The 288,358-nt window shown below is 44.2% G+C and overlaps 5 protein-coding genes across 10 annotated transcripts; 1 reads left to right on the plus strand and 4 right to left on the minus strand.

The window, feature by feature from the left end:
• The first annotated feature begins 902 nt into the window (after window positions 1-902).
• On the plus strand, window positions 903-25,835 carry HNRNPAB (heterogeneous nuclear ribonucleoprotein A/B). Of its 4 annotated transcripts, none has more exons than XM_058815163.1 (9): window positions 903-1,127; window positions 1,241-1,528; window positions 4,365-4,533; window positions 4,618-4,776; window positions 5,191-5,322; window positions 6,940-7,048; window positions 7,142-7,294; window positions 7,373-7,457; window positions 25,148-25,835. In XM_058815163.1, the coding sequence occupies exons 2-8, from the start codon at window positions 1,278-1,280 to the stop codon at window positions 7,441-7,443; spliced, it is 1,044 nt and encodes a 347-aa protein (XP_058671146.1). In that variant the 5' UTR covers window positions 903-1,127; window positions 1,241-1,277; the 3' UTR covers window positions 7,444-7,457; window positions 25,148-25,835. The 4 variants fall into 4 exon arrangements, with proteins under 4 accessions (XP_058671146.1, XP_058671147.1, XP_058671149.1 ...); XM_058815164.1 differs by lacking the exon at window positions 25,148-25,835 and adding an exon at window positions 7,713-10,560; XM_058815166.1 differs by lacking the exon at window positions 7,142-7,294.
• Window positions 10,080-18,392, minus strand: LOC131564642 (5-phosphohydroxy-L-lysine phospho-lyase-like). Of its 2 annotated transcripts, none has more exons than XM_058815162.1 (13): window positions 18,293-18,392; window positions 16,655-16,773; window positions 15,732-15,891; window positions 15,053-15,127; window positions 14,191-14,278; window positions 13,980-14,096; window positions 13,695-13,777; window positions 13,175-13,400; window positions 12,757-12,911; window positions 12,139-12,228; window positions 11,864-11,994; window positions 11,400-11,456; window positions 10,080-11,295 (listed from the first exon to the last, which is right to left on the minus strand). In XM_058815162.1, exons 1-12 carry the CDS (start codon window positions 18,352-18,354, stop codon window positions 11,404-11,406), a joined length of 1,359 nt encoding a protein of 452 aa, XP_058671145.1. In that variant the 5' UTR covers window positions 18,355-18,392; the 3' UTR covers window positions 10,080-11,295; window positions 11,400-11,403. The 2 variants fall into 2 exon arrangements, with proteins under 2 accessions (XP_058671145.1, XP_058671144.1); XM_058815161.1 differs by having other exon boundaries at window positions 10,080-10,259; window positions 18,293-18,391.
• A 5,050-nt stretch (window positions 25,836-30,885) lies between the features above and the next one.
• LOC131564640 (collagen alpha-1(XXIII) chain-like) lies at window positions 30,886-211,561 on the minus strand. The gene is given in 29 exon segments (XM_058815160.1): window positions 30,886-30,956; window positions 30,997-31,142; window positions 31,144-31,322; window positions 32,701-32,787; window positions 33,414-33,467; window positions 33,972-33,998; window positions 34,260-34,313; window positions 34,404-34,475; window positions 34,883-34,909; window positions 35,770-35,811; window positions 36,116-36,187; window positions 36,505-36,594; window positions 37,074-37,118; window positions 37,851-37,904; window positions 39,157-39,234; window positions 39,699-39,743; window positions 40,990-41,052; window positions 41,648-41,692; window positions 42,911-42,937; window positions 43,332-43,358; window positions 43,916-43,951; window positions 50,323-50,349; window positions 50,995-51,021; window positions 52,783-52,809; window positions 66,408-66,434; window positions 69,577-69,584; window positions 77,347-77,391; window positions 207,499-207,568; window positions 211,340-211,561. Coding segments are annotated over 29 exon segments (1,794 nt in total).
• A 3,309-nt stretch (window positions 211,562-214,870) lies between these two features.
• Window positions 214,871-225,340, minus strand: CLK4 (CDC like kinase 4). 2 transcript variants are annotated; one of them, XM_058815031.1, is made up of 14 exons: window positions 225,227-225,340; window positions 223,320-223,379; window positions 222,547-222,704; window positions 221,297-221,522; window positions 220,036-220,126; window positions 219,579-219,645; window positions 218,216-218,332; window positions 217,954-218,120; window positions 217,755-217,849; window positions 217,271-217,400; window positions 216,887-216,969; window positions 216,328-216,407; window positions 215,307-215,394; window positions 214,871-215,225 (listed from the first exon to the last, which is right to left on the minus strand). In XM_058815031.1, the coding sequence occupies exons 2-14, from the start codon at window positions 223,371-223,373 to the stop codon at window positions 215,088-215,090; spliced, it is 1,494 nt and encodes a 497-aa protein (XP_058671014.1). In that variant the 5' UTR covers window positions 223,374-223,379; window positions 225,227-225,340; the 3' UTR covers window positions 214,871-215,087. The 2 variants fall into 2 exon arrangements, with proteins under 2 accessions (XP_058671014.1, XP_058671012.1); XM_058815029.1 differs by having other exon boundaries at window positions 225,234-225,334.
• A 5,420-nt stretch (window positions 225,341-230,760) lies between these two features.
• On the minus strand, window positions 230,761-262,848 carry RASGEF1C (RasGEF domain family member 1C). Its single transcript, XM_058815322.1, has 13 exons — window positions 262,672-262,848; window positions 260,932-261,054; window positions 258,324-258,461; window positions 253,605-253,817; window positions 251,404-251,478; window positions 248,035-248,130; window positions 246,902-247,004; window positions 246,722-246,801; window positions 245,986-246,081; window positions 241,048-241,143; window positions 240,775-240,898; window positions 238,701-238,773; window positions 230,761-238,301 (listed from the first exon to the last, which is right to left on the minus strand). Exons 1-13 carry the CDS (start codon window positions 262,846-262,848, stop codon window positions 238,277-238,279), a joined length of 1,419 nt encoding a protein of 472 aa, XP_058671305.1. The 3' UTR covers window positions 230,761-238,276.
• Window positions 262,849-288,358: the final 25,510 nt, after the last annotated feature.

Consider the following 288,358-nt stretch of genomic DNA (forward strand, 5'->3'; position numbering starts at 1 on the left):
GATGAATTCTGGTCTACAGTTTTAGGATAAAAACTGTTCTAAAAGCAGCTCAGCTGAAGGACAGTTCATGAGCCAGACCAGATCACTTAAAATGTTTCTCCACTGTTTCAATTCACAAGTGGCTGTGGGCACTCCTGAGTTTTAACAGCAGATTAAATTGAGCCACAAGCCATACTTGACAGAGGGTGGAGCATTAACGTGTGCACTCATTACTGCACGAAGTTGGGTAATAATTGTTACTTTTTGCCCACAAGCAAAGGGCTTAACTTTCAGTTTTATTTAAAGATGTGTAAACTTTACCTGTACATCTAGAAGGCAAAATCTGCCCCTTTGGCGTGGGCAAACAGGACATTATGAGCTGTATACCATACAATAATGTCTGGTTACAGGGAGCAGTTGTCTCCAGGACTCCTCACCCATAACTCAGCCAACCAGGCTGACATATCCTTGGGCAAAAGGAATTAAGGCCCGGGCACGTGCTCAGCGCTCCAGCCCCGAGTTATGTAATATCCAAAGCTAAGTTTAAAAACAACAAACTCTGGCTCCGCTCGGTTGCAAAACCAGCAGAGCTGGAATCATCAAGCAAACCTCCGCTCCTGGAGTAACTGACTCAGGGCCCGTAACACACCTCGGGCCGGCACTCGGAGCACATCCCAGCGCTCCGGCCGCAGCCGGACCCTCCGTGCGGAACCGCGGGCCCGCTCCGCCGCGGCCCAACCCGCACCTTGCTGGGAGCGCGGCCCCAATCCCGATTCCCGAGCGCGGCCCCGATTCCCGATCCCGCCCGGCCCCGCCGGCAACTCCCGGTCGCGCCTCGCCCGCCTCTCCCCGCATGGCCCCGCCCACCGCGGCAGGGCAGCCAGCAGCGAGAGCAGACTCTCCTGAGTGACAGGCGGCGACACCTAATCAGGACGCGCCTTGTTGCGGTGTGGCGCAGGCTCCGGCGGTATAAAGGCGGCCACGCGTCGCGGGCGCGGGCCCGAGTACGTGTCTGAGGGGGAGGCGGCGGTGGCCGTGGGGCCGGTGCGGAGCAGCCGCGGGGAGCGGGATCGGCTCCAGCGCCAGTGCCGGGGAGGTTTTAATTAGACTTCGGTCAGCCCGGGTTTTATCGGGAGCGGATTTTAAAAGTGAGTACGAGCGGGATGGCGGCGGCGGGAAGGGGGAGGGGTGTGAGCGGACCGGATCAGACCGGCCCGGCCGGGGAGGAGCCGCCGCGCTGACCCGCGCTCGTCTCTCGCAGGCGTCTCTCGACCCTCTGCCTCTGCGGACGGGGCACCATGTCGGAAGCGGAGCAGCAGCTGGCGGCGGGCGCCACCCAGAACGGGCACGAAGCGGCCGAGAGCGCCGGGGAGCAGCAGGCCGAGACCGGCGCGGCCGCTGCGGCGGCGGGAGCGGCAGGAGCAGCGGGAGCGGCGACGGCGGCGGCGGCGGGAGCCGGCCCGGCGGCGGGAACAGCGGGCACGGCCGCCAGCCAGAATGGGGCCGAGGGCGATCAGATCAACGCCAGCAAGAACGAGGAGGACGCGGGGTAAGCGCGGGCGCCATGTGCGGAGCGCCGGGCCCGGCGCGGCCCTGCGGCGGCAGCGCCCCCGGCCCCGCTCGGGAGGGCGGCGGGAGCGGCCCCGCCGAGCCGGGGCCCTGCAGCACCAGCGCTTCCTTTGTTCTGGCGCTGCCTTTTGTTGGCGCCATGTGGCGGCTGGGGGAGGGGCGCCGAGCGGGGCTGTTGCCGTCTCACGCTGTAAAATGGAAGGGGATTTACCTCTCCCGCGTTTTCTTCATCCTTTCCCTCTTTAGCGAAAGGGGCGGATGGAAGGAGTTGCTTTCTGTTGGGGGAGGGGGGCTGGCTCAAACTTTGCGGGGATCGCGTGGCCCATCGCCGCTGGCGTCGGTGGAAATGTGAATGTTTTGTGTAAAGCACGTAAAAAATAATCCTGGCCTTGGAAGGCGGCGTTGATAACCTAAGTATTTTTTAAGGGAAGTAAAAGGAAAACCAGCACGATTGAGATAATGCGCGGTGTGTTTAAATCGGTAAGAGCTATTTTGGTGTGCTACTTTGCAGCATTGTCAGAAACTGCCTTAAGTCTTGCAAGGGATTTCTGGAGGACTCAGTGTAGTTTGTTTCGCTGTGCTTTGGTGGTGGAATTCTTGTGTATACAAGAGGAATTTCTTTCCTATCGTAGTTGGTCTGTTCATAACACGCGTAAATGACACGAATATTACCTGGCTATTTCTCAAGCAGTTCTTTATTATTCGGGCTACCCCAAGTATTTAATTGGGACTCCCTTTGTTACCGCTGAGCTCTGAACCAGAGGGTCAGATCCCTTCGGTTAAACAGAGCGCTGAAGCCAGTGCAATAGATTTTTAACTATAAAGGAACGAATAACACTTGCACAAGCTTCCCACGAGCTGAGGCCGGATGTACTCTTTGCACACACTACAAGGATTGTGAATCAGGCTTTTAGCTCTGTACGAATTTTTTTTTTAACGTTTCTAGTATTTTGTGCTGAAAAAAGGGTGATGTATTTTCCTTTCATAAACAGGAGGTGACAAGCTTCAGCCCCAAATCGGTATGAAACTTCTTAGAAAAGCACTTATTCAGAGGGATTGACGTATGTGAAAAATGTAGTGCTGTCCAAGGCACTGATTTTACAGTGTTTTGTTATGAGCTAAAATAAGCTTCAGTTTAGCTGCACAAATGCACTCAGGAGGGAAATATGACTTCGTGTTAAGGGTGCAGTTGTCCAGTTTGTGACCTATGAAGGGAAATCCAAATACCGTTTTTTTTTTGTCTCAGTTTCAAAGGTTCAAAAGTTTTAACTACTGTGTTATTTAAATTAGGTATCGGTTTTTCCAGTTGCAAAACAAAGCACTGCAAATTGCAAAGTGTAACACATAGTGCTGTGGTGAGAGGTGAGTCTAGCATGTGGCAGTGCCATAGAGCAGCCAAAGCTGCCTCCAGACAAATTCCTGTCATCCCCCATATCTTGATTGTTCTGTGAGTGTGGTCAGCGATGACAGGGTGTGCTGTCAGTCCGTACAGGTTAGAGCAGCCACAGGCAGCTGTTGGGATGGGAAGGAATCCCCAAGCCCCTTTCTCTGCCCTGGTGTCGAAAGGGTGAGTAAGTTCCCTAGGCCGTTCCTCCAGGGCTCTGCTGTAATGGCTGCAGGAAGCACACGCTGTATGGGGGCCCGGTGCTTCCTGCTGCACTCACCGACAGTGCACGGCTTGCTCTGCTGAGAAAACTTCAGCAGATAAAGGGGATGGTTTCACCCAGTTCAATAAAAAAGGGAAACCCCCCCCAATTGCCTCTTGTACATAAACAGATGCCCGTTGTTGCAAAGTTACACATAAACACCAAAAGCCAATTTTAACTAAGCATAGTTTCATTTCTGAAGTGCTGCTACCTTCCAGTGTCAATCTAGGTTACCTCCAAGCAAGAGTAATGACAACTTGAACTGCTTAAGTCTATAGTTAGATAAAAAGGCTTGAATGCTTTTAAAAGCTTAGTTTGTTACCTTGGAAACTATGAAAATAGAAAATGCAGCCATGTTATTAATGTTTTCATTTGAAGTAAAGAATTTGAAAAATGCCTTATTGCCTGCTATCACTGTTTTGTTTGTTAGCTTCACTTCTGTATTGTGCCTTGAATTTAGTTCTTTGAGCTAGATATCCTCCTTCAGAGGGTATTTTGTATGGGAAAGTGGGCAGGGAAGAACTGTATCCGCCCACTTGGAATTAAAACTGAGGATGGAGAGACTCCTGTAGTACAGATGAAGACAGAACTAGCCTAGAGTCAGTAACTAAGCAGGAAGCAGTGCACAACACAGTAGTTAAGGCAGGTCCAAAGTCCCATCTGTTGTATGTGAATGTTATTGGAGGTCACAGATACCCGGTCTAAAATTTTCACAGCTCTTTAACCAAAACCTAAGAGAGCTCAACTACTTTGCTTTTGATACCTTATTCTTTGCTGAATGTTTTCAGAGCAGTAGGAATGATCCTAAGTTCTTTGCAAAATCCGAGTTGGCAGGACTTGATAATCAATACTGCTTTCTTGCAAATTATAGAATACTTTCATTAGGAACAAAAGTTACTGGCAAGGAATATTTCAGGCTATTATTAATTTTTGTATTACCCTAAACAATGGCAGGGTGCATTGTGGCATTCCCTCAAAAAGAGGGGGAGAAGCCCACCCTTGTGCACTCTGTAATATCAGCAGCTTTTGACAAGGTGCAGGTGTTGCACTGGGAACAGACAGTCCTGTTCTGACAATGCTGCTGAGGTGTGTACCACTGAGCCTCTTACTGCATGGCCTGCTCTCAGTGCTTCCTGAATCTGAATAGCTCTTCTCTCCTTGAAATTTCAGGAAGATGTTTGTTGGTGGCCTCAGTTGGGATACAAGCAAAAAAGACTTGAAAGATTATTTCACCAAATTTGGTGAGGTAACCGACTGTACGATAAAGATGGACCCTAACACAGGAAGATCCAGAGGCTTTGGATTTATTCTCTTCAAAGAACCTGGGAGTGTTGAAAAGGTGAATTTGAGCAAAATATTTTAGATCTTTAACTTCTAGGGGAAAGTTTTCAACTTGAGTTAATCATACCAAATTGTCTTTTAGGTTCTGGAACAGAAAGAACACAGACTAGATGGACGACTAATTGATCCCAAGAAGGCCATGGCAATGAAAAAGGATCCAGTGAAGAAAATATTTGTTGGTGGGCTAAATCCAGAAGCTACAGAAGAGAAAATCAGGGAATACTTTGGAGAGTTTGGAGAGGTGTGTAATGGTATCTTTGTGAACTCAGAAAGTATAGTCTCCAGTTGCTGTGTAGTTTATTAATAATTTGCAAGTTTCAGAGTAAGTTAACTTCAGATGTATCAACCCTTCTGTAACATCCAGAAGTTTCCCACCTTGAGAGCAAAGGTGGCACTTCCTGCACTAGGTGCTTCCATTGCTAGTTAGAGACTCTTGTCTTTAACTCAAAGCATTTTAGCTGATGTTAACACCAGTTTGAAGAGTGGTAAAATGGAAATCTTGGATCTGAAAGCCACTGTTAGCATAGAGAAGCTTGCAATTTTGGTGTCGCATAATATGCGTAAAGAGAAAATTTACAGTTTTGCTGTCCCAGTTTCTGTGCATTTGACTGTTCATCTAAAGCATGAGTCTGAAAATAGTATTTCACATCTTCAGATTGAAGCAATTGAACTGCCAATGGATCCAAAGACCAACAAAAGGAGGGGCTTTGTGTTCATCACTTTCAAGGAAGAGGATCCAGTGAAGAAGGTTTTGGAGAAGAAATTCCATAACGTCAGTGGAAGCAAGGTACAAACTCTGACTTGTAACTCTTTGTCCAAGGATTATACCTCTACATCTGTAACCTGAAAAGGCTTTTGTAGACCCCTTGTGTCAAAGTACTGAATTTGCAATAAGGACAGCTTGAATTTTACCATAGCAGTGTTTTGCCCTAAGTTTTATCACAGAGGCTACCAAAGCTCTTTGACAATACTTGTGGCTTTCATTGCTGGATTTTAGGGCCTTTTGTATCTTAAGTATCTAATTGCATTCATTAAATAGATGTGGAGAAATTGGTTTGTGTAGCAGGGTAAGCCATTCCAGCAGGTAGATGCCTATTTTCAGCACAGAGCACTTGCATAAACTAAAGCCTTGCAGATGCCTAATTTTGCAAGCACCTGGCTGAAAGTGGCTTTGTCTGCTGGGGGACAGCTTCTGCTTTCTTCTCTCTGGAGCCCCTCTGCAGCCCCCCTGCTACTAAAACCTTATCATGTAAACCCACTACAAGGATCCAGGGAGTGAATGTATACTTGAGGAAATTTATGCTGGGTCAGCTGGTTATGGGAGCTGCTGTAAGGGTGGTGTGAGGTGCTCTGACCAGCTGACTGCTCATGGAGAGAGACTCATGGATCAACAACTGTAGAGAGACTGGAGGCAAATGAGGTGTACTGGCTCGAGGTGTCCCTGTTCCCTTGCTGAGGCCTGTGCTGACCACATAACTTCAGAGTTCATTACACTGGGTTATACTGTCTGACACTGACTTGGATTTGGTTTAAAACTGGTCTTGACGCAATACAGAACAAATTTTGGCAAACCTAATGCAGTGGGGAAGTCACTGGTTAGAAGTGAAGTTTGTTTGCAGGAGAGATGAATGCCTAAATGCCAAGAGAGCTGAGAAATCCCTGTATCGTATGTATGACTTGTTTTTGTGTTTTAGCCATAGATAATAAAAAGCAGATTACCTTAAAGGTCCTGTGGTAAAGAACTCCAAGCCAGGCTTGCTCAGGTGCTGTTCCTTTTGCAGCACAGTAGCTTTAGTCTTGGACTGTGCACAGATCCAGGAACCTGGCACTTGGCTGACAGCTTGAACTGCAGCCTGGGAACCTTGTTTTGGAAATGTCAGTTCTGGTTGCTTTTACCTGTTAGTATTTGATGAATGGTGATTTCAGGTGTTGGTAGGGGTGTGGTCCAGTCCATCCACACACACAGTATGTAGTGTGTACAATGGCTGCCAGGAGAACTTCTTTTTGTGCATTTCTCAGAATCCTGTTCATTCAGTGCAGGTCAGGTGAAGCAGTCTGACAGCAACAGCCTTGTCCTGGAGCTTGTGCCAGGTGACAGGGCAGCCTTGTGGCTCCTGCAGGAGAGGTGGCCTCAGCACCTCTTCATGGTGCAACTGATGGTAGGGAATAGGCAGGATAAAATGCCCTGCCAGCAGTGGCCTCTAGGAAAGGCTGGCAGGGACTCACCTTTGCCCAGGTGGCACAGTAAATCAGATGTCCCTGCATTAGTGCTGCTCACCTGACCAGCAGCACAGCACGTACACATCCTTTGCCTCCAGAGGAACCTCTGGCTTCTCCAGGTGCTCAGGTGGGGCAATGCTGCTCTGAGACACTTGACAGACTCTTCCTTGTTTTTTATTTGCAGTGTGAGATTAAGGTAGCACAGCCAAAAGAAGTGTACCAGCAGCAACAGTTCAGTAGTGGAGGAGGAAGAGGTAGCTATGGAGGAAGAGGCAGAGGTGGAAGAGGCGGCGGTAAGTACCACACACACTACTTTAGTATGGACACATTCTAAATAAGTTGTGTGTACTAAAATGGGATTTTGTGGATGGTTTTCCCTTCTATAGCTCAAAGTCAAAATTGGAATCAAGGTTATGGCAATTACTGGAACCAGGGTTATGGGAATCAAGGATACGGCTATCAGCAAGGTTATGGTGGCTATGGAGGCTATGATTATTCAGGATATGGGTATTATGGATATGGACCAGGCTATGATTACAGTAAGTAAAGAGAACTGTATTGGGTATAAGCAAGCATAACTAATTAGCAGTTTAATGCATTTGTTCTCTTGTTCATAGGTCAAGGCAGTGCAAATTATGGGAAGACACCAAGACGTGGTGGTCATCAGAATAACTACAAGCCATATTGATCAAACTTATTCAGGTATGCAGTGGCATGGTCTCTTTTGGAAAATGACTGCATAGGTTTTGTATACAATGCTGTAGATGGATACTTCAGTTCTGTACCAAATTTAACTTTACAATAAATTTCTATGGCCTGTTAAATGTGCATCTTACTTGGAAGAGCTCCCTGGAAATGTTTTACATGTTTATTACTTACCAATAACTAGTTGTCTAGACAGTGTGGTGTGTAATTTTCAGCATTGCTGAAGATATTAATTAATGATTTTATTAATAGGTTAAACTGAAACTGATTTTGAGGGTCTGCTTAAAGCTGCAGCTCTGCATCTAGGGACTGCCTCTTGGAGTTAACTATGGACTCTGCATTACTCCAGTTGTACAGAATGAGATGCATCTTAGGGAACCAGTGTCACTTTCCACCTTTTTATTTTGTATTGTTTTTGTGTCATACATTTCCTGTAATGGAAGTGTTAATTTTACTGTACTTTTTGGTACCTTTTTGGAATCTAATGTATTGTAAGGTATTTTACATGTGTTCTGATTCACCATGACATGGATATTGGAGCTATCCTAGCTTTTGAAATAAAAAAGGCGTAATCTAGTGTCTTGTGCCATTCTTCAGCTCATGTGTTAGTAAAACACCAGTATCCTGTTCCCAGAACTTAGTTCATGGCAGTACCTTGATAGATTAAGAGTTGTGCTTAAATGTTTTTAATCTTAAAACTAGAAGGCTGTGTTGGTAGTCATGCTCACTTGCAGTTTAAGTGGCAGCTCAAACCTGCTGTCACTTGTGCCTGGAGGTTGTGGAGGAGAGCTCAGGTGAGGAGCCCCAGCTGTGGTGGGGCTGTGCTGGTGAGGTGGTGGCTCTGCTCTAGGCAGGCACAGAGGCTCAGAGTGACTGCACTGGTGTCTGCTTTGGGCTCTGCTAGGAGGAGCCAGAGCTGCAGGTGTCAGGGCTTGGGAGTCTGGACAGCATTGCAGGAGGGAGCTGAGAGGTGTGCAAGAAGCTGGCTGCACTTCCTCCATATTTCACTGTCTTGAGTCTGAGACTTGTCTGCAAGTTGTTAATAGGCTGTATATACCTGCCTTGACAGGCAGGTTGGACAGACATTCAATTACCAATGCAAAGTCTGAATTTTTGCAGCCTTTTTGTATAATAGAAAAGGCTAAAGGAACTTCCACTGCAATTGTGGGTGGAAAAAACATCTCTTTCTCTAGAGATGTGACCAGCTAGAAATACTCTCCTTTTTTGACTTTACTGTTAGTTTACTGCTATTTTAAGGCAATAACTGTCATGTGATTTGCCTGTCTTGTTGCAGACTATAAGTAGTAAGCTCTACTGCACAAAGTAAACTTCTAATCTTTGTTGCAGTGATCAATTTGATTGTAATCTCCTTTTAAAGCTAAAATCTGGCAATATTTTTTTTCTTGTAACAAATTCTCTTTGAACAAGTAACACCTGCAAGTGGAATCAAACCAAGTAACTAAGACAAGAAACAAACACATGTTACTAGTGACCTTTGCAGTTTTTTTATCAAGGGATGCTGCTATTTCTGCATGGACTATAATCTGCTGCTCCCTGCTGGTTGTCCTTGAAAAGAAAAACTAGCTTGTAAATTTAGAAGTCTGTAAGACTCTTCTGGTGTTAGGTGTAAGTCTTCAGTATTGAAAAAAAAAATCAGATTTTAAATCTTATAGTTGGCAATTTTACAGCTGGACCATGTAACCTCCAGCCCAACTTAATGCAAATAAAAAACCAGCAGATCACTGAAACAAATGAGTACAGTATTTAGAAGTATTCCTGTCTCAAGATTTAAAATTTAAATACTTTATTACATACTTTGAATATTTTTTTTCTGTGAAATAAGGGGTAGCAGAATATTTTTCTAGCAAGCACTTGGCCCTCCAGTGGGAAACCTGCATGGTAGCAGGGCCATAGTGCTGCAGGCCTTGTGGCTGGTAGTGTCCTAGCAGGAGTTTGTCAGCTGGTGTTGTTGTGCTGGTCTTTGTAAGTAGGTGCTCAGGTAATGCTTCCTTACCAGGTGATGTGGCCTTAGGCAGGAACTGAGGATACTGGTACTTTAATGCAGAGCTGGCTTTTCCCTTTCTTCTTTGCATGAAAAGTTTGTGATACAAAGAACTGCCTGGTGAAAGTGAAGGCTTGTACACAAGGTTGTTGCTTATGGCTGTAAACTCCTCTTAATTTACTAATCCTACTTGGGTATTTCTCGAGGACAGACTGTGTTTGTAAGAAGTGGTTTGGGAGCTGTAGCCCTCAGCTGTCTGTCCCTCATGTGTTTGATGTCAGGAATTTGGAACTGAAGTTTTTGACTTTAACTGGTGGCTTGAGAGTGTTTGTTGAATACAGTGCTACTTAGGGACCTTGTTCTGACACTGGCTGCTGAAACTCAACAGAGTCCTGGGAAGGACTGGGTGTACTGGCACCTGGAATGGTGTTTGCAAAGATAGCTGAAGACTTGAAAATATCAGAACACCCATTGGCTCATCCTGATTTGAAAAAGTCATAACCTGAAAGTACACAAATTTAGCAAATGTATTTTGTAGTGGCCATTAGAAAAATCCTCCTTTAGAATCAGTTTTAGATATGCAGTTTTAAATAAAAGCTAATTCCACACTGCCAGAGTTGAGACAAGCTCTTGTAAAATTTATTTCTCCTAGAGCTTTTACTAAAAACAAGATAAATGAAAACAGAAAAATCAGAGGTGACTTATCTGGTCTAAGACATGCTAGGATGAAGATTAAATGTGCATTATTATAGTAGAATAATGTTTCTTAGTAGTAGATCTTGAACATTGTTTGAAACCTATGGAAAGAAAATAATGTTATGGGTTTTTTTGTAAAATTATCATTAAAAAAATTACTTCATTGCCTCACTTTCGCTTACATTATATGTAAGTGTCTTACTAGTACTATACTTAGTAAGAGGCTTTTTGCATTCTTGGTTTTCTGTAGAAAATAAAGGCATTTTTCTTGCTTAGTTTAGATCACAGATAAGTACATTAAGTCATTAGGCCTCTAATTTGCACTGGCACTGTTCAGTAATCTTTCTCTTCCTAAGAATAAGTAGTATAAACAGCTGTATGTCTTTCCATTAACTTGCTAAATAAAATATTAACACATTTCTCTTGTGCCTGCTATACTAATATACATTGAACTAAAACCATATTTCTCCTTAGCTCAGGGCCATAGCACTGTGGATCTCCTGGTGGTTGAGGTCACCAGTGATTACAGTGCTCACAATGACCACGTTAGGTGCACTGCTGCCCAGCTATCCAGAGTTCTACCAAACATGTGGGTGTCTTTTAGTCAGAGAAGATTGGAGAAGTACCAAGTGTACAAAGGGTGTTGTTACCAAGGTGTTAACTGTGAGTTACACTGTGCTCATGGGTGTGCAGCAAACCGAGTTGCAGCTAGATGTTCTCTTGGCAACCTACTGAGGGACCTCAACAGATGAAGACATAACAAGGCTTTGAAGACTAACAAGACCAATCTTACTCTGATACCCACAAACTTTTGAGTCTAGGGGTGAATGGATCCCGAAGGATGAGATGCCAGCTGTGAACCTGAAATGACACTTAAGGGGAGATCTGCTGAGAAAGAAGTGTTTATGCAGGTAGAGCCTGAAGGCACTGAGCAGCAAGCAGAAAAGCTCTGTTTGTGTGGATGTGCAGTCATTTGCATGCTCTAGAGACAGTCATGTCTGGGACATGTTGGCCCTTGCTTACAACAAGTGATGCACACAGTGCTGCTGGGAGGGTCAGACTGATGGAGGGCAGTTGTGAATGCTGGATGTACACAAGTGTGGTCCATGCCTGGAGATTCCCAGAAATTCCTGCAAACTTTGAGTAAAAGCATCTCTGAGGAAGCTTTATTCTGAAAGTACTTCTGAAGTTATGTTTAGAAGTTGGCTTTTAAATAGTACTGGGTGGCTGTAGGTAAATACCTGCTCAGGTGGAACAAACAGTTGTTTTCTTTTCACTCAGACATTCTTTTTCCATATCTAAAGAGAGAATAAGAAACAACTTAGAAAAGCCATGACTTTGTGACATAATTTACACATTTCTTAATGCTAAGTTTGTAGAAGTTGTATAAAAAGCTAAGTGGCAAAAGCACATAGATTACAGCTTTCAGGAACAGGACATATTTTACAAATTGTGCTTGTTTGGATAAGGTAAACACTCAAACCTCAGCCAGAGCAAAGCTATTTTAAAAAGCACATGCATCTGCAGAGGAAGTAGTTTTGTTGGAGAACTTCACAGAATAACTGGGAAGGGAAGGCTGTGCGCCCAGCATTTACCATCTTTGCTCCATTTTAGCATTTGTGAAAATCTGGCTCAGTAGCTCAGCATTGTCTTCAAGAAAGTTTAGAACCACCCACTATTTTTGAGGGTTTTGATCATTTTTTACCTGTTAGTATTTGGTCAATTGTCTCCACAACAAATTTTGCATCCTCCATATTAAAACACATCGGGGGCTTGAATTTCAGCACATTTCTTCCTGGTCCATCTGTACTCAGTAGAATATATTTTTCCTTAAGTCTGGAAAGAACAGTAATGAAGAATTACATTTTCCTCTGCATGTAGCTCAGGAAAACTTGCAAAACCAGCCTGCAGGATGTCACACTTTCTACACTGACTGGTTTCACTTTTGGCCAGCTGGTTGTGTTTTAGCAAGTCCTGTACCTTGTTATTAGTTCCTCTGCTTCTGCTGTGGCTGGAGTCCTTTCTGCTTGGTCCTTGATTAAGTCCACTCCAATGAATAAGCCACAACCTCTGTAAAAGAAATAAAAGCACTCAGTCTGTCAGAGTCAGTGTCAGAGGCAGGAAGTACAAGTGAACTAAAAAAAAAAGGTTTTTTAACACCAGACCTTTACTGCATGAGAGTTACCTGATGTTTGGCTACTGTTAGAAAAAAGTTTTGCTGTTCTGAAGAAATGTGGTAATAGAGACTTCTGTCTGCTCACCCTGGCAGAGCAGGACAGGATGTTAAGTAGGTTTTCTATCTAGCTCATCACTTCTGTACCCTGTGCACTTGAACTTTGACTTCAAACAGCAGTTTGAACAGTAGCAGTTGAAGCAGTTCAACAGTTTTAGCAGCTAATAAATTGATAAAACAGTAGTGGCCCAGAGTGGCAAAGTATATGAGACTTCAGATAAGCTCAAGTTAGTTTTACTTAGTTGTACAGGAGGCTATTTTCACTGAAAACGCAAAATTTAATTAATTTCTCAAAACAACATCTGTTGGATTGGACTGAGTGAACCAAGAGAAAGCTGCCAAAAATGTAAATAAGGCACTGATACCTGACATCACCAATGATGGGATGCTTGATTTGCTGCTCCTTGAGTGTCTTCATCAAGAAGCTGCCTACCTCTGTGGCATGAGCCTGAAGGTGTTCCTTCTCAATTACATCCAACACAGCTAATCCAATGGCACATGAAACAGGGTTCCCACCAAACTGAGCCCAGGAAAGGAACACACAGCCATGGAAAGGGAAGAAAGATGAAATCATGTCACTGAAAGTGTAGCCTCAGTGATACAAGGAGCACATTATTACTTTGATCAGATGGAGCCAATACATAGTCACAGGCTAGAAACAGAAATAGTACAGTGACACAGTTCCTCTTTAGTTACTGTGTGGTAAATACCAATAAAAACACACCATGAGTATCTGATTTAATCCTTAGGCTCCTTTACAGAAGTGGGCAGCTGTTTACTTACTGTATTAAAATACTCCACTCCTGTGGCCGCAAAAGCTTCTGCAATTTCTTTTGCTGTTGCTACACAAGCAAGTGGGTGCCCATTTCCTACTGGCTTCCCCATAGTGACAATATCAGGTATAAAATCCTCTCCCTGAAGCTGGAATGCCCAGAAGTGCTTGCCAACCCTGCCAAAGCCAACTTGAATTTCATCAGCAATAAATACACCTCCTGCCTTGTGCACATGCCTGTAAGAAAACAGATTTTATTGTCTCTTTAAAGGAAAGAGAACACATTTATTGCATTTATTGTTTAGGAGCATGCAGAAAGTGTTACTTTGCAAACTTTGAGGAAACAAACACATACAAGGCTATACTGCATACTGTGTGTTTATAAGCAATCTTTGCCATATACAAAGTTCACATTCTAACATGAAGGTTTGGGTAATTTCCTACCTGTCAAGCTTTGTAATATACAGCAGGCAGAGAATTATCTATTTACCAAATATGTTAAGTTAAAAAAGATAATGAATGACCACTTACTCTGCAACCTTCTGAAAATATCCTGCTGGGGGAATGATTTGACCACCAACACTTGGTAGAGATTCAACAAAAAATGCAGCAATCTAAAACACAGCATATAATATTTGAACACAATACAGAAAGTTGTGGAGCAAGCTCTTTGTCCTTAGATGGTTTTTGATTATTAATGTGACCTTTACTTTTTGACAAGTCCATCCCACTTAGTTTAGTAAGTGTGAATTGTACTTACAATCAGGCACATTCATTTCTAAGGCAAGACAAACAGTTAAGGAAATGATATCTTACCTTTCTGCCTCTCTTCCGTGCATGCTCAATAATATTTTTTACTTCATCAGCATAGGCTGTTACTGGATCTTCATGGTCTTCTCTATAAAGTCCTCTGTATGTGTCTGGAACAGGAGCCTATGCAAAGAAATAATATCCTACATTCAATATAACATAAAAACAACTTCACTCAATTGACAAGTAATTGATAGGTATAGGTTGAGGTACATACCACGTGGACCCATTCCTTTTGTCCTTCTAGATTTCTGAATTTATATGGGCTTATGTCAATCAAAGATGTCAGATGTCCATGGTAAGCACTTAAAAAACAATTGGCAGAACTAAACAGTAATTTCCTCAGTATCAAGAGTTCTTTAGTATTAGCATTCCAAATAGTACAAAGTAGCCAGCTGCTATCACCAGCTGGTAGGAAATTCACTAACTTTAGCTGAGAACAGCTCTGCAATTTCTTTTCTATCAATAAGCTTAGTACTACTTGGATTTTTTTTTTCATATAAAGGATGCAGAGGGACAGGACTTGCCACTGGTGACTGGAATCACAGCAGGGAAGACCTGAGCAGTATCACAAGATTGCAGAATGGGAAGGGCCTATTTCTGAATATCTTCCAGCAATGGAGTTTCCAGTGATTGTAGGCATCCTGTTCTAATACTTGACTCCATTAATGGTGAAAGACATTTTTTCCTATGTCTTATCAAAATTCCTCAGGTTTGAACTTACATCTGAGGTAGTTTTTCCTGTCACCATACATCTTCACAGCTGGCTCCCATGCTTTTGCTCCTTCCATGAGACAGTTGTAGCTGCAGTGAGATCTATCAGGCTGTCCCTTGTAGCAGAACAAACCCAGCCCCTCTCACTGCAGGTCACTGATGGCCCCTCCTTGCAGTGTGCAACAGCTGTCCAGTACTGACTGGAGAGCCCAACCACAGCTCTCAGGGCTGGGCTGGCAAACACTCAACAGAGGGGAAAATTATTTCCCTCAGCTTCCTGGTTACAGTCTTTCTACTACAGGAAGATTTCAGAAATGCTCTGACCAAAACTGAGCCTTGTACCCCCAAAATGCCCATGTACTCACTGGTCTAAAACAATCACATCCTGGTGTTTTGTGTACTGCCGTGCCAGTCTCAGGGCAAGGTCGTTGGCTTCAGACCTACAATGGAAAAATTCAGCAATTGTTTCATTGTGGATATCTTGAGTTTTGAAAGCTAACTTCCCTTGCACTGCTCTTTGTGTGTGCAGAGAACAGACAGAACTTGCTGCATATTATGCATAAATTCCTCAGTAATCAGCACTCACTAGGTAGGACTGTTCATCAGAACAGAATCCATCTTAAAAAGCCAGAGCACAGGAATAACTGAGTACAGGAACTACTTTCTGAGAAACAATTTGGCTTTTCTTTTTTTTTCTTCCAGAAGAAGTTTGCTTAAGAATATGTCCATCCCCGCCCCCAACAGAAGCAATGCATTGGTACATTTAATTTTGAGAATAACTGTCAAGTGAGAAGACAAATCAGACAAGAAACTAATACAGCAAATATTTACATTACTGTTTTGAGGTCCAAGGTCTTACAAATAGAATAAAACTCTTCTTAAATAAAGCACAAGTTTAGTTCCCAGGTTGAGAGCCTGCAGAACCAGACCCATGTTTTTATCAGTATCTAGACATCCACACCAGAAACTGGTTGTTGATAAGAGTGTCCTTGTCTGTATATACCTAGTAAAGCCCCTCTATCAATTTTAATGTATCCAACTTACCCAGAATTCAAAAAATAGAAGATGCATAATTTCTCAGGTAGTGTTTTTGAAAGTCTCTCTGCATAATCAACCATGTTGTCATGAAGGTAACGAGAATTTGTATTTAACAACTGATTCTGTTCATGGGCTGCCTTTACTACATCAGGGTGACAGTGTCCAACTGCAAGAGAATGTGGAGAGTGCTTTGAGAGTTCTTCACATTACCCATGGTGTTCATGCACATGGTAGATTAACACTTACATTTCTCTAATGGTACAGAGGTATTATCAGTAGGGCCTTAAAAATCTTGTAAAAACATTTCTGTGCTCCTCAGAAGGTTTGAAATTGCCTCCTACTGTATATAAGGTTTGTAGTTAGTACTGGAAATTGATCTGCTAAAACAAATAGTGTCTGATTTGATGCTTGGATTTAGACATTGCCACAGTTCAGGAGTTTGAGAAGGTGCAGGTAAGATTTAATATCTAAGAATTACTAGCCCTGGGGTAGGGGTTAGGTTAGAGAGATTTCAAATCCTGTAAGAAAGCAGCAGTCGCTTAATTATACACAATTAAGGCACCACACTGAGCACACAGTGGTTTTGTGACTGTACACTTACCAGTAACTTTTATAAAACCATCAAAATGTCACTTACTCATTTTACAGTGAGGTGCTTTACTTGAGTTTCCATGGAAAAAAATCTCTATGTTTTAGACACATTTCTAGGAAGACAGGACAGGAAGCAAGTCTGGAAAGCACATTCACACACCCAAATTCAAGAACACTGCAATTCCCCAAACTACACGCTCAAGAAAGTTTCCTTCCACTTTTCCAATTAAACACCCCCTCCCCCAGCACAGTGCAAACACAGTAAAAGTACTGCTTGTTCTTTGTTCTGCTTAAAAAAACAGCATCAAATAACATCCAGTGCCATGACTTTAGCTTACCATGAGCCACATTGTTTATGCAGTCAAGGTACTGTCTCCCATTCTCATCATACATATACTGGCCCTTGGCCTTCGTGATCTTCACTGGATCATGAGGAAAAAACAGCTTGCAGGAAGAGCTATGAGAAGCATCAGAAAGCAAAATATCTTAGTGAGTTTAGTTTATCCTACTGGTAAAAAACATTTCTCCTGTTTGCTGGCACAGTTACCCTGCTTTTGGCCCCTAAACTAAAGGCCTTGTACTCAGTTTTTCTTAGATTAAAAGGAAAAGAGCTCACTCCAAACCTGAAAATCCTACTCAAGGGTCTAGCCAAAGCAGTAGGACTCACCTCTATAGTTTCATCCTGTCTTAACTGCAATTCCTTACTGTCTGTGCTGTCTGCCCTTTTTGTTCTGTAGTGTCTCTTACCTTGTGCTATGTTCTTTTTATGATTCTTACTATGTTCTTGCTAATCCTGCCAAGGTTCTGATTTTCCAGATAGTTTGCTGCAGGTGATTGCTACAGCTTCACTAACCATAGCTAGAACACTGAGTTATTTTATTAGGCTGGCTTTACTTAAGTGCATTTGTTTTGTTTCACTTTTTAAATGAATTGCCAAACAAGTAAAATGGAAACACATCTGCCTAAGTAGGAGTTGCAGAGATTTGAGACTGAAGGGGAATGCCAAACTTCCACACTTCATTTAGTAAAAGATGGCTTATTCAGAAATAATTTGACGCTAAATACAAAGCCATTGTCAAATGGATGACAAAGGACAATGGTGAAGTAAGAAAGTGCTTCATTATCTTATCCCTCCCAGCAGGTATTTTGATACTTTCTCTGTGAGCTGGCAAAACAGTTGGGAGTTTTTCTAAGCTTCTCCTAACTGTTCAAAAGATGCTGAGAAAGTGCTTGCAGAGGCTGGGTCTCTGTTGCCCGTGGAAGGGCAAATCAATTGGAAAAAGATTTGATACCCAGTGTAATATTTTTCAGGTGCATGTAACTGGCATAATTCTAATTTCAGCTTTTACTTTCAGCCCAACTTTTGTAATTATACAGCACATAAAAGTAGCCTTGGATTTGAATATATATGGTACGAAAATATTCCCTCAGTTAAATAAAAGAGTTGTGTTGCCATAATTGGTGATCGTCTATAGAATTAAGACTTTCTTTAGGCTGCTTGAAACACCACCGGTAAGGAGAAGTTTAGAACTGAGTCTTGTCCCTCATTCTGTCAAAGAGAACAGACGTTTGTTGTTAATTCCATCACGCTTTTGGTATAATTAGTTTCCTGAAAGACGGGCTATAATAGTGGCTGAGCCAGAATCTTGCCTGGCCCAGCACGGCCTCAGCCCCAGCCGTGCCTCCTCCTTAGAAACCGCTTTCTAAGCACTTTAGTCTCTAAGCAGGCGCCCTCGGTATCATACGGGTTTTACAGCGCAGTTTCGTAATCCCCCTCCTTAAGAAAGGCTAATTCCTGTTAATTACAGCAGCGCACCGGGCTGTGCGGGCGCGGCGCTCCGGCGCTGCCGCTGCCTCCAGCCCGGGCGCGATGGCGCTGCCGCCGGGCGGGGCCCGCGCCTCGGCCCCGCTCCCGGCCACGTCTGGCGGCAGCGCCCGCCCGGTCCCGGCTCCGGCCCCGCTCCCGCAGCACTCACCCGACGAGCTGCCGCCGCAGGGCCAGGGTCTGCTGCCGGGAGCGCGGCTCTACCGCCCGCATGGCCGCCGAGCCGCCCGCGGGCCGGCAGCGGAGCGAGGGAAAGGAAGGGAGGGAAGGAGGGAGCGGCCGCCTCCTGCGGGGGCCGGGCCGGAGGGGAGGGGAGGAGCGGCAGCGGCGGAGAAGGAACGCGGGCACTGCCCGGCCGGAGAGCCAGGCACCGGGAGCAGGGCCACGGGCAGTGCCCGGCCGGAGCGCCCAGAGCAGCCCCGGCAGGGACACGGGCACTGCCCCGCTGTGCGCCCAGCGCAGCCCCGGCCGCTCCCGGAGCAGGGACACGGGCACTGCCCCGCTGTGCGCCCAGCGCAGCCCCGGAGCCCAGAGCAGGGACACGGGCACTGCCCCGCTGTGCGCCCAGCGCAGCCCCGGAGCCCAGAGCAGGGACACGGGCACTGCCCCGCTGTGCGCCCAGCGCAGCCCCGGCCGCTCCCGGAGCACGGGGCGGGTCCTGCGTGCGCCCGGAGCGGGGCTGGAGCTCACCCAGGGACCCGGCGGGCAGCGCAGCGCTTCTCTCCCAGGCAGCAGTGGGGACAGATGGGGACAGGCTGTGGCCCTGGGGCCCTGCAGGGCTGCTGGCAGCTCGCCCTTAAACCGCACACCCCAGGGCTTTACCCTGCTCGGGTTCATCCAGCCCCACACCCCACTCACCTCGGGCTCTTCAGGATCATCAGTACTGCTATAGTGCTCTTTGTTTGAAATACACATTGAGGAAGTTTCTAGTTGGAAATTTTTAAGCGGGTAGCCAAAGTGGTAGAAGTTAAATAATTCTTCCACATCACTGTTAAAGAAGAAGTAGACCCAGCCTTTTACGTGTTGTAGCCCTGTGTTTGGTTGGTGGCGGATAAGGAGACACCTGACTGACTCCTTCAGAGCCAATCCTAAAGCAGGTAATAGTTAGGATTAAAAGAGGAAATGCTGTCAATCAGATTAGAATGATCTTTCTTCCATTCCTGTTTGACTGGAATTACCTAAATAAAAATAGGATAAAGAACCAGAAAGGAGGTTCTTTGATGGATTAATTTCTGCTAGGTGTATCCCATAACCAAGTTCATCAACTTTTCCAGCTTGATTCTAGAAAATGACACTTTTTTTTCCCTTTCAAATACATGTTCACATTCTTTTTGGTTTAAACTGACAAATAGCTTTTAAAAACTCTAGAAAAATAGAACTGATAATTTAAAAACTACACTTGGCAGACTTTGCTCACTAGATATAGCCACCAATAATTATCTCTAGCTGCAATTACTTGATGAACACAGGAGCAGTTTAAATTTTGTGCAATATGGAGAATGCAAAACCAAATTGCTGTATGCTTAAAGTTAGATTGAACTTAGTCTAACTATATTGTTTCATAAAGGTCAGGTTTTAAGGAACAAAAGACAGTGGAGAAAAAGTTAATAATGGCTGTTAATCTTTATTTGAACTCTTGTCTGGTTAAGATATTTACTAGCTATTTATAATAACAACCTGAACATTTACAATTTGGAAAGTTTGCTCTTGGTTACAAATGCAGAGTTCATTATACATATTCACACAATTGTAAAAGTAATCTGTACAGAGAGACCATTTTATAAAATTGAGTCTTTGCTTTTATTAAAAAAAGCACAAGAAAAAAAGTTTTTTTAGGTCTCAAGGTAATGCATTGTCCATTACAGCTTTAAACTAGAAATACATGATGCAGTACTAATTAATACCATTTTAACATGTTAAAACAATGGATAAGAAATACTGTTATTAATGCCTTCATTTTTAAAGTAGTTGTTCCCCAAAGAAGAGTAAATAGAATACTTTTCGTGGCACATACATGATCAAAAGTCACAAAAAGTTTGCAAATGGAGATGTTAAGTACATTTTCTGTAATTTTAATAGCTATATATTTCTTTTCAAAGGTCATATACAGAGATTTAGCCAGTTTTGTATAAAATATCATGTAAATACATTCAAAACTCATTTTTGGCAAGCTGCAAACACACAAACAGCCCTTTCTCCTCTGAGCAGCCTCCCTGGCGTGATGCAACCACTCAAGTAAATAAGGGACACTTGCATAACATGGTGGAGGATTAAGTTCTATTGACATAATTTAAAAACAAGCATGGACAGATAAGGCACATGTTGGATTATTTTTCTAAACTGTACACAGATTTGAGGTATCAGCAGGTACAGTTTCTCAAAGGCTGTTGTACACATCAGTTTTGTATCATTTCTATGTCCAAAGTCATGTAATGCAGTAATTTCAGTTTTGGCTGTGGTATTTGTGCTGAACATTCTTCATATTCAATATTTTTGATTGTTTTTAAGATAGCAGAAAAAGAAACCCAAACTGAAACTCAAAATGCTGTTATGAAACTGTTTATAAAACAAATCAGCAAACACAACAGACTCCAGCTCTCATTTGCACTGATGGTAGCTTAGGACCTTTCCTGCTAAATTTACAAGTTCAGTGGATACAATGGGTGCTTTTGCTTTGCAAAACCAGACTTTAATTTTTTAATGTAATTGCAGAAATACAAGTTTGATAAGCACTCACCTACACTTCATAAATTCCTGTAAAATGAACTTTTTAAATACAGTGTTTAACATTATAATAAAAAGCAGCAGATGGGATCAATGTCATTTACAGATACATAGGTCAACTCCTTTTAAAGTTTCTGTTCATTAATATCTAAGTTATGTAAGAAACCATACAAGTGAGCTGACACAGAAGTGAGCTGACTCTTCCATGAAACCACTCTTGAAGGCAACTTCTAGCAGAACTTAACAAAAAAGGAATTAATTTTTTGTCCTAAGTCACAGGAAAACCACAAATATTACTAATGTATTTCTTACTCCACTCTCTTGTCAATAATTCAACTTCTTATGCATGGAAAACTCGTGTTTCCCAGCCTTGCTGTGGTTTCTCCCAGGCTCCCTACAGTAGTATACAATAATATCATCTATTGAGTCCTTCCTCCATTCATATCTAAGTGACAGATTTTCAGCACTCAGTTCAGCTGCAGGTTACACAACAGCCACACATCCCTTGTGCTGTGCCATCTGATGGACACAAGCATATGGCAAAGTTGCAGTAGTTCACCTGGGCATGTGAAAGTACTAAAAGCAATTTTTAGCTTACAAATATAAATTATCAGCAGGGAAAATAAAGTTTAGGAATTATTTTTTTACTCACTGGTTTGCTTCAGTCTGTCATAGATCCCCCAGGTGGAGCTCTGGAGTATTTCAAACAGTAATTATGGTCAGGTCCAGTGCAGTGCCAGGGACATGGTTAAAAGGCAGGTGACTGCAGTGACACTGAGACTGGACTCACTAGAGTGACCAGTTTCTCTCTGCCCCTTCCTTTTTGTTAAAAAAAAAACACAAAAACCAACCCACTATTGCAAAGGGTCAAGAAATGTGCTTACATAAACTCTGTCCTGTAAAGGTGCCAGGTTCAGTGTGTGCCACAGTGATTGCCTTGGCAAGTCAGAGTGTCACAGGCCTTTTGAAATTACCCATATGTGTAACTTCTCACTTGAAAATCTCCTGGTTAAACCTCTGCAAGGCTGGCTGTGCTGCTCAGCATGTCAGCCTGCCCTGAACAGGTAAAAAGCAGGAATTTCAAATTAAACAAAGCAATACTGAGGTTCTTTCCACCTCTGGACACTCCTTTCTCTGCTGGATTACAGTGGAACCAAACTCACTGAGCTGAATTCAGCCACATACCTGCACTGTTTGTCCAGGATGAATGGTTTGGGGACATGTAAATTTTTATATCTCAATAATTTACAGTTATTAATATTTTGCATATCTTAGAGAGAAATCTGTTGCCTACAAAGAAAATAATTCAGAGCTTCCATGCTCAAAATTTTAAAATTAGAAATGTGTCAGGAAACCTACTATAGGTAGATTATATGTGCAAAATGCTGTAAATTAGCTGGGGAACAGATAATTTACAGATATCTGTCCCAACAGATATCTGGGACTGAAAAAACGTGAGATTACTGTTGTATTTCCCAAGAAAGAAATACCAGATTAGGAAAAAAAAATTCTATCCACGCACTCCTGGTTTTACAAGTATCTGTTCAAACTGTAGTTACACAAAAGTCAGGTGTGCTGTTAATTAAGAGACATAGCACAAAATTTGCATAAAATTTGCTTCTATTTTAAAAAGTCTCCTCTAGAGGGCAGCATTGAACCAGCATTCACCTTTATAATGCACAAATTATATTGACAGGCCAGGGGAGTTATTTACCATTATGAGAAAGCTGGAAACTTCAAGGCATCTTAATAGTTCAAATAATTTTTATTACTTATTTTAATCAGTTGTGCATTACAATGTGTGAGTTCTTGCATTCTTGCCCAAGACCTGCCATATTTGGCTGAGTGCAAAACCAAAACTTTACCCAGGATAGTGGTTACTGTAAAATTCTTAGAACTACAGGTGTCATTTTACTTTGCATTGTTGCATGGGATGTCTTAAATTGCTGAAACCTCCCACGTTTTGCTGGTTTGCTTAAGGATTTCAAATTCTGAATTTATGAAATTACAGAAGACAAAAGCTCATCTAAATATTTTATCTATTGGTTTCCTGAAAAGAAAACACATCAGAAAGTTGCTTGCCATTAAAAGAAACCATCTGATTTTTAAATACACAGGCGAAAAATCCATACAGAAATAAATTCATCACCATTATATATACAGGAAGTGTCAGGAGCAGTGCATACAGAAGAGGTGACTCCCCATGGGAATAAAACAAAGCATGTGCCAATGTCTTGATTATGATGTTTTAAAACTAAAATATTGATGAATTGACACTTGGGAACAGTTCCAATTTGGGGTCAGATGAGGATTTCTCTGCCACCTGTTCTGTAATCCAAAAAAATTCCTGAATTCACTGGCCAAGCCGTGACTGAGCTGCAAAACTCTTAATTAATCACATTTGTCCCCATGAGAACAGGCCAAATTATTGGGTTCATGCTCTGGCAAGGTCTCTCTCAAGCTGTGCAGTTACACACATGGGGTTTTTTGCCTTATTCCCTTCTTCCCCAAATCCATCCTCCCCAGAAGCTTTAGGGAGCGCTCCCATACTCACCTGGGTGCAGCAGCAGCACTGACACAAACACAGCCAGCAGCAGCTCCTCAGTCACAGCATGCACATCCTGTGTGTCACAGCAAGGCAGCCCTGCCTGCAGAGCCTTGGGGCTGGAAAACCTTTTAGGGGTCTCAAGAAAGTTCTTGTGCCCTTATGGGCACAAGTTCAGTTTGGGAACTTTGCTTCCAAAACTCACTCAGCTACAGTGTGTTAAGAGAGGATGTTGGTGGTGACTGGAAAGATGTCACTGGCTACAGTTTGAAATGGGACAAGTCTGACAGAAGACTGTGTGTCCTCTGCTCCCTGGTTGCCTTAACCTCATGGAAAGCACCATGCAGTTAAATTAAAGGCAGGAATTTTGTTTTGTCGACTAAAAACCAAAAATATTCTTGTCTGAGTTTCAGGTTCCCCCAGTATCAGTAACTTCAGTGTGTTACCCAGAATGTCTACCGATGAATCTATGAAGTTGCACCAAATATTTTAGTGATCAAGAAAAATCAGTGGCTCAGTCTCAGCCTGACCCACATTTCATAAGCATTAGCAGCCTCTCTGTCACTCATATTCATTGCTGCTGACATATAGTGGTAACATTCAGCTGCTTTTTGGAATTGCTGTAAAGCAGTCTCAGATTCTTTCAAACCAGAGGGGAAAACAAAAGAAGAGAGATTTCCTGGGGGAAAAACTCCCTAAGTTTTGTGAAAGGCTGAGATCATGACTGAGTTTTGAGCAAGGCTGCCAGTACTACCTAGAAGTAAAATTTGTCTTTGTGAGCTATTCCCAAAGTATTCAGAAACACCCACATAAACATTTTCATATGGAAGGAGAAAATAATCAACTGATCTGGCATGAATTTGCAGAGCAAAGCACATCTTTTCAACTCACTGCAATAAGATCATGACTGCTCTGTATTCAACAACTGCTCTTCTAAATGTTTGTGTGTAAGGCACATGGAAGTCTAAACAGATTTCCTCTTAGACTCTGTGTAATCAGTACAAAACCCAACAGTTTCTCTGATAAAGTCTGTTGATCGGGATGATATGATTGATGAGCACAGAATGGCTGGGCTTGGAACAGTCTTTAGAGGTGATTGAGGTCCAGCTCTGTGCCATGGGCAGGGCAGCAGGGACACTGTTCAGAATCTAAAGGCCAAATGCAGCAATCTGAGCTGAGCACCAGGCAGGGCTTCAGGTGCCCTGCTGGGGGATCCACTCCCTGCTCTCACACGGCTCTGCTCCTTTGGTGATGAGGGGATGGCAGGGTGCTTGTACCACCCCAAGGAGTGGGGAGAGATCCAGAGACCTGCTGGCTCCTCAGATGAGTTCCTCACAGCCCCAGTGGCAGCAGAGTGCAGCAGGATCTGTACCTGCCACCATTCCTGATGGAGTGGCAGCAGCAGGAGCCCAGAGGAGCCACTGCACCTGAGCAATGACTCCAATGTCCTGAACATTCCTGAGTGGCTGCATGTGCACAGACCTCTGTACATGCAGAACCAAAGGCCTTTGCCTGGGAACTTCCAAAGGGGGTCACAAAAAGGTTTGGTAGCTGAGCTGCAGCACTGGTGGGGTGGATACAGCTGTGCTAGAGTGGTAATTCCAGCCTTCCTCCACTACAAACAGATGGCTTGGGTGCTGTGGCAGCAGAGGCTCTGTGCTGGGAGGGGGATGGTGGCCTTGCAGAGCTGTGAGAGGGTAAAGCACTATTCTGGTATTCTGTGTCAATGTTTTGCAGGCCTGGCAGTGGTCACAGTTGATGCCTACAAGCACTGGATATTCCACAAGTTGAAGACGGAATACTGACTTGTTTACCTGAAGAAAATAGGACTTCGGGGTATTTCCTCAGAGAAAATATAAATTTTAATATAATTTCATAAGCTTTGGAGGTTAGCTTGTCTTGTAGCTTCAGTGATATCAAACTTCTTCAAGTAGGAGCTAGATAGAAAGCTGTTTAGTTTTTGCCAGCGTATGTAAAACAAGACTTTTCTATCTGCATTGTAGATTGTTTGTGGACACTTCCAGATTCTTGTGCTTTCTGCAGTCATTCTGGGGACTGAACTCTCATTGATATTGAAAGAAGTTCCATGAACACGACATGTGCAGGAATTTGAGTGTAGAAGCCCACAGTGTGGTTTGGAATAGTGAACTACTTTTAGTTTGGAGATGACTGGGGGAGATGGGAAGAGCAACTGTACATTAAGGGAACAATTACAGATCTTCCTGGTGACATCAATGAGAGATTTGCCTTCAACCTTTCACAGAAATTTTTTTAGCTTTAATTTGGGATATTAAAGGGGTTTTTCAAAAGCACTAAAGGCCAGTGGACGCTTGTTAGCTGCTCCTTATGCCTTTAAAAACCCCTGCACCAAAAGTGATAGCCGAGAACATGAAATGGAAGTAAATAAAATGCATTTTCATTGCTGTTTTGAGTTACATAATTGTTGTTTCTTGATTTGTTAGTTGATCTGAATTTAACATGGATTTAATCTGTATGGTGACCAAGGAAATGGTGAGTAACTGCTAGAGATGCCAAGTACAGCCACAAAGCCAGTGATGTGTAGGAGTAGCCCCTGAGCAGCCGCAATGCACTGCCCACAGCCCTGAGGCTGTGTCACCTCCGCTGAGCTTGGTGGCCATCCCAGCATTGACCACACAGAGCACAGCCTGACAGCTGGGATAAGCTCAAGGACACCCAGAGCCAGCTGAGAGCTCAGACACCATCACCCTCCCTGTGTGGAGCACAAAGCACATCCCCATGTTGTTCACAATATCAGAGCAGCACCTCCAGCACTAGGGCAGCCTGGGCAGGGCAGGGAGCACCTGGACAGTCCCATCCCTCTCTGGCAGTAGCTGCAGTGAGAGTGGCAATGAAGCAACAATCTTAACAGAGGTTTTGGGTCTATTCAGTGCACCAAAACCGCCTCCCTTCTGTATTCTCTAATATGTCAATGCCACAAAGAGCCATAATGCCATGTTTGATATTACAGTCAGCTCCCAATTTCACCTAAAACTCCCACTCAGAACCCAGCTACTTGTATTGAGAAAACTGTTTCCTCCAGCCATGATCTGTTAAATCAAAAGGGCATAAGGGTGATAGCAATTATATCACTGATCTGGTTAGAATTAACCAATTTTACCAACAAAAATCCACAGCTTACTGTTTTCAGTTTATGTTGCTTCAACTTCTACCCATTGGATGAGTATTTGTATATCTTTTTCTGTGCAGTTTAAAAACTTGTTAATACAAAGTATCTCCTCCCTGTAAAGGAATCTGCTTGCTTCTTGATCTTCATTGTAAGCTGAACAGACTCGGCTGTAAGCCATGTTATTCCTCTTTGAAATATTTTTTTATGGCTCTCTGCTGCACAATTGCTGTTTTTTCAACAATCTTAAAAATGTTGAACTGTGGAATAGTTTGTGGTTTTAATTGATCCCACAGTGGCATATGCAGATATCAAAATAATAATGATTTTTATCCACTGCCCTGCTCTGCATGGGATGTGCCTGAGAAGAGATAATGTAACAAAAGAGACTAAAAAGGTGAAGAAAAATAAGACGACAAGAGGAGAGTGCAGAGTTAGTTTACAGTTAAAACCATGTAAACCAAGAAGAAATAAAAAGCAAATGAACCCAACAAACCAAGTCAATTAAATACTCCAAACTCCCAATTTCTGGGAGCCCCAAGAGCAACATTGTGTGCTCTGTTGTTTAAGAAGGGACTGGAGCAGAGCCTTGCCTGTCCTGCAGCTCCCTGCACTGCACTGAAAGCATTGCCAGGTTTTTCTGGTTTGAAATTCTGCAGCAGAGGCTTCCTGGGGAATTTGTGTTCCACAGTAACAAAGTGCTGGCATATCTTCAGGCTCAGACCCCAGAACAGGACCCAGAGGTGCTTCCTCTTGAGGGAAGAGGTTTCTCTTGGTTGTAGAGGAATTAACCACAGGCAGTCAAGGTTGTTCAGTTTAGCCCCAGAATTGCTGTTTCCGTCACACCCACAGCAGGTAGTGATGGATGCAGCTTGGCTTTGTTTCCTCTGCAGGTTGCAAATCCTTCTCCTGCTTGACCAGACAGTAGACAGCAGCTTCTTCCATTTTTAAGGCTGCATCCTTCTTTTCTTTGTTTTCAGCCAGGTTTTTTCACCCTTTTAATGTGCATGTACAATGCAAATATGAAGTTGAGAGCCAAATGAGGATTTTTGCCCTCCTTCATGCAGTAAGGCACACGAGGCTGGCTCAGTACTGTTAGTTCACACTGCAGCATGAGCAGGGAACACTGTTCATCCTCAGCTACTGCCATCAGTACCTTTAGCAAATCCTGGTGTTACCATGCAGTGCTATGGGTTTGGAAGCTTTACATTGTTTTCCAAGTCCAAAAATGTCAGAATCCAGTATAAAAAAAGGTCAATATATTACTGTCAAAAGTTTTTTTTTTCCTTTTTTTATACAAAAATTAAAAAGATCAAAATATATCACATTATTTACATATTGTGCTTCATGCTTAGAGATCACTGAAAAAGAACACACAAACAAACATTTTAATCAGAGAAATGCTCCATTCATTACACTTACTAACTTTACTGTTACTATAAGGATTGACATTCAGATTTCTTTGTTAGTAATGGTACATCCAAACAAATCACAAATAGTTAAAACCTTTGATATACCAAGGGTGTTCTGACATTCTAACTGAGGGTTTGCAATCAGTTAGTGGCATGCTGTTAACTCCAGCTGTGTCCACATACCACATGTTTACAGCTGGGTTTGTAATTCCACTCAGCTTCAGTGTCACACACTTGTTGGAGAATGAGGATTCTCTTACAAGTCTGGATCAAATCCTCATTTTACAGGAGGACACATCTCTCCTCACGCTCCCAGGCTGCCAGTAGCACTTCCAGCCCCTGGCTGCTCTGGGTGCACAAGATGCTACAAATTCCCTGAGCACTGCACCCAGGGTGCTGATGAGAGCACTGAGGCAGTGCTTGTGAGTTATAATTACAGTGGCAGAAGAATCTTTGTTAGAAAATAAATATTTGGAACTCTGCCACAAAGAGACAGCCCACTGTTACCTCCTCAGCTGGGAGAGTATGGACTGAGAAAGGCACAGGGGCGCCTGGTGCAGCCTTTCCTGGGTGGTTCCTGAGCTGCCTTGGCCTTGATAAAAGCCCAAACAGGCCTGTAAAAAGGCATTCTCCTGACAGTGTTAATGATTTGTCATGCTTAGCAAGTTTTTGGTGTTCCCAGCCCCAGTCTAGAGCTGGGGGGAACAAGACCTGAAGCTGCTGGAATTCTGCTCTCCCAAGGAATAATGCCCTGTCTGCCAGGCCTGTGAGCTGCTGCTTAAAGCATGTGCAGCAGAGCAAACATTCACCATGCAGGGAGCAAAATCACTCAGGACCTGTTCAAGAATAAACAATTATTAATGTTACCGTACCTTATGCCAACATCCTGCTACTGGCAGTCCGTCTGGTCCCTGCAAAATTCAATTTACAGATTCAGTTTTCCTGACAGTGACTCAAGTGTCAGACCCAAAAACCTGAAGCTCATTGGTCACAATGAAAGGCTTAGCATCACTGTTAATTACCATGCAAAACCCATTTACTGTATTTGCACAAACCTGAATATGCAGGCAATGTAATCCATATGTCACGCACAACACAAAATTAAATACACCTCAGGGGAAAAAAATAAATTGGAAATCTACACTTTTTTTCCTTTAAACAAAGAAAATGTGTACAAAGAGATTTGAAATCACAGTTCATCAACTTCATAATCTGCTTTATAAGGTAGTGTATTTTGCAATCAGACATATATATGGAAAGCATGATGTGGGAATGTATTTTTTGTTAAAATGTGCTTTTCTGTTTGGGGGGAGGTGATGTAGGTATTTTTTTCCTAGATGGTATCCTAATTGTGTTAAATTTGATCCTGCAGTACTTAGTTTCTTTAAGGAATCTTGAGTTGCTGAACTGAGAATAGGATGAGTTGTGGACTATGCAAAGGGAGTGAAAATATTTGTCATGTTCCACTGGAGATACAAGAAACATACAAAAATCAGAAAGCCAGAAGAGCTCTGACTCCAGGAGGAGAACACTGGAAAGGAAGGAGCCCTTAGAAGAGGAATGAGCTATGTACGACCAGCTCTCTCCAGACACCTCAGAAGAAATAGCTGACTGCTGCTGCCTTTCCTGATGCTGGATTTGTTTAAGGCTCTTGGATCTCCAATTCCATGAATTTCTGCATGTAGAGCCACAGAGAGCACACAGGCACTGACCCTTCCCTCAGAGCCACCTCCAGACTCACTGGGGCTGGGAGGATGTGGATGCAGCAGAGAACTGCTAGTGCAAATACAGGTCAAAATGCAATTTTACATTTTTTACTGTAAATGTTAGTCATCACATTTTTTTGTATTCTGTATTGATTTTATATGTAAAATAGCCTATGCCCAATAAAACAGATGCAGTGAAGTAAGGTAACCCTCTCCAGCTACTCAGAGTGTAAGCAGTCATGCTTTCCTGTAACTTTTGCTTAGTTAGAAAACACATTTTTTTCTGCAGACACAGTCAATATTTTGGTCCAAAGCTATTAAAAAAAGGGTAAAACATGTACATTTGCCAGAGTTGTCTGGTGTGATGGGTACAAGGGGACAAGGTGCAGGGTGGCTGTTTGACCTAAAACATGCTGACCTGCTGTGAAGGTGCACCCTAACACTGATGGTCAGGGGGTTTATCTGTGTCCTGAGCTATTTCTCTTTCTTATTTTGGGTATCATAAAACTCCACATCTTTCTACCATGTTTCACTTGAGTGACTCCAAAATGACTCTTTGTGGCTGTATGTGGGGCTCATGTTGGTGCTCCTGGACTGAAAGCCCAGCAAGTCTCCTCTGCACCCTGGGCTGCAGAAAAAAATCAACATTTCAACCAACCTGCAGCTAACCAGGGGGATGCACAAGTGCTTTACTGACTGGTCATGTTGTAGTTAATTGGAGGAATGTAGTAAATTGGAGGAATCACCTATTGCAGTTTTCAATGCCTTCAGCAGAGATGGGTCCTGTGATTTCTGTGTAGTTAAGATGGAAGATGCTTGGGAAATAGAACATCTCTGGGGAGTAAGTAAGAAGTTAGAGCAGGCCTGCTGTTAGGAATTGGTTTCTTGGACACATCTGAAAGTAATTTAACTTTTTGAAAGAGAAACAGCTTACTGCCCTTTTGTTTCTCTGAGGACAACTGCAAATCATCTAACACGCAGCATTTTCTATGGTTAAAAAAAATGAAAATAAAACAATGACCTCTCTTAGCTAGTGGTGCAGAGCCCTTTTGGGGAGCACAGCACAAACCTTCCTGCATAAGCACTGGACCCAACCTGAGCTCTGGCTAGAGCTCTGTGCTGGCACAGCAAAACCCAGAGCAGGGGCGCTGCTCTGCAGGACTGGCTGCTGCTGTTTGAGGAAAGCTTTTCAACCCCAGCTGGGGATAGGACTCAGGGCTGCAGCAGCACAGGCACAAGGGGAACCAAACTGGGCTATGGGTACTGAGAGAAACTTTGAGCATCTGTTACCAGAGTTTGAGCATCTAAAAAATGTTTGAAAGCATCTAACTTTGAGCATCTGTTACCATAAAGGGACTGGCATCCCCTGCGTGATCTCACATGATTTATACTCATCTAAAATCATTTTAACTGGGGAGAAGAAGGCCCCACACATTGGCATCCTTCTCCAAATGCCAGAGTGAAACACTCCAGCTTTGCTGCCCTGTGTCCTTCCTCTCCCTGGAGGGGTTTGCTCCTGGGGCCACAGCAGGAACACACACAAACCATGCAAGACACAGCAGATACTGTACCAAAGGGCAGGGCAGGCTCAGCCCATCCAGGCCTGCCAAACCTGGGTCCCTTTTGCTGCCTGCAATGCTATGATCTCCCTGTTTGGAAAAATAACTGCTTGTTGAGAATGATAAGGGACACAGGAGTTACACAGACAGACAGCCATGTTTCAGCACAGGGGGAGGAGGATGGGTCTAGAGCTTCACAGGTCCATTTCTGATGACACAGCAGTCAGCAGAGTGGTTTTATGGTAGGGAATTCACATGACATGTGGAGTCTGTCACCTGGGGAAGATCCTCTGTACACAAACCAGAGATTCACATTTGTAAAAGTGCAGTTAAAGAGATAAAGGGTAAATCACCCAACATGTAAAGAGAGGAAAAAATGAATTGCAGTTCACATTCAATCTCCAGGCAAAATAAAGCATGTTGACTAAAGGGACTTATTGCTGGTGTAGCGAAGCTACACAACAGCCTTGGCTGCCATGGCTGTGCTCAGACAGTGAGGAAAAGTCACACATTCAGAGAAGAAATGAGGTTTGGATTGTCATGGAGCAAGGAGCTGGCACTCTTAATTAGGTGCTTCTGGACTAAGTTCTAAACAGCTACATATAAGCAGTTTCAGTTCCATTTTTGCTACTTTTCATTCTGCAGTTTCAAAGCATTTCAGGGAGAGGATCTCTCTACCTTTAGTCATTATATGAGAAACAGTAGTGAAAAGGAGGTAAATTTTACCAGGTCAAATAACTTCTTATAAACCACTCTAGATTTTTTTTTTTTTTTTTTGTGGGCTCTATCTAATGAATGAGAGGCTCTGGAACTGGACTTGGGGACTTGGGAGATGCAGCTACCCCAGGCTCAAACAGCCAGGAGGTTTCCTGGAAAGCCCAGTGGTTCAGTGGAATGGACAGCTCTGAGCCACAGGCACACAAACCAGGGGAGGTCTCTTCTCCCAGGGACACTTCCTGGCAGCCTGGGGAGCTCCAGCTCATGCATCATTTATGCTTGGCAGAGCTGTGATGCCATCAACCCTAACATGCTTCCCCTGGCTCATCCCTCACTCAGTTTGCAGGGATGAAGGGATGGAGCTGGTCTTGTTTTCAGATCAGCTCCCATCCCCTGCACCCAGTTACTCCCTGATTTCAAACATGTCCAGAAGCCAAGCCAGCAGCATCACACTATCTCCTGAAGAGCTCTACTGAGGTCCATTGTTCCTGACTACAATAAGAAGGTCTTCACACAAAGATGCTTTATTTTTACTGCTGTGGCTTGCTCCCATCTGGCCACTGAGGAGCCTTACAGCCAGCAGTGAACTTCCAGCAGTGCAGATAAACCATTAAGAAAAGTGAGAAAACAATAATCATCTGCTCTGATTTACTGCAAAAGAGAGAACTCCCAAATCCTCCCTGGCTGCAAAGCTGTGTCTCCTTTTCAGCCCCTCAGCCTGTGCTTAGGATAAGTGCAATGGAAAACTTACCACAGGACAAGGCTGGTCCAGTCCAGGGGGGCCTGGTTCCCCCTTCTGTCCTTTGGCCCCTTTCCTCCCTGGTATTCCTCGTTCACCCTGTCAGCACAACAGGAAGATATCAGGAGGAAGAAACACCTTTGGTTCATGTCTCACAGCACTCACAGTGCCAGTCCTCACCCAGAGTAAGGACACTTGCACTGGTGTGACCTCAGCTGAGCAGTGGAATCACTGTGAAAATCTTCAGTTAAAGCTGGGTGGAAATATTACAATGGATAATTTTATAACAGATTGACTGAATGAGCAGTTTCTGCTGGAGCCCAGGTTGGTATCTGACAGAAAATGGGAGCAGCAGCTTCCAGCTGAGCTGGGCTCCTGGCTCCACCTGGGTACCCCTTTGTTTAAAGGTCCCTGTAACAAAACCTTTGACTTGGATCCATTTTCAAGGTCTGTAAACCAAGATCAGTGATTCTGTGCAACCTGGAGCTGTCAGGCTGCTCCATTTCCCCACAATGCTCAGGCTGGGCTGGGAAGGGGGCAGGCTTGCAAAAACCCTTCAAAGTGGGTAGGAATTAACTGCCTGTCCTGCCTTGTGCTGGGAAATTGCAATTCCCTGGGCTGCACAGAAGGCCTTTCAGCAGTGGCTCCCAGGGCAAGCAGCTCTGCCTGCCAAGAAGAGCAGCCTGTCCTGCCCCACAGCATCAGCACAGCCATTCCCCACTCACCTTCTCGCCTCTTTCACTTCTCTCTCCTTTCTCTCCTCTGAGGCCAGGGAAACCCTGTCACCACAATTTTTAGGTGGGAAAAAGGAAAAAGATAAAAAGGTTTTGTAAGTTTAGTGTGTGAATGGCTCAGTTCAACATGAGCCAACTCCAGCCATCAGCCTGTCCTGCCATGGTGAAAAATGACATTTTCTCCCTGTTGACTTGGTATGTCAGCAATTCTTTGGAAAAATGGAATGCTTCACCACACCCCAGTAACATTACTATTAACATTATATTATTATTATTGTAACATATACTATTCTACTAGCTATTGGAAATTTTTATGTCACTGAATCCAATACAAATATTCTCAGCTGGAAAGGGAAGCCCTGGCAGCACCTTCAGGTGAGCAGTTCCACTGTGCAGGGGAAGCAATGGGCCTGAATTCAGCCCTTCCTACAGCCATCATTGCATGGCCATTGTGTACACAGTGTTAGGTACATATTTTCCCAACAATCTCAAGTTAGCTGTGTGTTACTTGGGTTTCTACCATGAATAATTAATGTTTTCCATACTCACATCCAATCCTGGCTCCCCTGGCTTTCCCTGCAGATGCAAAAATAACAATTAGGATGTGCTGTGTTGAGCTTGGTGCTGCAGACAAGCTTAGATCCAGTTGGTTTAACGTGGCAGTGAGGGCAGGGCTCACCCAGGAGCTCTGGCACTGGAGGCTGCTCCTTTGCCACCCACCAGGGCAGGGCTGCTCCAGCTCTGCAGCTCTGGCAGGACTCCCCACAGCAGGATTTTACACCCCTATTTTAGGATTGCACCCCAATATCCCTGCTCCTCTCCCACACCCGTGATTACCTTTTCTCCTTTGGTGCCAGGTAATCCAATGAGCCCTGGAGCACCTGGGAGACCCTTAAATTAAAAACAAACAAAGCATTGGGATTGTTTCCTGTGAGAGGTTTCTGTCAACAGCCAGAAATGAGATTTGGGAAAACAACTCACAGCAGGTCCGGTGTCACCTTGGTCCCCCTTCTCCCCACTGTCACCTTTCTCTCCCTTGGCACCATCCAGACCCTGCAGACATGAAATGGATCAGGGATCAGCCCCCCATGCACCCCCAGCTCCTGCCCCTTCCCTGGGGTCCCACACCCACACTGCTGCTGAGGTTTTGCTCCTGACCACATCATCTAAGAAAACAGCTGAAAATGTTAAGGCTTAAACAGGTTTTAAGCCTTTTGGTTTGGAAACCCTGGCTCTCACCAGCCCTCAGGACTCTGTGCTGGAGGAGGGGTTTGGATTGTAAATGCTTGGAAGGAAAAATGGCTTGTTTTCCAAAATGCCAACTGCTGAACAGTAACCAAGGGATGTGTTGTGACAACAGGGACAAAAAACTCAGTCTCAAGAGCTGACAGGCTTTTGTGAGCCTGTAAATAATGCACTAGCAGCTGGGAAACTGGGTGACATTTAATTTATTGACTTACTTTAGGCCCCTGGATTCCTGGAGGACCCTGTGGGAAAGACAGTGGTGCATTTGAAAAAACCACAGAATTTAAAATCATATCCAAAACTTTCCTTCCCAAACAATTTCTTGCTCAAATTACAGGCTGACAATGGTCAAATACTGATTTTCAAGACAGGTGGCAGTTTATTTTGTTCTCCAATATCAAATCAGGGGGCAGGGGAACTGAAAAGGAGTATTTTGTGTAACATAGGACAATAAAACTCTGCAACACAAGCTCTGGGGAGTGAGAGCCCCCAGGATCTTTGCTGAAGAAAGTGACAGGAAGCTCTGGGGGTGTCATGGTGCCACCACAGCCCTCCACACCAGGGCAGGGCTGCGATACCCCCAGGCTGTGAATGCCACCTGAAATGCCACTGCTTTTGAAGCATGCTCTCTCAAGGTGAATATTGGGACCAGCAGAGACATCCCAGCCTTCCCAATGTCCCTGGCAGCTCCTTTTGAAGCACTGTAGGCACCAAACCCCTTTGATGTCTCCATCAAAAGTGCTCTGTGTGTTCATCACCACCTGCCCCCTCTCCCAGTGCAGCTGATGGCAGAAACCTTGAGGACTTGGGTGAATTTAGGGGAATAGAGACACTGTCATGGTGGGGAACAGATTTTCTGTCCCACAGGATTTTATCTTTTCTCTCAAGGAACAACTTGGATTTTTGCAAAATGAGCCATAAACTCTGATGCACTCTCCTAAATTGGGTGCTTTCATTTCTCCAAAGACAGATCAGACTGTAGCACTTCCCTTTTTTTTTTTTCCCAGATTCAAGACAGCCCAAAATGATTGAACAGAACAAACCACCCTTGTCCCTTATCACATTCAACAATAAATCAGCAGGAATCACTTCAGAGTCCTACCATAGGGCCCGGTAATCCAGGGGGTCCAGGCTCAGGGATGATCTGCAGGAGGGAATTTAACAGCACATTAACGAGGCTCTCAGGAGCGGAAACCTCACAAAGCCCAAAATCATCATTTAATGCCCAATTGATTACAACAGCAGCATCCAATATCTCAGCCACCAATACAAAATCTAAATAACTTTGCAGTGCTAAGTGTGTGAACTGCTCTTCCCTAAGGAATAAACCCCAACTTGTAGGAAACAGTTGGGTTTTGCTGATGGATATGGGACTGGTGGTGTATCCTGAACCCCAACTTTGCCTGGTCCTGTGTCATGGAAGAGACTTTATATTGCCAAGATCTTACATGATTATTCTGCAGACATGGTGACCCAGTGTCTCCTTTTTCTCCTTTGTCTCCTTTTGGCCCTTCTGCTCCCTGAAAGATAAAAATGTGACACTGATGTGGTGCATCTTCCAGGAGAGGAAAAATGAGAGACAAATAGGTTTGTGTCCCTCTAAACAGCAGCATTGGCTCAAGCAAAGCTCGTGGTCATCTCCAGGGGACCTTGAAGAAATATTTTCTCCTCCTTGATACATTCTGAATGAGCTGATTAGAAATGGAAATTCAAAGCTCAACAGTAAGGTGGTGCAGAGAGGTTATTGCTTAAATCAGCCAGCCCAGCCCCATTCTGAGCATTTGCAGAAATGAGTGCCTGAAAGAACCAAGGGCAGAGGGACACCAAAGGGACGTACCGGGGGACCTGCCGAGCCCATTTCTCCCGTCTCTCCTTTCTGCCCCATGGCCCCCATGCTGCCCTGGTCACCCTTTGCTCCTTTGGGACCCTGCAAGTTGAGAAAATACAACATGTTTAGGAGAAAACTCTTAAAATATTCCCCCACAGCAGCCACTTCTGCCTCTCTGCTGTTCCCTCTGCATCATGAGCTCACTAGAACATGTTTTAACCTTCAACCTCACAGATGCCAATTTTGAGGGTGCAGCAGAATTTGGCTGGGCTGCAGGAGGGATTCCAGCCATTTGGGGTTGGGAAGGTTTACAAAAGGATTTGAGACAGCATCTGATGAGCTGCTTGTGAAAGGAGCCCCCTTAGCTCGGCAGACACGGCCACAGCAGCATCAGCACGCTCAGAGCAGAGCAGAGCAGGGGCTGCGGGCACAGGGCCATCAATTCAGGGAGTCACAGCTGCCCCTCCACAGCAGAGCTCACTCCTGGCACGCTGGATTTGCTTTTCAGACACACAGGAATCTTCCCTTTCATTTGGCTCCTGGCAAGGCCTCGCTCGATCCAGCCGTGCCTCACTCACCTTTTCACCATCCGCCCCAGGTGGACCTGGCAAGCCCAGCTCTCCCTGCAGGGAGACAAACAAAGGGGAGCCCATGGTAAATTAAATTAAAGATTCATCCTGGGAAAGCATTGTGCAAGGAAATTAGTTATTCATACACAACTGTTGTGGTTATGGGTTTGCCACTGCCAGGCTTAGGACCAAGGAGGTGTCAGTGACCCACCAGCACCGCCAGCTGATCTGGATATTGGCACAGAGACCTCAAAAGGCACCAAAATCCTGTCCCACCCTATTCTTTCAAGAGATACTTTTCTACAAATTACATTTTTCTTTTGAAGAAGCAGCTGGCTGCAGGTTACAGACTCTTGCTTGTGAAGCAGGAGCACAGCAGGGCCTGGGACACAGCACTGGGACAGCAAAGAGCACACAGGGAGGGTGGGAATGAGGGTGGCTCAGCACAGACACAACACTGCCAGCCCCTCTCACAGCTGCTTCTCCCACTTCTGCCTCCTGCCACAGACCAATGGGGCACTCTCAGAGGAGCTGGGATTTTGTCTGTCAGGTTGAACTGGGACTGGACTCATTTCTGGGACAGCATCCTCTGGAAGAAGGCCAGAGACAGGTCAACAAAATTTTGGCTTTTGTGTGAAAGCCACTGTTTTTTCAGCCAGAGAAAGGGCTAAATAGCACACACAGCCCCAAACCCCTCTGCAGGCTGCTTCAACTGCCTGATTTTGGCTTGGGAGACTCCTCATGGAGAGCTACTAAGGACTGTACCTTGGCAGAGGTCAGGCTCACCTTGGGTCCTGGAGTGCCTTGGGGGCCCGGCGGCCCTGGGGGACCTGGTGGACCCTGAAACACAAACAAAACAGGTTTGGTGATGACTGGCATGGACAAGGCACACTGTGCTCATGCTGTGGGGATGAGCACTCCCAGCCATGATCTGCCACAGACACTCAGGTGAGTGGGATTGCCTGAGCACTGAGATGAGCTCAGAGCTGCCACACAGTGCCCAAGGTTCCTCTGCCACGGGGCTGTTCATGCAGAACACAACACAGTGGGAGCCAGTCAAGTGTACAGCTGCAAAGACATGGGCTGAGAGGCAAAATGCCTTTAGCTGGAGGTGGCACCCCAATCTGATGGTCTGTTTTTGCATCCTGCCCACTCCAGCCAGCCAGCCTGGGAAGCAGCATCCTGCTGAAAACAGTGTCAGCCAGCCAGGGAGGTGCAATTAAAGAGGGGAAAAAAGGAGTTTGTGTGAGCACTAACAACAGGAAAACCTTGCACACTTAGAGAAGTTATTTTTCCTGGGCACTGCTGGATGCAAAGACCACAAACCACCTTGAGATGAACAAATATTTTCCAACTTGCAAATTATTTCAAGCAGCAAAATTTGTGGTCTTGCTCAGATGGAAGCCAAACCAGCATCATATCCTGAAGCACCTTTCTCCATGGCTGCACACTCAAATGCTGTTACACTTAGTCACACTGGAAGCCTTTCCAGAGCCTTGTCCTTGAGACTGGTCAGTGCACAAACACTGCAAACAGCGAGTAAGCAGGAAAACAGCAAAGTTAGTGAGGTTCAGTGGTGTGCCCCTCTGCAGTCTCTGCATGCAGAACAAGGGACAGGGTCTGGGTCCAGCAGATGAAAGCTCCAGACATTTGATGGAGCCTCTCTAAGCACTGCACTCCACTCCCAAAGCTGCGTGCCACGTGGCCATCTGGCAAACGGGAATTACCAGCACTTTGTGTATCCCTGCAGCCTGTTATAAAACAATTAGGATGGTTCTCAAATATGCCTGTAATTAAGTATTTATTCTATTCAGCCTATTTCTTTCTAATGAAAAGGTCAGGGCACTGTTCAGTTGGGCGGGTTGAGGCTTGGGTGTCCTTCCCCTTCCTCCCACATCCCAACTATTGACTCTGCCACCGCTTTTGATGCTGCATCCTGAATATCCTCAAACCCCAGAGGCAATCAGCTCTTTCTTTCCTCCCAACCAGCTCTGTGCCAAGACAGAGATCTCAGGAGGAGACAGAGGACAAGGGCGGACACATTGCCACCATGGATGTCAGTACTTTCCCATGAGCTTTGGCACAGGCTCACCTTGAGCGCGTCCAGGATTCGGCCGTCGTAGTCGATCACGACGGTGTCTCCCTGCTCCCCTTTCAGCCCAGGGGGACCCTGCAGGCAGGGATGAATCCTCATTAATCCCACAGCATGCAGAGGTGGCTGCTAGGAAAGCAGAGACCTGACACACAGCGTTTGGGGGTTATCACCTTACAAACACCATGGATTTAACCAGCCCTCAGTCTGACAGCTGGAACTGTCAAACCTCAAAAGGCCATCAGTTTGTGTAATGGAGAAGAGCATAAAAATCCTCACTTGATTACCCCATTCCCAGCTTTCCTCTTGCAGAAAAAAGGGTCACAGAATGGTCATGAGTATAAGAAAATTGGACTTGACTGATTTCCCATGCCAGCATTCAATACCTGTGCAATCATTTGTTTAAATATGCACAATCTCTATTTTCTGATACTGAATAGATCCTGAAGCAATTCATCCACATTCTAAGCAGAAAGAGATGGTGGGGAACAGCTAAGGTTGAGAAAAATATTGTTCCAAAATGAAATCCTGAACATCCATACCCGGGGTCCAATGGAGCCAATTCCTCCCTTCTCACCAGGTTCACCCTGAAAATCAAAAATCATTTTTCAATGAGACCAAGTAAAATATAAAATATTTATCCTAAAAATACTGTACCCACCCATAAAGATATCCTTTAGATTAAGAAAAAAATATGACACCAACAAAGGACTGCTTCTCCTAGCGGAAAATAGATTTGACCTGAGAATGAATATATTTAGCAAAAAACAATGTTGGTGTGACAACAAGAGGAGTAAGAGGAGGTCTCATTGCAGGGGGAGAGGAGTGGCCAGCTCGGGGCTGTGCTGCCCTCCAGCTCCTCTCCCTGTCCCTGTGCTGAGCTCCATCTCTTTGTGCTGTTTCCACCCTTTGCTTCAGGCTGAGTTTTGCATGTGGAAAGTTTCAGCTGAGATGTTTAAGCCACTTTCAACGGGGAGTTTAAGGAAAAGTTCTGTGCCAAATTGTTCCTTTTTTCTTCCTCTTTTTTATTTTTTCCCCTTACCGTCTTTTTCATAATTTTTGTTCTTTTAATTGGAGGGTTTTAAAAAGTCATAGTACTCTTACAGTAATGACCTGAAATTCTGTTCAGGATTCAAAAGATGTCTCATTTGTCACACCCATGTTGATCCCCTTGCTGACCAAATTAAAGCTCTCCAAAAAGTAAAAAATGGTAAAAATGTATAGAAAAAAAAATAATTTCAGTCAGCACTGCTACTGTGGTTCTAGAAAAAAGTTTACTGAAGTTCACCAGAGCCTGCTTTGTTCCTCACATACACACCGTCTTGCCCAATAAGAGATCATGACTCTTTGATATAGAAATATTGGTGCATCCAGATCCTACTAAACACAAAGCAGCTGAGGGGGTAAATAGCAGCCCATGGATGCTGTCTGGGGCTCCTCAGCACCACCCAACAAACCCAGATAATTTTATCTCTCAGCAGCTTTGGAGGTCAGGAGGACAGGACAGCTCACAAGTGCTTGGGGCTCTGAAGCAATTCCACAGCCGTCAATAACATGGGATCAAAATGTGATCAGAATTCTACAGTTTTTGATGAAAAAGGCAATTCAGTGGAAAATGTGCAAGTGGATGACTTACAAGCTCTTATACTGATCTCTGCTTGAACCCAGCTTTCATCAAATCACCAGGAAAAGTTCAAACACTCCTAATCTCACTTTTTTTATGTCAGTTTTGGCACTTTATGAGGCTTTTAGAAGGCAAATTCCCAAAACACCTCCTCAGCTGGAATCCCCTGCCTCAGCAGTGCTGTGCCCAGAGTTGCAGCTTCTCCTTACCTTCAGTCCTGGGAAGCCATCTGTGCCATTCTCTCCCTTGGGACCCACACTTCCTTTTTCTCCCTGAAAACAAAACCCTTTAGACAAATGCTGTACAGGGACGATGGAGAAAAGATTTCTTCAGGTTATCATTTTCTTGATTTATCTTCACTTTACATACACAAGGGAGCAGAGCTCTCCTTCCAGCTGTGAAACACATCACCTTGCCCAGGTGCAAATGGGGAAGTTTTGAGATAAAAGTGAAGCTTTAAGATTCAGCAGTTTGGCTGCAGGTGGTGTGTTCAGCCATGAAGCTGGCCCCAAAACCACAGCATAGAATAATAAATTCACAATGTTTTTTTGTTGGAAGGGGTCTTGAAGATCATCCAGCCATGGGCAGGGACACCTTCCACTATTCCAGATTGTTCCAAGCCCTGTTAAACCAGGCCTTGGACACTTCCAGGGATGGGGCAGCCACAGCTTCTCTGGGAAACTTGTGCCAGGATCTCACCACCCTCACAGTTTTTTGATCTTTTTCCACATCAGAGGAGAAATGTTTCTCATCCTGCCCCAGCTGGTGCAAAAATCAGACAGCAAAAGATCCCACAGAATCACACAGAATAATAAGGTTAAAATGCTGCCCAGCACATGCATTAGAGGGACACAGAACAGAACATACCTTAGGGCCCACCAGTCCTGGTTCCCCAGGGATCCCATCATCACCCTGATGGAACAAAACACAAAAAGTGAAATACACAGGCCTTGCACACACTTAGTAGGTCCCAACACATCATTTGACCTCACTGAGTGTTGCAGAGACACAAACCCCACTCAGGTTTGCAGGCAACCAGGGCAGAGCAGCAGCAAGGAGCACAGGAGGCTCCAGTGTGCTCCCCTGCTCCCACCCAGCCCTGACTCCCTGACTCCCTGCTCCTGGGAATGTGGATGGGCATCTTCCAGAGTTTGCTTACAGCAGGTCCTGGCAAAGATCTTCTCCCACCTTCAACAGAAACTAAACATTAAATTCCTTAAGGCCTTTTGGGTCCCAAAGACCTCCTGTAGCTGTTTCATGGACTTCATCACAAGCCACCAACACCCTCTGCCAGGAGGAGGTTTTCTGGTTTTTCTTGTGCTTTGTGGTTCTCCTGGAGTAAAGCCACTTCATGGATGCTGACAAGATTAGTTTTACCAGGCAGTTATGAAATGTTAAAGCCAAATCCTGGCCTGAAAAACACCCATGGCCACCCCTGTTTAGGGCCATATCAGTAAAAGGGAAAGGCTGGGCCCTGTCAGCGCTTTGACTTCTCTTAAGGGCAGAGATTTATCCACTTCTCCACTGGGGTGGAGAGCCTGGCCATGTGAATCTCTCAGTCTTCAATGCCACACCCCAGCAGCATTCCTGGCCCTCCAGGGGACATTTCCCACGGGACTGCAGTGCTGCTGGGTGATGGCCACCCCAGGAATTCCAGACCCCTTCCCTGGGCAGAGAACATCCTCCAGCCACCTCTTGGTCCATTGAATTATTGGAGAGAAAGGGCTGAGACCTACTGCTTTGCTTGGCATTTGCTCTTTTGTTCTTTGTCTCTTGGGCAGACGTGGCTGCAGCTTCTGGCTTGCTGGTGGAAATGAAAGCCAGGCTCCAGGCACAGCCATGCCCAGTGAGGGAAACTGAGGGAACACAGGGAAGGGTTGGTGGGGACAGCCATGACCACAGCCTCTATACCAGTCTCTGGCAATGGTTTCCTGAGCCAAGCACAGAGCAAAGCAAAGGGGAAATAAATAAATAAATATATAGTTAAAACAAATAAATATAATATATAATATATAATATATAATATATAATATGTAATACATAATATATAATTAGTATAAATATACTAATAATGCTAATACTACTACTAATACTAAAATAATAATAATATTTTTTAAATCACCATTTTACCTTTTTCCCCTGGATGCCAGGCTCACCCTTCAACAGCAACATCAACAGAAGAGAAAGAAATTTAGGGACATGACAGAAAATAAGGCAAATTATGTAGATAATCAAAATTAATTGTAAAACTAAAATATTTGGCTTGTGCTGATCATATTTATCCTCCCCAAATGCAAAAAAGCACATTCCCACAGCACAGCAGATTGCAGCCCCCTACAGCCCCATTTCCAGTTTTGAGCATGGGCAGTGGACGTGATATTGAGGAAGTGACACATTCAGACATTTACACTCCAGTCAATGCCTTGGAATTTTATATCTGATATATATCAACGGGTTCCAGTCCACTGCAACATGCTTATTTTCATCCCCACCCCTCCTATTAAGCATAATTTCAAAAGTTAATGTTAAAATTAGACAGATTATTACCCACCTTTGGTCCTGGAGGGCCTCTGGCACCCTGTTGAATATAAGAGTGATAGATATACTTGTTTGACAACAGAGTAAAACAGAATAAAAACATTTCTAAGGGTATTTTAATTCCAAGAAAAAAAATTACACAGATGTCAACTTCTCATCTTCCCTTACAAATAGAGCTGTCTTTGTTCTCTGTGCTCCCAGTAAATAATATCCTTTTATGGCTCATGTATTTTATGTATAATAAACACCTTTTTATCCACTTTTAAATCTGCTGTATCCTTTAATCCACCTTTTTAAACTGCTGTATCCTTAGCAGTTTGGAGTTACAATGCCAGGTGGCTTCAGAGGGGCAGGAGTCAGGATACAGGAGCACCACATCCCTCCAGAAGAGCCCAGGGGACACAAAAACTGGCCTCTCTTCTCCCCAGGGCACAGGTAGCCCTGGGCAAACATCCATTTTAGGGCACCTATAGTTGCATGAGGGGTTTTTGTCCTCCATAAGCAAGAACACAAACCCCCTTGCTGCAGTGAGCAGAAGGGTGATGTTCAGTGGGGGTGAGGGGCCCACACACAGAGATGCTTCTGGGCAATACTGACCATGACTCCATCCTCTCCTGGCTCGCCTTTGAAACCCTGCAAAAAGATAAAAATACCAACACTGAAACGATTACCTCTCATTCTCCGAAATGCTCAGCAATAATTTTCAAGGGGAATGTTCAATGTTCAGTGTTTCAATGTTCCACAGTGTTAAGCTTTAGCCTATTTTTTACTAAATAAATTGCCAGTGGTTTTTGGATTTGCAACAGGTCATCCAAAGGGTATGGACTGGGGAAGAGATCTCCTGGCTGTGTGAGTTACAACCAGCACCTGCAAACTCACGCCCCAGGCCCAGCTCTTTGCTCCAAAACTGAGATGGAAGGTTCCCTCCTGCTCCCCTGCCCACACCCCAGGGCTTTGCTCTGTGAGCAGCCTGTGGAGCCCAGCAGTGGCTCAGGCTGGGCTCAGTGGCTCTGGTGGCAGCTCTGGGGAAGGGGACACCCTTCACCCTGCTGTCCCCGTGGGGTGGAGCTGCCTGGCACGAGCTCGCTGCGCATCTCCCGTCCTTACAGGGGAGCCCGGGGGTCCTCTTGGGCCATCCTTTCCCGTGTCACCAGGAGGCCCCCGGGCACCTGGGGGTCCTGGAGGACCAGGGGGGCCCATGGCTCCATCTCGACCTTGATCACCCTGGAAGAAGTTCACACAGACATGGTGAGACAAAGAAGTGTTGGCAAGGGGTGCTCTCAGGGTGTCCACGACATGCACTGCATCCCTGGCCTCTGCTACCCCAGAGAAATTTAACTGCAGCTTCCAAATGTTTAACTTTCAGCTTTCCCAACTGCAGCTGGGAAAAATGAAAGTGAGCTCACCAAGCTCACTGATTTATGCCATTTGGAGCTGGTTCCTCAACCAGGATTGTGCTCGACAACGAGATTTAATCTGCTTAATCCCTTACCCAGTGACTGTCTGCGTGGAATCCACCAACCCAGCAGCACCCAGAGCAGCCCAGGCCCACACCATGCTGGCAGGGAGCATGCACACACTGCCATGGCTCAGTGCATCACGTCAGAAAACCACACAAAAAGTGGCAGTGCTTGATGTCACCCTCTACAGCCAGCCACAGTCACACACGAACCTCCCGAGCCGCTCGCACCCTGCGGATTTTGGGTGCCCAGAACTCACTGTGTCCCTGCAGGTCTGTGGGTGCCATTCCCAAGGGGAGCACCCCATGGGGCTGATTCCAGGCTGAGAATCAGCTCCTGGCCCCCCAGCAGCCAGCCCAGCCCCGGGGCCCAGCCTGGCCCATCCATGGGCTGCACAATGGGAAGGGCAGGCTCATAAATCTTGTAGCAACATCTGGGAGAGTCACCACCGAGGGCTGGGTTTAATATGCGGTCCACCCTCAAATCAGGGACAAGTGTGGGATTTTTCAGAAGTCCTTAAGTGACTTAGCAGCACAAGTCCCATGGCCTTTCAACAAGATCTGGGCTCCTAAATCACTTGCATCCTTTTTTTAAAAAATCCAATTGTAAAGGCAGAACACTGCAACCAATTATGTCGAGTCTCCCACTGAATTTTTCCTAATTACAATGTCCCATTTAGAGTTCAAGGATTTAGATTACTCTAGTTTTAATGCATTTTATTTTACAATACCAACACTGTTTATATCAAATTTACAGGACTTTGCTGCTTGATTCTCAAATCTCACAAAGAACCAAATGCTAAAACCCGTTAGTTTTATGTCCCTTTACTCTGCCCCCTAAATTCCAATGGGATTTCAGTTAAACGTGCTCCCAACAAGCATCTCTAAACACAGCCATGGTCGTGGCAATTTAAAATAGCAACAGTCAGCCAGAAAGAGAAAGCAAAAGCAGCTCAATCACAGCAAACCAGAGGCAGCAGGTTCGGAGTCTACCTTGAGCACTCGCCGGCTAAAGACAAGCTGATCATTAGCCAGAAATCCATGACTGAGGTGGGGAAAAACCATCTATATCCAGGGAAAGTGGGAGGCAGAAGAATAAAGAGCAGCAGTTTAAGGTGAAAGCACAGCAGAAGAGTGAGTTTTAAAGGCTGTAGCAATATACAATATTTATTTTTAATAACTAGTTGGTACATTAGAAAGTAATAGTCTAGGTCGCCAACAGTGGGGTTTAAGGTTCTGGGTACACAGACTGAGGGAAACAAGTATTTTTTCACCAGTTTACTGCACAATAGAACATTCAAAGCAGCTGGAGCAAGGATTCCCCTGCTGCAGAATAAAGAGTATTATTCCAATAAACCCCATAGGGGATGATATATCCCAGCATTTCCCTCTGACCAAATACTGTATTTGTTTTCAGAGGCTCAAATGAATACTGATGTATTCCCAGCCTGCAAATTGCACATAAATCTCCCAGATTTATATGATGCAAAAACAATGTATTTAGACTGTATCAGTAGTCACTGCTATTGTGTTTTAGCCTTTCCACTCCTCTGTCTGGGGAGAAGCAGGAAGACATTTCCTTTCTCAGGACACCATGTGCATCTCCCTTTCCCCATCCACCCATCCATAGGGGAATCAAGAGGGTGAAGCCACAAGAAGCCCTGTGGGAACACACAGCAAAGCCTTCATGAGGGATTTTGGAGGTTTCTGGGGAACAAACCTATTTTGCAAATTGCCAAAGAGCTTTCAAACCTTGCACACCAATAACAGATAACCCCAAACCTCAGTTTTGGGGGGAATGGTCCACTGGCAAGGCCACCTCCTGTCCAGCCTCCCAGTATAGATGTTTTAACACCACCATGACAAGAAGAGAGGGAAAAAATAAATTCAGAAAAAACCAATCAACCCCAGAAAACAAGCCCCTACCAAGAATTTTTTTCAAGATGTAGAGAGGGGCCTCAACACTCAGTTAAATGCAGCTTCTTTTGGGAAGAACAGCACTGAAATACTGAGAAATTAAAATTAATGAGAACACTTGCACATGGCCAGGTCCTCCAAATACTACAGAAACCACCAAAATTACTCTACTGAGAGTAAAAGGGTTTGTGGTAGACAGAAAGCACACAGTTCTGTAGCTCATTATGGGCATAAAGTACAAAAAAGCATAAAGTGGGATTTTTATGAAACCCCACAGAGCAAAACAGGAACTGAAATTTTTTTCTTGTCCCTCAGACTGGTGGGCATCATCCAAATAAGCACATTCCAAGCCCAGCCCTATCTGTTTTAATGGAAAATAACAATTTACATTTGCTCTGAGGCCAAACACACCATATCCCACTAAATCCAGCCATCACACATTTAATTTTAAACAGCTCCTGTTACAGATGGGCCCATGAGAGGTGAACAGCCCTGAGGGATGTTAAATAGAGAGACACCATTCCTGGTGCAGGACACATCCAGGCTGCAGCAGAGGGGTTAAGTGCGATGGAGCAACACATTCCTGCTCCACAGTTCCCAGAGCATTGGGTTGCAGGCACTGGGCTCACAGGCTGCTGGGTCTGACCCCATCTAGCAATGGGATATTGGAGCACAGAAACCTTGAACACTGGTAATTTCCACCTTTAGAGCCCTCAATGCAGCCATTTCAACAGAACACTCCAAAGTCAGCAAATAATAAAATAAAAGTATCCATAGGTGGCTGTGGACTGTCACGGAGAGCTCTGCAGGATACTTCCTGCGCTGAGGTTTTATCTGCAGTGTGAGCTTGGCCAGCAGTTAGAATTTTGCAGAAAACAAGGGAGGAAAAGCTCCTTTAGTCTGCACTGAGCTGCAGAGCTGCTCCAGCCACGCCAGTGCTTGGCCCCCAGCAGTTCTGGGTACAGGAGATGCTGGAGCCACCTCCACCAGCCCTGGCCATGGGCAGGCAGTGCCACTGGGCCATGCAGACAGAGCAGCTCTCCCACTGGAGAAGCTCATTTCCCCCTCTGGAGAGCAGAGCTGGTGCTGCTGCCACAGACACTGCATCCTCTGGCCCAGATGTGCAGGATCCCTCAGCCCCATCATTTGTCTGAACATCTCGTCTGTCAGTAGGAACAGGATCAGCCAGCTGAGTCCATAAATCCAGAGCAGCTGGCCCAGTGCCAGCTCAGGGAGCGAGTCAGGCTTACAAATCCAGACTTTTCCAGGGGTGCAGCAATGTACTGGATTGGGAGAGAAACACAGGCATGAACTCTGTGATTCTGTGACTCTGAATATCAGGGCACAGCTGTCCTAACCCCAGCACCATCCTGCTTCAACTCTCTCTGTCCTCCCAAGAGCAGAGGGGCCCTGTTAGTGATTTCTCCCTGTAAATACACTTCCATACACTCTGTCAGAACATTTGGGCACGTTTATTCGTCATCCTGAGCAGGTGAGACTGCACAGCATCCTCCCTCATGCTGCTTACAAGGAGCATTCAGTGATGAAGACAAGCCAAGGTGATCTCCTTCCTCAGCTTCCCAAAATCACCCTCCAGCATCTCCCACCAGGCACACTCCAACATGCAATAATCTCTGGTTTTGTCCATGCTGCTGGCAGGTGTTTATTACAGAAAGAGAAGCAGTGCAGACATGAACAGATTCAGTAGCTAATCCCTAATTGCCATCACCCCACTCCCACCACAGACAGTCCCTCCAAAGCCACCCCAAGGACTATTCTCTTTTAATCCATCATTTCTAATGATAGTGTTCCAGTGCTCCCTGACACACTCCATCCTCATTCCACAGCCCATGGACATGACCATTTACAAGGAAGAAGGCACTGGATACAGTCCTAGTTATTTATCTTCCTGTTGATGCAGTGAGTTGCATTGACACATCTTTCAAAATCAAAATCAGCTAAACAAAGCTACCACTGAAACTTGAGGAGTAAGATAGATTAAATTCAGAAATAAGAAGTAATCTAGACCAGATGGTATTAGAAGTTTTGCCTCCTATTCACAGCCCTGAGTATTTGGAGACATAAAGGGAGCTATTTTCAAAGTCAGGCACCTGTTTTTAGGGCTATTTGTGCATGGTTCTGCCAGGCTTTTCTCTCTCTCTTTTCTCCCAAATTGTTTTTGAGCCTTTTTCTCACTCTTCTGCAAAAAGTCACAAATAAATAAAAAACTGAAGCAAAATCTGGAAAAATGCAGACCAGGACAAAATCTACCCCCAAAACCCAGCACATTTTTCTTGGTAGGTGAAAACAAAGAAGTGTTACCTTGAGAGCTGGTGCCTGCCCAGACAGAGCCTGTCCCAGAGCATGTCCTGCAGCAGGAGGTGAGCTGCCCAGCACCTGGCAGCACAGAGCCTCTGGAGCCTGAGCAGCATCTCCTCCAGCATCCCTGAGCTGCCAGCCCCAGGGTCACCCACAGCCCTGGCAAGGAGTGAACTCAGGTCCCTGTGCTGCTGAATCACCTCTTAAAGGCTGTGCTGAGCCTGTGGGTGGGCACAGAGTGAGGCCTTGGCTGAGCCCCTCCCTCACCACACAGGCTGTAAATCCATCTGAGAAATTTTAGGGGCTCTCTGAGCCCCAGGGTGACATTTCCAAACACACCCAAGGCAGTTGGGAGCTGCTTCAGAATATGACACAAACTTCATGGTGTGATTTTACAACCTCCAGGGGAAAAAGAAAAACTTCTCTGAAGCATCTCTACCCAACATTAACCACTGAGGTCCAGGTTATCTTTCCAGCAATGATATCTAACTCAGGTCAGCCAACTCTTGAGTGCCAGCTCCAAATCCAGCTCCTACAGTGACAGGTACACCAGGATTCCAGCACATCCCCACAATGGGGTTTGCAGCAGGTGTCCATAATCCACAGACCACCACACCTCAGAAATACAGAAATACCTCTGCAACAGAGCCCACACCTCGTGGTGAAACCTCTCACCCCATCCCCAGCATGGGCCACATCCCCTTGTGTCTGGTGGAGACCAGTCCTGATTTACCTCAGTAAATCTCAACTTTGTGCAGCTCCATGAGAGGATATTTCATGAAATTCCATTAATTTCTCTATGCTACAGCCAAAAGAGTTTTCCCTCATCACACAGTTACTTTAACCCCTTTATTTTCAAAGGCAGCCCGGCTATCACCTGGATGCCATCCTGCTCCCAGATGGGGAGCTCAGCAAGGGAGGAGGAACATTCCATCCTGCACAATTCTGTACTGGACCTCTCCTTGGGACACCAGATCCTACCCCCATGTACTGGTGCTCTAATGCCAGCAGATAAGGAGCACAGCCTCAAGAGAAACTTCAAGAGAAACATGGAGTCTGACACTGGAAAAGGAAATCAGGGATGAGAAGGTTCAGTAGGAGCAAAACCCTCCATGAGGTACCCAAAGATCTTCCACTCCTTTTTCCTCATGGCCAAAGTTAGGAAAACCATCCACACAAAGAGCTCCAGAAGCAAAATTAAACATTTCCACAACTGTTACCATACTGTTTGCAGCAAGGCTTTGTTTTGTGCAGTGACTAAACCCAACCAGATTTTAGAAAAAAAACAGTGTGCTGTGTCACCACTTACCCTTGGGCCAATGTCTCCCGCTTCCCCCTGCAAATCAGGAAAACAGCAAAGGGTCAGAGTTCAAATCTCAGCCCTGAAGGACTGAGCACAGGGTCAGCTGGACACGGCACAGCACACAAGGGAAGGGGCAATAGTCCTTCCTATTGTTTAATGTATTTAAAATGAGGGAGGAGAAGGTTTGGAGACAACACAATAGGGAAAGATTCTGCCCTGGCAGGCAGTGAAACAGATAATAAATCAGAAATAGCAGTTTGTTTCCAACTCTAAGGCTCTCCTAGCAACTGGTTATGTTCTTCACATGTGAAAATTAACTTCACTTTCAGTAATGACCTTCTTTGGCTCCTCTGATTGCACGGGTGTCATGCAAACACGATGGAGCCCAGATCTCTTGGAGGAATGAAGAGTTTTATGGTCTCATCACCCTTAGTGGCTTACCAGAGCTCTATGGCATAGATGAGCTTTAAGACCACACTTGTCCCCTCACCTTTTTTACAAATTGTTCCTGCCCTCCCCTTCCTGGGGCTTTTCTAAGAGCAATGTGAGAACCCACTCTAACAGCTCCAACAAAATCCAGCTGGGTTATTGGGGCAATCTGAGCGTGAAAGAATTACAGCAACAGGAGGATATACAGGAACTGCTTCCCCAAAATCCACATGTTAATGCAGCCTTTACCTTTTCCCCTTTTGGTCCTGGAGGTCCCTGGAAACACATAAGAAGAATCCAAATTAAGGAACAGCAGAATCACCAATGCAATATGACATTAAAACCAAGGAAATCACATTTATCAATTCACAAACCTGAGCCACATTCTCTATTATTTTAAGGAATACATGCTACTATCTTAAAATGTGCAGTGCTTGACATGAGCAACACTTTACCCAAAAGCACCCACGAGGTCCTGCCTGCTCCTGCTGGGACAGAGGACCAGAGCAGGGCAGGCAGTGTGGCAGCAGCTCACCAACATGTGACTCTAAATGGATGCAAAAGATACCTGGAGGTATTAAATCACTTCTAGAAAAAGCACATGCTCAGTGTATCATTACAACAATTATACATCTGTTTGAAATAAACAAGGAGGATGAGCTGCTTCCCTTGGCCTGTTGCTGAAGGCATCATTCATCCTCCCTCTGAGCAGCTGTCTGTAGGACAGGCAGGGGCACTGCAGCCCCAGAGAGAGCCCCAGAGCAGCACTTTGATGTGTCTGCTCTGCATTTGCCTTCCAGCACACAGAAGCACCAAACCTTGGTGCTGAAGTGGGACCGGGGGGGAAGGTCAGCAGCATCTGCATTCCCATGCAGCCTCCCTGCCACTGCTTCCCTCTGAGCAAGGCTGCTGGCCCCTTTCTGTCATGGAGGAGACCAACAGCACTCTGGTTTGAGTCTGGCTGTGTGATAAGTTTGCTGTGTCACTGAGATCTCCCCTGCCTCTCCCTCCTGCCCTTCAGTGGCACCCCAGCCGGGGGGTGCAGGGCTGTGCTCTGGGGTCTGACTGCCCTCTCAGCATGAGGTTTTGCTAATGAAAGCCAAGCCCTTCCTTCTTTTCTGGTCTAATGCTTTATTTCTAGATTTTATTCACATTTGCTATCCTCAGGGTTAGGAGAAAAACCAACCACAGCAATGTATGGCTATAACAACACACTCCCTCGCTGGATGGAAATAAATGTCTGGAGTGGCTTTTCAATTGCAAAGACTGAATGGCTTTTACCCTTTTTGAAATCCCACTTGGTTTAGGACCAGAATTTAAAAAGATTTCATATGGGGCCCTGTAGTGAAGGTGGTGGAAGAGAATGGGGTTTGGAAACAAAATATGGAGCTGTGACCTTCTGTAGGAACCATTCAGTGGAAGGAATCAGAGCTGGCTAGGGTTCAATTAGCATAAAAATAAAAAAGTCTGCATTTCTGTAAAATAGAAAAGAAAAGAATGAAGCACCTGAATATCCAAAGGGCTTCCAAGCAAAAATGAAATCAAGAAAACAGCTCATAAATTAATCCAGTCTGTTCCAAAAAGTATTTCATGGACACTGAGCACCCTCAAGCAGTTCCCAGCTCAGGTCCTTTGGAGGAAAATGGAACCTGCTTTGGGATCAATTATTTTTATGGTATCACTCTGCAGTGCCAGAAGCACACAACCAAGATCATTGATTTTGCTCTTTGAATGTGCTACTGGAGTTTATTCCCCACACTTGGCCTGATGCCCATCTGCAGTCTGTGCTCCCTGACCTGGGGCAGGAGGGGAAGAGGCAGCTGAGATGAGCTGACAGGTAAAGGAAAGTTCACCTCCAGCTCTGCTGGCCAGCCCTGGCTCAGAATTCAAACTTGCATGGAATAATCTTCCCAAGTACAATTGTTCCTCCTGAGCAGTTATATATGTAGCACTAAATGAGTAATAGTTGAGATAGTGCCTGTTTATTGTGGAGCAGCATGAACAAAGACGTTATATTTGGCACTTGGTGCTACTTACTGGTTTGCCATCCAAGCCAAGAGGCCCCTAAAAAAGTAAGGAAAAGAGAGTATTATTAAAAAAAAAAAAAAAAGAAAAAATGTTTCAAACATAGCATTATCAGGCATGCTCTGAAAGAGATTCTACTTACTTAATCTTTGGCTATGATTTTATGATTTACCTACTCCTCCATCCATGCAATCCAGCAGGAAGGTTTCACAGAGGCACAGTAAGAGGCACCAAACAATTGGCAGAGTGTGAAGGAGGGTGAAAGGAAGCGACAGGATTAGTGACAGGGATAAGGTGACACTGCTCTGGCACTTGGCCTGGGACTCCCTGAGGTTTTGGAAGTCAAAACCAGCAGCAGTAAAACATGCTTGATTTGGTTAAACTGAGCAGATCCGTGAGTGATTCACATCAACCTCGGGTCTGAGCTATTTTTCCTACAGCACTCAGTTATCCCAGCTCTTCCTCGGGTCTCCTGTTTCTAGGGTTGCTGCACCAATATGGAAAATGGTGAATTCCTCAGCATTTCTGGCACTTAACCCCTAATTATCACCAAACCCCTGAATGTGTTGGGCCAAAGGAAACATTGCTTTTGATAAGGGGGGTGGGGAGGGAGGAAGCACAGATGCTTTAAGGCCAAATCTGCCCCTGTCATCAGCTGGAGCTGGCACTTTTGGGGACAAAGTGACACCCACCAGTAGCTGTAAATCCACTGCCTGTGGCAAATGCAAGGGTTCCTCCTGCAAAGCTGCACCTTGGGATCAGCTCCAGCTCCCTCCCAGCCCTGCCCTGCACAGCCACACTGTGGAATATGCACATCCCCCTCCCAACATGCTGGGATGAAACATCCCCCGTGTTACAGCCCTGAGAACCATGAGGATCCACCAAAGCAAAAGGGGTCTGGACTGTGGTACAGTGCTAAAGCACCAAAGGTCTCTGTATTTCTTAGGGAACTGACTGGGGTGAGTAATTTTTAGTTTGTCTTATTTCTGTGATAGGGAAATTGAGCAAAAGAGGCAAAGGTGGGTAAGAGGAGGCTAATGGCTGCATTAAAAAGAGCATCCTTGCAGCTCACAGCCATTGAAAAGGAATAAATGGCCATTGATAAGGAATAAATCAGTCTGCAATGGCTATGCTGATGGGACCTGGAATATGAAACTCTGGGGAGCACAGGTCTGTTAGGAAAAAGGTAAATCCAGATGACCTGGGCAGATCATCAGTAGCTGGGTTACAAGGGCTGGGGCACCTGTGCAAGAGAAGTTCACTTGAAAATAAATGAGGATATCTTTACACACATGACATTTCTGAAATGACCAAGCACAGGTTACATTCCTTATGTGATGTGGACTTTTTCTTCTAAGGAACCATCAGTACTCAAAGCTACATAGTGGTCATGAAAAAAGTACATAAAGCAGTTGTGTCTGTTAATGCAAAGGTTTGCAGGTCACAACCAAACCACCCTGACACCTCCTGCACACTTTATCTCACTTCAATTCCTTAGGTTCTAAAAGCTGGAAATGGCATCAGGTTCACAGAGCTTCTTTCCTGAAACTATGATTGTTTGAGGTGATTCATCTGAAGTTCCTGATGCAACTCCCTGACTTTCAGAGGATCAGACATGGGATCTGAGCACAGAACTGGCAGCACATTCAACTTCTCAGAGGAGTAGAAGTCCCAGAATTATTATTTTTTAAATATAAAATGCCAGTTCTTCAACTTTTAGCTATTCTTGTATCGGTCCACAAAGAGACATCCAGAAGCAAAAACAATGGCCTATTCAGAAAATGTTTGAGGGAAAACATTTAATGCTTGAGAGAAACAATATCCATCAGGGTTCCAAAGGGGCTCTTGGCCAGCCACAGCACTGAATGGACAAGACTAACACAGAATTTTAAACATCTTGTTAGTCTGGGCTGGAGATTGGATTGACTCTGCTCTACCTGCCTAGCCAAATGTCTGTGAGCAAGGCAGGGTTCCCAAGAGCAGCCAGGAGATTTCATCTGAAATCTGGGCTGCCTGACTTGACTGCCTGCAAATCTCAAGAGTGCCCACGTGTTGAGATTGTTATTGTCTTTCATTTGAATTCTCCTCCATGTCATTTTAATTAAAGATTAAGCAATCTCTAATTTATTTGATAAATAAGGAATGGGGAAACAATGAGTAACCCTCTATTCTCCCACTTAAAACCAATCTCTGGAGAAGTTTTCACTTTCAGAGGACAAAAAATTCTTCTGCTAAACCAACCAGGAAAAGTGTGTGAAAAAAGAGAGTTTTCTTCTTGGACTCCTTGGCAATAGAAAGCATCACAGTGGTTTTAGGCTCTGCTTTTTGCCCAGGGAGCAATTTCACTTGTGCCTTCACTCACTCTTGATCACAGTCCTTTGCTCTAAATCACACACAGTGATCACAATTCAGATAATTTCAGATAATTCATTATTCTCTATATCCAGAGGGGATGAACTTTCTGCCTAGGACAAACCCAGTCCTTTAAAACAAGGTAGAGGGAAAATTTAAACAATTTCCCCCAAAACATAGTTCTGACCAAAACCATCACTGCACTGGCTAAGTGGGACAAAAGGCTTCAAAGAAGAGCACACTGTTGGGGTCCCAGATGACCCTAGAGGCCCCTTCCTGCTGGTGACCAACTCACATCTCATTTTCTGACCACACACCAGATGTGTTCAGTGCCTGGTCAAAGCAGCTCTGTGGGACACCCTCCCCATTAGAAAAGAAAAATTGTTGCTGTCAGTTTTGCAAAGAAAATACATCTGTAACATCTGTCTGGAGCCCTCAGGTTGCTGGAGGAGCTGGATTAGTGGGGACAGCTGGTGACACAGAGCTGGTGACACAGAGCTCAATCAGTCACTCACAGACGTGAGTGAAAATTGCAATTACACACCTTGGTTTCACCCCTCACAAAGAGTGACACAGGCACAGGTGTTCCTGTAGGAATAATGATCCATGGTGATCCCATGGTGCATCCCCCTTTGCCATCACCCCGGTGAGGACATTATTTATAAAGCTAATATATTTTATGGTACACATTGATGATCTGTTATTTAATGATGTATAATTACACCTTGATGCTGAGAATGCAGACAGGGGTCAGATAGGATGTAAAAGCTTGAGCAGAGCTTGTTACTATATCACATTATCTTGATGCATGCCTTGGTTTTGACACACAACATTTCAACTTCAGAATAAGGGGCTGCATTCAAATGCATTTTAAAACAAATTCTGATGTATTTTTCATTTTGTTTCACAGTAGAAGCTCACAAATCTTGAGATACAGCACCAAAATGCCACCTCTCATTACAAAAATGAGATTCACCCCTTGCTGAGGTCAGCTGAAGGCTTGAGAAGATTTTGAGCTCACCCAAAAGGGAAGATGTGGACCTCGCAAGCTCTGGGTCACATGCAAAAGCTGTTCCAATAAATAACAGACATTTCCCACGTTCATCACTCACCTCTCAGAGGCTCAGACAAGCCCAGGTGCCAGCCTGGCTCCCTGGCCCTCTGCCATCCCCCTCCATCCTCACTGCTGCTGGCAGGGATGGACTTGCTCTTAAAATGTTACAGGAATTTTAAGGGGGGAAAATATATAGTGAAAGCAAAGCCAGAGATTTTTAAAAGGACAATCCTTCTGAGTTGGGAAATCTTCTCTTATGGTTATTTTTAATGTTTCCTGCTCTGCTAAAAATTAGCAGAGGGGTCGGAAGGAACCCTGCAGTCAAATTTTGACAAATTCAAAGGGCTGCCTTTCCATCTCTGGCTCTGTGGTTTCAGAAAAGGGTAGGATCTTATATTCCAAGGAATGAACAAAAGAGCATGACAACATTTTAGTATCCCTGCAAAGGGCCCTGGGTCATCTGCAGCACAGGCAGGGAGCAGGGACCATCCCTTCCTATAGGCCATGCTGCAAATCCTCACAGGCAGGACAGTGTCTGCTGGCCATGTGGCTCCTCAGCACATTTTTGTGTGAGAAGAAAGCTCTGGCAAAAGCTGTGGCCAAGCACACCCTGCCAGGCCTGTCACAAGGACAGTGGAGGAAGACAGCCAGGTTGCTGTGGCTGCTCCCAGCTTCCCAGCTGAAGGGAAAGGGAAGAAAAGGGACTGAGAAACAAAAAATGAACTGTGAGTCCTCTAAATAGCAGCTGAGAATCACTGTCACTAACTGTGAATAAACTGAGTCCAAGAGACTTGCTCTGGGATGTCCCCTCATCCTCAGTTACTGCTGCTCCTCCTCCCTCCCCAAAGTCCTCAGTGCAGAAGGATCAGAAACACTTACAAAATAACAAATTTCTACTCCATGCAGTACCACTGCTGCTGCACTAATAATTTGTCCTTTCAAATGCATTTAAATTATGTTTTATTGTTTATTTTTTATCTTTATTATCTATAATGCTAAATAAATTTATTACTACATCTAAAAATTTGTGAAGAGTATGGAATTGGTCATACAAGGGATTACCCCAAGCACACACCACTCACTGCTGTGAGCCTGGAGGTGTCCTGGGCAGGAGGTTCCTCCTTCATCAGCCCCTGGTGTGAGACCCCAAAATCACATCAGTCTGCAGCACGACAAAACATTGGAAACATTCCCACCAGGAGCTGCTATGGTTAAGCATTAAGATAATTTATATCACAACAATTTCATGTTTAGCTTTATATATAGCACGGAAAGCCTCAGTGCAATGGGATGGGATTGCTGCACACGGGAACAGCGCTGCACTTGAAAAATAAATATAATTTTTTAATCAATGAACATGATTATCGACAAACCTTTGCCAACAATTTTCTTTTTCTTTGTTTGAAAAAAGCTATTTCAGTATTGTCCAACACAAATCCCCCATGTAGCCAAATTTCCTCCATGCAGTCATGGAGCAAACCATGACTACACACAAACTGGAAATCCATCTTCCATTACTAGATGATAGCTTTTTGCATTGTTTAAAAAAAAAAAAAATCCAAAACCAAACAGCTTCTACGATTTACTTACAAGCACTAAACAGAAACGTTGATGAGACATTATTTTTTAATCCTTGCAAGACTAATTGTTTCCATTTGGAAACAATTTACACATGCAGGCTACACCCTGCATGGCCTTGGAGCCAGGCTGTCCTTGCTCAGATAGAAAACCCCATTTCTTTTTATGAGGAAGGGCATTTAGGGGTTCCCCAAAATCTAATCTCCCTGCATGTAACACCAATCCCAGTCTTGTGGGAGATCTCAAAGGATGGGGCTGTCTTCGGTTTCTGTGGTTGAGATAACCCTGAGGTGTTAGAAAATCTTTTTTCCCAGTCCTGTGACAGAAGAAGAAGTCAAGATTTGTTGGTTCTGCTTTTCAAGGTTGTTTATTTTCTCTTATCTAGAACATTCTTTCTCTGACCTGCTGTCTGTCTGGCAGGTTGGGTTGTGACACATTGTCTGCCCTTGGGGTGGTGTTAACTTTTTATACATGTACTTTATTTACAATAATTTTCCAATACCTATCACCTATGTTATACAGTCTGTCTCTATTCTAAGCCAATCCAGAAGTGTCACCATCACAACAGAAGATGAAGGACAAGAAGAAGAAGAACAGGACATGCCCAGATTCCTCCATCTTGCTTCTTGAACACCCATTCTAAATCACCAAAATTCCACTTTTTCACCCTGTGACAAATTAACTATCATTCTACTCAGACTCTTGTGGCTTGTAAATCTTCACACAAAGTTGGTAATTGTTCCCATGGGCTAAAATGGAAGGCACAGGTGTCTTTGACTCCAAGGTCTTGCCAAGGTCTCTGAGCCCCTTGCCACAGGAATGTCCTGGGTCCAACAGGGCAGCAGGATGAGCTGAGCCCTCCTCACCCCCAGGTTGCTGCAGCAACCCTCACCCCTCTCCCTCGTTTCTTTCCAAAAAGGCCACCTGAGCATTGCCCACAGAGTCTCCCAGGGCTCAGCATCACCAAACCCTCAAATACTCTGAAATATTTCCTCAGAGGGAGCCGTGTCCCTCATGCCAGGCTGCCAGCCATAGGTGCCAGGCAAACAGTGCAGAGCAGCCTGATAAGGGCCAAGCGTGCGTTAGCAAGGCAACAAAAGCCCCCCAGATCTGTGCTCTGCTCCAGAAAATCTGCCCACAGACTGCTGGGAGGCCTCTGCCCATTCTTTGATGGAAACAGAGCAGAAAGGAGCAGTAATTTGCTAAAAACTTCACCCTTAATGCAAACCAGACGGCTCTGCAAGGGAGCAGCCGCCTCGGAGGCCAGGCCGGGCCCAGCGGGCATCCGGGGCCTCTTCAGGGACAGCCCCTCTCCCTTCCATGGGCACCAACGCCCCCAGCACTCCTGAAAGCCTTGGGAAAGAAACAACCAGACAGACAAAAGCAGAAAAATCAATCCCAACTCTATCCTCAGGAAGCTTTTGGGGCAGAACTGGGCTCTGCCCACTGTTCGGCCCCTCCTTTGCCTCGCTAGCCTGAGCTCACCAGAGTGCTTCAATTCCCAGCTGTCTTCCAGACATGTCAGCCACATTCTGCAGGGTTTCAGATGAGATAAGGGACCCTTTTCCCTGCAGGAGCTGCCTCGTCCTTAACCACAAGATGTGCTGCCTTCTGTCTGTGCACAGAGCTTCCTCTTTGTTCTGGATGTCTTCTCAAAGATGCTCAAGAAAAGTGCCTGGAAACAAATCTAACACTGACTGGTCCAGAGGGGTGGGAAACAAACCCTGGTCTTGAGCTGCACAGGGCACTGTGAGGGTTTTTGAGGAAGGTCACTTGGAGATGCCAAAACAGAGCCAGTCTGGTCACTTCTCCCAGCACAGACTGCTGTGGCTCCTGGACAGACAGGCCATATCACCATTTCAGAGGGAAGAACTCACTCATCTGTGCATCATATTGCACCAGTTCTCTTCCAAAACAGCAAAGTACTCTTATGGAAGAAGGAGCCCCCCAACTTCCCCAGTGCCATGTGTTCTGCACAACTGCTTTCTTCAAGCATTTGATGTCCAGTTGGGCTTTAGATATATTTTTTTTTTATGTCTACCTATGAGAGGGGTGATGGCCTCTGAGCTGGGAATGCAATTTTTAAGTAGGTAAGTAATTTTGGAAGAATGTTAGCATTACAAACAAACACAGTGCTTACTGCCTTTATGATCTTTCCAGACCAGTGTCATTGACAGCTTCTGTTTGGATTACTTCTCTTTGGTGGTTAATGAGAAAACTTCTTGGTTTTCTCAGTTTTGCTCTGCCTACACACCAAGCCTCTGCACCACAGGGCTGGATCCAAACACACTGGAAGCAGAGATGCAGATCCACCAGCTGCACTCAACACTCAAAACAGGAAACCAGAGGAAAAGCTGCATGAGAAGCCAGAAACCAAACCTCTGCCCTGCCAGTGCAATTTGGGCTGCACAGTTCTCCTTGCCATTGCTGTCAGCACCTTCACCAGACCTTCTCCTCTCCCTATCCAGAGCCATTGGAATCATACAGGATAAACAAATTCATCTGCAATTCCTCCACTGGGTGGGATGGAAGACAACTTTTTATTATCCCTGTGGAAGAATTACCTTTAAATCAAAAGGAAAATAAACTGCTGCCGTGAAGAACTGGTCTTCACAAAATCATTGTTGCTTCCACATCAGAGAGCCAGCAAATGGATGTAGCAGGAAAACATGCTGGATCTGCTTCCCCTGTTTAAAGAGGATTTTCCCTCTAGGCAAATAATTACGTGAATTGGCCACAAAACTGATATTAAAATAAAATGAAAAAGACTGGAACTACAAACTTGCCTTGTAAAATGAATGCTTGTTACTTCTGTCTTTTGGGCTCTTACTGGGAGAGGTATGTGTGCAAATGACTTCACATACAGGAGACGCTCCTTGAAGTCTGGATATTTACGAGTGAAACATGGGAACAAACACAGGACTGAAACCTAAATTATAGTTATGACCTTGATTAGCCTAACTGAGAAAACTAAATACCTCACCAACAGAAGCCTTCATCACACCACACAGTGTTTAAAAGTACCCAAGTCTAGCAATGCACAACCAGCCAGAGCACCCATGCAATGTGCTTTGGACACCACAGGAGCTGTGTCCATGCATGAGCTGCCACCCAAGGTCTGCAATCAACTGCCCACTGCAAAAAACCAGGAAAATTTGAGGTCCACACAGCCCATGAGGTCTGGCCATATAGAATGGTCTCCTATACCTCACATGAGATTTCTGGCAGCCCTCCTGAAGAGATAAAATGCTGCTGCTGCTGCTCTGGTTTGCACACAGAGCAATCCCAGAGCTACACCAGGCTCCTCCAGCCACTCTCACAGGCTGCACCTCGACAGCACTTTGAGATAATTGCATAGGTGGAGGCAACTCATCAAGACATCAGGTAGTTCAATTTTAAGCCACTCCTACAGTTCTCTTGTAAAAGTAGTTTGTTATTAATGCCACATGTGATTTTCTGGTGCTGCCATTTCCAAAATGCCTGGTTAAGTGCATGCCTTGGAGCTTTCTGGTAAGATAGGAACCACAATGGCACAGAGGAGCTGCCACCAGGAAGAGGCTAAGGCATGTGTTCCTCATTTCCCACACATCATCCTGTCTGCATTCATATTATATTTATGGATCACACACGAAAAGCTTGCACAGACTTTCCCTAAGTTGTGTACTAACTGAAATTTTTAATTGCTGAGGAGAGAAAACCCCAGACTCCACTGTTTATGGTCAAGGTCTAGACCTGTAACCAAAGTTGCTGTTCCAGTGCTTCACTGTGCTGGGTTTTTATGTCAGGGAACCATCTTCCCTTCTACACATGCTTCTTCAACCCCACTCACAGACATCAGCCTAGAAAAACACATTTGGCTTCACTTTATGTCTTGAAAATTAATTAAAACCAGAGTTTTACCATCCTTACCAGTTGATTTCTGGCTTATACATTACAGCTGACTTCAGTAGATAGATTTGGATTTACAACACTACAGCCAAAGGAAGATATTAGCTCACTGTCCAAGGCTCCCAAAATAAAAGTTTCTGAAGATGCTGACCTGCTTAGCTCCAATAGGTCCTTAGCCTGAGCTGGACTATAAATATGTGAGAATGGCCTGCACAGGAGTACTTCAATTCTGACAGAGCAATTATTTCCCAAAATTAAAAGCCAGCACGGATCAATGTCTATGTCATGATTTCTTTTTACCTAAAGTCTATTAATTGATTATATTGGTGCAGTTACCTGTCTGTTAGTCACAGAATAATGGAATGGTTTGGGTGGGAAGGAGCCTTAAAGACTGTTTAGACTCAGCTCCTCTGCCATGGGCCAGGACACTTTCCCCTATTCCAGGTTGCTCCAAGCTACATCCAGCCTGACCTTGGGCGCCTCCAGGGATGGGGCAGTCACAAAGCAGCTGCTTTGGGCACCCTGTGCCAGGGCCTCAGCACCCTCCCCAACAGAGAATTTCTTCCCAATATCCCATCTAACCTCACTGTCTGTCAGAGTGAAGCCATTCCCCTTGTCCTGTCCCTCCAGGCCCTTGTCAATAGTACCTCTCCAGCTCTCCTGTAGCTCCTTCAGGTACTGCACAGCTGCAATTAGGATGTCCCAAAGCCTTCTCTTTTCCAGGCTGAAGGATCCCAGTTCTCTCAGCCTTTCCTCAAAGCAGAGGTTCTCCATTCCCCTATTTACCCTGGTGGCCTCCTCTAGATTCATTCCAACAGATCAATATCCTCCCTGTGCTGGGGACCACAGAGCTGGGTACTCAATGCTGAATTATTTTCAGTAACAATCTGCATTATTCTAAGCAGGCAGATCATGATGCCTTTTCTCCCTGCCTTCTCAAAAGGCTCCCACTGCTGCAAGAGATGGGCAGGACAAAGCCTGAGGTCTTCCAGGCAGCACACAAGCGATTTACAAAATTCAGAAGGCAAACATTATACACCGGAGGGATAAAATGGTACACCTCTCAACTAAAAATAAATCCTAATATTCTAAGGCAAATGTATAAAATAGGAGACAACCCTGTTTCGTATCATACTTTTCTTCTGCAAAGCCTCTTCCCTGCTCTGCTTTCTATTAATGAAGACATGCACATGAAGTAATTCCCCTCATTAATCAACTTCGTTCTTTTGGTTTCTTCCCACTTGAAGTGACAGCCCTGCATTTGGGATGTCACATAGTGGTGGAGCTGAGACTGATTTTAGGGATGAGTAGAGAAGGCAGATGAAACTCTCAAGAAACAGAGACCTTGGCTTCAAAAGGCTTCTCCAGTAAGCGGAGAAGAGAAGGGAATGGGTTCTGGTGAACCACAAAGGCAGCATCTCACTGGGAAAGAGGAGGAATATGTAGGAGAACAACTGGGTAGTTTGAGGGCAAGTATAGAACCATCCCTGCATGAGGCAGAGAAAGAGATGGGGGCAGGAATGCTAAGAGCACTGCACAGACATTGCTTAGAGCCACAGAATCATTCAGGCTGGAAATGACCTCTAGGAGCATCAAGTCCAACCATGAACCCAGCACTGCCAAGCACACCACTAAATCAGGAGCCATATCTTTTAAATTCCTCCAAGGACAGTAACTCCACCACTTCCCTGGGCAGTCCAGACCAATGCTTCACAACCCTTTTGGTGAAGAAATGTTTCCTAACATCCAATTAAACAGCTGTGCAATGCAGAGATCCTCCTGCTCTCAAAGGTCAGCTCTAAGCCTACTCACAGTTCAGCTCTCCCATCTGCTCCTCATTTTCTCCTTTTCCTCCTGCCCAGATGCAGCTGCCTGCCCTGCTCACAGGGAATCACAGCCCCTCTGCCCCCTCCCAGCTCCCAGGACAAATGGCCCAACATGCTGAGAGCACCCCAGGTCAGGGGGAGCTACGGCAGCAGGGAGCTCCTGGCCTTGGGGAGCACAGCCTGGGACACATCCCAGGGGATCCCAGCCCCAAGGCTGGTCCTGCCCAGCAAGAAACACATTTCCATCATTGTGGTGGCTGCACATCTGCTTTTCCTGCTTTTCTGCTGCCCCTATGCAAAGCTGAGCACAAGGCAGCTCTGTGGCAGCCTGGTTCCAGCCATGGGCATCAGAAAGGCTTTTTCCCTCAGCCGGCCCCCAGTATCAAAAGTTAAAATATTCTCTACAAAGTCTTTGTCCTTCTGGCAAATCTGGCTGAAATTGGCCAAGTTCAAATTACTGGGGAAGGAGAAGACAGACCCATACACCCCTCACACTGAAATTCAGGCTGAGGTGTGTGCTGTGATGCATGATCAGTGGGGTGTCAAAACCAAATCAAACAAGAGCAGAAGAGCAACAAATCCCAGCATCCTTCATAGCTGTTACAACAATGTCAGTAGGATATGCCATAGGGTTAAAAATGGAAACTAAAATCCTCTATGGGATTTAAAAAATAACAATAAACCTACAGAACTTCATAAAGAAAAAAACTGTTTCTGCTGCAAAGTTTTATTGTAAGGCCCAAACCTCTCCTCTTAAGATGTAAAGTATAAAAATATTGAAATCATCTTATGGAAGCTGTTTTCTCCCTCAGACCCACTTCCAGAACTCTGGATCACTTCATCTCTTTAAATCTTCCTTTGCTTGCAGCTCAGTTATAAACTAGCAGCTCAAAGCACTGCTGGCTTGTAGATGCAAATGTCACCACACACCACTTAATATCCACCTTCTACCTCTGCATTTTCACCACCCTGAAACAGCTCAGAGTTTATTTGATCACCCTGAAGGGAACTAAATAAGTAAATTCATTTGAATATGCAACTGGATTTAATAAAACCTGCCCATATGCTTCTGCTAAATAATACTCCCAAGCCTGCTTCATGTTTCGTTTCCTCCTTCTTCAGGGATACATCTTGCTTTGGAAATATAATTATCCTCACCTCCTTATTAAATATAGCTTATTAGTGCAGCCACAGCCATGTGGGTGTAGTAACTCAGTGTTTGCTGGTTTCAAAGTCAGGATAAGACTAGCCTGGACCAGGACTGCAGGTCCCGGGGGTAAGAGAAGGAGGAAAACCCTTGTGGTGATGTGAATGCCATTTTCCCAGAGTTGAGGTCAATCCCAGTCCCTGGCACCACCCAGAAGTGCTGGAGCATCACCAAAATCCCTCTCCAGGAGCTGGGACAGGCAAGGTGCCAGGCTGCCCAGGGGACAGTGCTGATGCTCTCCCAGGGAACAGTCCCTGTTTCCTCCCAGAGTTTCTGCTTTTCAGAGTTCTGCCACTAACCCACATGACTGAGACAGGAGAAGGGACAAACCTGCCAAGGGCACTGCTGATCCAGTAGGGTTGGCCGCACCCCACAAGGGCAAAAAGCCACCCTAAAAATGACAGTCAACAGCCCATTAGAGTGAAATTGCACATCTTAACTTCTAATAAATTAAACTCTTAATTTCCAACAGACCCCTGAGGCATCTGTACAACCTCCTGGCTCCAGCATCTGCGGGCAGGTGCCACCTGAGGGAGACAAAGCCCTTCCCTGGACACAGAGCCCTCCCTGCTGGCCACAGCCTCCCCTCCCAGCCAACCTCATCTGTCCTCATCATTTTGGGGAGTCTCGAGTACCTTCATGGCAGGGATGCAAGGGAAACACAGGCTGGTTCTGCAAAATTAACCCCATCTCCCACCTCTCCACTTCTGGGGAAACGCTGCTGCCCTCCCCAGGGAGGATCTCAGGGGTCCAGGGGAAGTGAAAACTGCAAATATCCCTGGAATTCCCTTCCAATCCTCCTCTCTTGAGCTCCCTGGCACACATAAAACTCAATAGGTGTTTCTGTGGTTTCTGGGCACTCAAAGGGAGCCAGGCCAGGGCGTGTGGTGGCAAAGACAAGCAGGGAGTTTTCCTAACACACTCATTTAGGAAAAAAGGGAAAAAAAAAAAAAAAAAAAGAAAAAAAAAGGAAAAAAAAAAAGGAAAAAAGGAAAAAAGGGCATCAACCACAGGAAGGGGAAGGCTAAGGTAAGCCAGTACACACCTTCCAGAGCAACAGGCAGTGCAGAGCTCACTGCATCAATTCAAAAAACAGGAGCAGAGCTGGAAGCTCTCTCTCCGTGCCATGCCATGGAGAATTTACAGTGCTTTTTAGCAACTCCTTACACAAAGTTCATGCTTGGGAGTGGCTCCCTGATGAGCAGCTGAGCCCCTCAGAGCTGGAGCACTGTGGCCATCCAAGGGCATTGATGAGGGACAGGGCAGCCTGCCTGAGGCTGAGGTTTGGGGTCTGGCCAGAACAAGGACAGCCTCCTCCTTCACATCCAGCAGGACAGCTCTGCACCCATGGAAAAATTTCTGGATATGTGCAAATGAGGATCTACCTCAACACCTGAGGCTCTTTCACCAGTATCCCCTCTTAGAGTTCCAAGTGGGACAAACCCCAAAGCCTTCACTCACTTTGCAGTCCAGTGAACTCTTAAACAAGAGCATGAATACAACCATGAAAGGGCTCAAGTGTTTCATCCCTATAAACATTAAGGGAGATTATTGCTCAGGCTTTTAAGTTTTAGGGCTGAATCCCTCAAAAGCTATTGCTGATGAAGAAAGAGAGGAGGGAAAAAGTGAAAAAAAGCAGCTTAAAACAGGCAAGGAAAATCATGGAAAATGCTGGAGAGGACCACAGAGCAGAGATTAGAAAAGAATAAAATTCAAGGAGCAGTGGAGTTACCGGGTACCCATCGCGTCCTGACTGCCCCTGTGGGGGGAACAAGGGACATGAGTCAGTCAGTGCAGCTTGACATCACAGAGCAGCAGGCAGGACACGGGCCATGGCCTCTCCAGCCAGCCCTGGCACTAAGCTGGACAAACCTCTTGGGGCAACTATCAGAGGGGTCACACCTACAGTGCATTTCCCTGATTTCCCTGTATTGTGATCCCCTGCCCCCCTTTGGCTACTTACCAGGGTTTTGCCAACCTGCACCCATCCCTGCCGCCAGTGCCCAGCCCCTGCTGGCCCTGGAGCCACAGCCATGCATGGCACACACTGGGTCCTGGCCATAAAGCTGCCCTGGGATGGAGGTGCCAAGAGGAAAGAAAACACCCCAGTGCTGGGGAGAGGTCGTGGAGGCTGAGACATCAGCCAGGACAGAGATCACTGAGCTTCAGTACTTGATTTACCCCTCTAAATCCATTAACTTCTTGCAGGATGCCCTCTCCCAGCTCACATCTAAGCTTTGCTTTATTTGCAGTGAAGCAGAAAGCACAGCCGATGCTGTGGGAATGACTCTACTGCAGTTCCTAGAGCAGCTGCAGGATCAGCAGAACAAAACACAGCCCAGTCAGGGTATTTCACCTTTCCTGCTCTCCTCAGGGGTTCCCAGAGGCATTTACAGCCCAAAGGACAGCTGACCATGCCCTGAGCTACAGCAGACCCAGGGCAAGGCCCAGGAAGGAGCTGGTGGGAATCAGCTGGCACACACACAGGCAGTGAGGAGTGCCTGTGCAGCAATGTCACCTGCTGCAGCAATGTCACCTGCTGCACAAACACAGGTGCTGTCAGCGTGCTGTGGGTGCAGAACTGAGTCAGGCTTTGCTCATGGCATGGGACAGCTCCAGCAGCCCCTTCTCACCACTCACAGGGGTTCTCCCTTCCCCTAAGCACTCCTGCAGCTGTGATGCCTCTGCAGCACTCCTGGTTCTTTCAGAATCAACACTGACTCCAGCAACTGTCCATTTAACCAGTTACAGCTTGGGATAAAGGGTACAGGAGGTTTATGGAGAGGTAAGGCAGGGAGCACACACAGATAAATAGGAAACACTTGGAACGCCCTGCTGTCGCTTGCTGGTGAGTTCCCCAGCCAGCACATTAGCACATAAAGTGTTTGCTAATATCTGTAACTGTAAATGCTTAATTATAGTCTGTGGCAAGCCTATATTTCAATTGTAGAAATTTCCTACCCAGCATGTGATTTTAATACTCTCCAAAACAGAGGTTTTATAGAATATCTGAGCAGAATACCCCTTACTCACAGACAGGACAATCAATCATCCATGAGCCACAAATCCTGTACCACAAATTCTAATAATTTTATATGCATAACTAACTTATGACAGCCAAAAGAATAAAATACCAGAACAACTGCTACTAGGGGACAACAGAATTGGGGATACAGTTAGAGCAGTGTAATGCTGTACATGTAAGAAGTAATCAATTCCTTCTGGCCTAAATCAAGAAACAGAAGAAACTAATAAATGCAGTACTGTTAAAATAAAATAATATTGTGGTTCTGTGGGTTCTAGGACTTATTTTATATTATGCTTAAAGAAGTCTCTGGCAAAGGCCATTTATGCTAAAAAGCAGGATTTAAAAAAAAAAACAAAACCAACCAACCCCACCCAACCCAAAAATTAACTAAACCAGGAGTTGTCTTTCAAAGAAGGGCAAGGGGAGAGGAAAGGAAAAAAAGGTCTTGTTTGTGTTAAATCTCCCCTGTGCTCCGTTTGCAATTCAATAGTGCCGTGGGAACCAGGAAATGAAACCAACTAGAGACAAAGAAAAATTAATAGTGCACCATATGTTGCCTGTGCTGGATGGCCATAATAAACGTGAGCAGACAGCACACGTGAGGCAGCACCAGCCCTGGCTGCGGGTGGGCTCAGAGCAGCCTCTGAGCACAACCAAACAGCCACACAAACCCATTCCCAACTGGCCCAAGTGCTTCAGTCAATGGGGAGCGTCCCTTAAAGGTGTATCTGGGGAGTTTTAAACAGGCAGTGTTCCACTATCCTCTTTATTTAATCCCAAATAATCGTTTTGCTCAACCCCCTCTTATGTATTTAAGTTAAAAAATGAACTTGAAATAGAAGCAAAAATTCAAAGGGCTGAAAACTCTTCACTAAACCCACAGGCAGTGCTGCCAGTCACAGCAGAACCAAAGCCATGGTGATGGGACAGCCCCCACTTCTTGTCACCATAACAGAACTGGGAATTTATTAGCTCAGGAATAGTTGCCAAATTTATTTTCCCTAAAATAAGCCCTTTCAACTCAGTGAGGCTCTATAGGAAGAGAACAACATGAAGAAATGCCTCTGCTAGTGCAATGACAGACAGGGAAATGTGGCTGCAAACAGCCTGAACCTCTCCTCCTCCTCCTCCTCCTCTGGGGGAAGAAAGGTAGAAAACCAGAAGCACCTAATACCCATAATTTATTTTTTAAAGCAACCCTCAGCAACTTGGAGGGCACAAATAAAACATAAATTCTCACTCCAAAACCAGCAGGAGAACAACAGATTTGGATGTGGTGGCACAGCCAAAGGCACGTCTGAACATTTGAAAGGAGGAGTTGACACATTTTCAACTATTACCCCTTCAAACAACTATTTCCCCATAAATTTTCTGGTTGCATTGGTAGGAATGCTCATTATTCTACCCAAGACTTCAAAGAAAGAAGCAAGCAAGCTATGGTTTTCCCTCTAGCCCCCCTTGTGAGGCAACCAAACCCATATTAAATGCTGGAAACACAATAGATAAGAAAAGCAAGACAGAGCTTTAGAACCAATAAACCCAGTAACATGTTAAATATTAGTACAGCACTCTTTCTGTTAAATAGAGGCAGACTAAAGAACTCTTTAAAGGGAAAACTCCTTTTTACTGAATATTTTCTGAGTTTAAAATTAGTGGAAGTTCCTTGGGGGCAGCAAGTTAAACATTTTAAAATTCCCCCCACAATTTGTCTGCAATCATGAAAAAAGAAATCCAGCAGCATCTGGTACTGATTTTGTTTCCAGACACACCTCCACCCCAAAAAAAAATGCTGTGCTTTTGCAAGGGCACTGAAAAGCAGGGGAAGGGGAAGCCTTAACTTTGTTGATCCAACAGTAAAATCCACGATACTTACTGCAGGTCCTGGAAAACAAAAGAAAAACAAAGAAAAAAGGAGTCAGTTTCAAAGAAAAAGTTCAATCTGATAAAGCAACAGAAATCAGGAATGAACACCAGAATGATTTAGGACTCCAGTTCAATTCCATGTGATGATTTTGCAGATTCACTCAGCACCATCCACATCCTCCTGTTACAGCCCCATCTCACTGTGTTGCTGGCACAGCAGTACTGACAGGGGTGTAAAGGCAATTTTTTCACAGTGTGACTGTTTCCTTTCCCCCCATAAGACCCTGGGCATCACCTGTGGCCAGCAGAAAGGAGACAGATGTGGCCAGAAAAATGTGCCAATTTTTACTAATAAAATCTGTATTTTCACAATGGACCTTATCTATCCTTTGAGTAATGCAGGAGGAGCAGGATAGAAGTTCATGAAAGCCAGAGGAGCAGTGTGGTAGGGACCTGACAAGGGCAGTGCTGTTGCTTCCACAGACCCCAAATGTTCCTGTCGGATGTGCCCCCCTCTCCTTGACCTCCAAACATGTCATAAAACCCCTGTGACACCCTCATGTGCCCCTCCTGTGTTCCCTGTGCCCCTGCTCAGTGCCTCAGCTCCAGGGAAATTCCTATCACACCCAGGTCAGGCTTTGGGGGCCAGGGGAACAGTCTGAGGCTGGCTCTAACAGCAGTAGGAAAAGAAACATTGCCCCAGATCCCCCAGCAGGGCAGGGTGCTCACCACAGCCACAGCAATCCCTGCAGTTTTCCCTCTGGTGCTGCACTGAGGTGAGCACTGAGCCCTAATCCAATGCAATCCATGTTGCACTCCTGCTCACGAGGCAGCCTATAGCTCTGTCTGGGATTTATTCATGCTCTGACTCTTGCCTGATCAAAACCAGAAACTAGAAGCACAATTAGAAAAGGAAAAAAATGTGGTAAAGCTTAAAATGGAGGCAAAAAAAAATTAAAAAAAAGCTTTGTTCATCTATGTTATTCAATAATATTATTCAAGGAACATATTTCAAGTCAATGCCTTTTCAAGGATTTTAAAATTAATTTTAAAATTAAAAACATGGCTAAGTTGAATTAAATAAAAATCAAACAAGCCTAAGAATGAGGGGTGGCAGCAAGCAATGGCTGGCAGTGCACCAAGAACCATCCCAGTGACCTGTGTCTGTCACCTGGAGGGGTCAGTGCCACCACACAGCCGCACCTGGGGCAGGGACAGCTCCAGGCCAGGAGCACAGGGGCTTAACTCGCTCTCCTTGCTTTAATTTCTTCTGAATACAGAAGCCAGTGGCTTTGTGCCAATTTATTAACTGAGAATCATAAACCTGATTTATTAACTCACACCAGGCTACCCACAAGAGCCCTTTTGTGGAAAAGTCAAGACTTAAGTCTCAAAGAAGTGTGCAGGAAATTATTTTAATATGGGATTTCAATCATGTACCAATTATAATCTCTTTGGAATTTGTTGCCTACTTTCCTTTTCTCAGCTACTGTTTTTTTCTCCCCAACAAGTGCAGGTAAATGCTTTTTTGAAGTGCTTCCTCCTCCCAAATTCAGGAATCAGTCAAATGGGAGGGTCTGTAAATGCACCTTTGGATGTTCTCCAGCCCTACCAGTGGAGTTACACCAATTTTTCACTGTGCTGCTGGCCAATTGAGGCTAAATAAATCTTCATTAAGGCATAAAGTTAAACCTATTGAACGGATCTTCTCTCCTCCTAAGAACAACATAACTTTCTGGTTTGCTGAATATGTTTTTCAACAGCCCAGCCACAATGCACTTGTTTCTTATGGGAAAAAAGTCAAATATTTTTGCAATTCAACAATAAATAAAGAAGCTGGTCCTGTACCCAGGAGATGCCCCTCATCCAGCCATCTCATCATTGTGGGCACATTGCACAAGATTTATGCTCTGTTCAAAGAAATTTGCCAGAATTTACAGCTAATAATTTTGACTGGCGATAATCAGTTGGAGAGACTGCAAGGGAGAATGAAACAACTTGGAAATTCTTACAACAAATAAAAGTTAGCCTTTGTGTACTGAAAACTACGCGATAAATTAACTTGGGGACTGATTTCAGAGGGCAGAGGAGAAAGACAAAAATAACCTGCAAATGCAGAGATTTTGGTCTATGATTGATTTACCTGAGCAGGGAGGATGCTGCTGTAACCAGGAGTGAACACCTTGTGCTCAAGCATGCAAGGGCATGGAGGAATTTGGGAACACAAAAAGATTCCTTAAGAACATGCACAGCTGTGCTAGCAGGAGGTGAAAATCAAAACTCATTAAAAATTAATGACCCAGATTTCCTGATTGACCAACATGAATGTTATTTTGTATATCCAGAGCCCGAGTGGCTCACAGCAGCACCATCCCCAGCAGTACACAAACATATGGGAAATGACAGGTCACAGTCATTTATTTCCAAGTATTTTTTCAGCTTGGAAATTCTGGGATAAGATGATATTTCTGTTAAATCTGCAAGTCATTTATCATGCAAGCTCTCCTGCCATGAGAGGAGAGAGCCAGGCAGGGGAAACAAAACCAGCCAGACATTTCCAACAGCTCAGGAAGAGTCAGAGGGGACTTTGCTGCAATTTTAAAGGGCAAATAGTCCATCCCCAAGGTAGCAAACATGCATCTGTGGCCACCTGAAGATGTAAAAAAATACAGTAAAAAAAATCTATATTAATACATGGCTATGTGTATTTAAACACACACACAATGTATATATATACACATATATATAGAGTTATTAATTTGGGATGCTGTATAAGGAGTAACAGAGCCATGGGTAGTAACAGGTAACAACTGCTACAGCCATTGGAAGCCACAGAAACTGGGAAAAACTTCATTTGTCACTGTGTGCTGACCTCTAACTCCTGTCTGTGCCTCGGTGCTGGGGCACACAGGGAATATCCTCTCCTAGGAAAGGCTCATTACTGAGAGCCAGATTAGATTTTCCTGAAGTTCAGCAGAAGTCATCCCTGGGTATGAGGTTGTCACAGGCAGTTCATAGTGAGAAATAGGGGAGCAATAGAAATCCCCAAATAAATACAATTATCTGTGTGATTTACCCACATGCAGCCCCATATGTAACAACAACTGTATATTTATAATTGTCTATTCAATCACAAGGCTAATGGGTTTGAAAGCATAAATCTTGATATGTAAAAGATAGGATTTTAAGTATATATAGCACTGGAAGAGAAATAAGCCTTCCCTGCATAGAAATCACTTTTTTTTTTTTTTTCCTTTTAAAAAAGCTTTAGATTCCTTCTTGTTCCAAATCAGGAAATTTGCACAAACAGAATAGCTGTAAGAAAAAAGCCCTCCCAAACTAACAAAAAACCTTTTGAATTAAATCTTTGTTAGAAGTTCAAATTAAGGCAATACCTGCAGCATAATGTAAAAAAAAAGAAAAAATCACGGATGGTGAGCAGAAGACTTCTATCCCATAGCAAAATTTCAACACATTTCTCCAAAAACTGCTTTTGAGATGAAACATTTTGTAAACAAAACTTTTTCTGCCAGAGATAGAAATCATGCCAAGTCAGGATTTTCCAAAGAAATAACACTTCATAAAAAAATGCCCTCTCTAGCCTACCTGTAAAGGGAATTTTGCGCCAAACCAGCCAACATTTATCCCCCTGAGCTGAAGCTGTGCACAGCTGATGCAAACAGCTGCTGCACAGCACCCCAGCCATCAGCTTTGGGTGTTTGTGTCCTGGGCAGCTCTTGCTTCATGTGAGGAGAGCAAAGCCTTACTCAGAGACTTGCCAAGCTGAACATTTCATGTGGATTGTCTCCTGGTTTATTTTGAGAGATTTTGAGCTTCAGTTTTTGGATCAATCATCAAGCCAGGGGAAGAAAGCAGAATGATATTCCAGGAGACAGGAACATATCTCCCACCATCTAGTTGTGCAAAGCCTTTGAACCAACACTCCAACTAAGCTCCCAAATCCTGGATCCTGTTCCTCCATCCTTCAGGAACACCCCAGCATGGCTCAGTCTTTAAAACAATAAACACAAAGCCCCGTGAGTGCTGTGCATCCCTACACCATCCTGCTCACACAGCTGGCAGCAAGAGGGGAAGCAAAACCTCCCAGGTCCCTGGCAAAAATCCGTGTGATTTCACAAACGCTCACTCCAGCGGCTGAACTGTGTCCTCACTGGGACATATCACATTGGAAAAATAAGCTAACATGACATTAAACCTGATTTTGCCTTTGGCAAGGAAAAGGAACTGCATCTGAGATGAGCAGGCTGGCTGTCAGGGCCAATCACGACAGCAAGTGCTGCAAAACCTTTCTTCCACCCCACAGAGAGAGAAGGCTGAAAATCCCACATAAAATTGTATTAAAATGTGTTTTTCTTTCTGTAGACCACTTCCATGGGTGGCTGCACATGACTCTTCAAGGCTGTGCTTGCTTTCCAGCTGGAAAAGAAACTGTTCATGATCATGTGCAGGAATAAGGGTGCTGGGACCCTTGTTCATGATCATGTGCAGGAATAAGGGTGCTGGGACCCTTGTGTCTGTCCTGGCAGGGTGGGATGGAGCCCAGGACTTGCTGGACCAGACCAAACAGCCAAAGTGACATCCCCCAGGGAAGCTGATGGTGTGAATTTTCTGGCCTCATGGTAGCAGCAGTGGGATAAACTGGTTTTTAAGAGCAGCCTCTTTTGCAGTGGTTGTGCCCAGCCCCAGGACTGCTCCTCTGCTGCAGCAGTGATTCCCACAGGGCCAGAAGATGGAGAGAGGAAATCAAATGGGTTGGATGGCGCCATTTGACTCAGTTTCTCCCTGGTTTGTTCAGCTGGGCTGATGGGGGCAGAAGCACTCCCCAGGTACTTGGCCCTTGTGTCTGAGCTCAGGGAAGGGGTGACAGGGGGACCTTTGTGCCACCACGGGGAGCTGGAGCTGCCACCAGACATGTGAACCCAAAGGGAAGATGGGGTTCAGTGCAGCCCCCTCTGCCCTCCAGGGCTCCCCAGGGGAAAACCTGTTCCCTTTAGGCTTCTCTACAGCAAAATAAACCATCAGCCCAGAGGCAAGGCCCAGCAAGACCCCCTCCCTGCCCTGGGGGCAATGGGGGTTCACCCCATTGGTTTAACAAGTGCTTTTGAAGCATGTGCAGCCAGGCTTGTCCCACGTCCAAATGCTCTAAATAGTTAAATTTTTTTGCCAGAAATGGTTTTAAAATTAATCTTTTATGGTATGGTGCATATCTGTGAAGGAGAGCAGTTGTCCCAATGTGTTTTCATGATGATGAATTCTTAGTTTAGACAAACAGAGCTGGAGGATTAATTTATTTCATCTGAATCCATCATGGCAGAAGAAAAAAGCAAAATTCAGTCTTGGTTTAGATCAACAAGAGGGTGTGATTAAAAGGGACAGGAGTATCTCTTAACAGTTTCTCTGCTTGTTTCTTAGAGATATACATTGGAAGTTTCAATATAATCTGAAAAGCTTTTTCAACATGACTATTTCAACAAAGGCCAAAGAAAAACACTTCCCTTGGCAGGGCTGAGCCTTCTGGCTCTTCAACAGCCTTTGTCTGGAGGCTGTGAAGCCCTAAGCAGGCAAGGTCCCTGGGGATGGACACCAGCATGCTACACAAACAAAGTTTTATTCACATTTATCAGCTGCAGCGAGGGAACAAGGGCCCAGTTTATGTGTGGTCAGGTTCTCAAACAGATATAGAAATATATATTCAAGTTATCTGGAGAAACAAACAGCAGTGAGCTCAGCCAAAAGCAGCACACAGCAGGATGGCTGCTGCCTGTGTGCCTGCAGTGGGGCAGTGCAGGCTCTGCACTGCATTCCTGGGATTGCACTGGGAGCCCCAGCGTGTGCCTGTGTGCAGTGGGTGGCAGCTGCACTCTTCTCCATTCTCCTCCACAATTACAGAAATTTAAAAAAGTTGTTGCTAAGGTTTGGAATTTTTTTATCGTCGATAATTAATTACTTCTTTTCTATTTTTTTTTTTTTTTATTTTACAATGTTTGTTTTCTTGCTGGCTCTGCATCGATTCCCTGGCAGCTTTCTGCTTCATCAGAGGGATGCTCAAGTGCATTTGCAGATGTGCCACAGCACGAGGGAAATTGCTGCTTTTCAAGAGTTTGGCATGAAGCAGGGAGAAGAGATTTAAGGGCATGTGTGAGCGCAGTGTTACCTCCCAGATTTCTGTATGGACCAGAGGCACATCTTGCACAGTGTTTACACAAATGCCTGCATTTAAAATCAGACCCAATGGCTGACCTCTCCAGCTGCCCTTGCTAGAATGTTCTATTCCACTGTGCTCCTTAAAGCCCTTAGGTGTTTAAAAAAAAAAAAAAAAAAAAAACAAGAAAATAATCAAAGCTGTCTGGTGGCTGTTCCTACAGCCTGGCTGCTGGGAAAATGAAACAAATTAACAAAGCTGGTTGGGATCCACCACCACTCCATCAGCACCTATCCCTTGATCAGGAGTAAATCCCTGATGCTTCAGGAACTAAAATACCTCAGAAAACCCCTAATGCACTCAGGAATACCAGCAGTGGAAGGGAGGGGAAATGCTTGCCTGCCTTTCTTGTCCCTCAGTCCAGGAGTTCAGGTGCTGCTGCTGGTGTGCAGCACAATCCACTCAATTTCCTTTCCTCAGAGTAAAAAAAAATTGTTTAAAATATTGGTGATCAGAAAGTTATGCTGTCCTATTTGAAATACCAGCTGTGAATTTTCAATAGCAAGAGGCAGCAGAGGACAGAATTCAGTCTCCTCACTAAATGAAAATCCACTGGCTCCCATTCATTCAATCAGTGTTCAAGAGCCTAAGAGCTGGGACATGTAATTTCATGTGCTGCTTTCTGGCACAGTGAGGCAATCCCAAGAACTGCCTGGCTCTCTGGGCACATCCAAGCCAATTTTCCTGAGCAACAGCAACACCAGCTGCATCTCTCCCTGCTCCAGCAGCACTCAGACCCAAGAGCAGGATGCAAACACCACCTCTCCCAAGCTGAAACAGGGGCAGCCCTTTCCCATTTCAGACAGGCACAAAGCCCCAAACCTCACCAGATACACTGAAGTGACAGAGACACAGCATTACAGCTCAAATTAATCTCCCAACAAGGCTGCTCTGAGGTTTCAGCCAAGCTGAGGGCACACTGGTGCTCAGGGGACATGCCCAGGGCTGGTGGCTGAGGTTTGGTTATCCCTGACTCCCAAATGCAGACACCACCAGGCAGACAACACAGGGATATGGCCACATGCAGAGGACAAGCCAGTGCACACCTCCCATCCAGCATGGCTGGGGAATTCCACATTTCCATGCTCCATTCCCTATTTCCATGCTCCATTCCCTATTTCCATGCTCCATTCCCTATTTCCATGCTCCATTCCCTATTTCCCTATTTCACTGTCCCTCTTCAATGTTGGGTGGGGCAGTGATGAGGCTGAATGCTACAAGGAGAAATGGAAGGATGGACAAAAGGTAAAACAGCTGTGGGTGCTTTGAATGGAACTGGTTTTTTTTTGTTTTGATTGGTTGGTTTCTTCCTTTAATTTTTTAAAAAATTTCGTTTTGGTTGTTAGGAGTTTGGGAGCTGGCTTTGTTTGTTTTTTCTAAGTTTTTAACAAAACCCTTCATGCCCAGCACACAGGGGCGAGGGAAGCCCCTGTTCCACAGCCTGTTAGATGGAGGTGGCAGGTGGCATTACCCAAAGGCTGCCACGCCCATGCCACCCCCATGCCACCCCCCTGCCACCCCCATGCCACCCCGGTGCCCAGGGCAGGTGATGCTTACCGGGCTCTCCGCGCCGGCCGGGCTTCCCTCGCCGCCCCGGGGGCCCTGTGGGAGGCAGGCACAGAGCACAGGGTTAGTGATGGCCATGGACAGCCAGCTCAGCAGAGCATCTACCACACATCTTCCCCTTTGGACCCATGTCATGTCTTCCCCCCTTTCACAAACACCAAAACAATTGGTATGCAGCACAACTTAAATATCATTTTTCCCCCCACAGCATAATTCCAGTGAAAAAATCAATCTGGTATTGAAGTTATCAGTATTGTTAGATAGTAGAGAACCCCAGATCTAACATGATCCAAAATTCTGGAAAAAATCCTTTGCTGAGCAAGCAGCATTGCTGTGCAGTCCCTGTGTGCTGCAAATGGCTGTTACAGGTTTGCAAATCACAATATTTAAAGTATTAAAGCAACGAACATGAACCTCTTGATACTAATAATTATCTGAGTCAGAGATGCTTCTGGGCAACTGCTGACACAGCCTAGATCTGGTCACGTATTTTTAATTTCATATATAAATCTTGCTGTATTCTTACCCTACTGGGCAGCAATGGCTGAAGGATTAATAAAATGTCATAAGTGACAAAATACCCTTAATTAAGGAAAAAAAAAGCACTCAGACAATAAACTCTGATACAGAATACTGCTCCAGCACACACAGAGAGCATCCATGTCTCTGGCAAAGCCATAACACCAGATCCTTCATGCCCTGGTGTTGCAGCCTCTCTGCTGCAGCCAGCATTCCTTGCCTAGCACCTGGAAGCATCACTTCTCCCACAACATGTGCATTACCAGGCTGGGAGAAAAAGCTCCTTTTTGCAGCCTCCTGCAGCAGGTCAGCCAGTTCTGGTGGAGTATTTGAGAGTGACAGTAACATTAACAAAAGGCAAGAACTTGCTTTTTATCTGTGAAACAACACTGCTCCCTCTCCTTTCTGCTGGAAAAGGATGATAAACAAAGACCATTAAATATTTCTGCACTCCTATCAGAATTTCCCCTGTTGCATAAACATTTCTGTGCTCAAATGTGCAACTGCATCTCCACAATTTCAGGCACAGCCTGGAGTTCTCCTCTTTGAAGTTTGGATACACTGTGCAGCAGTCCCCCTCCCCAGCCCACCAGGGAGCTCCAGAGGAACCCCTGCCCTCACAGGGGCTGCAGTGGGAGCCCAAACCCCACCTGCTCCTTCGCTATGGGATTGGCAACCTGCAGACAGAAGCCCTGGTAGTCACAAATGATTGGTAAAAAAATCCACCACTACTCCCTGAGTAACTTGCTCACAAGTTTCTACAGGGGAGACAAAAAAATCAACCCCAACATATTCGCAGCCTCCTTGAAAGCACATTACAGCCAGGAGAAAGGTTTACTTCTTCCATCTCCAAGTCTAGCTGCTTTGGAGAGGAACCACAGCTCTGATGAAGCACCTGATGGAGACCAGTGGTGACTGAGCAATTAAAGCCCCTCTACCTGAACCATCCCCTGGGCTAATTTTGGGGGTCTGACCTGCAGGCAGAGCCTGAGCCCCAGCAGCTTCCAGCCTCCCTCAGAGTGCAGGGGATGCTTTAAACACCAGCCTTGCTTAATCCATCCCTGCCTTTCCAAGGGCTCCTCCTGGATCTGTTTAATCTAAATTCAGTAACCATTCTGCTTTCCCTCCTGCTGGCAGAAAGCACAGGCTGCTCCCCAGGGAGGAGGAAATGTCCTAATGGAGGTGTAGGAGAGCGAGGCCAAGTATCTCAACAAGTGAGTAATGGGGTATTGATGCTTTTAGGCAGCTTAGAGGAGAGCTGATATCAAAGGGTGGATGCACAGAGCTCCCACATAAAGCTTGGGTAGGAGCCATTCAACTGAGAATGTGAGAAACCTGCAAGAAACTAAAGATTCTGTATAAAAAGGGACCTTAACACTACGTTGGCCTTTTTTTTTTTTTTTAATTTAAGAAATTTCTTAATAGTTCACACCACATGGGAAAAATGGACTCTTGCCTACACCAAGGGTAGATACCCCATCCCTTGAAACATTCAAAGTCAGGTTGGATGGAGCTTTGACTGGCCTGACCTAACTGAAGATGTCCCTGCTCATTGCAGGAGGATTGGACCAGATGACCTTCAAAGGTCCCTTCCAACCCAAACCATTTTGTGATCTTATAATTCCTTCCCTACAGTCTTCCAGGAAATCTGTAAAGTGGGTGCAGCACATGGAATTACAAATATATTTCAGAGATGTTGCTTGTGGCAAGTGAGATAAACCAAAACTGGGAGAGGAAAAAATTTAAAATCCATTCTCATCTGTTTTACTTGCTGATTTTATCTGAAAGCAATTTGGTTTAAAAAAAAAAAAGTAACATTTTGGAAACCACATCTAGAACCCTGCTGCTACTCAGTAGCTGGGTTAGGAAAGGCTTCTGAGGAGAAAAAAAAAAGTTGTTGGGAATTAAAAGGGAAAATATCAAAGCGAGCACTTACTTTGGGCAAGAGCTGCAAGTGTCAATTCTGTGGTGCAGGTGGGGGTGAGCAGGACAGACACTCCCAGCTCCCACAGAGGAGCAGCCCAGGAGTCACCAATGCCATCCACAACCCCAAACTCTGCACATTGATGATATCTATGCTCAGAACAATTGGAAATTATTATTGTAGCAATTTCCAGCTTATTCTGGGCTCTCAGCTTTAGATACTGCTTAATGAACCAGGCATAAAGTGAATCCATATTACACCTCCTGTTTTCAACCCCTTTAAGAAGCTACAAAAGAAATTAAGGAGGCCTGGGAATTTGCTTTAAGATGAGTGCTCCCTGTAAACTGTTCCCTAAAGGCTCCATCTCCCAAGACCTCGCAGTCTGATGTTTGTTCAATAGAATTAAGATTCATGTTGCATAAAGTAAATTGGGCAATGGCTGAGTCTTTTCTTCGAACTGTGCCAGCCCCACTGTATCAGTCCTGGGAGTCCTTTATTTACATTGTTATAAAGAGAATTTTGGAGTGGAGAATGAATACAAAGCATAAGAGTGTATTTTTAAACAACTTGTCACATTCAAGCTAAACAGCCTTAATCCAGGGCATAATATGCAACTTCTGACAATACCATAAGTTTCCCAGTAAGATGATAGATTTAGTAACCCAAAGACAAAGAAAGAGAATGAAATATATTGCTATTTGAAAATATTATGAGGAAGAGATGATGGATGTATCTAAAGAATAGCTCCTCAGAAACAAGGTAAAAAGTTCATAGTAAACACTCATAATTGCTGGGTAGCAGCCACTTATGTCATCTACTGTGAGCAAGTAAATGAAATATTAAAAATCAACATCGCTTTATTATTCACATAAAATATTGTAAAAAGCCAAACCCATGTACTTGTCCACAGTACAGTAAATAACCTTTGTTTGAACTAATTTACCCATTGCAAATTGGGCTGCTCAATGAACACCATAATCCATCAACACCAAGGGGAACAGGCACTATGTGTGTTTGATGTCTTTTTATCCCCTGTAATTAAACCAAATCTACTCCTTGACCCATGTTCCCATGGCTGGGAGGCTGTATTGCTGCCTCCCAGCCCTTCAGCTGGATGGGTAAATTTCTGCCTGGGCAAATTACTGTTGGGCACAAGGTAAAATCAATGTTTGTCAAGGGCAAAGTGAGTTTAAAGCGTTAGCAAGAAAGGGAGTCCAGCAAAACCTTGCTGAATACCAAAGCTCTGTTAAATGTTCTAACAGTGAAGCACATTTTAGCCAAGAACTTGTGCCCTTCCCTTAAATTTCTCCTACACATCACCCTTTTCCACTGAGAACACTTACACAGAGGTGTCCCACAAACCTGGGTCCATCTCTTCCTTCAAGCCATGTGCTGCTGAGGCTCTCAGGAATATTTTTTTGGTTATGTTGATCCAAAGAAGTAGTTGAGAACAGCATTCAAGTAAAATCTTTGGCCAAGTGAAACGAAGACCTATCTCAGTGGATCTGTAAACCAGAGGGTTTTTTCCCTTGCAAGCACAGCACAGCGAGCTGATCATGTTGTGAAATCTCAATCATAAATATTAGGTTATTTTAGGGCCTCATTTTCTAGAGGAACTCATATCTAACACATTGTGCTCTAACATGGGATTAAGTATTACACCAATTTTACACCACTCATGTGGTTGCACTTAAATGCTTTTTTTCTTTCTTTTATGAGCTTCAAATGGTTTAACTTGTTTCCCCTTCTTCCCTTTTGGCATTTTTCAAGTTGTTTTCAATATATCAGCATTTTTTTCACTTAAAAATGAATCAACCAGAAGAATGGCTTGAACAAATTGGTTGGTTCAGCCACTCTCAAGAATAGATGTTTTTTTTTTTCTCTTCATATGGCTTCACTTAGAAGGAGGGAGAACTTTGCAGCAGAGCACCGTGGGGTCTGGTACTGAGCACGAGGAAGCCACGGCCCCAGCCTAGCTGGCTGTTCCTGCACAAAGGCCAATTTACTTTCTTGTTCCCCGAGGACAAAGTTTATGGTTCATGGGCAGGAGTCAGATGCTGTGATGCTTGCTCAGCTGATACTCATCAGGTACTCGAGTCAGGCTGTGGCTCCGACACTGCAGATCTGAGATTAAACAGTTTTGGGTCACAACACTTTGCATGAACCTTCCTGGCTTTGGAATCCAACAGACCCAAAGACTCGAAGCAAATACCAGGTGCAGATTGGAAACACGCAGCACCTACAGTCTGCAGAAGTTTTCCAAATAAAAGAAAAGAAAAAAAGAAGTATCTAGATTCATTTCAAATTTGGCCCAAGTGCCCCAAAAGCCCCAAAATCCTGGGCTACATTATGTGTTAGCAAAAACCATGCAGAAAGCAAGCTCTAGTAGTTAGCTGGGGAGAGCTCCTTGCACTTCCATACCTGACCCAGCTGCTTTCAAGGTACAAAAGAAGCAAGAAATGGTTTTCATTCTTAGACCTTCACGAGCATCTTCCTCATGGTGCACTGGGGAGCTGTGCTCAGCCTCAGGGGACAAAACATCAACCCCAGGAACCAAACAAGAATATTTGTGCTGCTATTGGGATAATACAGGGCAGTATTCAAAATCTGTTTTGACTAAAGCACCTCTGGACCTCAGCACTAAAGGTTTACAGCCTCAAACTCTTCTGTACCTATAGCTAAGCTGAAATGGAGGTACCCCCAAAATAAGGGATATCCAGGAGGGGATAGGATGCAGATTTAAATTGATCCAACAAGATACAGCAGAGCAAACCCAAGCCCCTAAACTAACATTCAGCAGCACTGATAAAGCCTGCACACAAGGAGTAGTGGCTCAAGATGACAAAATGTTTCAAGGCCAGGGAGAAATTTAGGGTGTTTAAGTGTTTTTTTACCTGTAGCCAGAAAAGTCCCCTCTTACCCTGGATGAATACTTGTTGCAAAAGAAATAAAAATAAAATTCAAGCTCATTCAAAGTGTGAAATGATACATACACCCACTGAAACCAAAGCTCTGATTTTGCTCCATTTAAAACAACCAAGATGGTGCCCCTCGCTCCATAATCTGGATTCCCCACCCTCCATCCCTAAATAATAATTTTTTTTCTTTTTTACCACACCCAGAGAAGTTTCTTGAAAGAGTCAAGTGCATAGAACCCTTTTGTTTAGTCAGCAGGGCATGAATGTGAGCGGGTGTGCAAGAGTGTGAGCGGGTGTGCAAGAGCATGAGTGAGTGTGCAAGAGTGTACAAGAGTGTAAGTGGGTGTGCAAGAGTGTGAGCAGGTGTGCAAGAGTGTGAGTGGGTGTGCATGAGTGTGAGCAGGGCACGAAGATAAACTGAATTTGAGCTATAAATTAAGAAGTGATTGGAATCAAGCCACAATTGCATTTACATCAAACATGGGATTTTTCCTCCCTTGTTATGGCTGGTCTCACTCAGGCCATTCCCAGATAATACACTGGCACAGCTGCACTGCAGGGCAGGAGCAGATGTTCTCAGCACACCCCCCTCTATTTTTAAAACAAGAGGATGCATATTTTGGCAGCTGTGGGGGCTGCTATATGCAAGGTAAAAAAGTTTTCATGGCAGATTTCGGTTTTCCACATCTGCACCGAGACAGCTGCTTCGGTCCAAGTCCTGGACAGAGATGGGAACTTTGAACATCTTTCAGAAAGTGTCTATGCACAAACACGCACACATATTTGGTTTCATGTTTCTTCATGAGAACAGTGACCAGCTCTGTTCATCGTCCCCATATGCTCCTGCACACTTTAGACACTTAGAAAGACTTAAAAAAACATTCAGGTCACAATCTCTTCAGAGACTTACTGGTTAAGCAAGGCAGACATAGCTGTACCAACGTGGATCTGGAAAATGAACACAGACTCATTTTTCTTCTGTGGATACAAGCTAGAAATCCATGTAGAGATAGAGCTGGGCAACAGAAATGATGCCAAACTCACACTTCATCTGATTGAAATTCATGATTCTTATACTATCTCCAGTACTAGATAACTGAAAGCAGCACTGCCCAGAACAACAGGTCAGCTTTTTCTTGCTCAAATAATTTCTAACACAAACTCACCTCTGGGAAGAATCTAGAAGTCACCAGCAATAGATTTATTCAGCAGATGAAGGTGATGCTTGCTCTACTCAAATCTCTACATTTGACTGATGAAACACCAGCCTGTTTGCCAACACAAGGAGCGGATGCTCATCTCAGGAGCACCTCTACAACAAGAGGTGGCTCTGTATTTCTTGCAGGAATAAGACAATTTTCTTTTTTTTTTCTAAGAACTGCAAGACGCTCCTGTAAGGTAAGGAAGATAACGAAACACTTATTTCTTCCTTCAGCTTTCAGTTGCAATCTCACATTTAAACAAGTTTGACATGTTGTATTACAAAATCTCTTGTGAAACATTCGGATCTGACACAAAGTACTTGGGTTTTGATGAATTACTTCTTCAGAGCACGGAAGTACTCAAAGCTAATGCGTCTTATCTACAATCAGAATTAGCCTTTCCAGAGCCAAGATCCCACAGAGAAAGAAAAAAAAATAAAATACTCTTTCTGATTTTGAATATGTGAAAAACGAGAAACCAGCAAATCAAGGCTTTGAGAGCAGATAAATAACACAGTTATCTAGGGAAGATTCCAGTAACTATAGAGAAGTGTATATATTGGAGACTTAAAGCAAAAAATCACATCCTTTGCATTTGAATGTTATTCCCACACTTGCAGACACAGTCTGTGGATAATGCCCCTTCTGGCAGGATTTTCCACCCTCATTGTTTCCCAGTTTCCTGTGAGGGGGAGCCCAAGCTGCCATGTGCAAACCATAAAGCATCCAAGGGATGGGGCCAAGCACATCCTAAGAACACACCCACAACCATCACAGTAATATCAAGAGAATTTGCTTCCATATTACAAATCAAATTCAACATAAAAATCAAAGTTTTCCTGTTTCCAGACTCATCCAACACTGCACTTGCAAGTGACTATTTCAGCCTCTCTAAAAAAACCTGTTAAGTTCTTCCTCCTGTGGTCTTCAAAAGAAACATTTTTCTGCTGTGTAACCCTCTCTCCACCTCAAATCTCCTGCATGTAGAAGGCATTTCCTCCACCTTTGTAAGAACCATCTTGTTTTCTGCACCTTATTCCACGAGCATCATCATCTCTATAAAGAGAGAAGATCAGGAATAGCCTGTCAAGCAAATATGAAGTCAGCTTCTGGAGCTGTTTCTCCTTCCATTATCTGCATTAACCCTTGACCAGGGCTACATGATGCCATATGCTTCAAAAGACAGGGGAAAAGCACATCCTAGTGAAACAGAACCAAGCAAAATGCAAACAGCTAAATCTCCTCCATGTGCATGAAGCCTTGTAAAATAGCAGTAGAAGCTGTACAAAGCAAAACTGAAAAAAAAATCACATCATTTTATCCCAATGACAACAGTGTCACACAAATAAGCAGCTGTAAGTTACAGACACTAACAATGTTGTCTGCTTTAAAATAACTTTACCCAATATAAAACATCCAGTGAAACTCCCACACTGTCTTCAACAGAGTTCAGTGGTGGAAGTTAGACATGGATGATCCTCCTTCCAGACACTCAAAATTAAATTGATGTGTGAATTCATTCTGCCCTCAATTATCCAACAAGCAGTTAATCTAAGAATCAGACTCATTTAGGTTGGAAAAGACATCTAGGATCATTAAACCCAACCATTAATCCAGCACTGCTAAGTCCCTACATGCCACAAAAAGAGAGCAGACCATCTGCAAGCATACTTGCCAACCCAAGGAAAAAGAAAAAAAAAGAGTCTTCCCTCTTAAGCAGAAAAAAATTCAACAACAACAAGAACTTGTACACATAACATACCCATGCCTCAAGTGTCCTCATTTTTAGTTTCTATTAAATAAGCAAATTTTAGAACAAACAAGTAAATCTCATCTTTGCCATAAGAAGAATAAGGATGGGGTCACTCTGTGATTTCTCTGGATACAGCTAAGGGTGTCACCATCATGGGAGAGGACATGACATTTCTTGGCCTCTGCATTTTTCTTCTCCCTTCTGCTGATATGTTTGCAATAAATCAGACAGGAACTTAAGCTCTAGCTGTACATTTAGAGCACAACTCAAATTCTTTGGAAATAATAACCTTTTGTGAAAGGGCAAGTGCATAACCATATATTTGAGGAATAGTCTCTGTCTAATGCTGTGGGAAATTGTCTTTTTTTATAACTAGAAAAGTTCTCTTCTTTGCAGTATTTCCAGGCAGGGGAAGCCTGGAGAGCAGCTGATGAAGAGCATGGCAAAAGTAGAAGAAAAAGATTGAGAGCAGAAGATCTGAGGAGCAAAATAGTGAAGTAAATCAAAAGCCAAAAAGAGCCTTCAAGTGTAATAAAATATCCCTACACATCCTGTCAGAGCAGCCTTGCAAGGAGGTGCCTTCCTACTCAGGACACCTCCTGGAGGTGAGACATCAACTCTCAGTCTTGTGGGAGCTTCTCATGTCAGGCCTGAAATTGTAGGGGGAAAAAAAGGCAAATGAAGCGATTCCAGTCCCAGAGCAGCAGAAACAATATACTTTGTTCTCACAAATTGGGACCAGGTAGGTTGGCACAAGGTCTTTGGCAAAGAAACAATTTCGCCTCAAATTTGAGACCAGAGCAAGAGTATTAGATCACTTACTCAGACTTGAGTTGTGAGCAGCTGTCTGGCTTTTATTTCACACAAAAGCTTATACTGTAAAAGGAATTCCTGGCCCACATTCAGATGCTATATTTGCTCATAAGCAGTGTTTCTCATTTGAGTCCTGATAATGCAATGAAATCAGAGATGAAAAATTTTTACAGAGGAGACGCAGAGAAAAAAAATAAATTTCTTTAGAAGTACTTGGGTCTTGTTCTATGCTAAAATTAACTTCTTATTTCAACTGAGAATATAGTTAAAAGTACAAGTGTCTTCTCTGCCTGCTGACCTTGGGCAAACACCAGATTTACTGTGTGTAAACAATTTGCTTTCCCACTCATCTGAGCTCCTTCCAACAAAGGAATACATGAACTCTATGAAAAATTCAGTTTCCATTCTATAGGCAGAACCAGCACGTACTACAGCCATGTTCACTCCCCAGAAAGAATATGGAGTTTCCTGTAGCAAGTGTGAATGATCAAAACAATATAATCCCTTTTACTTCTGTGTACCTGACCTACATTGCACAGCTTCCAGCAGAAATAAGCTGAGGCACAGTTAAAATTGCCAGATGAGGCCTAAATGGCCACACTCATGAGCTCTAACAAATAAAAGTAATTAATGACTAACTGAAGAGCAGCATTTGTATATCCATTTAAAGAATTAGGCTTCCATCCATAATGCTAATCCATGTCGAGTCTGAATTTAATTAACAAGCAGGAGCATGATAGCTAATACAAAGGAACTGATTAGGGGAAAAAAAAGAGAAAAAACAGAATAAAATCAAAGTGCACTTTCAGGCTGGGTAGAGGCAATAATTGCACAAGCCTCTGGACATCCCGATGAAATATAAAAGTGCTCCAGAATTTAATCACAGCAAGACAGCTCCAACCTAAGATGCCTGGCCATAGAGACATGGAAGCTCCCTTTGGCCCTGTCCAGCCCTGCAGGACCAGGCTGCAGAATCAGCTCAGGGTGAGGGATGCTCTCTCCTGGGAGTGTGGACGACAAAGGGCATGGTTGGCAATGGGGCTGAGTACAGAACAGCTGCAGAAAAAGCAGAATTGAAACAAGAGGTGTATTAGTGTGTATAAAAGCAGAGTTAAGACACCAGAGAGCCTGCTGACACTTCTCTGGCACAGGCCATGCCTCAGAGGTGGGGAACAGGAGCAATTAGTGAAATGGCATGAGCTAACACTCTCGAATTTGCAAAGGCAAACTCTGTTCCAGCCCTTCCTGCCGTGTTCCTGGCCTGCTCTGGCCCAGAATTCAGTGGCAATGGCTGTTCCTATTGAAGTGCAAAGAGGGGGTGATTTATTGCCCACACATCTGGGAAATGTTTCAGTAACAAGTTCATTTTGGACCAAAGTCTCTGGGCCAATGTGATGCACCACAAGGTGCTTCCAAGCTCACCCCTGAGCTGATGCCTGTCCAAGACACAGGTACAGTGTGGAGCTCTGAAAGTGCGCATTAAACCCACAGATTACCAAAAGGAACACTGTAATTTGCTTAATCAGGTAATTTACCTACTCAATGCATCTTATTTGATGACCAGTCTGGTTTATCTGAGCTCCCCAGTCTGGCACACAGCTCAAAAAGCCATAATTAAGTGACTGATTTTGCTCAGCTGCTTCTTCCAGATGCTTAGTTCATTACCAATTACCCAAATGCATCTTTCAGAGGTACCTAAACCATTTTCAGCTCCAGACTTTCAGTTGTCTGTAAAGCAGTAGGTCTGTAAGTATTTTTACATGGCAGCTAAACCTATTCTTTCCCATTTTAAAGTAAAAAAAGCAAGATCAATAGGACAGAAAGGCAGCAGCGTGGGAGGTATACAGCACTTTTCTTTTTTAATAGTGAAAACCATCTTGAATATCAAATGGAAAATAATTTAATTTCTGACAATCCCAAGGTGCAAATTTTCACCTGTGGATACTTGAATTGTGTCATTTGTGCTTTTTAGAGCTCAGCTAAACAAATGCTGGATCTCTAATTTAACTTAGCAAATGATATCCAGGAAAGGTTCAAAGGTTTAGCAGAGATGAGGTATTGTTGCTCTTTAAACACTGAGATGAGATGAAAAGAAAGAGGCAATTATTCTGAGCAAAGCTATCCAATATGTTACTAAGTTTGGATAAGACCATCAGTTTCCACTTGTATTTTAAAGAGTCCAAGTTTGGGAAAAACAGCACAAAACATGGTGAGAGAAGGAAGCCAAGCCAGAAAAATATGAAAGGGAAGGACAAGAAGCATCTGACTTTTTTTGGTTTGGTCTTAAGGACAAGGGCAGTGGTGGGATCATATGGACCCAGGAGAGACAGAAAGACCTTTTGGCACAGTAAGGGACCAAAGAGAATCAATGAATGAGATTCACTTCCCAAATATGTCAGTTTGAGACTTGGTTGAAGTATTCTATGATTTTATGAGCATTTTTTCCCCATAAATCACTATTTTCTTAGTCATGTGCTCTAGGTACTATGCAAAGACTTTTGCCAACCCTCCAAGTTTACCTTGTTCTGGAAAGACAATGAAAAATGTCAGGTTTCTCCTCAAAGTGAAGCAGCAGGGTTGGCCTTCATCTTACATTGATTAATATATGATGCCTATTGCTGGAACTTTCCAAGATTTTAACTGAAATCAGACCTGGATTTTAAATGCAACACACTAAGTCAAATCCTGCTTTCAATTTTGCTTTCTGGTTCCAGGATGCATTTTTACACTATTGATATCCTGGATGTAATTTCACCTGAGGATCGAAAAGTATTTCAAGAAGAAACCTTGAGAGTCTTGCATGAATACAGATATATTGCCACTGAATTCTGAAATAGAGTTAAATGAAGACTTTGAAGGGGCAGTTAACCATATAGTGAAGTGTAGCAGATGGAAAATAACACTGAAAGCAGAAAAAAATAAAAGAAAATGCTGGTAGGGGTCACAGGATTACAGTGCTTTCCAAACCACTGCTTCAGATAGTGTTTTTTTCTCCCAACAGATGAAAATTTTCTAGGACATCTGGCAGATTCCTCCAAGAATTTTGTTGGTATAATTTGAATATTCTTCAATATTCATAATCAGCCTTTCAGCATTTACTGCATCCACAGATGAATAATGCAGAGCCCATTTGTGTTGCAGGCCAAGACTTTGTGGGATTTAGAGAGTACTGGGCAATGAAGCTCAGTCTGAAGGTGAAACCAAATCTCAACATTTCCACACACTGTAGGCTTCAGAAAACATTCCAAAAATCCCCACCCTAAGAATAGATATACCTATAGATCCCAAAGGGTTTTGTAGAAACTGATTATGGTTCTGTAGAACTAAGGTAAGAATTTCCTATTTCCTCCTCCCAAATTGTTCAACAGTCTCAGAATCCATTCTGGGTTTGGATTCTCCAGATAATTAGAAAGACCACAAAGCCAGAGTAAATCCAAAGTATATTTTTGCTTTGCAAGCACATGTCCACAGTGTCTTAGTGCTGCTGCCAGTCAGTCCCACCCTCCCCAGCAGCCTGTGGAGCAATGCTGCCATGCAGCAAGAGCAGGTAACTCACACCACATAGTCCTCAGCCTTTGGAAAAAAATGACCCTAAATTAATCTGAAGCAGAGCGATGATTTCTACTGAAGTGGTGAGCAAGAAATCCTGTCCCAGCAGGGAACCCCTGGAGATCCCTGTGTCCCCAAGGAGCACCTCCTGCCAAAAGGAACCTTGGGAGTCTCAGGTTGTGTTGCACATCACTGCCACGCACATATGAGTGATTGCACAGACCCATAGCCATGAATCCCACTGAAACCATGGCTAAAACCTGTCCTAAACCAGGCTTTTTTCTGGGAGGGAGATGCTCCCTCACCCCGAGGCAGAGGTGCAATAACCCAAGTTTCCCGGGTGAAAGCATGCTCTGAAGAATGACATCTGGTTTCTGCACAGCTTGGCTGTCAAACCTCTCTTGCTGATGTTTCTGTTTCTTATCTCCTGCCTTGTGTTTGGAGCCCAAACAAGCTCCAGCTGAGTGAAGGATTGGCTGCTGCAGGGGTCAGACCCACGGCCCTGGGTCCAAGGCAGGAGCTCACAGGACCCCTCCCCATGGCCAGTGCTGGGCACCCTCCAACGTGGCACAACCCTCCCCTAACCCCTCTATTATCTCTATTTCCCTCAAAAGTGACCCATAGTCTTCCTCATGGAGATAAAAAACCCCCAACTTACTCTCATCACAACTCTGCCACTTCTCTCCTTTTCCCAGCTCTCTCCAAACCCCTCCTGCTGCTGGCAGAGATTATTTCCCATCTTCATTTCTTCTGGCACTGTTGAATTATGTGTGTTTACATTTGCTGCAGTACCATAAAGCAGAGTGAATTTTGCAAACACTCTGCCTGAATCCACATAATAATAAATCAGATCCTCCAAGAAACTACATGTCACTTGTATAAAATAGGAATGTTTAAATGCCCCCCCACCCCCCCAAAATTATCACAGCTGCTTCTCCCCTCCCTCCAGCAGCTCCTCTGAAAGCTGTTATTGCTCTGACTGACAGGGGGACATCAGCAACTCAACACAAGCTGAATGATTGACAAGCCCCTTTTCCCTTTAAAGCTGATTTTCCTTGGTAAACCATTTAAAACATGTCAAACAGTTCAACAGTTCCCTGTGAAACCACTGCCAACTCCATTCCCTCTGGAGAAGGTAATTATCTTATTTATAGAGGTTGGGGAACAAATGCTGAATTTCTTTTCCATAATCATTTATTAATTGTTCTCATATTGAAAAATTTACTTTGGTAAAATAAATAAGATCCAGCCTTTCCTCATGCTGCTGCAAGAAAAATTAATTTTGCAGAAGGAGGGCAGCCCAGGACGGGAGCCAGCTCTCACTTGCCCACAGACTGAATGGAGAACTGTAGAAATCAGTTAGGAAGGAGTACCTTTACAGTGGGAGGGGGAAGAAAAGAAGAAAAAAAGAAAAATATAGTCCCAAATTACAGATATTCAGCACAGTTCACTCTAAGCATTTATTGTGCTATTACTGTTACAGAAACTATTAGACTTTTATCAGTTCTGCAGAGGGCAGACAGGCAGGGCTCCTATTTTAAAGACTCTGCTGTTGGATATACCCACATAACAACAAAAATGATTTTCAATAGGAAATGAGCAGTAAGAACATAAGGATAAACAACAACTCAAGTATGACCATAAATTTCCCATGGTCACTTAACTCTGGCAGTAGTGACTCACTCAGATTTTACTGAACCATTTTACAACCATGAAGGAGAAATCACTCAATCACGTAGATGCCACCTCTTTTTTCAGTTCTCAAATTATGAAAAGGTGCCTTTGAAATTTCAGGGGTCTGGGTTTTGCCTGAAAAAGCAGAGTTTGATGCTTATGGGAAGGGTAATTTTTTGCTTTTACCAAAAAATATTTTAAGCTACAGCAGGAAATTGCAAGCAACTAATGTAAACTGGACACTTGACAATCACTAGAAAATATTTACACTAATATAACTATAACTGCCCAAAGGAAACAAACAAATGCCAGAAATACAACTTAAGTTGATGGAATGAGAAATAAACACAAGAATAATGGATGGGTTCAGCCCAAAACCTTCATGCACATGTGTGGAGCAGTCCCTTCTCCTCCAGAGCTGCTCCTGCATCCCCATCTCCCTGGTTCTGCCCAACAGACTCCACTGCAGATGTGCTCTGGGATGTGTGAGTGCCTTCATTTAAGCCATTTAAACCTCAAAGTTTTGCTCCAAGTTGTTTCACGGGAAGTTTAGAGTATATAGCAAGAAAAACTTGTTCATTGAAAGGGTGGTGAGGCATTGAAACAGCTGCCCAGGGAAGCAGTGGAATTGCCATTCCCAGAGGAGTTGAAAAGGTTTGTGGATGGGGCACCTGGGAACATGGGTTAATGTTCTGGTTGGACTCAGTCTCAGAGGTCTTTTCTAACCATAACAATTCTGTGGTTCCATGATTCTAAAGCATTTTGTCATTTGAAGAGGTGATGATGAAGTCCAGGAGAGAGAAGTATCTCACAGAGACACTGTAGGAGCTTGGATCTCCTGAGCACTATGGAAATTATAAAATTCTCAGTTTGGAGTGACTGAAAACCCAGTGCTGCTTTGTTGTTTCCACGTGGCTGCACTGGTGGTGCTGGAGAATCAGAGAATGGGACAGGTCAGAAGGGACCTCAGTGCCTGACCCAAAACCCTGCCCAAGCAGGGCCATCCCAGAGCACATGGCACAGGATTATGTTTGGACAGTTCTTAAATATCCCCAGGGAGGGAGACTCCACATTCTCTCCGGACAATCTGTCCTAGGGCTCATCACTGCCCACTGAAGTTGTTCCTCATGTTCAGGTGGACATTCCTGTGCATCAGTTTCTGTCCATTTTCTCCTTCTATCACATGGTACCACCAGGAAGAGCCTGGCTCCATCTTCATGACATTCTCCTTTCAGGTACTTACATATATTTATGCTTATATACACTGAAATCACACACTGTATGGGGCCACAGAGACCTGCAGGTCACACTATCCCTGAATAAACTGCACAAACCCTGAACCTGAACCTCTTTTAATTGATGTTTAAGCAGAATCACTGTGACAACCTGAGAAATGGCTGAGGCACTTTATTCCTGAAGTAAGTAACTCCTGCCCAGAGATGAGGAGGTGATAAAACTCATGCTGAGTGTGGCAGGACCAGCATTGTCTCTGGTTTTAGCTCTTGTTGACAGTGGATCAACTCCAGATTTGGGGCTGTGCATCCAGAAATTCCAATCTGCATTTGGGGCCTGGCTGATTACCCTGCTAGTGAATGTATGGCAGCGTGGCAATGGGGACACAGCACTGACAACTCTGGGCTCATCCCACATTCCAGTCCCAACCCTCCAGCACAGTCCAGCCACCAATCCAGGAATACCCAAACACAACACCAAGGCTGGCTCTGTTTTGCTTGTGGGAGCTTCATACCATAAACTGCTTCATTTTACCTTGTGTTTTTGGTCTGCTGTCTCTCTAGAAGCTTTGCAGTTGCTGTGTCTCAGATATGCACTTTGCAAAACAGAGGGATTTCCACCTTGTCCAGAGAAAGGCAGAGCCCTTTCAGCAAGTCCCTCAGACCTCGTGGCATGTGCACGGAGCAAGAGCCAGCAGAAGAAATTAATTCAGCATATAAGGAACAAAGGATGTCAGGACTGCCAAGAGAAATATTAACTTTTCTCATATGTAAGTGTGTTTGACATTGGTTTAACCATGTTAATTTGCATACAATGCAAGTCTTGCACAAAACTGGGTGAACTAACGACAAAGTTCACAAAGCAAACAATGTCAGGGCACAAAAGTCAGTTTTTCATCATAATACTTCAGGTATTTGAGCACCCACAAAGCAAACAAAACAGGATCAAACAAGCCTAGAGCACCATCACTTCCCAGCTAATCCCTGGTAAAAACCTGTGCTGAGCACAAGTAGCAGCCCTGTCATCCTTCCCTCCCCACTGCACTGGCTCCAAATTCCTGCAAATACCACAGCCCATTTGAAAACGCCCCAAATGAAAGATCCTTGACATATTTTCATCTGCATCCTCACTCACAGCAGCCCCAGACTCGCAGTGGTGCTGCACTAATCCCCAGCTCAGCCATCCCAACCTCTGCCTTCCCTGATTACCCCAACCCTGACCTGCCGAGCAGCAAGGTTTAATCCCCCCCTGAAATGCTTCCAAGCCAGACTCAAACTGCCAAGAAAAGGTCCACATTCCTCAATTCCTATCACCCTTGGCTATGCGCTTTGTTGGCTGAATTATCTTAATAGAAATATGTAAGTACTCGAGTGTGAGTGTATGTTTATCCCCACCTCTGGAGAGAAACCTGCCTTGCCCTACAGCCATCACACCCAGGGGAGCCCCTTTTCCTTACAGTGCTTTGGAGATTTGCAGATTAATCTCACCAAACCAGCTCTTTTGAACTCGGCAGCACAGACCATTCAAAACAGCTTTTCTGCATAAAAACGAAGACCTGCTTCCAAACATTATCCACCGCTTCCATAGGCATGACTTGAAGTTTGCTCTACATCTTTTCTAGAAAGGAGGGAAGATTTTTTCTCTGTCCCTTTGGACTGAATATCCCAGTACATGCCCAGAAAAGCTTTTTGCAGCCCAAGTCCAAAAGGGTCCTCACTTTGACCAAATATTGGTAATGCTCCTCTGTCTCTCCTCCTTCAAATTCCTTGGACAAAGATGCTGAAGGAAAAGAGCCCAACTCTCTTTGCCAAGGGATGCACGGAATCCCTCCGTGCTTCCTAACACAGATGGTTTCCAAGAGAAAGTCACGTACAAACAACATCTGCAAAGCTGCTATAAGACTTAGACCTCCACAGCATCCTAAACAGCTGTCTGCCACAGAATAAACAAATATTTTTCTTGTTTTATGTCTAGCAGCACATTTTATCCAAGAGATCTACGGTGGCGACTTCTGGGAGGGAGAAGTCGTGTTGGGGGAGATGGGAGAGAGCTGGGACAATCTCCTACTGAGAAAAGCAGTAGCTCCTATTTATCTCAAATTGTGCTTTTGGCTCTAAATAAAACTTACTTTTTTAAAGTTGGAGAAGACTGGTCATTAATTAAGAAACAAATCCTGATATCATCACACAGATTTAAAATACCAGGGGGCCCCTGGGGTTGCCTAGTAAAGAAAGATGTACTTTCCAAATACTGCCTTTAAAATTTCATTCCCTCCACAATAAAATGACTGGTTTTAATTCAAACATCTCAACCCTCCATATAAAGATCCCATCTTCACAAACTTGAGGGGCACAGGTCACTGTAGCTGTGGAGTGCTCATCACAACAGGAATTTCTTCATGCCCTGGACAAAGGGTTCATACCAAAAGAACTGGCAGCGTGTCCATAAAAATGAAATGTTCTCTTTCCCTTTTTTGTGCCACACGCAAGCTCCCCCACTAAGTTTCAAACTGGTTTTTAATCTAGTTATTAAATTAAGTGTCTTTTTTATCTTAGAAAAAAGTTTTATTTGTTTATTTGTTTATGATTTCTTTTAGAACCAATGTAAGAGGTCAAATAAATTCCAGATGACATCCAGACTCTTCTGTATTTGATTTTTTTGGTCATTTCTTTTGACATGCATGTAAAGGAACATGTAAAGATCATAGTAAAATGCAATTGTCTTTAAATCCCTGGATTTTCATCATCTGCTTGCAACAGCAGCACTCTCAGGGCAGGATCTGTGCTATGTAATACCAACTTCTGTAAAACATGATTTAATTATCTTTTTTTTTCAACGTGGCTCGCAATACTCACTAGTTCTTCTTATGTCATGGGCTGAAATTCATATGGTAATAGGAATTGTATCAATATATATCAATAAAGCCAAAGGTTTTCCCAGTTTAGCAATTGTGGCCATGAAGTTAAGGACTGGGAACATGGAAAAGCTGCAACACACCGATGGCAATCCCAACAAGCACATATTATATTGAATATAGTCTTAATGCTCACAATTCTTAATTTTAGATCTCTAAGTCAATCCATGGAAATGCTGCACACATTTTAACCAAGGTTTGATTTCCTGACAATAACCACAGTTCAAATTAACCAGCACAACTCCTGGAAGAGACAATACATTGCATTTTAAAGCCGGTCAAGACTTAATCCATGACTTAACCTAAATCATTTGGCAGTTCAGGAGCATGGAGGACTCTCCCTGCCAGGTCTCTTTGACCAGGAAGGTTTTTGCCCCTTGGCAAACTGACTTTTAAGATTGCACCACGCATTTTAGCACAACAAGACTGAAGCTCAGGATCAAATGCTGGAGGCTTGGAAATAAAATATTAATTTTAAAAAAATATTTTCCCACTCTTTTGCCCTGCCTGTGAACAGACTACAAAGGTTCTTCCTTGCCCTGAACTGCTGGTTTCCCAGCATTTCCAAATTCTGGCCTCAGCTGTAGCTACTTCAAAGGCAATAGATATGGCTCAGAGAGAAAACAAAATTGGAAAGAAAAACGATGCTGGCATTTCAGCAAAATGCTGGTCACTTAGTGAGAAATCCTTGGGATCTCAGAATTAATTTTGGATTGCTTGAAATTTATCTCCCCGCATCTTTTTGATGCATCCCATTTTCTGCTGAGAATTTCTCCACACGATAGCTCTGTCTCCACAACCCCTGAAAATTAAAAAAAACAAATCAAACCGCCTTCCACTCATGCAAAGTATAAGCCAAATCTTGAATTCCAAGCTTTCATTTCAAGCAAAGAGCTGTCATAAAATGATCACTAGCTCAAACCATGCATCAGTCCAGGACTTCTTCCAGGGCAAGGACACAGGTAGATATTGGGAATACTGAAGTGAGAGTCTCAGGGAGGCTTTGGCAGAGCAGAACCTCTAAATCCTGTAGAGCTACATACAAGGCTCAGCTCCACCTTCCCTGGGCAAATGGGGGTTTAACTTACAGGGGCTTGGGTACAGAGCTGGTTTTGTGCCAGTCTTACTGCACTCTTTGTTAAAGAAAATTCAAACTGAGTTTCAATCCCAATTCCTTCTGAATTTGTTTTTTCATCTCTTAAGAGCAACAATTGCAGCAGCACACCACAATCAACACAGGAGCTTCAGACCCATCTTTTTGTAAAGCATTCATATGAACAGGCAGGTAAAAATACACATTTTGGAAAATTTGCAATTTTTCTCTTAGCTCTGATGAAGTTTGAACTTAATTACATCCGTGCCCATGTCTTAAACCAGGGACATAACCAAGGAGTTAAGCTGGTACCTTCCAAGTTTTTCTTATTTTAATAGCCCCAAGCTAACAAAGTCAGCAGCAAAAGATTGAAGATGAGTCTTCAGATCCCACAGGCATGGATTTGCTGTCTCCTCAATCTCAGCAACCTCAGATGCTCCCTCCTGGGCTGTACAAAGCACAGCCAAACCCTCTCCCATGGGTGTTGGGTGTTGTGGTTCCACCCAGCTGGGTGGGAGAGCGGAGGGTGCCCCAGGGCATGGTCCAGCAAAGGGAAGGGAGGAATACTGGCAGCTATCATGAGCACAGTTTGAGGATGTAGCTCTTAAAGTTTGCCAGATTCCCCCACAATTGCATGCAGCAGGTACAGCTGATGGAGTCAAATAACTGCAAAGATTAATTTCCTGCTCTGTGGTGGAGAAGGTGCTGACTGGCCAGGTTTAGGGAAACAATGAGCACGTCAGCTAGACCATAAATTGGGTTAAATGCTAGAAAAATTATCTGTTGGCTGGCAGGGCTTAATGCACAACAAGCTGTCTGGTGTGGACACAAATTAATCACACTCCAAAATGGACAGCTCAAAGCCTTGCGGAGTGTCTGCATACACGCAGGCATAACGAAAAATTGAGATTTCATCAAACTGGATGAATAGCCTGGAGCACAAGGCATCATTCTTGAGTATTTCCCTGCTGAGCATTTTTAATAGGTAAATGGTATTTTCATTGCAGTTATGATGAAAGCCATTAACTTCAGCTTGCAGTTCCTAAAGAGGAGATTGATGGCAGGGAATCAAGGCACACATGAGTTCAAATGAGACAAGATGAGGTGCCAAAGCCTGAATTGCAGTATCCTTCCTGACTTACATTTTATGATGGTTAAACCAGCAATAACTAATCAATTCTTTGTTTGACTTGGAGAATTACCTTTCCAATTCATTTCTCATGTTGGGACAGCTCTCTCCTCCAGGGCTATACAGCCACAGCCACAGCCACAAGTCCTGCCTCAGAGCTACTCCAGAGCAGTCACCAAGACCATATTACTGCTTTATTCCTTGGATCATGGCATTTTTAATCTCCTCTGAACATACTGTAAGAATGCAGAGATTAAAATTGTGTTTAATCACTGCTTCTTATAGAACGTGCTTTATTCTTACCATTCATGTTTGACTACAGCAGAAAGCATTAACTGTGCCAAATGAACATTTTACCTAAAACAACAAAGATACTTATAAATAACTTAGGCTAAATTTACAAAGGCTAAATCTAACATTTAATATCAAATTCTTGGAATTTCCATAGAGCTTTTCATGGGAAGAGATCAAAGAACATTTATATAATAGTTGTTCATATTTTACATATAGGCAATGCAACTCCTAAATATGTGAGATATTTACCCAATATTAGCAGTTATGGCCAGGAATAATGTCAAGTTTTTTGATTTTCACTTCAAAAGACAACTCTCTTATCCTGGGTACCAGCTGGAATGCTTGCACTGCTCTGTTCACCCATTTACATGTTCTATTGCTGGGTACCTTTAATAATCACTTATTTAACTAATATATCCCCTACTAATTAAATTCTATACACAAAAACCTTGAAAGCAAGCAAATTACTCATTTGCAATCAATCTTCTGCAACTGCCTTTGTTTTATATACTCTGATCTGATTGCTGAAAACTAAGGGCAAAGAGTTATGAAAAACCAAAACTACACAGTATTTTTATTTTTAATCCTCTATGTGAATAATTCTGTATCATTCTGCTGATTTGTCAGTGTCATGACACTGCTTATGACTTTCAAAGCATCCATGAAAGGCCAGCATTGTTTTAGGTGGCACTTCTGTCACAGGGAACTGAGAGCACAACCATTGCCTTGTCCAAAGCACAGAGGCCCAGGTACCAGACAGAAAGCAGGGCTATTTCCCAGTAAAATTTTTGACTTTAAAATAAAATAGTCAAGAATTCAACACCAGCAATTGCATTTGTGAATCAAAAACAGTATGGAAGTATTCTCAATGTTGTGGAAGATGTTTTCCCTCTTTTCTTTTAAAATAAAAACTATCCGAGGCAGACAACATATTTATGAAGACATCCTGCTCTTCACTACATGGATGTGCAAGATCTCAGTAAATATAACAATATTCCAGGAGAGGGATGAGCCACAAGTGATGGTTCAACATCCTCCCAGCAGAGATCCAGCCAAGCCTTTGTGCTGGATGATTTGGATTTGCTAGAGGAGGAAAGACCAGGGAAGTTGTGATGTATATCACATTTACCCATCACTATGGGTCTTCCCTCCTCCTGTAAATCTAAGATACTTCACTGAGCTCTTTCCCAGATCCACTGAACACCCCTAGAAAAAGCCATCTTTAGAGAGAAAACTGAATTTTCCTTCCCATCTTACAGTTCTGATTCTGAAGGAAATGTGTGTGTTTTGACTAAAAAATCCAAGCAGCACATGAGCTGTTGAGAGCATTTTCACAAGATGACCACATTGAACTGATTTCTGGCACTAGGGCCCCAAAAGCTTGAACAGCAGCATGCTCCCACATTCCTTCCTCCATAGTAACAAAGATGGACAGTGACAAACATCCATTCTGCATGAGGTACACATTAAAAAAAAGAATTTATCTGGACTTAATCGAGACTTGTCTTCATACCAACATGAAGTGAGCCTTGAGAACAGGGCTCTTTACTAGGAAAATTTTTCTTTTTACCTTCAGCTGATTATGGTTTCCTTGCCTTTCAAACACTAGCTTCAAGCCATATGTGTCTCCACATCAGTTTATCTGCTGCTTTCAACTTCTATCAGCCCCTGTTTTTACTCAAACAGGAAAGAATACAGAATGTTCTAGTTAAAGTCTATTTTTGAATATAATAAAGCCATGCAAGCCCATTTCCATTTTCTGGTGTCTCCAACAAACAGACTACCCAAGTTCATTAGGATGACAGTTTCTTGGCAATCAAGTCATTTTTCATTGTGTCTATAAGAACTTATTTCATTAATCCTTTGGCTCACTCACAAAACCCCAAGCTCAGCACCAAACAAAAGGACCCACATTCTGTCATCAAGTCCACACCTTGGGCATTTTTTTCCCCAAGTGTTGCTGGGTATGGTGAGGTGAGGAAGAAGTCAAGCAAGGGGAGAGGTAAAAGTCAACCTAAGTGGTCTTCAGCCTCTCCTTCCTTTGTGCTCTGCCTCATTAATAAGCTCATGAGGGATGGGATTTTATTTATTTGGTTTGGAGTTTTTATGGGAGCTTTTTTGGCTTGTTTTTTGAGTGGGTTTGAGGGTTTGTGGGGAAGCAAGGGAGTAAAACATATGCTTTTAAATTCACCCTATTCTTTAACCATCTCTCTCAGAATCTATTTCAGAAAACAAAGCTGCAATCTGTTACTAAAAGATAAGGAAACATTTCTGGAGCCCTCTCAAACAGTTTATCCCACAATCTGCACTCCATAACTGCAGAACTGCACGTTTCCATGCCATCAGCAGCCCTGCCTCTGCTCTGGGTTTATTTGGGGTATTTTGGAAGGGCTCAGTGAAGGGCACCCACGATGGCAGCTTGGATGGGCTCCTTGGCATCTCCTTCAGCTGAGCTGGGACAAAACAGGGCACAGCTTGTGGCTAAGAGGCATGAGAGCAATGCAAATGACAACTGCTTAATATTAAATAGTGATAAATATGCTCGTAATACCCACAGCAAGAGACATTAATGTGGACATGTGCTCACCATACAGCTGAGCCTCGCAAAAGGGAGCCCTCCCTGTCCTAGTGCCCACACTGGGCAGGAGATGGAGCATTGATCCTGGCACTGAGAGGGCTCTGGGGCTCACCCCACCTCAGATATCCTTGTTTGGAAATTTTCCACTCAAACGGATTTTGTAAAGAGCAACCCTCTGCTGTTCTGGAAGCTTTATATTTAAGTTGACTTAAAACTTGCAAATCAAACAAAGTGGACCACTCATCCTTGGGGAACACACCCTGTCCTTGTCTTTCTCTCCTGGACAGCAGCACAGCCATCCCTCCCTGCCAAATTCACCAGCCCAGCCCACCCTCATCACCTTGTTGCAGACCTGCAAGGCGGAGTCATCTCTTTATTATTGCTTTAAGATAATTAATCCATTTCCAGCCACAAAATTTAATAAATATGTTTAACTTCTGGTTTCTTTTGGTAGCTCTCAAGCCCCAAGGACAGCTCTGGAGAGCTGGGCTGGGCTGCAGGCTGGGCAGCTCAAAGCTGTTCTGCTGTGGCTGCAGCTCAACCCTCTTACTCCTCACCACCAAGTATTAAACCAGAAGGATGTGTTGCCTTTGGAAGCAAATTTAAGCAGAACATCCAGCTTTAGCACAGGATTGAAGTTCTCAACCCAAGCTCCAGGGTACAAGCTCTCCTCACATTCATTGGAACTCCTTCCAGAAGAAAGGACAAAAATAGTGGATAAACCACTGAAAACTGATCTTGCTTTCACCTCAGTGCCCATTCCCATCAAACAGGGAATGCTGCACACAAGAAAACCTGGTCTTAATGTCAGCCATCAACCACCACTCTGACACACAAAGCCAGGAATAAACTAATCCAGCAGAGAAGGACAGCAATAAAACAAGGTCCTGCTACAAGTTTGCCCAACAGAACATAAACCAGGAGGGACTTCAAAGCAAAATCCTCCTTGCACAACACCCTCAGAGCCCCACCAACATTGTGATGACTCAGAAAATCCCCAGTGACACCACCCCAGTGCTCTGAGGCTGGCCAGGCTGGGAGCAGGGAGGCTGGAAACAAGGCTGGCAGCACCACGGGGTGACAAGGAAAACCAAAAAACAGGATTTTGTGCATACCCTCACAATCAATAGGAAGCAGAGAAGCTCAGTCTTTTTTTTTTTTTTTTTTTCATCTGCTGGTACAAACTCATCTCTAATTTATAATTTCAGAAGCCAGAGGATCACTAGGAAAAAACTGCTCTTAAGCTGTTGTGTAGTATAAATACATTACCTGTTGCTGCTTCCTGGTAGAACAGATATCAGCACAGAGCCAGGCAGCACAAATCTCTTGAGATTTCTGGGAAGAAAGCCTTTATATTCACAAGAATCCTCTTACATTGAGCAAAATGGACCCACAAAACTGGCCTTTGCAAAGGATATCTGCTGACACATACATGTCCTACTCTTTGCAGAATCACCAGGCTCAGGCAATGAACCCTTTTCAGACGAGGTCTGAGCACACCAGTTTTAATCCCATAGCCATGAGCCAACTGAAAGGGGATTAAATTTTCTTCCCTCAAGCTGGGAGGGAAACATCCCTTTCAAAATGTTATTGAAATAATAAAACATTTCAATAAGCATACAGCTGTGGAGCAGCAGTGCTACGAGTACACACCACGTTAAAGACCCTGCTAGAATTTTACGAGTCTGCTAAAAAACAGAACCCGAAATCCTCTGCAATTCCACAACATGCAGACACGCACACAGAGCCCCCCCAGCAGCAGCTGGCTTTAAAAAAAAGGAAAATCACAGTGGTGGAAAACCTCCAGTCAATACCACCAGCACAGCCCCTTTGTGCTGACGTGCAACTGATGTGTGGCAACTGTGAACAGGGATGTCCACAGCCACCTCCAACGTCTGAAAGAGGCACAAAAGGACAAAATCTCTCAGCTTCACACTCAGAAGGATGGACCTTTTCTGTGGTTTTTTTTTTTTTGGTACTTGTATCCTAAGAGCAGCAGCCACACCTTTGAGCATTGAGACACCTGGTGCTACAGGAACCCAAAATTTAATCTTCATCCCCAAAGTCCTACAGCTCCTTGTTTCACAGATCCATGCAAAAAGAGAGGAAAACAGCCCTTGCTGTGCTGTTTTAAAACACATGCAAACCCAAATTCTCCTTGGAGCCAAGTGAGAGCGGGTTATTATGCAGGGAACTGGCAGTGCCTTGGGACTCCAGCATGGGAAGAGCTTTTCCAGCAGCTCCACTGCGATTTCTGGAGCAGTCATTGCCACAGGTCCTGACTTGCTGTGTGACTCCCCGGGGGAGTATGGCCAGGCAGTCGGGAGCTGAAGATGCCACTGCATTCATCTCCCAGCTCGGATGTTTTAAACAAAAGAGAAAGGGTGGTCTCATCGCCGGGATTAGCTGCAGGAGGGAGGTCCCTCTTCCAGCAGATAACAGACCCGGATTGCCACGATTTCTCACGTCCTTACAGCCAAGCACTTGCAAAATCAGAGCTCGACCAGCCTGGGGTGGAGCAGAAAGGCAACCAGGGCCAAGCGCTTCGTTTTTGCACAGTGCCCATGCAGAGGAATCCCTCCCCCAGACACAGAGCCATCCAGCAGCCAAACTGCCTGGACTCCATCCTGCCAGGGAGCAGGGGGAAACCGAGCAGAATGGACAAGAGGGGCAAGAACAGAAGCTCATTGAGTTGTTTTCATTGCTTCCAGCCTCAAGAATTCTGCTTCTTGCAAGTTGAGTGGAGATGCCCCAAAAGAAAAGGTCTGGGTGCAAGCAGGGGAACTGCTGGTGCCTCCTGAGCAAGGACACCCACCCTCAGTTGGACCTACAAACCCTCTGGCTTTGCAGTTGCCAAATGTATTTTAGAAAAGCAAGGGGAGCCTGTGTCTCCCCTTGTTGCATTACAATTGTGTTCTTCAGTGGTGATTTCATAGAAAAAAAGCCTGATACCTCCCCCACAGTGTCCCGTGTGGATCCAGCACAGATGAGGTGCAGGCAGAAGTGCTGCAGAGACCTGGAGTGCCGGGGAGGAAATGGAAGAAAACCAGAAAAAACAGATTGTGCTTTTAGTTAAGTGAACCAGAAAAAGGAAAAACAGAAAAGAGAAGGAGTTGCATACACAAACACACAACACACGTGCACATATTTTGTTATAGAAGTTACTTGTGCTTTACTCCAGGAGTTTGTGGCTGGAGTAGTTTAATCCGCAGGGCAAAGACATCCATATCACCATTTAAAATAGGATTTTCAACTATTAGGCACAGAAATTACTGTGGAGGCACAGCACTGCCTAGATGATGAGCAGAAAGTAATCACAAACTGAAATCCTCATAGGTTTGGGCAGTGCAGATCTGCTGCCTGAACATTTGCTCACCTGCATACATACAGCCTTACACATCACACCTGGAAAAATAATGTCTGGACTAAGCAGACATGCCAGTCTCTGCCTTTTTCTGTGCTCATCCATCTCAGAACACCCCCTGAGAAATAAATGGCCCCAGTACTGCCTGCAAAGCACAGAGTGACATGAGGTAGAAACGATGCTCAGGACAGTGGCACACGTTTGAACTTGGAGTCCAAGCTCCAGAAAAACTCCAGAGATAAAACACAATCCCAGCAAATTCATTTCCTGCCACAATTTTGAGGGAAAATAATAGCATTTCCTTTCCAGTTTTATTGAAAAGTAAGTTCAAATTCAATAGTAACAAATAAACTAAAAACATTCATGGCTCTGGAACAACCTGCATCCCCTCTGCCTTTACTAACCCTGAAGCTGTTTGTCTGCTTTGCAAGTGATACATATTTATAAAAACAAAAAGAAGAAGCACAATGAAACTATGATTTATGGTCCCATAAAGGTTCCAGTTGAAAAAATCTGTGAAAGATTTGCAGAAACATTAAAAAGACAACTGAAGCAGGAAAAGTTTTCTAATGTCCCATTTTCCTCTTAGCTAAACAAACATTTCTACTGGAAGAATTTACTGAAACACTGGGTGTCCTCTTGGCAAAAAAATACAAATTACCCAAAAGTCCATAATTTTTAAGGGTTTGTGTCTCCCCCATTCAGCAGCTGGGTCCTGGAAACCTCAAATAATCCCAGTGAATTGAAGAGCCTGGGACAGCCTCCGCTTTCAGTTCCTGTATCTCATGTGAAGCAGAGAACAGAATGGCAAAACAGACTTTCCACCAAATTTTGTGGAGATTGCCTCATCTGACAAAGAAATAATTAATATCTCTACAATGCAAACCTCTTTGGTGCAGACTATATTCTGTATCATACAAAATAAACCTACAGTGCCTCTCTGAAACTGCAGAAAATCTCATTTAGTTTCAACTTATCAGAACACCAGCATACTCCCTGGATTTCAGTATCTGCAGCACTTCAGAGAACACTTAAAACATTTGAGAAATTTTGAGATGAATCCTGTTAGAAAATGAGGTACCTTATTTTATATCCCATTTATGAGTCAATTTATCTTTCCTGAAATTCTTTCAAGTTCCTGTTCTTTCTCCATTATTAAAAACCCAGTAATGATTCACAGTTTATGAGAAATTATTATTTCAGGTGCTTTTCTTAGCAATCCATTAAACAAAATTAAATGTAATTTTAGAATTAGTTCTTTTTGAAGTCAACATTATTTTCTTTTTCATCCCAATCTTCTCCCATTTTGCATGTCAATCATCTATGCATAATTCCTTTCAGATGGAATATGAAAAGTTCATCTATTTTAGTGTAATGAGTGTGAGCAAACAGAGCACAGTTGTTTCCTATTAGCCAACACAACATTTAATAGAGGAATAGAGTTCACGTCCTGCACACACATACAAATGACTGGATTAAAAGAGGTGCTACATTTTACACTGAGCAGGACTGAACAAGCAGAGCTGTGGCTCCTTTGTCACCCATAGGTACCTCCACTTTTGAGTTTTTGACAAAATTTTCAAAGAATTTTGAGCCTGAACCAACATCAAGCATTTGTGTCCATATTATCCACAGCTCTAATTAAAAAAAAAAAAAACAAACCTAAACAAACCCCAAACAAAACAAAACCCCAACAACCTCCCACCAACACACACAAGCTGCCATTCTTTAAGTCTGGATCTGGCTCTTGGGCCATGCCCCAGCAGGATTTCACTGCTTGGTCAGCCCTGCATCTCTCATGACCTTTTCCAGAAGGTTTGGGGAAGCCATCAGTGGAAGAAAAGCTCAGAGTCACTAAACTGCCAAAACAACTCACTAATTTATAAGTGGCATGGAATAACTTTAAGGGGTTTTTGTTTTCTTTTTTTTTTTTTCCTCTTTATAAACCCTTTTATTTTCATCACTGGCTACCTTCAGGTGAAGGTATTTCTGGTTTCTTCCACTTCAGAAGATATTATTCCTGATTTCCTACATTAACCTTCATGCCAGCAGCTTTGAACATATAAAACACAGACCCTGTGTATAAATACAACATCCAGGGAGAAACATCTTGGACAAAGATATACAACAATAACAAGTCTCCCTTTTTACAGTCTTTGAAGATGTTTAGGCACTAAAAACAATCCAGCTGCCAAGAAGAAAAATATTTCTTATCTGGAAGAGATGATGCTTTGCCCAGGAAACCACTGTCATGGTATCCAACTCACTTTGCAGAACCTTGCAGAGAAAGAGAGTAGAGCATTTAAAAAAACGCTGGAAAACTTTATTTTTAAGATTCAAAAGGAGCTTATCAAAGGAAAAATTCACATTGTACTTAAGCTGCAGGATTCTCCTCTGCAGTGGCTGCCTTTTATTGGCACAGCAGCCTCTGCAGAGGATGGATGGATGGATGGATGGAGGGATGGATGGATGGATGGATGGATGGATGGATGGATGGATGGATGGATGGGTGGATGGATGGGTGGAGGGATGGATGGAGGGATGGATGGAGGGATGGATGGATGATGGAGGGATGGATGGATGGGTGGGTGGATGGATGGATGGATGGATGGATGGATGGATGGATGGATGGGTGGAGGGATGGATGGAGGGATGGATGGAGGGATGGATGGATGGAGGGATGGATGGATGGAGGGATGGAGGGATGGATGGATGGATGGAGGGATGGAGGGATGGATGGATGGATGGATGGATGGATGGATGGATGGATGGATGGGTGGATGGGTGGGTGGGTGGATGGATGGATGGATGGATGGATGGATGGATGGATGGATGGATGGATGGAGGGATGGAGGGATGGATGGAGGGATGGATGGATGATGGAGGGATGGATGGATGGGTGGGTGGATGGATGGATGGATGGATGGATGGATGGATGGATGGAGGGATGGATGGAGGGATGGATGGAGGGATGGATGGATGGATGGATGGATGGATGGATGGATGGATGGATGGATGGATGGAGGGATGGATAGATGGATGGAGCAGCCCTGGCACAGGATCCTCTCACTGAGTGTCACCCTGGCTGCAGAGCAGCCCCATGGCACTGCCACCCCTGCCCTGCCCCTGCTGACAGGAAAAGCCTTTAAAGCAGAGGCATCACCTGGCAGGAGTGAGGGCAAGGAGCATATTCACTGCCTGGGATGGAATCCTGCCCTGCTGCCTTGGCCAATGCCTTCCAAAGCAAATTCTGTGCTTTTTATTGGAACATTCCAGTGGGGAAGGAGCCTGCTGCAAGCTGGGGCTGGCTCCCTGCCAGCCACATCAGCTGTAATCAGATTATACAGTAGTGGCTTCAGAAAGCAGAAGCATGTTTATTATCAAGCCACTAACCAGATTGACATTAATTTGGTCAAAGCTAAGTTAAAACAGTCTCTCGGAATAATTTTCTGATTCAGATCACATTTACTTAGTTGATGTAAGTATTTTTTGCAAATTATGCTTAGGGAATGATAGTGGTTACAGGCTATTATTTCATTTGTTATTGTAAAAGTCAATGCCTTTCTGAAAAAAAAAATCCACTTAATTAAATTCTACTAATTAAAAAAAAAAATTAGAAATCAGAGTGTAGATTGTCCCTCAATGGGGGACAAAGCATGCAGAGCATCAATTTAAATACAGGCTTGACATCTATCTCCAAAACAGAGCAATTTTGGGTTTTTTTTGACAAGAGTTAACATGTCCACTCCATATTTGTAGGTAAAGACTGAACAACATGTGAACATTTTTGTCTCCCATCTCCTTAGGATAAACCTACTGAGAAAAAGCTTCTAAGATGCCTAATAATCACTGAAATAAATAAGACAAAGGCCTAGGTGTACTAATGCAGAAGTGGTGTGCCAGATCACTGTTGACGGGAGAGTATCAGCCTAACTCCAAACAATATATTTTATCTTGTTGTTTGGCTGCAGATGCAGCGCCCATAGCAGTGAGTGCCAGCAGATGCAAAGGGCAACTCAGCTCCTGCAAAGCTGCAGGGATGAGAGCTCAGCACGAGCCAGGCCACTCATCTCTGCTGAAGGAGGAAAAACACATCCTGAGCCTCCTCCAGGGCAGGCAGCACACAGATCCTGCCTTTGGACACAAGTCTGGAGGTTCAATTCCTTCATGATTTCAGGTTGGTTAAGAAAAGTTGGTGAAAGGGAAGAAAGAAGCCAAAATTAAAACAGGGGCAGCCCAAACCCCTCACTAGGATCCTTCCAAGTGATCACAACCTGCCCCTGTTCTGCTCTGCTCTTCTCCAGCCTTAGCAAGCCTTGCCATAGGGCTCAGTCCCACTTTCCTGCCATAGTAATTTGATTTTCTTACTTTCTAAAAGGTTTTTTAGTGGCTATCTTGAGCAGAATAATGAATGTGCAAGTGAGATGTGGGATGATGCATCTTCTGCAAGTGGCAGATGGGAAAGCTCACATGTGTGGTTGGGAAGAGCTGTGCTAGATTCTGGCCAGAGGAATTTCCTCCAGCCCATTTAAAGAGTCCCCTGCAACCTCAGCTGGACAACTTTTAAACATTTATTTTCTATTCCAAGTCAACACCAATTTAAATAGTCCCAAGTTGCATTTCAGTAGCAACCCAGTGAGTTCCAAGCTGCTCACTCACAGCCTGCACAGAACATTAGGGTGGGAGCAGTGCTGCACATCAGAGACTGACCCACAGAGTCCCCTTCTCAAATTCCTACATCAGCTGAGGTGTAAAACCAGCACATGTTGAACTGGAACATCTACATCTCACATTAGACCCAGTCTAACCCTCACACCCCTGTGGTTTCTGCAAAAACCCCCTGAGCTGGCATTTGCCCAGCCTGGAACCAGGGTTTCCCAACCAGAGATTCTGCTTTTGAGATCTGGCATGCAAACTGAGTGGCTGATGCTTGCAGAGAGTTGTGAATTTACTGCTTTGGTCCACCTTCTACAAGCATTTCTGTGTTTAATTTCAGAGCATTAACCTGAAATTAATATGTCTCTGTGTATCAGAGAGACTATGCATTCTTTAGGGCACTGCATAGGAAGGTGCTGTTTGGGTAGTTATTGCCCATTTAGGATATAGTTATGTGAATCCACACTGTTATAAGGCTATCAGAGTCCAGCTCTTGCAGGATTTGTAATTCAAAATTTGATAGAAATTGAGAGCAAACCACATAGTCCACAGGGCTTATTATTAACACAGTTCTGATGGCATCCCTGAATAGAAAATGGAATACGAAATTGCAATGGAAAACTACAAAAGCCACAAAACCAAAGCTTATTAGCATGTATCAGGTATCAAATAAGGAAAAATCTGAGCTGGAGTTATAAGGATATCCCACAGCCAGTGAGGGAGGAGGCTGCTCCTCAGAGTTTCCAAAAAACTTTACACATTAAATCAATGTGTAAACTTCCTCCAACTCTGAAGTTTACACATGGATTTAAATCCAGACTGGTCCATATAAAAAAAAACAAAACAAAACCAAAAACTAACCAACAAACCAACCAATGAAAACCAAAAACCCACCAAAGGACATGAGTAAATCACCTGCTAGGGGCTAGACGTGCCTCCAGAACAATTCCTCAGGAGCATCAGTCACAGCCACAGCTGGAGCAGTCAACCAAGATCATTTGGTCCATTCTGGAAGAGCAGCTCCAGTTCTGGAGAACACTTTTAGATGGACTTTAGATGGTTTTAGATGGACACTTTTTCTGGGCCAATTAAGATGTAACTGAAGTGCAATAAATCTTTACTGACAAGAGTTTATTACAAGCTTAGAAACACCCACTGGATTCCTCAAGCTGCAGAACGAAAGCCCTTAGAAAACAGGAAGGCAAAATCTTCCTGCTTATCTTGCTCTAGAGAAAGTCACACTGATTTCCTGCAAATTATTCCAGCAGATTGAAAAATAGATTACAGCACAGCTAATAACAAAATAGAACATAAAACAAACACCCAGGTTCAGAGAGCTCCATCTGCAAGGTCTGCAGCACAATTCCCAGGTTCATTATGGAAAATGGGAATGACACCCCAGAGATTTTGGTGGTCAGGTGCTGGGCTTGCCTGCCATGCCCTGGTTGCTGCATGTGACATCTGGTCATCTGGTGAGGAAATTCCAGGGATCATAATTTAGTTTTAATTCTGACCAATGTGACAGCAAGGGCTCGGCCCGGCTGCAGAGGAGAGGGAAGGTCCCCTGAGGAGTTCCATGCCGGGAAACTTCAAACTGCCAAGATTTTTCTCCTAAGGAAAAGTGAATAATCTGGTATGGCAAAGGGGGCTGGGGGTGGGGGAAGAATAACAAATCAGGAGGGAAAAATGAACCCAAGTATTTACACAGCTGGGTTTTCAAGACAGTGCTCTTAAGATGGGCTGTTTTTCAGCCATGTAGTCTTAATCCGTAAGAAACATTTCAACTGCTGTGACAGAAATCAGCTCAGCAAAACCCCTGGATGGGCCAGATGTGACTTTGCTAGCCCTGTTTCAAACACAGGTGTCTTCAGGAAAACATGACGCTAACATCAACCTAATGTTTGCAGGTATTTTTCTGGAAAGAATATGTTTGCAAATTGCTTCAAATTATTTTTGCACATCCTCCTCAAGAAACCAACTAAATTTTTAAAAAATCCTTTTAGAAAACCACCACTATGATTAGGTAACTGTGAAGGTATTAAAATAAAATAATTCTGAATTACTGAGTTATTCAAATGTGAGTTAACACTGAAAACACAAAGAGCTGAAGAAATTAACTCACATCTGACTTTGCTTTTGTTCTCTACAAATTAGCATCAGTACAATCTCTGCCTGAGGGGCATGGAAACACCACAGCATCTTCACCAGTGCCTGGACACAGCACACACAGACCAGCTTCATTTTAGGACAGCCCTTTGGATCCACAACTGCTTTCTCACATTTCTCACATGTGCCTTTTTAAATTGTTATCAGGAAACAATAAAGCTAAGCCAATTAAGGTCCAGAGAGAAGCCTGGCCTGGTGTTGCCTTCAGTTGAAACTTGTATTCCTGCTTTTATTCCTCAGCCAGTGGGAGCCAGAGAGGAGCAGGACACTGGAGCTTCAGCCTTGGCCAGAAGAGGCTCAGCCTTGACAAACCAGGACAGATGGGACAGATTGTCATCTACAAACACAGCATAAGGGAGGCACGCCCAGTTCGTTCCCAAAAATTTGTTTAAACTATAGAGCAGTGTTGGCATGAGAATATTAAACTGACCAGGAGTAAGATGATGTTAAAAATTAGGAGTTTTGCAAGAGAAAGGAGATCTGGAGTAGTTTTTGGACAGCTGAGTCCAGACCAAAAAAAACCCAAAACCACCAAAACCAGAGCTTCACTGATTTAAACCAAGGATTGAACAACTGTGATTGCTGGGAAGTGTTCTCAGGCTTCAATCACCCCTGTGCAGTTCCCACCTTCCTGGAGCATCTCTAATGACACAGAGGGAGCTAGATCAAGTTCCCTGCAGGGAATCTCTTGGGACAAACCTGACAATGCAGTCACCACTGTGAGCTGTGTCAGAGGCCCTGCTCCCAGGGCAGCTCCCCTTCATGTGTGCTCCTATTCCAGCACAGAAACTGGGCTGGCTTTTGCTCGATATCTCACTGAAGTGTTGGCTGACATCAGCTGTTGGAGTGGGCTCCAAACCCGCTCCCATCAGACCATTGAAGGCCACCAGAACACATCAGCACACAGCTGCTGCAGCAGGGGCATCAGAGAGCAAACCCACCCAGCCCAGGTGCAGCAGGAGCATCAGAGAGCAAACCCACCCAGCCCAGGTGCAGCAGGAGCTCTGTGGCACAGACAATCCCACAGAAATCCCACCCAAAGTGCATTTCCCATCACACAGAGATCTCTCTATAGGAGCTTCTTGTTCTCTCCCTTCCAAACCAAGCCAAAAGGGTTTTTTGTACCCAAAGCCCTTTCCATTCAGTGCATGTGCCCATGAAGAGTTTCTTAAAGGTCAGTGCTCTTTCTGCAGTTTAATGTCAGGGATGCCTGTCAAACAGAGGATTTGCCTCCGTTGGAGGGACGTGCTTACAACAACACACAGCTGATTTTTCCAAGAGATTGCAACTGCACGTCTCAAAAACAAACCACAAGGGGAAGCAAATGAGGTACAATACAGAAGGATTACTCAGGCATCCCATGTTCTAGGTCTCATCACAAAATTGATTGTCATTTTATAAAATATTGTCTTTTAAATTAACTTTTAAAGATAAAACCAGCAATCTGTTCCAATTTCTTTATGGTATTTCATTATTTCATTGGTTTGGGGTAAGAGGATGCAAAATACTCTGATTCTAAAGCAACTTTTCTCTCCCCAGGCCTCTTAGCATACTTTCATGCTTGAATCACAAACACAATATAAATCACTTGAAAAAAGTCAGAGACATTTTAAAATAACATGAAACAGTAATGTATTTGTTTTTTTAAGCACGTGTTATCATTTGGAGCTGAAGTACATGACAGTAGCAATTTAAACAAAGCAAAAGGAACAGATATTTTTATTTTATGCATGTCCACTAACTCATTAGTATAAGATGAATAGATTTTTAACGTATGGTGTAATGGGATCGTTTGTTAGTTTTTTGAACCCTGTTGAAAAGTTTATCGCAGCAGCTATGGAAAGTTCAAGTTCTTGTAAATGGAAGGAATAGTACTCAAAAGTTTAAGATAATGTATCAGTGCTTTAATAAGCCTTCCCCTGAAAATGCTGATTAGAGCAGGCGATTATTTCTTTCACAGTTTAAAACTTTTACATTGCTACATAAATGTTGATACAGTGCCAAGGATAGAATGTAATTTTTGCCTTATCCATTTCAAAAGAATTATTTTAGCTTCCACAGACCAAACACAGAAAGTTTCCAACAGAATTAAGTTGTCCTAATTTCAGCTTAAAATCAGTATACTACCTAAGACACAAAGAGAACTCTGGCTTTAAGTTCAGGTTACATTTGCCTGTATTTTCTTGTCATACAGAAGGGGAAAGCCACAAACATCACCCTCTCAGAGCATAGGCTTCACTCCAGCAAATATTTCACTAAGCCAGCAAGGGCAGACATATACTGGGGGAACAGGGCTTTACTGAAAATATTGCAGAACTGGATTTATCTCTAGTTGTAAGGTTTTGGTGTGGAAAGACAGCATTTGTAGGCAAGGATTACTGATTAAGTAACTTCATGGTCTTGGAAAGACCATTAGAGTTAAGTACAGAATGAAATATTTTTCTTCTGGACACACACACAATTTCAAACACACCAAATACAGCTGAAAGTAAAGAAACTGTCCTCAGGCAGAGTTCAGTGGTAAAGCCAACTCTTACAGAGGGCAGCTGTGTCACTATACAGACTTCAACTCTGCCCCAAGCTGCGGACAAAGGATAAGAACTTTTGGATATTCTTTTTTTTTTTTTGTTTCCACAACATTAAATAAGCATCAGGGATTTTGTTGCTTCTAAAACAGATAAAGCCCATTTTAACCAAATCTGAGCAACATCTTCATGTGCCGCTCAGCTGAGGGCTGGAGGGAAGAGGAGCTGCCGGTCCAGTCCACCACCACATCCACCCACAAACCCTGTGTACAGCACACATGGCCAAAAACAGTGAGGAGATGGACTTGGCCATCTTGTAGAAGTCAGAGCTCTGCTGATTTACACCAGCACAGGATCTGCACTAATCATCACAACCTGCCCATGCTTATTTTCACATCATGCAAAATGAAGATGAAAGGATGGAAAACAAAATCTCCTAAGGACAAAATGCAGCTGAAAGAACATGCATGATGCCCATGCTGATACACAGAAACATCTGGACAAGCTGGGAAGGAGTCCGAGGTTTTCTCCCTCCACATTAGCAGGATCACATTGAGACCTGACAATGGCTGTGTCCTGTGGAAATACCACAGCTCTCATCATCCAGGCAGTCAGGCTTGAAACCCTGACATCAGCACTGGCAGGGTGGGGGGAAATGACTCCACTCTTTCTGCTTTCCATTGAAATAAACCCGTGCGCAACAAAAGGCAGCGTTCGTTCCCCTCGGTGTGTTTCCAATCACAGCAGTGTGTTTAAGTAGTCAGGCTGCATCCAAGCCCTAAAGCTCAACAGTGCAGAGAGGGCAGATGACATCCTGATGGCAAACACGGCCGTGTAAATCATCTCCAAATGACAGTGTCGTACACGGAGAGCTGCTTAATTTGGAATGTGCCAAACGGTGCTTTTCCCTCATCTGGCATCATCTATACATCAGCCAACAATTCCTTCAGGGATTGTAATTCTTGCCATAGACAAATGCACAACAGATGTTGAGAAAATAATAAAAAAAAGTCTCCATCGAGGTAGCACAGCAGCCACTCCTGAAGTCAGCAGCAAACTTGCAAACAGCCACGAGCCCCTCTCAGGCATCTGGCTCCCAACCTGCAGCACTGCCTGGCAGTCCCTGGGCAGGAGGGTGAGGAGGGACAAGAAAACAACTGAAAATCCAGACCCTGTGCACCTCAAAGCTTCTGTTTCTCATTGAGGGTTTCCAGAATGACACATTTTAGAAGTGTACAAATGTTAGTCAATTTTATTGCTCATTTTTTCCCCCAAATGATACAGGACCATTTTCTTCCTGTCCATTTCCTTCCACGTCCTCTCTTAGGATGTGCTATGCCAAGTTTAAAGTTACAGGCATTACCAACAGTGTTAAGTAAAGTATGCTTTATGCTGCTGTGTTATTAATATGCTTTTAAAGAGGGACAAACAAGTCCCTAATTTCGAGTGATCACCATCTATCCCAAAGCATCTTTATGATTTCAGCACAGACAGACTCAGTACTTCAGCATCTTAGGCCAAGTCTGTGCATTTTGTCAGAGCCCTGTGCTTTGCAGCCTCTGCACTTTGTAACAAGGAAATCAGCACTGTGAAACCAGTCTGCTTATTTCCCTATTTACACACATCCATGTGCCCAGTCCTTTGAGGACATGCATACCTTCACTTAAACCATCTCAATATTCCATAGCCGTGGAGGAGACAGTCCCCACGTGCAAAAAACAACACCAGAGGGAGCAGTAATTTTGAAGGATGGTGGTTCCATATTGATACTTTTTCTGAGTTTCTTCAGAAAAAAATGCAATAATTTTATCAATGGCTTTACCATTAAGAGACTTTTCCTGTCTCTTACATATAGAATTTACTGTATTGGATAGAAATGTGAGAAGCTGAGCAAGGTACATCCAATACAAGGCAAAACAGTGCCCAAAGCCAGCAGCCCCACAGAGCAGTCACAGTCCAGGGCCAATGTGTGCCTTGCCCAGGCAGAGCTGTGCTGACAGAGGGAGAGTGATGGCAGAGGCTGCACAGGAACAAGGGACACAGGTACAGTCCCTGAATCCTGCACAGAACATTCAGCCTGGAAACCTCAGGTACCAGACTGAACTCCTGATCCCAAAGCAGCCAGAAGAGCTCAGTGACAGCCAGTGGCCTCAGGGCCCACCTCAAGGGCAAGATGCATTTTAGCAGGTATCTTTTGTGAGTGGTATTTAAGGTAGAAACTCATGTCAACAGACCTATGACTGAGAAGAATTATCCAATCCAGCTCTGTGTCAACAGACAGGTGTAGAAGCTGTAAAAGCCTTGCAGGTGGATGGCACAGGCTCACAAGGCACACTCAGGAGCCACCTGCTGAACTTCAGAGGGAACTTCTCCACAGCTCTTTCTGTGAGAGTGCCCTACAGAATGCTTTGCTTCTCAACCACAACATACCACATGCTTTAGGTCTTCCAAAAAGCCAAGACTTGCTGTTACAGTTGATATTTTTCATCACTTCAAAGCTTGGATTGAGATTTCGTGGCCTCTCAGAAGCCTGCTATCTTTGGCATCCCCAAAACTTGGGGAAAGATCAGAGTTTGGCTATTTTTGCCATTGGCTTCCCAATCTAACATTGACAGCCAGGGTCCACAAACTGTATCCTGCAGCTCTTACTCAATCCCATGGAAAGCTTGCTGGAATCAGGGATGAGTAAAGGTTACAACATAGTTGTCTTACTAATACTAAGGACACACAACAGCTGTACATCCAGGCATGGTGTTTTTACAAGCCAAAGAGCAATCATGCTTTTCTAAACCTTGGCATGTCTTTAGCTCGCTGTGCAAAAGTTCCAGGGGGCATGAGTCATCTTACAAACCCATAAAAATCTAATTATGGCTAATGATCATCCTTTTGTTTACACTGTATGTAAAATGCTAACTGCTTCTGATACTCCCTGCAGGGGCAAGATTTACCATCAATCTTGAAATTATTTCTGTCACACCAATAGACTTAAAATGGCCCATTTAAGATAGAACAGAATCCACACCATACACAAAAGGTTTTGACTTGTTTGCCAAAATGTTGATTTCTCTCTCATGAAGCTACTGAAACATTGTGGACTCTAGAGCTGTTCTTAAATTTAGAAAGAGGGTCAGAAAACCACATAATTCAACTAAGTTCCATAAGGAAAGCAACGTGGGACAGATCTTCTCCCAGGCTGCCCTATAAAGAAAGCATTTGCTGGTGCAGATTGGGCCGCAGGGAAGTGCAAAACACCAAATAAGGAGGCTACTGGCAAAGGGGTTTGTACTTCTCCCTTTTCCAGGGACAGGTGGATTTCTTTAACTTTAAAAAAAAATTAAACTAATTTCAAATCTGCTTGCACAGCTCTTGTAGAAAATAACATCCTCCTGCAAGCTTGGTCTAGCTTAAATCTGAACAACTCTCAGAGAATCTGCCAACATGACAGTTCTTGGAAAGCTGCACAAGTGCAGATGAATGTGAGATTTCTCAAAAGAATTCCATCAGATCTTCGTACTGCTCATAAAACAAGCTCAGTAGCTGGCAAATGCAGCAAACTTTCAAGGTTAGAATGGGATGGGAGGCACTGGGCTTTCTCCTCAGTGACAGTTTATTTTCAAATTGCTTTTTCACACTGCAGAATTACAGGTACCATGGGAACAGCAGGTGTGGGTGCTTTCAGAGAGTTGCCCAAAGCAGTGCAAGATAAGCTCATGCCCTTGCCTGTGCTCACAAGCCATGCTGTGGCATCCCAGCTATTAAAATCACATTATCAGCAAGCATCTAAGTGGGGGCAGAAGGGACAAAGACAATTTATCCCCACAAAAATGTTAGTCTAAAATAAGCACCCTCAACAAGGGATCATGTTGTCTGCAGTCATAAATGCCAGCTGGGCTAAGCCCAGCCCTTAAACAACAGGCCTGGTTTTATTGCTCCCAACTCCCACTTATTGAGAAATAAGAACTGGTTCTGTTCTCTTCACTGCCAGGCTGGGAATTCAAATAGCTGCTGCTGTTCAAATTATAATAAAACAGGGAATATTTTCTATAGTGACACTGCACTGTCCCTGACACAGAAAGCACGAGGCAAAGTTGGTGGAAAATCTGGTCTTTAACACAAATATCTGTGATATTGGTACATCAAAGGCAAGGCTCCTCCCAGACCCCTTTCCCTGATGCCCTCCAGGACCATGGCAGAGGCCAATAGAGAAAATCACCCATTCTCTGCCTTTCCTTCCCTCCTCCCTCCCTGCTGTTCCCAACTACACACACCTATGCACAGACTCCAGGGCGAGCAATGAGCCAAGAAACAAATGCAAGATTTAATTACAAACCAGGAATAAAACATTCCAATGTGATGTGATTATAAAACAAACAAATCCAACACTATCTCTGCATGAAAGAATAAAGACTTGCAAGGTATTACCAGGGGCTGCAAAAACTCAAGTAAAAGCAAGATCCTGAAAAGCAGTATTTCTCTTCCCAAAATATTTTCATAAGGAGCAAAAAACCCCAAACCAAACAACAAAGATGACCCTATGAGTATTAAACTTCTGGCACCGTACCATGAATTTCTCCAAAGAGTTTCTTAATGCATCTTAGCAATTCATTGAGGAAGTGACCCTCTGGCACAAACACCCAGTTGTCTGGACTTTGAAGTTGTGGAGGCTTCTCAAGAATGTCTGTGTGACACTTGCCCTGATGCCCTGCCTCTGAGCACCAGCTTTTGACCTTTCATCCCTGGAAAGGCTTTCCAGCTCCCAGCACTGTCTTACCAGACACTACCTTCTGTGCTTTTACTGCAATATTCCAGTCTCTAGGGCTTCCAGAGGGGAAGGAAAGCACTAATCCATCAGTCTTTTACCTCTATTCCAGCCTTACATATCAGTCGTGGTTGATACCCTGTTGTCTGTAAAATAAAAATGGAGTGCACAGGTCAGACATGAAATATCTCAGTGCCCTGATGGGAATAAAGCACTGTAGAATTATGATTTCCTTTAGGTTTTCAACTATCAGTTTTGAAGAATCTTTTGGTCCCTTGCAAGTTTCAAATGCATCATAAAACCAAGTTTTCTTCAAATGATATTGTAGTAAACCCAGGTACTAACCATGTACTGGCACCAGTGAATTTTAACAGATTCTGTTGTTTCTACACAAAAATAAATGAGGAATTTGGTCCTGTAACAACACTAACATCCCAAGTTACAACCCAAGGAACCCAAAATATCCATTGTTATCCAAGGTAACAGCCCTAATGAAAGCAGTCTCATGAGCAAACTGGTGCTGCTTGCGAAATACCAGGAGTCAGTCACACAGGAAAAAATGTTTCCATAATTTTGGTAGTATTTGAACCTCTGCTAAGCACCCAGTAAAGAAAAATAGCAGCTTCCCTTCCAAGAAGTGACTAAAGCAGCAGATGATTCAGTAAGTAGAATGGTAGGTTGTGTAATGTGAGACTTAACACGCTCTCCCTCTTTTGCCAAACTGCCAAAAGATCACTTGAAGACCCATTTCCATCAGAGGTTCTTGTGCCCTGGGTTAGGATTGAGAACAGATTGTGAATGATGGCTGCCTTGGCATATTCTGGTTTGGGCTTTATGGCACAGGCTGCTCAAAAGCAGGGAAAGGTCACTTGCAACATTAGCAGGTAATTGTGACACCAGGTGGGTAATGAATTTCAGCACTAATTACCACTTGTAACACTAATGAGGATCTTCACATGCCCTCGTGGAAGTGCAGCTCTCACAGTGTAGTATTTATGTGATTTGGTTGGGGTTTTTTTACCCTCAGACAGCAATGGATTCACAGAGATATTACAGCCTGCCTGATCCCACAGTGAGATGTGAACCCAGCTTTGCTTTCCAAACCCCAGCTCCATGTCCCAGCCATGGGACCCTGGCCCAGCCCACCAAGCTGCCATGTGCTCCCCAAATCCAAAGGAATAGGAAGTTTTCTATCTCCTGTTCACAGGAAATGCAGAAAATTCCCCCATTGGTGATATCAATGACAGACACCATGCCTGAAAAGTGCACAGAGTGCACTCATGTGTGGGAATGACCTGCCTGGTTTCCCAGCCAGACCAGAAATGAACTCCTGTCCCAAACCAAAGGAGCTCAGAAGCAGCAAGTTACTGGCAGCAAATCCTTATTATCAGGGGATCCACCACAGTCCTTTTTTCCCAGAAATCCTTATTGCCTGTTACTGCTGAGTTTAAAGAAGAAAAACTTTCCAAGCCCAAGGAGGTGGCACATTAGAGGGAAAAGTGAAGAATCTTATAAAGGAACAATAATTTGGAGTTTGTAGCTGCTCAGCTTGAAAGAGCACTGCAGTGATTGAAAGAGTCAGCTAGAAAGTAATCTGAAGAGATAATTTTATCTGCTGTCAACACAGAACTTCCCGTCTGCACAGCGTTTATCTCAATGTGGAAGTTGCTCCCTTTCTCGCAGTGACTAACACTTTAAAAATCAATATGAGCATCCCTTGAGTGTTTTCCCTTCAGAGGCTGCCCAGGCCGTGCTGCCCAGCCCCTGCAGCCCCCGTGTGACACTGCCAGGGGTCCAGTTTCACCCATCTGATTTTTCCAGTCTCCAGATGCTGGGCTCTCATTTCACAGGCGGTGCCGCTCAGCTGCCCGCACACATCGGCCATCGCCCCCCACAACCCGGGCCTGGGGAATGCCTGTGTGTAACTCAGTAGCCCTGATGATTTGCACCATCAGGAACTGTTTGGAAAGATCAAAGTTTCACCCTTTTCTTTTTAACCAGCAACACCTTCCCTCTCCCCCTGCAGCACAAACTTTGCTTGTTCTTCATGTAGTATTATCTTCCTCTTCTACATTTAACACTAAATAATTTGTGTGCATGGGTTTTAACCTCATTACAAAGCAGAAATCATTCCACATTCCTCCTTGAGACACCATTAAAGCTTTTAAGTGGGACTAGACACACCATGGTGGAGCACACAGATATTTGAAACACGGGAAAGAAGAAAACACAACAGCCCATGGGTTTGTGCTGAGACCTAAATATGGAACTTATTACTCTGTTTTTGCAGCAGATGCAATATCCCAGTGTCATTTTCAAAGGAGGCAGATTTTTGTTCTTGTAAAGGGTATGTTAAGAGCAGTAAAAAAAAAAAAAAAATTAAATAAGCTATTTTTTTCATTTGAGAGTTCAAGGCACAGCTTGAAGGAAAGCTGCTAAGCTTTATTTCCCTCACTAGCAAAGCCAGTGGCTCAAAACAGAGTGAAAATCCTCCCTGTAGTACTCATAAGTAGCAGAGCTATGGATTTACTGCTTCAGAGAGCTAATTCCTCCAGCTGCTTCCCAATTCTGCAGCTCCTCATTTCCTCTACACCAGAAACACCTGGCTGGGAAAGGACAGCCCTGGAGACCTGCTTGTAGATGTCAGCCTGGATTTACTCTGCTCAGCCCAGGAGGAAGGAGCTCAGCACATGAGACGTATCAGAGATGTACAGCTGAAGCTCTGATCCTACTATGACCAAAACCCAAACCAATTTTTTTTTGTTTAATCCGCAATTGAGGAAAACAATTTTTAGTTTTTCCTTTTGGCACATGCCTAAAAAAGCCTTGTATCTAGCCAGGAATTGGTGTTAAAACCCACACAAAAGGTCTGACCAGGCAAATACAAAAAACCATTAACTTCCTTGGGTGCACCCAACACAAGCAGCTGCAGTAGGGAGCGTGTTGCTCACATCAAGCCCTTTCGTCTCTTATCATCTCCAAGACAGTATTTATAGATCTGGGACAGGGCTTCCATCTTTGAACAGAAAACTTTTTATACCATCATCCCCAACAGCAGAGCAAGCATGCCAAGCTCACAAAAAGCAAGAAACCTTCCCAGCCTGGAGTCCCCATGCTGTCACACCCCATCCCTCCCCCAGCACCACCTTCTCTCATGGGATAAGCCACTCTGTTTGTATTAGGCAAGATTAATTTATGTAGATTTAGCTGTGCAGCTGCCATAAATCAAAATGAAAGAAAAATATCTAAAGCATAATCCCTGTTTATTTAACAGTTTCTGCCCATGTCTCTCATTTCTCCTTCACTCCACGCTGGAGCCCTTGTAGGGTTTCCCATCAGCTGTGGCCAGTCCATCTGCCAGCGTGGCCCCATCCCACTGCAGTGCCCACAGAGGGAATGCCACAGCCCACCAGTGGCTTTATTGGAGGGCTCTGAGTGAGCACACTTGTCATCAGATCCTGGGGCATCTCAAGAGTCTCTGCAGCTGCCTTTCACTGCCCATTAGCACATCAGTGTTTCTGTGCGCCGATAGCGCACAATGGCTCTTGTATGTGCTTTATCAAACAGCCCAGCCTAATCTTCATGAAAACATTGGCTGCTGAAGTGTTCTGGCGTCTCCAAGGTCTGTGTGGGCTGCTCAGCAGCTTTGTTCTGCACGGTTGTGCTTCCCCTCGCACGCCGCGGTGCCAGTGCCTCCTCTCCCTGGCAGAGTGGGCACACAGAGCTTTGCAGGGGCTCCTGTCCAGCCTTGGAGCTCACAGCCTGCTGGGGGAGCCTCCCAATGTGAAAACAGGATGGAGAGGTGCTTCCCTGTCTTCTGAAAGTATGCCACAATCTTTAATTTAGCTGGGAAAACCACTTAACACGGGCTTGATGTTTTATCTGAATGTAGCAAGTCTCATGGGAGTCTCATGAGACTCTCCCAACAGTTTGGTGCCAACCACAAATCTAGAACCAGTAATAAACCCCTCACTAAAGCCCGTTGTAAAAGATCCCTTTAAATCCCACAAATATGTGCTGTGGCTCATGTTCTCACAAGTACAACAGTAAATCTCAGATACATATGGGTAACTTGCACCTCCAAACAATTTTGGCACTATCTGGAATAGAGTTTCTGGACAACAAATTCCTTGAAAGTGAATAGTGTACTGTTGTAATATTTTTCACTGACATGATTGTATTCTTATGTCAGCTGCTCTAATTAAAAGTTTAAGTTTTTTTCAGAGGGAGAAATACTCAGATCCTGCTAATTCCCTCATCCCAGTTATTAACAGCACACTTTGACTCTCCAGTGTCAGAACACCTTGGATTCAGAGGTAGATAAGAGCTACCAAGCTGTCCAGTCCATCACAGACCTGTTCTGCATCTCCTGAGTCACAAAACTGTCATCCAGAAGTGCATGAGAGAAAAAAAATTACTCTTTTTTAAACAGAGAATTTACTTTAGGTGATTTCTGGCAAACTGTGCCAAGCAATCCCACAGCTGGGACGTTTTCCACACACATCTATCTTCTTTGCCTTTGAGGAGGCAGTGTGCTGTCACAACTTGGCCAGTGCTTTCAGGCTGAACCCAAGCCAATCTAGAGCTGTTATTGTTGGGCTTCTGAGCCTGGAGGAAACACTAACAAATTACAGTTTCCAACTTGCTAGAGGTAAAATGCCTGACTTCTCTGCCTTGGCTTTGCCACTGATGTAGAACCAGCAGGGCTGAGGGTGAAGCAACTTTTTCTGTGAGGACACTTCATCCAAAGGTTCTTCCCCTGCTTTTTGCCAGAGTGAGACCACAGCCATGGACTAGCACCACACATTGCAGTAGTTACCCTGAGGCTGCCAAAGCACTTCTGCACTTTAGAGACAGGAGACAAAGAGACAACAATTTGTCAAGCTTCGTTCACACTGGGCTTGGGGTAGAAACCAAACACAAGTGCTCGAGTCCACAGCTGGATTCCTCACTGAAGGAGGAAGGAGTTCACTGTCTCTTTTTCCATCCCAAGCTGCATGAACCCAGCCTGACGAAAATGACATCCAACCTGCAGGGTCCTATTCTCAGGCAATAGGTGAATAATTGCCAATTAACTATGCTTTGAAATCTTTGTTTTTCAGCAAAGGAGTCTGTTTTTCCACGCTGTGTGTGCAAGTACACACAATAAGAACCAGACCCATCCTGGGTGGTATGGAGACAGTAAACTCATCAGGAACAGTGTACTCTACCATATGAGACATCGTTTTATTTGATGCCAAAGAGGAAAAGGGGGTGGGAGGAAGGAGGATATGTAGTGAGTTTTCTCCCTCCTCTCTCTGCCCAGGCACGATCAATTTTTGTAAACTCACAGTGGAGCCTGTTTCCACCAAAACATCATCAGAAACAACAGACAACAAACACAACATTCTGAAATTTCTATTAGGAGCATTACTGAAAGGGTTAAAAGTGATCAGAAAGGATCCTATGTGATGCTCTACAGCACTTAAAAAGAAAAAAATCTATAAAAATATGTACAATTCCAATATTATGAAGTTATGTTCACAATGAAGAGCTAAATCACCAGAGCCAAGAAGTAGTGAGCAATTTTGTTCTCAGAGCACTTCTATTATAACGTGTTTTACAACCACTTGACTGACGTCAAATTCAATAACACATCATTAATAGGATTTTTGTTCAGCTTACACTCAGATGTTTTTCCTGTTTTAAATCTCTCCTTATAAATCTCAAATTAGATTTTATACAAGGAGATTTATCAAGGTTTAAAAGAAAATATGAACATAGCTGATGCTTGAATTGATACACCATAAAAGACCAGCAGGATGAGTTTTTATCACAGACAGGATGCAAGTTAACCCATCACAGCCCTGTGCTGCGCTTATTGCCAGGTAGGACGAGCACCATCACTCCCAGCAGCTTCTTCAAAGGGAGAAGGAAATCAGAGAAGCAATAACTCCACAAGGAAAATGTGAATAAAAACTTCTATATATCAGACAAAGGTTGCAATGTAACAAGGCTGCAAATGATGAAAGCTCTCTCATTTTGGTGTGCTCCCACCCGAAACCAGTGTGGCAACATGTCACTCCTCAGTTCATCTGCAACCAGAGTATCTTCATTAAGAAAAATAAAATAAAATGATTAAGAGGTAGCTAAATGAAACCTTAAAAAGGACTGGAAATAAGTTGACCAAGAAGAGGCACAAAGAGGACAGCCATGTTCCTGTGCATGCTGCTACCTGAGCCCTAGGAAAATGGAAAAGGTAAAAATTCAGCCTGGCAGCCAGGAGAAACATCCATTAGGATAATACATGAGATCTCCATGTAAGCCCCCATGGGGAGACACAGTAAAGCACTTTCTTTTTTACTACTTCTAAAATCACCCAAAGAGCTTTGTGGGAGGGCATAATCCTGCACAGGAGAAACCAGAATTGAGGCAAGATTAGGGCCATCAAGGAGATTTATCATTATGCACCACCAGCAGGTTTGCTTTGGCCAGGTCAGGACCAAGCCCCAACAATCTCTCCAGCAGAGATATCCCTCAGCAGGACACATGGGCAGAGTGCCCTGTGCCTCCCCTGAGCAGCCCAGAATAACCCTGGGATTCTGGATGGAGCCCATCCTCACACAGACACGGTGAGAGGGATGGTGGGGAAGCACAGAATTAAAGAACAGCAATAGGCACCTCCATGCATTCTACCTCCAGGTGATTGGTAGGGGGCCAGAACATGCTGGAAACAACTATAATTTTTACTGTTCAATAGAGATTGAAGTAGCTGTTAATGAGTGCCTGGCCCCGAGCCCGCGGTTGGGGAGATGTCAATCAGTCTGGCCAACATGCCCAGCAGTAGAGAGATGCAGGAGCCGGGCTCTGGGGGATAGCCAGATTTATAATTGCACAAAAACTTTGTGAGAAGGTTAAAAAAAAACCCCAAAATGTTATTTTGAGTCAGGATGAGCGCTTGTGGCATGGTGGCAGGAAAGGGTGCCTGGGAGTGGGAAGCCCATCAAAGACAGGGCTGCAGCTCAAGCTGGAGCACACAGCAGCCACCCTGGCACACACCAAGCCATGGCTGTCTCACCCAACACCAGCAGCACTCCCAGCCAGTCCCAGGAGGCTGCAGAGCGTGTGGGTGCCAGCAGGACAGCAGTGACAGACGTGCCGTGGGCTGAGGAGCAGAAATACCCACCAAGACACACCAGCACCAGCAAGGCAATGGGGGATGACAGCTGGGTCACATCTGACTTGTTCTAATTTTTTTTGGAGCCTGTCCCACCAGTTGCTCCAGCATGAAGCAGTGATGGAGCATCAGGAGAGGATCAGCAGGCCCAGCACGGAGGTACTTGTGAGTGCTGGAGAGGGTGGCTTGGCCATAGCTCATCTCTGCCATGCAAACACCACAAGAGAGAAGTGGAGGAAGATGCTAACCAGTGGAGGAAGGTGCTAATAAAACATCAAGACCCTGGTGTTACATGAGTGTGTGACTGCACAAGGACTATGTTGACATTGAGGGAGAAAAGTTAGCACTGCCTCAGCCCCACAAATCTTCTCTGCACTTCCCTCCCCTCAGCAAACCTTCCCCCAGCTCAAACTCATCCTATCTGCAAATAAATGAAAACCAAACTTGGACTCTCAAATGACTAATTTTACTTTTGGATTTCTTCCTCTATTTTTTCCCTCCCCTAAAAAAAAAAAGAAAAGGAATAAGGTATAATGAAAGCAGCATGTGAAAGCAATAAACCAACTGCAGAGCAACCTAAACACCCATGTGTGGCTGATGTGAATTGTGAGTTGGGGGAGATGCACAGCACAGCTCAGCTCTGGCTTGCCCACACAGCAGCACCCAGAGCCTGCATCAGAGCCAGGCACATCCCTGCACCCAGACCCAAACTGCCATGTGCTGCAGGATGCCATAACACACCCTTGCCCAGGTAGATTCTCCCCTGGCACTGCTCACTCCATTGCTGGACATGACTTGAGAGGAGTTTCCCCATCCCCTTTGGTCAGCTGAGAGTCCCAGTGCTGCTGGGGGTGGATGCACAACTTGCCTTGGCAAAACTCCTTGTCCCTGTAAGACCTGACAGAGCCCTGACACCTCTGCTTGTCCTGTCACACTAAAGCAAAGGGTGGAGCTCTGCATCCAGAGCTGGGGCCACCAACACAAACAGGACATGGACCTGTTGGAGGGACCAGAACAGGGCACAAAGATGCTCAGAGGGCTGGAGCTCTGCTGTGGGAAAGGCTGAGAGACCTGGAGCTTTTTAGCCTGGAGAAGAGAACACTGCAGGGAGACTTTAGAGCCCCTCCCAGTGCCTAAAGGGACTCCAAAAGAGATGGAGAGGGACTCTGGACAGGGGTCTGGAGTGACAGGACAAGAGGAAAGGGCTTCAAACAGAGAGGGCAGGGTTAGGTGGGATACAAGAAAGAAATTCCTCCCTGTGAGGCTGGTGAGACCCTGGCACAGGCTGCCCAGAGAGGCTGTGACTGTCCCACCCCTGCAAGTGTCAGGTTGGATGGGGCCTCTCTTCTAGCAGAAGGTGTCCCTGCCCATGGCAGGAACAGATAAAACTGGATGATCTTTATGGTCCCTTCCAGCCCAAACCATTCTGGGATTCTATCTGAGTATCTGGGGTATTCAGATCCTTTTCCCAGAGCTGCAGCACCATGGCACAGCCTCCTGCTCCATGAGCTTGAAAGGCCCAAACACACAGCAGCATGTCTGTGCTTTCAGTCAACATGGGAACATTTCCAAAAGGAAAACCACAAAAAGTGTGCCTCTTAACACAGGGGACCCCAGCAGCAACAATAAGCTTTTATCAATTAAAAAAACCAACAAAACAGCTCCCAAATCCCCCATGCAAGAGTCAGCTCTGCATTCAGACAGTGTTTCTGAGATAAACTTGCCTTAGGTACAGCAGGTAAGGAAAATTCATCCCTTGGGTCATTTGGTTTCACAGTCCAGGCAATATTTCCCACACTACATGAAACATGAACACATTGTCCTTTACAGAGATCAGACTGAATAATTATAAATGTGATACTCCAACAACATTGACATTCAGCTGGATTCCTCTTTCTGCATTTCCAAACAATATGGGAAGTATTGACTTATTAAGGTGAAGGACATCTGTGTATTTCAACAAAGTTAATACAGTTCAAGCAATGACTGCTAACCTAGAAGGGCCTGTGATCACTAAAATTCACCACATGGCTCAGGACAGATTGTGGTGAGCTTCCCTGTGCCTTTTTCAGCTTGAAAACCCAAGTAAAGCTGAGCTGAAAACCAGATGCTACTGCTACTGAACTGACCCCTCCTGGATAAATCAAGTGCAAGAACCTCAGTCCCATTGGCACAGCTGAACCTCAGCCCAGCACCAAACACTTGCATCTTTGAGCAGAACTGGACCAAGAGCCCACCTCAGCAAGCCCTCTGTGCTGCAAAATGTATATCCTTGCCCTTTTTCCACAGCAGCAGGCTTGAGGTTCTGGTTTTTGTCTAGAAAACAAACAGTTGGCCACATACAGCCCTGGTTACTCTGTGTGGTAAAAGGGCTGCTGCAATTACTGCAGCGTGCAAGACAAGAAGCATCTCCTTGGGTGACAGTGCCAGTGGTGCCCGACCAGGCCTGGCCCAGGCTCAGAGGAGCCATTTCCCTGTGCTATTTTCAGCAACCAAGCCAGTTCCCAGCCCATTTCACCACGCAGAGCTGCAGACACTGCTTGTGCTGGTACTGCTGCTGTGAGAGGCTTTGGTTGGATGACAGCTTGAAACAACTCCCTGCTCCAGCAGAGTAACCAAGAGCAGACCTTGGCTCCTGCTTCTTGCTGCTCCTTTGTAGTGCTGGATCCCAAAATAGAGCTGGGGATGTGTTTGGAAGTTCTGAGGTTTTTGTTGTTGCTGCCTTTCAAACCCCGGTCTCTGAGCCCGTTTGCAAAACCACAGACCAAACACAAGTCGTGATATTTTGTGGCAAGATTGAAAAAAAAAAAGCCTGGAAGGATCTCTTGGTAAACTACGCACACAGCATTTCAAAGCCACGTATAACTTGGCTATGCAGTAAATCAAAATTACTTCAGCATTCAGGCAGCACAGTGCTCCATGGAGAGGCTGTTGCAGTGCAGAATTTACAGTCAGCCCAAACATGAAACATGGGCTGGGATCACGCAAGGGGATCTGCAGCCCCAGGAGGTGCACGGAGCATCCCCAGCTGCAGCAGGGTCACAGGGACAGCACGGCTTCCTCGCATGAGAGAGCACGTGGGGCCAGCACTCCCCTACACACACCTGCATGCCACCTTTCTCACTAAATAACCAGCAAAACAGCAGGAAAATAATGCTTTTAGCCCCTGGAAAGGTGTTCATACTTTAACACAAGGAAGCGTCTCATCTGCGCCCACCTACACAGGTAAATTCCATCCGCTCTATAAATTAAAAAACTCACATATGCATGTGCAACAGAAACATTTTGCAATATAATGCAGATCTATTCAGAGTGGAGGATGGTAGTGAATTGAAATAATGGTAACTTAATTCTCCAGCCACGAATTCAAAGCTACAACCTGTGTTATTCCTTCCTTCCCTTCATGGAAAGTGGGGGGGAAATGACCTCCATGAACCCTCAGTGATGGAGAACTCGAAGCTTGTGCGGTTTCCCAGCAGAAGCTCTTCCTTGTGAGCCCCAAAAGCCCTCTCCAGGGTTCCTTTCCTTCCACAGCTTCCTGCTCTCTGCTTGCCACTGGCATGTGCAGGATTAGACCCAGGGCAAACAGAGGGGAAAAGAAAATATGCTGAATCTCCAGGCACCCATCACTGTCCCTCAGGCTGCCCTGCTGCTGCTGAGCTGCCCAGGCTGCTGGTCCAGCTCCCCTTCTCTTGCTGGACAGTTGGGAACAGAGCATTCCTTGAGTGGTTTTGTGCCCTTGAGTTACATGGCCAAAGAAGAAATAAACGCTGTTTACATCAACCAACATTTGCTGTTGATTAATTCTTCAACCAGACCCTTTTTTCTCCAAATCAGGATATTATATACAAGACAAAAAAAAAAATCTAGTGTTCCCCAACAATCTTTTAACAATGCTGCACAAACAATTCCTTTTTCCTTAAAAGTAGTTGTGCCAAGGACTTCTGCTGCATCCTTTTCCACCAGCCCACATAAGCGCTATCTTGCTCACACAGGTGCCTGGGCACAGCCAGCACAGCTCCACACAAAGTAAGATTAAAATGCTAAAACAGGCATCGTTTCAGATACAAAATGTCCTTTCAATCCCGCCTTACTGGGTTGTTTCAAGCCTGACCTTGGTCTGCTGGACTTCTTAGAAACAGGGCCTTCAAACCTAATTCAGAATTATTCCCTGGTGAGCTGCCAAAGACAACACCACCACCAAGGTCCATTAATTGGCACAGTTCCTAGAAAGACCCTTGTAATTCCCCCAAATTGTACATTCTCTATGGATGAAAAGGAAAACAAATACTACACCCAGGCTTTTTTTCCTGAAAATGTCCTCGTTGGAAAACTATTGTGCTTGGAGCTGTGCCATTCAAATTCATCAGAGGGGAGAATCTGTTTATTTGCACATCAAGTACATTTTATTGTTTCTGGACATCAGTATGTAAATTGTCAAGTATAAATTTATTTTTCCACTAGCTTAAGTTTTTCTCTGCTCTATAATTGCCATAATCCAAGAAACAGCCTATGTTCCAAAGAATGCCACTTTAGCGTGCTACAATCCCATACGATCAGAAAATTTGATTAGAAAAATCTCCTACTGGTATTTAGGATCTTATTTTTCAGCTGACTCAGAACAAACCTCTCCTTGGCTCCAAGAGATATTTGACATGTCTTAAAATAAGATCTTTATTGAAAAAAAAAAAACAATGACTAATGACTACTTTTTTCTGTGCTGATGAAAACAGACATGCACACATATTCTTCTGTCAATGGCACCATTCCAGTGCTCAGATTAATCAATTCCTGCACAGTCAGAAATGTTTCAACACAGCACAGTTACCAGTTTAAAGCAACACACATGAAGAGAAAGTGAGTTAAATCAGAACTGCAAAGAGACAGAAGAAAGCCATTGGGAGGGGTCTGAAACAAAGAGCAATCACTTGACAGAATTCAAGAAGCTTTTGGACAACCCTGGCAAGCACATGCTGTGATTTTTGGGGTCATCCTGTGGTGAACCAGGGTTTGGACTTGATGATCCTTATGGGTCCTTTCCAACTCAGGATATTCTAAGATTCCATGAGCCTAATCCATGGGGCAGAAGACCCGACCATATCCCAGGATGTTTGGGTTTACCCATTGCTGCTTTTCAGTAGCAATTTGCTCAAGGTTACAATGCTGTAGCCTTCAGCAAGACATTTCTTTTTGAGCCTACACTTCTAAGAAGGGTTTTAAAATTGGTAAAATACTAATTTGTTTAGGACACGGCATATCTTCCTGTAGTTTAGGTTACTATCAGGCTCTGCAGTTCTTAATTAAATGCTGCTGCTACTAATGAAAGGATATAGGCATAAGGAATGGGATTAATTTAGTCCTCAGTTGCCCAATAGCTGCTTTTAGTAATTGCAGACAATTCAAGACTATGCATGTAACTGTGAAAGACCCAGCTATCCTTGGACAGGGCACAAGTTTCTTTCAAGCTGCAAAACCAGCAAATTATGACTTTTGAAAATAATCACAACAAATGACTTCATGTCCTTCCAATACTCCAAAGGTGCGTATCTTGGCTTGTCACAGATAGAAAACTAGTTCTGAGAGAGTTCTGACAATATCAGATTTTGATACAGAAAACAGATAAAACTGGTAAAAGCACACAGCTGGGATTGAGAGCTGTTTATCCTTCATATTCCACAAAATATTCTGCTTTCCTGTCCATAAGAGACAAATTCTACAGCAGGCCTTGGCAATGGACACTTCTGAGTGATTCTGATGGGATTTCTACTGGCCTCAATGGGACAGGACAATGGGGTATCTATTTTGGAATTAAAGCCTGTTTTTCAACAACAAAAACCCCACATTAATGCTGATACATTTCATTGAAGGTTTTAGAATTGTGCAGTGATCCATCAGATCAAAATGCACAGTGCTTTTATCTGATCTCTATAACTATGATGCTTTGTGGAGGATTTCCCTCACACTTACATCCAAAACCCAGGTTTCTGCATACAAAAATATTTTCAGATAATCCTCTTTTCGTAAAAAGGAACAATACTGCCATTTCACAGGACAGACATGAAAATACATTTAAGAAAGGATTTTCTTTCTGCATATAAGTTTAAAACTGAGTGACAAATCATTGCCTGTTTTAGAATAACTAATATCCCTGAGGCTCAGGAACAGCAGCACTTGCAGGCCGAAGTGCTCTTTTTATGAGCAAAGTACTTATGCCAAGTCAATTTTGTATATTATAAACTTGTTATGATGTAGAACTACTATGCAATATAAGCAAGACCTAAACCTATAGGAAAAGGGGGTGGGTTTTTGTAATCAAAACCAAGGTGCAGATAATTTCTTTTCCAGAGTTTTTCCAGATATCGTCCCAGTGACTCTAGGCAAGGCTTAATAGGCTGAACACATAACTAAAGCAAATTTCAGACCCAAGTTTAAAAAGCTTTCACTTTGGGAGAAATTTTGTCACCCTCTGAAGCAAAGGGAGGACAATCGCGTGACTATTTTAGAGTGCTCTCTGAAATCTCTGCTGCAGAGGTAGAATTTGCAGTAAAATCCTAAGCCTGAGTGCGAGGACTCAGACTACATGTACAAGTTTGTGATGTTCTCTGGAACTTATGTCATACATTAGGGTTTGGCAGTAGCCTTACTTCCTCCTCGTTTTCTGTTCTTCATTAAAACATGTTGGGAACAGGGCTTAGGTTGTTCATGTCTCTATTGCGTAATTCTTGCTTTAAATACTTCTCAGAAGGTGGGAACTCAAAGGGAATTAAAACAAAGGGAAACTCCAGTGGTGAGTACAAAACTGTGTTTGGGGATAACCATCCCACGAGGAACAAGCCAGCAGATGTGACAGGTGTGCTGGAGACAGACAGAAGGACAGACTGCTCCCTTTGGCCCTGGGTCTGCTCCTTAGGGGGATGGAGGCACAACGAGGAGGCAAAGCAGCAGATCTGGTGCCAATTCTTAGGGAGTTTCTGTCGACAACATCTGTGCTCATGTCGAGCCCTCAGATGATAGCAAGATAAACTGGGCTTTTCCACAAACAGCAGTTTGTAAAACCTAGCAGGGAAATCTGGAACAGGGCTGAGAATTAGCATTAGAGCTCCTCTAATCATCTGAGCTACAGAGCGAATCCTGCTCTATTTTCACCCATTCCTGAGCTGCCATGGTGTGACAGCTCAGCACCAGCATGAGATGGAGCTGTGTTTTCCTCCTGTCCTCAGCTCCCCAGTGATGACAGCTCCTCACTGACTGATGTGGGACTTGTCTCTTCCTCAAAGCCATCATGCCATGGTTATTGCTTGGGGTTTTTTTTACAATCCCTCAAGGCTGAGACCACCTCTCCAGCCCCTGCAATGCTCATCTCCAAGCCTTTTCCACAAGGCCAACGTGTCAAGGCAATTCCCAGGCAGAGTTTCATTCAAAAGGATCAGATCACCCCCAGCCAGCCCAACAGCACCGTTCCCATGTAGAACAGTGAGGTAAGAATGCAGCTCTGTTTATTTGCAGACTTTGTACCAATGTGGTATGAATCACAGCAAGGGGAAGGGGCGCACATCCCTAATTGCTCTGGGAATAGACTGGTTTGCTTACTCTAAAGGAAAGCAGAGAATTTATTTAATGCAATAGGTCAGTTGTGCTGTACTACATCCCTGGGGAAAAATTCTTCTCTATCAACCAGCAACAAAAATAAATAGATCATTCTGCCCAACAGTCACTTAAAAGTGCTGCAGCCCATCTGTACATGAAAGTAGATTTTAGGAGAGTTACCCATAATAAATTAAACTCCAGCTCCTCATTTAATAAGTTATAGTCCCTCTACCAAAACGAGATAATGGGAAATGAGACTATAAGGATGCACCATAAACCTAGAGGGACTGTCATCAAATCCTAAAATTGTAAGGAATATCAGCAAACTGCATCTCACTACATCATTAAAGTAAGCATTTGATACTTTAATCTCTTCCTATGAAAGCATGCCATCCATCAAAACTATGTTTTTGTTTAGGAAATGCAAGGAGTATCAATTTGATTCTTTAAATCAGAGGTACTAAAAAAATATCCACACTGAACTAAAAAATAGCCCCAAAGTACTTACTCAAAATGCTTGTTACATTTTACAGTGCTGGACAGAGATTGAAATATTCAAGCCAACCCTGAGCAACAAAGAGCCTACTTAAAATTTATGGATCGATTTCAACTTATTCAGAAGAGAATGCATTATTTAATGTCACTAGAAAAATATTATTAGAATATGTTTCTTTTATTGATGAAATATGAGTAGAAACACACTAAGGGAGTTGATACATAAACACACAAAGAGCTACATTGTTCCTTCTGGAAGTAACTTCTGAAAGCATAAATGAAAACTCTTCACTGCTCTGAGCTTCAGAAGTAACCCACATATAAAAAATATCCTGATGCTTGTATCTTTCCCATCAAAACCCAAATACAGCTCCTGTGCTTTGTCATCAATGCCTCACAGCTTTCCAAAGCCTGCTGGATTTTAGGGAAAGCAGATGAAGCCCAAGAGACAGGGCTCGGGAGCACACAAACAAGCTCCTGATAATCCACAGGAAAGGAGATAAGTGGGTTCAACCTGGACCCCTTGAGAAGAAAACAAGAGGAAAGCCTCCTTCAACACCAGAGCCTGACTCACACGCTGCTCCATTTACCATCATGGTGGCCTGCAGCAAGAGGCTTCAGCAAAACAAATAACATCTGAAATGCAGCAGGGTTAGGGCAGTTTCCTCCTGGAGCTGAGAGGGAGGCAGGGGAGAGGCAGACAGGCCATGGGGAAGGAGCATCTCCCAGATGCTGGAGATCTCACACCTGGAGTCCCATCAGGTGTTTCTGGGTTGGACCCTGGTGACTTTGCACCATGGAGAGCTTTACCTGAGCCAGATGAAAAGAGCAGAGAACTCACCCTTGGCTTGTCATCACCACTGGCTGGAGGAATCACAAGCACAGTGGGAACCTGGTGGGCTCCGACACTGACAAACTTCTCTGCTTAGTGGGGAGCAAGGAGAAGAGTTCCCATTTCCACTTAACTTCATCTTGACTTACAAACAACAAAACAATCCAAACCCAGGCCTCCAATCATGCCTTTTTGATTTTAGCTCCCTCCAAGGCTCACCTAGTAAAGTGCTCTAAGACAGCTCTTGCTTTCCCAAGGCTGGCACATCCCCATACCTCAAAGTGTCACTGCTTAGGAAGCCATGAACAACCTCCTCAGCTTTATTTGGCAAGTGAAGAAAGAGCATCTTTCCTCAGGAAACATCCCCCAAAAGAGGCTTGTATTTGGTACAAAAGAGGTGGTGGTTTTCCCTTCCTGCAGGGAACCCTCAGTGGAGAGGAGATGCTCCTGGGAGGTAGCCAGGGTCAGTGCTTCAGACCTCAATTAGTCATATTGAAAATCAGCATATCATTAAAAAAGCATAAATATCATATCACAAAAATAGCATATCATTAGTCATATTAAAAACCAAGGTGCCAGCACCAGCATTTAAAGCCACATCAATGCACAAAGCTGAAGAACAGGCTTTTTGCTCCTCTGATGGCATTCAAACAGTGCCAGTGCTTTCAGACTCATTCCTTTTTACTGCCTACATTGAAATTATGCCTCCTGCTCTCAGAGCTGCAGGTATCCAAATGCAAAGACAGGAACATACAGCTCAGGGAAACAAATCCAAACAGAAGGCAAAATGCCCTTTGATGTATTGATAGATGTCACCATTTTTCAGTTACTGCATGGGGAACAGCTCCTCACAGAGATCCCAAACCTTGCAGGGATCTCCCTAAATCTCCACCCTGGTGGTAGCAGCCACTTCTCAATCAACACCACTGGAGCAGGAGTCAGACAAGCCCATGGAGCGACACAGGGTGGAAGGCTAACAGGAGCAATGGTTCTGTCATTTTTTAGTTCCATGATATGAAGGCTGGGGATGACACTGCATCCTAATGGGAAGACTAAAACTAAGGAGATTTATCCAGTTAAAGCATAAACTCATAAATCCATGGGCAGGAACCCAGGAATTCTCAGTGATGTTTATTATTCTCTGAATACTTTCTAATAAATTCCCTCTTTAGTACAAAGCCTGCCTGATCCAACTGTACATATTTACTTAGTATTCTCTCAAGTGGCTTACAGACTTGCTAAAAAAAAATTCCCATAGTGCTTTCTCAAGAGAAGCTGGGTACACTGGTGGGATGCAATGGCAGATTTCTTTTCATTGCACTCCAGATGGTCCTGATCCTGAAACCAACATCTACCAGACTCACAGGTTTGCAAAGGGTCCATCCACCCAGCCAAACCACAACCCAGCTGAGCACTGAAAATCCTGGTGAGCATTGAAATTCCCAGCTGAGCACTGAAAATCTCTACCTTGGGGCAGAGATTGCCAAACAAAAGAAAAAAAAATTGTATCTTTGTATAGTGTCAAAAGGAAAAGGCAACAGCAGAACATGTTCCCTCAGGCCTCTCAGTCCTAGAGCATCTTGTTTCATATGTCAGCAGCAATTCTTCCCCTCCAGGATGTATTTTGTATAAACATGAAAACAGAATTTTAAATAGCCATTTTCCCCCATTATAATACCTTTTGGGTTTGGTTTTTTTTTTTTTTTTTTTTTTTTTTCCCTCTAGATAACACACTCCAGCAATTATGCCAAGAGTGATTAAAATCAGTTATCTCCTCCTTGAGGACTTCAGAAAGGGTCAGCCACCCCCCCCACAGAACTGCTGACAGATGCCTGAAAAACCCAAATGAAAAACCCCAACATTTCAGTTTAACAACTCTCCTGGAAAAGCCAAACCATGTGTTCTTCACCTCAGGGTGAAGAAGAGAGGAAGCCTCAGCTATTTAACAGACTCAGAAATTTGGATGACAATCCTCAGTGCCACATGTGGCAGCAAGGGTTACTTCATTCAAGCTAAAACAACATGTTAGGAGCTTTTTTTTTCCCTCCCCCACTGCAACATTACTTAATGGATGAATCAAGGAGAGCAACCCTGAAGGGCAAACTTCTCTTAACTATGGAAAAGGCATGTTAAATAAGTAGTACAACACTTCTGGGATGCATTCAGCATGTCCTGGCTGCAGGCCCAGGAACATAAATCCATTCCTTACACTGGATTGAGTTTGCTTCAGTCTTTCCACTGGATGCATTCCAAAGCCCTGTCCATCCCAACAGCAGCATCTCCACATCCCTCCATCCATCCTCTTGTTTTTCAAGAGTCCAGTTGACTAAAACTTTTTGATTGTCCCAAAGTAAGTCCAGACCTCAGAGCTTGTCATGCCCAGTTAGTGACTTCTGAGGTGCTGCCAACATCAATCCAGGGATGCTCCCACACATTGGGGACTGTTCAGAACATTCTTAGCAAGGAGGAAACCTCTTCAACCCATGACACCATCAATTACACTCAACAGCAGTGGCAGAGGGGGGAAAAAAAAGATTTCTCAGGGGAAGAGGAGTCTGAAGTCAGATTCGTGCAGACAGACTCATCATCCCCTTTCCTGGGGTTTCTTATTATAAGAGAAAAATATAAGCAAGATCCCAGACGATCAAAAGACAAAGTGTCAGTGTCAGATGATTCATGACCGCCCAGTTCCTCTTCATTTCAAGAGTGACAAAGTAAAATAAATTAAACCCAGCTGACTAAAACAAGCCATCCTAATTCATGGATGAACCAGGAGAATCAAAAGCGTATGACAGTGTTAGCAGGAAGGCCTCCTTTTACATGCAAACAGCCCTCACTGTGTAAATGGCCAATTAATTTATGGGAGCCAGATGTGCCTGTTTGGGGCTGTTGTTTACCTTACTGCTCTGCCCTTTGATGGATTGATAGATGTCACCATTTTTCAGCAGCGAGGGAGCAGCAGGGCCGCTGCCTCCCAAGCAGAAAGCCCTTGCTATCCCAAACCTGATAATTTTCCTTCTCCACAAACTACATTCTCCTATTTCCATACTTGGCTTGTAGTGAAACATGCTTCCCTCAGTAGATGAGATGAAAGATGATCCTCCTGCTTTTAACAAATTTTTGTGTGGAAACAAAAGCCAGACTCTCCCTATATCAAAATGGGCAGAGGTGCTGGTTGCAGACCTGCACCACAGTGTGTCAGCACTGCTGAGGCAAACATTCAATGCAGGAAAAACTTCCCCCAAACATATTGCATATCAATATTTAAAAACAACAAAAACAGTAAAAGGAAAAAGAATATAACAAACAGAAAAGAGATATAGCTGAATCACAGCATCAAGATAAGCAGAGGACATTTTTCTTTAAAGAAGATACACCAAAATTTTCCAGAACCAGAACCCAGTTTTATATTGGCACTAGGCTATAAAGTAAAATCTAAGTGTAAGGACAACTGGTATAGTACAGGAGGCTGGCAGAGATCAAACTCTTCCAACCTCCTTGGTTCATTTAAATCCATAGATAAACACAATCCATATGATAAAAAAAAGGAAGAATAAAAGCAGCTACAAGTAGAAACTAATTAGGAGATATATTGTGCAATGAGAATGTCCATATCCTGTGCTAACCATTTTGAGCAGCTGCTAAGCAATTTAATATGCAAACTGAACTTGAAAAAAGAAAATTGAGTTGCCATACAGTATCAAGGTCCTTGTGCTCTATCATGGTTAAAGATCAATGCACACATCCAGCTGCTCTGTTCATGCTCTCACACAGCAATGCAGCAAACAAGAGTTCAGGATGGGCAGAACTCATTATCTGGCATCTCCCACCAATGGTGGTGTACATTTGTCCCCTAAACACTCATCTGCAGTAGGTTTCCAATCAATATGTTGCTCCAGCCTGCACTGCAATCACAGTGCTCCCAGCAGTGCCCCTGGGGACAGGCAGAGCCAGCTGTGCCAGCCCCATCCCTTTTGGTTACCCTGCCTCCCTGACAGGGACCCAGCTGGAATCCCACAGTCCTGAACCAGGGAACTACAGCAAATTCCCCCTCCAAGTGATTTTCCACCTTTCTCTCCTCATTGCCACATTTCAGTTTGGTTGGGCTTTGGTTTTTTTGTTTGTTTGGGGTTTGTGTTTCTGTTTTTGGTTTTTGTTGGGTTTTTTGTTTGTTTGTTTTTTGTTTTTTTTTTTGAGAATAACAAGAGAGAAGGGAGCCTGGAACACTGAAGTTCACATTCTCTAGTTTTAGTTTTTTTAAATTTAGTTTCATTAATCTTTTGTTTAGTTTTGTTGTTATTGTTTGGAGGTTTTATTTTTTAGTGTTGTTTTTCTGTTTGCTTAATGACGTTATCTATAGCTGTGCTTCAACAGATTTTGATCTCAGATTCCTTTGCAATTGTCAAAACACCCACTTTGAAACAGGCAGCAAGGGAGGCTGTTTGGCACCTTCACGTCATGCTTGGAATCTTAACAAATACCTCAGGACCCTGAAGCCCTGGATCTGAAGCCAGCCCACATCCCCAGAGCACTACAGAGCAATTTACCACAACGCATCTCACTGAATAGCAAAGGTGATCTCTCCTCAAAAGCCCAAACTTCTAAGTGTCCATGCAATTTATTTCCTTGATTAGTCCTTTTTTTTTTTCCCTGTGGTCTGTGTAACAAAACAGGATAATTCATGGCTGAATCTCGAGGCTTTCAGGTCAGATAAAGCCTCTATTGCTTCTAATCTGTTTGTAGTAAAAGCTGATAAACAGAAACAAGAATTGAGCCTAACACTAATAAAGGAGCACTTGATAACACAAGCTCCATCAATCTGAGCAATGTTTCCACTTAAGATGATGCAGCTGAGATAGGAGAGAGACCTAAGCCTCAGTATAATTTTATATACATGCTTCCTTAAGTGGCATTCATGGGGATTAACATTAACAGCCTAATTTCTTTGTATGACCAGAGTATTACATGATGCAGACCAATTTTCCCATTTTTTCCTCTTGCTACTGCTGTACATGGATTTCTGCAACTGCCCAGTCACTGCAAAGCACCAACTGCTGAGAGAGGGAAAGCTGTGCCTGTTATTTCCCATAGACTCCCAAGTTTAAAGATCAATTTTATATTATATTTTCCTCTACGGATTTTCATCTGTTCTGTCTTCAGTTTGAAATGTTCTCAGCAGTGAACATCTGTTAGAAAATCTCTTACAAAACCCCACTTAGTCTATGGCCCTTTAATCAAAGAAGGGTGAGGGTATTAAGAATTTAAAATAATATATCCAAGTTTAAAAACAAATACATGTGTTTTCTATTTGAGAATGTGTGTTATTACTTTCACATTCTGACCTGTTAAGTACACATGCTCTACCACAAGTCTCTCTGGAATTTTGGCAAGAACCAGCATTTATTTAATAAAAGGCCTTATTAATCGTAAGACTCTATCCTTGATACTTTGCATTTACACAGCACATTACATTTTCAAAGCACTCCAACATTAAATAATTCCAGCAGCCTGTTTATTTGCATAGATGAACGCACACAATTGTAGAGGAAATTATGAAATGTGTTCGCATGTTTCTGTCTGAAAGGAGTTATAAAAACTGAATTCTTGAGTAAATTGAAGATAGTTCACTATTTTTGGCACTGCATTGTGAGAGAAAGGCTCAAAGCACAGCAGAATTATTCCAGCATGTTTGATAAGAATTTGAGAGGGGGATTTCTCTCACCTGCCTTTACTTGCCTTCGAAGGAGAGTTTTCCATTAGAGTTGTTCATCCCTATCCCTTTACAATCCAAAGAAAAGGCTGATGACAACCTCTAGAGAAATCCCCTGTCCCCAGGGACTTCTAACAGCTCTATCCTGTGGATTCAGACCCAGGAAAGAGGGACATTTAAGGCAGATGAATTCAGCTCAGTGTTTGCCCATCTCTGGCCCATTTAATTGGACAACATGAACTAGAAAAATGAATGTAGCACGTAAAAGGACCAAAGGCATTTTGATTTTACTGAGTAGCACCAGTAAAACACCCACTGCAAATTATTCTGAGCCAAACACTAGCACAGACTACTTACAAACAAGGGGTTATTTGATCCTAAGGCACAAACAAGATTTTAGAAGCCCAGAAACCTTAAGTGTCTTATATGCATCCAGGTATCTTACACCAGTAGTTCTAACATTTGGACATTCTTGCCTTATTTTAATATTAAAAGACTTCCCTTCACAAGCAGACCAGCAAGACCAGATCCCTGGTCAACATAAGAGACAACCTTTTGTGCTGCCACATTATTTTTAATTAAGACCACCTGCAGCTGACTGAATTTGAGGTGGTATCTTTTTGATTCTATAGGAGAATACCAAGATTTTTAAAAATCACCCAACCACAAAAGCCCTCATGTAACTTTAGACCCCATCAGAGTTCCAGTGAAATCAATTGGAAAACTATAATATTTAATTGGTTTGGGCAAAACAGCCACACAAAAATAGCTTAAACATAATTCAGGTTATGGACCTATTTCAGAGAAAGGAAAAAAAAAAAAAGCTTAAGTCTAATCAGAAAATCACTACTGGATTATTTTAGTGAAAATAAAATCCAGAGAATACCCAAAAAAATCACCTCAAAATTTGCTGACAGAGGTTTTTGCGAGAGGACAGCCACTATGTGAGTGCTGCCTCCCAGCCTGGGCTACCTGGTGGGAACAAGGTGCTGCTGGAAGCTTTGCCCAGCTGTGCAAGGATTTGCCTGGGCAAATGCTCACGTGCCATCACAAGGGCTGGGCTGCCAAAGCCACAAATCCAGCTTTCTCCACGGTGGTTAATGCCACATGCCATGGCTGTGAGCGGGATTCTGTGCTGCACCAGGGAGTGCAGGGCTGGGGGAAGAGGGTGTTACACAGCTCTGCTGTTGGCAGCTCTGCTGACGCACATGGCAGCAACAGCAAGAAAGCTGAAACATGAACATGTGTGGGATGACTCTCCTCTTTATTATTAACCCGTGTCCAACAGTGGGGAATAGGGAGAACGCTTTTCCCAGGTTGAGAAGACCATCTCTTGAGCACTTGCATCAATTCTTGTGCTTGATTACCCTGGGGGCAGAAAACAACTCTAGGAACTGTGCTGGGGGAACTGCATTTGCACTCTATTCTGGCTAAAAACCCAAATCAGGCCAACCAAAATAGCAGGGGACTCTTCCTGCTCTTGGGCAGGTACTTGAAAACATGAAAGAACTGTCTATTCAATGGTTCTTTGCTGTCCCTTTTCATCCTCCTCTGCACACTTCAAAGGCCCTCTGTCCCCTTTTGGAGAAAGGAGGAGACACACATTCTGTCTCAAGACGTAGGTGAGCCTGAGATGTCTCTTGTCTTTCCCAACCATTACTCACCCATCTCCCACACACAGAACTATTTTATTTATCTGCACCACATTTTGTCTGTCACTTTGTCGCCTGGCACTCAGCAGCTGTTGGGTAATTACAACATGGACACACCACATGTATCTCGTCATTGGAAAACAACCCCCAAAAACCCCACATAGTGCAGTGGAACCCCAACCCAACCACACCCAGGCTCTTCACAACACATGTTCAGCTCTAACTTCAAGGAAAGCTCCCTGGAGAGCTCTGAACAGATGTGTCCTGCAGGCTTGTCCTGGTTTTATGGAACTGCTTAGTCAAACACCCCATCACACCTTTCAGCTTACTCTGACAGCTGTATCTAAGGAGTTGGAGGAAGGCTGGTTAGGAAGAGACAGAGGAACATCCAGGATTGACCAGACCCATGCATTTCAGAGAGGTACTTCACAAAAACCACATGAGATTATTATTTGGGATGTTAGAAGTTGTCTACACAGAAGTTAACTCCTGGATGCACAATCATCATGAGAATTCAGCAAGTTGATGGCACTTCTCACTTTCTACAAAGTCCACAACTGGATTACATCCAACCAATTCATTCTCTAAGAAGTTTGAGTCTCTTTCCCTTTTTTATTTCCAAGAAAAGCACACTCATCTTTCACTCATACCACACCACTTCTCCCCTTCACACTGCAGGATTACAGTGGTTTATAGCATGGAGAGATTTCTAACCTCCATTTTTCAGTTTATCATCACAAGGTCTCAAAGCAGTTTGCTTTCCATGTAAGTCCACAGGCCACCTCATTTCTCAATGTGGACATGAAAATGCGCTTCAGAGCAGCAACACTCCTGCTCCAAAACCCAGCCCAGGAATATTTGCAGAAGAGTTAAAACCACACAGTTGGATCATGTTCTCAATAGGAGACAGAGTCCTGAGTAAATAAACACACATCTCAAAGTGTTTCTACTTTTTTCTTTAAAAAACCCCAAAACTAAATACACCCCCAAAACCCCCACAAAACAATTTTCCAGACTCCAAATCTTGAAATAATTAACACAACCCTGATGTCCTGGTGATATTCATCATGGAGAGAAGTCTGAGATCTTCCCCAGTCCCCTGGTGTGACTGCAGTGCTGCCATGAAAAGCACAGCATCAAGGGAAGCTCTGTCAGATGGAGGTTTACAATTATTTGAACCCAAATCAAATCATCATCATTTTCTGTTTTATGGAGACATGATAGGATGTTGTATATACTGAAACTTCCCTAATTACTGTGGTTTTCTTTTGGATAATAATCAGGAAAATATATGAGTCCATGAAATCTAAATGGTAAACAACAGGCAAGGGGGGGGGGGGGGAATTATAATGGGAAAAGCATTCATATTCTTGTTCTTATTTGTGTATGTAAGAGCCTCCTCCTGGGACTAGAGCCTGCTAAAATTCCATGTTTACACTGCTTATGAAATTCAAGGATAGAGAGAACATATGATTGGACAGATTCCTTTAAAGTTTTTATTACTTTGAGTCCAGGTCTGGTAGAATTATGAAGATCTTCCCAAGCAGAATCAATAAAGGCTTTACAGCATCCTGGATAGTTGGAAAGTTTGTTTTTATCTTCTTCCTAGCTTTGTTCTGCTTCTCCCCCTTTGAAGTTCGCTGCAGAATAGAAACATTTTGCTGTTTGATGGTACTAGTCAAAAAGTTTCTGCTGCACACTGGTAATCCACTAACCCTTGTAGGAAAGAGGACTGTACACAAACTAAGGATAACTATTAGAGCAGTCATTGATCCCTCTATCTTGTCTGCAGGGGAAAATAGCTGCTACTGACAAGCTGCAGAAAATAAAATTGGTTTGGACTGTGGAGAGGAAAACTGCCCCAATCCTCGTGCCTTCACAGCACCAGCCACTTCTCCTGTGCAAACCAGCAGGGCCATCAAAGGCAGCCAGCAGCTGAACATGAAGCTTCACCCCACACAAAACAGAAAGCACAGGAGATGTGGAGCCCCCAGATAATTCGTGACCACCTGTTCCTGGGGCAGCCTCATCGCGCATCCCGCTCATTCCAGCGCGCTCACGGGGGATATTGTTTCACTGCCATATGTACCAGCCATAAATCACAGCCAGAGCCTTTTAGTTAGTGTTGTTAGCACTGCATTTACATCTGCAAACCACAGAAACTGTTGTGGTGCTAGCAGCACACAGTTCCCTCACATGCCTCCAGAAAAAAAAAAAAGAAAAAGAAGTGGGTTTAAACAAGTAACATAACCTAATGGGCAGAGTCGAGCCCAGAGCTTGAATTCCTCCTCTTGCTTTTGATCCTCTGCTTGTATTTAAAGACCTCCCAGGTTATGAAGCTGTCCCCATGAAGAGGCTGGAGAATGACAGCTGCAAGCCTCATGCTGCCCCATCAAACCCAGCACAGAGTTCAAGAGCCCATGAGAAGAACTTTGCTTATTTTTATTGCAACACACAATATTTTTCTCCTGTGTTTATTCTCCCAACTCCTCCTCTCTGTGCATGTGTAATTGACTCCTTGCTACTCTGGAAAACTGCTGCTAAGACCATGAACCATGGATTATATTACAAACACTTAAAATATCTTCTAAAGCAAAGAACAGTCGTGACCGCTCGTTTCATTCTTAAAAAACTCATTCTGATGTTCAGCACCAGGAGATCCATTAATGAAAAGGAAGTATCACTGGACTCATAGAAGACAAATTGTTTCCTCTCCAACCCTTGAGGAATGACAGCTATGAGTGTCCCCAGCTATGAGCGTCCTCAGGAGAGAGTGGCTTCAGCAGCAGAACTTCTGCAGGCTCTGCTGTGGCATCACAGAGCAGCAACAGCAGCCACAGCAGCTGTGCCAATGGCTTTCTCTCCAGCTCAACCCCTGGCTCCTTGTTAGGCATCCTCCAAACCCAGCAATTAATAGGAGGAGGGAAGTTTTGGTCTCCTCTATGGTTTTTCTAGAACACCACAATGTTTTCAGAGAGGAAAAGAAATCCAACAGCTTTGGGAAGTGAGCATGCCAGCACCATCCATAAGGGAAATCCATCACTCTCTTTGGAAAGCTGGGAGCTTATAGCCCTGAGAGGCAAGTTCTATCCTTATCACGAGGATTTGTGTTTTTCAGAGCTCCAGTCTCACACAAAAACTATGGTAAATACTGCACAAACACTGTGCCAAAGGTAACTTGCCCAAAGAGCTCTCAATTCATAAAGCAACAGCCCAACCAAACCAAGACAGAAGTACAAAACCTCCTAATGATCAATGTCCTACCAGCCAAGCCTTTTCCTTTATTTTAAAAAACCTTGAGAGATTTATGAGTGGGACTCAGGATGGAAATGATGAGATGGTTTGGCAGATGCCTGCGTGCAGCTGCTCCCAAGCATGAAGGTGCTTGTTTGAAATAAATGTGAGAATTGAGCAATAGAAGCACTGGCACCAGCTCTATGTTATTTTTGATGAAGGTAATTTGTTTTCCTACAGAGCTGCTACACAAACTGAGGTAATGCTAAATGTACGTTTGTTCTGAGATTGTTTTAGAACTCTGTATTTGAAAATTTAACATAAATTTCTTTTAAATACAAGCAGAAATAAGCTTTTACAAATCAGTTGAAAACTCCTGTGGGATTCTGTGTTAAGAAACCAACAGAACAAAAAAAACCTTTAAGGCTGCAGAGTACTTTACATACACTCTTCTTTAAAAAACATTCAGTACAAGGCCACAGGAGAGCTCACCTTCAGGGATATTGGAGCAATACCAGTGATTACTAACCACATCCTAATTAAACAATAAAAATCCCATACAATTATAATTGTAGCTACATAAACACAGAGGGTCAAGAAGGTGCATCTTATTAAGAGGATGCTGTGTTAGGCAGAAATGCATCTTTCTCCTCCAAAAAGTCAATGGCAGTTTGGCAGCTGATCTGCTTATGACTTGGAAAATCTTCTGCTAAGATAAAGCAAATGTTTAATTTGACAGAATTGCCAAAACTGTTCTTATCTGTTCTTACTAATTCTTAAGCTAATGGTTTACAAATGTTTGCTCATTAACATTGCCCAAAAAAAAAAGCACACTATATGCAGCTTTCCTTTTTTTTTAAGTCATACAATACAAAAATCATAACAGAAAGAAAAAGAAAGGAAAAAGCTTCTTGTAAAATAAAGAACCCTGAAATATTTCAGGTAAAAAAAAATATATGGAACTAGGTTAAGTAATTCAGTCCAGGAGAGAAACCTGCACAGCAGATATTGAATTTATTACTCATAAAGGAGAACTAACCAAAATTCTAATTGAAAAGCCAGCTTCTCTATTATTTCAAACCATGACAAGGCAATGCGAGAAAAAATGGAAATATTAATTTCCAAATTTTTTTCCTGGTAGTTCACTGGAGTTTTCACAAGATCACTGAGTATATGGCAAAAAACTTCTTTAGCACTTGGGAAAACAAACTCTCCAAGCTTCCATGTGTCAGCACCCACAGGGTGGGTGCACCCAGCACAGCTTGGGAGCAGGGGTGCAAAATAAACAAACAGTGACTATTTACTATTTGCAAACACACTTAAAAAAAAAAAAAAAAAGAAAAAAAGGCTTGAGGACCATCCTTCAGAGCATTTTGTTAAACTTGCACCCCCACAAAGTGGGGATGACTGGGCAGCCTCAGCTCCTTCCTGGGGCAAAACAGCTGCAGCTCATCAGCAAGGCCACCCCTGGCCATGCCAGGAGCTCATCACTTCTCAGTCCAGCCCCAAACTGAACAGGCACAGATGTCAAATAGCCAAATAACAGCCATTCTTCCAAAGAGGCAGAGGTGTTTAACCTGGGAAGGTTCTCCTGGCAGCCCCAAAGGGGTTGGGCATGCATGGAGAGGACAAACACCTGGAAGTTGTGGTTGCAAATCCTGTGTGCAGCACAGGAGGGTGCAAACGGGCCCTTGGATGGGGCCAGCCAGGAGCAGGGTGCTATAGGAAAACAGCCTGTCCTGTTTGCCAATCCCCTCTTCCCAGCCATGCACATCCTTCCCCTGGGCCTTGTCCTCCACCTCTTTCAGATGATTTTAGCTTGGACAGGATATCACACACTGGCACATCACAGTGTCTGAGTAAGGCTTAGCTTACACCAATGCTCAAACTGAGTGAGGCCTCTTCCATTTCATGCCCTGAAAACAGGAATCCTTTGAGAATCTGCTCAGAAACCCTCCCTACTGATGCTGTGAGCTCTGTTGCTCAACTCCAGAGTATTTATATAAAAATATCCTCTCATACACTGAGTACCACCAGAAAACCACAAGAGGACACTTGTAGTTTGAGATTCAAGTTCTCAACAGCATCTTGCAGTTTTAGATGACAGCTGATGGGCAAATTAAAGACAGCAACAGGGACACAGCTCCAAAGGTAACCCCTATAGACCTTTAATGGCATCACATGGAATTTCCTGCAGTAGCCACACTGCTCCTACCCAAAACACAGCTCTGCACTCCAAATACAGCACCCAGCTCAGCACAAAGTTGTATTCCCCTTTTGGAAGGGCTGCACATTAATTTTTTTTTTTTGCTTGGCTATTAATGAATCAAGCTAGAAATGCTTCTAAGTACATGCAGCCTCCTGCTTTTGTGTCCAAGCCTGGAGAGTCACGGCAGGCTTTCAGCAGGCAGGTCCTTAGCACTCCCCAGGAACCCCTGACCTCTCAGCCCTTTCATTTCCTGCCCTGACTTCAGAGATAGCTGCCTTGAGAAAGCAGCAGGACAGGGGAAAAATAAATAAAATAAGATTCCCAAAGCTGGGCCTCCCTCCTCGTGCTCCTGGGAACCCCCAGCACATGGCTCAGGCTCCCTGGGAAGCAGCTTCAGAGAGGGAAAAAAATATCAAATAAAAACCTGAGGGTCTTGGAGCTGCTGTCTGTCAATTCTTGTGCAGAACTGAGCAGGGAAAGGACAGAACTCCCAGAGGCAGCATCAGCCATGCTCTAGCAAAGGACACACAGCAATGTGTAAAACCCTTGTCCCACTCTCCCTCCCCATTCAAAGGGGTATGGGATGGCTGGGCACATTTTTCCCCTTTATGTTCATTAGGAGATCAGGCTAAGATCTTCCCTTCCAGCTGCAAGTGAGAGCCCCACGAGCCCACGAGGCAGCTCTGCAGGGATTCCTGCTCTCCTGGGAAGGCACATTGCAGTGCAGGAAGGCAAACACACATCCCCATTATCTCTGGTATTTGCAGTGCTGCAAAGCACCCCAGCACTTTAAACGCTGTAAAAGCAAGCTGTAAAAGGGTTTTATGGTTTTTTCCATGAGCACAAAGCGTGGGGAAAGTCATCCCTTGTGCTTGTCCCATCTGGTGCCACAGCACCACCACCACTGATGTCTTGTCTGCTCAGCACTGGCAGCACCAGGGGACCAACCCAAAGGCACCAGCACTAACAAGAAGCTGAGCACTCCCAGTCAAACACCAACAGTGGTGCAGTTTTATCAACGTTAGCAATCGCTGCTGCTTTTCAAAATCTCATTCTAGAACAGGCATTTTCCCTGCAGACAGCAGTTCCTGGAAGTAGGGCATTGCACAGAAATCTTACTTTCCACCAGAGAAGATTCCCATCCTCACAGCCAAGGCTGGGAAAAGGAGGACCTGAATGCAACAGGGGCTGAACAACTTGAACACGCTTCAAAGACACGCTTGAACTATGGTGAAAGCCCAGGAATTTAAGACTCTGTGATTACCAATTCCATGGCTGAAAATCAAAGTCCTTCTTTGACATGTTAATATTCAAATAGAAGTATACAAATCCTCATTTAATACATAATAAATATGAATTCTGCCCTATAACCCTTGTGCATCATGTCTCTGTGTGGTGGCTTGGCCCTGGCTGGTCTTTGGGTGCCCACCAAAGCTGCTCCATTACTCCCCTCCTCAGCTGGAGAAGATACAACTAAAGGCTCTGGGATGAGATAAGGACAGGGAGAGATCACCCACCAACTTCTGCCATGGGAAGCCCAGACTGAGCTTGGGAAATCAGTCACAGCCATGACTGTCACTCTCCAGCACTGGTGCAAAGAGGTATAGAGAATATATAGGAATATTTCCATATTGGGAGCATATAGAAGTACCAGGGGAAAGGAGGGAAAGTGTCACAGGAGAGCAGAAAATACCACCCTAATAAATGTTCTCCAGTTAAATAGGAGGCACTAGGAACATACCACCCATTCCATCATTTCCTTACCTTCTACTCAGTAGAAAAAAATAGATTTTTTTTCTCCTTTAAACATTGTCTCCAAGAAAAGGCATATAAAGCACATTTCCTTAGCACTGGAGCACCATGAGATGCAAGGCATGATCAGAACATCATCCAGAGCTGTTGCTGAACTGTGGAAGAGAGCTGCTGGGGCAACATCATTAAGTCTGACAATTCCCTTTGAGAGATGGAGCCTGAACATCCAATTTCATCTGTGTGCCCTAAACCAGCAGCCTCCCCCAGATGAGGAAGGGCAGTCAACACAAAAGGCTGTGAAGAGCTTCCTTTGCAGCAGAGCCCTCACACCCCCAGCACAGACCAGACCATTTTTCTCCAGGTCACATCAAAATCAGAACAGTTTCCATCCTTCAACCCAAAACACAGGCAAGGACAGGAAATGCCACACAACCCTAGCTGAAGGGGAGACAGGAATCTCTACTTGAAGGCAAAAGGAAAGACAATTTTCTCATCCTTGGCATGGAGATAAAAACTAGGGCAAGAATTGCTGGTTGCTGTTTCTCTGCCCTGCAGCACCTGCCCAAATTCCCACATGGAATGCTGGCTTGAAGGCTGGGGAGCCTTCAAAGCAAGGCTGAGCCCAAGGGGAAAAGGGCTGGTGAGCACAGGGGGCAGAGAGGGCTGGGGAGCAGAGAGCTGGGACATGGAAAGGGACCATGGTGGAGAAGGACAGCAAAGAGTCCCAGGAACAACTGCAGGGTGTCACACCCATGGACAGGGCCATCCTGGGGACACAGAGCCTCTTCCAGCAGCAGAGACAAACCCTGACAACTCCCAGCCCACTGCAAACACAGATGCATTAAACACCATACAAACTGCCTGGTCATTGAATTATCCTGGACAAGATATTTCATTCATTTAAAGCTTACAATTCTTCCTCACCACAGATTGGAGTTGCAGAGTTTCAGAAGAAGATGCCAATAGGTCACATGCAAAACAAAGGTAAAGCTCCAACCTGATTAAATTTCTAGCATGAAAGCCTTAAAAAAAAAAAAAACTAAGAAAGAGAAAATCCTTAAAATTCCTGCCATTATGGTTTAGGGTTTTGTTTGTTTGTTTTGCAATAAAATGCTAATTATTTGAACTGCTAGAAAGAATTCTGGGGTGTCATGCAAGCCCCAGGCTGCCAACAGCCACTGCCTGGGCTGCAGTCAGCTTTAATAACCAGCAACAGGCCAAGGAACAGTGCCTGGCTGCTGCTGCTGACACCAAACCAGGCACTTCCAGTTCTGACACCCTGTGGGGCTTTGATGGACCCTTGTCTCATCCTTTCCAAGCTGACTTCTTGTTTTCACTCTGCAGCTGATTTTGTGATTAGCCCCTTGAGAGATCAGGGTCAGGCAGGACAAGGCTGTCAATCCCCAGAGCTGATAACACTGAGTGAGATCTTCACTGGTGTGTGGCTTCTCCAAGTTTTACTGTGACACCACCAGAGGAATCCATGCCATCCAGACTGAGTTTTGAAGAAAAGCCTCTGCTGTGCAGAATCTTTGCTTGGTGTGTTTTGGGAGCAGCACATCTCCCCTCCCTGTGTAACCCTGAGCCCAGGCTGTGCACAAGCTCAGATCACCAGGACTGAACCAAACGCTCCCAAAGCTCCTTCTCACACCAGAGCTGAGCAGTGATGGAGAGAAAACCGCTGTGGCTGGCACTCCTGCTGCAGGAATGTCTGTGGGCAGCCAGCACAGCCCTTCCCAAGAGCACCTGAGAGCAAACACAGCCACGGGTCCATCAGCCCATCCCAGGCAGGCCCTGCAGTCTGGGGGCTCTTCCACAATGACCTGCCCAGGCTCAGGCCACCCCTGCCCCATCTGAGCTGCCCTCTCCAAAGGCCAGCTCTGCATCCCAGGACATCCTCTCTGCAGACAATTCTCTGTATTTATTCCCAGGGTGGCAAGGGAATGGAGCAGCCACTCGCGACTTGAATGCTTCTCTTGCCACAACACTAGATAGTCAGAATTTTAGCATTTCTGAAAATTTGACCATTTTCTGTGCTAGCATTCCAATGCCTGGAACAAAGTAAGCAGAAACCTAAACAAGAGAATGAGACACGGGTCTGCTGTCAGGCAGAGAGACCAGAAAAGGCTCCAAAGGCCACTGCAGCCAAGATTTATTTGAAACAAAAGCAAAGCCAAAATAAAAAGAAGAAATCATTAGTAGTCACTTACAAAAGGTTCAGAGAACTTTGTACAAAAGGGAAATTCAACCCAAAGTCAGGTCCTAATGACAGAAATTCCTACGAAGAAAAGTTCTTTGTGCAAAGAGCAGAGTAGAAGGATTCCTGTGTCACTAAACCACTTTCTGCAGCTTTTCACCAGTTAGAAAACACCTCATTAACAGTTAATGTCTACATAATCATTGTATTTTACCAACACCTGATTTTTCTAATCTTGTCCAGCCCTGTCAGCAGACACTGCAACTTCCATCACTGCACTGACCATATAACCTGTCTGTCAATATTCCCACCTTTCAAATACAGCTCTGGACCATCTAAGCCCTCCTTGTCCTCAAATGACAGCCACTCATATCCCACTTAAGGCTGAAGTTTACCATACCAATCAGGTATCTTTCAAATCCCTATAAAATACCTAACATTTTAAAAACAGCAGACAGCACAGATGCAGTTTATCTGTCAATGAGCAATGCAGCCTTTCCCCTTTGAACTGCTCCATTTCTCCATGGGTAAATTGAACTTTCAATGAAAAACATTAAGTCGGGCTTGTTGAATTTATGCTCTCTCTTCTCATTTTAGATCTCTTTCCCTCCCTGACTGAACTACTCTCCCATGGGCACCGTGACATTCTCTGGTGGTGACAGGTTGTTCTGCCACTGCAGCTTCTCACTTCTCACTCAGGAAACCCAAAAGCAGCTGCTGACACGAGCTGGGACACTGGAACACTCACTCACTTCAGTACAGGCTGCTTCTTCACCACAGCTCCTCACGAGTAACAAATGGATTCATGGAAAAATTTAAACCTACACACCCCTGGCATGGATTAAATCCAAAAGAAAGGACACAGAGATGGTTCCAGGCACATTGTGTTTCTGGTCATGCTTTCAGCATTATTTGGGATGTGTACATGGAGTGATGGATCAAACAGAGATTTGACATGCAGTGTAAAACATCAGCACCTGCACTCCATCCTTCCCAAAATCCAGGTGTATTGCTCTATTCTGTACTCAAATACAGAGAAAATGCCAAAGCAGCTTCTGTGCATCCATGCAAGGACGAAGGCTGCTCACTTCAGCTCCCACACTGAACCCACAGGCTCCAGGGGTCTGGGCTTGCCAGATAAGCTCTGGGCAGGAATGTGAAGCCTGGGTGCTGCTCCAAACCCAAATCTGAAGTCCCTGCTGCTGGCCCATCACTATTTCAGTCTGTGATGGATGACTTGCCACTGCTTGGAGTCTCACAGAGGAGATTAGATACCTCTCCAAAATGAGAGGTTTTAATCTGGTTTCTGGAAGAAATCCTGCACTGGGAGGTATGTCGGGAGTTTAGTTCAAGCATGGCTTAAAGAAAAAGGCCACGAAGCCATGCAGCTGAGAGAAAAGTAACAGGTAGCTGTGAAGCAGTTTCAAAGCAGCTTCCAGCCTGACTTCTATAAACAATTAGTCTCTCTCAGGCATCCTTGTATAAGCAATAAAGTTCTCAGGCAGTCTTCCCATAACAAAGGTAACATCCTCTCTGGGAAAAGATGGCACCCTGGGAACAGTTATGGAAGTTTTGAGAACCGTTCGTATCACAGTGAGAACACTGATTTTGTTTGATGTAAACAATCTACGGTATTGTAAAACAAAAGGAGTGGTTAGAGTTTTCTCTGTTAGCCTATCATAAAGCTGTATTTTGGAATATGCATGAAGTTAATTAACACTGTTATTTAAAGTGACGGATCGATCAATAAAGTTGGAGTTCGATGCATTATAGGATGGTCGTTCTCCCCCTCACTTCAACAAATTGGTGACACCCGGACGTGATAGCGGACACCACGACGATCGCGGCCATCACGGGGATTGCGAACACCAAAGGATAAGTGAGGAATGGTTCAGGCTCCGAAGCAGCGGGAGCGGCAATAAGCGCGAAATTAAAGCGGAGGAAAAAAGGAAAACCGCCGATACGCGCCGTGCCCTGACGACCATAATTGATGGGTCAGCTGATACGTGCGGCATAGAAGTCTTGGAATACGCTGCTAGGTGAAAGTGCGCACTTAAAAAGAGGTATGGAAAGACAAGCCGCATATGAACTTTTTATTACATTTTTGCAAAAAAGGCAAATTAAGGGTATAGACTTACAGAAAGAATTGCAAGGTCTTTTGGCTTATGGTCTGGAAAGGGGAGTCTTTGTGAATCCCCACACGGTTCACGAGTTGTCGGAGTGGCGTAAATTTGGTGATATATTATGGCAGGCTACGTTAGACGATGATAAAACTGCTAGGAAAATGGGTAAATTATGGCGGGTTATTAACAACGAACTGTTGCAGTTTCAGGCGGAAAAGAGGGCTGCCTATCAGGCTACTGCCGCTCACGATCGTAATAAAGAATACGATCAAGAGAGGGAGTTTGATAAAGTGTCGGGGACTCCTCTCGGCCCTGCAATGAGGACGGTTTCATTACCGACCTCGCCTCCTCCCTCGGCAGCGAGCCAGGTTCCGGTCCAGGTTCCGAGCCAGGTTTCAAGCCAGGCTCTGAGCCAGGTTCTGAGCCGGCCTGTGAGTCCGGCTACATGCCGGGCTCCGAGCCCAGCTCCGCAGGGTGCTTTACTACCCTCCGCGCCGCTTCTACCGCCTCCTTTAACGAGCCAGCCCCCCCTGACGAGCCAAGCTCCGCAGGGTGCTCCGCAGGGTGCTTTATTGCCCGCTTCGCCGCAGGCTACGCATAGCACTTCTGAGTCTCCCGTATTGCTTGCATCGCAGCAGCCAGGGCCACAAACGTGTGTCCCGTTCCCGAAAAGTAATCAGAGCCCTGGGTTGGAAAACGATCGAGCGGTGATGATTGCACGGGAAAGACGGGATGCGTGGGCAGCTCTTGCCAAAGATGCAATGGAGAAGGGAGACCAGGAGTTGATAAGCTTAGCGAGCGAACTGGCTTGTCCGGTTATTTTCACCCCCCAGGCTGGCGGAGGTATGCAAGCGACAATTAGTGCTTTAGATTGGAAGATGTTATCTCAGTTGCGAGCTACTGTTAGCCAGTTTGGCTTTAAAAGTGAACCAGCCAAGCAAATGCTCGACTATATTTTTGACACCAGTATTCTTCTTATTAATGATTGTCGTGGCATAGTTAAATTAATCTTTACCCAACATCAACAATTGCTGTTTAATGCTCATTGGCAAGCGCTCGTTAGCGAGTGCGTGGCAGTACAAAGGCAGCAGGGTGACCCCCTCCATGGCGTCACTGTTAGTGAGCTTATGGGTCTGGGACCTTTCTTTCGTCCTGAGGCACAAGCCTTAATAGGTCAAGAGAAGTGCCGGGAGGCAATAAGGTTAGTCAGACTCGCGATGGAAAGGGTAAAGGAACCAGAAGAGAGACCTATATATATAGGAATCAAGCAAGGCAGAGAGGAATCATTTAGCTCTTTTATTGACAAGGTTGCTGCAGAAATTGAAAGAGCTGAGGTGCCAAAATATCTTAGGGGAGTATTGCTCAGGGAGTGTGCTCTCCGAAATTGTAATTCTACTACTAGGAGAGTACTTAACACCCTAGGTACTAATTGGACTATAGAAGAGGCATTAGAGAAGATGGCCCTCATATCTACGGGACAGCAGGCTTTTGTGGTAGATGCGATCAAACAGAAATCAACGTCAGGAATAGGCTTGCAAGAACAGGCAAAGTCCTCTCAGAGTCAGGTATTAGCTGCTCTTGCACCTCACCAAGCGTCAGCTGCATTTGCAAATCAAATAATATGGGCCCAAAAATGCCGCTCGGACGACCAGGCACCAACAGAAGTCATCGCTGCAGCATCGGCACCTTCTTCTGTCTTCAACCCGACACCACACGAAGCCGCCGCGGGGAGAGAGCGAAGCCGCCGCGGGGGGAGCAGCCACGGGTGCAGCGGTGCCTGCAGCAGAGTCAGCCTGCCAGCGAGTAAACAAAGAATCCAGCGCAGGGGGGGGAGTTTTCGCCCGCTCCGACACACGCACCGCGGGACTGGAGCGCTTTTTGCAGCGGGAGCGTTTCTCCCTCCCCCCACAGCCGGCAAAAGCTTCAGTTTAAGACCTAACAGCCTAATGGATGTAACTTTTGTCAACAAAAGGAAAAGATCCCTGTTGAAATTAAGAAACAAGTGATGGTAAACAAGGAAAGTTAAAGGAACTTTTGTTTTTCCTGGCAGAGACTGTGAAACAGGAATCAGCGTACTGTATGCATGGGTCAAATTTCGGCCGGTTTGGCTCGGCATTGGTATGCTGTCTTGAAATCACCTGTATTGGCAGAGACTTTAACATCAGAAGCCCGGATGGCTCAGTCAGTGGAACATCAGACTCTAGAATTATATTTTGAAAAGTTTAAAAATGTTAAGATATGTTAGACTGATTGTATGAGTGAGATGTTGTGAGTGTGTTTTTTGATATAGAAATGCTATAGCAAACACGTGAACAAAGTTATTTTAGCTTAATATTTTAGAATCAGGCCTGTAAGTAAGTTATAGTAAATGCTATATTTTATGTCTATAGTAAGTTTTATCTGTTATTAAGTAGTTTAAGTTAAATTAAATGCTAAATACTATTAAGGTTAAGTTTGTTAAGTTTATTTGCTGTTAAGTTCGAGGTCTGTTAAGGTTAAATTATATTAGGTTTAAGATAAGTTAGATTCTGTTAAGTTTGATCTTACATTATTTACAAATAAGTCTAAAATCAGTTAGATTTTGTTATAGTTTTGTTAGAATTAAGAGATTTTACGTGTAAGTTCTGTTGATTTAAAATTCTATTAAGTTTAAGTAAAGATAAGTTTAAGTAATGTTAAGTTCTATTAAGTTTAAATATTTTAAGTTTAAGTATTTTAAGTATAAGTGCTATTAAGTTTAAGTGATGTTAGATAGATTTATGCTTTTACGATAGGTGTTTGTTTTATGACTTGTGTTCAAAGTGTTGTTGTAAACATCAGAGAAACCTTGCTAGCTGAAAATACTATTTAGTTATTAGAATTGCCTATTCTTATGTTGCAAAGAGTGTAGCACAGTTAGCCCATAGAATTTTGAAGCCAGTTAAGTTCTATTAATTTAAAAATAAGTCTGCTAAGTTAAGTATTTTAAGTGCTTCAAGTGCATACTACTTTCTCACCACTCCAAATCAACAAAGGACTGAGAATCGCCCAGCTGATGCCATTTCAGCCAAATGACTAAAGGATTACAGACTATAAAACTGATTTTGAACATTTTTGAGAAACCCAGGGAAGAGGTGGATGTGAAAATCTCAAGGACAGAAAGGATCGTTTTCAGACTTGCCATTCGCCTCCTCTCCAGGTTCACATAAATGAAAACAGCTAACAGCTTTCTTTTCTTAGTCCAATTACCACCTACCGTGCAATGCCTGATAAGGCCGGACATTGTAGCTCAGCTGAGGGTGGTTTTAACCCTTTGGGATAAAACACTGTTGCCGGACGACCGGGGAACTGATTGACATTATTGAATCATTATCATCTTTCCATATAAAAGGATCGGCAAAAGAGAACTGCCTTGAATGTCACAGCCCACATTGTGCTGCTTGGGTTGCACTGTGTTGTGGAGGTTGTGATGAGACCTTTTGGGTGGATCAGTTGTCATTTTTTCGTTTATGGTGTGATACCTGTAATCATAGACATAACTGGAAATATAATTGGGAGTGGGCTCTACGAAATGCAACAGGACTCAACACTGCCTCAGCTTTAGATCTTTATGAGACACATGAGCAGAAAATCTTGGCTTATTATCGGTGGGAGGTACAGTGTATTTTGAAAAGGGTTAAAGGTTAAAAACTGATAAGAAAAAAAAAAAGGTCAAAGTAAAAACAGAAAAATGAGGTTTACTTTTGTTATATTGCTAGGTGTAGTGGTAGCTGAAGAATTAAGGGTAATACAGTTTAATCAACCTAGAGATAATGTATGAATAACACTTGCTAGACAGATTAATCAGTCGTCGCTTTGTCTCAGCATTGCCAGTATCGTCTCCTCAAGAATTCTGCAGTCTTATTAATAATTGTGCCTTATGTATGCACAGTATGGTAAATATTAAATTGCCTAAAGGGTACACTGCCAGTCAGAGTGATGGCTACCGTCAATGCCTGTTAGTTCAATCTCTTAATATTCCTTTGCATTCTCCACCTGAGGAGTTGGAGCTTTTTGGAAGTGCAAATGCTAGCATGACCAGCACTTCTGATGGTGGATGGTTTAACTTTGATTATTTTAATCCTCAAAAGATGAATCCATATAAACAAACATGGGCTACTCTGGATTCAGCTCTAAAGCCAAACATAGTGTCTAAACAACTCTACAACCATTGTAAAGGCTCTAGCATCATGACACCTAAGAAATTACCTACAGGAATATTTCTAATTTGCGGAGATAGAGCCTGGAATGGTATACCTGCTCAACCTCAGGGCGGACCTTGTTATTTAGGCAAGTTATCACTATTTCACCCTAATATATCTGTGCTGATGCAATTAAGTCATCAGGTAAGCAGGCAAAAGCGTAGCTTACATGACTTGGACTGTAGTCAAATAGGAGATCCGTGGTTCTGGAGTAAATTTAAACAAGTGATGGTTTCAGCTTTCCTACCCTGGGGTGCTGCAAGCAAAGCATTGACTCTAGCAAAACAAATAGGGTGTTGGGCTAAGGGTGAACTAAATAAAACTTCACAGATATTAGATATGTTAACTTCAGATGTACAAAGTGTTAATCACGCTGTTCTACAAAATAGAGCTGCTATAGATTTCTTATTATTAGCTCAAGGCCATGGGTGTGAAGAGTTTGAAGGAATGTGTTGCATGAATTTATCTGATCATTCTGTATCTATTCATGCTAAGATAAAAGAGCTACGGCTAGGACTTAATAAGCTTAAGGAAGAAGAAGGATTAGGTATTGATGGGTGGCTTAAAAGTTTTGGATTGGGGCCCTGGCTAAGAAACCTTATAACATATGCTATAGGGATATTAGGAGTACTCTTATTGCTTTTACTTATATTACCTTGTTTCTGTAGCTGTATCCAAAAGATGGTTAGTAGGATGATAGAGAAAATGTGGCAAACTAACCTCCTTTCTTTTAAAGAAAAAGACGGGGGAAATGTCGGGAGTTTAGTTCAAGCATGGCTTAAAGAAAAAGGCCACGAAGCCATGCAGCTGAGAGAAAAGTAACAGGTAGCTGTGAAGCAGTTTCAAAGCAGCTTCCAGCCTGACTTCTATAAACAATTAGTCTCTCTCAGGCATCCTTGTATAAGCAATAAAGTTCTCAGGCAGTCTTCCCATAACAAAGGTAACATCCTCTCTGGGAAAAGATGGCACCCTGGGAACAGTTATGGAAGTTTTGAGAACCGTTCGTATCACAGTGAGAACACTGATTTTGTTTGATGTAAACAATCTACGGTATTGTAAAACAAAAGGAGTGGTTAGAGTTTTCTCTGTTAGCCTATCATAAAGCTGTATTTTGGAATATGCATGAAGTTAATTAACACTGTTATTTAAAGTGACGGATCGATCAATAAAGTTGGAGTTCGATGCATTATAGGATGGTCGTTCTCCCCCTCACTTCAACAGAGGTATCAAACACAGATTTAACAACCCTAATAATTCTTTCTGGCCTTAAAAAATAAATCTAATCTGTAATCTGGGAGCGTTCAGCATCTGTTATCCAGAGCTGAGATTACAACCACTCTGCTCCTTTGCAGCCACATAAACCTACATAAAAATCTCACAAAGGAAAAGAGGTGATAAATATGAGATGCTTAATAACTACTGGCTAGCTGGCCAACAGATGGCCACTCCAAACTGCAGTGCATCTGGAGCTCTTTTTTCCCAGAAATCCAGACAAACCTTGACTGTGCAGCCACCAGATATCAGCATCATGTGCCCTGTGCCTCGGGTGGCCCCACAGCTCCACCCCAGAGCACCCACTGGTGCTCACTTACAACTCTTCCTTTATACAATTTGGGCCAATGCACATTTTTACTCAACATCCCAAGGACACACTGACCTTCATTTGAAGATGCCACCATTTTTTCAGAGATCAGATATTCCCTATTGCCTTCCCTCCAGCGGGGAGCTGTGCAAGCCTGCAGCTCGCAGGAGCTTTGTCTAATGAGAAATTACTAACACCAGCTAAAGACATTTAAACATTTAAAAAAATCAAAAGTACAGATGACTGCCTGGACTTGGATTTCCCTGAAGTCAGATTTGTACCAACATAATGGAGCAAGAGAGCTGGAGAGGGACTTTTGACAAGAGCATGGAGTGACAGGACAAGGGGAAATGGTTTCCCACTGACAGAGGGCAGGGTTTGATTAGATGTCAGAAATTCTTTACTCCGAGGGTGGTGAGGCCCTGGAACAGGCTGCCCAGAGCAGCAGTGGCTGCCCCATCCCTGGAAGTGTCCAAGATTGGATGGGGCTTGGAGCAATCTGGGATAGTGGAAGGTGTCCCTGACCATGGAGGGGGTGGAACTGGATGATCTTTGAGGTTCCACCCAACCCAAACTATTCTGGATCAAAAAGTTCCTCTTGGAGCCAGCCAAACTCAGTAAAGCCTGCACAATGATGCAGAACCTCCTCCCTTACCTGGGTAGAGAATTTCCAGTGTGTGAGCTAAATCTGATCACGCAACATGGGATGACATTAGGTGCCTCAATATCAACAAACACAAAATCTCGTTTCTTTCCTCCTACCATTTCATTCACATAATTGCACCCATTGCCAGCCCAGGGGCAACAGCATTTACTCACTAACAAAAATGTAATTTTGCACTGCAGGGAGGCTCTGGGCAGCAGATGAGCCACATCATGCCTTCCCTGACCCCCACTGAACAGGGAGAAGGCTCAGAGATGCTGAAGTTTATTTGTTATTTCCCAGCTCTGATATTGAGCTAACAAAGTGTAGCCTTATTACTGAAGGTTTAATTATGTTAGTGCTTTTACAGCCATAGATAGTGCATTTATCCATCTAGATTTAAAAGGCTTAACATTACATGGAGGAGGAAGAAAGGCAGAAGACCACATCAAAGGGACTGCAAGGGCTTTGTTTCACATTAATTAGCAGGAGGACTAATGCCAAACGTGCAAACAACACCAGAGATATTCACTGTGGAGATAGAGAGCCACACAAGGTGTGGCAGCACAAACACTGAGAGCATTTCCCTCCTTTGGGGTGAAATCCCTCTTTCACAGCAGGAATGGGAGCTTTGGGGCTCAGCAGTGCAACAAGACAAATTTGAGAGGAGACAAATCTGCTGGGAGCACCCAGCAGGGCAGGAGACACACACCAGCAACCACTTCCTCCATTCACCAAGGGCTGAAGCTGCTTCAAAACACTCCTCAAGGCTTCCTACCCAATAATCATGGATCAGTGTGGCTTCCAAATGGGCTAAAAGCCTGAAAACCCTTGAGTTCAGCCAAGCTCTGAGGTTCAGCACCTTTGGGATGAGAAAGAAAGCCACCAAAACATGCTGTATTTCAAAGCAGGCCTTACACATATCATTTTGTTCAGACCAAACCCTGTCCTCCAACGTGCACAATCATCTCTTCTAGAGAACACGAGCATTTATAAACAGTCTTAAAGACGGGCCTTTGATCTGGTTCCCAGTTATTTATTGAGATTCACCCCAGAGAGCAGTAAAATGCAAGAACTAGTGGGAGAAGGCAGATTTTACATTTTACCAAGTTTAACAGAGCAGGGAGAGCCATATGCATTTTAAACATCCTTAATGCCAGTTCTGTTAAAATACAATCACACGTTTTAGATCAGAAAAGGTCCAAAGCACTCCTAGACAGTTGGGATGTCTCTGCACATTTCAGAGCCCCTCTGCTCTCCACCATTCCCCTCCAACCCTCAGCGATACAAAATGCCTAAGGAAAGCAGAAAGATGTATTATACATAAGCCCAGGCTGCTTAACAAAATCTGCTTCACTAACAAAATTACACACACACTGCTTTTGCAAGACCAGGGATCCAAGAAGGGTATTAGCTCTTCATTTACATTCAGCCCTAATCTAACATGTCATGCAAATGGCACAGGAGGGAAAATGAAACCAAAAAGCCTCCCAGCCCCTCTCTTACCCCTGAACTACCAGACCATCTGTAGTTTCAAAGAAATTCTAGCAAGCACAGCTCAACATCTGCACCTCATTAGGACCTAATTTGAAACAATTGCTATTCCCTATCTCTCTTGTTTTTTCTCTGGGTAGAACAGCTTTGATGTCTCGCAGTTGACAAAAATACATACGAAATAAGCATTAAAAAATATCAGCTGGAAGGTAGGAATCCATTCCCATGAACAACAGGTATCGGTGTTCAGCAAAGAGGAGCCAGAGCCCCCACGCCTCCCCCAGCCGCAGCTCCTGCACAGGGCAGGCAGACGCTGCCTCACTTCTCCACAAATCTCCTGTTAGGGGCAATCACCACTCACTCAAAGGGCACAGCCCCATCCAGGCCGGGACTGGCAATCGTGGATTCCCTCTTATCCCTGGTACAACATTATCATAACTCGTTTTTGCAAATATTCATAACAACTGCAAGTTTGATTTAAGCAAGAAATGGCAAAACAGAGTGTGAGCCCAGGTGATTCACGTCTTGCAGATATAAACTTCATATTTTCTTTTTTGTCATACCTCAGGTGTGATTTTGGATGTCTTCAGAACACACACACACATTTTTCTCATGACATGTTAAAGGCAAGGCAATTTAATCAAAATTAATTAGTTTCAAGTTCAATACAGTAGATGCCCGCTATTTTAATCAATGGGGCAATAGCTTTCCACTTTTTTTACCTACAAAAGAATATAAGCATGTTATGAAAAATCATCCATCAGCTTCCAAATAATCCATGTAGCTGAAAAGCTGACATTCCCCCCATGTGTTTAATCCTATGTGACTCATACCCTTATTCTTACAATGAAATTATTATTACTGGAAAACTTCACTTTGCTAAGTCAGGCTCTGTAGGTGCCACACATGAGTTGAAAGCTTATGAAGTCAAAGGAGCCCTTTGGTTTGCAAGCTAAGTCAGCTGGTGACCAAATGGCACATGTAGCCTTTAAATGCAGATTTCATAAAACAAAGAGTTGCTTGCCTCTGCAAAACTTTGCCCAAGCACAGGATTCCTTAGCTGAGCCAGGTGGCTGAAAGTGTATTTAGCATAAGAGAATTCTCTGGTTTGTTTTCATCAGAATATGAATAAGACCAATCCTTGTAAGTGTGGAAGAAAAATCCAGAACTAAACAGAAAACCCTCAAGATGATCTAGAACAGAACTGCAAGGAAGGACAAGCTCCTCTCCAGCCAGAAACTTGGGGTGGCAGCACAGCAGCAGCACAAGATACAATCCAGTTTGTGTTTGGCTCTGATGTTATCCACTCCAAAGTGCTGCCTGCCCAGCAGCACAGCCCCCAGTCTGCATTTCACCCTGGAAAAGCTCCTGGTGAGGGGCTGGATGGGGAGGCACCCACACTCACCTGGGCACACCCATGCTGCTGCTCTCCAGGGGCTGTAGCAGGAACAAGATTCACCAAGCCCAGAGCTTAGAGCTCAGATTTGTCAGAATTTTTGGGAACATCCATTTCATCCTGCTGCTCCCCACTGAAAGAGCCCCTGTTGTACCCTGACTTCATTGAGATGCTTGAGCGTGTCCAAAGGAGAGCAACGAGGCTGGTGAGGGGCTTGGAGCACAAGCCGTATGAAGAGCGACTGAGGGAGCTGGGGTTGTTCAGCCTGGAGAAAAGGAGACTCAGGGGTGACCTCATCACTCTCTTCAGCTTCCTGAAGGGTGCCTGTGGTGAGCTGGGGGTCGGTCTCTTTCTCCGACAGAACAAGAGGACACAGTCTCAAGCTGCTCCAAGGGAGATACAGGCTAGAATTAAGGAGGAAGTTTTTCACAGAAAGAGTGGTCAAATACTGGAATCATCTGCCCAGGGAGGTGGTGGAGTCACCATCCCTCGATGTGTTTAAAAAAAGCCTGGATGAGGCACTTGGTGCCATGATCTAGTTGAGGTGCTAGAACATGGATTGGACTCGATGATCTTAAAGGTCTCTTCCAACCTAGAAATTCTGTGATTCTGTGTGATTCTGTGACTCTCCAGCACCAAACAAGGAAATGACCCTCTTGCTTTGCAGGCAAATCAATAAAGACAGAAGGCACTTCCCTCATAAATAGAAGGGGAAAAGGGGGCACCCTGCACAGGGTCCTCCAGAAAGGGCTGAGGTCTCTGACTCTGCAGCTTCTGTAACCTCAACCCTCACATCATCCTTCAGTGCAAAGGAGATGGGGGAAGTGGGATGTGTCCTGTGCTTGCCCCGGCTGGGTTTGGCAGAGACCCAAAAATTTAAAGACCAGAAGAAAAGCAACTTAAGGAGATAAGATTTACAAGTAATTGGAATATCTTCCACCAATTTGACAGGCAGGGGACCAGGTCAAAACCAGATGTGAGTTGCCAGTAAATTTCTAGCAGCCTCTCACCCTCGTTGTTCAGAGAGGCTTTTCCCAGAATTTCACACTAATGTACACAAACTTGAAGAGGAAAAGCCCCAGCAACAGTGCTTTGGATTAAACCCATCCCAGTCAGTTTAATGCAGTTTTAAATTGCACATTGTGCCAGAAAACATGATTTCCCAAGTTGGAGGTTGTAAATATTTAGAATTTCTGCAGTAACAAAATGAGAACAAAAAAAACCTGCATACAGTTCATCAGGGATAATGTTTAATGCCAGGCACAAGTCCTTGGACATACAGAGACATCCATGGATGTTTCAACACATTTTTTTAACCTACTACCACCATGGGGGGAGGAGCTTGATCCAGCACTGTCCTTGGAAGGGGCTCTGCTGCTTGGTCCCAGCTCCAGCCCATCCACAGAGAGCCACAAGAGAGACTCCTGTGGACAAACTGAGGGAATAAAGTGGGGCTGGATCCCCAATAGTTCATGCCAACAAAAGGGAAAGGATGGTAGAGGGAAGAGAGCCAGCTCAGGGTCAAAAACACTTTGTTTGCAATTTGAGTAGATCTGGTTCATGTTGCCTGGGGAAATGTGGTACAGAGAGGTTTTCATGTTGTGTCTAAATAGATCTAGGAGCAGGATTTGTCCAAGATAGCCCTTTTTCCTTGTCAAGGGACCTGGGCAGAGATCAATGCAGAGACCCCCAACACCAAGCACACCACCATGGACAGAGGGACCTTTTGGTGGCAGCTCATTGTTCATGAATTGGTGCATTGTGAACCCAGACTGGAGGCTCTCCCCTGCACTCAGGGCTGAGGTGCCTTCATGCATGACCCCATACATCTGGACACATGCATCTGCATTGTAAACACATCTGCAGGAAAATAAACAGATAAAACTTGGGTCTGGCAGAAGCCTCCAAGATGGTCTCCTTGGAAGGCTTCTTACACACCAAATCTGAGCAGGATGCTCCTCCTTGCATTTCCTCCCCATAAAGACCTGGAGCACACAAGGCTCTAAGAGACCAGGGATGCTTTAAAATAGTGCATTTTTTACCTGTAGCCAAGATCAGAACAGAGACCCCACAATCCAACCACCCCCACACACCTGGAAACAGCTGGGGCTGTGCCTGCCCAAAGCTGGGGAGCAGCATTTGCTGAGGCATCTGCTTTGTCCCCAGCATTTCCTGTGGCATCTGCTTTGTCCCCAGCTTGAACAAGCACTGAGTAAAGGCTGACACACCAGAGGCTCCTACTACCTCAATGTCCCACACAAAATTTATCAATGAGAGCTGCAAACTTCCAGGAAAGCCACAGCATTTCATGAGAGCAAGGACATCTTGAGTTTACATAACTGGGTGGACTTCTGAAATCCCCTGTAAACCAAATGAGGCAACTCAGCTCAGAAGTATCCCCTAATGAAAAGCACTAGTAAAGCAAGTCTCACGCATGGATATGAAACAGCCTGAAGAACCAGCAGCTGCTGAAGGAAACACAATAAACACCAAACACCCACACACACCCTGATCCTCCTTGCTCACTGCTCAGCATCTGCTCTCATCTTTTTTCCACTCCTTTTAGGAAAGGATAAGAATGGATCATTTTAGGACTCCTGTTACTTGGAGGTATTTTTCCAATCACTCCAAGTGCACAAGGGAAGATTTTCTGACCGTGTTTTGTCCTCCCATGACATGGGGACAGCAAACATCCCTCCCATGTATTGCTCAGGGTGCCAAGCTCTCCAAAGGCCAAGAGCACCTGCAAAAGGGTCTGAAAATGTCTTGGGCTGACCCAGCTATGCACCACAGCCAGGAATAAAGAAAGAGGGGAGTCCATGCCCTCCTTGTAAGCCATCACATTACAAACAGTGATATTTATTCTTTTATGAAAATACCTCTTTGGTTATTTAGTAACACTTCTCATTTCCCTACAGAAAGTGGAAAAAGGACACTGGGAGTCACTTCCCCATAAGACTGGTGTCCTCATACTTGTCCCAGCCCACTGACAGTGAATTTGGAAATGACACACTTTAATAGTTCCAATTGTCATATGTTAAACAACAGCAAAGCCACCATGAAGGATGCTATCATTAGGAATCTATCAAATACAAGAGGAACATTCATAAAGATACCAGGCAGCACAAAGCCAGGTTTTTATCAGGAACATATTTCCATGGTCCTGGAAATCCAGAGGTTTTCCTGATTTTTATGAGCCCTCCATATTCTAAGGCAGCTCTTGTAGTCCAAGAGGAAGAGCTACTCTTTTCAGGAATGTTTTAAGTTATACCCTCTGAGAACACAGTGTACCATTGGATTTACCCTTTAAAATTTTGGATGGTTTCCTGTAAATCACAAAGTCTGCTGGCAGCTGTCCTGAGCCATGCAGCTGATCTGCAGAGAGCCACAAGGGGCAGAAATACCAGGGACACCAATTGCCTCCCGTCACCCACCTACACTGGGTTAAAAATAATAATAATGAAGGTCCAAATATCTCATCAGCCCTGTGACTTGTCCTCAGGCTTGAGGAGGTATGTCAACAACAAGCATCATGCTCCAGGGAAAGCTGATCTTTGAGCTTGAGAGCTCAGATGTGAGCTGTAAACAACTGCCATTGATTCTCCCCCGAGGAGATTTGCTCTCCTCTCTCCATCCCACTCTGCAGAGCTCAGCCTCTCTCCTGGTCAGCTTGCACTAAAGCCCACCCTGTGCGTGCCAGAGGAATCCCTTTGCTTGAAATTACATCTACTATTGCAGGATAAAGCTTTATCATAGCTCAAAACATTGTACTGCACAGAGATTGCAGCATCTATGAAACCCACGTTATTTTTGTTTTGCTTTATCTTCTTTGAAAACAGAAAACCCTCACAAAATTTTAGGGAATCACCCCTTCCCAATGACTTCCTTCTCTTCCCCCCACATCACCTGGGAAACTTGCTCATCCTGATATTATTTTCAGCAATTCCATGATGTTCCAGAGGAATTTCCTGCAGCAAAAAAGCATCAGCTCTGCTGGCTTGCCAGTTATTTGCTAACCTGGATCCAAATGCACTCCAGCCTTTCATTCAGCATTACAGCTGGCAGAGCTGCCTTTCTCACACCTTCCTTCCATGCTTTACAGGATGTGTTACTGCACTGCTCTGACAGAACAGAACAGCACTTTATGGCCACCCAGGGCACCAATCACTCAACATTCAAGTGTTCTACACCAAAAGCATTGGGGCTGCAAAGAGAAACCCCTTTGGACTCAGGATATTCAGCCATTTGAGGGAAGAGCTGGTGGTACCAGCAGCAGCAGAGCTACAGCAGTGACTGACTGGGGAGGGGAGGATGGAAACTGCATGTTCAAATCAGGTCTGCCTTTCATAAGCACCCCTACTGAAGCAATGGAAAGATAATTCATTGTCTGTGCCTGTACCATGAGCATCACCTGTGTCCTGTGAGTCACACAGAGATCACATTTGTCCCCATGACCGCAGGACAAGAAATTGTCCACTCAAACTCTGTGAAAGCACATTGCTCGTTGCCTCTGTGGAAGTCTTTAATTATCAAAATCCCTGATCAGTGTTGCCAAGGCACGAGCTGGAGAGGGAATCACAGAATGGTTTGGGTTGGGAGGGACCATTAAAGGTCACCCAGTCCAACCCCGTGCCATGGGCAGGGACATCTTCCACTAAAACAAGTTGTTCGGAGTCCAGTTTAACCTGGCCTTGAGTATTTCCAGGGATGGCCATTCCCTGCCTCAGATGTGGTCTCTACACACAGACCTGCAGGGTTTTATCTTGGTTTTATCCTTTCTGGCCAAGCCACTTTGTTCAGTTCAGCAGCTCAGGCTGGGTTTGGCATCTGCTGCTTCTTTCAGCAGACCCTGGCTGTCTCCAATGCAGTAATTAGGCTGTCCTGGTATTGACAAGCACAAAATGCAGTGTATTTAAGCTGACTGAAGAACCCCCCCAGGGACCCTCTGGGGAACTTGAGCTCTTCTGGTTGCCCAAAATGATTTAACAACACCCAATCTGATTAAAGAGCTGTAAATGCAACCACTGCTTGTGGCTCCAGAGTCTGTGACTGATGGCACCAATGCATTGCCCACATGTCAGAATTGAGCACATTTTACACCAAAATGTTTTTAATGGCAAACATCCAGCTAAGTGAGTGGGGAAGTGTTTCATGGTCCTGATTACAGCCCAAGTTGTTGCCACCAGCAATGAGCTGGACATTTGCTCTCCTTTTAAGTTCTGCCATGACAATCTAATTCAGCCCCAGTCACCACCAGGCAGAGAGACTGGGGTGCAATGCCATTTTTGGTTGGTTTGGATGCTGGTTTGGTGCTCCAATCAAATAAAAACCCCTATTTCTAACCATTAAAAGAACTACTGCAGAAACAACCAGCAACAGCAGGTGAGCACCTACATCAAACCACACATCACAATTGTGATCCACAGAATGAGTGGTACAAGTCTCAGCTTTTCTTTCATTTTCTTTTTTTTACCAATTAGGTTGATTAGAAACAGAAGGATGCAATGACTAATTCTCAAAATAGAAAAAAGGTTGGGTCAGAGTGACTTTGGCAGGAAAAAAAAGCTGTTGGGGGACACAAAGATTTCTGCAGCACTTGTGCTCATCAAGTTGTAAACTGTCATTTCAGATTTGGACAAATCCACAACTGTCTAGTTCAAAAACTTTTACTTGTCCAAACTATTAGATTTTAAGTTCCTCAACAAGAGAAATCTCTTTAGGAAAGCACAGTGGCAATAGCACAATCTGAACCCATAAACTTTAAAATCACTTTTTAAATCAACAGGGCAAGAGATATGGATCCAAACAGATCTTAAGGTACTAAACTCAATCATGGGCTTGTTAATGAACTGGAACACAAAAAGCTTTTCTGTATTTCCTTTTTTCAGGTTGTAGTTCCTCTCTTTCTCAGTATATAAAATGAAAGTCACAGGTTTTTATAGCAACCCTCCCTCTGCCTCAGGAGACATCACAGAAGCTTCAGTGATGGTGCCAGGTCAGAGAACAATGTCCACTCCTCCATCTTCACTCTGAGCTACCAATAGTGCAGTTCTGGTCTTTATACTGACCAAAACAAACCCCAAAAAAGAGTACAGCACTGAGAGAACCAGCTTTTCTCATGGCCTTGTCCTCAACCTTCAACTACTCTTGTGTAAGAAGAGAATTTTTTCTATTCCCCTGTTTGTTTACAGACAACTCTCACAGCTCTGGATTAAATTAAAAGACCTTTTACAGAGTCCAGTGTGGGCAGTCCATTCAGAGTGCAAGTACCTTAAATGTCATAATTTTATATCCTTACTGATCACGGTAATTTTGCAAGATTCTTCACTATATTCACTAAAAGAGTTTCCTTGAACATTTCCCTGTGTTTATATAGTTACATGTGTCACTCCCAGCTTCAGCATCAAAAAATGAACATATACTGGTCAAAGACACATCTTGAGGCCAGACATGAGGGACTTTGTACTTAATCAAGTATTAATACATTTTGTGTGTTAACACAAAGTACTGGTGCAACCAGTTCCTCCTTTCTGATGCCTCCATTTCCAACAGAGGACAGAAATAGCAACTTTTAAAAATATGTGAATCTAAGCAATGCATGTGAATGTAATTGCTGGGGCATTTTATGTGCTGCAAGGCTGTATTGCAAGATGATTGATTTCTTATGGCTGGAACTGTCATGTTCAGGCAGCATTAAGCTCTGAGTTATGGTATTTAATCTGCAATGTGTCACAAGACCTAGATTAAAGAGGACAACTGAATATTCATTTCCAATCCTCCAAAAACTCAACAAAAATACACCAAAGGCAACAAATTAGGGAATCTGTGTGTCTCCTTCCCTTTCCTGGCTACAAAATACCACTAAACATGTAACTCATTCTGTTTGAGGAGTCAGAGGAGATGAAATACATAAGTCACCATGGGAATTTATTACTCAAAAGCAGCAGGGGGAGGGAAAACATTTTCCCGTCAGACCCCCACAGAAGTTTGGGGCTGTGACACAACTCTGGCTCCATGTGCCAAACACCCAGGGAGAGTGAAATATCAACCAAACTCAGCTGAACAGGTTTGAAATACCAAATTATCTTCTTAGCCATCAGATCATCTCCCCAGTGCAAGCACTGCCCAGCACACCACAGGAAACCAGTTTCCACCCCATCCTGAACCAGGGATTAGAGCCACCAGGGCTGTGTTTTATGGTCTGTTTCCAAGGCCAGCTTAGGTTCGCAGCACTTGGTAACATAATATGAGGGTTTTCTTTAGGGAACAGCCACTTTCCTCAGACTGCTGGGCTGCATGTGAACCCAAAAGACCAGAGTGAGACATCAAGTGGTTTGTACAAACCAAAAACACTGAAAAATTCACCAAAACAAAAGCCAGAAACAGGCCAGAATCTGGGGACACACTACCAGCATCAGCACTGGGCTGATGTACAGTGCAGGGAGAGGTGGGCAAAGCAAAGATCTGCATGATTGACTTTACCAGTGGCTGGCTGTGCTCTGCATCCTTGTCAGTACCCATCACAGCCCAAGAAATGGCTTAATTAAAATGCTCTGATTTCACTTAAATGAAGTATACACCAGCTTTCTTCTCAGGTTACCAATTTAAAGCACGAGGCTAAAACGCCTCATAAAAACACTGAAAAGTCCAGAAGTGCCAAAAGCTGTAAGGAATGAGGGAAAGCAATTACCCATCTTTTATTTAAACTTGTTCCCTGAAAATATTTAAGCAGGAATTTCACACAGAGATAAGCAACTCAGTAAGGCAGGAGGTTATGACAAAGATATGAGGTATTACATGTGTGCAGGCACAGGTTACAGCAGACAGAATCAGGCCTAGATGGCATTTCCAATTTAATCTCCTTTTCCAGTTGCAAGTAGCTTTGTTAAACAAATTTTGCAAAGGAATAAAGTTCTCCATGCACTGTCAAAGCCCAAAGGCAGTTTTCCTTCTAAAACTTTAAGTCAGAGTTATGAGCACCAGAAAATAAGAAAACACAAACCAGGTTTTAGAAAACCCATTGATTGAAGGAGGGGAAACAAACTCATGGCAAAATTCATTCACTCACAATTATTTTTATTCAAAAAGCAGAATACCTCTGAACATATGGGCATCTGCAATTCCAACTGGGAGAAGGGAAATCTCTGGGCTTGATAGTCCACACATAATGAAATATGATCCTTTCCTCAAAGGCCTGACAATCAGGGCTAAATCCACAGAGCCAGGCAGGCCAGAAAAAACCAAAATAATTCACTCCCAGCCAAGATTTTGAAATATGGAGAAAGAACAGAAAGTATTAAGATAATTAACACATATTATAATAAGACAAAATTAAAGATTCTTATTAAAGAAAGGCAGTATCACAGCAATGTCATCAAAGCGTTTATGCAAGAAACTAATGTATCAAAATAACTCTTAATTCCTTCTCTAATTTTATCTTTGTAATTAATATTTTGCAATTTCCTTCCAAAACAGCAAGCAGGAACCTGCCATTCCCCACAGCTCCCCTTCCCTCCCTCATTTTTCTTCTTTTGGGAGAAAAATGTGGTGGGAAAAAACAGTTTCTAAGGAAAGCAGAGCAGTGCTTTCACATGCATTTCTCTCCAGTTATTCCTCTTCTCCCAGCATCACAATGTAATTTCCTCTCCAAGGTATTCTTTATCACTGCAGATTAAAGGCACATTTTGTGGCTGTTTGATTTGGCCTCTGCTCAGATAAACAAGTAAACTTCAGGAACGCAGAAGTCGACAATCAAGATCAGTTGAGTTGACAGCAACCAGATAAAAAGGAGCAGGTCAGGGTCTGGTTTGCCTCATTTTCCTGCACATCCTCTTATCCTGCTACAGACAGGTCTCTGGGAGGAATTATTGCTCACTTACACAAAACTACCATTTTTAAAAAATAAAATCATTGCCTTCTGGAAGAAATTTACAGCTGAAGTCAGCACTCAGCAGCACCCATTTTATACCTTACTTTTTGCTGGAAATTTAAAAAGAAGGAGGGAAAGAGAGAAGGAGAGGAGAAGGAGAGGAGAAGGAGAGGAGAAGGAAGAGGAGAAGGAAGAGGAGAAGGAAGAGGAGAAGGAAGAGGAGAAGGAAGAGGAGAAGGAAGAGGGAGAGAAGGAAAGAAAGGGAAGCTCTTCTAGCAAGAAGTTCACACCACAGGTAATTATGATCTTCCAGCCCCCTTCTGCCTTCCTTACATGCTTTAAAGACAGAACAGAGCATGTGCTGCCTTCCCTGCTCTGAAATGACAGAAGGTGCAGAGGGAAAGATTTTAGAGAGCCAGCACTGGGAATAGGTGATGTGCTCTACAAACAAAAAGGTGCATGTTGAATTGCCCAGGCATTTTTATGTAGATGAAAGCCACCACTGGTGCACACAGGAGCAAACCCAGAGTGCAGCCCCAGGACACTGCCCTGAGCCAAACCTCGATGCCTCATCCCAGCCCTCACCTCCCCAGAGCTCCCAGCTCTGCCTGAGCTCAGCCTGCACTGGGCAGGGTTTGGGAAAAACAACCAAACCCATCCACCCTCCCCTTCCCAGACCTCGAGCTCCTCACACAGGGGCTGATCCTGGGGCAGGGTGCACCTGTGTCCTGTGCCTTGGCTTCTCTGTCACTTCCAGAGCCACCAGCTCAACCTGCACTACCTGCTCTATCACACTAAACCACACACCCTCACATGATACAAGTCAGAATTTCAAGAAACAGCTGTAAAACCACCCCAGAGCAACCCTACAATGCAGCTGGGGCAGCCAAGATCAGCAGCATTCACTCTGTGTTGGATAAATCTGCTTCTTTTCAGCCCCAAAAAGGGCCAAGGAGACACACAGTTTGTTTCAACCCAGTTATTCACCACAAAGAAAACCAAGCTGCAAAAAGTTTAAAGTTGTGCAAATTTGATCAGCTCTAGAGGATTAAACTTCCTGTATCTCCAAAGACAAGTATGGCAGGATGCCCATTCAGGAAGTTTGCCAAAAGGTATTTTAGGGCCATTTCCTAAATTTGCTCATTCATAGTTTTGTTATTTCTTTTGGCTTTTGGAGTTGTTTTGTTTTGGTTTTTTTAATTAACCATTCAAGAAATGAGGATAGCAAAAAACCCCTTAATTTTAGGCTAAAAAAACTCCCAAACAATAGCTGAAGTTCCTATAGTTCAAGAAGGTCAAAAGAGGCATTCATTGTGCTCTGCACTGGGAGTTTTACTGATGGTTAAAGATGATGTTCAGTTCAGCAGAGCTGAGGAAACAATATTCATAAAAGAAAACAGACTCAAGCTAAGAAAACAAAGCCCATGAATTTGCACCTACTGTCATAAATAGTTCAACTGAGGTAGTTTTAAAAACTAGAAAGTGGCGAAGAGTTTTTTAATAGGAAGTGGAGAAGAGTTTTTTAAAAGGAAACAAGAAATCTTGATTCCTCGTGGATTTACAGAATCTCTTGCCTGGTTGGACCATACTGGAAGGGGAAGATGAGAAATTCAGGAAAGCAGAAAGAAACAGAGCTCTAAGAAATAAAGATCTTGTTTTTAGTATGGGATTATTTCTCTGAGAGAGTGGGCCAAGACTAACAGAAGAGCAGTTTAGAGGCAAGTCTTTATCGGACCAGAAGGAGTTTATAGATTTCTCTGCTGGACCACAAAGGATTTATGTGAAGTGTAGGGTTGAGCTCTCAGCTCGTGGCAGATCTTAACAACTCCAAAAGGGAGGTTTTAGGGAGGTTTTGCAGGAAGCTGCCCTCCAGCCCTTAGAGAGCCAGCACACAGGGCAGCTCCTGCTCCCTGCAGATAGCACAGATTTATAGATTTGCTGGTAGATTCAGCAAACTGGGGGATTTAGTGTTAAAGTTCACTCAAGAACAATGTGACTCCTTCAGCCTGAACACACAAATTAATGCCCAGTAATTGTACTTTCAAGGCACTTCAAGCACACCAGTGCTGCCCATATTGGTGCAGGATGCCATAATAAACCCAAATGCCAGAGGTCTTCCCACTATCCACCCACAAGGGTGTGTTAGGAGGAAACACAAGGGACCAAAATAAACCCCTGTGGTCTGCCCTGCTGCAGCTTGGGGAATGAGAGAAGGGTGAATGGGCCATGAAAAGTCAGGGGAGAACCAAAGAGTTTCTTTAATTCATGCAGCTGTTGCTGGGGTTACAGGTTGAGAAAGAAACTCTCTGCTTGAAGGAGCAGAATCCAGCCAGAAAGAAAATATAATTATGGGACCATTTGGATGGATCTTAATTTACTCTCCAAAATAGCTTCCATGGATGGTATCCTGAGCTGAAGTCAGGGAAGGTTCAGTCATTGTGTTTTAATACCTCCATTAGCCTGCCCAAATGGAAACCCAGAGCTGAGTTTTGCTCTCCAGTAAATTTGAACATGCATTAGTTTGGCAAAAGAGCACATTTCATTTCACTTCACAAGTTTAAAAAAAAAAAATCACTTATTTTGAAACCAGAAAATAACAAAGTGAACAAGAAATACACAAGCAGCATGATGCTCATTTATTCTTTTATTTAGCCCAGAAGGAATGTAATTTGAAATGTGAACTTTGGCAATTCATCACAAAGTCTTTCAGACCAAGGAATTTTCGAAGAAGGAACTCAAATGAGCAAGAGGTTTAACATTGAGAAGTGCCTATCACAAGCACCAGAATTATCAATCATCAGGAAATTTGCCTTAAATGCACCAAGCTCAACTCATCTCTAGCACAACTCTCCCAACTTTGAGACAAGCAAATCTGGCCTGCTGTTCTGAACACATCCATGGAATAGCATTTATATAATCACATCCTAAAATCAACAGATTTATAAAGAGGAAGACTTTAAATGGAAATAAAGATTGCAGGTGACAGAGCAATTTAAACTGGACTAAACAGGTCACCCAGGACTACCCAAAACTTGCATAAGAGCTCATTTGACTGCTGTGTTGAACACTCATCTGTTGGATAACACTGAGCATTGATAGTAAATATCTACACATGGGACCTATTTCTAAGCCTGCACAGCAATTTGTTGTACAGAAATAGAGAATTCAGATCAGTGATTTTCACCTGGGACAATTGGGGTCATCCTGGACAAGTGTCCCCAGGACCAAGAGAGCACCAGAGGCACCCCAAGACAGAGCTGTTCCAGACAGGATAAAATGTGGCAAACCATTCCATAAATCTGTTTTTTGCTGCCACTGCTGAGGGAACAGGGGTTTTTCCATAGAAGACATTGAAATAACCGGCAAGTCCATTCACTGCTTCCACTTAAAATTAATAGGCAACCCTGCCCTCCCTTATCTAGGCTGCAATTATTCCCTAATACAGGCAGGGAAGTCATGCCAGTTTTGCCCTCTGGGCCTCACAAAGCACACAGTCTAATTCACATTATCCAGGAGCAGCCAAGCCAAAAATTTTTTAGAGGCAGAGATATTCTTATATCTGCTCTCATTAAGCAATTTCCTGTGGTATTTACCGAGTGGCTACAGTCTGCCAGCATGCCTGGCAGCCAGACCCCTCCCAGCCCCAAGTTTTTAAAGGTGGTCTACTACTACTACTACTATTAGTAGTAGTAGTAGTAGTAGTAACAGCGATGCCCAAACAGCTGAGAAGTCTGGACAAGAAAGCACAATCTGACTGTTGCCAGATTTATTCCCGCTGCTGGCTCTGCAGAAGTCTGATTGAATATTGAATGCTACGCTCATCTGCCCCACTAAGAGAAAAAAAGTAAACAAAAAAAAATTTTAGAAATCTCCAGTAAAAGTAACCTGCTAGAAAACACTGAGAATGAGTGTCAGACTTAAGTCAAGCAAACAAGCTCCTGTTCCTCCTGTCATTTGCCAAGTGTACCAATCCAAACTAAGCTCTCTGGACTCCTGCAATCACCAACCCAACTTATTTCACACCTTTTCCATCATTTCTCTGCAAATTTTGGATACAGCCATATCCTTGCTTGTTAGCTGGGGTGGTAATGTTTGACTCCAATATCACCCTCTGGAATAAATAAGAAAAAAAAGGCAGAAGTGACTTGAAACTTTCATATTTTACAGATTTCTGACATTTTAGGTTCTTATTGCTGTTAAAAATCAGGGGTTTTTTTACTTTGCTACTGTAAGGACATCTAGTGAGGACTAAATTTCTCGTGCAATTAAACTAAGCAACTGAGAGGGTTAATTAAACATTACAGAACTGAAATTGCCAAGCATGCATTGATTGTAAGGGAGGAAACAAACAGATATCCCAAGATAAGCACAAATTGGATTGAATTAAATTTAAGTCAGGCTGGACTTGGTGACAGGCTCTGCAAGGGGGACTGAATTCATAAATGCCCCATGAAAATGGGAAAATTTGAGCTGGGCTTGCAAGATAGCTCCAGTGGACTGTTTTTCACCAGTACAAATTATCATAATTTTCTCCAATTTCTCTACAAAACATCCATTTTCTTTCTCTTTTACAGACTAACATCACCACTGTAGCCAGTGTGGTTGTACACTTGAGTTTGCTGCCAGAAGTGGAACAGAGGACACCCTTCAGATAAGGGCTTGTTTTTTATATCCTAACAGAAAAAAGCAAAAGCATTTTCTCCACATTAAGTGGGCTTAAAGATGGGGTTTGAACTGCTCTGGAAGCATTTATATAATTGAATTATAATTTGCTTCATTTAGGCTTGTGGTCTCTTGTGCGCTGTGTCCAGTGCACAAATCAGACATTTTGCACAATTCAATTACAGATATACTCAGGAACCTTTTAATCTCATATTAGGTTTCATAATTGATTCCTGCTGTCAGCATTCAGCGTCTGGATTTAGTGAGTCCCCTCAAATTGTATTCAAAGTCTAATGGTGAGTTATTTCAGATGTTTATAGGTTAAAATATACATATATATATAATTAAGTGTAATATATAGATGAAGGCAGATTCTAAGGACCAGATCATAATTACAAAAGTGGGCATAGTCTCTCCATGTGTGCAGAGTGGGAATATTCAACAGAGCAGCAGCAATGTGTACTCATGATAATTTGTACTTGTGCTTCTTTCCTTGATATTTTGGCTCTGAGTTTTCCTTGGAAAAAGAATGTATACACTATTGAGCTACAAGGCAAAATAGTAGAGTGTAATTGGTCCTCTCCTACTGGAAAACAGAATATTTGTATTTTTAGAAACTGGAAAAAACTCACGGTAGTACATCTGCTAAAAAAACACGTTCAAACTCTTGCCTAAAGTAATGGAAAATGTAATGCTCTGCTGATAGAGCAGCACAGGCAACGAGCCCCTTTAAAAACTAAAACCAGGTGTTACCACTCTGGATTTTAGGAAGACTAAGTCCTTCCCATATTAGTTTACAGAGTCTCAGTGAATCATAAGAGTATTTTTCCAGAGAATCCCCATTTTCCCTGTTCTTTGGTCTGCTCAGGCAGCACGGAAGAGCTCACTTCCCACAGAAGCTTGCTCCTTTCCAAAACCATCTGAAAATCAGAGATTGCGTTAATCAAAATGTTTTTAGACAATTAGAATAGCTTCAACGACCAAAAGCAAGGCCAATGTTTTGAATTATCTACCAATTCTTCATGGACTTGGCTGATGTGAAGTTTTTTTTGCAAAAACCTTACCTTCTTATAAAAAAGACTATTTTTAAGTTATTAAAATATCCTAAATGCATACCAAAACGTGTCACTAGCTTTGCAGTACCAAAGCTTCCTAGGGCTATTCTCCTAGTCTTCAGGTTGCAGATTCAGCAAAGCAGATGCAACTTTGCTCAGATTTCTACCTAAAATCATTATTATTGAGGTTTGCAGCAAAGTCCTCTATGATCATAGAGCCCAACCATTAACCCAGTGCTGCCACATTCACCACTAAACCACATCCCCAGTGCCACATCTATGTCTCTTGAACACCTCCCTGGGCATGACAGCCCTTTCTGTGTAGAAATGTTTTTTGGTATCCAGCCTGAACCTCCCCTGGAACAACTTGAGGCCATTTCCTCCCATCTGCCTCCACACCTCGACGTGTTTTTGCAGCAAGGGGCCCAAAAATGAACACAGGATTTAAAGTTCAGCCTAATTTGCAAAAAACTCACAGGTCTTGAAGGAGTCATGTTAAATTTATGCTTCTGTAAATGACACGAATATTGGATTAGACCAAACCCCAGCAGCCTCCAGGATCCATGTCCTGTCCCACCTGGATCTGTTGCCATCTTTCCACAAGCTCAACACCCAGAGACATTCATCCCTCTCTGTTTATTCCCTCATCCTAATCTCCTGCAAAAATGCAAATTTCTGCATAATAAAGTTCATAATTTGTAGCAAGTGGTGACCATCACACACTGCCCTACCCCAGTGACACAAGGCAGTAACCTCCTCTTGCAAACAGAGAAACTGAGATGGGGCTGTGGGGAAAACAGGCAGAAACACAGAAAATGGGGTTTGACAGAAGCTGAGACTTGTGTACAACAAGTATCCACTTCAAAGCCCAGATTTAGTGGAATGGCTGGTACTGCTTGTCCCATTTGTTCTGTTTTAATGGTTCATGCATGCAGTACTCAGGAAGCAGCATCCAGTTTTTCCCTGAAGGCTCTTTTAAAAACAAGCCAGGGAGAAGGAAACTTCTGAACAGCTACCTAAAGTGAACCCCCAGAGTCATCACAAGCACCAGACTAAGTTTTTCCCCTGTCTACTGGGGTGGGACCATAGAAGACAAAAGCTTTCCACCTTCCACACCATGTGTTGTGTGTTTAAAGGAAAAAAAAAAAAAAAAGTAGTCTATGTTTTCAACACATGAAATTCATAATCAGACCACATGAAACAATTACAAATGCTCCTTCAGCCTAAACACACTTAAACAATGCTTTTCACAAGAGAGTTAAACTGCTGTGGCTTATCACAATATAAAACCCAGTAGCTCTGGTGGGGGTCCACAGACCTGCAACAGTTTGTGATATGCAAAAAAAGGGGAAAAAGCCCCTCCAGCTTGGGGGGCTGAACAGCTGGACGTGTGCAAGCACAACTGTGAACCTAAAGGCTGACCCTGTGTTCTCCCACAGGCATTTGAGGATGTCCAAACACAAATGATGGATTTTACACGGCAGACTGCTAAATGTCACATCCTTGGACAGCCAGGCTTAGCCTGACAAACCAACATCCCAGCCCAGGGAGGCACAGGGTGGGGCTGGCTGCAGGAGCCACATCCACTGTGGATTTATTGCCTTGCATTGCTCAATAGCACTGACAAGGCAGTGGATTGAGAGCAGCACTGTGCCCAGCTGCAGATGGGGGCAGGACCCAGCTTTGGGCCCCCAAATCGAGGGGGATGTTGATCAAACCCTTCTGTGTGACAGTGTTCACAGGGGCTTTTGGATGAGGGAAGAGATGGAGATCTGACTCCATGTTTCAGAAGGCTTGATTTATTATTTTATAATATTTATTACATTAAAACTATACTAAAAGAATAGAAGAAAAGGTTTCATCAGAAGGCTGGCTAAGCTAAGAATAGAAAGGAAAGAATGATAACAAAGGCTCTGTCTCGGACTCTCTGTCCAAGCTAGCTGGGCTTTGATTGGCCATTAGTTAGAAACATCCACATGAGCCAATCACAGATGCACCTGTTGCATTTCACAGCAGCAGATAACCATTGTATACATTTTGTTCCTGAGGCCTCTAAGCTTCTCAGGAGGAAAAAATCCTAAGGACAGGATTTTTCATGAAAAGATGTCTGCAACACTTCTGCACGGGAGCCTGGGCAAGAGCCCCTCACCAACCCCTTCCCACTGATGCTGCTACAATCCAATGTTCTCTTAGGAAGAAACAACAGCAGGGCAAAGAGCAAACCAAGATTTTTCCTGAGCTGACAAAACCATTCTGCAGTTTCCCACCAGACTCATTTCAGGCTCTCCAAGGCTCCTGCCCTGCAGCCAGCGTGCAGCCTGTGCCCTTGAGGGGAGCAGTGTCTGCTCCAGGATTTTATTGCCATAAAGTGATTGTTCACTTTTGAAGTGTTTTTTGTCACTCTAATTACAACTACCAGGGCTTTAACCAAACCAATAAAAGAACATTTTACAGCACTTTGGGGATATTCATGGCTCTGCTGGTGACAATCTGGATGGTGCAGCTGTTACCACAGCAGTTCACACTGCTGCACTCTCACCCAGGATGGCCTCGAGTGGGTCATCTGGGAGAACTTATTCTAAATATTGACTTTGCCAAGCCAGAATGGGATTATTTCTACCCCAGTATGTCTTGATTATGAAAAACCTACTGAGTTGTTCATATCAGCAAGGCTTTAGAAGTGCATGAAGAGGAAATACTTAAAGCTTATCTGGGGGTTTGACTCAATTTCAGAGTTATAGATATCAAGAAAAAAGTGGTTCAGGTCCCAATCCTCCAGGATCACCCCAAGGCTGAGAAGCCAAGTTAGGTCCTTCCTACAGGCTAGAAAAACCCTGCTAATGGTACACGACCCCAAGAAAAATTAAATTTTAAAAAATCTATCTTGCACTTAACACAGTCACCTATTGTACTCGAGGAGACCATTATGTCAACCAATTCTTAAAAAATATTTATTTAAAAAATTCATATTACTCAAATATATCTGCTTTCACCTTAAATTATGTGAGGTAGGGTAGGGTTCAGCAAGACACCCCAAGCACATGTGAAAATCATATTGTTATGTTTTCTCAAAGAAAAATGTGAGGCAAAATTTTTTTTTTTCCAAAATACATATAAAATAGGATATAAAAGTCTAAGAGACAGAGCTAAAAGCATGCATTTTGTGCATTTCATTGATTTCTATATCTTGCAATCACCACAGCACAATTTCCTGCATGGTTCACAACTTTTCACAACTAGAGCGGAGAAGGACTGAGACTGAAGAAACATCAGAATTCACTGTGCTTTAAAAATCCATTTTTTTTCCCCAATCCCATGTGTAGCATCCTTATTTCTTTCTAGACATTGAGCTAAAGCTGAGCTTTTGGAAATGGATTTTAACATTACAAATTTGATAGACATAGTGAGAAACAAAGGAGAAGGAGCCAGGGCAGCAGGAGGTGCAGCCCAGCCCTGCAGCACACACCTTCTAAATGAGACCCAGATGGATTTCCCTCCCTGCCCTCCACCCAGGCCAGACTGTCAGAGAACAAGAACAGTTAAACATCTTGTTCTTCCACACAAGGAGACTGAACTGAAATGTTCATGCTCAGAACAGACAGGATTGAAACACCCACACGTGTGCCTGACAGATCTCATTATCCTCTTCCACCCTTTATGGCAGAAACGAATTTGTCAAGTGCTTTCTGTATTGCTGTGTCACACAACCAAAAATGTCAGGAAGTATTACTCACATTTATTTTTTTTACCTGCCTCAGTAACAGCCAGGTGAGTTACAAGCCCTCAGGGCACTTCATTTCCAGGCTGCTGATAATGATGGTCCTTAATTGAGGTTTCTGGGTGCTGTATACATATCACTACATGTGCAAGAACTGCTAGCAAAGAAATAACAATGCATACCTTGCCTCTCCCCAAACACACACCCACACTACAGAAAAATGCCAGGACTTCAGGATAATTCACTCCAATTACTGATCTCACAGAAAGCTTCAGCAACAGTTAAAATTATTCCGTTGTCTTTTTCTTCAGGTTCAGAAGCATCCCAGTGAGCTCTGAGTGCTTCTGCATTTCTGCATTCAGCCACAGCAGCCCAGCTCATCAAACCAAGGCCAGGAGGTTGGCAGAGAAATCATTCTATGGGACTTATTTCTATTTTCCCTTTATTCCTTCCCACTACCCCTCCAGAGCTGAGGTTTAAGTGCCTCATGAGCGATCTTGGGACATCCCTCGAGCTCTCTAACCTCCAATCCCATGGGCAGGTTTTGCTCAGCACTCCCATGTTAATGTATCACACAGCCAAGCTAAAAATGTGTCTGGAAAATTTCTCACTGGAAGTGAAGCAGGCAGAGGCATGGATGTGCTCTGCAAATGGGAGCCAGTTGGTACCATGCTGCAAAAATGTTCTGTGCTCATCAGAAAAGAGGGTCATGCCAGAGGAAATGGACCTGTGATCTCATCCATGTTTTACAGTTGACCTGGATATTTTCCTACCAGGAAAATGGTACTGGTTAGGAAACATCTTCCCTTGCTAAAGATTATTAATGTTTTTTGTTCAGCAACATTAGAGACGGGAGGGGAAAAAGCCATAAACAAAGATACAACCAAAATTTTTATATTGCTCAAAAGAAGATAATAATAGTTACCTGAAACTGGTAGTAAATCTTGCAATCAAGTCAAAACAAAAAATACGTAAAAATATACAGAAAAATCATTATCTATTTGAAAATGCAATTTCTTCTCTGGTTTGAAATAGAGCTCCAGGGGAGGATGAAGGAGGGACACACAGATAAAAGTCAGTGCAACCTGCCAGAAACTCAGGTAACTGCTGATTGGGTGCAGCATACCGACAGGTCTCACCCCTAAATGAAGATTTCAGTGTGGTATCTGCTGCTTGCAAAGTGCTTTGTCTTACCCCAGTCCCCAAGGCTCAAGGTGTTCCCACACCGAATGGAAGAATTTCGAGATGTGTATTCACTGATTATCCACGTTCAAACCTGTGTTTGCAAGGCAAGCTAACCCAACTTGAGCATCACATTTCTGGTGCAGATGATGATGATGCTGGGTTTCAGAGCAGCCAAATCGACATCACTTGTCAAGCCATCAAAAAAAACTTGAAGAATAACCGCACAAATCAAAGTCAAATACTTTTGACTGAGAACAGATTTTTAGATGTTAATCTATATAAAGATCTGATCTTTCCATTCACATGGATGCCTGCTAATTGCACTGCTAAAAAAGCTATAAACCTGTTAATGAGCAGCCAGACTACACATATTAGAAATAAAGTCCTCCTATTTTCTAAATTAACAGCTTCTAAAAGGAACCACAGAGATAACTGCATTAAAAAAATAATATCAAAAACAAAACCTGGCCAGAGGTTTAAAAACAAAAAAAGCTGATTCTTTAATCATGTTGGTTTTTCCATGTATAACTCAATTAGCATGGAAACCTGTAAGAAAACCACATCCTGATGTTTGTTGGCTGCAAGAGCATAAAATTACTTATGCAGATTCCAAGGTGCTCTGGTCGGCAGAGCTGTCTGTCATTTATTTCCTAAGTGCATGGCATTCTGGCACAGCACAGGGCAGGGGGTTTTAAGACATCTGATTTACTTCAAGGGTACCTTGAAGAGTCAACTTAGCATGAAAACACATCCACATTTCATAAAGGTCATTCTAAAGTAACATCTGCTATTGATTCAGCCTGAAAACTCACAACTAATCACCATAAACAGTTACTTAAACAATCTGCTCTTCAGTAAAAATTATTCAAAAGGAGTAGTCCTTTTTCATGCATTAAATAATTGTGTTATTCATTTTTTAATTACAGAAATACAGGGAGAAAAGGGACTCTGGTTGGAGAATTACGCTGGTGTCATCAATACAATCAGGGCAAGCAGAGCTCTCACTTCACGCGTGGGAAATTTCAGTTCAGGTGGGCAAATTCAAGGCAAATGTGTGATGGTGACACTTCCCAGCTCCTTTTCCAATCCTCCCAGGGAGGAGGAGAAGGAGGGTTTTGGAGTCCAGATAAGTCTCTTGCTTTCCAAATTTACAGTGACCACTGTGGGACCAAGGAACATTTACGGCAGTGAATTCCGGGTGATCAAAGGCGCTTTGTGCATTTGAAACATCTCCTGCTCTGCAGCTGGGTGTGTGAGAGCTCCCCAAGGGGCTCTGGGAGCGAGATGTTAACCACTGGCAGGAGCTGAGCTCAGCTGTTTCCAGCCCAGCCTGGAGTCCCCAGCAGCACCGAGCTCTGCCATTGCTCCAGGTGTGCTGCTGGGACACAGGGATGCTCCTCTGACCACACCATCATCCCTTCCAGCAAGAAATTCAGGGATGTCTTTTGTTCCAATAGGTAAAAGCCTGAATTTTAATTTCCATTTCATGTCCAAAGTGCCTCTCTAGCTCTGCACTTCCTAAGGAAAAAGAGCAGGGGGCTGGGGAAAGAGCCGTGATAATGTGAACAGAGATGTTTTCAGGCTGAAATTATTCAGGCCATTTAGAGCTTTCCAAATAACCCCAAACCTTTTTCGACCTGATTTTCCTCATGGCTAAGCAACAGACACACACATTAATTAAAGCACTCATTTAACCCGGGTCAGAATTAGTTGAAGGCCTTGTGGTTGCTCAGAGGAAAGAGAAAACTGGAAACCATCCTAAGCAGAGGAATTATTCAGTCACTGGATTTCCCACTGCCTGTTGCTTCCTGGGGATAACTGCTCATAAACAGTCTGAGGCTCACACATCTTGGCTGGGTTCTGCTCTCCCCATAACAGGCCAGGTCACTGCTTTTTCCTTCAGTGAGATTGCCACATGCCCAGAGATCCCAACTCAGCAAACTCCTCCTGCCCACAGACCTTCAGTGCCCTCCCAAACCCAGCATGCACACAGCTCACCCCGGGCTTGGGACTTGATATTTACACAGATATTTGAGATCATTTGGTCTCTTCCCCCCAGTTACAAATACCAATATATACCAGCTCCTAAAGCAGTCCAGTCTGAAATATTTGGGAGTATTTCATAGTAAGACACAGCACACCTGGATGCTTACACATTGCATTTCCAGGGTATTGCATAAAAGAGAAAATAAGGCAGTATAGAAGCAGGATCTTCCTGCTGAGTTTATCTCACTATTAAAACACACTCCTCATGCACCTACCCAGGTATGGGCTCTCCCATTTTTGAAATAGCCTGACTCAAGCAGCACCCTCTCAAGAGGGAAAAGCATGTATTTCTTATTTTTTCATATGGCTACACACACATATATTCTCACACATGTGCAGTACACATCATACATACCCCATTCAAAGGCAATTCTATGCAAAGAGTTGTGAGGAGAAGAAGAAACTGCATTTTAAAGGCAGAGAAATCAGTCCAGGCTAAAAGGCACTGTTACAGAGAAGGTATTTACAGCAGAAATGCTCACGGTGTCTACAAACATCAGTGAGAAAGTCAGTCTGGCACAACTGTTTATGCTCAAAAGCACAATAAACAATTGGTTTTACAAATTTTAGGTATGTGAAAGCACATTAATATGTCTGCCAGAAAGATCCCAGGGACAGCCATAAACACTGCTGGCATGATAAACTCAATTAGTTCAGTAAACAAGTCACTGATATATTCACTTAGAAGACCTTCAGTGGCACGTTATCAGGTTTTGAGTCACATATCCTACATTAACAAACAAAGATGTTTTTGCATGTAACGATTCACACCCTCCTCCTTAACCCCACAGCTATCCAGAATTCCTCTGCAGCAAATCCCATGCTCTTGGGACAACTTAATAATTAAGCCTGTGGAGCAGAGAGAGCCCGGAGCCAGCTCAGCAAGCTGAACTTCACAGGAACATTCATTTCAATGGTTATTTCCAATCCCTGCTCCCAGCAGGGCCCTGCCTTTGGCTCTCATGGAGCTGCCCCTGGGGGCTGCTGGCTGTGTGTGAGCAGCCACAGCCCCACCAGCCAGGGCTCTGGGCCTTTATTCAGCTTTATTCAACTCCACTGAGCCTACTGGAGTGGGGAAACACCCCATCGTGCCCAGCTCTGCTCTCTGGTTTTTCCAAGAGTTGCACTGCTGCCACATGGAAGGTGCACCACAGTTTGCTATTGCTGCTTTCAGCAATCAAAATAAACCTCTGGGAGCATAAAACTTCAATAAACACACCCTAATTTTGTCAAGTTCTCATTGACCTCAGTGATTTTTTTTTTTTTTTTAATTTTAAATACCAGCAGTGCTGGTGAATTTCCCAGCAGAGCATCCTCTCTGCAGACCAGAGCAGGAGCTGCACAAGAGGCTTTGAGAGGTTTCTGTGCTGGTGGTGAAGGAGGTTGGGCATCCCTGAAACAGAACCCACACGATCAGAGCCAAAGCACACACTCCCCAAGCCACAGCTCAGTGCCAACACAAAAATCTCCTTTTTGTAAAAACCAGAATGGAATTTTATTAGGCCTAAACTACCTGTGTGAAATGCAGCCATCAGGAAGCAGAATTTAATCCTCTCCTCCCAGCAAGTGTAATAGCTGATGTTTTCCTTGGCAGTCAGGTCTCTTTCAGAAACACATTAGCAAAACCACAGTGGGACAGAGGTGAAAAGGTGCATTTTCAGTGCAGATCCTCTGCAGTAAGGACGAAGTTTGTTTTATTAAAATGGAAAAACTCGTGCCATCTTCCACTTTTCAAGAAATTAAAAGCTTGATACAACAACAATTTTAGATTTAGTCATCCAGGAATTGTTATATTGATTGAAAATAGCCTTGGAAATTCAGACCTGGGAAGGCAAATGTTCTCCTGCTCCCAAAACACAATTTCACTCCTGCAGGAGCCACCACACACTGACACCCAGAGCATCTCAAATCCTGATTTACCAGAGCATGACTCACCAAGTTAATTAATTTCAACTAAAGCAAGCATGGACCTTCACAGCTGAAGTCAACACTAAATTCATCTCAAAGTGTCCCAGCACATCCCCACTCAAGGTGCTGCTTCCTGAGGACATTTGTGCCCCTTCCTACAGCTTCTCACTTCATGGAAAAAGGGAAATTGTGTCCTCTGGGGGAAATGTATCCAAACTGGCAAAGAAATCACCCCTTCCCTGAGAAAATAAGCCCAGACAATGCAGCCCAGGCAGACACGAAGCTGTGTGAGTTTCTCAGCAAGGGGATGGGTTTGTGCACACACAGCCAGGGCCTGATGTCACCCAGGGCAGTTTCAGAGCTGTTTCTTTTTTTTGGCCTTTCTCAAGGCATACAATGAATATAACAACAATTAAAAAAAAAAAGAACAGAAATATTTTTACTCCCTGGTTTAGACGCTGGCTGCTAAAATGAATACTTGTCTCAGTTCAGGGCATGGAAAGTTTGATTTTAACAGGAATTAATCTGTTTACCACAGACTGTATTAATTAGAGTTTATTGCAGAACTGTATTCTGTGCTAGAAAAACACCACCACACATTTATCAAATTTTAACCATGATTATTGTGTTTTATTGTTTCATAAACTTTCAAAATGTCATGTCATGATCTATTTAATCTCAGACTTTCCTTTCCATCTAGAAACCATTACATATGCTCCAAGGAGAAGCCAACCCAGCTGCACATGTATGTACTGCAGGGTCTTGTTTGCAATGAAAATTATCTGCAATTGATTCTCATGGAGACCAATCTTCACAGGCATTCTGTGAAGCCAGAGCTAAATAACAAACAGTGTTTGTAAAAACCATACGTTTTCCTGCAGGCAAAAAGAAAAATAATAAAGGCTGAGGGAAAATACAATTAGTGCACTAACAGCAATTCCAAGCTAATGAAATTCTGAGACATCAGCAAAGCTCCAGAGACGCCTTGCTGTAATTTCAGATGTTGGACCTTTGTGGAAGAGCCCAGCAGCCACAAAAAACCCACCAAAATTTAGAAAAATTCTTTACTGGCATCAAAGGCAAACCACATGGTATAGAGCAGAGACAGACAAGCCAAAGGGCACTGCTGGTGCTTCTGCCTCCATAAATAGTGCTGCTGGCCCAAGGGACGTGATGAGCTCCAGAGTGACAGTGGAGAGCCAGCATGAGGGGGCTGCCATGGAGATCTGACAACCCCAACTCATCCCTGCTCTCTCTCCCTGCTGCAGAGCTCTGAACTCCCAGAAATGTTTCCTTGCTTCAGTAATTGAGCCCTCACAAGCTCCAGACCCCCTCACCTACAGCAGTGGCCATGTGTGCACCAATCCTCCCTGCCAGCTTATCCCAGTACTCACATTCCCACATGGGAATTTAATTTACAGCCCCTCTGTGCTCACCCATCCCTCCCCTGCAGGCTCAATTAATTACTCAATTAATTCATCAGTTCAAGCTCTGTGTGATAAGGGGGAGATGTCTGGGTGAGGCTGGGATCCTCTCTGAGCCCAGCTGCAAGGGTTCCATGCTCTCTGTGATGGTTTCCATGGCACAGGGGAGACCCTTGGGCAACAGAGTCTCAGCCTGTGGACGCCCAGGATTCCCCCAGGAGCTGCTGAACTGATCTGACCCAGTACTCAAAGGCCTCACACCAGGCAGAGCCTTGCTTGGCTCAGCCCAGCACAAGGTCCCCCTCCAGAGACAGGGAAGGCCATCCCCAGGCTCCTGTAATCACGACTGAGCCCCTAATTAATGAGCCCTTTGGGGATGGAGGCAGGCTCTGGAGCAGGGGCTGCTCTCCCCCAGCACCCAGGGGTGGCTGCAGGAGCTGCCAAGGGACAGGGCTGAGCCCCAGGAGCAGAGGGAGGCTGGAGATGCAGGTTATGGATGCAGGGCTGAGCCCCAGGAGCAGAGGAAGGTGAAAAATGCAGGCTATGGATGCAGGGCTGACCCTCAGGAGCAGAGGGAGGTGGGAGATGCAGGTTATGGATGGTGTGGGAGATGCAGGTTATGGATGGTGTGGGAGATGCAGGCTATGGATGCTGTGGGAGGTGCAGGTTATGGATGCTGTGGGAGATGCAGGCTATGGATGCTGGGCTGACCCTCAGGAGCAGAGGGAGGTGGGAGATGCAGGTTATGGATGGTGTGGGAGATGCAGGTTATGGATGGTGTGGGAGATGCAGGCTATGGATGCTGTGGGAGATGCAGGTTATGGATGCTGTGGGAGATGCAGGCTATGGATGCTGTGGGAGATGCAGGCTATGGATGCTGTGGGAGATGCAGGCTATGGATGCTGTGGGAGATGCAGGTTATGGATGGTGTGGGAGATGCAGGCTATGGATGCTGTGGGAGATGCAGGTTATGGATGCTGTGGGAGATGCAGGCTATGGATGCTGTGGGAGATGCAGGTTATGGATGCTGTGGGAGATGCAGGCTATGGATGCTGTGGGAGATGCAGGCTATGGATGCTGTGGGAGATGCAGGCTATGGATGCTGTGGGAGATGCAGGCTATGGATGCTGGGCTGGCAGAGCCACCTCCCCCAGCACCACAGCCCTGCCCTGCCCACCCAGTGACCCCAAAGGTGCACAGATCAGCCTCTGCTCACTGCCAGATGGAACCTCTGCCCCTCCATCCCACCAGGGACAGCAGCCCCTGCCTCAAAGCCTTCAGTGCCAAAAGCATCCAGCACAGAAACTGGCAAAACCCATCCATGAAATGCATTAAAACTCCATTTTCATCTCCAGAGCAGAGACCTCTGGCGTGGGAAGGGCTCCCCATGCACACACAGGGTCAGGACTCTGCTTTAAGGGAAGAAGAAGCTGCAGGAGCTGCCTCCACCTCCCCAGACATGCCCCAGACACAAGCAGGAGAGCTCTGGGGCTGTCCTGGCCCCTCTCAAGGAGCTCGTTCATTACAGCAGACAGACTCAAAAGAATCCCCAAACCCTACATAATTGATTTTATGCATATTGTGTAGATTTTATGCATATTTCCTATCTTTCCTGGCAGCAGAGTGGATACAAAAGGAATCAGGTCCAGGATTACTTGCTGAACAGATGGGAAAAGTCTGTCCCCTGCAAGAAAGTACCACTGAATAAAATTCAAAGCAGCAGTGCTAAACCCATAACATCTAGGCCAGTATTGAGCACCAAGGACTGGATCCCTGCCTCCCTCTGATCTTACAAAAACCAAACAAATGTCAAAAGCTTCCCAGCTCCTCAGCACCAAATACACCATTCCATGCTCACCAAGTGCTTCCATCACATCTCCTTCACACCATCACTTGCAATATTTTTATCCTGATTTTTATAAAGCCTGGAGAGGTCAATATTACCTCATAAATTCTGAAACAATAGGGTTTACAAGTGCAAGAAACAATTTTTCCCCCCCTTTTTAACTTTTCTGGTTGAAGAAGTTTGCTGGGATTCCTGCCAGGACCTGGTGGAAAGTTTTCACATCTGTGCTGTACAATTAAAATGTCAAAGCTGGAGATTATTTAGGGTATTAAGAGTAAATCTAAAGAAAAGACACACATTTTTAAGAGTCATTTTTTGTCTGAATTATGCCAAGACTATCTCCTCATTCAGCATGAGCTGATATTTCATGTACTGTTACAACCATTACCAGGATCCAGCCAGTTTTTAAACCCTTTTAGCCACTTTGGCCCCTTCCCACCCCAGATTTCTTCCTCTACCTCTAGAATCCCCTAGCATGACACACAGTGCCACAAGAACACACCTTTGGCTTTGCTGGGTGAGAAATTTGGGTTCAGGAGGTGAATCCCTGCAGGAAGTCTGGTGTCTGAGGTCTGGCATCAGCTGGAGAAGTGCTCTTTGTCACTCACACTCGGGTCACAGAGACTGTGTTTCTTGAGCTCTCAAGGAACAATTTTAGATCAGAGTTACTGCCACAAAACCAAGTTCAGCTGTTCAGTGCAGCAGCTTCCCACCCTCATTTTGCAGCTCTGCACTGCAGACTTGCAGCAGGATGCTGGCAGCATCAGGATAATGCATTCATAGCCAAAGAAAGTGAATGCTCAAGTTGGGACGGGGGGAGACGGCTGTTTTGTGCATAGTATAATTGGGTTTTTTAAAATATATCAATCAGCCACAGGGACTCTGTGACAGTGATCACAGGGGTTCTTGAATGAGGGGAGAGACGAGAATGTTGACTCTATGTTCAGAAGGTTTGATTTATTATTTTATGATATATATATTACCTTATAACTAACTAAAAAGAAATAGAAGGAAAGATTTCCTCAGAAGGCCAGCTAAGCTAAGAATAGAAAAGAATTAATAATAAAGGTTTGTGGCTCAGACAGAGAGTCTAAGCTATCAGGTCTCTGGTTGGCCATTAATTGTAAACATTCAAGATGGCCCAAACACAGACACACCTGATGCATTCTACAGCAGCAGGTAACCATTGTTTACATTTTGTTTGTGAGGCTTCAAGTCCTCAGAAGATAAAAAATCCTAAGAAAGGATTTTTAGTGGAAAGATGTCTGTGACATGGCACCTTAGATCCCAGCGGCTCCTGGTTCCCCAGGCTCTCCTATGAGCTCCAGAGGAGGTGCACTATCAGGTCACAGCAGCAGCACCTCTGCTCCAGGGCTGGGACTCAGTGACCTGCAAGGCCAGGAGAGCCCAGAGCAGGCTGGGATCCTGCAGGACCACTGCTCATTTTGGCTGTGTTTGTATGAAGCAAGAATAGGGGAGAATGATGAACTCAAGATCAAGAAATTGAAAATGTCGATGTTTGAAAAACTTCTACATTTTCAATTAGAATTTTTATCCAGTTTGGGAAAATCCAAAAGAAACATTTATTTCACACACCTCGATTTCTACCAAATGCAATCAATTTATTTTCTCCTGAAAAGAAATGTCCCACACTGGACAGGGACACAGCAGATGCTCTCCAGCCCCCCAGAAGGACAAGCAGTGACAGCCAGCACCATTGCAGCTCCTTAGAGAGGATTCACAGGCTGCCCTGGATTTGTCTCTGTGGGCATTATATCCCAAGCTCTCCAGCACACGTTGCTGTAGTTCAAATAAAATCAAAATAATTTTAAAACTACACTAATTTCTAACTGATGGGACTTGTTCAATCCCATCCTGTGTCTCATTTTGCCAGTACTTTGCCCCAGGCTGAGTAAATAATCACGAGTTTCACTCAGCCTTAGTGAGGGCCAGATTTGGACAGCAGCATCCTTACCAAGAACTAGAACTAACGGCTCTGCAATTCGATAATGTGAACCAGAGTAAGGAGGAAATCATTTTGGCAGAATTGAGCAGAACTGAAACTGAAAGGTCAATCTATTTCAGGACTGGTACCACAACACTACAGAATCTACAGTTGTTGAACCACCTGCAGGAAATATGATCATCTTCTGGATGATCTGTTTGGAACATTAGGCAAATCAATGCGTACATGAGCCTAATAAAAATCTCTATGTCCTAATAAAAACCTTTCAATCATAATAAAGAGAAAAGAAATCTGTTAACTTTAACCAAAATAATACTGACCAAAAAAAACTAGAGCTGTGACTGACTGCAACCCAAGGATTTAAAGTTATATTCCCTTTAAGAGCTAATTTAAAATTACAACTGTTTTGTTGCATGCAGCAGAGACCAGGGATTCACTCAGCAGTGTGGGGTAAGGGCTCAGCAGGCAGGGGCTGCACTGGGGGCTGTGGGAGGAGGATGGGCTTGATGACTAAATTAATGTCCTCAAGAAACCTGCTGCAAAAATATGTATTCCTGTCTAATTTAATCATTATGGTTCCCTCCTGCTCTTTTGAGAGAGGATTCAAGGAAGGGCAGCAGAGCATTGAGCAAGAGAGGGTGAGATGGAAGAAAGGCAGGAGCTGAGAGGAGCAAGTTCCCTTTCATGCACAGGTATGCCATTTGTGATGTTTCAATTACAGGCTACAGCAGTCATCTGTCCCCAAAAATCGTGTCTAACCCAATGTGAAAGACATTTATGATGGGAATTTGCCTCCTTTTGTTTTTAATTATTCATATGCAAATCATTTTGGGAGTGGGGGGGAAGACCACGAAGGAAATGACATGTCAAGATACATAAACTGGTAAGGAAGACAAGTAAACCAAGGAGGGCTCCTCCAACAATATCTGCAAACAAAGCCATTTTGCTATTCTGAATATCAGATGAATTATTCACAGATGAGAGCTGAAGAATTGCATGTGAAGAGAAATTAGAGACTTAAATGATAACACATTAGTGATATTGATATTCTAGGCAGGTCCCTAAGAAAGATGCAGATGGGGATCATGTTCATCACTGATGTGTTTTCACCTGGCTGAGCTGAGAGGAGCAAGCTGTGGCTGCATCTGTCCAGCTGATCAGAGCTGTGTGTGATGCTTGGCACTGGAAAGCTTCAGCTCAGTCCCTTTTTGTACCACTCAGACTGTAAACAGCAATTCAGTGTTGCTTAAAAAAACTTTTTAAGAAGGAAAACAAAACGAAACAAACAAACAAAAAAAAGACAGCTTCCTCAAACATCAAGGGAAGTTCAGCTCTTTAAGCTGCCAGGCAGGACCCTTTCCCTGCTGCAGTCCCACAGAGGTGTTCCAAACACAGAGCTCCCATTTCCCCCCTCTGGAAATGACAGCCTCGATTAGGGCTTGGCTGCGCAAACCCGATGAAGTGAAACAAAAACATTTCACAGCCCACAGCATTCCTGGCTCCCCATCAAAATGCTGGCACTTGGGAGAGGGAAATCAAACCCTCTGGTCCTGGGCTGAGCCTCTGTCCCTTCATCTTCCTCCTTGCAGCTTTCCCACCTCAGGCCATCAGATAACAAATTGCCTGTAACAGGCGTTGTTATTCAGCATCCCAGGTGCTATCAGGGATGTCCTAAGAGAGAAACCAGCCGCAGTCAGGGGCCTTGATGAGAGGGATTCTTCTCCCCCCACCCAAATGAAGGCTGTAACTCAGCTGCCCCCTCTCCCCAGGCTGTTGGTGGCTCCTTGGCCAGGGCACAGCCCCAAGCAGGGGATATGAATGGCTCCAACCCAGGGCCTCACTCCACACTGAGCCAGGCTATTGCTAAATTCTAACAAGCACTGAGATCTAAAAGCAGAACCTGGCACCAACCCCACAAAAGCTGGGGCCCATCAGCCTCCCCCAGCTCCACCAAGAGCCACCAGCTCAGCTTCTGAGTGTGCCTGAGCAGCAGAACCATCAGCAGCACTGGCCAGAGCAGAGTGAGATCCCTCTTCAAATCAGGCCTTGCTTGAAGGAATCTTGGGGTTCCTCTCATTTTGCATTCTGCAACACCTACCCAAGAAAATGTTTCCTTCACGCATAAAGGTCTGCCTCCACCCTCCTCCAACAGAGGCATTCCACAAAAATAAAAAAACAAACACACCACAGGGAAAAAAGCACTAAAACAATAGTGCAGTCACAGAACTGAGCTGGGAAGACTCCTACAGACAGAAGCCAATTAGTGTCATTACTAATCTTACCTCCACTGCCTGATTAATCTTTTCACCTCTAGGAGTCACCTTTTTGGGGTTATATCCCAGAATGTCACCTGCCATTCCCCACAACCCCACACTGGTGTCTCAGCCCCTGCTGCCCTTCAATTGCACTGGGATAGCTGCACAGTCTGTGTGTAAAAGCAGTACTTTATGCAAGAAAAGCACTAAAAATAACAGCCAGAAAGGTGAGTACCCCTCAAAGCATCCTGTGATTTAACATCTTGAAGCTGGGCCACTTCACCCTTCTGCACAGGATTTCTCCTTGAGGTGCACATTTCCCACCTTCACCAGTCACAGCATGGCCAAGCAGACATCCAGTTCCAGGGCAGGTGAGTTAAAACCAATTTCAAAATCACACACTTGTGCCCCTGGTCAGAGCAGAAGCCCCCCTGCACCTCCTGCAACAAAGACTGCACAGAGAGTTCTGCTACAGCCCCACATCTCCAACAACAAAATCATAAAGGAATTCTCAATAGGGCACCCACAGCCAGGCAGACCTGGCACAAGTTCCCACACACACGCGTGTGCATAAATACACACACACACACCTCTGCCTGTCTGCTTCACTCCAGTGCCTCTCAATTCAAAAGGAGAATTTTGATGTTTTCAGGTCACCTGCACATGGCTCTGATCACCAGGCTGACCAGCAATCCCAGCTCCCAGCAGAATAAACATGCTCCCAAATTGTCTCTTTGCTGCACCTTGCAGAGAATTGAGAAAGAGGGAAGAGCACAAGACTTACCCCAGCCACAGAGAGAGCACAGAGCTGCATGCCCCAGCCTGGAGCCCCATGCATGCTGCCAAGGCTCAGTGAGAGCCCCAGAGCAGCCCCTGAGCAGGCTGTTTGGGAGGGAGGAGCCCCCACAGGCACAGCTGTGCTGAGTGGGGCAGCAGGAGCAGAGCTGTGCCCACTCACCTGCAAGGGCACCTGGCAGCTCTGGGGCTTGTGCAGACAGAGAGCCTGACCAAGCAAGGCTCCCCTCTGCAAAATGAGGGAACAGCCCCACTGCCTTTTCTGCTCCCCTCCCTGGGATATTCAGAACAGGGAGAGATGTTCCTCATATCCTTCCTGGCTCCTCCTTGCAGTTTTGGGGTCATTCCTGGGGGCACAGGGGATGTGGTTGAGGGTGGAATCTGCCTCCCCAGGTTCATTGTTATGGTTTCAGCCTCTCGAGGCTGCAGTGCCATGAACAACCTCCCTGAGGAACCCAGCAGAGAAGAGGTTCTGTAGAATCACAGAATGGTTTGGGTTGGAAGACAACCTAAAACTCATCTTGCTTCAACCCTCTGCCATGGGCAGGGACATTTTCCACTGTCCCAGGCTGCTCCAAGCCCTGTCCAGCCTGGCCTCGGCCACTCCCAGGGATGGGGCAGCTGCTCTGGGCACCCTGTGCCGGGGCCTCTCAGACGAGCTGTCACACCTTAAGTGACACAACTTCAGTGTGTGTGCTCCCTCTGCCTTCACTGCACAGTTTTATAGCCAGGAGAAAGGAGACATTTTCAGCATTTGGTGGCAAAGGCCAGTCTCCTCAGGGCATCAATGCAAGGTTTGGCATCACCAGTTCTGCACAGGGAAATTCCTGCCAGCAGTGAATTCACTCTGTGGAGGGGCTGGAATTCAGGTTAGTAATGGAATATAGACACGCATCAGTGGAACAGCTGTAAGGAATCCCCAACTACAGCAAGGAAATCTTCCAAAATGAGGCATTAAATAAATTTAAAAGCAAAACAGTTCAACAAACGGCTGGGTTCTAGCAACACATAATTACCATGTTAAACCAAACCAGGATGAAGCCACCTAATTTCACCCATTCCCACCAGTGGAATCCCCTGGGATGAGCTCTAAGCACTGAGCTGGCAGTCAGGGCCAGTCTGGAGCAAAGAGGAGCTAAAACCTGCAATCAGCAAAGCCCAGAATAAACCCCAGTGAGAGAGGGTGGGCATTCAGTTACCAAGGAGAAGGAATGTTGCATTTTGCTTTGCCACTTAACAAGCACTAAATATAAATATTTAAGGGATTCTATATGGGAAGGGATATATATATATATGTATATATAGAGAGGGGAGGGAGATGTATTTCTATAAAACTCCTTCTTCCTTATAAACACCACCATGGGGCTGAAGAGGAAGAATGTTCCCAGCGAAGGGTCTGGAAATGTCCACTGACCTGACAGGGTGGGAGAGATGGAGAAAGGTGCAACTTCAGACTCCCTTGTTAATCCAGAAAGAAGTGGAGGTTTGGGCTTTCTTTTCTTGCTAAATCCCAAGTCCCCACTTTTAACAAAACCCAGCCACCTCTCCTCTGCTGTTTTTCTGGGGTTTTTTTGTTTGTGTTTGCAAAAAGCAGCCAAGCCTGGCTTTTATCAAAGGGCCTGAATGTGTCTTTGTGCCACCACAAGCAAAGGGAAGCAGACAGGGGGTGGCTGTGCTGCTGCTGCTGCTGCACACAGAGCAGAGCTCATGGGTCTGATCATCCCCAGCACAGCCCAGGGATGCTGCCAGGCACCAATGCACTCTGACCTCACCTCTCTGTGAAGGAATGGTTTAAAGACTGGGAACCTTGTCACTCTGAAAATGAAGCAGAGCTCCTTGAAGTCTGGCTTAACTGACATTAAAGCAACCCTCGAGGAGCTCAAATACAGAGCTTTTATCCTTAGAGTCAACTGGTCTGCATAAGCTCCCAAGTGGAGTTGAACAGGACTTCTTGGAGAATTTAACCGTATCTTTGGAATTTAAAAAAAAAACACTTTTATACAGTCCTGATCTACAAAATAGATGGATCCAAAAAAATAAAACAAAAAAAATAGAAAATGCAGGAGCTCAAATACAAAGGTTTTATCCTTAAAGTCAACTGGTCTGCGTAAGCTCCCAAGTGGAGTTGAACAGGACTTCTTGGAGAATTTAACTGTATTTTTGGGATTTATAAAAACCACTTTTATACAGTCCTGATCTACCAAATGGATAGATTAAAAAAAAAAAAAAAAAAAAAAAAAAACAAACAAACAAACAAACAAACAAACAAACAAACAAAAAAAAACAACAAAAAAACCCCAAAAAAAAGAGAAAATCCAGCAGAAAAGAAAAGTATGTGCAATTTCTGGCCCGGTTCAGGGCATCAGTGATGAGGGATGGGGCAGACCCTCATGCAGTGATCACCCCAGAAATGAGGTGGACAAGCTCGGGTTGAGGATGCAAAGTTTAGGAGAAAAATAGAAAAAAGAATCAAATGAACACAAGGAGTCCCTGCTCCCATGGCACAGATGAGCAGTACTGCCCACACCAGCAGCACCCCATCCTCCAGCAACAGCTGTCAGCAGCCAAAAAGCCAGGATTTCTTTTAAGAAATGGGAACATGCATTCCCAATTCGCTATCAAGGCCCATTTTTGCCATCAGCCATGCCCTGGAGTCCCTCTGGGATGGCGTGTTGGTCTCTTGACAGGGCTTCTGCGCAACACGGTTGAACATATTTAAATGTTTGCACAATAGGGCCCCAGAAGCATCATTAGTTGGTAGTAGTTACTGCCAAGACTTCCCAAAATATGAAGCAGATCATATCAATACCAACTGTTCTCATCCTCCAGACAGATCTGCTGGGGAAAAAAAAAGAAAAAGAAAAAGAAAAAGAAAAAGAAAAAGAGAAAAAGAAAAAGAAAAAGAAAAAGAAAAAGAAAAAGAAAAAGAAAAAGAAAAAGAAAAAGAAAAAGAAAAAGAAAAAGAAAAAGAAAAAGAAAAAGAAAAAGAAAAAAAGATGTTTGACATCTCCTCCAAGTTCTCCAATGTCTCTGAGCAGTGAAGCAGCACAAACTTGCTCGAGCCTCCTGCACCAAGTGGGCTGGAATAGCACAAATGGGGACAGCCCAGAGACAGCACAAAATGGGGAGAAAAGCCAGACAAACTCGAGCAGAAAGAAACATTTCCAGATGCACTGCACTGACAGACCTCATCTCCACCAGTAGTTTTTAGAAGTCTCACAACAAACACACAGATGGTTGGAAACATCATCAAACCTATTTAATGTTTTTTTCTTTGTGAATACTTCTCTCTCCACCATGTCACCCTTGCTGGGAAGCCACCCAGGAGCCTGGGACATGAAGGATAAAATTTTTATGTGGTGCACAGGGTTTAATAGGTGCACCCAGGGACACATGGCCTCTCTCTACTGCTTGTACAGCCAATATCCACAGTTGTGCCACTGAGAGCCAGAAACAAAGGGAGAAAAATGGGATTTCTTGCAATGTACAGAGAACATCACACATGGGCTGGAGCCAAGTCCCTCACTGGAGCTGTCTTGGCATAAATGTCCCAGCAAACCTGCACTGAAGGACCTTCAGGTGAAGAAAGTCCCAAAGTCAGTGGCTCTTGCCATAGGGTTGCTCAAGTGGGTTAAAATGTAATTTCTGTCACAGCCTCAGGTAAAGACTGGCTTTTCTTGGCCTTCATGCCTTGCCACGATTGCAATCGTGGTGAAAAAATAAACCATCAAGGGCAGCCTCCACTCAGCAGAAGCCAAGTTCTTTTAATGCCTTCAATATGTAATTACATAAATGGCCCCAATTTAAAAGTGAGCCAGAAACATGAACAACTTCAACTGCAACCAACACAGTCCCACATCCCTACCCCAACCAAGATTCTGTATGGGGTACAAGATGAACGGGAGGTCTTTCACAAACACATCCCCAGCTCAAATCTGCAGAAAAAAGTGAATTCCTGCCCCCAAATCAGCATTCAAGGCAGTGGTGGGCTCTCCACAGCCCTGTTCTGTCAGTCCTCTGGCTACACTCTATTCCTCCAGCACGTGCAGCTTTTTCTCATTCTTCGTCCACATGGTCACATTTTAAAAAGCGAACAAGCACAAGCTGGGGGGCACTGGGGATCTGTCATTCCTGCATTTCCAGCAGCTCTGTGCCTCACTCCTACACAAGGCCACGAGCTCTCTCCATCTGCTGCAGGGATGAAACCCAAGAAGCACATTGTGCTGCACAGGCTGCCAAAGCCCCATGTTCGGGGCATCCTGGCACCAGAACCTCTTCTGCCACACGATAAAACTGACTGATGGTGACAACAAGGAGCAGGTGGAGGCTTAATTAGGTCGTTAACCACGTGAGTGTGTCCTGTGTAGCTGCATTAACCCCAGTGCTCATACCCATCAGTCCAAGCTGGGTGGGCAGGCTCAGCCTGCAGAGCCATTGCTCCCCCCAGGCTGGCTGCTGGCTGGGATTACCCTGGGCTCATGCTGGGAAGTGATGAGAATTGCTGCCTCCTGGGTCTGAGGCAGAAAGAAATCCAGCCTTTTCACAGTCTAGCTTATCATGGTAGGACAGGTGCAACGCAAAAAAGATCAGCAACTGGCTGTGTCTCCTCGAGCTGCTTCTCCTTGCAGTGTCACCACGAGGACCTGCCACTCACACTGGTGTACCTTGGGTTCATTCCATGGTTCCTGCACATCCAGCACATCCCCAGCCAGGTACAGCCACCAGGTGCATCCCTGCCATCCCACCAGCACCCCCAGGCCAAGGGAGCCAGCACAGCAGGGCAGCAGTGCTGCTTCCAGACTCCTCACAACCATGCATGCACAAACCTGTGGCCAAATTCCTCACTCTGGCTGCTTTTAAAGTAGCTCAGTAAAGGAGCTATTTTCTACAGCCAGCTTGGCTTCATGAAAAACGAGGTGCAGGAGTATCCCATCACAGTGTCAGAACTGCCTGTCCCTTAGCACATGTGGGGACAAACCTGCTGGTGTCACAGCACCTTCACCTGGAACAAGGTGCTCTGTGTGTCAGACTTGATAAATAATTTTACTGCTGATCTGAACAGACAGCTACTGCAATAAAGGAGAATAACAGACAAAAGTTTCCTGATCTCTCTCTGTTTTCTGTCTGAAATGACACCTGGAGTCCTAAGTGTGCTCACAGCTGGTGTGATCAGTGCTTGGCTTGTGCTGTTTGGGTGGCAGTGGAAGGGTGAGTGATCCACGCTTGTGGCTGCTGTTTGGATTCACACCCTGCCCTCTGTAATCCAGGCAAGCCACACTCCTCAGTGAGCAACTGCTACAGCACAATTACTGCTTAAAATCCTGTTAGGACTCCCAGCTGCAGCCAGCTATGGGTGTCACTCCCCTGTTCCCCTTCCTCCCTCCCCTGACAATGTGGTGGTCAAAGCATGAGCACATTTGCAGTGCAAACACAGCACTGCTCGGGGGCTGGAGCTCACAACACCTTCCTTTAAGAAAACTCTATTTAACAAGTGCTGAAAGGGACTGTCTAACCCAGAAGTCTGTAAAATAACCCAGAAAAGGTACTGATAGATTTTCTCATGTTTTGACCCCAGCTGACAGCTAAGCACCACTCAGCCCTTTGCTGCTCCAGCCTTTATTGGAGTGTCAGGAGTGATGGAGTTATATTTGGATCCTTTAAAGGACACCACACCTACTGCCCCTGCAGCCCACAAAGTCACACAAATGAAATGTCCATGTCTGGGAGCAACAAAACAGAAGCAAACCAACAGCACCAGGGAAAGAAGTGTTTCTGGTCATGGAAATCAGGAGACACCAGTTTTGTAGAGAGTCTAGGATTTCTCAAGTGGGAAGCTGAGGGAAGAAGCTGCTGAGGCAGATGGGGCTATTTGTCCAGCCTCTGTCTGGGCTGGCCAGAGGGAAGGGTAATTAATGGAACCTGTTGGTGAATGATGTGGCACCCACCCAGTGCAGCAAGAGCAGAATAAAAACTTTTATACAGCCCCTCTGCTCAAGTTTGGTTTTGGTCGCTGTCACCTACATGCCCACAGCCATAGGTGGTGCTGATTCCTGTGCAATGTGAGTCATGAAATGTCATTCTGGAGCTTCTTCTACCAGAGAAATAAGTTGGCTCTTGCTTCAGGAGTACACCACTGGTAACTCACTGTCCCAGAAGATTTCTGTGCTAAAACCTGCTTCTATCAACACTGCATGACTGAAAAACTCAAGCTAAAGCATGCTAGGGTGAGACACATTCCCACCCTGTTCCACCCAGGGTGGGCAGGAGATGACAGCACTGCTGATTGATGAGAGGGATGGAGGTACAGCAGGTTCCCTGCCAGCACTGTCTATTTTCAATAATCAGCTCTGCACAGCCCAGTCACTGTTCACTTGCATGACATTGATCCATCATTTGAACAAGAAAGAGGAGGAAAACAACTTGAAACTAACAGGAGCTTCCCAGGTGAGTCAGTCCATGAACAATGAACTAACCTGCTCCAGAGTGTCTCCCTGGAAAGGCAGCACTGAAGGGGTTGGCAGCAAAAAATATCTGTGCCTGGGTAAATGACTTCATATGTCGAGACAAAGATAAAGTTACACAGAGCCTCTTGTGGAGGACATGGTCATCAGATTTATTTTTGTAGTTTTCATTACACTCAAAATAACTTTGGCAGACTCAGAAAAAATAAATTTTCAAAGCCTTCTCCTATTGATGTCACCAGTTTTAATTATTTTTTGCTGAAGTGGTCTAAAGGCAAATGTTACTGGGGGCTGCTGCAGGCCTTGCTGTTCAAATGCAGCAAGCAGCACCAGGAGGAATCCTGCCCCAGCCTCCCTGAAGATGCCTCCAGCCCATTTCCCTGCCTCAGTGGTTTTGAGGCCAGACTGCCTCCAGCTCGTGCTCTGCCTGTGTGTCAGAGGCGCCGTCAGCTCTGGGAATAGCCCTGATCCTGTGCTATTTCCTGCCTCAGAGAGCCCTGGCCACATCCAGCACTTAGAGCCACCTCGGCAGGACGTGAAATGTCACTGCTGGCTGCCACAGCAGCTCATGAGGGGTGGTGCTGTTTAGGTGGCTGTGGGACACAGGACGTGCCCTCCCTCACACGCCAGCACACGGGGGGAACCCAGTTTGAGAGCAGTGCCCAAATTCCTGGAGTCAAAACTCCCTTTGCTGGGTCAGTTTGGGAGCAGGGCCCAAATTCCCAGAGCCAAACCTCCCCTTTGCTGGGTCAGTTTGGGAACAGTCCCCAAACTCCCAAAGCCAAACCTCCCCTTTGCTGGGTCAGTTTGAGAGCAGTGCCCAAATTCCCAAACCTGCCCTTTGCTGGGTCAGTTTGAGAGCAGTGCCCAAATTCCCAAACCTGCCCTTTGCTGGGTCAGTTTGAGAGCAGTCCCCAAATTCCTCCCCTTTGCTGCACACCTGGCTGGCACCTCCTGCTCCCACCACCACGAGCTCCTCAGCAGGGCTGTGGAACAGTGCCAAAACTGTGAGCAGAGCCCCCCATGACACACCTGGCTGCTGTCACCACTCCAGCAGCCCCCTCAGAGCACTCAGCCACCCACAGGACCACCAGAGAGCCGTTCCTCTTGCCAGGGGCACTTTGGGCTCCTTTCCCTGCTGCTGGCTGGCACCCACATGGCTGGGAGGAGATGCCAAACCAAGCAAAACTCCTTCTCCTTAATTTATATCCATCTATTGCAACCACTCGAGAAAACAACCCCTGACCTCAAGGTTTTCATGAATCCTGATGCCAAAGCTTTGAGGTCCCAGGGATGAGGTGGGGACCCATCCCTCTGTGGCAGCTGCTCTCCAGCAGTGAGATGATGGAAGGGGGCAGTGCCCATCCCAGGTAGCTCCTGGGACAAGGAACTGGCAGCCCCTGCACATGTGGCGTGCAGACACAGCTCCAGATGTCCCTGGGGCCTTCCACAAATATCCAAAAGGGACTGGGGAATGGTCGCCAGGAAGGAGCTGATGGAAGGTAGCCAGCAGTCATTTCTATGCTCAAAGAGCATTTTTTCCAAAAGTTGCTAAGGTCTGCAGATTGGAGTTTTGAAGGAGTAAGATTTGAAAACACGTGAAACAGAAAGAAATTGCATTTAAATGGCACCATTTGCCACAAGTCCTTCCCAGCCAGTTGTTCTTTGTTATTTAGATGCTTTAACACTTGGCTTCTGGCTCATTTTTTGAAATCCTGGCACAGCCTTTTCTGTGCAGGAGAGAATTCTGATTGCACTTGTAAGTTTAGTACAAAAAAAAATCCTTTTTACACTAATCCATAATTCCAATGTCCCAGCCTCCTGCGGGCAAAGGCAGATGGAGAAAGCAAACCCTGCTGAAGTGAAGAGACTGGCAGGGTACAGAAAACCGAGGCAAAGGGGGATTCAGAAGACATTTTAAAACTTGAATATTTTGTAAAGCTCTTTGTCTCACTCTATATAATAGAAATTACAGAAAAATACTGAGTTTTCATGACTTCAGTAAGCAGAAAAGGGTATCTTAGGTAAGTGTAAGGAATACCTCAGAGGTTTAAGGTCAGTAGAAGCAAAGCAACCCAGAAAAGCAGAGATCACTGCTAATTTAAGAAAAAATAATTAATACTTGTTTATAATTGATATTTTTCAGTATCTGTTGAACTACCTTGAAGGGCTCAGAAATGTGGCACTGCAGGCCCAGACCCTGAAGATGCAATAACAGAGCTGCTATCATGGAGAGAACAAAACAAAGAGCCAGAATTAGCAGGGCTGGGTGCATCCCATTTGGCCTCCTGGAAAACATCTGCCATTTGTCAGGACTACAAAGGCAGGAGAGCCCTCTCCCCCTTGATCTGCAGCAATTAGGGAAATTCTGTTGTGCTAATTACCTGGGGAGACAACACTGGGAGAAGGCTGATAGCGAGTGACACTTGAAGGCAACATTTGCACCAGCAAAAATCAGATATTTCAAGTCACTGGAAATCACAAAAAATGCCACACCAGGCTCCCAGGACAACCTGGAGAACGCTGATCTCTGGGTATAAAGTTAGGGTAAATATTAAAAAATTATTTATAAAAAAATTTTAAATTCTATAAACAATCTAAGCAAGAGAGCCTGTGGAGCTGCTGAGTCTGCAAAGGTGGAGGGGGTTTGAAATGCTCGGCTCCCCCAGTACAGATGGTTTGAATTGCAGAGAAATGGAGCAATCCACGTCCTGCCGGCTGCAGCACCACTGCACTCCTGCTGCTGCCAAGCCATTATTGGGAAATATTTGTCACATATTAGCTGGAACATCAGATTACTACACTGAACATTTAACGCTGTTTTGTAATAAATCCATACGTTCAAAAGCATACGACACCGTCCCAGCGGGAACTCGAGATGAAAACAGGGAAATGCATCAGGAGATTTGGAGTTAAGGCTCCAGAGGTGCTGTTAAACAAAAAGGCACAGGGAAACACAATGCATATGTAGAAATACACAGTGCAAGAGCCAACCAGCAGAGCTGGAGCTCTTTACACTCTCAGTCCACAATTCAGCAAGGACCAGCTGCTGGGTAAGGCATGCTCTGTGGGCTGGGGCTAGTTTAAGCCCTTTTTTGCTGGATTTAAGGAAACATTTGCTCTCAGGCTCTAGCATGATGCATCCAGCACCTTGAGCTCTCGAGGGACCTGTTGTCACAGAGCTCGAAGACTTTTAGCACAGCAAATACCACCTTTAACAAGAGTCTTTGGCACCTGATGTTTTAAAGGACTGTCAAAATCACAAGGTGGGAAAAATAAAAAATAATCCTTAAAAAAATATGAGAAGGCAGCCAGAGCCCACACAACTGATAACAAATTGTTTACCAGTGTGAAGCTTCAGTCCTGCCTTCAACCCACCTCCCATCAGCAGGGCTGTCCCAAATGCCATCTACACCAGTGCTCCTGCACCTGCTGCGTTTCATCCTGCAGCAAAGGCTTTGTGAGGATCCCACCAGAGAAAGAGCTGAACACAAGGGGACAAGGGGCCTCTCTGCAAAGCATTACAGGCCTGGCTTAGGGAATGACAATAACACAATATTAAGCTGCTGTTTCCCTGCAGGACAACATATGGGGACAGGCTGTCCGGGCCCTGCCCAGTGCCCGCAGCATCCAACCACTGCCACCCCGTCCCGAATAGCTGAGGGGACTCAAGGGCCATGTCTGGCCCCGGAGTGGGGTCACCAGCCTGTCACAGCCTTCCCGAGCCTGACCCACACTCGGTCCAGCTGCCTCAACCCCCTCAAGGATGCTCTCCTCTCCCTCAGCCACAAAAATGCCCAAACCACAAAGGGCTCAAAGTGACACCAAGTTGTTGTCATCCTCCCCCGCATCGCCTTGCTCGAATGAGTAATGCAAAACAAGTCAACTCAGAGCAGTGCACAGATGCCCAGAGCAACTGCAGAGGCAACTTTTTACAGCATGCTCAGCACTGGAGACAGAAATTTTTTTTAAAAGCTTAAAAAATATATTCTTTTAATTATCTTTTTTTCCCCAAATTGTTATTACTCCCAAGTTCAGGCTGGATAGGGATCCAAGAAACCTGACCTAGCTGGAGATGTCCCTGCTCACTGCAGGGCACTTGGACTGGATGATTTTTAGTCTTTCTATGGTTTCTTTCGCCGATCGCGATCTCTCCGTGGCCCTGGTGAAACAGCCGGGCCCCCTCTGCCGGCCAGCGGCCCCCGCAGCCGCGGAAAGCCCCAGGGTCCCGTCCTAAAGCCAACCCAGATGCGCCCTACAGCCAAACAGGGGACCTCCAACAGCAGCACAAAGCACACAACGGGTCCGTTTGGGTCGGGGGTTCTTCCAGGAGGGAACGGTGTTTGTCTTTAGTCTTGGTTTTACAAGCAGTGATTTAGGATTTCGCTGTAGTTAGATAACTTGACCCTCATTTAACTTTTAAGCGGGTCGTTGCCATCTTGCTCCAAAATTGCTCTGAATGTGTAGCGAGTCAATTGTATCAAAACAGTGCCCTAAAAACAACCGCCACCCCCTCAAGAGCAAACAAACCCCAAATTGACTCATTTCTAGGAAATTTCAGGGCTTGTTTAAAGCGAGCCCAGCTGGCACGGCCAGCCCTGAGCCTGTGTTGGCTCCTGCGCTGCCCACGGCAGCTCTGTGGGGCAGCCGGTGCTGTGAGTTTTATAAAGAGACACTGAAGGAGGGGACACGCCTGCGTGGCAATCACAGAGCATCCTCCTGACGCACTCCCTCCCCAGCTGGCTCTAAACCCAGCCCTGATGAGGAATTCCTAAGCCTAGCAGGGTTATTGGCAGAGGAAAGCCGCCCAGCCCAGGTGTTCAGGGTACCCACCAGCTGCCCATGGGAAGCAGGAGTGGGGCTGGCAGCATCTCCCCATCCCCTCCACAAGGAAATTTTCCTTTCACCTGGGGCTGCTTTTTCAGTGCAGAGGCAAATTGAAGCTCAGCTGTTGGTTTGCAACCTGGTGTAGCTCAGCAGTGAATGCCACAGGCTCTCAGGTGTTTCCAGGCCTTGAAGCTCTTTAACTACAGAGCAGAAGGCAATTCAGCCTTTTTCAGGAGAAAAAGAACGAAACACGGCTGAAGATGTCTTTGATTTGCTCAAAACCAGCCAAAAGTCTTCAGGACCGTCCAGCAGCACATCCCCAGTCAGCTCCCTGCAGTGGTGGCCAGGAGCAGCCACCGATGGGACGTTTCCTACCCACCAGGAATCACCTCTCCTTCCCTCGGCTCGCAAACCGCTTTGTCTCGTTCCTAATGACTGTAACGAGCATCTCAGCAGCACGTGGGAAATCCTTCCCCTTCCTCTCTCCCCATCTCCCAAACACGGCAACCAGCAGCTCAGTGACCCGGAACAGAACTGGGACTTTCCTGGACAAAAGGAGCCTCTTCAATCCCAATTGCTTTCCGAGGAGCAAAGGAAAAGCCTCTTGACCATTTAAGCACACCAGCAGCGCCCTGTTTGTCCAGACCAGAGAAAGACACAGCCACAGAGCCCCATGAGGCTGGTGGACTTGTTGGGTCTGTGCACCTCAAGAGAGAAACCTGATTTGACCACTTTGCAAAGAGCTGAAAATAAGCAGGATTTGTTTCTCAGCTGGTGGGTTTTGTTACCAGGCAGTGAGGCACACAGGGAGCCTTCCACCAGAAAAGCAGCGAGTACATTTAAGAGCATCATTAGTGAAATGTTTCTGAGATTAAACATAATCTCACAGGAAAAAAAAAAAAAAAGTTTTTTTTTTTTTTTTTTTTTTGTTTTGTTTTTTTTTTTTTTTTTTGTCCTGCGAGTATGGACTAACACTGTGTCTTTTGGTAGGACTTGTATCCAGGGTGGCAGGGAAAATTGACCCTGCCCCTTTGCCTATTCTGCCATCCCCATGTAGCATTTACTGTTTATTTTATTTAAAACTAGAATGGAACTCTCTGCTGCTTGCAAGTCCTTGTAACACTGTGAATTCTCCCGCATCAAAGCACTGCACATCTTTCACCCATCTTTCATTACTTTTGTGAAAAGAAAAAAGAAAATAAAGGCTCGAAGCGCCCCAGCTCAGAGCCACTCGCACCCTTCAGTGTGACAGCAGAGCACTTCACAGAACATTTCTGTAAATGAGGTTCCTTTACAAACTAATCTAAGCTGTTTATTGTTTCCAAGGAGCATGCACTTCCACAGCAGAACAGGAAGTTTTGACGGTTTTAGAAGTTCATTAAACTCTGGGAGGAAATTTAAACAATCGGTGACAGCTTTCCTACAGCACAAGAAATCCTGCCCTCCGAAAAGGCAGAGAGGCTGCAGCTTTTAATTATCACACTTGCATTAAGTCCCAGTGATTTTGTTACTACTTCTAAATTGTTTTGGCCCAACACCCAGGGCTCACAACCCAGTCAAGTTCTTCCCTCTTTTATTCTTATAGCCAAACATCGTTTTTGTCCAAACCTCAAACTCCTTGAGCTGTAAACAGGCCAAAGCAAGGCACTGGGAGACGCTGGAGCGCTTTGGCTGGGGAAAAACACTTATTAACACATTTCCCTCCATGGAAGGAGTGTGTAAAACAGGAGAGAGGGGCTCAGGGAGCGGGCGGCCCCGGGCCGGGCTGTACCTGCACCTACCTGGGGGGCACACGCAGTCCGGGGGCGCCTCCCGCGCCGTGCGCAGCTTCGCCAGGCCCTCGCCGAGTTTCTGTTTGGAGGGGATGAAAAGAGCCCTTTAGAGAGAGCATCACACCTGAGCACCGTGCATGCATGCCAACATCCAAACCAGCCAGGGAGGGTAAGGGTTTAATGTCCCATGCCACAGTAGCACGGAAATATGAAATGTTTCTGGGCAGCCTACAGCTCCACAGAAAGCAGGCAGACACTCCTCCTGCACATCCCAAAGTCCCTTGAGCAAAGCTCCATTGGGAGGATTCATCCTGAGCTCCTTTACAAGTCCTATGTTCAAACTTGACCTGATTTGGTTGATTTTGCGCTCAAAATTCATGCTCTGTGGAGTGTTAGAGGTTTCTTTAGCAGAGGGATGAGGTAAAGGACAGTCAAGACTGGAGTGCTCACCCACCTTCAGGCCTAACCAAAGCCCAGTGTTTCCATCCCCAAAGTGAAAATCGCATCAATGGGGTAACTAGAACACATAAAAATTCATGAAACTAGAGCAGTGTCTACGTGGCATATTGCAGGCAGATGTGTGCACACTCTGGCTGCTCCCTGAGCCAGCCAGACTGTTCGTGCCTGCATTTAGCCCACTGCCAAGCCCAAGTTAATGAGCCTGATGACAGGTACACTGCATTAGCTCAGGCATACTCCCTGCCTGGGACAGCCCAGCAAGGGTGGGAACAGCTCATCTTCACTCTCTCAGTCCTCCAGGAATGCCCTGTCCTACCTAAAGTACTTGCCAAAAGATAAACCAATAATCTGATAACTGGAGTCCCTACATTTCAAAGACAGAAAATTCAAAGTACTTATTCAGTTTAGGGTGTTAAGACTTGATATTGTACAACTGATGACCCAGTCTCTTTTCAAATATTTGAACACTGTGGACTATTCAGGTATTAGGCTACCTGTGAATTAGATTATTTTCTTTTTATTCTGAGGATTAAATAGTTTTATCTGTTGTTGAAATCTTATGCTTCCTCTATCTGCTTGGATGTGACACTAAGAGGTCCTGAAAGTATCAACACGGTTTCATAGCACCTGACAGAGAAGTTGTCCTAGGGGAAGTATAAATACCAGAACAATCCAGCTGCCTTCTGCAAAACACTTTCCTTGAGAAAATGTGGCAAAAAAAAAAAAAATCTAAGGAGATTTTTCTGACAGCCACCTGCAGTCTAAATGTTACAGAGTTGCTCAAGTTCTATCTGTTTACTTTCAAAGTAATTTGGATGATGAAGATGCTCGAGGAAATGAAAACAAGCTCTCCCACATTTTTGGTTCAGCAGGCATCACTGGGAGCAGCAGAGATCTGAATCCTGGAGCGAGTCCTCTGTTCTCCCGTTGAATTGTTGTTGTCGTGAAACTGATTAATCTGGACACTGCGGACAATAAATCCTTTGTGAACAAAATGGTTCAGCTTTGTTTACAACAACTGGATGTTTCCATAATCCTCCTGTTAATATTTTCCCTCCAGTGTGAAAACGACACACTTGGAGCTGGGGCTTTTGACACAGAGCAAGTGGAGATGCTGCCACGCCTGGACCGTGCTGTTGGCAATGTTTCAGAGGGCATCAAAGCAGGAGCCTGCAGCACATCCCACTAACGGGACGAGCCAAGGGCAGGGCAAGGTCCTGCCACAGCCAAATCAGCAATTTCTCCAGAGTTACATGGATGCCTGTCACAGAGCCAGAAACTAAATCCTTCTTGTCCAAATTGGCTTCCATTACCTTAACTACACACTTACCCTTCCTATATTATTTCCTATTCTCTTCTACTTGCCAAACATTTAAACAGCACTGAAAGGAGCAGAGCCAGTGTGTTGGTGTTCTATTTGCTGCTCTCTCTACACAGCTCTGCCATAAATTATGCCAGCAAACCCCTCCTCTGGTACATGGATGAAGCTTTTTGGGTCGTGGCAGAGAACAAAGGATGCTGGGTCATGCACAGAGAGTGTATGGAGCTTTGGTTTCACTTCTGAAATACTGTGGTAAACTTCAAAGGAGGACCAACACAGAATTTAACAAAAAACTGACCCCAGGCATCAGTTGATGTTCATGACGATGGAAATACTCTCTCACTCTCCAGAAACTCTCAAGCACAGAAAGGGCAGCAGTTGCTTGACAAGTGAGTGGTCTTATGTAACAGAGTTTGGGCAAGAAACACTTTCTGAAACTTTACCATAAATCAAGAGGTCCATTTAAAATGACCATTAATAGATAGTGCAATTACTACTATGGACGCATCAAATTTGTTGCTTGATTCAACATTTGCTTTAGCATTGACAAGAGTTTGGTCATACTAAATGTTTAAACAAGCTCACTCTTCCATTAGAAACCCAATTATGTGGTTTTGCTTTATTTTCCCCTGTACAAACTCCATCTGAGCATTCCCAGTACAAAACAAGCTTTCCACACTTAACTAAATCTCAGCAAGAGGTTGCACATGATCTTAGGCAGTGCCACAGAAACCATTCCCATTGCTAAGCACATTTATTGGGGTAATTGGAACAGAACCACTGCCACAACCGGCAGGCTAATTCCTGCCTGGAGAACAGACATTAACTAGAGGCTGTGACTACGCCTCACAGGCACCCCCCCCCCCCTACTCTGGTATTCGGGGTTTTCACAAAAATATTTTAACATTTCACTTTTATCGAGGCACATCAATGCAACCAAGTTTCCAGGCAAAAGAACATGCTGTGGTGGTGCCAGCAATAGCCTCACCCTAGCTCCAACAGCAACACACAGCATGAGGAATTGTCTCCCCATGCCCCCAGCACTGCCTCCATCCCTGCTCACAGCCCCAGAGCTTTCACAGAGCTCCACATACAAACACATTTTTGCATGATTGAGGCTTCATGGCTGTCATGATTTTAACGCATGTTTTGCACCGCAGTCAGGCCATTAATAAAATCCCAGTGTAAAACCTTCCCCAGATGTCAGAACTGATCACTCAGGGGTGCCCTTCAGCAGCCCCACAAGCCGTGTTGAATCTTGCTGGACTTTACGAACTACTGTTTATACAAATCCAGCAAACCAACAGCGGGATCTTCAAGCACATTCTATGAGTGATGGAGCCCTTCACGTCCCCCTTGCCTGTAAAAAGCCCCAAACCTAAACATCAGAATCGGGAAAAAGATAACCCTGGGATAAAGTGTAACTTCTCCCAGAGATTTGGTTCAGTTAGGCACTGAGAAGGGCATCAGTGTGGACAATAGTTCTCCATGTAGGCGGATTTGTTCAGCACAGAAATATTTATTGAATAATTTCAGAAAACCCCAGGACTGAAAGTGAAGTAACAAGTGGCGGGTCTCCTCTGCCCTCCATAAATCAGTTCTGCGCTGCCAGACCACAATAGTCTGTGACAGAGAGTCCAGATAGTGGGGATCATGTTCATAATTTCTAACGGGGAAATTATGGTCCGTTAAATCCCAAGACAAATAGTTAAAGCACTCGGGTTACCTGTGTCAGTGAATAGAATAAGGGGGAAAGTCGCATGTCCTCTAGCCTTCGACTGCCGACCCTTCACCTGGGGCTAATCAACGTGGGATCTGCCACGCCTCGCCCTACGCTTGATTCATGGGAACGGCAGCAAAAAGCGGAAAGTTTGGTAGAAGGGAGTAAGTTTTCTCATAGAGGATGAGGAGCCGGTGACACAGGGAGCGAACCCCGCGGCGGAGCGGGACCGGAGCGCCTTCCCCGACCCTCACACGGAGCGAACCCCGCGGCGGAGCGGGACCGGAGCGCCTTCCCCGACCCTCACACGGAGCGAACCCCGCGGCGGAGCGGAGCCGCCCCTCACTCACCTCGCGGAACAGCTGCTCCACGCGGGGCTGCAGCGCGTCCAGCAGCGGCCCGTGCCCGGCGGCGCCCCGCTCCTCCAGCGCGGCCAGCCGGCCCTGCAGCTCGGCCGTCTTGGCGCCCAGCAGCAGGCACACGGCCACGGCGGTGAGCGAGAGCAGCAGGCACAGCGCGGAGGTGGCGGTGCCCGCCGCGCCGGCGGCGCCGCTGCCGCTGCCCGCGCTCATCGCGCCGCGCTCCGCGCCGCTGCGCGGGGTCCCGCTCGGCTGCCGCCCGCCTCCCGCCGCCGGCGCATCCAGCGCCGCCCCGTGCGCGCCGCGGGCGTGGGGCCGGAGCTGCGGAGCGGCCGCTCTCCTGCGCTCGCCCTGCCAGCCCGGGTCTTAAACGGAGGAAGCGGGGGGTGGCGGCTCCCCCGCCGCCTCCCCCCGCGCTGGGGAAGGGGGGATGCTCCGAGCGCGGCCCGCCGCCCCCCGTGGGGGATTACGCGGAGCAGATCCCACCCCCGCTGCCCGGCCCCCCGCGGGGACCGCTCCCCCCGGCCCCATCCTCGCGCCCCTCGGGGTCCCGGCCGCGCTGCCCGGGCGGGGCGCTGCGAGAGCCGCTCCGGAGCGCAGGCTGCCGGCGGGCCGGCCCCGCTCCGCTCCGCTCCCCGCTCCGGGGCCGGTAGCGGCGCTGCCCGCGGCGGGGGCGGCGGGCGCGGGCCGGGCGCCCTCCAGCGGGTTCTCCCCGCCGGGAGAGCGGGCGGGCGGCGGCTGCGCCCGGCCCCGGCTGCCCTGGAGCGTGCGACTGGCGAGAGGTGTCACCCGGCCGGGAGCTCTGTGCCTTCTGCCCTACAGCCCGTCTGCAACGCGATCTGCTCTAGAGGAACACACTATGCACTGTAACTCACTGTTATCTCAGCGGAGTGTTCCATGCTTTTAACTAGAGAAAACTTCTCACACATAAGCTCCGAGCATCCACATTGTCATCGCTCCTCCTTACTCTTACACAGAGCATCACAACCCACCTATAAAACATCCTTCTGCAACTTAATGCTTGCCCATATTCTAAGCACATGGTATAAAAGCTCCAGTGTACCCTCTGGACACAGGCATCGGCCCTTCGAGGAGTAATTCTTAATTCTAGAATAGATAATTGAAGCCTAGGACAGAGTTAGGAAATGCTACAACGTCAGTAACATTACCAACGTCAGATTCTAATTAAGTTTGTTAATAAAACACACACACAGAAGGATACAGGCTTCTTGCAGCTATTTCCAAAGCTGTTAAAGCACGTAAATCCATAGCATGCGCTGACAACCAGTTCCTGCTTTCTTACAGGTCCTGAAGATAAAGGAAAACTCCGTGTTTCTGTGAGACCCTCTTTCTTACCTCCTTTTCCCCTCTCTCCTTTGTATGAGCGTGCTAAGACTTTCCTTACAAACTCCATGAGAGCAGTAGAACACACACAGTGCCATCATTTTGGGGAGATGCTCGGGTGCAAAGCATCTTGTCCTGTGTGAGCTGAGCCCTCAAGGCAGCCCTGACAGCCGCTGAAGGAACAGGCAGGGCTGATCACTCCTGCAGCAGATGAGCTCCTGCCCCAGGAATCCACTCCTTTCCCATGCAGTTTAGGCCTGAGCTCAACTCTTCCCTCAGCTTCTGGGGCCCTAGATTCCACACTCTGCACTTCGGTGATGAAGCCTGGGCTGTCCACTTAAAATTTTATTCTTTCTTGTCCTCTTTGTTTAGTGCACTATGGAAATGCACACTGTTAGTCTGGTCTGCCTGGCTGACCCAGTCACAGAACATATTTTGAAGGTACAATACCTAGAAATCTGAAGTGCAGAAATAGATGGGAATGCTCTTCTATTTATTTAACAGCTATAGCTGATCCAAACATGCAAAGATTGCCAACTTCAAGTATGAAGATGACAAAGGGGTGTGGTGGTATGTGCATATAAAAATCCATCCCCTACTAAAGACAGAAGCACCGAGGGCAGCCCTGCAGCACCAGACCCTGCCCCAGGGTGCTGCCCAGAGCCCCACACAGCTTCCCTGGGGAGCCCAGGGGCCTTGGCTCGTGTGTGTGCCTGCAAAGTAACACTTGTGTACATGCTGCAAGGTCTACAAAAGCCCTTGGCACCTTGCTGCAGGTGTCACATTAATCCTGACAGTGCTTTTAAATTTACTGGAAGAAGAAAAGTCAATTTAAAGATGGCTTTATGATAGAGCTAAGCTGTATCTCCTTTACCAAGCACAACAAATTTCAGTACCTACATCAACAGCTAGAAGCACTCTGTAAGCAAGAGCACACCATCTTTCCCTAATTTCCATAGAACTGCTTTATGGTTACAGTTTTATTGTTATAGCAGCATATAAACTTTTCTCCCCCATCTGCCTTTGATTTGCATTGCTCAGCTGATACACTCAGCCAAGTCCTTGCTTTGCCTCTGTGGCTGTGGGACGGAAAGTGCTGTGGGAAGAAGAGAAGGAATTTACTCTCGTCCTGCTCAGCCCTACCGAGCTGACCTGCATGGCACAGATTGTTACATTTTCTGTCATGCCAAGCAGAAACAATGTCATCAACACCAACATCCAAGGAAAGGAGGTGGCTGTGATGAGCTGTAATCAAGCCCAGGAGGTGGCACTAGTAACAGAAGATAAGCTTTCAAAGCCTGGCCTAGCTCTATTCTACTCCCAGCTCAGATATGCACGTCTGGAGCCTCTTGCAAATGAAGCTTCCTCGACATCAGTTGAAAACCTTACTGTGTATTAGGGCTAACTCAGCAAGCACAAAACCTGGAGTTGGGCTCCTGTGGAGCCAAAACAATTTAGCTTCCTCCCTTTGAAGAAAGGCTTGTGCAGTAAAGTCAAGATTAAAATAAATAGCCAAAACTTGCTTATTACAGTCAGAATGAACTTTTCCATAGAAGGCTCCCTTCCTACTACTCAGCAAGCCACCCACAGAGTGTCAAATGGATTAAGGGAGTCGGAGTAAAAAGCATCATCTTATAGATGTGGAAATCGCAAAACTACCAGAGTATATTAATGGCTCTTGGAAAGCTGCACCATTTTCTTCTCAACTCAGTACCAGAGTTCAGGAACCACAACTGAGAACCCGGCCACCTCCATCCTGTACAGCCTCAATATACAGTCTAAAAACTTATGAAGATGTTCATCTTTAATGACTAGGAACAATATTGAAAATAGGAAATGTTACTTTACAGATCTTAACTAAAAGGATTAGCCATGAATACTTGAAACTGAAGGCATCAGACAAGTTTCCAAGAGATAATTAGCTGGCACACCATGTAACAGAAAATCTGGGAAAAAAGTGACCCACAAAAGCCACCTACTTAGGATATACACTGTTTCCAAGCATGTTTCAACATGCCGTTGAACTGTTACATACAGAATAACTAGGTGGATCTTTCCTTCAAGACTAACAAAAGGAAGTTTTAGGGAATGTTTCCAGAACTCTTTCAGCTAGCTCAGACTCCTCACCTACGGTCAGAGGGCGCACTAGCATCATCTGTAAAAGGAGAGGTGCAGGCCTTCAAAAATGAAAATTACTTTTATTTTTCACTTTGATACTCATAAGACTACAACTGCTCAACAAGGTAAACATAACAGTTATACAAAACATATGTAATTATTTACAGACTTAACTGTACAAAATAATTTAAAGCTTACAAAAGTTTCATGCAACCTCTGCTGACTGACTGACACAGTCTAGGAAATCTCCTTGAAGAAGCATAGAAGATCTTTGAATTTATTTATTTAATGGATCAAAAAAAGGATGCTGCAAGGCTTCATCAAGAGTAATTCTTTTGGCTGGGTCATATTCCAGCATTCTGCGAACAAGGTCAAACAGACTTTGATGATCTGTGTCTTGGCAATGCATGAATTCCTGAAAGAAAAAAGCAGGAGGTATTTTAGAGAGAGCTTTCCCAACTGCAGTCTAGCAGAGCAATAAAAATGCTGCTCCTACCTTCAGAGGCTTACAGCGTCTCCTGACGTACCGGCCTGCAGAGCTGTGCTCGTCCCAGTCCAACTGGTCATGGTGAAAATAATGTTTTCTGCAGGACAAGGGGAGTAACAGCAAGTTGGTGTCACTGCACACAGCAAGCAGATGCTTTTCCAAGAAGCTTTAAAACACCATTAAGTGCTCCTGCATGTATCTCTGCATCTGGGAGCTAACATTTTTTATAGTGTGCATTTACTCACAGAGATCTGCTGGGTTTTTATTACTGCTGCCACAATAATTAGAACACAGTAACTATTTTTTAAATTACTTGAATCTATTGCAAGTGCTGCTTTCCAAGCTGTTTCCTGGTTTTCAAAATGCACTATAATCAACTGCACTATAATCGTAACAAACACATACATTATCCAACCCAGAATTATTGGAATTCTACTCTAACATGAGTTACAGAATTATCTACATGAGCTGGCAAGAGGACAGCTTATGTAAGAAAGAAAATGAACCATCAAATCCCAGGACCTCTAAACTTTGGACATAGTGGGGTCAGGGGAGAACCCTGTGCTGGCTCCTTCTCTTTGCCCTGGAAGTGAGAAACTCCTGCTACAAGGAGTTATCTCTGAGGAAGAGAGAAAGATCACTGAAGCACATGTCTGAGGGATGTGGAGGGGCAGTAAAAGAGAATGACAGCTATATGAGCAAGCAAGGACCCTCTTCTTCCTCGCAATAATTATTGTGACAACAACATGTTCTTCATTCTGAGAGTTTAAAGAAAAAATTTATGTCTAATACTGTTGTGGTGACCATGCCAAACTTAGCTTTAAAGAGTTAGAAACATCCATACCCAAGTTATAGTTCAAGAGGCTGACAATTCATACCAAAATGAGAAAAGAGGACTACTGTCAAATAATTAAGGTTGCCTATGCATCTCTGTTGATCTGCAAGAACTCACAGCTTACAACGGCAACTTCGCAATTTCTCTTGTAAGAAAAAAATATCAGGCAACTTAGCACTTGTACAATGAACATACCTGGATTTCTTGATCATGTGAGTGGGCAGAGGCCCCAGTATTCTTTCCATCATTGCCAGGTGTTCTTTACTATCATGAGTCTGTGTGGAAAAAGCAATGAAAGCACTTAGCACATTTTTCTCCTCTGAGCCACTTAGTAACAACAAACTGCAAATGAGTTTTTGCCAGAGCACTGTCACAATATCTTTAAACTTTGCCACTTTCAATTATTAAAAGCAGATTATGCAATGTAGATTATATAACACTTTCCACAGTGAGGATGACCCTTGAACAAAGGTTCATAAACCAAGTACTGTACAAGTGTTTTCTTTACTCTTAATTCCAACAGTAACATGACAGTCTTCTTCACTCAAAATGCCAGGAAAGATCATCTTAGATACTCTGAAGGAGATACCCAAGATGTAACATTTTCCTGTATGGATGCTGGTTTTCCAATCTCACCTATATAATCCTTAAAAGCCCACGGGGTTCTGCCTTCTACACAGTTAAGTGCATGTCATTAAAAGATTAAAATCAGTAGACTGTAACAAACACGTTCTATTTAAGCTTACATACACACCTGAAACACTGTAAATCCCAGGTAATACTCAATCAGAATACAACCAATACTCCACACATCACACGGCTGAGACCATCCCAGTGCTGCAAAAAAGGCAAAGTTTGTTTTACTTTTTAGTATATTCTCAAAACGTGTAACCTACAAAGCACATGTCCATTTCCACACATTTACTGATGTCCAACTCACTCCCCATGCCCTCCTCAAACCTGCTGCTCGTTTCTGGTTTTAGACTATTTCTTTTACTGTTTACTCTCAGTAATTTTACCCCCACCACCTGAGAGGCGACTGATTACCAGAACCATGGACAACTACTCCAGTTTATAAAGTAAAGACATCTGAATGAACTGCAATCAACTTTCAGAAGGTTCAAGAGTTTTTACTGACCTAAAATAACCTCAGGAGCTCTATAATGTCTTGTAGACACCAATGTGCTGTGATGCTCATCATCAAAAGTCGCACTTCCAAAATCAACAACTTTGATGTCGGTGTTTTTTAAAGTGCGCTCATCTCGTTTCTGCAAGAAACCAAAGTGCTGTTAATATTTTTCAAAAGCATGCTTAGGCAAAAGGCATTATCACATTATCCTCAAAGTACCAGCCAGCATAGAATGTGTAACAAAACACTTCCTCCAAATACTTTAATTCCTGTGCAGCTCAATGCTCCAAGAAAGAAGAGTGGGTAACAAAGTGATTTAATCTCAATACCCAAAACAGCTGAGCAAAGACCATTCACAGTAACAAGAATTCTTTTCCTCTTTTTTTTAACCTTAAGTTAACTTCAGTCACTTGTTATTTCTTTTTTTAAGAGAAGTTTCAAGGACGACAGAGGTAGTGCAACTCAAATTGGGTGAAACAAAGAACAAACTTACCATTTTGGCATTGTACTTCACTATGTAATCAGACTCCACAAACAAGATATTTTCAGGCTTTAAATCTGTGTGAGTTAGTTTATTATGGTGTAGAACTACAAGAAAAAAAAGAGAACAGTATTCCATAATTTACACATTAAATTCAAGGAGAAACCAAAACACACCCATATGTTTGAAAGGAGTATTGAAATTTACTTACAGTTTATAGACTGGCAAATCTGATAGGCCATGTTTCTGATGTCATTAATATGAAATGGCAGAAAGCTGTTTTCCTTAATAAAGTCATAAGTACTGAGCCCCAGTAGCTCAAAAACAATACAGACATGGCCATGGTGATCAAACCACTCCAGCATCTGGACACAGCGGCTTAAAAGAGAAAAAAAGAAAACAAATGAAAATCTATTAAATAAATCACCTTCCTCAAACCCTTGGTATGCTGACTACTCAAATTTCATACTTACAAATTGCTGCTTGGATCCATGTTGTTCAAGTGTTCCAACACCTGTATTTCTGAACGGGCTGCCTCCCGGTACCGACCAACATTTTTCACTATTTTAACTGCTACATGCATTCCTCTCCTTGGAAAGAAAGTAAAGCATAGCAAGCTGAATCGATTATTGTTAAATACCCACAACCCCAAAGCAGCTTGATTTTAATAAAAGGAACACAGGAAGATTAAAGGTCATGGAGAATTATGAGCTGGATTAGGGGAATTTGATTTAAGCATGCTGCACTCAACCAGAACAGGTTTTATAAAAAAAAAAGTAATCCTGATCTTTTCTTTCTCAAATACTTATAGTACATGTTTTATTAATGACTTCTCAGTGTTATCATCTCATCTGAAGAATAAACATTAGGAATCTGCCAGCAGAATGATTAAAAAATTAACAAAGTTTTCATTTGAACAAAAATACTACAAAAATTGGATGGCTTTTTTTTCCTGCAACTTGCTCAACTTGTGCTGGCTCTTTTCCAGTGTTCTTATGGAATCAGGGGAATTGAGTAATTCTGAAGTTTGGATTATGAGCAGTTTATACCAGTGAAAACTGCCCTGCACTGAATGCCTGCATGCATTCAGACTGTAGGGCTGTTACTTGAATGGAACACAGACACAGCTCCTTCTGTCCCATTCACTCTTAGACAACTTTTGTCTCTGCAGAGCTCTTTCAATTCTAACTCCAGAACACTCTCTGCCCTCACAACATGACCTCAAACTCCAGAACAGACTTCAGTTATGAAATGACAGAACAAACAAACCAAAGGTTGAGAAAAAAGTATTAAAACTATGTCATAAAACTGATGATATAAAACATACATTTAAAATAGTCTGAGTTCTAACAACTGCTAGAACATACAGAATTAATGGAAATACAGTTAAGTTTCTTCTCCTTCACCAGACATGCCCCTTACATGGAGGCAATAATTTAATTTAAAAAGTACTCCATACTAGGTTACTGTTGAGTCAAAAAAACTTTAAAGGATAATTTTGATTATGAAAACTGAGGATAGCAATTTAGAGCTCAAGCAATTCCAAGCAACTGCTTTCCAGAAACTGCTTCCAGTAAGAGCCAGAACTACTTTCTCAGTATGTCACCTTTATAAGTCTCCCAAACTAGTTCTGCACTCCTCAGCTGCTCTCCCATTCTCCAGTTACAGCAGCAGTACTTAATTGAAACAGAAAAAATGAAACAAAATAGAGTTCTCAATCATTAAAAAGGGCATTTGGGCTGCAATCTTCTCTTAAATAAAACACCCTCGAGCTTTAATTTCTGATCTAAGTATCTTTTATCATGAGATCCACTGATAAAATAACCCAACACTTACATATCATGATCTATGCACTCCACTACTTTTCCAAAAGCTCCTTCTCCTAAAGTCGCAACAATTTCATCTAAAAAGAACAAACATAAGTTAGAATTATACAACTACTTGAAGGAGAATGAACATATTAATGTAGATTTTAAAATGTGCCATTACAAAAGCATAATTACTTTAAATTTCAGCATCAGAATGCATTATTTTATTGGACAGGAGTCATGAAAACAGTTAGCCAAAAAAAACTATCTCTTGTTCTAATCTCAAGTTCATTTACTAATTGGAACTTTTTGAACACAGTATTTAAATTCTACAGAAAAGAAGATATGCAAAAAAACAAAAAAGCACAAAAAAAAACAGAACAAAAAGAGCAATGAGATTTCTTTAGCCCCCCTCCTCTGACATACTATTCTAAACAGATTTTTTTCTGAAAAGTTTTTTAAAAGTGTTGAAAAATGTTCTATACATCTTGCTCTTAGAACGTCTCCACTTTCACAGATCAGGTGACCCTCCTCATCATCCTCTACACTCCTGGATCTTTTCCTTCGGTGACTCTTCTGGGAACGGCACCAAGATCGTCCAGCCAATCAATATATCAGAGTGAATTCAGGGCAGAATACGCAATTCATTCAGCGGGGAGATATTCAGGCATTCAGTTACACACCAGGCCACGAACAGTTGGCAGGAGCAATTTCAAATTCAGTCCCCAGAAATTCACAGGGCACAGTTTATGTTACAGAAGAAAAACATGGCAAGGAACAGATTTTCAGATAAATACTTAAAGTGATACAAGCAACAGAAAAAAAAAACAACACAATTTTGTCTCTCAAACAGTGGCTTAATTGAAGACAGATTAAGACTGCAACACTGCTATTTCTAATTCTTTGCTAGCAAATAGCAGAAACCAGTATTTATGTACATACCTAAGCATTCAGTCAGGTGAAATGTTTCTATTCCTAAAACATCCACTCATGTAAACAATTTAACTTCCCCCATGTTTAGAGAGGGGAGAAAAATTACTCTGAAGTCCTTAATTTGCAGTATATAATTTAATACAGCTTGCAGTTCTACTGCAGAAAAGTGGTATAAAACACCTGGAACTGCAGATGCATCAGTGGGCATCATGGCAATCATGAGAAATTCTGAGAGCACCTTCAAAGAAGGCAAGCAGCAAACTTATCCCATCCCCTAAGACATTAGGTGCCATTAGCTGGGCACAGGGCTTATCAAAGCTTTCTGGAATTAGGTGTAAAATTGTTCACATCCATTTACCAGACATGCACATTCATACTTTCAATTCATGTTAAAAAGGCACGTAATCTCAATTATTTTTAGCAATAGGGTGGATAGCATCTCAGAATCTACCTGAAAAAAGAGTTCACTATGCTGCAAAGCTAAGTGACAACTGTACTTTAAAAGAGGACAGCTGCCTGTCTTCAATTTCAAGGTAACATTTTTCAGATCAACCCCAGTGATTGTGACTACCAACCACCTACATTCCCAGTGTACAGCTACTACTGATGGTCCCACCCCCCTCCCAACAACGATCCAAGAATCTCAACTACAACATATTCGCATGCTCCACAAACAGACTGAAATAAATACAAATCCTTTTTTAATAATGTATTTCTTAAAAGTACCGTGGATCAGGAATTGCAGCTCTAGCACTCATTTAAGAAGTCTATTACCACTAATTCATGAATAATAAAGTTAAAAATTACTCATACCGAATGCGATTGGTGACTGGAGCAATGATGTCTCTTATGCTTCCTTTTATGACTACTTTTCCTGCTCCGACCAGAGGATTTGCTATAGTGATGATGGTGACTCTTTTCATAGTCTCTGTGATAATGCCTGTGGTCATACACTTCACAGAAGTCATTTCTGTATTCCTCAACATATCTCCGGTCATGATGGTCTCTTTCATTTATGGCTCTATCGTCCAAATAATGACTGAAAATATATTTTAAGTGAATGTTCTCCACTTCAAAAACTTGAGGTTCCAACAAGATAAGTGACCTGAGCTGAGTTACACAGTATCTGTCTTTACAGCATAAATCTTTTTTAACTGACTCCCTCCCCAAAAATAGTGGAGCTTTTGATGTTACTTTATTGGGAATTTAACAACACTGTCAGTCTCAAATACATGGCAGCCATCCACATGAACAATGTATGATCTGACCACAGTTTGCATAGTAAGAAACTCAGACTTAAAAAGGAGAAACACTTCCTAAAATATACTGAGCAACTTCATTACAACCTTAAGTCACATGACAAACCACCTTCAATACAGAAATCATCCCTTTTATGCTTTCAAAGCTCCAGGTTTAAATAAAACCTGGAGACTGAGAGAAGCAGCACTGTTCTAAGTGCTTTGCAACCAACATTAAAACCTCAGAGGATCTGGAACAAGGATTTTTTGCACAGAAAACAGACAATTAAGAAAGCTGCTGAGGCACAGAGTTCCCTGATTGCTGTACACCTACTCCTTCCAGCATTTTAATAAGCATGGGTATGAGCTTTTAAAAGAATTACATTGGATCTTTTCAAGGAAAAAAAAAAACCCAAGACAAAACAGAAAATACATCTTTCCAGTGAAAGCAGTGTGGGAGAAAACACAAATCACTTGCAAATTAGTAAGAGAGATTCATACTTACCACTGTATTAAATGATTAAACAAACCTTCTCCTCCTTTTGTTCACATTAAATTAAAAGACATCCTTTTCACTTGAAATTTAATACTGATTGTATTCAATACCAATATTTAACTGACATCACTGAGACAAACTAGTGACATTTACTTGATTTTATCCAACAATATCTATTTAATGGTTCAGGTGCTGTGTTAACAACTACCTATCAGGCTTAAGTGAGCCAAACCAAAAGGAACTGACAACTCTGGGCATTCATTCCTACCCTGAAAACACATTTAGACATGGTAAGAAACATTTGCACTACTCAGTTCAGAGTGTTATACCTTTCTGAAACCCGACTGGGTTTATAGTGCTTGCTCTCCTGGCCACTGCTGTGGGACCTCTTCCTGCGCTTGCGGCTGCTGCTGTGCTTCCTCTGATCCCAGCTCCTCCTGTCGTCCCACTCAGGACAATGGGACTGCTTTGAATGCCTCATCTCCCACTGCAAAATACAATAACAATAATAATCATTTTAAAAATCAACAAACACCCACGTAGGTACAAGTTAACAATGGTGGTTTGATCAAGTATGACAGAACTAAAAAGGGCCATTTGTCCTCAGCTCCCTCCCCCCATTATTTGGGTTTGGCGAGCAGACCCAGCTCCCTAACTCCCAACACTAATGCTGTTATGAAACACAAATCAAGACTAAATAGGCCAACTCATCCTCATTTAATAGCTTCAAACATGTCATTAAAGCCTGTTTGAAATAAACTCTCAAGTGACTAAGCACAATAGTATCCTTAAAGAGCCTCCTGTTGGAAGAAACCTTCCTCTCCAAACATCCTCTAACAAGAAAACCTGGATTTAGGTCTTCCTACTGAATTGTAAAGTTACTACAGAAAATCAAGAATACACAATCAGTTCAAAAACTTCTCTCACTAAGCTATTTACACAACACCAGGACACAGTCACTTTTAGCATCCACCACTGTGAACTGTGATGGATTAACACAACTTTGGAGCACCTGGAGCCAAGTCACAACTTGTGCACCCTATCAGCATGCAGGACTGTGGGTGTGCTACAGTTCAGCTGATGTGCCAAAGACAAAACCCACCAGCTTCTCTTGCTGGATGTTAGGTGCAGGAATTCTTTGTTCAAACAGGTACATGCACAACTGGAAAAAAAAAAAAAAGGCAAAGTAAAACACGGCTGTAGAATTAAAGAATGTAACAAAACTGTTATTTTTTTATTCATCTGCAGCAGGAGTTTTTTGAAAGTAAGAATAACCTTCTATATCTATTCAGGTATAGTTCAAAGAATGAATTCATACAAGATAATAAAAAGTTTCAGCAGTAAGCAGTGACAGTGAGAACAGCAGTTTAGAGACAATGACAGCAATCGAGTAGAAAAATCATGACTGTAAACCATGTGTAAATTGTGCAAATCTGTGTAAATTTACAGAGAACAATGTCTCTATACAAACAGAAGGCATTAAGTAGGAAACTCCCAGAACATGCAAATAACAGGCCTATTCTGAAAAAAAAGAGCTTTTTTGATATTTTCAGAAGATCAGTTAGAGACTGGTAATTAAAAAAAAACCTCATAAAACGACAGACATCTGCAACAATGTTTTAAAAATCAAAAACATATTAACAAACTGTACAAAATAAGTGCCTTGTACACATTTTGGGTGAGGCATGATTCACAAAAATCTTACTCACCTGTGAGATTCTAAAAAAACCAAAAAATACTACTGTAGCAAATGACTAACAAAACCACCTGAAAAATTTAAACCGACTTGGTGTTTCATTCACGTGTTTTAATTTCCCCTGTTCTTGCACAGCTCCAAAGCTATTTTCCTGTATTTTCATCTTACATAACTCAGGTTCTGAAGCACACTCAGGTTGCAGTTACTCTTGAGGTGCAGAGCTCTGAACAGATATACTCAGTTACAGGTGAACTGAAAATTCTACTTTTGGTTGCTTGAGAATATTTTTCACCTACTTGGAGGACGGCAGGCTGCACTAAAGCTCTGTAATTAACATCCAAATAAAATCACCATTAAATCGTCCTGCAGAGCAGGGCTTGGGGCAGGGATGGATATTTGACACGGGAAGCTGGAGAAAATGCTTGAAGATTAACCGCTGCTTAACTACAATCAAATGCACATAGCTTTAATGAAATTAAAACAAAAATTACAAATTTTGTCCCTAAAGGAGCTAAGTAAATTTAAATGAGGAGGAAATTGCCAGAATCGGTCTGAGTCCATTTTACGCTAGAAGCCACCTTAAAATTTTTTAACTACGGTGCTCTGATTTTATGCGCCGAAGAACTTCACTTATGTAATACTGACAGCTGCCACGAACATATGCATTCTGTAGCATGTGGAACTAATCCATATCGCAGGCAGTTTTCACTCCCACATTTTGCCATACGGCTGCTCAGGCAGGAGCCATTCCCCTCTAGAACAGACCCATGCACACGAGGGCCACGAAAGCCCCGCCGTAAGGTAAGCTGCCTACACAGCACTTTCCAAATGCCTCTCCTCAAAATCTTGGCAGGCGGAAGAGGTCAAAGACTTAATTCCTTCGGGATGGCCAAAGTCCGATAGTGCAGATCCTGGAGGGGACACCCGCCACCCCAAGCCAGGGCACCGAGCCCGTTTCCAGGCCGCCTTTCCCCGGAGGTCCCCGGGGCCGGCGGGGGAGGAAGGGCCGGGCCCCGCCGCCACCTGGGCGGGCGCCAGGCACGGCCGGGCCGGGAGAGCCCAGCTCCGCCCGCCCCAGCCCTCCGCACCGACCCCGGCAGAGCTGCTGTGCCGAGAATCCTCCTCCCCCCTCAACCCTCCTGAAGCAGCGCCTGATGCGCCCCGAGCCGCGGAGACAACGCAAGCAGCTCTCCCACCCCACCCGCCACCCTGCCTCCCCTCCGTTTTTCCCGCTGCTTCGCCCCACCCTGGAAACAGAAAGGACAGAGGAAAAAAGCGAAGGTGAAAAGAGAACGAAGAAGGGCGGCCCTCACCACTTACAACTGGAACAGAATGCGAGCGAGCTCCGTGTCCGCCCTGCGCGCACAGACAAAATGGCGGCTGCGATCGCGGAGAGGCGGCTTCCTCCTTCTCCCTCGTTCTCGCGGCGTCTGTGCGCTCTGACGTCAGACGCACGGCGTAAGGGCTGGCAGGGCGGGAGACCCAGGAGCGGCTCCGCCCCCGCGCCCCGCCCCTGAGGTGGTGCCGCCGCCATGGCGGCAGCTGAGAGGGGAGCGGGGCGGTGTTCGCGTTGTGTGGTGCCGCTCCATCCCACACTGGGCATCTTTGCCCAAATCTTCACGGCTTTGTAAGCCAACCTCATGGAGGAGTTCAAGCATGGAGGGCGAGTTCACAGGCAACTCCAGATCTCCTCTCCTCATCAAACGCGTGTAGTAGTGCAGAAATCACCAGTTAGCCCCAACCGCCAATTAATTCCTTCTAATGAACTCCCCAAACGGCTTAAACTCCCCAAAGCGGCGTTTAAGCAGTTTGGTGATCCCGCAGTTAGGCCTGGCTTCAGGCTCACAGACCTCTGTGCGAGCCGTTTGTGTGTAAAACGGGTAAAAAAGCAGTAAAATATTTTATGTGCTGGAGCCTGCAGGCCGGCAGTGCCCCCTCGGCCGTGACTCAGTGTGGGGTGTGGGATGGCGGATCCGGCTGAGTCATGGCCGGGCAGGGCAAACCCCGCGTCCCGGGCCTGAGGGAGCGCGGGGTAGCGCTGGACTGCTCCGGGAAACTCGGCATCACCAGCCCCTCCTGCCTTCATCCTGCGGAACTCAATAAACCCAAAGAGATTGTTGCAAAGTAAAGAAAAGCACACCCCAAAACAGGGAAAAGTCGAACTGAAATGCAAGCTTCAGATTTAGGAGCTCACCATGGGGGAAAGTAGCAATTTTGCAGTCAACTGAAAATTCTACTTATGGCTGCTTGGGATTTTTTTTTTTCTTTTCCTACTTGGAGGAAAATAGCAGTCTGGGGAAAATAGCAATCTCTGAAGGTGAATGGGTAAATTGAAAACTTCCTGGATTTATTGGCACTTCCCCAGAATAATTTTAGCTAGTGTTACCTCTAATACATCAAGGTTTTGCAGCTGAAGCAAAATCAAGAATAGCTAAGGTATAATGTACTTAGAATTTAAGGAGTGCCATTGTCCTTTTAATGTTAGTCCCAAATAACATTAGTAAATTGTTCTAAAATTAGAGAATTTGTGGTTTTAAAATTGTCATTAAAATTCATTTGCCAACAAGAGAAAGATAACCCTTTAAACCTGGTTTGCACTAGAGTGGAAACCTGTTCCTCTTCTTGGGTTTTTTTTCTTGTTTCTTTCTTTTTTTTTAAGAAGAGAAACTAAGATACAGAGCATTGACACCTGTTTGTTGCCCTCTGTATTTTTAAAAATCTTTTAACCTCATAATTCATGTTGTATACCAAATCTGTTATTGCCAAGTATGGCTTTGGTGCCATTGCTTCACTGTTTCTCATTTAGCACCTAAATGATTGGTTATTATTTATAAAAAACTAGTAATGTCTGCCAAGCATTAAGAATTTACCTAACATCCACTGATACTGTCTGAGGAATTCTCTCAGACTGCAAGCAGCAGAAAAAAAAAACAAGTATGAAGTTAAATTTACAGAGAGTGAACCAGCACCTGTGAAGAGGCAGAAACTATCCATGTACCTGATATTAACCAACTGTACCACATAATTACAATTTTTCTCTAATTTCTTAATCCAAGAGGTGTGTCTAGGAAGAGCATCTGGATTTTATGGAAAGTTTCTTGCTGGAAGGCTGATGACAAACCTGTGGCTGGTATTCTTGGCAGGCAGAGAAGATGGCATGTGACAGGATCTGCCTTTCTTGCCTTGCTGCCTCTTCTAAGTTTTTACTGGGTTTTACCTTAGCTAATTTCCTCTCCCCTTATAAATGAATGACAGGGCCTCTAACACAGTACAGCAGTTCAGGGACAATTTTGGGAAATCACGTTTAGTGGGAAAAAGGAAATTAATGCAGAAGAGACTCTCAGAACTGACTACCTTTGGAAGGAGGAAAATTTTGGTTCTAGGATAGTTTGGTTCTCTCCTGTTAGGAATAAGGATCTTCAGCTGGGAATAGAAAAGGTAGAAATAATTATTGTGCATTGTGAAAACAGAATGAATGGGAGCTGTAAAAATTTACTGGTTTCAGTCAGAGGCTTTCAGCTGACAGTTGAAAGAGGAATAAACCCATCAGAAGTGAATAATTGGACCTTTTTGAAGAAGAAAAGCAGTGTATAAACGTTAAACCACCTTCATATCAGATATACATAAAGAAATTTCCCTCTGAAGTAAAAGCCTTACAATGGATTTATAGAATGTAGCCTCCCTGGACAGATTGCAAAGCAGTTTCAGCTCCTGCTCTGTGTGCTGAACCAAGCACTTTCAAAACCACCTCTGCAGACATTCAAAAGAAAAGCAGGATTGGAAGAAGTTAATTTTCCTTCCTGTTCAGGAGGTGGCAGTGGAGACACAGCACTGGAGGAATGTCAGCTGGAGTTCAGGTGGTGTCTCAGAGAAGAATAAGGTCAGGAGAAATTTGCTGCCCATGACCAGGCTAGGTAGCACAAAGTGACAGTCCCTGTAGAAATGGCCATTTTTAAGTCAGGGATGAGGTGAAGAACAATGAAGAATCAAACTAGAGAAATTCAGTCTTTACAAAACTCAAGAAATTCATCTGAGTGCAGTTACAGCCACTTATGCTGTCAGCCCTTATGGTATTTACTTTTGTTTATGTGAGAGATATACTTCTTTAATTAGACTTGCAATGCCAAATGTGTGCACAGCTTGTGGAGTGAGCAACACACAATGCAGCTATGTCATAGATTGCTCTGTACAGCAGAGTGCATTACAATTCAATTTTACTGTGCTGCTGGGACACATTGGTGGGTGTATGAAAAGATACATTCAAACCATTTGCTTCAAAATGCAATTTTGTAAGGTTCCTCTTTCAAATGTCTTGCCACAGGAGGTGATCCATCCTCACAGCAGCTCTTCAGGAGACATAGATCTTATTGAGTTTTCTCATTGTTTGGATACAAAATGTAAAGCAAGGGTTGTCTCTGCCTTCCCCAAAGCCTCAGAAAAACTCAGAGGCAGAGCCAAAAATTCCTGACTTTCAGTACTTCCAGTGCTGTGCTTGCTTTCTTTTAATTAGAGATGTATTTGTTTTGTTTTTCCTCCCTCTGGTGTCAGAGGGTGGCTGATTACCATTTGTGCTTTTTCTTTAGTTGTTTATGGATTTCTGCAGTTCCATGGTTTGTTTTTTACACTGACAGAGAGATTTTCTTAGGTTGCCCCAACTTGTGGGAGTAGCTGTGTCTTTGCTTGGGAGCTCAGGGACAGAGTAATGACAATACTGTCTCTTTATAAGGGACTGAACTGAATGGGGATAGAAAAACCACCACAAGAATTTCGAAGATAGATCAGGCAAAAATATATTATTCATTTCACAAATCACTGTAACTACTGATCAAGGGAGCCAGTGTCCCAGATTGTTGTGGCATATGTAAATTCAAAGAGATAATAGGAGCTTGGATGTGTGGATCAGCAGAAAGGCAAAGTGAGAACCCACTGACAGTTGCATTTCCATTCCATGAGAGTTTATTTTTATAAAGGAAAATTTTAAAATAGATTTCTTTTTTTTAGATTACTCAGTAGAATAGAAAAAATGCAAATATACTCAGCCAGGTAAAAAAAGAACAAGGTATGGTTATGGCTTAAGGACACATTTTCCATCTTTAGGAGTTATTAGAATTTTTCTTAGAAAGGCAGTGACCCAGAAACTTTGTGTAAGCCTGGGCACTTGTGTTCATTCCCTGGTGGGGAGAAGCTGTGGCCAGGTAATACCTGAGCTGTGGCTGGTGGCAGACTGGAACAGGCTGTGCTGCCCTGAGCGTGTCGTGAGCTGAGGACAATGGGGACGCCGAGCCCTGGCAGCTCACCCCGAGCAGAGAGGGTTCCCTGCACGGGGCAGGCTGGGATTCACTGAGCAGGGAGGGTTCCCTGCACTGGGCAGGCTGGGTTTCACTGAGCAGGGAGGGTTCCCTGCACTGGGCAGGCTGGGATTCACTGAGCAGGGAGGGTTCCCTGCACTGGGCAGGCTGTGATTCTCTGAGCAGGGAGGGTTCCCTGCACTGAGCAGGCTGGGTTTCACTGAGCAGAGAGGGTTCCCTGCACTGAGCAGGCTGGGATTCACTGAGCAGGGAGGGTTCCCTGCACTGGGCAGGCTGGGATTCACTGAGCAGGGAGGGTTCCCTGCACTGGGCAGGCTGGGATTCTCTGAGCAGGGAGGGTTCCCTGCACTGGGCAGGCTGGGTGTCTCTGAGCAGGGAGGGTTCCCTGCACGGGGCAGGCTGGGTTTCACTGAGCAGGGAGGTTTCCCTGCACTGAGCAGGCTGGGTTTCACTGAGCAGGGAGGGTTCCCTGCACTGGGCAGGCTGGGTTTCACTTTGGTGACACAGGAACCAGCTGGGCTTACCTTAGGCTGAGCTGAGCTGATCACTCCCTTTAACTGAAAAGCTCTCAGGGGTGGTTAAAACTTGCACTTCTCTCACTCTCTGTGGCACAGCTGGGCCTCCTGAGGATTGAAATGTTTTAGCCTAATAGAGAATTGGGGGCTTCACATGGGGAAGGCTGGATAAGCCACAGTTAACAGGAAATTCAGCCAGATGACTCAACAGTTCCTTTTGGCAGGAGGAGCTCTAGCGCTGTGAGTAGGAACACTGCTGAGGAAGGAGGTTGCACATCCACTTCTGCAGCTTTGGAGGCAGTGCCACCACTCTTATCCAGCCATTCTCCCTTGGTGACAGCAGGCAGGACAGCTGTGCTGAACAGCAGTTACTCACAGAAACATCATGGTACAGGTGCCAAATGTGACATCAAGGGAACTCCACCACTTCTGTCTACACAAGTTTCACCTCTAAGCCTCTTTCTTCTTTATTTAAAAGAATTTTAAGCAATGTAGAGCAAGATGTCTCTTGCTCTACATTGTTACTGAAATGGGCCCCTCATTTCAGTAGCACCTCTCAGTTTATTATTTGTATTACCATCAGCAAAACAAATATTAAAAGAATACATTTAAACATCAGTTTTACCACAGAGTTTTATAGAAACAAACTAAAAACACTCAGACCCAGTCTCAGCTTTTTCCTCCTATTATTATGAAGTTTCCATTCTACAATTCCTGTTTGGGAAAATACTTTGTTATGGGAACTGTGAATCTGTCTCCTTTCCTTGCAGTGCACATGCTTGAACTTCATGTGTGAGGATAGAGAGAGAAGCAGTAAGGTGGAAATGAGAAAGAGCAGAAACTACAGGTTTCTTCCCACACACATATTCATTAATTGTTGTGCAGAGTCAGGGACATCTCCTTCAAAGCAATGTGAGTTTCTTCACAGCCTATCCTGTAGAAATCCTTACTGTGTATAAAACCAAAGAAAAAAAATCCACACAGACAAACCTTTTTTTTTAATTATTATTCTTATTTGACACTCACATTACAAAATTTAGAAACCATAGACAGTTCAGGCAAACTGTTAAAACACAGTATAAATTAGGGGGGTTTAATATATAAATTCTATACATAGGTAAGTTAGCTGGAACATGACTGACAAAAGGATTTCATAACAATCTTACCACAACTGTATAAAAAGGCATGGGAGTAGGATGGGCACTATCAGCATGAATGCAGGTTAAGACATTTTCCACAACAGCTATAAAGCGTAACAATGACCATGCTATTCTCGCAGTGTTTATGTGGGCTACAGGATGCATATTACCAATAACATTTTGCAAGATCTATGTACAGTCACAAAATCGTAACAGCCACTTTCAAGTAACTTTACTGTTTCCTGCCTGTGCAATTAATAAAGTGTTGGTATTCTGGGAATTTCTAACAAAGCTACATGGTTTGAGTATTATGGATGGGTTAAAAGTTGGACTCGGTGATCTTAAAGGTCCTTTCCTTTAAGGGAAATTAGAACCTAAATTATTCTAATTTTGTGATTCTATGGTAGAGAGATTTCAATTTGACCTGAAAATGCTGATCACAACATGAATTTTAATTTAATGAAAAAGATACAGGAAAAGCACAGTTCCTCATTGCTATCACTCACATGATTAATACATACCACTCTTTTAAGTCATATTTATTTCTTAGCTTGATTATTTTTAAAACCTAAAGTGATAATTTAGTTCCCATTTATCTAAGCACAGCTGTAAAAAGGATTAACACCAGAAGAAATGTAAAACTAAAATTTTGGTATCTTTTTGGGTAGGACATGCTTCCCAGGTAGCCCTGGGCCTGTCCTGCAGCCTTTGAATTTCTCAGTCTGAAAATAAAGATAGTTCTGCTTACCCATTTTTACTCTGTGCTTTTAGGTCTGTGACTAAATAGTATCATTCTAATAGTTTAAAAATACTATGTTCTTGGAGTTTAGTTTAAATAGTTGATAGTCACTCTTAAAATCCGATCTTTCACCTTCATAAGCTGATGAATGCTAAGAGTTCTGGAAGCCAGAGGATAATTTGTTTTCCATCTATGTTGTCTACTAGTAATGATGTTTTTACAGACAAACCCCCAAGGGAAGTACTTGTACCTTTGTAAGAATCAGACTTTGAAACACTTGAATTTAATAGCTCTGCATGTGCATCTTTCACTGAGTTTTAATAATTTGGACAATTATATTGGAACAACTCCTAGTTCAAGGCAAGGACAGACAGTAAGTGATAACCCAGCTTGGGCTGCTAAAGAAACACAGATGATGTCAACAGCCTAAACTACAGCCCCCATTTTCTCTATTCTGTTTGCCCACAGACCAATCATCAAAAACCCATCATATATTAATTTCAAAAAGACTAAAATTTTAGAAGCATAATTCAATAATGAAAGTGGTGATATAGTACTGACCAGTAATAGCTCACTGAGGAAGTTATGTTGCTCTGAAAGGTAGCTGGAATATGTCATTTTCTGTTCAAAATTCCATCAGATGGAGGTTTGCACCTTTTAAAAAGAAGGTTTCTTTACAAACATTTAACTTGCAGGACTCTTGAGCTCTGAACTCCTAAATATTCTGCATTCTAGGAGGCCTGGGAACATTGCTACACTGCAATATTAATCTGGGTTGGCAGTTTTAAGGCCATGGGGATGAAAAGAGAGAAGGACTCTTATTCTGTTATGACAGATGTGGAGTATGAATACAGAGCCTTTGTATGGCAGAGAGCTAGAAAAATGTTCCTTTGGCATTTTGCAAGAGCTGTTTATGGAGCAAAATACCACTTCTGTGGAGGGAAAGGCATCAAGGGAGGAGTGAGCAGTCCAAGCCACTCTGAATTTACAGCACTCCAGCCTGTGCTGGCCATGGAGCAGGGCAGGGAGCTCGGCACAGTGACTCTTTCTCAGCTTCTTTCTGCAGCTGAGGCTGCTGCCTGACTTTCAGTGTCTTGCACCCGTGCAGAGTGTATGAAATACCAGCCATACAAGCTATCTGCTCCCTAGCTACACTGGCATAATGTAACAATGCAGGATGTGATGCCTGGTATGGGCATTAGCTTTAGTGTACTTAGTATTTTTTGCTTGTCTGAAAATATGCAGAAAGAATTGTAAAAGAAATTAATACAAGCCAGATTAAACTTCAGATCTGTTCCATCTAACAAGGTAACTAGTTCAGCTGTTCCACAGAGCAGGGGGCAGTGGTTTCAGGGGAAGTGACATACTCTAGCCAATATTAAACCAAAATTATTCGTAACATTTTCTGCACCAGTATTTCACTATTCTCTCCTGCCTTTGCCTGCCTAGCTGCCATTGGTATTAATAGAAGATATTTAGTTCCACTTTGCCACCATGCAGGGAAATATGAAAGTTAATAACCATCAAAGTATTTATCATAATTTTTTAAATAGTTATTTTCTTAGATCTTAAAATCTCTGTCAACTAAGCAACAAATTCTTCACTGTTTTAAGTCCACTACAGAAAACTTCTTTTAGTTCAAAGAATTTTCTTGTAATCATTCTGTTGGGTGGGTAAGGAAGGCTTTGCCTCAGGTGAACTTCCAAGAACTTTCTCTCCTTCAAAAGGGCTGTGTCCCAGAAAAGCAGAGTGCAGGCTCAGCTGTAGATGTGCGCTGAGCTTTGAGATCATCCCCTGGTGGTGCCTGTGCTGCCATGCCAAGCTGGGTGCCCACACTTCAGGAATGCCCTGCACCACCTACAGAGGGAATTCCACTCCACAGGTGGTGTTACAAAGGACAAAAGAAAGGACAGCTTTGGCCCACAGCTGAGTCTGAGCAGTAACAAAGGGGCTCTTCCTTGTTTCCTTATCACCCCCTAACCCCATTCTGCAACTACAACAATGGAGATCATCAGTTCACAATCACAGAGGGTTTAATTTCCAGTGAGAGAGTAATTTGAGACATTATGGCTAATTTCTACCAGAATAAAAAGAGAAAAAGGTTCTTAAAGCCAGAAAGTAAAATTTTGCACTCAGACATGAATTAATTAATTGGATCAGATTTAGTCCTTGAATTTGCTGTTGAAAGTTCAACAATGTCAAAGAAAACTTTTGCTAAGGCTGGACTTTGACTATTAAGTGCATCTGCCCTCTGAGAGTTGCACCTGGCACAGAGACTACACCAGCTGGCAATACAATTTAATACCTATGAATAACTAAAAACTCCAGTTAATAATTGCAGGACTGCTTCAAAGCCCATCAAAATTAATTGGAGTTTTTCCTCTGGCACATTGCTGTGCTTGGAATCAGTCTCATTCCATGGAACACAGTCATTGCTAGGCCAGAGACTGTTAACTCTGTAACATTTTTACATTGATATACATAACTATTTTTTCTACTAACATTTCTTTTCAGTTGATAATTCCAATTACATATTCAGTGATCTGAGCTCTGTTCTAAACTGGATTTAAAGTAATGTGCAAACCAGTGCTCATGTGCTTAAAAAAAAGGTGCGTTATACTATTGCAATGAAACATGATGAAATAACCAAGATATCAGGAAGGGACAGCTTAATTTTAAATGAGTGATTATCTTATCACCACTGACCACATCATAAAGTATTCTTGAGCTCAGAAAAATATCTCTACATTTAATTTGTTTCTTATTTGAAGTGCTTTAGCAGCTGTCCACACTTTTTTAAAGTGACATCTTCCAGAGATGTACAACAGGATTGTGTTCATTGCCTAAGAGGGGGAGCAATGAAGTCTAATTGGGGTACTCTGGGGCACAGGATGCTTGATGCTTGACTCATTTTGAGTTTCTGCCCTGAAAATTTAGTTGTGCCCAGCTGCCCTATATCCATGCACCTTTGATTTGGTAATGTGATCAATGTGGATGTGAAATTGAGGGCAACACAGTATACAATTAAGTGTCTTTCAAAAGGCATTGAGCAAGTTCATCTACTGACTTCACAAGAAGCTCAAGGCACACAATTCCCTCCTTGCTTTACACTGAGCTTTACACCTATCCCTGCATTGCAGGATGGCACACTCAAGACATGGAAAAATGGGACTTTTGCTACCATTCTGATTACACTGGAAGAGATGCAGAAGTGATTTCATGTATTTGGGTCTTTTAAAATACTGCTGTATACCAGAAACTAAGTTAATGCTTCTGCAGGACTGCGCCATATTCACATCTTACCAGCTTAGGGTTTGATACCAACACTGCAGACCTACAGGTCTAGCTTTGTTCTGCTCTCTGTGTAGCATTAGTTCAAGCAGCTGCCAGGGAGTGAATCCACTCAAAGAAACAGAATTAGAAAGCCACAACATTACTACAAGTAACTTGTCTAGATGTTGGTCTAATGACGGCACACCTTAGAGTGGTTTAGTGCCTAGTGGGAAGTGATCCTTTCCTTTCAGCATGGCAGGAGTTCTTTATGCCTTTATAGCAAGAAAAATAGATACTAGACACGTACATGTTCTCATTTTCATGTAATATTAATATGTTTTTAGGAGAAATTTATTGCCCAAGTTGTCATTCTTTGTTTTCAGCTGTACTGGTGCTTGTTGGTGAAGCAAGGCTCTAACCCCACTCCTGCCAGGAGCTGTTCACCCTGGTTAGGCCACAGATCGATTAGAAATGCCACTGACAGCTGCAACTTAAGGCTTACATTGTTTCTGTTTAAAAAGGATTCAGCTACAAAATTCTGTGAAGACAAGCTATGTCTCCTGAAGTCCGTTTTTTAAACTCATTTTGTTTTGTACTCTCATCTCCAAGACATTTTGCAAAGAGCAGTGAATGTCTCTGGAGATCAAACACTGCAGATTAATGTGCCATGCACATCTATAAAGCAATAATTGCTTCACTACACCCCAAGAGATGAGGATGTTTAGCACCTCTGAAAAAAGACCTTTTAAATGTGTGACTACATAAAGGCTTAAGAATAATTTAGTGCTTCTGACACTCCCACTAAGCCCTTAATACCCACCTAGATCTGACCTTTATGCTTCCATTTTAAGCACTGAGGTCTGAAAGTTTTGGACTACTAAAGTGGTTTAGTTTGCAACATTGATAAACTTTAGGAGATCTACTTTAACTTGTACTTGCAAAATTGCCCAAATTCATGGAAGGTGCCCCAAAATATAAGGAATTATATTGAGAAATCATATTTTAATTAATTGTCACAGGTTTTAATCTCATCTGCACCAACCTCTAGTGGCTCATTAGAAAAGGAGTGAGGATTTAAATTTTAAAAAGCAGGTTTTAAGAAAGGGCCCATCCACCTGCACTGGGTTTCTGATAAGCAAAAACCCCATATTTCCACTGTGAAGTCACACTGTGCCTGTTAAAAATATGCAGATTGGAAGAAAAAATTATCATTTAGGAAACACATTTAAACATTAGCATTGTTGTAGATACGTTTATGGTTATTGCTCTGGATTCATCTGAAAATTTAACAGGCTTTTAATGGCTTCATTTTGGAAATGGCTCTGCCTGAAGGAAGAGCTATATATGTATAGTTCCTCTGTACAGCTCTCAGCTCATGTACAAAAATTAACAAACAGCAGATTCACAGTATCAGCAGAACAGTCATCATTCCATGGCTGCAATGATGCTGTACCATCCTTACGTCCTCAGTTCTTCCATACAAAGCTGCAATAAACACATTAGAGTTTTATGTCCCCCCATCTGAATTCATGTGCAGATCTACAGGAAAAGGAGACCTGAAGTTCTGCCTCAAGCCCTGTTGGCAAACCCAGAAGAATCCATCCTGCTCAGGTCAGCAAGCACAAGAGGATTCAGTGAGCCAGACTGGGCTCCCATAACCCAGCGCAGAACTGCTCTGCAGACACATCCAACCTGGAGTGCACCCCACAGAGCATTCCCAGGCTGCTCCCTCAAACACCAGCCTGCCCACGCCCCCGGGTCAACAGCTCACTCAGGCATGGACAGCTTTGAGGCCTGGCAGAGGGCAGGAGCAGTTCCAGTTTTCTGGCTGAATAGGCCAACACAGCCAGGTTTTGTGATTACCCTAATTTTTCAAAACACCACAGTCACTTGGAATCACTCTGTGCTGAAATAAAATTATTACTGATTTCAAAAAAAGGGTTACATCCTTCTGTTGTAGGGAGAGAAGGACTGGAAAATCTGCAAAGGTAGCACCAAGTCAGTAATAAAAATGCAAAGTTCAGTATGATGTGGCATTGAGGTTTCATTTAAGCTTTTTGAGATTTTTTTTTTCTGGGGCAGTTAGGAACATTCCTTCCACACACAAACAATAAGTCTACTGTTAGGGCTTAGTTTTGAATCTAATATAGTTCATTATCATTTAATATATCTATTACAGTAGCACCTTGATTATTGTACAGCTTTAAACACAAGACATTGTCCCTATTTCATGTTATCTGTAAGGAAACTGTGAATTTTACATCCTAAAATTAAAAAAGACAAAAATGGTTATCTGTTCATGAATGACAAATTCTTTAGTGCATTCATTCCAGTCTGAAACCCTTTGTCTCCTTAAAGCATACCATGTAGTTCCCAAGTTCAGAGCAATTAACCCCCATCCTCCTAAGTATCATGTTACAAAATAAACAGTACTGTGTTAATTGGAACCCCATAGAAATGGTAATGAAGTACCTTTTTTCTTTGAGTGTGATAAAACCCCTTAAAAGATGCAACTCAGCATCAATAACTTTAGGGAATACACTACATACATTAAATAGAGGTAAGTTGAGTCCAGAGTAATTTGCTTCTTCATTCAGCCTCAGGAGTGGTGGGGGTTTCTTCAAGCAGCACCATCAACCCTCTGTGCCCTCCTTAGACCGGCCCAGATTCACAGTAAGGAAAGCAACAACAGCGGTGGGAAGATGAACTACGCAAGAGTCACACTCCAGGCTGTTCTGTAAAAATCCATGGGGTCAGGACAATGTTCCCATGCTGACGTGGCCTATGTGTGACAGACGTGTGTGTGAGCAGTGTCAGTCCTCATCCCTGCACGCTCCAACCTGCAGCAGTCGGTGCTTTGTTCAACAAGGCTGGGGGACTGCTGATGCAAGGTTAAGTTCCTTTTTTCTTCATTCAGCAATTAACCAGATTGCTGTTGTCTGTCTTTGATTTAATTTTACAATCCTCAAAGGTTTAAAGAACTGCTGTCTGAAGCACCTGCTTCTGAAATACGCTTGTGTATTTTTGCTTTCCTTTTTTATACTTTTCCATTCTCTGTTGCAGTACCATGATTCTCCCTGCTCTGGTTTTCTTGCATTTTCCTTCAGAGGCAAAATTACAGTGATCCTGATGCAGTTTGGGCACAGCCACAAATAGTCTGTTTGTCCTTCCTCTCTCTGTCTCATAGAAAAGCATCATTGTGCACACAGTTCTGTTGATTTCAGTGGATGAATCCAGTTCATCCATCATGTTAGGCAGTCAAAAAAACCCAACAAAAAAACTCAAACAAAAGAAATTGTCTAAATCCCAAACAGGCATCTTTGGAATCAGTAGTGCAAAATGTTTGCGGATTTCTTTTCCTTGACCTACTGCAATAATCTCTCAATCTTCAAGTCTTTCCTAAAATGGTGGATCTGTAAAAGTAAAACATAAGGATAGTTTTTTAAATAAGCAAATTTAAAGGTTTGGGTTGTTTTAATCACTCTCCTCATGTTCTCATTTATACCAAACCATTTCACATCTCTTAGAAAAGTTGTAAACTCTTGGAAGATCCAGCTGACCTGGAGCATTCTTCTTCTGTATCAGGCTTGGGCATGGGTACAGGAAGCTGAGGGTATTCTTTACAGGGAGGATAATTTGAGATTAAAATGAGCTTTTATCAGTGCAGCCTTAGCTCTGCAAATTAGTTTTAAATGGAAGAGACCTCACTCAGGGGTTACAGCTTAAACATCTGCACTTCACAAGATTTAACGAAGTATCAGAGCAGCTGTTTGGAGGTATTTTAGAAATGAGCTGATAAAATGTGAGTTTACCTTAAGGATTTCCACCTGTCCTTTTCTGTCTGGTTCTCCGGACTTTCACTTTCATAGGAAGCCAGATACAAACCTGGAATCAGTAAATATGTGTTATTTCCAATAGCATCAGGAACCCCCATCCCTCTGCATTTTTGTACATCATTTGTACCACATAGAAAGAGAAACTGTAAAACTTCACGGTCCCTCGGGTAGCTGGTGATCAGTGGGACACTGATGTTTATTAGCTCACAGGTCTACCTTGCAAAGCTGTTAGTTAATTTTGATGGAACAGTAAAGGAGCCCAGAGTTAAAATATGTTAGTATCACCTTCTCACTACAATATTAAGCAGCTGAATGGTCTCTGGTTTTGCATACAGAGATCTGGGCCCATTTCCTCCATCACAGCACTGCTACTCAAGAGTTATATGAACTTTAAAAAAGACACAGTGAGAGCTGACACCTAAACACATAAGCTTTCAAAAACTAAGGATATTCTCATCACATAACACAACTTTATGTTCCTCAATCTTTTTAAAGCTTATGGGAACGTGGTATCTTAAATGCATACACAATACTGTCAAGGTAAAAGTGAGTTACAGAAACCAGAGAAGGAATGCAGTGAAAGAAAATAAATCTGTTCTTTTGTTCCCTCTGCAAATCCTTATACTGTAGAATGTATTTTATGACAGAAAAATGAGCCTAGATTGTAGAGTCTCCTCTGCAAAAGCTGACAGTGCAATAATATCTCACTGTCTTCATAGAATCACAGGCTGTAATTTGTGTTCACACACATTTCCTCATTTGACTGTTTCATGATGCCTTTTTTCTTTCCTGCTGGAACCATCTCACCATTCAAGTCTGTGCTACAAATGCATTGTCTTTTAATATTCAAGTGTTGACCATTCCTCCACATCATGACAAGCACAGTACAGCTGCATTTCACTGCTGAATCTCCCTCAGATCTCTTCCCACCTTTCATTCAGGGCAGTTCTTTCTACTCTGCACTGCCCCTGGGTAAGGGGGGAGGTTTCCTGTGGCTTCTGCAAAGGGCATTTCACAAAAGCAGCATGAATATAGGGAGGACATGAGGGAGAAAATCTACATACAATTAGTGGGTTGAGGTCACTCTTTTTTAGTCCAGTAGTCTGAGAACTATACTTTTACCCTGACTTTCATTTTCTGTCCCTTTAGAGCCTAAATAAAGAAGAAATGCCTTCATTCTATCTCCTTTTGATACATATTAATCATATTAATTATTCTATTTTGGCAGACATTCTTAAGATTTAGGCAGGATTTTAGAAGCAGTACTTTGCTTTCTGAAGTATTCTATGAAATAAAAGATGTCTGGTCTGATTACCTTAGATTAGTACAGAAAATTTCCTATGGAATGAAGAAGAAATAAACCCATCACCAGAATAGCTTCTGGGAAGGTTGCTACAGACAATTCTGTGCGTGCCAATGTATAGAGAGAGAGCTGACACAAACCAGTATGTAGTGACACACACTGACATGCTGATACCAAACTGACAAGGACAGAAATGCATAAAAGAACAAGAGAAATAATTTCAGAACAGCTTTCATAGCTACAGCTGAAATGAATAGAAAAGATTTTCTTAAAAATTCTTTTCTGTATATAACATATCATTGCTGTAGAGGAGGAGGTCAGCTGGGCTCCAAGGCCCTGAGCTGTGTTTGCTGAAGAGATGACAGCATTGGTTTGTGAGAGAGATTAGCTCTGGTTCCATCAATCACACAATGAGTGGCTAAGGGACAGCTGACATTCACGGGAGCCCATGACAGGCCCGTGTGGCCTCAATTCATGATTAAAAAAATAAGGCCACAATGGCAGCTTCCTAGATAGTGCCTTATAGAGAAGCTAGAGACAAGAGAAAAGCCATCAGGCAGCAGCTTCCTGTGCTAGAAGGCTGTGTTTGCAAAAACATTGATAGACTGGGCATAAACAAGCTGTTTGGCAGGAAAGCCAGGAAACAGCTGGGACAGTGAGAGAGATCACCAAAGCATGGATCAGGGCGTTAATTAGCAGTGATGAAGAGAGACCTTTTCAGTGATGAGTGATTGTACAGAGTCTTACCATCTTCAGTAAAAATGGGAGCAGTGTGCAAGTAGTGGATGATGTTAGGGTCTTGCTCAAATGGACACTCCACTTGTTTCCATGTTATAAATTCTCCTACTTGCTTAGCCAGTTCCAGGAATTTCTGTAAACATAAAATCATTCCACTCAGATATAGTAATATTACCTCATATTCAGTGTTTGATGGTCTGCACTGAAAATTGCAGGCTAATAGTCTCAGATAGTCCCTCAGCTATCAGAATGGGATAGGTAAAAACATTTTTCAGATCTTACTTCAAAGTTGACATGTCCATTTGGAAGGCGATTAGCACATCCCTCATTCAAAAAATAAATGTCTTTGATCAATAGGCTGAAGAAGGGGATCACAATCTGTGGAGAGAAATGACAATACCATTATCTTTTCAGTTCAGTATTTTCTCTGCATGAAAGAACAACTCAATTGGGAGAGATAAGAATAAAGAAGTATTAACTTTTCAGTGTGCTGTGCACTTGAAAAGCAGTACAGCTACAGGCCAGCAAAAGGGCAGCAGTGTCTAGAGAGACCTTCAGCCACCAGGAGAGTGTATGCTGAGATGAAAGTGAACTGAACACAATGTTCACTGAGCACAATAACATGACTAAGAAAGTGCTAAAAGCCCCGTTTATTACCAACAACATCACTGTCTGATGACAACATCAGACAGCAAAGAGCAAAATAACACTGCAGAACTCTTCCCTTTCCTGTTGTGTCCTTATAAGCAGAGATGTTGAACACAAAAATTGATCTATTTAAACACAGGTGGGAACCAATGAACCAAGGACAAGGAAAGACAGCCTAAAATTTGGTGAGCAAGGACTTGTCTACAAACAGTTAATCAGGAGCTCCTTCATTTTCAACACCTCCATGCACAGCTACCTCTTGAGGCATGTAATTTCCTTCCTGGTGCCTGATTAGTACAACCTGCTTCTCCAAAAAAACCTGCAGACAACAGGATTGAAAATATTAAGCTGGTTGACAGGAAACTGCTAACAGTAGCCAGAGAGACCACTGTAGTTCCCAAAACTAGCCCTGTCCATCATCCAGGGCAGAGTGGCATTTAGCAGTGACCCAAGCTTTCCCCCTATCCCATCAGAGTCCGCTATAAAAGAAGTCTGGGTAGGACTCTTGAAATTGATGGAATTACAAGCAGGGTTAATAAATACATTTTATACCAGATGTTCTACAGCAGAAAGCAGTAGCAGCACTCCTGAAGTGCATCCTCAACCTCAGCAGAAATGCAGAGTGAAGCAGACTCTCTCAGAGTCCTTTGTCTCACAGCTCAAAGGGAAAAGAAAGATAACACAAAGGACCAGTCCATGAAAGCTGACAGTCAAACCTGAGACTGCCCCCCTCTCCAGCAGTGACACTGGGGCAGCAAAAGGCTGCCTGGAGGGTTTGAGCTGGAGGTCAGCAGCTGCCCCTGTGAGCATTTTCCTGTGGCAGCAATGTCTGTCTTTTAAACCACCAAGTACAAACTTAACCAGCATGAACACAAATGCAAACACACTGCATGGCAGTGCCCAAATATTTCCGCTGCTCTGTTTGTATATTAACTGAGCTGGAGCTTGTTAAGCAGCACCAAAGCTAAAGAGCCCTCATTATAAGCAAGAACAGCCAAGAGAGCAACCCTTAGTTAAGTATTTAATGTTATTCCATCTCATTAATGTTATTCCACCTCATGCTGTACCTCAGCTGTAACAGGATATGAAATGGACCCAGAACAGGATTGGCAGCTGTTATTTTCCAGTCTACATGGATGCTACGGTGCTGTGATGCTCCAGTGAGGGTGAACAAGCCATAGAAGTGAAAACACTGAGGCAAGGAGTCCACAAGCTACTGCCAGTGTGTGTTGTTAAAACGGAAGCCAATTTCTGTTCTAGCTAAATTACCACATTCAGTAAACTTTTAAAGATCTGCATTCTGCTGGCTTTCTCATGGGACAGCCACAGATAAACTCTGCAATGTCACTGCAAACAGCCATAAAAAAGCCTGGACTGATGCCCCAAGAGCCACTGGATACTTATCCTGATACTTTCCACTGATAAAACTCAGGAATGAAAACAAAGCACAGCCTTATCCTCCCAAAATGCTGAGCCCTCCTATTAGAATCGGGTGGAACAATTTCTAGTCAAACTGAACTAAATGTATTTCAGAATTTATTTTCATATTACCCAAACTAGATCATCAACCTGGAATAAAGAATACAACTCACTCTGTGTTGTTTGTTTTCTACCAAAAATGATGATGACTCTGTAACAAGTGTGGTCTCAAAAGGTATATACAAAGGGAAGATACAGAGAGCTGGAGCCAGACACTGATCCCCAGCTAGAAATCACTGCCAGGTTCTGTCTACATATTTTTTTTGCAGGCAGATGTGAGCTTGTTCTGTCTGCTCCACTGCCTGGGAGAAAGGTCAGCACCATTAGTGGTACTAAACATGAAGGAAAAGCCTTGCTGAGAGGAAAGGTACACAAATGTGGGCTGGATGCCAGGGTAATGCAGCTGCAGAGCCCCCAGTCAGCTCAGAATATGGCAGAGCTTGTTCTCATCCCATCCAAAAGGTGCTAAAAGACATACCCAAGGATACGAATTCTCTACACATTTCCATGGAATTGCTGTATTTTGGTCACCATTTATTTTCCTAATAAAAATATATTACCCTGTATGTTTTGCTTTCCAAATTTCTGTAGGAAAAGCAACAAAAGTGGTTGCAATTATAGTCTAACACTGGCTTCACTCCAGGCACTTTGCTAGCATAAAACCTGGGTTGGTGCCAGAAACTCATATTTCTCTCCATTTTTATCCCCCTTCCATGCCATCCAACCCACCCACATGCTGAAGGACAATTGCCTCCTGCAGAAAGAAGACAGTTAATGAGATCTGACTTGTTCTTGCTCCACAGTATCACACAGCAGCAACACACAGTGCTGTGCTGTACACACTCCCAACATTTCAAAGCCAGAGCTATGCCATGAGTACAAGGCAGAGTTTCCCAGTGGAATGACTTCATTTTGGAGCTGTCACAGGTCATTTGACTGCACAGACAAAACCAGACTTGCTTACTAACCAGTACACCCCTCTGCAAGCACAACTCAGTTTGAAGATAAAAATTTTCTTCAGAGTGAGCTTTGCTATGAGTTTGCCAAAAAACAATATAACATCTATCAAAAAGAAGTCATCATGTTTTTTTGGATGTGTTCAAGTTCATTAAAACAAATAAATTATGGTCTTGCTTATAAAAAGAAACAAAATTCCTTAATCCTACAGAAAGCATTACATGATCTGCTGTATCTGACACTGTAAAATACCCAGTATGAGCAGCTACCAAATCATATCCTGGAGCATTTTCCTCAACTAAGGTTGTCTACACAAGGAAAACAGAATATGGGCTTTTTATGATGTAAAATAGATTCCTTTCAGTCTAATAACCTCTCTGCCATCAGTATTACCCAGCTGGGGGTAGAGATATGAGAGAGATTGCTAACTTCACAGGAAATTAAGTCAAACAGTAAAGCAACTGGTTTGAATATCTATGATGGCTGCAGAAGAGCTGAACTGCAAAAGCATCTCAGACTGACAGGTCCTTACTGCAGTGTGTGAGAGCTGAAAGAATTGCTTTTCCAGTCACAGACATCCAAATGATCCCTCCTTTGCATAGAGAAGTGCTTTTCAGTGCACTCCCATTGCAGCTGAGTCAGCCTGCCACCAGATGCTGATCTCATTTCACTGTAAATGCTGTGAGATTCCATTAGCTTCAGCAGATTTACATCAAATTTACAGGGGTGTGAGATTAGCATCTGGCTGGGCTCCTCTAGTGAATGAATACTAAATTCCATATTGTGCTTGTTCATGCAGCATCTACTTTAGCTCTGCCATGCTTAGTGCAGAGATTACCCATTTATGACTATGGGCAATTGCAGTGTAAAACCCAAACCTTTTTTCACATACCAAAAAATAAAGAATTGAATGGAGGAATAAGAAAATTAACAAGAAACATACTGGGGCACAAACCAGGAGGATCATATACTCTAACACCTTGTCAATCTGATTTTTGCAGCATCAGTTACATGTCAGAAAGCTCCACATCTGCCATGAACCCTTCATAAAACACTTCAGTTCTTGCTCACTGAGATGGCAGCAACAGCCACATGAAATGAAAATTCACAAGGACAGAATATCACCCCAAATTTTCTGCAATGGATTTAGACTAGACTCCCTTGCAGGACTTGTGATAAATCATCTTTCCCCAATGTAAATGGAGACCCACCTCGCCTCCACTGCTGTGCCCTTTGCTCTCCATCTCACCTCACACATCACACAATGGGTGCTTCTGTGCCAGAGCCAGGGGCACAGTTTAACAAAGCACAGCTCCACCCGCCTCTGCCAGGCTCCTGCTCCATCACCAAAATAAAAGTCGTTTCAGCCTGGAATACCTGTTCCATCAGGTTTATCAATCTAGACATTGTGAATTTTCCAGGGATGTAGAGACATTTGCAACAAACTTCTCCATGGTGTGTGTCCTGCCCTCGCTAACCCTCCCAATGTCTGACAGCAAGTCCACAAGGATTTGCTTTGATCCTATCCAGACTCTTTCAATCACTCCCCCCCCCCCGCCACATTTTACATTTCTTGAAGCACACAGGCCTTGCAGTGGTGACCCATGGAAGGGAGGAGAGCATCTGCATCAAGTGTTGGAGCCACTGACTCCCAGCAGAAATGCACCCCACTGAAACCACATTTCTCTTCTCAGAGAAAAGCAAGACACAATTCTTCCCAAGAATATTTCTGAGTTTCACATTCTCAGAGAAAGAAAAAACAATTCTTATCTCATTTACAGCACCTATGTTTGTGCACAAATGGAATGCATTGTAGAAGATTGTTTACCTGAAGGGAATTGATAATTGGATTCTGGTGTGTTTTGATTCACTGACCACTTGAATCCAGGTGTGTGTGTGTCAGGACTGTTGGCTGACAGTCACGAGATGCTGTGCAGTGGAGTGCTTGGCAGATTCAGTTTAGATGTAATGAAATATAATGTAATATAGTATAGAATAATATAGTATAATAAAGTAATTAATTAGACTTCTGATAAGATGGAGACCTCCTCATCATTTCTCCCTTCATTGGGGTTTCCCTGCAAACCCTATACCCAGCCCTGTGGGGAGGGATGGATGGGCTGTGCTCACACCCACCTTCTCCCTGTTGCTGTGAGCAGTGAGGGACCTGTGGGCAGCCCCCCGCAGCGCTGTCCTGTAGTTGTAGAAGTTTCCAGTGGGGTCCATCTGGTGCTACATGCACAAAACAACATAGGTGGTTAGAAAATAGCCTGGGCCCTCTAAAGACAATTTTACACTCAGTTGTAGCAAACCATGAGCAGAGCAGAGCCTCCATCTTCAAAATGTACATTTCAAAATCCACATGCCTGCAGAGCCCCAAGGATGCAATGAGAGGTCTACAGCCCATGGCTGTTTGTACCTTTGATATTTCTACTGACAGCTTACTGAGCTTTTATGTGAAGAATGAGCACTGCACATTCTTTGTGTGCCAAATCCTGCAATTCTCAATGAAAAATATTGTGGGGTCTTCACTCAACCTCCAAGGTATAGATTGGGAGCTTTACATTCAGCATTGTGCCCATGGCCAAACAAAACATGCATCAGTAGAAGCACTGTGGTGTGCATATAGGTTCATACTTTGGGGTTATTTTAATTCCTTTTATTTATTTGAGTACTCTGAATTCCCTTTACATATCATCAGCTTTACACCCTCCTCACTACCCCTAGCATATTTCAGCTTACAATCAGGCTCTCTGCCTGTGAAATATGTCTCCATACATCCCTCCCCTGGATAACAATGTAAAATTCCCAAACAAAAATATCCTGACTATAATTAAAGCAGTGCATCAGGAATTTAATTTTTTTTTTTTACCTCCAGAATGAAAAATTTGGCTGTTTTCACTTTTGACCAAGTCTTCTTTAGCCTGGAAACTGGACTCATATTCATTCCAGCTATGAGTGAGAGAGAAAAAAACAGAGCCATTGATAAGAGCTGGGTTTGCTTTTTCAGCTGTGACAGCTGATGGAGGACCTGGTTAGAAGCTGTACTTACAAATGATTGCCATCAGTGAATTAAAATTCCCTATGTTAAAGCACTCTCGGGCAACGTCGATGAAGAATTCGATGACTTGTGCTCGCTGTTTCTTTTTTGCAGGCTGTAAATTAAAATAAATGAGTCTCTGTAATGAGCATATGCAGAATTGGAGGTCATCCTAAGCATTTGTTCCATGCATAGTGTGGCTTCATGCACAGCCTGGGCCATCTGCTTTCAGTCACTGGCCCTAATTCTGTTCCAGCAATCCAGGGGATGCTGGTGACTGGCAGCCTCTGAAATCAAAGCTTTCACTGCAGTGACACAGAAGAAATTCACAGCAATTCCCAGCCCCAGTGACTGTCTCAGTGCATGGGTTCATCAGCACAGACTTCCCCAAGGGCAGGATTTCACACCCCTGTACCAGCAGCATCTTTGTCTCAGAAAAAAGCTTGTTTCATTGTATTAATCCCTTTCCCCTCTCCTGTCCCTTTAGCAATAGGCCACACCAAGTGAAAGCATTTTAAATACACATTTTAATTCGACTGGAATCACCCTAACTTGTGATTCCAAAGATGATCTTCAAATGGCAATTCTTATGTGTCACAGGCTATCTAGGCTCTTTCAACTATTACTATTCCTCCTTTTCATTCCCTTTCCAAAGAGAAAAACATGAATTTGATTTTGATGGGACCAAGTTAAGCAAACTAAAACCACTACAAGTTAAGAAACAACAGCCACAGCCACACTAATGGGCAGCAGGACAGAGAGCTGTGCAGTGGGAATTCACACACACAGCAGATCTTTAGGATGACAGATAACAAATAGGGCTCTGCTAGAATCTTTGCTGGCAGAAATCTCACAGGATAACTCAAGGCATTTTTTCCCTCTCTTTTTCCCTGCAGGGTTCATTATTCCACACTGTGCTCCTACTACATCAAGAGAACAGTGCATTCCCCTGTGTGCCACCACCTCTGTTTTGCAATATGTTTGTCATTTATCAGGTCTCTTCTGCAAGTGCAACACTACTAAAACTTACCATCAGATGCTTAGCTGGGTCACAAGAAATAAATCCCCAGGATTGCTTATTAATATAAAATCTCAGAGTGGTACTTCAGGTATGTGGTAAAACGTGGCACATACTTGTAACTTACCATGCAAATTTCTGTTGCTACCAGGTAGCAGAGTCTATTGAACCATTTCACATAGGCCTCAAGGTTACTTGTCTTCTTCTGCTCACTGAAACAAGTCTGGGGGGAAAAAAGCACAGAAAATATAACTGTGTTCCAGTCAGTGACCTGATCACTAAGATAAATACTGCACAAAGGTAATTAGTGGCCACATCTCTCTCTTGTTCATGGTAGACAGTGCATTTAAGGGTCCCTTTTAAAAATCCCGTGTGTGTCACACTGTACAATTCACTCTGGTGTCCAGAAAACAGCCCCATTTTGCCTGCAGCAAGTGTTCACCGAGAGCCTGCACTGGCCCTTGTTCACTGGGATACAAACAGCTGAGGCATTGCAGGATTCTGACATCAACAAGGACGTGCAGACAAAATAAGACAGGCACAGTCTTCCACAGCAAGCTCTGTTTGTGACTTTGATTCCAGGATTTCCTCCACCTCAGTAAATAAAATCCCCCACAGCCCTTTTCTGCAGGGGAGGGATCAGAATTTAGTGAAGTGTACAACAGATAAACAAGAGAAAACACAGTTCTCGTTGATTTTTTATGAAAAAAACCCCACTGTTTTCCTTAGTGAGTTTTCAGAGAAACAGGTTCTTAGCAACCAGCTCTGCCTGGATGGCTGTGTTTGAACAGGTCACTCCCATGCCAGAGGCACTTCACTGATAACAGCCATTACAAGAAGCATATTTTTCACTTATTTATGTAAAACTTAACATAAATTCCCATAACTGATACAGGCTATGTGAGCAGATACTTGGCTGAATTTTTCCAGTTCCTTTGTCATCAACAGAAAATCTGACTTCAGAGGAGTGATAGGGCAGTTCACACAGTCTGAAAATGTTGCTTGGGATTGTAAGAATTCAAGTGCTTTGCCCAGTTTTAAACTCTTAGACAATCCATGGAGGACACTCTTAAGTTCAAGAGATTTGCCTGAACATTCAGGAACATCCACTAGAGGGTACCAGAGAATACTGATTTTGTTTTATTAGGACCATCATTTCCCAGAGGTACCATAAACACATGCCACTAAGAGGAAAATCATAGTGCATAAGCAAAGATCCAATAATGCCAATGGGATCACCCATATTATGTAAGGTAAATCAGTGACTAAGAACCCCTTTGGAAATGAGGTTTAATGTGATTCCCAAGGTAACTCAAAGAAAATATTCACCTGTGTTTCTGTATACAGATGTGTTTAGGAACAGAATCACAGGGCCATGCTATGGAGGAGCAAAGCCTACCAGGACTGAAATTCTGAGCCACTTTATGAATAGACTACAAACACAATAAAAGTGTATTTTTAAAGCATCTAAAAAGTAAATGTTAGCAAGCAGCATGTAAATATCAAAAACCCAAAGGAAACCCACATCAGCCCCAGTCTAACCATAACAGCTGCTTTTCATGTGCTCTGTTTCTTGTTTCCTATTACAGCAAAAAGTACACAAAGCCCAGGTTTTGTTCTGAAAATAGTATTTCCATCTCAGAACTGCTGTCCTGTGCTAGGGCGTAAGAGCCACAGCTAATAATGCAAAACTTGTGAAAAATGTGCAACGGTGAAGTGGAGACAGACTGCTTTTTAAAGGTTAAGCTTTATAAATGGCAGCAATATTTAGCACCTCCCAAGCATCTTCCATCTGCAGCTCAGAATGCTTGATAAACATTCATAAGTGAAGCCTTTTGAAGCCCTCACGCAAGAAAGATGTTTAATATGATCTCCAGCTGGAGGGAATTCAGACCTGAGCCAACTCCCTGTGTCTGACAGGGATGTTCTCCATGGGTCAGGGAATATGACTCCACATAAGGTTTGTGCTACTTTATCCCAAGATGTGTCCAGAGAAGGGCAGAGGAGCTGGGGAAGGGTATGGGGCACAAATCTCAGCAGCTGAGGGAGCTCAGCTTGGAGACAAAGAGGGGGAACCTTCTTGCTCTCCACGGAAGGAGGTTGTAGGGCTGGTCTCTCCTCCCAAGTAACAAGCAGCAGGACTAAAGGAAATGCCCTCAAGTTGTGCCAGAAGAGGTTTAGATTAGATATTAGAAGAAATTTCTTCATTGAAAGGGTGGTGGGCATTGGAAGAGGCTGCCCAGGAAAGTGGTGGAATCATCATCCCTGGAGGTGGTCAAAAAATGTATGGATGTGGCACCTGGGGACATGGTATGGCGGTGGCCTTGGCAGTGCTGGGTTAAGGGTTGGAGTCAATGATCTTGGAGGTCTTTTTCAACCTAAACTATTTTGTGATTCTGTGTGCAATGCTCACAGAAGCTTTGCTAAATCAACCACATAAAGCATGTAGAAAAGCTCCAGACTGCCCCCACTGTGATCAGCCTTGCTGACCTGAAGCCCAGGTGGCTGAAATCTCACTCTGGCTGGTTTGGTACTTGTGTTTCTGACACACATTTTCTGCCTTTGAGCTCCTTTCTAAGGAATGTGATCAATGCCCAGAATGCCTGGAACTCCATCTCTGCCTATTTCCCTCATGCTGAAACAAACTGCAGAATCTCCACAAGTCCAAGACAAGAAGGAAAGGGCCCAATGTTGCACGTTTCATCCATCCATCCATCCATCCATCCATCCATCCATCCATCCATCCATCCATCCATCCATCCATCCATCCATCCATCCATATTTACACCATTACAAGCTATTTTGGTGCTCTTTGTGCAGGACTACAAACACTACAGGTCTTCCTGATACCTTTGAGGGTCCAATGAGGAAATTCAGCCATTGATGATCTCAGTGGGAATTTTCAGGGCAAGAATTTTCCACCCTTTCTTTTCAGACAGCATGTGAAATCTCTGACTCTCCCTCTCCAGCTTGGAAGCCTCTTTCCTTATTGAGGCACTCACTGAAATGTTACTTCAAACCTCAGTGGAATCAGTGAAAAGACTCCAAGTGGCTTTCACAGCCTTTGGATGAAGCCCTGATCAGGCACTCTGTTCCCTGTGGTGCTTTGGGTTATTGTGTAGAGAGAGAAGAGTTGGTTCATGACTCAGTGACTCATGGCTGTGGTGTCTGGGCACACACTGAGGCCATTACATCACACCCAGATCCTTCAGCCCTCCACCAGAGCAGCAGACATTCCCTGGCTGTGCACAGCCACAAGCATCTGTCCCACTCAAAGAGCCTGGGAGGAACAAGCCCGAAAGCACAGCAGGGTGGTGGCCAGTGTGTCAGCAGTGACCTGCCAGTGTCAGCTCTGCCAGCAGGTTCCCATCCTGGCCATGGCAACACCAGTGGCCTGGCCCATGTCAGACTGTGTCCCTGCTCTTGGGGACCTTGTCACAACTGCACAAACTGTGGTCACAGGAGACACTTTGTGTGTGGAGAAACCAAACCATACCTTGGTGCCATCCAGAGGGTCCTTATGGACAAATGCCTGCACAAACTCCTCAGGTCCAATGTGACTCAGTCTTTCCTGTTGAGGGTAGGGGAGTGGGAAGAGAGAGGGAAAAATAAGAAAGCACCCCAGAATATCTTCTGTTTCTCTTGATAAAACAGCATCATTTTCTGTCAGCTCTGAGTGGTACACAGCCAACTAACTGGACATTAAAATTCATAACAACAATTAGAACTATGTCAGCAGAAAGATGAAAATCAGAATAAATACTGACAAGCCACAGTAAGAGTCCCCTCTACTGTGCTGGATGCACAGGGAGCCAGTAGACATCAGTTCTGTTTGGTGCTCCCTCAGACCTGCTGTGGTCCAGCATCACTCAAAAGCCAAATTGTTCCCCAGCTGTTCCAATGGCAGAAAATGCTGTTATCTGGAGTCCACAGCATCCCACTGCACCCCACAGCATCCCACTGCACCCCACAGCATCCCACTGCTCAGAGCCCACCCAGGCCTCTGCCCTGGCTCCTGGCACTGACCCTCAGGTGATGGCTCTGGGTCACTGGGGAAGGAAGGCACTGAGGATGACATTAAAGGCTTTGCTTACACTGGAGAGTGTCCCAGGCACTAAGCAAAAGAATAAATAAAGTATCCAAATCTCTCTCAGTAAAAGAGAGGCCACCTCCAGCAGCTCCTGAAAAAATGTGGCAGCTCCAACAACACAATAACCTTCCTGCTAAGCTTTCCACTCTCCTTAAATGTGTTTATTAGAAAAATAAATATTCTCGGTAGGTTGTAGGCCACAAAAGTGTTTCAGAGGAGTTATTTTGGAATTCTTACTTATTTTGGAATCCAAACTTAGAATACTCAAGCAACAATAAAATTAATGGTAATTCTGGTCAAGGAAAAATTTTATGTCTAGCCCTATGCTTTCTCTCTGGGCCTCTCACCCAAATACTGATAACTGTAAAGGGCTCTTCCTAATCAATAACTGTTTTAAATAAGTATCAAATAATTCTTACTAACAAAGAAGCATCAGACAGTTTCAGTGCAGAACACTTCATATATCAGACATAGCAATGAAAAAGAAAGTAGAGAGAATTGATTACAGTAAAGTGGAATTAAAATATCTAGCTGCATCTGTTTTAAAAAGGCAGTGATGCCTCAGTTACAGGGAATTTCCCCTTGGAAGACAGCTGCACTGTGGAAGAGGAAAAAACAAAAAGCAAGGAAAAACTCCATGCAAAAGGACTTCTGCTTTCTGGTTTAAGCTATATAAAGGAAAGAGAGCCAAAGCTGCATGTTCTGAAAAATATCCATTCCACTTCTTGACAAACAGAATATAAACTATCTTCAGAAATCTGAATTTCTGATTTCCTACTACTCACTCCAATCCTCAGTGCATTTCATGTTTTGTTTTTCCACCCTTCCCCTGCAGGATGAGCAGAGGGAAGGAGGACGGGCAGCAGGGCACCAGAGCAAGGAGAGGTCTGCAGATGGCAGCAACGTTTTATGTCCTCTGTGCACATCCAGGAGCTCTGCGGGGAGCACCTGACCCTGGCAGAAGGGTGTGCAGCACAACCAAGGCTCCAGCACTGCAATTTTTCTCACAAGAGCCTGTTTGGGAGCAGACTGCAGCACAGGGGGAACAGCAGGAATTTGTGGGAGTGGTGTCTGCACACCCTTGCATGTCCATGCACAAAATCCCAAAGGGAAGAATGAAAGGCACATCAGACAACACACAGCTTTGTGTATCTGCAGAAATGGATGCGAACTGCTAAAATTTCTTCCAAATTTATAAAAGGCTTAATGACCAGCCTTTTATAAAGGTCATTTATAAATGACCAGCCATTTATAAATGGTCATTTATAAATTACCATTTCAATAGCACCTGCAGAGTTTTTGAGGCTCTGAGCACCTTATAAAAGTGACATTCCTGGGACTTGACTTTGCTAGGATAGGATTCTCATTTCACAAATAAGCAAGCTGAAGCACAGTGACCTGCTCCAAGCTGCAGAGGGACACTGATATATAATTTTCTTCCCAAGCATCTCTTAACCTGTCAAACCCTGCCTCCTGCTGCAGTGCTGATACAGCATGGGATATGCTGCAGCAGTGCAGACATTTTTTGGTTATGTCTGGAATACTTAGCAGCTGATGGCTTAAAATAACAGCTCTGGCTGCAGAAGTTGGGAAACATTCCCACTTACCAGCTCCACATGTGTCAGCTGCTGAGCCAGGGTGTAAGGGTCACTGCAGACACTCAGGATTTCTCTCTGAATTGATGGAGGTTTAGTTTTAAAGGCAACCAGCTTATCAGAGACAGCAGTACTGATCTTGACAATCCCTTCTTGCCCATGGCTGAGGGTTGCAAGCTTCTGATTCAGGGCTTGCAAAAGCTGATTCATCTTTTTCCAGTAAGCCTGGAGAGACAGGGAGAGAAACATAAGCCACCCAGAAAACTTGACATAGGAGTGGGTTTTTGTGCTGAATTTTCCTTTCTGCAAAATACTCCTAAGGCAGCAACAGGTTACCATTTTATTTCCAACAAGCCTATTTCAGAATAACCAGTTGGCTTAATTACAATTCTGTGCTCTGGACACAGAGACTGCAGTCAAGAGGAGAGGCAGGCAGGACTGGTGGGTTGGGCTGGCACTGAAACTCCAGATTGATGCCAACATCAGGCTCAAAGGAGAGGCAAAGCTACCACATGAGTTACTGCAGCTTTCTGGAGCACAGCAGCTTTTGGTGCCTATCTTTTATGTCAGCTGCATTTTGGCTGAGAACTCTACCTGTTAATGCTGCTTTGTCACCTCTTATTTATTAGGAATAAGAAATGTTTCTAATGCTATTTTCTCCATCCTTTTGACCTGAATGCAGAAGAAGCTTGCATCTGCTTGCTACCCAGCTGGAGTGGCTGGAGCATTGTGTAGCTTTGATTATTTAATATCCAAATGTTAATTGCTACTGAAGGAAGCTCATATTGTATTCCAAGCACAGCCATGCTCAGTAGGCTCATCATTACCAACCTGCCCAGGTTGCTCTCAGAGCTGGAGCAACTCTTTACAGACAATGAGTGGAGTCTCTGGCCATGGAGGATGGGCAGAAGGAAATTACTTCAACTGCTCATGACTGACAGATGCAGACATCACAAAACTGAGATAACAGAACTGTTGGGTGGGTTTAAGGGTAAGGTTAACTGGAAATGTCCTTGGCTAGACTGTGCCTCACCACAAAGAACAGCACACACCTGTTGTGTCCCTGTGTCCTGTGTCCCAAGCTGGATGCAGCTCAAGTGAGCCTTTGGGAAGTCATCCCATGGTTAGATCCAGCCCTTGTGGTCAGTTTTGTAGGCTGTAGATAGTGTTCAGTGTCAGGCATTGACAGCATTCACATTTTAAGGGTTTCACATTTCAAGGAACCAGAAACCAGAGTCAGTGCTCTTCTCAGCTGCACAGAATCCAATCTGCACCTTGGAGATAGCACCTCCTCCTACTTCACAGTGAAGAATAACTTCTCACATCTACTCTGTCTTCATGACAGGGTAGGAAAGGCTGGAGACCTTTAGAACATCCAAAGTGCTTCAACTTCTGCCAGACTTCATAACTTTGGTGCAGCTTTTTTAACAAAAGGTTTCACACTGCTCTCTTGGACTCACATTGCTCTCCTTTCACTTAAGGAAGATGCTCCCTTGAGCTGGGCTAGAACATGCACCAGATGAGCAGAATAAGTCAGGCTCTCTTTTGTAAAACAGCTGCTAAGTCTGAAATGAAGCAAATACCCAGAAGGCAGGAGCGACAATGACAACACACAATGTGTTTGGAATCAAATCTCAAAGGTGAAGTAAAAATTGACTGAGGAAAACCCCACTCCTTCAGGTTTTATCTGTTACTGATGTATATTAGCTCCAAGAAAGGCCTTCTTCATGTAAATCCTCATGTCAACAGATGGTCACACTTTTGATTAACAAAGATTGTTCTGGACCCAAACTACTGACCACCACCTAAATATTTCTCTGTTTCACATCCAGGTGTGTTTGCAAATCTCTACACAGCTTTTTAAGCTCTGTGAACACAGTGGGATTTTTTACTGAAAACTCAAATATCTGACATTTCTAGCATTTTGTGAACTTATTTTGTAAATGGGAAACTCAGTTTTTTGAGAGTGGGGGACAGCACTGAAAGCCAAACCTTCTAATGAATAAAAAACATCTGGCTAAAAGACTTGGCTGGAAACACAGCTCCTCTTTCTAAAAGGAGTTTGGTTGAAAAATCTTGGACCAGCCACGTCTAAGCAGTATCAAATTCTTCATAGTTTGGACAAAAAGCTGCATAAAATTGCTTGAAAGACATGCATATTAGCAAGTCTTTCAATAAATCTTTATCAAGAGATCTAGTTTCACCTCATTTCGTGGGGAATATGGCACAAAAAAATAGATACAGACAACAGTAAAGAAAGACTCAGGTAAGCCAACCACATAATAAAGAATGAAAAAAAAAAAGAGACACATTGAAAGGACACAAACAATTACACAGAAATCAGAGCTCTTGAAGAGACTCACTGGAAATCAGTTGGGTGCACCCTTGCTTAGAAAGCTTTTCTGTGCATAGTGAGAGAGAAATTAAAAAAAAATTTTTAAAAATCCTGCTTTTGCCTTTCTAAAAGCCTTTCCTGCCTTCTTTAAACCACATCCACTAACTGAAAACAACATTGTTCATTACCTTCAACGTGCTGGTAATTATCTTGCCACAAAGTGACCCCCCACTGTACAGGAGTTGCATGCTGGACTTATCAACCAATTTCACTTCCCTGCCACATTAACAGTCAAAAGAAGCACACTACTGTTTAATATTTAAAGAAAATGTTTCGTTCTTAACTAGGAAAGTTCCTCTGAAGACAGCAGGCCTCAGCAGGTGGCTTAGGAGCTCAAATTTTAATTAAAATTTCTAACTCTAAATGCAAATCACAGCACTTACTAAGAAATGCTTCTCAGCATGGACACCTTTATAAGCACATCACAGCCTTCAGAAAGTGGACTCTACAAAGAACAGGAGCAGACACTGCAGGGGAAAATCCTGCACTGACCTACATGGACTGGATGACATCACAAATCTTTCAGTCTTTAACTTCTGTGGTTCACAATAGGAGCAAGTTCCTTCCAAAAAAACTTATGGTCACCATCACTGTTCTGTGCTGTCCCTTAAAGGAAATTTGCATTTGGAGGATATGAGCTGTTTCTTAAATTAATTATTGATCTTGCTCAGGCATAATCACTTGCAATTACAGTGCCTAGTAATATCTGAAAAACAGTGATTTGAAACTAATGTAGTCTGAGGCCCCCCAGGGCACCCCCAAGGATTTGTACCAGCTGTGCACGATCCAGAGCAAAGGTGGGCACTGCCTGCTCAGGTTAGGCAAATAAACCCCTGCTTTGCTTGCAGAAAGTTCATTTATAGCATTTGTGATTCTTCACCAGGGCAACTACTGCTGTTAAAGAGCACATGCTAAGTCCCTGCTCTCCACCCTTTGGTGGACACAAACTGTGGACATAGTTCTGGAGGGTCTGCATGGGTTTCCCTCACTCCCGATGCTGAAGGGCTGCAAAGCATCTTTTGCTGTGGCTGGCCAGGAGCAAGTCCATTGCCTCTTTTCCTTGAGGGAATTCTACTACTCTGGTTAATGGAACTACAGCCACTTTGGGTTTTTTTGTTTGGGTTTTTTTTTTGTTTTTTTTGTTTTTTTTTTTTTTTTTGTTTTGTTTTTGGTTTTTTTTGCCTTCACCTCCACTGTGTCTCACAGCTTCCCTGTCCTACCCCTTCTCTCCCAGCCCAGGCAGTCAATCCACGCCGGCCTAGAGCTCCCTGGAAGTGCCAGACATGCTGCCAGCCCAGTCCAAGAGCAGCTGTTTCCATTCATATTTCATGTGCATGGGAGAGCCCAATTTCATTTCTGCTGTGCTGCAGCCCTGCTAATTCCTTCTGTCCTCTCTCCCCTCTTCTCTCTCTCATCCTCATGGGTAAGTTCTTGTTGTTCTGCTGGACTGCACCCCTCTGTGGCCTGAAGCCAGGCCTTCATGTAGCCAGTGGAACTGAATTTTTCCACATCCCACAGTTAACCTAGCAGTAATTAGAGACTCTCAGTGTACTATTTGCTTATTATTTTCATGAACTTTGCGGTCTTTTTAATGTTTCTGAATTAATTTATGGGGTTCACCCACCTGAATTTGCCTCTCCCAGAGGCTTCATTCACTGTGGCCCACTGTGCCACACACAGAGCTCACATATTGAACCCAGGACCATACAGACCTCTAGCCTGAGTCTGTGCTCAGCAGGCCACACACTGCTGTCTGCTGCCACCTCCATGCTCCCAGACAAGCTACGTGTCACTAATATTAGTATTTTCTTGAAATATAAGAACTTGGATGCAGAGAAGCTGTGGATGCTCCACCCTTGGTAGTGTTCAAGGCCAGGCTGAACAGGCTTGAAGCAACCTGGTCTAGAGGAAGGTGTCCCTGCCCATGGCAGGGATGTGGAGCAAGATGGTCTTTAAGGTCCCTTCCAACCCAAAGCAGTCTGTCATTCTATGATTGGACCTTGGGAGATCGCAGCTCTGCTGCTGTTTGAATTGTCACCAGCACATTCAGTCTATGCTGTGCTTTTACATATTCCTTCTATAAAATGGGAATGCTGCTATCCTACAATTCCATGTGCAGGAGATAAATTCCAATGCTCACTGCTCCAGGTGCTCCAGGAGCACCTAAAGAGAGGTGTGGATTTCAGGGAAGATACTACAGATTATTGCAGAATAAAACTCTGGGAGTATCCAGGAAGAGGCATGGAACAGGTTGCAGAAAAAAGAGGAAAAGAAGGAACCAAGTGGGAAAATGAACTCAATGTTTCAGCAGAAGATCCCAAGTCAGGCATCCTCACCTCATCACATGGGGCTATCCTGTGAATCATGTCCTTGAGATGGCCAATCATCCGCTCCTCCTGGAAGTCATACGGGAATGTCTCTGTCCACTCTGTCAGCAACTGCAAGATTTTGGGTCCAAATTTCCTGATTCGAGCCTGAAATGCAAACCATTGAATGATGGACTGAAACATGTTTACTCATTAAAGCCTCTCACTGTGTGTGCCACTGGACGTGGGGCCAGGTTTTCAAAGAAGGCATTTGTGTTGCACCTGCAAAACTTGCACACATGCATTCAGAGTGTGGTGCACAAATATTACATTTTGGCATGCAAAATGTACCAGAACTCAGGTGCATGCACAACTGCCTGTTTTACATGCAGATTAAAGTATTCTGCACATGCAATTGGCCTGTTTATGGTTGGATGGACATTTTGTTGGTGCAACCTTGATACCTTTTTTAAAAACATCTGGCCTTCTTGGTGAGTTGAACCATTTGTTCTTCCCTTTTGAACTTACAACCCTTCTATATTTTCGTCCTTCTCTGAAAAACTGCACTGATTTCTTGACCATCAAAGAGGTTTTTTGCTCCTTTGCTTTCTGGCCTTATGAAAAAACTGCTTCATGACCAGTGGCAGATGCACAATGACTAAAAAGATGAACAGAACAGCAGCACTTCTGTAACTTTACCTGGGCTGCTGGTAATGTTGCTGTCTTCCCACATGAGCTCAAGGTCATGATGGGACAAGGACACTCACACAGCATACAGCTGATGCCCAGTTCTGGTGGAGAATTATCTGAGGATTGGGATGGGGCAAGGAGGGAAATGCAGGGAATGGCACAACTGGTGCATCAGTGTTGTCTCAAAAGACAGCCAGTGTGGCTGCTCCCAAAGCTTTCATCCTCTGTTATGTGAAAAGGAAATGGTGTTAAAAAACAAACTGCATTTTTATTTACAGAAAACACAGACTGAAACAAACAGCCTTCTTCTGCATCCCCACGTACTGCAGCTGAAGTGTACCCTGTAATCAGGAAAAATTATACTCTTAAGCTCCCTGGCTCTTTGTTTTTCAACCAAGGTGGTCAAAATGCATATTTCAGCTTTCCACCAACAACAGGTTTCAATGAACCACATCTCTAAAAATAACTGCTGTCAGCTAGCATTAAGCTCAGGCTCAAAGACCAGCAGGTGGCTGCTGAAGGGAAAGCTTTATTGGAAACTACAAAGGTCTGGGGAGACATTTGCTTCAGCTGTGTAAACTGCATTATGAATTGATGGAGAGGACTTCGTGTAAGTCACAGGACATAGGATGGGAAGTTGTGTGTGTACAAAGTTTCAAAATCAGCCCCACTTTCAGGAGCACAAAATCAGCTGTGTCCTACCAGCCCTATATTGCTACAACACCCAGATGAACTTCAGGCAGATAAGTCTTCATAATAAGACATTGTTTTTAATTTCTTATAAGTTTAATGAGCAGCAAAACTTTGCAATGCTCACATTTAATCTTCCTAAACTTGTATCTGTCATAGAATTGGAGAACAGAACCTCACACCTTAGAAAACTTGTATTGCATGGTTCACCCCATACAGATATTTCTATTAACTCTGACTGTATGGGTAACCCAAGTCTGGGATTGCTGAGCATTCTGGAGAATGGCTCTGCACAGTGAAGGCAGAGCTCCTGTTGCCCATGGAACCAGCTGCCTATCCAAAACCAAGCACAGATGTTGGTGACTCAGTATTTGATGCCAAACTCACAGTTTCAAAGCTGGAAAGCCTGATCCTGAAAACCATTTCAGAATTTCTGGAAATTTCCAACAAATGCGTGTTCTGTCCCTCTCCACTGCTCTGAAGGTGCATCTCCTGCTCCAGACAACACACCAACCAAGTGTTCACCAATGCAGCAAGGAGAGATTGGGCAGAAGCCAGCACTGAGCAGCATCCAGTGGTACCCAACACCTCTGCACTGTCTGTGGCACTGCCAGAGGATGCACATGTGCTCCCATACACTGTACCAGGCTGCACAGTCCCTGGGGCAAAGTGGGGAGAGTGCTGAGGCAGGAACAGCTTGGATTTTCTCATTCTGTTCCCCTGTGAGGGCCCCAGAGCTGCTCCTGCCCATTCCTGGTGCCCCATTGGTGCTCCGAGGGCACAGGGCAGGAGGGTGGTGGGCACCTGTCCCCTGTTACATGGTGCTCAAAGTGACAGGGAAGGCCAAGGGGAAATATCACTGTACCAGGAGCAAGAAAGAAAAGGGGCAGAGACAGTAAGTAAAAATGGGAGAGAGTGGTGTGTGGACATCTGCACTGGACAGTGTGTGAGGGTTTTGTCCTACCTCCTTGCATCCTGCAGGCTTCCCCAGAGCCTTAAAGGAGTTAAGAAGGAAAGTCACCTGGGAAGACTGAGACAGGGGGAAAGGGAAAATTAGAAGATGATTTGAAGTGACTACTGCCTGAAGCATTGCTCTCAGCCATGGATACCAGGATGCCTCAATGGCAGGATCTCAGTGCAAATCCTTTATGAGAAAGATTCATTCAATCTAAAGAGAGGCAAGGGACCAGAGCAGAGCCCCAGAATCCTCTCCCCATTGACAACACCTCACATTTCTCTGCTGTAAGCATAAACTAACCTTGTCCAGCACGGGGTCATCCAGGCGCTGCTGCTCGATGCACTTGTGACAAACCCGGGACAAAAGCTCATGGGGTTCAATGAAGAGTCTGGAACTCAGCAGGAATGTAAAGATGTAGGCTTTCTGCAGGAGAAGGACAAGTAGACCTACTGTAAGCAGCCACACAGTGGGTAATATTGACTGTAAAAGTCTGAACTTGACAGCTTTTTCATTTCTACCTGGCAAGACTTTATGAACTAAAAGACAACTATTCCTGTCCCTGGAACTGGTTACACTGGGCACAGGAGCAGCAGCATCTCCTTCCTACACAGCATCCACTTCCAGCCCTTGGTTGCCTAAACCCTGGGCAAACATCCAGTGAAGAGAACAAGCAGGAGCAAGCCCAGGCACAGGAGACAGCCCAGCCAGGGTGCTGGAGACAGTACAGCTAAATGGGCAGGAATCTCTGTGCTGTACTGGGTTGGGAGCTGCAGACACCCCCACATCAGCCACATCTTGCTATTGCCCTGCAGATATCACCCAGCCTATTTTCAGCAATATTTCATTTATTCTATTAACTCCCCAAATTTCATTTCTATCAGCCAAGTCATATCATATGCAGTTCCACATCTGTGAAGCTGTGCGAAGCCGGTCTGCTGGATAAATCCTTGGATTATTCAAATTATTCCAGCAGTGAATTTAAAAGACATGCATGAAGTCTCAGTTGTTGCATCCTGACCCCTCCTTGCATCCTTGCACCTGAATTATCTCCTTTCCCCCAGCCCCAGCCATGCTCCCAAGCAGCAGGTATAATATTACATATCATGCATTGCCTAATGAAAATCTCACAGCCTGATCTGCCCATTACCTATTTTTATTGCCTTTCTGTTCCTTTTTTTTTTTTTTTTTAATTGAGATGCTTATTTATTACTTATTTTTAGCTGATCAGAAACTGAGCTCCGGGTAATTTAAAACACACTGCCTGCTCTGCATTGATAACTTTCCCAGTCTCCTCAAGTACCCAGAAGTCAATGTTACTCTGTGCTTTGAAATACAAGCCATGGAGATATATTAGCACTTAAAAGTCTTCCAGTCAAACTCTGTCTGAATTCCACTGAGGATGTCTGAATTCCACTGAAAATCCAGTGAAGTCAATAGCTTGCAGGACCATAAACCTGCTTCCAGTTTAGATCCTCACACTCTTGGTGAGGAAACACTTAATTTCTACTGATGGAGCAACGATTAGGATCTGGATTATGCTGTCCAGTGACTGCAAAGCTGTGAATACAATACAGGTAAATTACAAACCCACCAGAAGAAGCATCTCTGTCATCACCAAGGGAATGCTCTGTACATACAGGCAAACCTGGTGACTTCAGCAGCCACTGAAACTCAGCTAATTTAATGCCAGTTCAGACTGGGGAGCTTTTTGCTTCAGTTTTTCTCTAAACCTCTCTGGGAAGCGCTGCTATTTTTGAAAAGCTCCAACTGCTACATCACTAATTCATCACCATGACAGCTCCCCCCAATCCTGTTCTCTTATTTAAAGGCAGTATCATCTTTGGGATCTGCTTCTTCATGGGAACAATTACAGAGCAGTGAAACAGCATGTAAAGCAATGCATCAATTTACCAAGCTTTAATTGTATGCTGCTTTTAAATGAGCCCTCTTAATTCAAAATTTAACACATTTGCACTTTTGCATAAAGTGCTGCCCCAATTCATCAAAATTAAACCATTTATTATAATGTGAATTGCTTACTTCAGGGTAGTAATCAGTGGTAGGTATCAGATGCTGGATTAGAGCATCCAGAGATGCTGAGGTAAGGTTTCCATCCTGGAAGATCAGTCCTCCTTGTTCACCTTCTTTTGAAGTATGTAGATGAGGGCTGAAGCCACATGGGGTAAACATACTGGTAGAACTCAGTGTTTGGGGCATGCCTTCCTGCAAGAGAGACAGGGACAAAATCCATCAGATCCACAGCCACATCTGTCTTCTGGCTGATTTGAACAGCACAGCCACCAATGAGAGCTCCCTGTGCACAAAATTAACACGATCCCTTCTTGATAACCTCCACGTCTCTCTCATTGCTGGCACTGGCAGATGCATGGGCAGAACACAGAAAATGGAACATTTTGATTTATGCTTTTGGGCCAGAAAGTGGTGGCAGCTACTTTGGGCTCCCCCCAGTCAAGGGTGGCTGTGAGGATTCCCTTTTCACTGATCTCTGGGCAGGCCCACACAGGAGAGGGGAGATACTTGGGACAGACCTCAGCAGTTCCTGAACAGGATGAAGCAGTTTGTTTGAACCTCTGCCCCCCTGAGAACAAGGCAGGGAGAATTTAGGGTGTGAGGGAGAGAAAAGGGGTGCCACACAGAGCTTGCTTGGGATTGGAGCCCTGTGGCTCCCATGGGACAGCAGAGGTGTCAGAGTGAGTGAGGAGACGGGAGCAGGAGTCAGCTGGGGCAGGATGGGACAGTGAAGGGAGTTGAAGGAAACAGAGAATGTGGGAGCTGATGAGGAGATTAAATAGCAAGGAAAAGAGAAATGAGGAAGAGTGAGAAGGCAGACACTTGAGCTATATTTGGAGCCCAAAGTTAGTCAGTCCTAGATCTATACTTAGGTACTAAATAAATGTTTCAAAGAAGTCCTGAGCACTCATCGCTTTCACTGGAGCTGCTCAGTCCTCAGCACTTCTGAAAAGGAGGCCAGGCAGACTCTGAGCACACAGCCCAGATTCAAATCCTTATATTTCAGTTATCTGGGTTTTTCAGGTTGCATTCTAGGTTTCATCTTGATTTTGTGGTTTACAATCAGCTTTGAATGTTCCTCTTGTTGAGCAAAGTTGTTTTGTTTTTGAATTGCTGCAGAGGGATGAGAGATTTTGCCCTGAGAGCTTTAAAGCATCCCCAGCTGCCTCTGAAATCCCTCCTGGAAGCTGCTCCTCTCTCAGCTAGAGGCAGCATTATAGGACATGGATGTGAAAGAACAATGTATGCTCCCTTCCAGGTCTGCAAATGGATCACCCAGAGCAAGGGACCCCTCTGTGACATGACTATTTGTTTTCATGTTTGATTTTACCTCATAAAAGGGAGGATAGGAAAGAGATAAGAGAGGAGAAGCAGAGCCAAGCAAGATCTGAGCCCTGCTGGGCCAGCAGTGACCTGCCATGGCAGAAGGGCCAGGTGACAGCACTGCCAGGGCTCGGCACACACAGCCAGCACACTCACCTTGGGCTTTAACACATTCCTCTGCCCTTTTCTGTATTCTGCTCCCTCTGCTTTTCTGCCTCTTTACCATCCCATACCATTTTTCAAAAGCTGACCCATGGATTTGGCTTAGAATTTGGAGTTTGCCTTTCTCCCCCATGGATATCAGCAGCTGTGCTGTGACCCAGGCAGCTCAGCCTCAGCTCCAGGCACAGCTTGGTGAGGTCTCTCCTGCAAAAACCCTTCCCTGCCTGGCACAGCCCATCTGCTCCCCCAGCTCAGGGCCACCAAGGAGCAGGGAATCATTGCTGTGAGCCCGGGAGAGGCTGGGAGCCGAGTCCCAGCTCCGTGGGAGATCAGGCTGTACAAGCAGAACTTGGGTGACTTCATCCTTCAAAGGAGGGAGCGTCCCCCGGAGCCAGCAGCTCCATCCCTTATCTCCCCCTGGGAGCCTCACACAGGCTGCCTCTGGGATTTGCAACCAACAAAAAGGAACCAAAATGTCAAACCTGACCAATTCCTGCCCTGACTGGAAAATAAACTAGATGTTGGATTTCAGTTTAAGGACCGGAACATGTAAATGCCATCCCAGGCAGGATGGAAGTTGAAGCATCCAGTTCTAATGAATGTGCAGATGTGCCTGTTAATAAAGCTGTGAGAGCAAGTAATTGCTGCTTTTTGTGGCACATAGCTCAGACTCTGCGCAGTAAATGGGAAGGACTGCCAAATCCCATTTGTTACTTCTAACACTCTCTATGTTATGGTTTGTTTCTATGGCAATAATCCCAAGAAGGATTTCATGTCCACATAGATCAAGAAATAAATCTCATGGACATACAGCTGTCTAGATGAGGAAAATAAAAAGTTAGAACAGCTGTGAACTTACAGGACACATCCTGGTTGCAGCATAAAACAGAACTCACAACTAATGATTTATTCAGTGCAATCTCTCACTGTCAATGCCATTTTTATTATCAGATAGAAACCATCTAAACAGGATATTGCCTGAACTTCTGCATATTATTAAATGAGAAATCTTGCTGAAATACATGGTAAAGCTTTTTAAGTAAAAGTACATTTTCAAAAAGGAAATAAAACAGCTGTACAACTGTCACTGAGACATCTGTCTTGGGTATTGTCAAGAAATTAAATTTGACTTATTTATTATGAAGTTCTTGAGTAACCTCAAGTTTTCAGGCAAGGCCTGTCTCATACCTGAGCTGGTGCATGATTGCCACCTTACTTGCCACCAAAGAAAACTGAAGGCTTTAACAGATGCCTTTTGCTCCCTTTTATGTTACATTCACAGCAGGGTGAGGCCAGCTGTACAAAGGATAAAAGCCTCTTGCACCACTAAGCTCAAAAATAACTAACATTAGCATTTGGTAGACATGAATTCAGGACAGGGACTTCACTGCCTAATTCCTTTTTCTGTTCATACATTTCCAGAATTCTCTTTTCAAGAGTACTAAATAGAAACAAGATCTTTCTTTGAAAGAGCGCAAATACACAGACAAGGCTCTGCTGTCAGTCACTCACAGAACACAGAAACAAGGGAAGCACTGGGAGGAACACAAACAAGCAAACAACCAAGGAGATTTGTCTTATTGAGCTCTTTGGATGATGGAAAAGGCAGCACAGGCAGAGGCAGCCCCTGCCCTGAAGGGCAGGGACAGGGTGAGAGGCAGCACTGCCAGGCTGCAGCAGAGAAATTCCAGCTGAAGAGAAAAAGAAAATCATCCCCTGAGCACTGTGGAAGAGGGGCCTGGAAAGGATGTTCAATTTCCACCCTGGGAGGTCTTCAAAACCCAACTAGACAAGACTCTGAGCAAAATTCAAGCCCTGCTTCAAGTGGGAGCTTGGACTGATGAGTGCAAGAGGTTGACATTTCCATTCAAGTATTGCCCCATTTCTGAGATTTTTAATATAAACCCTGGCAAAATTGAGTCCAGAATATTAGATATTTGTAAAGAAGTCTAACTTGGCTAAAAAAAGTTTTTTTCTGCTTTTCCTAGAAACAACAGCTCAAATGTGGTAAAAATGACCCAAAACCTCACTTGAAAACCTCTTGGACTTAACCTGAGGTCAATGAGATTTAAGGCTGTGATTCAGCAGGTGCTTCCATGAACTTTCATCCAATTCAACACACAGTGTTTTGCTGTTCCTCTCATTTCAGAAGCAAATCTGATGCCAATTGCAATTGATAAATGGTGCTCTGGAGGAAGTGAGATGGCGAGATATTAGTGAAGGGCAAACTTCCACCCCCAACACGCAAAATGACTGATGATACATGTGGCTGCACACACACAGCATTTAAACTACCTCTGTGCTCTGAAGGGCTGACACCAGGAGATAGGAAAGTGTTTCTGCACTGGCTAGCAAAACAAAAAGAAAAGCCAGGGCAGACTGTTTCTGGGGCTGTCTCTGTTACACAGAACCTCCCATGGGGCAGAAGGCAGGGCATGGGCCTCCTTCCTTGCCTAGAGGAAAACAAGGTGATAAATTGGAAGCAAAGGCAGATTGGACTCAGCACTACCTGGAAAAGGAACACCAAATGCTGCTGGGCTGGGCTGGTAACATTTTGTGTTAATTTTACCAAAATGTTATATCCACCAGTGGTGGCCAGAGCAATCACACCACCATTTAAAAAATAATGGCAACATACACCTTTTTATCTTCCTCCACTGGCCAGCACCACTGTATTTCAACACAGTGATAAAAAAAAAGACATAAACACTTCTCACTACCAATGATGCTGCTTACATAAAATATTTCAGGACTTGATTCACTGAGCTAAAGCATGGAACCAAAGGATCACCAGCACTTGGGACAAAAATTACCCACAAATTCTGCACCTATCTACATCTCCAAGCACAAATCTGTGGAAAACCTGATGGAAACTGTGGAGAAGTGCCCAGACCTGGAAGAATGAGGAGAGTTAAAGGAGCCCTAAGCATGCACTGGTCTGCAGCAGGAGAGGTGCCAGAGGATGGCTGCAGGCTGCAGCTCTGCCTCCCTGGGCCAGGCAGGTGACCTGCAGCACAGCCACGAGGGCAAATACCCCCCAGCATCCCCCAGCTCCACCACGGGCTGATACAATACCCCCCAGCATCCCCCAGCTCACCACTGGCTGATCCCCATGGCAAGTGCAGTTAATGCTAACAGGGACATGAAATGTTCAGGAAACATTTAATGTGGTTTTCAGCGCCTTTGATGTGATAAGTGTTTTATCCTTTATCAAAAACCTAATCGCACTGTTTACTTTTGATCTTCATTTCATCTCTGCCTTCCATCTGCTCTGCCTCTCTCAAGGGGAAACAAGAGCTGGTGCCATGTGACGAAGGGAACGGGGCTGCCGACTTATCTTCCTTCCCACCCACTTAACTTCTGGATTAACCAAATAAATAAAAGCCTTCCCACTCCAGGGATGAAAGGCACAGGGTTCTGACAATCTCCCAGCAGAACTACAGGAGCTAGAGAGGGTGGCGAGGGGAGGTGTGGAGAATGGGGTACCCATCTGTGCCATGAGGAGGCTCCAGTGTCACTCTAGCAAGTGTCACTCCAGTGTCACTCGAGCACGTCAGCATTCAGGGGGCAGGGGACACACCAAGGGTATGGGAGACCCAAGTGAAGTATTCATTTGGCAATGTACAGACTTTAACAAACATACCTAATTCAGAGTGAGTTGGGAATCAAGGTAGAAGACATCTTCCATCCCATCTGAATCCTGCAAAAGTCTTTTCTGATCAAACAATTACCAAAACCATAACTAAAGGAAGATGGCAATAAAACATTCTGGAAAAACATCTTGATCAGTTTTAGTAACCAGGTCTACTACCCAGCCATCACCAACCACATGGGGAACAACCCCTGTCCCCAGTCCCTGTCAGAACAGCACAAGCCACACTGAGGTCTCATCAGCCTCAGTACCTGCCCACTGCTGTCACACAAGCCCCAAACACCACTGAGCTCAGCAGAAACTGCAGTAGCAGATGCTCATTTTTCTTTACATTACTTTCAGTAATTTTCCAGCTATTCATCTTTGCTGACAAAAAAAAAAAATATGCGGGAGATAATCATAACAAGTTAAAATTCAGATTTTTCTCTGCTTCTTTTGTAGGGAGGGAAGGAGAAGAAAGAAGAGAAAAGAATTCTGGTGTTTCAGAATACAAAAGGAAAACCACTGCAAAGTAATTGCTTCCAGTTGCCAAGGCCATGGTTAGAAAGGTATTTCAGCAAGAGTACCTGGCACTAACAAACTCAATGTATTTGATGATGATGTAATTAGGAAAGTGGGAGCAGATGTAACTTTCTTATCACCTTTTCACCAGGCCCTAAAACATTCAATTTACAGCCCATGAAGTTGTGAGATTGCTGAAAACTCAACCTGTCAATCCCAGTACTGCTGGAAGTGGTTAAGTGAGCAATATAATGAAGTCTCTACATGAGTTAGAAACACAAAGGAAGCACAGGGAATAAGAACAGTGGGGAAAAACATTTAACTGCAATATTCTCCAATCTCAATAATGATGATTACATCTCAATGCAGGTTCCCTCCCCTTTCCTACCCACTCCTTGCTGCAGCTGAGGAGTTCACTGAGATTCCCATGAATGAGGCTGCAAGAGCAGCAAGTGAATGTATGGCTTTGGATATCTAATCAGAATTAGATGACAACTTTGTTTCCTTTGATCCCACCTGGTTCTCACCTCTTACTCATCCACCCACACATATCACTTCCCTAAAGAGTTCACCCAGTGAAGCCTTCTCAGAGAGGAGGGGAAGGAAAACTCCTCACAAATCTAAAGCAGCTGTCACAGAGAGCAGCCTTGGGTAAAGGAAGGGGAGCTGAGCAGCAGAGAGGACAGGACAGGACAGCTCCATGATGTGTTGTGGTCAACAACACTCAGAGCAGGGCATGTGGGCCGGGAGCCTCAGGGGGCCTGGAAAACTTTTCTTCTTTTTCTTCTGCAAAATTGAACTCCACAGAAATTACTGGGCTCTCCAACTCCACAGATTTACTCCAGGCTAGAACAAGATCTTCTGTAATTCCCCAAGAAATGCACATAGGTGCACTCAAAGCTGCAGCAGAGCCAGTGTATGTCTGCCTGCTGAATCCATTCCATCATGTCAGAAAAATGATCTTGTACTAGAGGTTCATGAGAAATATCTTGCAGTCAGAAAAACAACCATGCTAACCAATTACCTCGAAACCTGACGGACATGCCTCACAAAGAGGCCCAATTTACAGGTAAGGAGGCATTAAATCAATTACCAGCACGGTGCAAGCAAGAACAAGGTCACCTTGCTGAAGGAATATTTCTGTTTGTGCTCATGTCAGAGTATTTTGCTCAATAGAGAAAAATGAAAACCTGATTATCATGAATTTGGTAGACTGGGCTGAAGTAGAATGTAAATCAGAAAAGGGAAGATTTATGGCCAATTAAATTGAACTCCAATCAAAATCCCATTCAGGCAACAGTTCCCCGGGGGCTTCAATTTGTTAGTGCCACATTTTTTTAATAACTTTCTTTTTCATGTAACATCAGCAATAATAAAATCCCTTCAATAACAAGCAGAGCCATGAACACTTTATTTATCTTAAAATGCCATCATTGCCTGGAATCATGAGGCATTGAAAGGATGAGCTGTAATCGCTCAAGAACAACCCCCCACAGCACTGCAATGGGTGTAAAGCTTTTTTTTTTAGTTTCAGAGCAATTTCTCTTTTCATTAATCTGGTTCAAGTCTGAAGTATTTCTCCTGAGTAACAGGGAGCTGGTGCTGACCCTGCCAGGAGAGCAGCGCAGCCTCTGATGCCTCAGACCCTTCCCAGTGCTGGGTGTGCACGGCAGACACAGCCCATGGCAAATCCGTGCCTCATCATTAGCAGATTTTTAGAGTTATTAGAAGGAGAAGGCTATCAACATATTCCAGATGCCCTTGACAATATTTAAATGCATGCCAAAGGCAGCAGTCTGGATTTCTCTCTTTAGGCTAGGAAATCTATTTTCTGCTCTCTCTCCCCTTACACCTCCCCTTCCTCCAGAGTTCCTGGTATCTTGGTAAAGCCCTCAGACAATAAAAAACTATTCTGGTGCATAGACTTTTTTTTTAAAGTAAAAGTTATCCTTTCTTTATCAGCCCAGAAATTATCCATTATAATTTTCCTCCCTTTTTTAAGGTAAGAAAGAGGCTAAATAGAAGATAAATGGGGAAAGGAAAATGAGAGTGCTTAGGGTGGGAATGAATTACTGTACCTTTTGTTAAACACTAAATTGCAAACTTTCCCCAGAGTGGAGTCAGAGCTCAACCAGGCATGGACAGAGAGGGAAATCCCGGAACAAAACCACCCAGGCAGCATTCCCAGAAACCACTGACATCAACAGGAGCCTTTTGGCTCAGCTCAGCCATCACGGACAGGCCACCACCGGGACTGCCTGGAAATCAGTCAATGCTTGGATCTTCTTCCTTCAGCAGTGCAAGTGGTGAGGAGAGGAAGTTATTTAAGGATAACTAACACTTGTCAGCTGCAGGGCTGTGTGGTTTGTTGGGCAGCCTGGGCTGTGGCATCATCAAACTCACACCTAAAATCAAGACAGCCACTGTGGAAATTGTATTTAAATCCAAATACCCGAGCATGACATCCTGACTGGCTTCAGACCTCAGCAGCCACCTCCTCCCAGGAGCAGCTTCTGCCAGAATCTGAGGAATCAGAGAGGATGAAAAGCAGCATGGCAGAGTCTGGCCCTGCAACACCAGCAGCTTTGCAGGAGCAAGGCTGCCTCTCCCCAGCTAAATGAATGCTGTCTCCAGTGCATGCTGTCAGAATTACAATGGAAAGCCCGTAAATAAAACAAAAATGCAGATCTCAGTCCTCCTCTCATGACATGTTGGTGAGAACAAGCCCTGACAGGAATAAAAATCCTCCCACACTAAGCAAAGCAATTCTGCTATTTATGCAGAAGGAAGAAGGAAAGCTGTATATCAAACAAATAATTACAAGAGCAGCTTTATCAGTCCCTCCTGATTACTCTCAGCTCGGTTTGATGATTCTGCCAGAGCTCTGCAGGTTGTTCAGAGAGGTGGATGTCACAACATTTTACTTGCAGGTCTTTCCTTTATTAGCACCTACTGCTACCTGTCTCAGTCAAAAATCTTGGCATACATTTAGAAATTGGTCTCCTGGAATCTGTCAGGGAGGTTTAAAAACCTAGAAATCATATTTTTATACATACACAGACATCCTCAGATAGACACCACGTGAATATGAATGCATAATGATGTGTTTTGGGTGTTACATACGTAAATGCAGTTATATAGAGACATTCATGAAAGTGCACCCCTCCTCCTCAATATGTAAATACAGAAATTCAAGTAACTTCCTTACCACTGCTCCAGTTTGAGTGGGACATTTCTGTTGACCTACTTTCTTCCCCAAATTTGCTAAAATATTAAATGGAAGAGGGTCTCATTTTTATCTCAGAAAACATCAACACACTCTGAAGAGCAGCACAAGCTCTGACTGTCAGCAATGTCATTTTATCACCACTGTTCATTACAGTGTGTTCAAGCAATGCTCAGTTACCAGATTAGGACCAGAAATTTAAGTGACATTTGTGCCAATTACCCAGGTCTGGAGGCATCCCTGAGATTTATGTCCATCTGCAAGGCATCCTTTGTGTGGAGCATCTCTGTGCCCCAGTGTGCAGTGCCTGCCTGAGAGAGGGGACAGACAACCAAGCTCCTGATTTATGGTGCTCACATCCCCGAGCCTCAGCTCACCTGCAGGAGCTGTGGGCAGGAAAACTGAGAGGTCAGGGCTGAGCCTGCCTGTCAGTGATGGATCCAGCCATGCAGGCTCCCTGGCACAGCCCCCCTCAGCCCTGGGCAGAGAGGCACTGAACGCTCAGATATTGAGGCAGGGAGGGTGGCACAGCACAGGGGCTCCATCAGCATGGCCAGCTCAGACACAGACTCAGGTTATTCCATCCCAGCAGCCTCAGAGTGCTCCAGACTGATGAGCAGGCTCTCATCCTCCATGGGTGACATATGGACACGTCTCCCTAAAAGAAATGAGCTCGTGAGCTTCTGGATTTCCCCTTCTGCAGCACCATCTGTGCCTCTCCCATCCCACACCCGCTGCTGCAGCCTGACCCGAGGCAGCCCAGGCAGCAGCACAGCATCCCTGGCTGCCCCAAATTCAAACACATCCACACTGTAATGTGCTCAAACCCATACAAGTTCAGCCTGCAGTTGGGCAGGCAAGGAGTCTTCAGCAGACAGATTTTCTCTGGCTGCATTAAGTATTTAAAAAAGAAAAAAAAAAAAAAAAGAAAGAAGAGACTGCTGACATTTAGGATAACACTGCAAGTCTGTAGCTGGAAAATAAATCCCTCTGCTTCAGGAGCAGGAAATCTGAACTGCAGCCCAAGCAGCAGCGCAGGTGAGGGTGCTGGGCCCATGCTGGGGCCCCCAACAGCCCAGGGAAGCACCAAGCTGAGCCCTGAGCAGCCCTTCCCCAGGGGCCACGGGCAAGGGAGAGTCACTGCTGAGCTGGCTAATTGCTCATTAGCCGAAATTAACTCTGCAAGACAATTCTGTGATCACTGCTAGAAGTCTGTCATTATAAAGGACTGCAGACATCAGTTCTTAGCTTCACATCAAAGCACCGGCAATGTGATGCCCTGGCTTTGGGAACAACAATCTGCTCTCAGAGAAACATGGGGATTGCCCGTGGTCCATCCAGCCCTCCCACCTGCCTCTCACACTGGCCACCACCACTGGGGGCATCTTAGACAGGCAGGAGCACTGCAGGGGCAGAAATGGAACATTTTACCCACTACAGCTGCCTCTTTCCGCTCCTGAGTTAGGACAACAGTTCATAACCTGAAGCATGAGATTTAATATCCATCCAAAACCTGCTCTTGTTAGTGATTCTCAGGGCCCAAGCAGAAATTATAACTCTCAGGAACCAGCACCAGAACTCTCAGAGCTATGGCAGGGAGCTCAGTGAAATACACTCCTGTCAAAGGAGCTGATTCTAAATATTAGGAGATGAATTTTTTTTCTTGGCATCATTTCACTGATTTTTGTGCTATAAAACCCAGGGGTGAACATGGTCCAAGATATACACAAAACTAGCTAAATTCTGAAATGCACTTGCTGACCTCATAACTCTTCAGCAGTTGAAATGTGGGCTACAAGGCCAATTTCCACAAAGGACATGTCCAGTTAACAGTGGGAGACTGTGCTGACTCGAGCTGTGTGAGCACACTACTGAGATATTTCCCACATAATCCACATTCATTCCATACTTTTTGGAAGTGCTCCTCAAAAGATGGTGTCAAGGGTGCAAATCCTGTAGATCAAAAAGATATGTGACCCATCAGAAGGCACAGAGCTTTAATCACTCATTATTTTGGTGCTCTGAGCAGCCCCAAACAACACATATGGGTTTTCTTCCCCTCAGCCTCAAGACTGCAGGGCAGCAGCTTGCCTAAGGTTTGGGCAGCCCAGATGGGGACACAGACCCCCCTCTGGATGCTTGGAAAAGGATATGCTGCACAAGGACAGTGAAAATCCCAATTTGTGTCTATAGATAGCACCCAACATAGAAAAACTACATTCCTTCATTTTGCATCTTGTTTGAGCAACAGCGATGTTTTAATAGCAGCAACTCTCACTGTTATGAAATTGCACTATTTTAATAATATAACAAACTGGCTGATACAAAATTTGAATGCACACCAGAGTTGTTACCCTGTGGCTAAATGTCTCACCCTTACTTAATCTTCTCAGGCTCCAGACCTGCACAGACAGTCACAGGACTTTAAATTCTACAGGGGAATTTCTGGTAAACTATGCATCTACAGATATGCAAACATGGAGTATTTGCAAAAGAAAGAGTCTAATGTTACCTGCAATCTCTCAAGCCTGTAGATTTATACCTGCAATTGAAGAAAACCCTTGACTTTCCACTCTGCATGGAAAATTGGATGAATCACAAGCTCAAATTAGGCTTGGCATCCGCTCATGGCTGGGGCCATATTCTTGCCATCTTAATTCTGTTCTGTGGCCTCAAAAAGCTCTTGAAATCAGTGTGAGTATTCCACAAGATTCTTCTGTTCATGTGGGTAAGGGGAGTCACCTTTGCTCCCAAATACAACTGAAGGCTCACATCAATATTTACAGCAATAAGGTTAGAGATCACATTTAAAAACCCAGTCTCTGGCATTTGCAAACTTTCTAAGAGTGCTAATACCAAAAGCAGAAATGTGCAACTTGTCTTGAAATGTTTATTCAACGAAACAATTATTTCAATTTGAATAACTCTAAAGAAGCTGAGCCAGCATCCTGCTGCAAACAAAGAATATTGACAAGAATCCTGCTTTATGCTCAGTTTAAGGCAGTAACTAGAAAATATACACAGCCCTTTGTCAACAGGAATAACCCAAGTAGGAATATGGGATAGCACAGAGCAGCCCTAAGGACTGTTTTAAGAACACTCAGAACTTAAATAATCATAGAGATTAGGGGTCAAGCCAGCAGCATGTGCCAAAACCTGCATGGGGGGGTTCCAGTGCAACACACCCTCCATGGACCCATCTTTGGGAACAGGAGTCAGGCTGCACTCACACAATGAGTTTGCAGGAGGATGGACAAGCACAAGTGAAGATTTCATTGCTGAATGCTTTGCCAGGATGTCCCAGCTGCAGCTATGATGAACACAGGGTATGGGAACCTGATTAAAAACCAATGTGAACTCCATAAAGAGAAAATCATGGAAGGGAGAAATGTTGTGAAGTGTGCAGTGCTGAGTGAAACCAGGGGGCTGAATGTTTGTAAATGACACTAATTAGACCCGAAAATGTAAGAATGACAGAGCCTCACACAAACCTCCATTAAAGTTTCCAGCAGTACAGCTGAGGAGCTGAAACACCACAACAAACAGCAAAGCTCCTGCTCCAGGCTTCACAACTCTGCATTTAGACAGAGTGATGGTTATTCTGTTCTTTGGGAGGGCACTTTCAGATCCAGTAAAATTCCAAATTTTCAAATTCCCATTTCAGCAGTCCCTGCTGTACTTCTAGATGGCACTGAAATTTCACAGACTGTACTTCCCTACTGAAAGAATCTATTTAGGAGGGAAGCAGGAAGGTAACCAGCTGGAAATCCATGATGGAGGAAAGACTACTTGTTACCTCCCCAAGGGAGACAGAGGAGAGTAAAAGTTAATGGAAGGATAATCAGGAACTCTTCAGGGATATCAGTTTATATGCCAGGAGCATATATAACTGAGACTTGTTTGCATATCAAGAAATTACAGGAGAAGGTGTGACAGCCAAATGCAGCTTATGAAAATATGGCTATCAGTAAAGCTGATAGCTGCCTCGCATGTGACAACCCAATCCTAACACTCAGCCTGGCAAGGGAAGCTAAATAACATCAATATGTCTGCTCTGGGCAGCCGTGCAGGGAAATCGCTTCTTATGGCATTTACAATGTTTTCAGTAGACGTGCCTGGTGACTCAGAGGAACAGGCTGGTTGCTTGGGGAGTTCAAGGATGCCAGCTTAAAATATCCACAAAATTGAAATAATCAAGCTTTAAAACAACATGGTAGAAGCGGGTGCCTTTTAATAGTCAGTGGAAAAAGAAAGCCAACCCAGCAACTCAGAGATTGCTTGAAAACACCACACTGTGCTACATGAACAGGACAAGACATAACTCAGTTTTTGACAGAGCTCTGTATATTTACGTTCTCCAAAGATTTTTAGAAGCTTAAACTCCAAAGAAGCTGCACTGTCCAAAAGCAGAGATGTATTGCTATTTATCTGCTCAGCAGTGCACACCTGCAGTCACATCTCCTCACCTGGAGAGCTCCATGTGTCTCAGTGGGGCCAAGAGTCCCCATCAGTCCTGGCATGGGAGGACTATTTCCCTTTGGGAAACAAACAGAAGGAATTCACCCACATCTGAACACCCTCCGTACCGTTACAAGCATTTTTTTCAAGAACTATCTTCTGCAGAGAAGTGTCTGTGAAGATCCTCCCTTCACACCAATGCTCCCATTCACTTCCATCCCACACATTTAATAAAGCTCCCAGCTGGTCCCTGCAAATGCCACTGCACTCTGGCCAGGTCTGTGCCCTGACCTTCCTGCCAAGGCCAGCACAAAGCTCTCCTTCCTTCCCTCCCTGCTCCAGGCTGGTTGGCAGCGCTGCTACAGCCTATTAAACACTGTGAAAAGGAAGGACCACGAAAAGCCTTTCACTGGGATAAGTGATCAAATGCAGGATATCATTATTAGAATCTGTTTTGTCAAAAAGGAGGATATTGGCCAAGATTATCTCAGTCCATTTTGTGATCGTTTCAGTGAAATCTTTCCCACTGGCCAAATCCGGAAATGTGTGGGAAATTAAGTGATTTAGCCTATTATCCATCTTTTACCACACTAATGACCAACATTCTTCTTGACTGTCCAGGGCAGTTTTTAGTGTGTGCCTGCCATTCATAAATACATAATTGCTTTCTTGTTTAAAATCTGTATTAACATAGTGAGCAGCTACATGGCTACCACAATTACCTGGGGCAAAAAAAAATCCATCTCACATATGGTACAATCCACCACCATTTTTCAGGGCTGTAGTCCATTTTGCCAGCTTAGTGACTTCTCTGTGAGAACTCAGTTTCAAAATCCCCAAATCCTCCGCTTTTAAAGCTTTTCATGTTACACCAGCTCTTCATTCTGCTTCACTGCCACACCACACACCATGAGAAGCCAGAGTCAAGAGGTTATTGTGGAGCTCAGTCTGTCATTATTCAACACTCGTTTCTACAAAAACCTCCAGGAGCTTCCAAGTTCCAAGCGACCCTTCCACAAAGAAAGAGTTTGGTCCAGCACCACGTCTCCATCCTCTGTAGAATCTTCATATTTTTTTCCTTCTCTCTCACATCTCCAAATCTTTGATAATTTTCACCTTCTCTAGGCAGTTCAATGACACTTTTGATTTGCAAGTGAGTTCAGGCACGCATCTTACCGGATGAGTAGTTTCACTACCTGCATTTCAGTATCACATCAGTACTGGCCTTCTTCCAACCAGGAGACCTAGAAGAACCCTGAAGAGGTCTTTGTATTCAGACCAAGCCTTCTGCTGAGCTGCAGGCACCATCTGTAAAGTGCAAATGACATCACGGCGTGGCCGGCGTGTTCTTCCGACAGTAAATTTGTTTGGCACACCAAATCAAAACCGAGCTTTTTCAAATTGTCAGCATCTTGAGCTCAGCCTTGCAGCTAAACACCACGTTGTGTTCCTTCTACTCCACCACGTCTCACACTTCAGCAACAATGCAATCTCAGCAATCAAACCTGAGCTGGCACTTTTTGTGATGACTCACAGAGGTGATGAAAATAAGATTGCTCTCCCAGACTTGGGCCGGCTCAAAGTGGCACCAAACCTATCACAGAGGTGTCTCTTCATTCCCCACCCTTTGTTCAAAGAATTAAACACTCACACAGAGAAGAGACAGATGCAGCAATGAAATGGCCATTTCACCCTCATTTGTCACCAGTCTGACTCTTAACTAATGGGGCTTGATGTAGTTGTACATTATGGTTTCGGATGGGTGTCTTTACTCACACTGAGTTATGCACTTCATGAGGAGCAGCAGCAAAATCATGCGCTCACCAAGCAAAGCACTGAGAAATAAGGCTGGAGTGAGACTCTGTAAGTTAAAGTGACATTTAGTGGCATAACAGCCACATAACCTCCAGATGGAGGCTCTTAACCCACAGCAGACTTATTTCTAAAGCTGCGTTTGTCACAGGTGACATGCAGCTACACGCTCCCCAGACACAGTGACACACAATAGAGAAACCTTCATCCTCTCTGAAGGCAGAAATGTTTGTCCTTGTCACCCAGTGAAAGATGGCAACTCCAGCCTGGTGTGTGCTGCAATCACACCAGCACAGGGAACCTGGCAGGAGGAAAATTAAAGCAGCCAAGAGGCAGTGCCTACCTTTTGAATCAATTTATCTCAGGGCATGCCTGCAGCCCTCCTCTGTGAGACATCACTGCTGTGCACTGGCAGCATCACTGAAATAGTCAACAAATATCGACATTTGAAACACCAGCCAGGCTGTTCTGCAGGAACCCTGCATGTGACTCAGCGTGGGAATACATCTTCAAAAGCAAGAGTTTCAGGCACCATTCTCTTAGAAAAAGCCAAAACAAAAACCCAGCTCCCAAACAAACAGTTCATTTCAAACCACTCTTTCTCCTTCTTTTCATTTTTAATTGCACCAGGAATGAGCTTTTCTGGAGTACTATTTTGAAAGTCTTGGAAAAGTTCTGCCAAGTCCTAGAAAAACACAATGTAATTTTAAAATTACAGTCTGACAAACTGCTGCTTTGAGAGAACAACCATCTTCTAAATGACTGAGCAGGAGGCCTCAATCTTTGCTTTACACAGGCTAGAGAAGAGACTGCAGGAGCATATAGTGGTCACTGCTCTACTCCATACAGGCCACAGACTTCAACAGTATCTGAACATCACCACACTGGCAATGAAAATCTCAAGGAATTGCCCTGCACCATCTTTGCTTGGCCTGAATTTGGTCACTGTCCTGAAAACATCAGGATGGTACCATAGCATGTCTGTATCTTGTTACAATGTCAGATTGATACCACACAGCTCCATCAAATAATAACTAAATCCATTTGTGTTATTTCAGCCTGAGCTGGACTGTGCACTAGAGAATACTACACAGAGACAGGGCACATGGACGCAGCAATGATCACCTGAATGAGCTCATGGTCCACACAACAACCTGGATTGAAGCTGGAGGTGGGACATCAAAAGCAGTGACAGATGATCTCTGCCTCTTACCACAGATGGGAAAGTAATTTATTTTCATTTCTACAAATCCTCTGCCGCTTTCAGACCTGTCAGTAATAAAGCACTTCGCAGCAGGAGCAAAGTGGTCCAGGATAATCCTGTAACATAACTCATCCTAATGAACTGCAGTGATGGGCAATGGCACCTTTGCTTGCTAGCCCTGCTTTGGAATCCCCCTCAGCAGGGACCACATCAGGCAGGGAGGATTTGGGGAGCTGTCAGAGGAGACCCAGTGCCACCAACCCCTTCCCTGCACAGCCACACTGCAGGTGCCACAAAGATGTCCCACACAGGACAGGGTGACAAAGAGCAGAAGCTGCTGGCTGAAAGCCAGACCCAAGATGCAGAACGTGATGCTATCTGCAAAGAAAAGTGGTTTGAACAAAGTTCCAGCCACAATTCTGTCTTTTATCCCCAAATGAGCCCATGCTCTGCAGTCATCCACCCTGGGTCCAAGCAGAGTGACAGTGTGTGACATGTGGGACATGTGTGACATGCAGCCCCACTGCTGACAGCCTGGCTGGCAGGAGATTAAGAAGAGCTTTGTGTTTCTGGACATGAACCCATGTCCTTCAGCTGACCCAGAGGCCATCAGACTTTGAACCTGAGTATCACCATGTCCCTATGGCCAAGGCCAGCACAGAGCCAACACCAGCAGCAACTGCACCACCTGCACCTCCAAGGAAGCTGCAGGAGAGGGTCAAAGCAAAGGAAAATCCACTTGTGTGGTGAACATTTAATTGTGGCACAAGACAATTTATCCAGGGCGGAATTCACCCCTGAATTTGCCCCATGGGGGAAGGGCAAATTCACTTTTAAGCTTTAAAAACAGACTTCAAAAAAATTCCAGCAGCTGGACACACCACATCCCACAGCAGGAGTGGGTCCCTTCCAGCTTTAGTGATCCACAGAGCTCTGCTTGCTGCTGGCTGTAACCTAGGGTATTAACAGTACAAGATTTATGTCTAAAGCATATTAGTAACACTTTTAAATGGTGAAGGAGGCATTTTAGCAAACACTAAATTCTGCAGAAGCTCTGTTTGGCAGAGTTATCGATAATCCTATTAATGACAAGGTGCAATTTACAGCAAACTGGCAGTGGAAAGGAGATACAGGACTTATGTGAAACAAAAAGATAATGCAATATTATTCCATTGACTGTGCTTTCTCTTAATTGCCTTGTTATGTATGCTCAGGGCTCACAATCTATCACGGATGAAGTTGTTTGTTCATAAAGCAGCACACAAGAGGTTTTTAATCCAAGATCCCTCTAGCTGCATTTCAGGATTCATTTCAAAGTTGTCTTTAATTTTTCTATTTTGTGTAGGTTTATCCTAATATTAGCAAGCACTCCTCTGAAAAGAAATTGCTGCGCTCAGTTGTGCTGCTTGTCCTGGATTATTTGACTGCTTACTAAGGCTTTACTCAGTAAGACTGCACAAAGAGACATAACTTGCAAAGCAGACTGCAGGGCTCAAGTCACTCATCCCAGGTTTGCAGAAGGGCTGCTGGCCCTCAGGACTGAATCCAGCTCATTTGTGCATTTGCACAGACCTTTTGCACAATTATGAAACAACTCTATCGAACCGAATGCATAATTCTAATGTAACAAGCAAACTGAAACCTCTAAGACTATATCTCTCCTATTAACACATTAAAAATACATTGGAAATTTTAAAGGTTGCAGAAAGATGCATTTAAAGCTTTAAAATTACTTAAATGATTTGTTTTCTTTTCAACATTATCTCATCTTCAGGTGTCTGTGTGGGAGGGCAGACAGATGGTTACTCAGCCGAGGAACTTGAGGCTGCTCTGCCTTTGTACAATGGCAACAACCATCAGTCTGGAAGGAAGATGGGCTTCAGCCCGGGCCAAAGTCCAAATTCTGGAGAAGAGACATCCTTTATGGGAACTGCTCAGATTCAGCTTTTGTGTGGTTTTGCTTCAGCTTCAATTCCCAAGATGCTCACAGATGGATTTGGTCATTACACCATGAACAGCTAAAAAACCCAAGGTGCACATTTTTGTACCATATATAGAGGTAAGAATGTCAGCTATGCCGGGAATGAAGATGATGAATGAATTTACTTTATTTCTAGTTTTAATTATTGGGTAAATTCCATTTAGCACCTAGAATGTGAATGTGTTTTATTACAATAATTTGCTTCCGGCATGAAGCCAAGGCAGAGCTTCCAAGCAAGGGGGAGGGGGCATTAAACTGTGTGTTGAAAGCACTTGACATTTCTCCATTTCATTTCCTAGGTGCCACATCATAAATAAGCTCAATAAACTGTTACTTACAGCCCTGGCCAATTTGAAATCCTACCTGACAGATTTATTTCAAGTATACCCTGTCCTCCAAAGCTGCTGGGAAACAACAACTTGACACTGCCAACCTGTTATTTCTAGATCTGACATTGTCTGGACATCAGCAAAGCCACTTCCAGTGCTTGTTTGCAGAGATGCTGAAAGTCACAGGAAGCTGATGGCTGCCTGCATTCACTGCTGAAGACACAACAGGAAAGCCAGGTGACATTCAGCTGTCTTACATCACAGACACTGCCCAGAAATGCAGACCACAAAAATGAAGACATAGATTTGGGTTTTTTTTCAATTTGTATTCCACAGTTTCGCAGAACTAGAATACTATCTCTTGCTTAGGATTAACAACATTGGCCAATCTTTATCTCTACTCACATTGCAACTAAGTTGATTTGTACCAGAATAACTCGAGTTTCTCAGAACTTTCCCTTTTAAAAGCTATCAGCTGGCATTACCTGCCTCTGGCAAATGCAGAGCAAAAACCCCCAGGTGTTTCTCTAGGTGTGCTCTTATTAAAATACACACTTGGCTGGTGTCCTCCAGGCAGATGATTGATGTGAAGAGGACTGGGACTGGACTTTCCAATTTGCGACAGCCTTACCTCAAAACAAGCTGCAAATGAGTGTGTCACAGTCTGCTGTATTAATTCAAGTACATGGTGAAATTAGTGAAAACAATCAGTCTTGGGTCTGACACAGGCTGTGTCAACTGTTTGATACAGCTGCTGTAAGTTGGGGTCTCACACCACAAGGACCATCTGCAAGCACATCTTTGGGCTTCTCAACTTGAGCTGTTTCAATTGAACTGCTCTGGCTGAAATTTCAGCCTCAAGTCAAACCCTATCCTGTCCATCCCTTGACAAGGCTGCTCACCACCAGCACCCTCTGCATGCCCAGAGTCCTCCAGCAGCATTTGCTTCTCACACCCTCAGTGCAGCAGCCCGGCCTGTGAGCCCAGCTGGAGCTGCTGGCACAAGGAGACAGCCCAGGAGATTTCCACGTTATCATGGCTCGCCATGAATGACTTTGGAGGGATACAGAGATCCTATTTTCAGGAGACTGGCTGGAAGGGCACTGCCTGTGCAGGCAAGCTTGTTCCATCCAGTCTTTTATCCTGTAACTCTCAGGATCTCCACACAGCAGAGACAATCCAGAACCACCCTTGCCAAAGCCTCCTACACAAGGCCTGCAGGAAGGCCATTTCCAGCTGCCAGGACTATAAGGGAGGATGGGACAACACAGCCTTTCCTATTGGATAAAGATGTTTATTCCAACCTACATATCAACCACCATTGTTTTCATTAATAAGTATTCAAATCTCGTCCTGTTATGAGCTCCAGAATTACGTTTACTGGTTAGTTTACACAACATACATAATTACATTTCCATGAATACAAGCCCCATTTCCTGTCATGCCTTTCCACCCAGAGAGCCAGCTCAGCACTACATTAATGCATGGCTGGAGGCTGCCAAGGCCCTGGGAGCCCTGGGTGCCTCCTGACAGGGAGAAGCTTTGCCTGCACGGCGGGGAGCAGGAGCTGCACCTGCCATGAGCAGTAAAACTGTTGTGCAAGGGTGCTGAGGGTTCCTGTGCACAACTGTGGGGCCCAGGGGAAGCTCCATATGCTCTGAGATATCTCGGTGGTGCTGTCAGACAGAGGCTGCTTGGCTCTGCTCAAGTGCTGGGGATGGGATAGGGCAGTCCCTGCTGCCAGCCCTGCAGGAACACACGTGCTGTCCCACAGGGCAGGGTTCCAGCAGCAGCTGCCAGGCACTCAGTGGAGCCACTCACACCCGCGCTTCTGGGTGCACTTGGAAATTTGCACAATTTGTCTCAATGCTTGGCAGGCTCCCTGGATTCCCTACCACTGGGGAACCAGGCACAGAAGAAAGGACACTCTCCACACATTTCAGCCACTGCAGGAGTTATCAGAGAGGCTTCAGTGAAGGAAACAAGAGCTGAGCTTAACCTCCACATTCTGCTCACGCCAGCTGGAAAAGGGAGGATTGGGCAGAGAGGGAACAAATCACAAGGTTGTGGTTTCCTTCCAGCAAACAGAGCTCAGTGCAGTGGCTGCTCTGGAGCCAAACCCCCTCCCCTCCTCCCAGCCCGTGCCCCCTCAGGGCTCCCAGCAGGGCCGGCCTGCAGGATGTTTCTGTTCCCTCATCTACACTGAGATGTGAGGATCCTCCAAGTTACAGGGGGGCAAAGATCAACCTGGTGCAAGTTTCCCTCTCCTGGATGAGACATCAGCCCATGCCAACCGCTGCTGCATTATGCACATCTCAAACTGCTCCAGCTCTGCATTAGCATTCTGAGGCACAGCTTCATCCTCCTGCTTCAGAGACCAGCCCCTGCTTTACATAAATCTTTAATGAAACGCTCTGCCTCAAGCACCGTGCCTAGGAACAAAAGGCAGAGTTGAAGGAAAACAGTTTTACCTCCAAAAAACCAAAGCAGTTCTCCAAATAGCACACAGAAATTACATTTGCTGCACCAATCTGGAGTCCCTGGAGCACCACTATAAAGAAGGCAGAGCACTGAGAAATGTGAGACGCTGGGACAAGTGTAAGTGCTTTGCAGAAAGAGAGGCAGGAGAGTCATCCAGCTGAGCTTCATGCTAGAAACACAGCAGGACAGACCCAATGTCCCAGTGCTCGTGTCTGGCTGATGCCCACGTGGGAGGTTGTGAAGCTGCAGGTGCCAGGCTGGCACCAAATGCTGCCCCAGCAATGCAACAGGTCAGCAGACTGATGTTAAAGCCTTGAGATTTAAAAACAGGCACAAGTCTATCAAATTCCTATTCCCTAACCATAAGAGTGCTTATGGTTAATGCTGTCAAGTGTTTCAAGTGCTTCCCTCAGGAATTTAAAGGCTGTAAATGTTCATCACCCCCTGCAACACATGCTAAGTAGAAATAGGACCAGAAACTGAAATTGTTCAGGATGAGGAATTGTTATTTTAGGATAAAACTAACAAAGTACCATGAAGCTAAAGATAAAATTGCAGGGGCTGGCAACACAGTGTGACAAGGACAGTGAGAGTCCTGATGCAAAACAGTGACCAGGAGATGCTACAAGATCCTCAGCGCTGGGAACCTGCAGTGCAAAGACACCCAGCATTTAGGGCTTCACACTGCAACACTTTTCAAACTGCTTCTCAAAGCAGTCTATAGGAGTTAAGGCATGTATCTTCCATTAAACTTAATGGGAAATGTTTGCTCAAATCCTCAAGACTGCCTTGAAAACATGTATTTCAGATTCACAATCTGGACAGGATGCTTTAATTTTAATTTTTAATATTCACATCTGCATGTAGGCCCCAGGTCAGTAAATCATTTAAATGTGTGCTTCAAAATGCAACAGCCAACAAAGCTACTCATGTGCTCAAAATTTAGTAAACATATAAATGTCCCATCCAGCAGAGATGGAGCTGCTCAGATGGTTCTGGGTTTTGCTGAACTGATGCCTGAAGCCTGTAGAGGCTGCCATGAGAAGTTCCATTTTGCCAACTCATATCCCAATGTTACCATGCTTAAAACTATAAATCAAGGGAAACAGCAATGCCAGAGACGTGCTCAGAGACAGCCTGGTGTCTTGGAGACTTTGGTGCACTTTGGCTTTCTCATCCACATTTTGTGTTCCCTAATCAGGAATCTGAACTGAGTTGAAAAACTGGATCCAATTGGATGATTTTCAATTATGCTTTAATTTTTACTGAGCAGCAGGAATCCTAAGCTAGGTTTTCGGTATCACATAAACATCTGTGGAGAAGATTACAAATAAAGCACGAAAACTGTCCAAACACCCAAATCAGTACCATAAAATAACAGGAATGTAGTGTAGAACAAACCCTCCTCCCCAGTTAGATTTCAAATACACAAGATACAAATGGCTCTGGCAATTCAAAATGCCTTCAGACTTGTCTCCCCCTTAGCTCTGCAGGGATGGGATGACCAGGGACAGGACCTGAGCTCAAGAACTTGAGCTGAAGGCCCAGTGATGGGCAGGGAGTGTTATGGCCCTTGGGAGGAGGTATTTTGGGAAGGATCACCATGAATATTTGGGCTTAAACTCCAACTTTTGGGAACTGAGGTGTCTGAAAGCGTAGAAGTATTTGGATCTCACCATCAGCTTCTCACTCACCCCAGCCAGATTAAGAGTCTGACAATAAACAATCACTACATGTACCCAACATTTTAGCTTTATAGAACCAAACTGCTATTTGTGGCTGCATTTTTATACTCATAACTCAAAATTAATCATATAAAAGCTCAGCAGTTTCCACTTGCAGTCACATCCAAGGTAAGAAGTAGGCAAGACAGCATTTGGATGTTAAACATGATGTGGTGTGACTGTGCAGCAGAGATCCTGCTCTCCCACTGCTGCCTGTTGCTTTCCTTGCAGCTGGCAGAAAGTGGGATGGGGCTGTTCAATCTGCTGATCTAGCAGAGAATGAAAACACTGAGAGCTGAAAACCCCTCCAAGGACTGGCCTGCCCCTTAGCAAATCAAACACTGCCCACAGAGTGAGCCCAGGGAGCCTGGTGCTGTCAGTGCCACAGCTGCAAACATGAGCCAAGGGGAGGGAGGAGATTCACAGCTCCAGAATAAGGAGGAGATTTCCTTTGGGCATCAGTTCATGGGCAGGACAAAGCCTTCAAGCCACGCTCTCAGTGAGCAAGTGGCATCCAGCACATGTGGGGGAGGAGACAGCACTGTTGGATTTTGGCTCTAGCCAGCAGACACAGGCAGGCTTGCAGAGGAACACACAGCACCAGGGCAGGCAGAGATGTGCCCATAAAAATCCCAGCACGGGGCTCACAATCTGTGGGATTGCTCCCACGGCTGAGCCCAGGCACGCTCACACAGGGGGGCACATTTGGCCTCCCCTTCTTCAGCTGGGCCTGGACAAACCCTGCCAAGCACAGAGCAGTGCCAGCTTCACACCAAATCCTCCCCACTCCCCGAAATCCTCCTGGTACCCTTATCATGTGGAAGGACGAGCACATGTGAGAGAGGCAGGAGCTGCCCACATGCAGAGTGCTCAGTGCCTGGTGCTGCAGGAATAAGGAACATTTATTTGCATGGGGACAGACAGCAGGCTCATGCCAGCAGGTACCAGCCACAGCAGCTCACAGCTGGACAGCTGCACAGACTCCCACCTCAGGCTGTGATCACAGCCTGGGCTGTGCCACACTGTCCTTGAGACACTCAGCTGGGCCCCACTGAAACCACCCCTTATCCACTGCCCTGGTGCTGCTGGCAGGCAGCCCTGAATTCCCATTCTCTTGTAAGGTTATCACCCTGGCCCTTCTGCTTTGGAATCCCCATCCTCCCACACATGCACAGACCCCTACTCCTACATTACAGCACTCCCATGAACAGGTACTCTGAGCATGCCCTGCATAAAGAACAGGGCTCCCTTGAACTCATTTCTGTGTGAAAGACAGCTTCATTTTCAGAAAGAGCAGCTCATCTTGATCCTTCTGAGTAATTCCACTGATTGGAGCCACCAGTAGATTGCTCCGTGGCTCATTGATTAAGCTCAATGTGAATAATTGCATTACTGAAATAGATTGGCTCAGGCACCACTGAAGATAAGTCAGAGCAGCCAGGGGTGGCAGGAGCAGTGCACCCACCTGCACAAGGGCCACCCTGGCACCCTGATTCTGGGATGACAGGACAAGGGGCCCGTGTGGCTGCCCAGGACTGACCTCCAGAGGGTCAGCAGCTTGCCTGCTCTTGCCCATGGCTGTATTTCACTCCCAAGTGGATGGGCCACTCCACACCGTGGCCCCAGACGTGGATTTGGTATGCATGACAGTGCTCCTGGGGGCAGTGCCTACACGGAGCAAGGCTAAACATGCTGACAAAGGCAAGGGAAGTGACCTGGAAATGACAAAGTGAAGCAAGGGAAGGAGCAAAGATGAGGTGGCTGAGGAGAAGCATCTGCACAGTTATTTCTACAGAGCCCACTGAGGAAACACAGCGAGGTTTGTCTGACACAGTTGGTGCAGTGCAGGCATTGCTGGGTGTCTCTGCTGTGGGCAAAGCTCTGTGGATTGGCAGCCAGAAGATTAATGCTGTACCTTTCACAAGTGGTGGGGCTACACAAAGAATAAAAAAACAGCTACTTTAGTTTTTCATCACGTAGAAGATGATGTGGAACGGCAGAGACGCAGTGTCCTGAGCACAGTCCCAGATTCTGGCAGCAAGCACAGGGCTGCCACACAACTCTGAGCAGCTTAAACTGTAATTCTCAAGGCTGAGAGCCCTTCTTCATAACAAGAAACAGCAGAAAAATTACTTTTAATATGCAGAAGGAATAATTTATAAAATTGAAGATGAAATCAAAAAATCTAAAGAGCTACTTTTATGATAGATGAGGTTTTAAACACCACATGAGAGAAGAGACTTCCCTTAAATAGGTGCCAGTTAATTAATGAGATTTGGTAAATGAGTGCATTTCCTGCACAACAAACTACAGGCTTCCACTTCCAGAGTACATTATGTTAAATTGGACAAAGGCCCATTATTCTGGAATAAAAGATTGCCCACTGGAGGGTTCACACTGAAGTATTCCAAGAATATCTTCATCCAGGAATAGAAGCTGTGTATTTGCAAGCAGAAACCAAGCAATCCTTAAAAATACCAATACCTCCAACAGTAGCTGGTACATTCAAAGATTTAGCACTTAGTAGTAAAAAAACCCACAGTAGCTCAGCCTGTTGGCATTACAAAAGCTCAGGAGACAGGGATGAGCTGCCTCCTGTGAGCAGAAGGCTCTTGGGGCAGGTTTATGCTCGGCAGTATAAAGCAGTGAAGTGATCCCATCACTGCACAGATTTCACATCTCACACTCTCAGCACCTGGGGGCCACAGTGTGAGCTGGTTTGGATGGGGTTAACAGCATTTGTACTCCCACAGCAGGGTATGGACAGCACAGGCTCAGCATCATCCCCAGCACAGGGCAGAAATCCTCAGCGGCCTTGGGCACCAACAGCAAGGGTTGAGTGC

The sequence above is a fragment of the Ammospiza caudacuta genome, chromosome 16 (assembly GCF_027887145.1).
Source record: "Ammospiza caudacuta isolate bAmmCau1 chromosome 16, bAmmCau1.pri, whole genome shotgun sequence".
Taxonomy (NCBI): domain Eukaryota; kingdom Metazoa; phylum Chordata; class Aves; order Passeriformes; family Passerellidae; genus Ammospiza; species Ammospiza caudacuta.

Coding starts and splice junctions, on each gene's coding strand:
- HNRNPAB (XM_058815163.1), top strand. CDS start 1,278: ATGTCGGAAGCGGAGCAGCAGCTGGCGGCGGGCGCCACCCAGAACGGG. Junction 4,777..5,190: donor ACTTTGGAGAGTTTGGAGAG/GTGTGTAATGGT, acceptor TCACATCTTCAG/ATTGAAGCAATTGAACTGCC. Junction 5,323..6,939: donor ATAACGTCAGTGGAAGCAAG/GTACAAACTCTG, acceptor TTTTATTTGCAG/TGTGAGATTAAGGTAGCACA.
- LOC131564642 (XM_058815162.1), bottom strand. CDS start 18,354: ATGCGGGCGGTAGAGCCGCGCTCCCGGCAGCAGACCCTGGCCCTGCGG. Junction 13,401..13,694: donor TATTTTCAGAAGGTTGCAGA/GTAAGTGGTCAT, acceptor GTTTTCTTACAG/GCATGTGCACAAGGCAGGAG. Junction 12,912..13,174: donor GAGTGGAGTATTTTAATACA/GTAAGTAAACAG, acceptor TCCTGGGCTCAG/TTTGGTGGGAACCCTGTTTC.
- CLK4 (XM_058815031.1), bottom strand. CDS start 223,373: ATGTACCTGTTTGAACAAAGAATTCCTGCACCTAACATCCAGCAAGAG. Junction 218,333..219,578: donor GAGTGCATAGATCATGATAT/GTAAGTGTTGGG, acceptor TTTCTTTCCAAG/GAGAGGAATGCATGTAGCAG. Junction 216,970..217,270: donor AGCTCCTGAGGTTATTTTAG/GTCAGTAAAAAC, acceptor CCTTTTTTGCAG/CACTGGGATGGTCTCAGCCG.
- RASGEF1C (XM_058815322.1), bottom strand. CDS start 262,848: ATGCCCCAAACACTGAGTTCTACCAGTATGTTTACCCCATGTGGCTTC. Junction 258,462..260,931: donor ATGACCCCGTGCTGGACAAG/GTTAGTTTATGC, acceptor TTTGCATTTCAG/GCTCGAATCAGGAAATTTGG. Junction 238,774..240,774: donor TCCCATTTTTACTGAAGATG/GTAAGACTCTGT, acceptor TACTGATTCCAG/GTTTGTATCTGGCTTCCTAT.